The sequence below is a fragment of the Phyllobates terribilis genome, unplaced genomic scaffold (genome assembly GCF_046119375.1).
Source record: "Phyllobates terribilis strain yellow unplaced genomic scaffold, ASM4611937v1 Scaffold_3__8_contigs__length_932513732, whole genome shotgun sequence".
NCBI lineage: Eukaryota > Metazoa > Chordata > Amphibia > Anura > Dendrobatidae > Phyllobates > Phyllobates terribilis.
In genome coordinates this window covers 467,914,127-468,172,518 of record NW_027362763.1, presented here as the reverse complement: position 1 = coordinate 468,172,518, position 258,392 = coordinate 467,914,127, and the positions used below count along the sequence as shown (strand labels likewise).

The 258,392-nt window shown below is 43.6% G+C and overlaps 1 protein-coding gene across 2 annotated transcripts; it reads right to left on the bottom strand.

Moving 5' to 3' along the window:
- Positions 1-64,969: 64,969 nt before the first annotated feature.
- Positions 64,970-195,909, bottom strand: AFG1L (AFG1 like ATPase). Of its 2 annotated transcripts, XM_073675812.1 has the most exons (13): positions 195,745-195,909; positions 187,158-187,381; positions 151,497-151,548; positions 148,883-148,984; positions 146,161-146,291; positions 133,098-133,197; positions 114,250-114,308; positions 89,004-89,086; positions 84,584-84,654; positions 84,227-84,327; positions 80,521-80,661; positions 77,883-77,996; positions 64,970-65,525 (listed from the first exon to the last, which is right to left on the bottom strand). In XM_073675812.1, exons 1-13 carry the CDS (start codon positions 195,872-195,874, stop codon positions 65,397-65,399), a joined length of 1,437 nt encoding a protein of 478 aa, XP_073531913.1. In that variant the 5' UTR covers positions 195,875-195,909; the 3' UTR covers positions 64,970-65,396. The 2 variants fall into 2 exon arrangements, with proteins under 2 accessions (XP_073531913.1, XP_073531914.1); XM_073675813.1 differs by lacking the exon at positions 77,883-77,996.
- Positions 195,910-258,392: the final 62,483 nt, after the last annotated feature.

Sequence of the window (258,392 nt, the reverse complement as noted above, 5' to 3'; positions counted from 1 at the left end):
TGGGGATGAGGGGTGCCACGCATACCAGGATTGGGGGTTGAGGGGGCCACGCATACCAGGATTGGGGGCTGAGGGGGTCACGCATACCAGGATTGGGGGGTGAGGGGACCACGCATACCAAGATTGGGGGGTGAGGGGGCCACACATACCAAGATTGGGGGGTGAGGGGGCCATGCATACCAGGATTGGGGGATGAGGGTGCCACACATACCAGGATTGGGGGGTGAGCAGGACATGCATACCAGGATTGGGGGGTGAGGAGGACACGCATACCAGGATTGGGGGATGAGGGGGCACGCATACCAGAATTGGGGGATGAGGGGGCCACGCATACCAGGATTGGGGATGAGGGGGCCACGCATACCAGGATTAGGGATGAGGGGGCCACACATACCAGGATTGAGGGATGAGGGGGCCACAAATACCAGAATTTGGGGATGAGGGGTACCATACATACCAGGATTGGGGGTGAGGGGTACCATACATACCAGGATTGGGGGATGAGGGGTACCATACATACCAGGATTGAGGGGTAAGGGGTACCATGCATACCAGGATTGGGGAATGAGGGGTACCATGCATACCAGGATTGGGGATGGGGGTTCCATGCATACCAGGATTGGGGATGGGGGGTGCCATGCATACCAGGATAGGGATGAGGGGTGCCATGCATACCAGGATAGAGGTCTGGGGGGGCCATGCATACCAGGATTAGGATGAGGGGCCATGCATACCAGGATAGGGATGAGGAGTACCATGTATACCAGGATAGGGATGAGGGGTACCATGCATACCAGGATAGGGATGAGGGGTACCATGTATACCAGGATAGGGATGTGGGGTGTCATGCATACCATGATAGGGATGAGGGGTACCATGCATACCAGGATGAGGGGTACCATACATACCAGGATAGGGATGAGGGATGGGGTACCATGCATACCAGGATTGGGCATGAGGGAGCCATGCATGCCAGGATTGGGATGAGGGGTGCCATGCCTACCAGGATTAGGGGTGAGGGGTGCCATGCATACAGGATTGGGGGTGAGGGGTGCATGTGTTACGAGTCCGGGTGGTGGAACCTCTGTGTTTCAGTGCAAGGAGGGACCAGAGGGGCGTGACTAAGTGCCTACTCGGCCCGACCAAGGTCACACGGTGGCTTAGTCGACTCCGTGAACCAGGGAAGAACCGTACAGTTGGACCAGGTGCCACTCTGGGACCGACCTTGTGTGAGAGCTGGTGACTCACACAGGTCAGATGGCAGGAACTGACCGGTACAGCGGATGAGCACGGCAGGAAGGCTGATGGGTGGACCGGGTAGATAAGCAGGCTGGTTCGGCAGATAGCCAGACGGATCCCCCGGGTAGGCGAGCAGGCGGGCACGACAGGTAACTGGCAGGTGCTCCGGGTAGACTGGCTGGCGGGAACGACAGGTAACAGGCAGGTGCTCCAGGTAGGCAGACTGGCGGGCACGGCAGGTTACAGACAGGTGCTCCAGGTAAGCAGGCTGCCGGACACAACTGTAGACAAACTGGAGAACAGAACTGTTAGGCTGGCGGGCTGGACTGACCGACAGACTGGCAGGCAGGACTGACAGGCAGCAGGACCTGAGGGCTGTTGCAAGTGTTCAGCACACGGAACAACAACCTTGCAAAGGCACCTCCATTTTGGAGGAGGTGCCTTATATAGGGGAAGTCCTCCGGCCATCGGCCGGGACTCTATAGGACGGCGCGCGCGGCCCCTTTAAGAGGCAGGGAGCGCGCGCGCCCTAAGCACAGTGCCCGGGAAGCTGCGTGCAGTGTGCGCAACAGCAGCAAGGGAGCGGGAAGACGCCAGACCTGGACCACGGCGGTGAGGGGAACCGCGTCTCTGCCCGGCAGGAGGCAGAGACGCCGATGCTACAGTACCCCCCCCCCCCTTTATGCCCCCTCTTCTTTAGGCCCGCAAGAAATTTTTTAAGAAGATGAGGGGCATGAATGTTCTCCCTGGGTTCCCAAGACCTCTCCTCAGGGCCAAACCCCTTCCAATCCACATGAAAGAAAGTCTTTCCTCTTATCCTCTTGGTGGCCAAAATGTTTTTTTACCTCAAAGACGTCCTCAGCAGAGACTGGAGTTGGAGCGGTACCTGGATTGTCAGAGAAAGAATTAAGGACAACACGTTTGAGGAGGGATACATGAAAGGAGTTGGGAATCCGTAAGGTGACTGGGAGTTTCAGCTTGTAAGCCATGGGATTGATTTGGTTTAGAACCTCAAACGGACCGATGAACCACGGACCCAACTTATAGGAAGGTATCTTGAGACGAACATATTTGGAGGAAAGCCTGACATTGTCTCCCGGATGGAATTGAGGAGGATCCAGACGTCTCTTATCAGCATGCTTCTTCATCCGCTCGGAGGACTGAAGAAGCACAGATCTAGTGTCTTCCCACATAGCCGAAAATTCGCTGACCAGAGACTCCGTGGCAGGATTGTCCACTGAAGAGGAGACGGGAAACGGAATCTGGGGGTGTTGACCGTAGACCACAAAGAACGGGGATTTAGAAGAAGACTCGCTCTCATGGTTGTTATAGGAGAACTCAGCCCATGGCAGGAGCTCAACCCAATCGTTATGGTGAGCGTTGACAAAGTGCCGAAGAACGCTGGTAAGGACCTGGTTGATACTTTCCACTTGACCATTGGATTGCGGATGATAAGCAGAGGAGAAATCCAAGGAGACATCCAGCAGCTTACATTTAGCTCTCCAGAAGCACGAAGTGAACTGAACCCCGCGATCAGACACAATGTGGAGGAGTAGGCCGTGAAGACGAAAGATGTGATGGATGAAGTCCTTAGCCAGCACAGATGCAGACGGAAGACCAGGCAGAGGGATGAAATGGGCCATTTTAGAAAAGCGGTCAGCAACCACCCAAATGACAGTACAACTGGCAGAAAGAGGGAGATCAGTAATGAAGTCCATTGCAATGTGTTGCCATGGAGTGGAAGGCACAGGGAGAGGAAGGAGATGGCCGTATGGAAGGTGCCAGGGAACCTTGTTACGGGCACAGGAGGAACAAGCCGCGAAGAAGTCCGCAACATCCTTGCGCAGGGAAGGCCACCAGTAATGTCGGGCGATGAGCAGAAAGGTCTTCCTCTGGCCAGCATGACCGGCTAGTTTGGATGAATGGCCCCAGAGTAGAACCTTCTTATGATCCGGAACCGCTACAAAGGTCTTACCGGGTGAAAGATGAGACAGGTCAAATGGAGCCATAGTCATTACTTTGGCGGGGTCAATGGTATGTAGAGGCTCCTCCTCTTGGTCGCAAGACAGGAATGAGCGGGATAGAGCATCAGCTTTAAGGTTCTTGTCCGCCGGGCGGTAATGCAGGGTGAAGCAGAATCAAGCAAAGAATAGAGAGCACCTGGCCTGACGCGGATTTAATCTTTGGGCGTTCTGCAAATAAGCAAGGTTTTTGTGGTCAATGTAGATGACCACCGGGTGCAGAGCCCCCTCCAGCAAGTAACGCCACTCCTCCAGTGCTAATTTGATGGCCAGCAGCTCACGATCTCCTATGGAGTAGTTGCGCTCGGACGAGGAGAAGAGCTTGGAGAAGAAGCCGCAGGTTACCATTCTCCCGGACGAGGATTTCTGGGTGAGCACCGCTCGGGCTCCGGAGGAGGATGCATTAACCTCCAGGAAGAACTGCTTGTTGCAATCCGGACGTTGTAGCACAGGAACGGAGGAGAAGGCTTGTTTTAGGGAGACAAAGGCCTCCTCCGCTTCGGAAGTCCATTCCCTGGGATTTGCTCCTTTACGGGTGAGCGCGGAGATGGGAGCAGTCCGGGGGGAGAAATGAGGAATGAAGAGGCGGTAGTAATTTGCAAAGCCCAGAAATCGCTGAATCGCCTTCAACGCCTCCGGTTGGGGCCACTTTAAGACGGCAGAGACCTTCTCGGGATCCATCCGCAGACCAGTCTCGGAGATAATAGTGCCCAGGAACGGTAGAGAGGTCTGCTCAAAGAGGCATTTCTCGAATTTAGCATATAGGCGATTCTGCCGGAGCCTTAGCAGAACCTGACGAACATCCCTCCGGTGAGAGGGCAGATCTGGAGAGAAGACCAAGATATCATCCAGGTACACTACCACGCAAGAATACAGGAGATCACGGAAGGTGTCGTTTACCAGCTCCTGGAAGACGGCTGGAGCATTACAGAGACCAAAGGGCATTACGCGGTATTCTTAGTGACCGTCCCGGGTGTTGAATGCCGTCTTCCACTCGACTCCTTGGTGAATCCAGACCAAATTGTACGCCACCCGAAGATCGAGCTTGGTGAAGATCTTCGCGCCTTTAAGGCAGTCGAACAGCTCCGAGATGAGAGGCAGGGGGTACTTGTTTTTGATGGTAATCTGGTTAAGACCACTGTAATCGATACAGGGACGTAGAGAGCCGTCTTTCTTCTTGATGAAGAAGAATCCTTCTCCAGCCGGAGAGGTGGATTTCTGGATAAATCCCCTAGCAAGATTCTCCTCTATGTACTCAGACATGGCCCGGGTCTCAGCCAGCGACAAGGGGTAGATACGCCCGCGGGAAGGAGAAGTACCAGGTACCAGGTCGATGGGGCAATCATACAGTCTATGAGGTGGTAGTGTCTCTGCTTCCTTTTTGTCGAAGACATCCGCATAGGACCAGTAGGGTTCCGGCAGACCAGGTAGATTAGCCGGAGTAGACGGGGGTCGAGCAGGACGAACCGGAACCAGACAGGACTCTTGGCATTCCTGACCTCAATGGAGCACTTCACCAGATCTCCAATTCAGGATGGGCTCATGTCTTTGTAACCAGGGTAGACCAAGCAAGAAGGGGTGAGAGAGCCCGGACAGCACATGAAGGAGATCTTCTCCAAGTGCAGCATTCCCACCTGAAGGGTTCCAGGCTCCGTGACGAGCAAGATGGTCTCCGGAAGAAGCCTCCCATCCATGGAGACAACCGCCAACGGTTTAGCCAGACGTACAGTAGGAATCTGATATCGATCCACAACAGCCTGTTGATTGAGATTCCCAGTGGCTCCAGAATCCAGATGTGCCGTCTCGAAGAAGCGGGTCTCACCACTGGAATAGAAACAGACAGAGTCAAGGACGGAGAGGATTTACTCTTGCCTAGGACGACCTCTCCGAGCGGTCCTAGACACTGGATTTTCCCGGCCTCACCGGGCAGGAATGGATCAGATGCTGTTTACTGCCACAATAGAAGCAACTCCCCTCGGCTCGACGCGTCTCCTGGCGAGACTTGACCATCTTGGTTTGGTCAATTTGCATGGGCTCAGGCGAACATGCCCGGGGAATTGCTGGTTGCGAGGCTGGCTTTTGGAATACAGGAGCGAGACGCGGAAATCTTCTCTCCTGGGTAGTCTCCTTAGCACTTTCAAGAAAACGGATGTCAATCTGGGTAGCTAATGACTCCAGGTCGTCCAGGGTGGAAGGGATGTTACAACCGGCTAGCTCATTCTTGATCCGTCCAGAAAGACCCTCCCAGAAGGTGGGCACCAGGGCCTCGTTGTTCCAGGCAAGCTCAGATGCGAGGGTTCGGAAACGTATGGCATACTGGCTCACGGAGAGACTCCTTTGGATGAGACGGAGAAGTGAGGAGGCAGTAGAAGATTTTCATCCGGGCTCATCGAAAACCTTCCGGAAAGCAGCGAGGAAAGCCAGAAGATTGGACACCAAGGGATCCCCTCTTTCCCACAGAGGGTTTAGCCATGCCAATGCTCCCCGGTGAGGTGAGACATGATGAACGCCACCTTGGCCCGGTCGGAAGGGAACTGATGTGCCAGGAGTTCAAAGTACAGCGTGCACTGATTCAAGAAGCCCCAACATAAGACGGGGTCACCACCAAAACGTGGAGGTGCAGAGAGCCGGGGTCCAGAGCCGGGTGCCATTGCGCCAGTGGGATGAGGTGCCGCCGGAGCGGGTGGGCAGCGTGTCCAGGCGGGAGTTGACAGTCCGCAGATAGGACAGGATAGTTTCCTGTTGGGGACACTGACGTGAGACCTCCTGATACAGATCAGAGAGCGAAGGAGCCTGGGGGCCACAAGGTTCCATGGCCTGTGCAAACTGTTACGAGTCCGGGTGGTGGAACCTCTGTGCTTCGGTGCAAGGAGGGACCAGAGGGGCGTGACTAAGTGCCTTCTCTGCCCAACCAAGGTCACATGGCGGCTTAGTCGACTCCGTGAACCAGGGAGGAACCGAGCAAGTGGACCAGGTGCCACCCTGGGACCGACCTTGTGTGAGACCAGGTGACTCCCACGGGTCAGGTGGCAGGAACTGACCGGTACAGCGGATGAGCACGGCAGGAAGGCTGACGGGTGGACTGGGTAGATAAGCAGGCTGGTTCGGCAGATAGCCAGACGGGTGCTCCGGGTAGGCGAGCAGGCGGTCACGGTAGGTAACTGGCAGGTGCTCCGGGTAGACTGGCTGGCGGGCACGACAGGTAACAGGCAGGTGCTCCAGGTAGGCAGACTGGCGGGCACAGCAAGTTACAGACAGGTGCTCCAGGTAAGCAGGCTGGCGGGCACAACTGTAGACAGACTGGAGAACAGAACTGTTAGGCTGGCGGGCTGGACTGACAGACAGACTGTCAGGCAGGACTGACAGGCAGCGGGACCTGAAGGCTGGAGCAAGTGTTAAGCACACGGAACAACAACCTTGCACAGGCACCTCCATTTTGGATGGGGAACAGGATTGGGGAGCACAAATACCAGGATGGGGGCAGCACAAATAACAGGATGGGGGCACCAGCATAGGAGACCATATAAAAATAAACTGGCGTAGAACGGGCTCAATAGCTAGTGTAATTTTAACATTGTACTACCTTATCTGGGTATGTGGTGTGTGTGATATGGTCAGAAACATCCTGTTTAATTTATGAAGGAGGGATTCTGAAACTCACAAAGCCTGTGCGGACAATGCAAGAGCTGCCAAAATCTAGAAGGAAACTGTTCTCCGATACACCCTGTAATAGACATAAATGAGGGCGTCATACACATTCAGTTAAAACTGTGAGGTAGTGGGACTCCTAGACTCATAAAGCCTATGCACTAAATGCAAGGGCTGCCAAGAATTAGAAGGAGAGACTGCATACACCCTGGATGATAAACATTTTGAACGAGTGCCGCATGATGACCCTTTAAAAATTTGGAGAGAGAGTGACGCATAATAACATTCTAAAAATGTGGAGAGAGACGCATAATGACCCTCTAAAATTTTGGAGAGACTGTTGCATAATGACCCTCTTAAAATTTGAAGAGAGTGACGCATAATAACCTTCTAAAACTTTGAAGAGAGTGACGCATAATGACCCTCTAAAAATTTTGAGAGAGTGACGCATAGTGACCCTCTAAAGATTTGGAAGGAGTGGGTCTCCTATAGTGGTAATGCCCATGCACTAAGTGCATGGGCTGAAAAACATTTACTCCTGGGGGGTATACATGAACATACTGTATAAAATACAGAATGTTAGAGGTAGGCCTCTAAAAAAAATTTCCTACAGGCATCATAAACACCCTTAAAAAACATTGTGTGCGTGTTGTATCATGGTCACCCTGGTGATATGGTGGTGGAGGATAAGGAGGAGGACAACAGAAAATAGATAAAATCAGGAAGCATATATCCATTTCTGGGTGTGAAGAGGTGTATGGGAATAGACCCTCCCCAAAAAAACACTGGATTTGACTTTATGTTTCTCTGCTATTATCCGGTGGTGTTGAGAAGTCTGGCCCAATCCAGCCCTTGTTCATTTTGATAGGAGTCAGCCTGTCAGCATTTTCAGTTGACAGGCGGATGTGCCTATCAGTTATAATGCCCCGAGCAGTACTAAAAACCCGCTCTGACAAAATGCTAGTAGCAGGGCATGCCAGTACCTCGAAGGCGTAGAGAGCCAGTTCATGTCACGTGTCCAGCTTGGATACCCAATAGTTATAAGGCACAGAGGAATCACAGAAGACGTTGGTATGGTCGGCAAGGTACTCCTTCAAAGGGGTGGATTAAGAGTAGCAAGGGCCCCAGGCAGTTTAGAAGGCGCGGCCCCCCCCCACACCTGATTTATCACGTGACATGTCACATGATCCCCTGTGATAGATCATGTGATAGTTCACGGGAAATAAATTTGGCACAATATTAATTGTGCTGCCTCATCTGAGAGCAGCACAATATTGGGGCAGATACCCTGATTCCAGCGATGTGTCACTTTTTCAGCTGCTTGTTGTCATTTTGAGAAAATCACCGTTTTATCTGCTGCAGATCTAGCAGCTCTCTGAATGCTGCGCTCTGTATAGCCCCACCCACACCACTGATTGGCAGCTTTCTGCCCATGCTCAGTGTACACAGAAATCTACTGATCAGTGATGGGGGTGGGGTCCTACAGAACTTACTAGTCATCTAGTGATAATTACCTTCTGACAAATCAATGATTTTATCAAAACAACACTAAGCAGCCCAGTAAGTGACACATTACTGGAATCAGTGCCTCTAACCCTACATTATGCTGCTCTCAGATTAGGTGGCAAAAACCTGATGACAGATTCCCTTTAAAGGAGCTGTAAACACAAAAAAGTTTGTATTAAAAAAATACAAGCCATTTGTGAAATTAACTTTTTTTCATTGTTAATTCACATTAGACTGTATCTTCAACACTTTTGTCAGCAGGTCTTATTACAGACTCTGAATAGGGCAGCTCTCTCACTCTCCCTCAGAAGAAAGTCACAGCATGGTTAAAAAAGTGGATCTTTTATGATTTTCTCATAATAAATAAAAAAGGACATGCAAGTCCTCCAAATTATTTCCGTTTCTCCATAGGGGAGGTCCTAAATCTTTCTTGTTCTTTAGTTGATCACATGTCAAAAAGGCAAAGCATTTACTATGAACTCGCCTAAAAAAATATACACTTGGAGAGTAATATCATCATCTGCATGTAAATATTCCTTGACTCTAAGGGCTCGCTCACACTGTCGTATAACACGGCCGAATGCTATGTGATGTTTTATCGGATAGGACTCGGCCCTATGTTATACTATGGGACAGTGCAGATCTGTGATTATTGGCATGAGAAAATAATCTCATTCGATATTCGGACCATGTGCACCCATACAAGTCTATGGGTGCAGGTAAAACATTGGACTGCACTCGGATGTCATCCAAGTGCAGTCCGATGAACACTCACAGAGACTATGGAGAAGATGGAGAAATTAAGTTCTCCATCTTCTCCATATCTGTGCTGCGAGAGAATCGGATCACACTCAGTTGAAGCTCTGACAGAGTTTGAGCCGAGTGTCATTAGCATAATTGGCCCTATTCTCTTGCATGAGAGAATATATGTCTTAGTGAGTGGACCCTAAAACTGAATAGAAGTGACGGACAGGCACCTCACAAGCGGGATCCATGTAGCTCTCAGATGTCATGTAGGTAGGGCTTCATTCCATGGGGTAGGGCTTAATTTCAAGGTATATAAAAAAAATGGACTTCAAATAAAAATTAAATGAACACAAAAAGCACTAATTGAATTATTTTTTTCGTATTTATGTTTGCAGCCCCTTTACAAACCCTTTGAGGACCAAGGCACATGTATGTCCCATAGTTTTAAACTGGAAAAAAATTTGATTGAATAAAATTTAAGGTCCTCGAAGGTTTAAGTAGGTCATAAATTCATATGAATACTTGCTCATACAATTGCACATGCCATAAGATGAAGAAGAACAGAATCAAAAATATGACATTAAGTGGAGCACTTACAAGTATTCAAGGTGAAAGAGACGAGCAAAGGCATCGTCTCGAATGACAGTAAATGAGTTAGAATTCAGCAAGCTGAAAATGAAAACAGCAGGTTAGAAGCGAACCAGACTTTATGGTGCTCAGAATTAGTCAAGCAGAATTTATTGACTGCTCTTGCAAAGCACTGAGACTCCCGCTGTGTATAGATGGCGCCGTGCGGCCTCCCGCTGTGTATAGATGGCGCCGTGCGGCCTCCCGCTGTGTATAGATGGCACCGTATAGATGGCTACGTGCGGCCTCCTGCTGAGTATACGTGTATAGATGGCTACGTGCGGCCTCCTGCTGAGTATAGATGCCGCACGGCGCTCCCCCCAGAGACAGCAGGAGGCCTCACAGCGCCATCTATACTCAGCGGGAGGCCGCACGTAGCCATCTATACACAGCAGGAGGCCGCACTGCGACATCTATACTCAGCGGGGGGCCGCACGTAGCCATCTATATACAGTGGGGGGCCGCACGGCACCGTCTATACACAGCGGGGGGCCGCACATATCCATCTATACACAGCGGGGGGGCGCACGTAGCCATCTATACACAGCGGGGGGCCGCACGGCGCCCCCCCAGAGACATCAGGAGGCCGCACGGCGCCAACTATACTCAGCAGGAGGCCGCATGCAGTCATGCACACACACAAACATATACAGACACGCATAAACACATTTGAAACACAAAAATACATACAAACAGACATCACACAATGACATCTGCCCACACACACACACACACAAACAGCCAGACATCACACACACACACCTGCCCACACACACACACACACCTGCCCCCCCACACACACACCTGCCCCCACACACATGCACACAAACATCTGTGTGTGTGTATGTATAGTGTGTGTGTGTGTGTGTGTATAATTTGTGTGTGTGTATTTTTTTTAAAGTTAAAAACAAGTAAAATGCATGTGGCATCAATATCAAGACTCCAGATATAAGGGTCTATTCACACTGAATTTTGCAATGCATTCATCTCCTCTTTCCAGGCTTCTATCTAAATCCCTGAAAATGGCATTCAGATGTGCCTTGACATAGCCATTGATTTGAACAAAGGCAAACCGAGGCTAAAGTCTGAATCTTTAGGCTCCATTTGCTCTGCTTTCAGATGTCTCATTTCAGACAGCACAATCCTGAATTTCAGGGATTCAGTTGTAAGCCTTGTGTAAAGACCTGAATGCAGCGCTGAATGTAGTGTGAATAGGTCCTTACATCCTACACCACCTCAGGGGATTGTTGTTATGGAGTATTGCCCCTGGGTGGCCGCAGTTATGACCACCACAAGGGCTCGCGGTCACCCACCCTAGCTTTGGTATTCTGGGGAGCTGGTATAATGAATATCTGAGAAGAGCCCTAGAGAAGCAAGAACATTGGACAACCAAGAGGTGGTGGCCTCAAGTCAGGTGTAGTGTTCAACAGGGCAAGACTTTCTAACCTGCCCACACACACACACATCTGCCCTCACACACACACACCTGCCCACACACACACACACACCTGCCCACACAGACACACACACACACACCTGCCCACACACACCTGCCCCCCCACACACACCTGCCCACACACACACACACACACCTGCCCACACACACACACACCTGCCCACACACACACACACCTGCCCACACACACACCTGCCCCCCCCACACACACACACACATCTGCCCACACACACATCTGCCCACACACACATCTGCCCACACACACACACACACACACACACACACACACATACACACTCACCATCCCCCGGCTCCATTCCTCCTGCCTGCTCTCTCTCTTCTCCGGTGCAGCACTGCAGGCCAGGCGCGCACTGCGTGACGTCAGAGCTAGGAGACACGGCCACGCACAGGGCCGTGTCTCCTAGCAGTGACGCGGCCGGGCTAGCACAGGGAAGTTAACTGCTGGAATGCTGGCCCGGCCGATGAAGAAGTAGCGGTGGCCGCTGCTGGGGGAGTGGTCCGGGGCCCCCCCTCCCGCCACTGCTACCGGTATGTGCCGCGGCGGCCCACACATATAATGAGGGCAATCCGGCATTAGACACCCCGCCCGGAGCCGCGGGCCCCCTGCAGGCTCGGGGCCCCGGGGGGTCGCCCGGATTGCCCTCATTATAATCCACCTATGCTCCTTCAGCATCTTCCAAAACTTTTCCCTCCTTGTCAGAGTACCCCGTGCATCAGGGCCTGAGCGCTGGGAGGGTCTGAGAAAACTATCTCAGACCAGTGTTACCCTGCCTCTGCTGCATCATATTTGTGTCTCCCTCGCCTGTACTCTTGATTGTCCAGTGAACTGTGACCTCTGCCGCCAGCGTTGTCAGATGGGAATGTTTTTAAGAATTCTTGAACAAGGGCCTTCTGGTACTGCAACATTTTATTAGACCTCTCTGCCACAGGAAGGAGAGATAGAAAGTTCTCCTTGTAGCCTGGGTCTAGAAGTGTGACCAACCAGTAATTACTGTTAGCCAAAATGTGTAGAACGCGAGGGTCACGTGAAAAGCAGTGGAACATAAAGTCAGCCATGTGTGCCAGTCTGCCAACAGCCAAGACATCCTTGTCCTGACCAAGAGGACGACTGTCCATGCTCTCCTCATCCTCCTCCTGGTTCTCCCCCTCATTCTCCCTCTTCTCAGGCCATCCATGCTGAACAGATGATAGGACTGTTGTGTGGGGAGTATCGTCTGCAGGAAAACAGCTCCTGTTCCTCCTCCTCCTTATTATCACCCAATCCTCATTGAGAAGAAATGAGGCTGGGCAGTGTGGCATCACCCTGTATGGTTCCTTTCTCCATCTCATCATGCTCCTTCAGTGCTTCCTCTTTAATTGTGAGCAGCGAACGTTTCAGTAGACAGAAAAGCGGGATGCTGATGCTAATTATGGCATCATCGCTGCTCAAAATCTTGGTGGAGTCCTCAAAGTTTTGGAGGACGGCACAGATGTCAGACATCCATGCCCATTCATAAGCTCTTATGTGCAGAGGCTGACCTGAATACCGACAGGCATGTTGAAGCTGGTACTCAACAACAGTCCTCTGCTGCTCACAAATCCTTCCCAACATATGCAACGTTGCGTTCCATCGCGTGGTGACATTGCACACCAGTCAGTGAGCGGGAAGAAGCAAATGCTGCTGAAGCACCGCAAGGGCGGCGGAAGCTGTAGGTGACTTTTGGAAATGGGCACACACGCGGCGTACTTTCACAAGCAGATCAGGCAGATCCGGGTAGATTTTGAGAAACCGCTGAACCACTAGGTTGAGCACATGGGCCAGGCATGGTATGTGTGCGAGCTTCCCTAGCTTGAGAGCCGCCACCAGGTTCCAGCCATTGTCACACACGACCATTCCTGGCTGTAGGTTCAACGGTGACAGCCTCAGATCTGCCTGCTCTATTTCAGCTGTCAACAACTCAGTGTGCGGTTTGTCCTTTAACCATATTAGCTTCAGCACAGCCTTTTGCCACTTAGCCAAGGCAGTGCTTCCAGCTTCCGACTGATGTGGTAATTTCAGAGATGGAGGTTGAAGAGGAGGAGGAGGTGCAGGAGCTGTAGAATGTGGGGGCAACCCTGATTGACCCAGGGCCTGCAATCCTCAGCGTCAGGAGGACGTGTTCCGTCCCAGGGTGCGACTGGGTCCCGGCTTCCACAATATTAACCCAGTGTGCCGTCAGCGAGATGTACCGTCCCTGGCCACAAGCACTTGTCCTTGATTAGGTGGACCTTCCCATTACCTGCATTGTTTAGTGCACGTGTAATGTTCCGGGACACTTGCTTGTGTAAGGCGTGGATGGCATACCGGGAGAAATAGTGGCGGCTAGGGACCGATTACCAAGGGACGGCCGCCATGAGGTTGCGGAAATATTCCGTCTCCACAAGCCTAAAAGGCAACATTTCAAGCACAAGCAGTCGAGAAATGTGGCAGTTTAGGCCTGTGGGGCATTAGCTGCTTATTTGCGCTTGCGTTGCAATGACTGGGGTAGGGACAACTGAACGCTGTGCTGAGACAAGGGCGTGGACGTGGTTGCTGATGGTGGTGGTAGCAAGTGTGCAACAACAGGTGCAGGGCGGGAGGCATCATCGCTTGCGCCATAGACAGGGGATTGGCGTGCATGCACAACAGCAGAACAGGCAGTGGTGTCACCCGCAGACACTGTTTCTGTACCCTGGCGTTCGGCCCAACTAGTCGGGTGCTTTGCTGTCATGTGCATGAGCATGCTGGTGGTGGTCAGGCTTATAGTTTTGCTGCCCCTGCTGATGCAGTCATGGCAGATGTTGCAAATGGCCTATTTGGCGTTATCTGGACAGTCTTTTAAAAAGAGCCAGAATCTGGAAGACCTAACAGTTTTACTGGCAACTTCCCTCATGTTGGTGTTCCGGGGAACAGTTGCTCGCCTTATGTCTGTGACCACCCCACTGCTTGTTCCTGTCTGTTGTGGTGCTATGCCTCCCTCGCCCTCTGTGCTGCTGTCCTCGCTATGCATGTCACCTTGCCAGGTTGGGTCAGTGACTTCATCGTCCACCACCTCGTCTTCCACGTACGCACCCTGGCCCTCCTCCTGACTTGCTGGCAATTGAGTCTCATCATCATCATCCACCTCTTGCGACAGTAATTGCACTTTCCCACCGTCGCCTTTGTGTGACCGTGGCTGCTCAAATATTTGCTCATCGCTATATGCGATTTCCTCTTGCCCTGCTTGAAGCGGGCTGGGCGAAAAGTGAACAGCTCTTGAGGGGTGTCCAAGTGTGGGATCACTTGTCTCCAGGCACTCAGCATGGTGGGAGGAAGGAGGAACAGGATGAAGAATATGTGGTCCAGACTCACGGCTACTGAGAGTGGACCGTGTGAAAGACAGGGTGGTGGTGGCAAACTGACTGGAAGCATCATCTGCTATCCAACCAACAACCTTTTCACACTGCTCTGGCTTCAAAAGTGGTGTTCCGTGACCCCCTAGAAATTGGGACAGGAAGGTAGTTCGATATGATGTGGGTGTTTGTTGTGCTTCCTCAGCAGGCATAGTTTCATCTTGCCCATGGCCTTGGCCTCTGCGTGCATGATCAGCATCATGTCCTCTTCCCAGTCCCTATTCACGCGCCTTGCCCATTTTAAATGGAGTGTAATATTTGGCACGCTCCAAAAAATGTGGCGATTATTACCGCAGTAATATCGGATCACGTCTGATGACCACTATTTCAGGCAGTGCCCTTATAGATATGGTATTGGTCAGCGACCAAGTGTAGAAAAGGTTGAACAACACACAACTGGCAGACTTTAACTGGACTGTAATATTTGTCACGCACCAAAAAATGTGACGATTATTACTGCAGTAATATCAGATCATGTCTGATGACCAGGGTTTTATGCAGTGGCCTTATTAGATATGGTATTGGTCAGCGACCAAGTGTAGAAAAGGTTGAACAACACACAACTGGCAGACTTTAACAGGAGTGTAATATTTGGCAAGCTCCAAAAAATGTCACAATTATTACCTCAGTAATATCGGATCACGTTTGATGACCACAGTTTTAGGCAGTGGCATTAGAGATATGGTATTGGTCAGCGACCAAATGTAAAAAATGTTGAGCAACACACAACTGGCAAACTTTAACTGGAGTGTAATATTTGGTATGCTTAAAAAAATTTGACGATTATTACCACAGTAATATCGGATCACGTCTGATGACCACAGTGTTAGGCAGTGGCCTTATAGATATGGTATTGGTAAGCGACCAAGTGTGAATAGGTTGTACAACACACAACTGGCAGACTTTAACTGGAGTGTAATATTTGGCATGCTCCAAAAAATGTGATGATTATTACCGCAGTAATATCGAATCACGTTTGATGACCACGGTTTTGGGCTGTGGCCTTATAGATATGGTATTGGTCAGCGACCAAGTGTGAATAGGTTGAACAACACACAACTGGCAGACTTTAACTGGAGTGTAGTATTTGGCACAGTCCAAAAAATGTCACTATTATTACCGCAGTAACATCGGATCACGTCTGATGATGGACCACTTTCTCTGCTTCCAAAATACAGCAATGCGAATAAAATAAAACAAATCTAGCTGTATTCTGCCAATCCACAAATGGATCAGTAAAAATGGTGTACTATATTGATTTTTAAGCAAATAATCAGGATTAAAAGCAAAAAAAAATTAGCCCTGATATCTAGGGCTATGGATATCTGTTAGGCTGTGTGCCCACTATGCGTTTTTTAAGCGTTTCCACAGCTGCAATTCCGCTGCAGAAACGCTTAAAAAACGCTTGGTAGAAGGTCTGCCATGTTCCCCAATGATAATCCGCATGTGCACATGCTGCGGAAATTTCCGCTGCGGATTATCATTGCGGAAAAATCCTCAGCACTACCAACTATTTTGCGGAATCGCTGCGTTTTCGCCGCCATTGACTTGCATTGAATCGCATAATATCCGCATCACTACATGTGCACATGATGATATCATGCAGATATCATGCGGTTCAATGTGCGTATGGTACCTGGGTTTGGAGAAGAGGAGACTTTCCTCCAGACCCGGGTACCATAGTACCTGTAAAAAAAAAAGAATAAAATAAAAAATATACATTATACTCCCCTTCTGATGGCCCCCAGTCTTCATAGCGATGCGTCCGGTGTCCCCGGCAGCTCGCGATGGTCTAAAACAGGGGTCCTCAAACTTTTTAAACAGGGGGCCAGTTCACTGTCCCTCAGACCATTGGAGGGCCGGAATATAGTTTTTAAAAAAAACTATGAACAAATTCCTATGCACACTGCACATATCTTATTTTGAAGTAAAAAAAACAATACTGGAACAAATACAATATTTAAAATGAAGAACAAGTGAAGTTAAATCAACCAGTATTTCAATAGGCAGGTAAATGTCCCCAATAGGCAGCATAGGTCCCCAATAGGCAGGTAAATATCCCCAATAGGCAGCATAGGTCCCCAATAGGCAGGTAAATATCCCCAATAGGCAGCATAGGTCCTCAATAGGCAGCATAGGTCCTCAATAGGCAGGTAAATGTCCCCAATAGGCAGCATATGTCCTCAATAGGCAGGTAAATGTCCCCAATAGGCAGCATAGGTCCTCAATAGGCAGGTAAATGTCCCCAATAGGCATCATAGGTCCCCAATAGGCAGGTAAATATCCCCAATAGGCAGCATAGGTCCTCAATAGGCAGGTAAATGTCCCCAATAGGCAGCATAGGTCCCCAATAGGCAGGTAAATATCCCCAATAGGCAGCATAGGTCCCCAATAGGCAGGTAAATGTCCCCAATAGGCATCATAGGTCCCCAATAGGCAGGTAAATATCCCCAATAGGCAGCATAGGTCCTCAATAGGCAGGTAAATGTCCCCAATAGGCATCATAGGTCCCCAATAGGCAGGTAAATATCCCCAATAGGCAGGATAGGTCCCCAATAGGCAGGTAAATGTCCCCAATAGGCAGCATAGGTCCTCAATAGGCAGGTAAATGTCCCCAATAGGCAGCATAGGTCCTCAATAGGCAGGTAAATGTCCCCAATAGGCATCATAGGTCCCCAATAGGCAGGTAAATATCCCCAATAGGTAGCATAGGTCCTCAATGGGCAGGTAAATGTCCCCAATAGGCAGCATAGGTCCTCAATAAGCAGGCTGTTTCCCCCTTATAATGCCCTATGCAGGCTGTTCCCCCCCTTATAATGCCCCATGCAGGCTGTTCCCCCATTATAATGCCCCATGCAGGCTGTTCCCCCTCCATATAATGCCCCATGCAGGATGTCCCTTTCTCCCACCTTATAATGCCCCATGCAGGATGTCACCCCCCATATAATGCCCCATGCAGGATGTCCCTTTCTCCCACCATATAATGCCCCATGCAAGATATCACTCCCGTGTCTTTATAATGCCCCATGCAGGATGTCACCCCCCCATATAATGCCCCATGCAGGATATCACTCCCCTGTCGTTATAATGCCCCATTCAGGATGTCACCCCCCATATAATGCCCCATGCAGCATGTCACTCCCCTATATAATGCCCCATGCAGCATGTCACTCCCCCATATAATGCCCCATGCAGCATGTCACCCCCCATATTATGCCCCATGCAGGCTGTTACCCCCCCATATAATGCCCCATGCAGCACGTCACTCCCCCATAAAATGCCCCATGCAGGATGTCGCCCCTAATATTATGTCCCATGCCTCCATACATTTAAAAAGAAAAAAAAAAAAAAAAAAAAAAAAATGAAATACTCACCTCACTCCTCCTCACCTGCTGTCGCTGCTCTGGTCTGGTCTCCAGGTTCGCCGGCTTCTTCCCACTCTGCAATGCCTGTGACGGCTCAGGAGAGGGCGCGGTGTAAAGACGTCACCGCACCCTCTGACCTGAGACGTCACAGGGAGCACAGAGCAGGAAGACAGCGGATCTGCGGAGGCACGGGGAGAGGTAAGTATCCGGCTGCCGGGGCCCTGAGCAAGCGGGGGGGAGCGGACGCTGGCACTGCTCTCCTCCGCCCATAGCCCGGTGGGCCGGATAAAAATCCTCCGCGGACCGCATGTGGCCCGCTGGCCGTAATTTGAGGACCCCTGGTCTAAAAGGACCTGCCATGACATCATTTAGTCATGTGACGGGTCACGCGACCGCTGACGTCGGCGGTCGCGTTACCCATCACATGACTAAATTACGTCATGGCAGGTCCTTTTAGACCAGCGCGAGACATCGGGGACACTGGATGGATCAGGTAAGGACACCGGGGGCCATCAGAAGGTAAGTATAATATTTATTTTTTAGTTTTTACCGTTCTTTTACGGTCACACTATATAAATCCATGCCGGTTGCATGGATTTATATAGTGTGACCAAGTTGTCAAGCACTTTCCAAGTGATGCTAAAATCGCTTGGAAAGCGCTTGACAACCCGCATGCGGAAATGCATGCGAAAGACGCTTCATTTCCGCTTGTCCCTGGCAGGAAAAACGCATGTAAAATCCCCGCATGCGTTTTTTTCTGCCAGGGAGATGGAGAAACGCTCAAGAAAAATCCGAAGCATTTCTGCATCATGGGCACATAGCCTAACAGCAGCAGACAGAATGTGCAATGGACCCTATTCTGCTCTATATACTCTCCACAAACTTTGCCTGCCTAACTCCTGCTATTACCAGTAATAGTATATGCAGCTGGATTAGTCCTTAGAAGGACTGTTAGTTCAGATGTGTATATATAGCTGTGGAATACCGAATACCTCACTAATAAACCCCCAATTCCCTAGCTCAGCAGCACCTCTCCCTACTCTGCCTGTCTGAAGGGTAGACTGTAATGAGCATAGAGTCACTGGGTCTGATATAGACCCGATGACACTAAGCAGCCAAACAATCACTGTAATGCCACAACCAACATGGCTCCGGCATTACAGTGAGTGGCAGGCAATCCCTGCATATTTATTTTCTGTTAAAACAGCGCCAAATCTGCGGGATGGGGACTCGAGCTCCCTCCTCGAGCATCCTGGAAGTACTCGCTGAGCGCCAAGCATCTTGAACAGTGAGATGCTTGGGCGAGTACTGAGTAGTAGTGAGCACGCTCGCTCATCACTAATCGCTAGTACTAGAGAAGAGAGAGAGAGGATTGAAAAAGATCTAAACAAACTTGAACTGTAGGCAGCAACTAACAATGTTTTTTTTTAACAGGGAGAAATGCAGGGTCCTACATCTGGGCATAAAAAAAGCATATACAGAGTGGGAGGAATAGGGCTAAGCAACAGCACATGTGAAAAAGACTTTGTATACTAATAGATCACAGACTGAACATGAGTCAACAGTGTGATGCAACAGCAAAAAAAGCAAACAATTCTGGGTTGCATTAACAGAAGCATACAGTCTAGATCACGTGAAGTAATTATCTCCCTCTACTCCTCTTTGGTCAGCCCTCATCTGGAATACTGTGTCCAGTTCTGGGCATCACATTTAAAAAAAAATATCAAGAAACTGGAGCAAGTTCAGAGAAGAGCTACTAGAATGGTGACCGGTCTGCAAACAATGTCCTATCAGGAACGGTTAGAGGATTTAGAAATGTTTAGCTTGCAAAAGAGAAAACTGAGAGGAGACTTAATAGATGTCTACAAATATCTCAAGGACTGTCACACTGTAGAGGGATGAGCTTTATTCTTATTTGCGCAAAGAAAGAGTAGAAGCAATGGGATGAAACTGAATGGGAGAAGATACAGATTAGATATTAGAAAAAACGTTTTGACAATGAGGGTGAGTAATGAGTGGAACAGGCTACCAAGAGAGGTGGTGAGTTCTCCTTCAATGGAGTCTTCAAACAGGCAGGACAGACATCTTTCAGAGATGATTTAGTGAATCCTGCATTGAGCAGAGGGTGGACTAAGTGATCTTAGAGGTCCCTTCCAACTCTACCTCTCTATGTTTCTATGACTACCCTGCGCATCAGGGCATGGGCACTGGCAGGGTCTAATGAAACTGTCTCAGACCCTTGATAATGTGGCGCTCAGCTGCGCTTGGTACCACAGATCCTAGAAGGATGCATTAATGGAATCCTTCACAAGAGGCCCCCATAAACATTCACACATCTCCACCTTCCACCTCAGATCAGCAGAGGGAGCCCATTAGGGATATAAATAGGGAAGGTGCAGCTAGGCAGTGAGTGTTAGTCTGGAGTGCACAGAGAAGCACGTGGGTTGCTGTGTAGGCAAGCTAGGCCTCCAGCGGTCCTGAAGCCCAGTCTACACTCAGGAGCTCAAGTAGGTGAGCCCAAGGAGTGCCGGCGCCATAAGATCAGTGAAGAGCGGCAAGCTGCCATTAGTGTGAGTAGCCTAGTGAGGGCCCGAGCGTGGCCGAAGGCGAGTGGAAAGTGAGTAGCAGTGGGGGCAGAGGAGCTTACCCGGCTCACCCCTAAAAATATACCGGACACCGGGTCCGAGCTTACCGGGATCTCTATGACCCAGTAAGGCATAACCGGAATCCCTGGAGAACTACAGGTCCCAGGTTCACCGGAGAGCTGATACGTAACAGAGCCAGGAGACACATAGGCCCCGTAAGCTGGGAGCGTGCACTCCAAGAGAAGGCCCTACCACAATGTCAGCCGGTGCAGGACAGAAATAAAGTTAGGCCTAGCTTCAGGCAGGTCAGAAACTTACTACGCAGAGGCAAGAAACAGGAGGCCCTACACCCGCTCATTGGGGAGGATCCTGATATGCACCCTTCACCCTACAGTGCTCCGGGATGTGCCTGAACTACCACTAGTAAAAGGTATTGAAGTGTCTACTGTGTCCGTCCCCGTTCTTGCTCTGACCCGGCTGGGTCTCTCCTGTCCTGCATCCCCTTCTCCGTACGCTGCCCTGAGGCTTAGCTCCACCTGTGGGGAGCTATACCATCGAGCTGCCTTATCACCGGCCTCAGTGGACTGCCGCAGCACTGGTGATTCTCACCAGAAACCACAGGTGGCGTCACGAACTTTCATAAAATGAACAAACAATCCCCTTTTAAAAGCTGACCCGAGGGTACGGGCCCGGGAGCCGACCACCGCAACATCCCCAAAGGCCAGGCAAAGGCCAAGGGTACCGAGTCGTCCCCATCCCCCTGGGCTAGTCATCTTTCCTGGCGTCACGAACAGGATCGCGTGCCCGCTGCAACGACGGAGTGTTATGCCCGTTGCCACTGGGTACTGTGCGCCTTTAATTAAAAACTGTGTACGTTGAACAGTGGTGAAGATTGCCCCCACTGTTAGGTCGCCGAGCGAGAAGAAGGGCATAACCGCGGGAAACTGAGGGGCGTACCTACAAAAGCGCACGAAGCACCAGACACGCCCCACGCCTCGACGTCAAACCAGGAAGCGCCAGGCCCTGGAAAGAGCGTCGCTGAACGCTCTGACGTAGGACGCAAGCGACACTAGGTCCTGAAGACGACCGTCACCTGCGGAGCTTCGGCCTACCGGAAGAAAGGAAAAGAAGGTAGGCCACGGTTCGCTAGGGGGGCGTCAGAATGTCCGAGGAACAGCACGACGCCGGAATACTGGTTGATGGCCCTGATGTTCAACCCGCGCCCGACGCCGGGCAGGCCGAGGCGGCCACTCCCCCAGCAGCGCCTGTAACTCCTGTCATCCCCATAACTCTACCGTACATTCCTGGAGCAAAGTGGCTCCCCCAGTATAACGGCAAACCAGATACCCTGTCTGGATTCAAACGGAAGATATGCGGTATCCTGGACATGTACTCTATGACAGGCAAGCAGAGGGCCGCTGTTGTATTAGGACAACTGACTGGTGCTGCGGAACGGGAAATGGAGACATGGTCAGCCGCAGACCAGGAGTCAGTGTCCGCAATCTTTAAAAAGCTACAGACTGTTTTTGAGGATCATACTGAGGCGGACCTCCGGATGAGGTTCTACAACTGTTCCCAACAGCTGGAGGACAATGTTCGGGACTGTGCCTGGCGTCTACAAGGGGCCCTGCGGGCTCTGAAACAGGTAAGTCCGACCAGCATCGAAAATGAAAACAAAATGCTGAAGGAATAGTTTGTCCGGGAACTGAGGTCTCCAGAGGAGAGCAGGACTGTGCGTTGGTGGTCCTTGGATCATCCAGATGCCACCTTTGACAATCTTATGGACATGGCTATAAAAGGACTGCAGCCCCTGGAAACAAATGCCATCCAATGTTACCAGGGTGGGGCTACCTCAGTGCCTGCTACACCCACCTTGTCCCCAGTGGCTGCTGAAGCCAAGGTTCCAGCAACGTCCCCTAGAGAGCTGGACAGTCTGCGCTCTGAAGTGCGCCAGTTGAGCAAAACCCTGACCACTGTGCTGAGTGCTCTGCAGCTGTGGATGGAACCCGAAGAAGGAGGGAAAATCCTGTTAGCCGATAGCCCTGAGGATGTCCCCTGGATGCGGAGGAGGACAACATCACCCTCTACGAGGATCAGGGACCAGCGCCGTCCACAGAAGGACTCTACCTGCTACCGCTGCCGCAAGACCGGACACACCACCCAGAATTGTCCTTTAAACGAGAAAACCCTGGGGCCGAAGGCCGACACCAAGGAGTAAACTCCCCAGGCCCTTCAGATTGGTACAACAGGTTCGTCGGAGGAAGACCTTTCCTGTCCATTGTGCTGGACGGCATCCCGACGCACGCTCTGCTGGACACAGGATCTCAGGTAACCATAATGCCTGACGTCCTCTACAAGAGGTTCTGGTCCATGGACGACCTACGTCCGCCAGCTCCAAATCTTTCTGTTTATGCCTCAAATGGACTCCCCCTTAACCTAATCGGGGTTAAGAATGTGACAGTAAAAGTGGGGAGAGTGGAGCTGAAGGACCAGGGACTAATTGTAACAGAGACTAATCCTGATGATACCAATCCGTATATGGTACTAGGCACTAACATTGTTGGTAACTGTTTGGGAGAAGTTGTGTTCTTGCTCCAACAGATAGCTGACACTGCCAGACCAGGAGGGCGCTGCAGATGGAGATCCGAGTCCTGATGTACCAACAGCAAGTAAGGTTAACAGATGGTGAAATCGGTAATGTGCGGGTGATGGACCCCATACCCATTGTGATCCCCCCAATGAGTGAAAAGCTTATCTGGTGTAGAGCTGCTATAGGTCTTAGAGGACAGAGCTACCAGGCGGTAGTAGAACCCCTTTGCTCCGAGCACAGACCCACGCTCTTAACCGCCAGAGGAGTGGTAGATGTACGCAATGGGAGGGTGCCCGTCCGTCTTCTCAACTGTGGGGAAGATGAGGTCAGATTGCCACGTTGTGCCACTGTTGCCAAATTATATGATGTAAATAACAACTGCATTCACAAGGCGGAGTCCTTAACCTCACCAGACGAAGTGGAGGATGCAACCCAGGTGGAGGATTGGTGTCAACAACTCCATGTTGGGACAGACACCACTCCTGCCCATCAGAAACAGGGTGTACACCGGGTGGTTCAAGAATACGCGCAGGTGTTCAGTAAACATACACTTGACTTCGGGAGGATTAAGGGGGTTCAACACCATATCCCCACAGGTGACCATCCACCCATCAAAGAACGTTACAGGCCTATTCCACCAGCACACTACCAGAAGGCTAAGGAAATGTTGCACGACATGAGAAAGGCGGGGGTAGTAAGGGATAGTTGTAGTCCATGGGCAGCTCCCCTAGTGCTAGTTAGGAAAAAGGATGGGAGCATGAGAATGTGTGTAGATTACCGACAAGTAAATCGCATTACACATAAAGATGCATACCCTTTACCACGCATAGAGGAGTCCCTAGCTGCCTTAAAGTCTGCAAATTACTTTTCCACCCTTGAACTCACTAGTGGGTACTGGCAAGTAGCTGTGGCTGAGGAGGATCGGGAGAAGACGGCCTTTACTACCCCGATGGGACTCTGCGAGTTCAACAGTATGCCGTTTGGACTCTGCAATGCCCCTGGAACGTTCCAGAGATTGATGGAGTGCCGCCTGGGACACCGCAACTTCGAGACTGTGTTACTATACCTGGATGACGTGATAGTGTACTCTAAAACGTATGAGGACCACCTGAAGCACCTGGCAGAGGTATTTGAGTCACTGTCCCAGTATGGGATGAAGTTGAAGCCCTCAAAGTGCCACCTGCTCAAGAGAAAGGTACAGTACCTGGGGCACATTGTCAGTCCAGAAGGGGTAGCACCAGACCCGGAGAAGGTCACAGCCATGCAGAAGTGGCCGTAGCCGAAGAACCTCAAAGAGGTGCGTCAGTTCTTGGGACTAGTATGATACTACCGGAGGTTTGTAAAAGACTACAGCAAGAATGCAGCTTCTCTGCAAGACCTCCTGGTAGGGCAGTCCCCCAAAGGCAGAAATCCCCCATTCCACTGGGGTAAGGAGCAAGCCGAGTCGTTTCAGGAGATGAAGGAGATCCTGACGGGTTATGAGATCCTAGCCTACCCTGACTACAGCCAACTGTTCCTGCTGTATACTGATGCCAGCAACGAAGGACTGGGAGCTGTCTTAAGTCAGAAGCAGAATGGCCAAGAGAAAGTGATCGCATACGCAAGCAGGAAGCTCCGCCCCCGACCGAGAGGAACCGAGAGAACTATAGCAGCTTTAAGTTGGAATTCTTGGCCTTGGTCTGGGCCATCACTGAAAGGTTCAAGCACTATCTAGCCTCCAGTAAGTTCACTGCCTTCACTGATAACAACCCCTTGACCCATCTTGAAACAGCTAAGCTAGGAGCACTGGAACAACGATGGATGGCTCGGCTGTCAAATTATCAATTCACAATTAAATACCGGGCGGGCCGCAAGAACGCCAACGCCGATGCCCTGTCCAGGATGCCTCACCAGTCAGACACAGAAGAAGAAGTGGATGGCCTGGAAGAGATTGGGCTACCTGCCTTTCACCGGAATGGGATGATCCACGAGCAACGAGCCTCCAGGAGGCAGCGTGGAAAGACGTTAAACCCCCTGCCTCACCACAGCTGGAAAGAGACCCAGGACAGTGACCCGGTTGTCAGCCGCATCAAGGAGCTGATAACCCAAGAAGGTTCCTCCCTGGAAAAAGAAGCGTCTCTGCGAGCAAAGCAGCTGTGGAACGAGAGAAGCCGGCTGTTTATCTACCATGAGAAGCTGTGCCAGAGGTACTTCAATCCAAAAACCCATGAGATGGTATGGCAATAGTGGTCCCCAAGACGGACATCCAAATGGTGTTGGAGGCCTACCATGATCAGGCAGGGCACTTTGGCTGGAAAAAGCTAGAGACCCTGCTGAAGTGTCGATTCTACTGGCTCCATTGAGCGGTGGTGCCGAGACTGTGGACCCTGTGGCCTCAGAAGAAAAGACTACAGCAGCCAGAAGGCACCCCTGCAACCCATCAAGACGACTCAACCCCTGGAGATCGTGGCCCTGGACCATGTCAAGCTGTCCCCCAGCAGGTCAGGGTATTCTTATGCTCTGACCATGGTGGATCACTACTCACGTTTCCTGGTGGTCGCCCCCGTCAATGACCTGACGGCAGAGACAGCAGCAAAGACGTTCCAAGCGTATTTCTGTAGACCCCATGGTTATCCTGAGCAGGTGCTGACGGACCAAGGCCTGGCCTTTGAGGCTCAGTTGTTCAAGGAGTTCTGCCATCTATACGGGTGTAAGCAGATAAGAACTACACCGTACCACCCACAAACCAATGGGCTCTGTGAGAAGATGAATAACATCATCATCGACCTGCTAAAGACCATACCACTTGAGGAGAGAAATCAGTGGCCAGACCTACTACCTGACCTAGTAGATCTGTACAATCACATACCAGTAAGTTCCACCAACTGTACTCCGGCATATCTCATGCGAGCAAGGCCAGGAAAGCTGCCCATGGACCTGGAGCTTGGTGTTTTAGAACCAGAAGCGAATGTGACACGTCCAGACAGGAGCAGTACAGAAGATTACAAGCCTGTGTTGAAGACAGTCTCACTCGGGTGAGGGACAAGCAGGAAGCTCAATACAACAGAGGTGCCCAAGCAGAACCCTTCACACCTGGTGAAGTAGTACCAAAAAGGAAAAGAAGAAACCACAAACTTGATGACCAGTGGGAGAGGGATCCCTACACTGTGTTGAATTCAAGATTTGACAATAAGAAGACCTGCATAATTAGTAGAGACGAAGGAAGGACGACTGCAACAGTATCCAGGGATCACCTAAAGATGTGTCCAGATCTGCTAAAACCCCAAAAGGAAGTGCCTCTCATTATCCCGGAGGAGCCTAAAGAAGCAGTAATACACACTGACTTAGGAGATTTCCCGGCAGATTGGCCCCAACTAGGAGGAACAGTAATCATCCCTGTAATCACCTTCCACCCACAGCAAGAAGAGCCTGTAAGTGCTGAAGAGGAGCCAGCTCAAGAAGAATCCCCGGACGAAGGATCCCCGGTAGGAGAAGAGCAAGAAGGCCCAGCCAATGGTGAACTTGTCAGTCCTGTAGAGAGGTCAATGCAGCCTTGTAGCCCCTCCACACCTAGTACTGAGACATTGGGAGGTAGAGCACCTATTAGTGCCTCACGCATTCCAGTACCACGCAGGTCCACGCGTAGTACTAAAGGTCAACCCCCTGTCAGTTATAATCAGTAAGATAGCTAAACTCTGACAAATGTAGATAGTTACCCCTGGGGTATTGGACTGTATTTCTGTGTGTTTTCGTGCATATGTATATTATTTTGTGCTTTGCTTTATTACTGAACAGTTTAAGTGATATGGACACTTTGCCTAATGACTTCCTTATTTATCTAAGAACTCCGTGGCTGAGGACTGTGTGCAGCCCAAAAACTATTTATTGTATATAATTGCGCTCCCTGGAGTGCCCCTTTAGGTGACCTCAGAAGTAAAACCTGTCTGGAGTGGCTCTACTGGAGGTCCAACTCAGGATCTTCATGCCCTGCAGCCACCCCAGGGCCTACGTTGAGGGTTTGGGACAGGCCCCTCAAACCACCAAGTACTCTACCCTGTGACATGGACATCCTGTCTGGGAACCTCACCATAAGAGACTTGAATTCTGAGGACGCTTTGTACCTGTTTATGTTATTATGCAACGTTTAAGAAATGTGCCTCCCATAAAGGGAAGAGTTATTGCATTGTTAATGTTTACTATTGTTGTTTTAAAATGTACTTCAGCCCGGGAGTGCTGAGCTTTGCTAGGGGAGAATGTGGTGCCCAGCTGCGCTTGGTACCACAGATCCTAGAAGGATACATTAATGGAATCCTCCACAAGAGGCCCCCATAAACATTCACACATCTCCACCTTCCACCTCAGACAAGCAGAGGGAGCCCATTAGGGATATAAATAGGGAAGGTGGAGCTAGGCAGTGAGTGTTAGTCTGGGGTGCACAGAGAAGCACGTGGGTTGCTGTGTAGGCAAGCTAGGCCTCCAGCGGTCCTGAAGCCCAGTCTAGACTCAAGAGCTCAAGTAGGTGAGCCCATGGTGTGCCGGCGCCATAAGATCGGTGAAGAGCGGCAAGCTGCCGTTAGTGTGAGTAGCCTAGTGAGGGCCCGAGCGTGGCCGAAGGCAAGTGGAAAGTGAGTAGCAGTGGGGGCAGAGGAGCTTACCCGGCTCACCCCGAAACATATACCGGACACCGGGTCCGAGCTTACCGGGATCTCTACGACCCAGTAAGGCATAACCGGAATCCCTGGAGAACTACAGGTCCCAGGTTCACCGGAGAGCTGATACGTAACAGAGCCAGGAGACACATAGGCCCCGTAAGCGGGGAGCGTGCACTCCAAGAGAAGGCCCTACCACAACGTCAGCCGGTGCAGGACAGAGATAAAGTTAGGTCTAGCTTCAGGCAGGTCAGAAACTTACTACGCAGAGGCAAGAAACAGGAGGCCCTACACCCGCTCATTGGGGAGGATCCTGATATGCACCCTTCACCCTACAGTGCTCCGGGATGTGCCTGAACTACCACCAGTAAAAGGTATTGAAGTGTCTACTGTGTCATTCCCCGTTCTTGCTCTGACCCGGCTGGGTCTCGCCTGTCCTGCATCCCCTTCTCCGTACGCTGCCCTGAGGCCTAGCTCCACCTGTGGGGAGCTATACCATCGAGCTGCCTTATCACCGGCCTCAGTGAACTGCCGCAGCGCTGGTGATTCTCACCAGAAACCACAGGTGGCGTCACGAACTTTCATAAAATTAACAAGCAATCCCCTTTTAAAAGCTGACCCCAGGGTACGGGCCCGGGAGCCAACCACCGCGACATCCCCAAAGGCCAGGCAAAGGCCCGGGTACCGAGTCGTCCCCATCCCCCTGGGCTAGTCAATAATGTTACCCTGCCTCTGTTGGACCTTGTCTGCTTTTCTCCCTCATCTCTCCTCCTTGGTTGCCCAAGGATCTATGACCTCTGCTGCCAGCGTTGCAAGATGGATTTTTTTTAATAATTGTTCGACTAGGGCCTTCTGTTATTGCACTATTTTACTAGCCCCCTCCGCCGCAGGAAGGATCGATAGAAAGTTCTCCTTGTAATGTGCAACGAGAAGGGTGAACAACTAGTAATCAGTGTTGGCCAAAATGCGTATAACACAAGGGTCACGGGAAAGGCAGCGGGAAAAAGTCAGCCATTATGTGAAAGACTCCCAACAAGCAAGACTTCCCTGTCCGCACGACTCTCCATCTTCTCCTCTTCAGCTCATCCAAGATGAATAGATGGGATAAAGCTGGTGTGAGTAGTACCCTCTGTAGCGCAGGCAACCATCTCCTGTTCCTCCTCAGCCTCCTCCTCATTATCACCCAACCCGCATTGAGAAGATGATATAAGGCTGGGCTGTGTAGTATCTATATATACAATATATATATATAATATACAGATCTGGCAAGAGACTACTGCAAAATTTTCAGTTTCTCTGATTTTTCTCTTTATAGGTATATTTTTGAGTAAAATGTACATTCTTGTTTTAGTCTATAAACTACTGACAACATGTCTCCGAAATTCAAAGCTAAAAATGTTGTATTTCTTTGCAGCAAATGATAAAGCGTCAAAATACTAATAAAGAAACAGTGCTTTCAGACCTCAAATTACTCATGTTTTAACTCAGGAAGAGTTCAGAAATCAATATTTGGTGGACTAACCATGATTTTTAATCACAGCTTTCATGCGTCTTGGCATGCTTTCCACCAGTCTTTTCATGCTTTCCAATAGAAAACTGTTCAGTGGTCTCTTAATTTTTGCCAGAGCTGTATACAGAGCTCCTGTGTATAATGTCACTGGTGAGTCACTGTATTACCTGTACACTATGCACTGTATACTAAATGCAGAGCTCCTGGGTATAATGTCACCGGTGAACCCTGTATTACCTGCATACTATAACACTATATACAGAGCTCCTGTGTATAATGGCACTGGTGAGTCACTGTACTGTATTACCTGTACACTATACACTGTATACTATATACAGAGCTCCTGTGTATAATGTCACCGGCAAGACCTGTATTACCTGTATACTATACACTATATACAGAGCTCCTGTGTATAATGGCACTTATGGTAATATTAGTGTATTGTGTTTTTTTTTATTAATGATCAGTATTGTAGTATTTGGTCTCTTTGTGTTGTTAATATATGGTCCCGTCATGGTGTGGCGGTATTTTCCCCTAGTATGTGGTATTTTTCTGTCACTATGTGGGGGTAATATGTGGTCCACTCATGGTGTCGCATTATTTATCTCTTGTATGTGGTATTATTTGGTTACTATGTGGTGGTAATATGTAGTATCGCTATGATGGTATGTTATTTTGCACATATTTGCTGCTAAGGTCAGAGATTAGTTGCAATAGACAGTTAAGGTGACTGATGAACAGGAGGTCATCCTTTCCAATTTGAGCATGGTTCAAATTAGTACTAATTTTCAAAACTTGTGGAAAACCCTTTAAAACTATCCACCATACTAAGATGTGACTGACAGTGACTGGGACAGTGTGCTGAACAGAAGGCAATGAGGTGGGGTAATGTAAGGTGGGGTAAGAAGGATAAAGCTCCTTTACAGTTAGTTATCATTACTTGTATTTTGTGGTTGACGAAAATATGCACAAAAATGGGTGTAACTGGCCAAAATGGGTGTGGCTTTTAAAATGGGTGTGGTTTCCTAACACAAACAGAGAATCTGTTGTTAAAAAATTGAATCCCATCCCTGTTTAACCCTTTTGCAACCCTGGGATTTTCTGTTTTTGCATTTTCGTTTTTTGCTCCCCTTGTTCCCAGAGCCATAGCGTTTTTATTTTTTGGTCAATATGGCCATGTGAGGGTTTATTTTTTGCGGGACGAGTTGTACTTTTCAGCGCCATTACTAGTTTTACCATATTGAGTACGGGAAAACGTGAAAAAAATTCCAAGTGCGGTGAAATTGCAAAAAAAGTGCAATACCAAAGATGTTTTTTTAAAATTTTTTTTACCACGTTCACTGAATGCTAAAACTGACCTGCCATTATTATTCACCAGGTCATTACAAGTTCGTAGACACCAAACATGTATAGTTTTTTTTTTTATTTAAGTGGTGAAAAAAAATTCCAAAGTTTGCTAAAAAAAAAAAATGGTGCAATTTTCCAAGACCCGTAGCGTCTCCATTTTTCAGGATCTGGGGCTGGGTGAGGGCTTATTTTTTGCGCGCCGAGCTGAAGTTTTTATTGATACCATTTTGGGGTAGATCCAATGTTTTGATCACCCATTATTGCATTTTATTGCAATGTTGCAGCGACCAAAAAACGTAATTCTGGCATTTAGATCGGATTAATTCTTTTTTTATATTGATAGATCGGGCGATTCCAAATATGTGTATGTGTTTGGTTTTTTTACATTTTATTTTGAATGGGGCGAAAGGGGGGTGATTTAAACTTTTTTTTGTTTTAATATTTTTAAAAACATTTTTTTTTACTTTTTGCTTGCTTCTATAGTCTCCATTGGAGACTAGAAGCAGCACTTATCTGATCGCCTCTGCTACATAGAGATGATCAGCAGATCACCTCTATGCAGCAGAAATGGTCATGTGTTATGAGCGCCGACCACTAGGTGGCGCTCATAGCGACCAGCTCATAACAACCACTGGAGTCTAATGCAGACCCAGGGTTGTCATGCCAACCCATCGGTGACCCGCGCTCATGTGACGGGGTCGCCGATGGGCGTGGAAGTGACGCGCATCCGTTTTGCGCAAGTTAAATGCCGCTGTCAGAGATTGACAGCGGCATTTAACATGTTAACAGCCGCGGGTGGATCGCGATTCCAGCTGCGGGTGGATCGCGATTCCACCCGCGGCTGTTGCGGGCACATGTCAGCTGTAATAATCAGCTGACATGTGCCCGGTTCAGTGTGGGCTCAGCGCCGGAGCCCTCACTGAACCGGGGTTACAGCCTTGTGCGTACAAATACGGCACAGGCTGTAAAGGGGATACTGCTTATCCTGTTGTATAAGCAGTACATGCATCCAGTCTGTGGACAGCTTGGTAAAGAGAAGGATAAACGAGCAAAATGATACAAAGGTTTGTTGGAAAAGCTTAAGTATAAATTGTATTTTATTCATCAATATTCCTGGTGTGTGTATTCATGAGTCCAGTAGGCAGTCCTACTAATGATTGTCAACTATCTCTGCATGCACAGTTATACAGGGAAGACTGTCAATCACTGAGTAGGACCATCCACTGGACTCATGAATACAAACACCAGGGATTTCACTGAATTAAATACAAGTTATACTGAGACTTTTGCCAGAAAAATGTATATCAATCTGATCAACTCCTCCTGCTCTATAATATCCTGCTGATCAGATACCAATTTCGACATGACAGGCTCACTTTAAAGAGAACATTGACCAAGACTGTTTTTGTTCTTTAATCAGAGGAATTAAAGTTTTTGCTATACTTAAATTATACAGTAATTTTTGTAACTCTCTATAAAGTTTGCCCATAAGAATAATTCACGGTCTGCCATTTTCATCTTAAGCACTTGGTGGCACTAGATGATTTCCGATGACTGTAAACAAGAGCATTAAAAAGAAACAGATCAAATAAAAATACCATTTGGGATTATTAATAAAAATTATTGCAAATTAAAATCAGGTAACTCTCAAGCGGCCAAGAAAATGACAATTTCTATTTCTCTAGGGCAGGATTATTTAATTATTTAATATAATTATTGCTGACCAGAGAGCCATTGGCATCTATCTCTGCACTTCCACTGCAAGTCACTAGGCTATTGAAGGCATGTACTTGTAGGGGACAAAGGCATCCTGTTGCAAGTGATGCAATGATGTCACTGCATTGTGCCGCCTGCATCAGAAGAAAGAGAAGAAAAACAGGAAACAGAATAAGTAGCCAGTCTTCGTGGGGGTGAGGACAGGTGAGAGGTAGGATGTTTTTTTTTAATCCATAATGCAGACGCGCAATCATGAGTTCAACTCGGGAGAGGGGGAGTGGGCCCCTAACCAGATAACTCTGATTACAAATATGGTGGCACACCCTAATTCTGTGTACAGAGGAACCTCAGCAGATGTCCATGCTTGTTACTGAAAACAAATCTCTATACAAAGTCCAACACTGATATTACTGCCATATGGTAACAATTTAGTGGGAGATATCCATCCTGCGGAACATGTTAAAGATTACTGTAGAGTTACAAAAAGTGACTTACAGGTGATATTCTTTTTTTGTGGAGTTGTTCACTTTTCCTGTCTTTTCCATCTTGCCCAGACTACTATAACAACTTCTTCCAGCCTGGACTCGTCTGCCGAGATAACAACAAAGACACAGTTGACTTCTCACATTTCCAGAACTGTCCTCATTTATTCCCAACCTGCACAAACACTTCATCCTGCTGATACCCCAATACTGATTTTTAAAGAGTTTTCCACAAGTTTTGAAAATTAGTACTAATTTGAACCATGCTGAAATAGGAAAGGATGACTTCCTGTCCATCTGTCACCTCAACTGTCTAATGCAACTAATCTCTGACCTCAGCAGCAAATATGTGAAAAATAACATCCCACCATAACGATACTACATATTACCACCACATAGTGACCAAATAGTACGACATACAAGAGATAATTAATACCACACCATGACCGGACAACATATTACCCCCACATAGAGACAGAATAATACCACATACTAGGGACTCCATATTAAAGGATACTACTGTGGTGTCATTGTGACAGGACAGTAGAAGAATCTTATCCATACAGAGGTCAGGACCATTGTCAGTTATCATACATGTGACAATCCCTCCACTGACAGATAACATCTGCTCAACATGAATTCTTCTCTCTGACCTAATACAACATGGAACTTATTGTCACACATACCTCACCAATGTTCTCCCTCTTCTACTTTCTCTGTTTTTTGCTGTTTTCTCTGTTTTAGTGTAGATTTCATTCCTGTCTGAACTGAGATTCTAATCAAAAAGTCAGAAAAAGATGTGAATTATAAACTCATAAAAGATCTAAAAGATTAGCTTTATATCTTTATACAGTTATGCAAATTGATTAATATGCACCTTTATATGTAGCTTTTCTGTGTGCCACCATGTGCGCTTTCCTAAAAGAACTATGTCCCTTTATTAACATGACATTATTTGCAGCACACCAAAGTGTTATTAGATAATCAGTTAGATAAAACTTCAACTTTAAACTTGTAACTTTAACCCCTTCACCACCTTGGGTTTTTCTGTTTTTGTGGTTTAGTTTTTTGCTCCCCTTCTTTCCAGAGCCATAACTTTTTTTATTTTTACCTTAATATGGCCATATGAGGGCTTGTTTTTTGTGGGACGAGTTGTACTTTTGAACGACACCAATGGTTTTACCATATCATGTACTGGAAAATGGGAACAAAATTCCAAGTGCTGTGAAATTGCAAAAAAGTGTAATTCCACAATAGTTTTTTTTTTACCGTGTTCTCTAAATGCTAAAACTGACCTGCCATTATGATTCACCAGGTTATTGCAAGTTTGTAGATACCAAACATGTATAGGTTCTTGTGACGAAACAGCTTCTAATCTTAATCAGCCAGACGTTTAGATTTGTTAAGACTAGAGAAATACACTATTGTGTTTGTGTTGACTTTAGAACTTGTGTGTGTTTTTTGGTGGGTCAAGGCGTACAGAACAGTATTTGTGTAACCTTGAATGAAATTCTGCTAATTGCATATTGTATTGAAGCCAGCTAGATGTTTGTTTACAATAGCCCCCTGCCCTACCAACTATGTAAGTTGATTAAATGCTCAAACAGTGAGACCTGAGCCCTGTGGAATAATATCCTCCCTAATCCTTGCCCTGTGGATGTGTATTTAAAATAAAAAATGTGAATTATTTAAGGAACATATGCCTCTGTAGCAGGCAGAATTGAAAGAGACCTGACAAGCAGAATCAAAGATCAGAATCTCTTCAGACCATCAGATTAGTAGCATGGCTTTATCCAAAGAGACACAGATTTGGATTGTACATGATTCCAGCCCTGACTGGAAAGATACGGATCTGTTCTATTGACCAACGGAGAGCCCATGGATTAATTTGGGGAGACCTTCTTGAGACGATGAAGTCACCTGGCCCCATGGATATGTTGTTTGGGGCTGCCAGGTGGGACCGTCTGGCTGCTTGGAACCCATGGACACATTTGGAGAAGCCAGATTGGGACCAACTGGTCATCTGGCCCCATGGAAACTCTCAGAGAGGCCAGGGTGGGACCCTCAGGTCTCCTGGCCTTGTACCTCAATGGACTGTCGGCTTCCTATGCTTGCCGCTACCTCCGCTCAATGGGGGCCCACCAACAGCGGGGGGCCACTGGTTGAGGTAGTTGGCCTTGGAAGTCCCAAAGTCACAGTTGTTCTATCCCAGGCGGGCCAACGGAAGTGTGAGACTGTATAATGTTGTACCATCTTGGGTATTTGCTGGGACTGTTCTAGGTGTTTATTGCCCATTTGGTGGTTCAATAAAGAACTGCCACACTGTTTTACCCTCACCCTGTGTTGTCTGAGTGGTATTATGCCCATGGAAGACCCCGTGTCTTCATAGTTCTTTTTTATTTAAGTGGTGACAAAAAATCCAAAGTTTGTCAAAAAAATAAAAATATGGTGCCATTTTCCGAGACCTGTGGCGTTTCCATTTTTCATGTTCTGGGGCTGGTGAGGGCTGATTTTTTTGCGTGTCCAAAGGGGCGCCTCCAATGCAGCCATGTTAAATGCCGCTGTCGGAGTTTGACAACGGCAATTAACATGTTAACAGCCGCGGGTGGATCACAATTCCTCCCGCGCCTGTTAGGGGCACATGACAGCTGATCTGCGTCCAAAGTCTTTAAAGGGTTAATGACAACCTGTCACTAGGTCAAAAGTGTCCAGGATTCACACTTACGTTATTCCTCCTGCTTCCCTGAGTATTTTGTTTTGGTTTTGTTAAAATATCCCTTACGGTTCCAGAGATAGGGGCATTTTGATTTAGTGCTAGTTATTATTGTGTTTACCATGGGGACGTGGCTCACAGGATAATAATGCAGAGCAGCCCACTTGGTAAAGACCATAAAATTAGCACCAAATAAAAAGGCCTATAACTCTATAACTCAGGAACCGTATGTTTAGCAAAACAAAAAAATGGAATACTCAAAGGGTGGGGAGTTGAATAAAAGTAAGTAATTTTCTGAGCTTTCATGTGCATATTCACATTACACTTTTGTATTATAGGCTATAATACGATGTCCTATAAACCTGTACACACCTGACAAAGAGGGCGAGGATGACTTGCACCCCTTACAGTTCCATAGGTGGGGGCGTCGCTCACATGATAATAATGCAGAGCAGCCTGAAGCTGCACCCCCAGAAAACCCTATTAGCAATGCTCACTTGGTAAAGACCATAAAAATTTACACCAAATTAAAAGGCCCATAACTTAGGAACTGTATGTTTAGCAAAGCAAAAAATTGAATACTCAAGGGGGAGGGAGGATGAATAAAGTAGGTAAGTTTCTGAGCCTTCATGTGCAGATTCACATTACACTTTTGATTGTTACCATCAGTTTTGGAAGGGAAATGTTATTTCTGCCTGTTTGTTAGAAGAAAGTCAAGTAAATTACAAAGTACAAACAATACAAAATGGAAGAACACCTATTTGTAAGGCCAATTAGGACAACATGAAGGGGATACCCTGCTCTGGACCCCAATTCTACCAGCAAGAATGGAGTCTAACTAGTAATATTGGCCTGTAATGAGCTGGATTTTTATAGCTGGTTGCAATGAACATATGTTGTTGCTGTAATATCACAAGCCAGAGCCACAGAAATCAGGTATCTTGGGGTGGTGGATGCTGGATTTAGATTTGTGTTACTCTTGTCTGAACATATATCAGAATAAAATCTAATAATAATAATAATTTACTCACATGTATGAGTGTCTTTCACTGTTTTTTGGGGAACACCCTGGAGGTGACAAAGGCTTTTCATTGGTCATCATCCTAGTATTGATGGTATATAGCCATAGGCATATATAGAAATCATGGGGCTCCATAGCAGAAGTTCTAATGCCCTCCCCAAAAAAAAAAAAATAATTGGGGTCACAGAAGAGCATATCTCACAATGTTGCAGCCTTTACATAGTAATTTTCCTCCTGCTGAAGTCTTAGATTCCTCTTTCATTGCCCCCATAAAGTTTGATGCTAACAAAAGTGTCCCCCAAACGCAGTATGATACCCCCATGGGAAATTCCTCCACGTTAGCATCCACATGCACAGTATAATGACCCCACTGTACCCCACCTCAACTCTCAAGGCAAAATATGGTAACACAGTATGATCCCCCAACTGTGATCCCCACACAGCCCTCCATGCAGTATAATGGGCCTACATACAGTATAATAGCCCTACACTGTATAATGGCCCGCATTAGCCCTCCATACAGTATTATGGACCCCACACAAAATTTCACACTGTATAATTGCTTGCATACTGTATAATGGCCGCCTCAGAGCCCTCCAAATATTATAAGTACTACACCAGTATTGTAACAGAATACTCAAGCCTTCATCATGGACGCTGCCGAGGGAGGAAAATTAGAGGTGCGTGTAACTAAGATGAATTGTTTGCTTACCAACATCTATGCAGATATTCAAACACTAAAAAAAAAATACATGGCATTTGAAAATCAGACAACTCATAATAACGTTCACATTTTTGGACAAGCGACATAGGATCTATAGAATATTGTGCAAGATCTAAGCAATAAGATTGCACTGCAGTCTGAACAGATCCTTCATTTACAAAATAAACATATTAATCTGGCCCCTCCACCTACCCTTCCACTCCCACCTTTCAGGTTTGGTGGAGACCTTGACAAATTTGGTGGATTCATCAATGAGTGCAGTTTGTACTTTGGTGCACACCCTGCTCACTTTTGTAGCGTTGGCGTTCCCCTCACCGCCGCGGTCTAGGTCTGGCGACCTTCCGCTCCCCTGCTGCTGTGGCACACTCTGTGCGCAGCTTCCTGGGCTCTGTGCTTAGGGTGTGCGCGCGCTCCCTCCCTCTTAAAGGGGCCTCGTGCGCTGTCCTATAGAGTCCCCGGCCAATGGCTGGAGGACTTCTCCTATATTAGGCACCTCCTCCAATATGGAGGTGCCTGTGCAAGGTTGTTGTTCCATGTGCTAAACACTTGCTCTAGCCCTCAGGTCTCGCTGCCTGTCAGTCCTGCCTGCCAGTCTTCTGTCAGTCCAGCCCGCCAGCCTTTCTAACAGTTCTGTTCTCCAGTCTGTCTACAGTTGTGCCCGCCAGCCTGCTTAACTGGAGAACCTGTCTGTAACCTGGCGTGCCCACCAGTCTGCCTGCCCGAAGCACCTGCCAGTTACCTGCCGTGCCCGCCTGCTCGCCTACCTGGAGGACCCATCTGGCTATCTGCTGAACCAGCCTGCTTATCTACCCAGTCCAACCGTCAGCCTTCCTGCCGTGCTCATCCGCTGTACCTGTTAGAACCCTCCTATTTGTTTTTTCTATCTTGTGGTTTGCAGTCATGTGACCATATGCCTTTATATTCCAGCTCCGCCCTTCTGGCTGTGCTGGACTTCTACTGTCTCTCTAGCCTGGTGCTTCTGTGCCTTTCTCTGTCAAGTTTGCTTGGTCCTCTGGGACCTCTAGTACTTTTTGTCAGTTTGTCTTTTTGTGTTCTGCAACAACTTCTGTTTAGGAGGTGTCCCACTTTTGTCCCAGTCCTTAGTACTTTTAGGGACCCCTCCCTTAATTCTATAGGTCTTCGTTCAGACTACCCGAGGACTAAGGCTGGTCTGTTCACAAGGAACAGGCAGCCCGCTACATCGTAGGGATTCAGCTTAGTCTTACTGTAGGGACAGCTTTCCCCTATCTTTCCTTAGTACTTGTTGCAGATCATAACAGTAAGTCCAGCCCAAAAAAAGAAAAACTAAAAGGAAAGAAATTCGGGGATCAGTATGGTTTCCGTCCAGGATTTGGCTCAACGCCCACAGGGATTGTCTCTGGAGGTGGCCGAGCTCCAGCAACACGTGAGTAGCTGTTCTGGAGCACATTTTGTCGAACCCAAGGTAGGACTGCCTGATGTTTTTTATGGTAAACGGCAAGATTTTTTTTCCTTTAAAAATGCTTGTTTGTTATATTTTCGTTTGAGACCAAGATCCTCTGGGAATGAATCACAGCGCATTGGTTTTATTATGTCACTTTTGCGCAAAGAACCACAGGGGTGGGCCTTTTCTCTCCAGCCTAATGATCCGTGTTTAAGGTCTGTTGAAGAATTTTTTTCTGCTATGGGGCTATTATATGATGATCCTGATCGAGTCTCATCTGCTGAATCAGAACTCAGGCGTTTGAATCAGGGGTCAGATGATGTTGAAAATTATTGCACACACTTCAGGAGATGGGCTTCAGAAGTTAAGTGGAATGATTCGGCGCTGAGATGTTTATTTCTTGCTGGTCTGAGTGAAAGGGTTAAGGATTTGCTAATTGCATTCCCTGCACCTGAGACTCTGCAGGAAGCTATGCAGTTAGCTGTTCGTATAGACAGGAGACTGAGGTGCAGGCTCAATGAGGTAAAGACTCCTGTAATGTCAGGTCCCAGTCCCCAGAAAATCTGCTCTGACGGTGGGGAACCGATGGAGGCTGAGGGGATGTCACTCCGCTCTCAGGAAAAAGACCAGAGATTCGGCGAGGGATTGTGTCTTTATTGTGGTAAAGCTGACCATTTGATTAAGTATTGTCAGCGTCGTTTAAATAAAGAAAAAAAAAAGAGCAGTTACGCCCGTATAGCTTGTTTACGCTCTGCAGGAGTGTTTATTTCTGGGAGTACTACTTTGCAGGGAGATTTGATTGAATTTCAGGTATTTGTGGATTGTGGTTCAACACTTAATGTGATTGATAAAGGGTTGATAAAGGGGAAAACTTTAAATTGAAATACAATCCTTTGTCATCAACTATTTCTGTGGTTGCAATTGATAACACTCCTTTGAAATGTACTACTCACAAGACTGCTGCATTTCCTATCACTATCAATGGAGTTCAACAAGAAATTTTGGACTTGGTTGTTTTGGATAATTTGCCCTCTCCAGTTGTTCTAGGACTTCCTTGGTTAAGACTGCACAATCCTTTAGTGGACTGGTCTACTAATGTGATTAAGTCTTGGAGTCCAAAGTGCTATGATAAATGTTGTAATGGTCGCATTGCGGCTGTGGAAAAAGGGGAATTACTGGTACCTATTCAAGATTTTTGGAGGGTTTTTTTCGGAGGAGGAGTCGCAGGTTTTGCCTCCTCATAGAGATTATGATTGTGCCATTGAGTTTGTTCCGGGTGCTACTCTTCCCACAAGTCGCTTGTTTAATCTAACTTTCCCTGAAAGAAAGGCCTTGGAGGAATACATACAGACTAGCCTGGCTGCTGGTTACATTAGACCTTCTAAGTCGCCTGTGGCAGTTGGATTCTTCTTTGTTAAAAAAAGGACGGCGGTTTACGTCCATGTCTGGATTTTCGTGAAATTAATAAGATTACCGTACGCAATTCCTACCCATTACTGTTAATTCCTGACTTGTTTAACCAGTTAGTGGGAGCCAAGTGGTTCTCCAAAATTGATCTCCGGGGGGCATACAATTTGTTACGTGTGAAGTAGGGTGATGAATGGAAAACTGCTTTTAACACTCCGGTAGGTCATTTTGAGAATCTGGTGATGCCTTTTGGTCTTACCAATGCACCTGCATTTTTTCAGAACCTTATTAATGACATCCTGAGACCTTTGATTAGTAAGAATGTGGTTGTGTATTTGGATGACATTTTGATATATTCACCAGATCTAGAGTCCCATTGGCAGAGTGTACGTGAAGTTTTGCAGTTATTGAGTGATAATTCACTGTTTGCTAAGCTGGAGAAATGCGAGTTTGCTGTGCAGAAAATTATTTTTTTGGGCTACATTGTCTCCAGCGAGGGCTTTGAGATGGACCCTGTGAAGGTTCAAGCTGTGCAGGAAAGGCCTAGGCCTATTGGTTTGAAATTTATACTGAGATTTTTGTTTTTTGCTAATTATTACAGGAAATTCATTAAGATTTTTTCTGTAATTGTTAAACCTCTAACCGATCTCACCAGGAAAGGTGCGAATATGGCCCAGTGGACTACTGAGGCCATTGAAGCGTTTGAGTATCTCAAAGAGAGGTTCAGTTCTGCCCCTATCCTTATGCAGCCTGATAAGACCAAGCCTTTTTTGGTCGAGGTCAATGCTTCATCGGTGGGGGTCGGAGCAGTTTTGTCCCAGGAGAACAAGGGTGGAATACATCCTTGTGCCTTCTTTTCGAAAAAATTTTCGGAAACCGAACTAAATTATGATGTTGGAAATCGGGAGTTGCTGGCTATTAAACTCGCGTTTGAACATTGGCATAATTTTTTTGAAGGCGCTAGATTTCCTATTCAGGTTTTCACAGATCATAAGAATTTGATTTATCTGGATGCTGCCAAGTGCTTGAATGCCCGTCAAGCTAGGTGGGCACTTTTTTTTTCTCGGCTTCATTTTTTTGTTACCTATATCCCTGGTACTAAGAATGTTAAAGCCGATGCTTTATCTCGCAGCTTCTCTCCTACGGTCGGTGCTGAGGAGGAGGAGAGCATTTTACAGAAAGGAGTTGTGGTGGCGGCTTTGGACTCCATTTTGGAGAATGGGATTCTGAAAGCTCAAGATGATGCTCCATCTAACACTCCCCATGGGAGGTTGTTCGTGCCTAGAGCCTTTAGGAGAGATTTGTTTGTGGAGTGTCATGAATCTCGGTTGGCAGGTCATCCAGGAATTTCGGAGACTAAGAGACTTATCAGTCGCAGTTTTTGGTGGCCTGGATGGCAGAAGGAAGTCATCAAGTGGGTGTGTCAGTGTACTGTGTGTGCTAGGTCAAAGGCTTCACATACTCCTGCTGCGGGGTTGCTTTGCCCTCTGGAGGTTCCTAGTGCACCTTGCCCGCATCTCACAATGGACTTTATTACTGATCTTCCTGTGTCCGAGGGTTTTACTGTCATCTGGGTGGTCGTGGACCGTTTTAGTAAGATGTGTCATTTGGTTCCATTCATTAAGTTGCCCTGCGCCAAGACACTCGCTAAGGTGTTTGTTAAGGAGATTGTCAAGCTCCATGGCGTTCCCACGGATATTGTTTCTGATAGAGGACCTCAGTTTGTGGCTCGCTTTTGGCGTGCTTTTTGTGACTGGTTGGGAGTCCATTTGTCATTTTCATCTGGTTATCATCCTGAGTCTAATGGACAGACTGAAAGAAAGAACCAGGATGTTGAGCAGTTTTTGCGTTGTTTTGTGGCGGACAATCAAGAGATGTGGTCTGAGTTTCTGCCTCTCGCAGAATTTGCTCTTAAAAATCATACATCCTCCTCTGCTGGGTGTTCTCCTTTTTTTTGCTGTACTGGGAGACATCCGTCTTTTCGTTCGTTCTCCAAATTGGGGTCGGCGGTGCCGGAGAAGGAGAATTTTTCCCGTGATTTGGAGAGAGTTTGGACTAATGTACGTTGCAAACTTCAAGAGTCTAACAAGAAGTCCAAGAAGTATTTTGTCAGGAAACTTATAGAGGTTTTGTTTACTGTGGGTGACATGGTTTGGTTGTCCTCGAAGAACCTGCGGTTGAGGATACCCTCTAAAAAACTGGGTCCTAAGTTTGTGGGTCCATTTAAAGTGCTTCAGGTTGTTAACCCGTCTGCTGTTAGGTTGGATGTCCCTACTTCCTGGAAGACTAATCCTGTGTTTCATGTTTCCTTGTTTAAAAAGGCTGACGTATCTGATAGGGACTCCACTGTCACAGTTCCTCCTGTGGTGGAAGACGGCGAATATGAAATTTCTTGTATCTTGAATTCTAGATGGCATAGAGGGAGATTACAGTATCTAGTCTCCTGGAAGGGTTTCGGTCCCGAAGACAACTCTTGGGTAAGGACGGATGATGTATCTGCTCCTAGGCTTGTTAAAGCTTTCCACAGGAGGTTTCCGGATAGGCCGGGGCCTGGAGGATCAGGAGGATCCTCATAAAAGAGGGGGTACTGTTAGAACCCTCCTGTTTGTTTTTCTATCTTGTGTTTTGGGGTCACGTAACCATCTGCCTTTTATTTTCCAGCTCCGCCCTTCTGGCTGTGCTGGACTTCAGTGTTTGACTGTTTCTCTAGCCTGGTGCTTCGCTTGGTCCTCTGGGACCTCTAGTACATTTTTGTCAGTTTGTCTTTTTGTGTTCTGCAACAACTGTTTAGGAGGTGTCCCATTTTTGTCCCAGTCCTTAGTTCTTTTTAGGGACCCCTCCCTTAATTCTATAGGTCTTCGTTCAGACTACCCGAGGACTAAGGTGGGTCTGTTCACTAGGAACAGGCAGCCCGCTACATCGTAGGGATTCAGCTTAGTCTTACTGTAGGGACAGCTTTCCCCTATCTTTCCTTAGTATATGTTGCAGATCATAACAGCTGGACTCCAATGAAGAAGTAGAACCATCTCAAGGAGGATCACAAGGAAATGGACAGCATGTGACTTAAATACAGTGGTGGCCAAAAGTATTGGCACCCCTGCAATTCTGTCAGATAATACTCAGTTTCTTCCTGAAAATGATTGCAATCACAAATTCTTTGGTATTATTATCTTCATTTAATTTGTCTTCAATGAAAAAACACAAAAAGAATTGTCCTAAAGCCAAATTGGATATAATTCCACACCAAACCTAAAAAAGGGGGTGGACAAAAGTATTGGCACTGTTTGAAAAATCATGTGATGCTTCTCTAATTCGTGTAATTAACAGCACCTGTAACTTACCTGTGACACCTAACAGGTGTTGGCAATAACTAAATCACACTTGCAGCCAGTTAACATGGATTAAAGTTGACTCAACCTCTGTCCTGTGTCCTTGTGTGTACCACATTGAGCATGGAGAAAAGAAAGAAGACCAAAGAACTGTCTGAGGACTTGAGAAACCAAATTGTGAGGAAGCATGAGCAATCTCAAGGCTACAAGTCCATCTCCAAAGACCTGAATGTTCCTGTGTCTTCCGTGCGCAGTGTCACCAAGAAGTTTAAAGCACATGGCATTGTGGTTAACCTGCTTAGATGTGGATGGAAAAGAAAAATTGACGAGAGATTTCAACGCAAGATTTTGCGGATGGTGGATAAAGAACCTCGACTAACATCCAAACAAGTTCAAGCTACCCTGCAGTCCGAGGGTACAACAGTATCAACCCTTACTATCCGTCGGCGTCTGAATGAAAAGGGACTGTATGGTAGGATACCCAGGAAGACCCCACTTCTTACCCCGAGACATAAAAAAGCCAGGCTGGAGTTTGCCAAAACTTACCTGAGAAAGCCGAAATCGTTTTGGAAGAATGTTCTCTGGTCAGATGAGACAAAAGTAGAGCTTTTTGGGAAAAAGCATCAACATAGAGTGTACAGGAAAAAAAAAGAGGCATTCAAAGAAAAGAACACGGTCCCTACAGTCAAACAAGGCGGAGGTTCCCTGATGTTTTGGGGTTGCTTTGCTGCCTCTGGCACTGGACTGCTTGACCGTGTGCATGGCATTATGAAGTCTGAAGACTACCAACAAATTTTGCAGCATAATGTAGGGCCCAGTGTGAGAAAGCTGGGTCTCCCTCAGAGTTCATGGGTCTTCCAGCAGGACAGTGACCCAAAACACACTTCCAAAAGCACTATAAAATGGTTTGAGAGAAAGCACTGGAAACTTCTAAGATGGCCAGCAATGAGTCCAGACCTGAATCCCATAGAACACCTGTGGAGAGATCTCAAAATGGCAGGGACCTGGAGCAGTTTGCCGAAGAAGAATGGTCTACAATTCCAGCAGAGCATTGTAAGAAACTCATTGATGGTTACCGGAAGCGGTTGTTCGCAGTTATTTTGGCTAAAGGTTGTGCAACCAAGTATTAGGCTGAGGGTGCCAATACTTTTGTCCGGCCCATTTTTGGAGTTTTGTGTGAAATGATCAATGATTCGATTTTTGCTTCATTCTCTTTTGTGTTTTTTCCTTGCAAGCAAATTAAATGAAGATAATAATACCAAAGAATTTGTGATTGCAATCATTTTCAGGAAGAAACTGAGTATTATCTGACAGAATTGCAGGGGTGCCAATACTTTTGGCCACCACTGTATGAGTGTCTGAGCAAAGGGTCTGAATACTTATGACCATGTGATATTTCAGTTTGTTTTTTTTAATAAATTTGCAAAAATTTCTACATTTGTTTTTTTTCAGTCAAGATGGGGTGCAGAGTGTACTTTAATGAGAAAAAAATGAACTTTTTAGAATTTACCAAATGGCTGCAATTAAACAAAGAGTGAAAAATGTAAAGGGGTCTGAATACTTTCCGTACCCACTATATAAGATTAATCTGCAGGTAAATAGCATTAGAATTGTAAATTAATAGTTGATCCAGCACTTCAATAAAATATAAAAAACTTTTCATTTTCATCCGGTTAAAACTAAATTACAAAAAATGGCTTTATCATCGGGTGAAAAATCTCAGAGAAAAACAATCAAGATTGATGTGTTTCGAAGTGAAACTTCTTATTCATAACCTAAGTCAAAATAAGATCTTGACATAGTATAAAGCTATCGCAAATAACCAGACAATCATAATGCAAGAATTAAAACCCTCATAGTATCATAGTCTGCATCCTGACTAGTAATGCAGATTAAATCAGTTTGTTTAAACCCTGGGGATACGATGTATCCAATAGACATCCCGATTAAGAAGAGCCCATCTATGATCTCCCCTTCTGACTGAACAATTAACCCTTGACACAAAAAAACTCACTGAATAAGTGAGCAGATTACACTTCTTTCTTCAGCATTAAAATCCTGTCTGCCTTACTGGAACTGCAGCTACAGGGAGAAAAAGAACTTATATCCTCCTTGCAGCCACTCATTTCCAGTCATGAGGGCGGTGCAGGGAGAGGTTATAGTACCATTGACTATACTGTGAACACGGCTGTAATCACTCCCTGCCAGTTAGATCGACAGCTTCCTCTGCACCCACACGCTCCAAAGCAGACTGCCAATCAGAGCGCCAGGGGTGATAACAATGCATACACTATGCAGTCCCTGTTACAGTCAATGCTCACTACACTGTAAATGAGCCGTTATCACTCCTAGCACTTTGATGACTGAAAGCAAGTGGCTACAGGGAGGATATAAGTTAATTTTCTCCCCATAGCCGTGCTTCATGCAAGGCAGACATGATTTCAACGCTATTTACCTGCAGATTAACCGTATATCTCCAGGTTAAATGTGTATTCTGTATATACGCTCAGTCATAACATTAAAACCACTTGCATAATATTGTGTGGATTCAGGCCTGGTCTAAGACTAGAAAAGCAGCCTTGGCACACAAACCAAACCAGGATTCATTTTTATTACCCCATAGGCATGCAGAAGTAGAAAATAGCAAACCTACAAATATTCACCCTCCCCAGTTCCGCTCCACCGGCTGCTCCCGTCTTGTCATGACTACAGCAAATGTGACTGCTGCTGCCATCCCTGGGATCAGTGGTCATGAGGTCATAACGAGGTAAACAGCATGAGACCACTGAGCCCAATGTTGAGTGATCCACCGTATAGTTGTTGTGATGTCACCACTGATGCCTGATATGGGACTATATGTGGCACATGCAAAGACAGTCTTTTCCTTCTGCTCCAATACACTAGAATGTAAGTGAAAGCTGCAGAAATACAATTCCTACAGAACGTAAATGCAAAGGACCTCCAGCAGTGATCCCCACATCATTGCGGTGAGGGGACGCCACACATTTCACCCTGACATTCTGCGCCCCTCAAACCCACAGTTCCTGTTATTGTACACTGTGGATATATTTTTTTAAAAACTCATGCACTAATAATGTTGCAGATTTTCAGAGAGCTGAAAATCCACTGTTTTCACCCCATGGGAACTTAGCCTTTTAGGTTGTGGACAAGCAACCACATACATTAACATTACAGTGCCAACAGGTGCATAATGTGATCATACCCACTGCTCCCGCCCCGATGACTGAAAGCGAGTCGACGCAAGGAGCATAGTGGGACTGGGGACAAACCAACTGGGCACCGTACCAGACTAGTCCCAATTTTCAAACTATGTAAAACGTGAATCTAAAATTCATTTTCAAGCCAGTGCTGGTGTAAGACCTGAAATGGTCATATGGATTGTACTTCCTAGTGGTGACAGCTTGGTGGCAGCAGAAGCTCACATTCTGTGGCAGCGCCAGAAGAATTTTCATAGCGTGCTGTACATCTGTAGAGTGCATGCTAGACTATGTGCAATTATTGAAAACTTGGACAAAATATTTTGGTCACATTTACTGCTTTTTGAAGTACTTTAAAATGATGGTAGCTCTGAAATGATTTCAATTGTTGTCCACCTTTAGGGACCTTTTTCATGCTTGTATTTTTGGCTAAAAATAATTTTTGCAATTGGGCTTCATTACAAATTTTGCATTATTTTGCATTTACAGCCTCTTTGTTTCCCTGCACATTCAGCTATGATGTGGTCATAAATCAGCTGAGATGAGCTCCAAACTCCCAGTCAGACTGTCATAGCAGGCTCACTGACAGATTCTCAGATAAGGCTACATTCACACATCTTTGGGACACGTACATGAGCACAGCATATGGACCCAGAGAGTTTTATTGGTCCATACACTCCGGTATAAAAAATGGCTCTGTGTTCCTGGTTCATGAAACTCAGAGCATGTGCTATTCTCATCTATTTTGCGAATCACACTCGGCCAATAAAGTCTATAGATCCATATAAAACACAGAAGACTGCAACATAGGGGTTATAGAAGGCAAACTGCAAAATTCTTAATGAAACCCAATTGTAAAAATTATTTTTAGCCATAGATACATAAAGTTATGTGAAGAAAAAAAATTATCCCCCAAAGTAGAACAAACACTTTAATCTCTTATCGACATATGAAACGTCATATGCCTGCTCCTTGACTTTGAGGCAAGTTTACACGCCAAACCCGCCTCTTTCAAGGCAGAGGATGGCTGTGTTATTTAGCCATCATGTGTCTCTAACAGTCATAGGTGGAGAGGAGTTGTCTCTGACAGCGGCATAAGAGGCACCGGCAGGAGGGGAGTACGTAATTCCAGGTGCTCATCAGCACCCGTGCGAGGCGCTGATGGGTTGGCACAAAAGCCAGGGGTCTGCTATAGACCCCTGTGCCTGTCATTATGGTACTCCTGCAAAAAACAGCCCGTGGTTGGCATACAAAGCAGTGCACATGCACTTCTATGTATAGTACAAGCAATCAGATGATCACAGCTTCAAGTCCCCTAAGGGGACTAACAAATACAGTGAAAAAAAATGTTTTAAAAAAATACATTTTTTTTAAAAGTTCCCTTCCCTTTACCCCATTTTAAAATTAAGACATAAAAAATACACATATTTGGAATCACTGCATTTGTAAAAGTTTGATCCATCAAAATATAAAATAAATTAATCATATCAGTAAACGGCGTAAAAGAGAGAAAAATGAACGCCAGAACTGCGTTTTTTCGGCCACCGCAACAACACAAAAAAAGTAATAACAGGCGATCAAAGCATCGCATCTACTCCAAAATGTTATCAATAAAAACCTACTCGGGTGCAAAATATAAACTTTCACACAGGTTCATATCCTGAAAACATTATGGTTCTAAGAAAATTGCGATATGCTAATTTTTATTTTACAAATTTCAGAATTTTTTTTTCCCCACTTAAATAAAATAAAAACTATGCATTTTTGGTGTCTGACCTGGAGAATCATATTGCCAGGTCATTTTACCGTAAAATTAACACTATAAATAAATTTAAAAAAAATTGCAGAATTGCGCTTTTTTTCGCTATTTCGCCACACTTGGATTTCTTTCCAGCTTTCTAGTACATCACATGATGAAATGGATGGTGTCATTCAAAAGTACAATTCAATCTGCAAAAAAAAAAAGCCCTCACACGGCTATATCGACAGAAAAATAAAAAAATTATGGCTCTTGGAGTAAGGAGGAAAAAGCAAAAGTGCAAAAACGGAGAATCGCACTGTCAGGAAGGGGTTTATACTACTGATACTACTCTATAGACAGGTCATTGTGCACCAGCAACACCTTAAGTTAGCAAACAAGTGATGCTAATTTTAACACATTTTACCAAGTTTTTACAGATATTATTTTAGATGCAGTCAGGGACAGACTAGGACTAAACTTCAACAGTGGCAATTCAAAACCACAGAGCACCATGCTGTCGTCAACCCCTTCTCCCAGATTGAAGGTCTCTACTAATATTACCCTTTTACTACTACCTATATTTCCAATAACACCGCTGTATAAGATTGAACATCAACAATATTGCAATATGGGTACGTGCCCACGATCCGTAGTGGCAGCGGTTTGGACACAGCTCACCTGTGCTGCATCCAAACTGCTGTGTTGCACAGTAGAAGTACAGTGGCTGGGATTTATAGAACTCCCATGCCCACTGTGCTTCTATTTGCCGCCGCGTAAACTCACCCGCTGCACGGCTTTACAAAGCGCAGCATGGCAATTTCTATTGCGGTGATGCTAGTCTCCGCAACTGAAATTTCCACAATAGAATGGATAGGGTGCTATAACTGTATACTGTATACTGGTTGGCCCGTGACTTTGTCCAAGTTTTTCATTTTTGCCCTCTGGGTGTTTGAGTTTGACATCCCTGCCCTACAAAGTAATGTTCATTCTGTCCTTCCTTGTAGTAATAATGCCCCCCTGTGACTTCTAACTGTTACACAGCACCACATAAAAATAATGCCACCCTGTACCCAGGAAAAAATCAGACAGTCAATACTTTTTATGGACACATTGGAAAACCATAATAAATCATTATGATTATCAGTGACATGTCTACAGCCCATAATTCTGATATGAAGACATCAGCTGCATTCACTGTAAACTGCAAAATGATGATAATAATTACAGTCAAAATAATCTAAGTTTCTTCAGCTTCAAAAAAAAATCACTGACACCTTAATTTTTTTTTTTATGGACAGGGAAAAAAAGTGCATTATTTTAACTGACTGTCCTGGAATTTCTAGACGGTTGGCAGCCCTGCCTCTACCTCCTCAGAATACAAACACCCTTCTGCTTTCCTAATGATAATGATCCCCAGTGCGCCTCCATATAATAACCCTCAGTGCCTCTTCATTGTAATAAAGCCGTGAGCAGGGGAGTACATAGAAATTGTTACGCTCACGCCCGGACTGTTTGGCGTGAGCGTGGTTAGTAGCCCCACTGGGCCACGAACCGAGGAGTGCCTGGAGGGGCGTGACTAGAGATCTCACCAGATCCGACCACGGACGCACGGCGGCTTAATAGACTCCGTGGTCGAGGAGGGACATGGGAGGTGGCCCAGGTGCTACTCCAGGTCAGACCCAGGTCACAGCTGTTGACCCACACTGGGGAATGCAGGAATGGGCAGGTTTGCCTGGTATGCAGACAGGCGGGTACAGGCAGGCACGGTTGGTATGCAGACAGGCGGCTACAGGCAGGTAGGTAAACAGGCTGGACAGGGGCCAGTACAGACTGGGATACGGGAACAGAGCCGCAGGTGCGGAGGGGAAGCGGAGCAGGGCAGAGCAGAGCAGAGCTGCAGGTACGGAGGGCAAGTGGAGCAGGGCAGAGCAGAGTGGCAAGTGCGGAGGGCAAGCAGAGCAGGGTAGAGCAGAGCCGCAGGTGCGAAGCGGAAGTGGAGGAGGGCAGAGCAGAGCCGCAGATGCGGAGGGGAAGCGGAGCAGGGAACAGCAGAGCAGCAGGAGCGGAGGGGAAGCAGAGCAGGGCAGAGCAGAGCAGCAGGAGCGGAGGGGAAGCAGAGCAGGGCAGAGCAGAGCAGATTCGCAGGTGCGGAGGGCAAGCGGAGCAGGGCAGAGCAGAGCAGATTCGCAGGTGCGGAGGGCAAGCGGAGCAGGGCAGAGCAGAGCCGCAGGTGCGGAGCGCAAGGGGAGCAGGGCAATGCGGAGGGCAAGCGGAGCAGGGCAGAGCAGAACAGTACCTGCAGGAGCAGACAGTCGGGACAGGGCTCTGTTCACATGGAACAGACAGGGACAGGGAAACACGGGAAGATAACTAGAACACAGGAGGTAGATATGGAGGCAGGGAAACAGGACAAGCAGAACCAGATCCAGATACACACAAGGTACTTGCTATGAAGTAGCGAGTGGACACAAAACTCACAAACAGAAGTACAGAGACAACGAGAAGGAGTTAGGTACTGATTCAGACACTGCAGGAAAAGGGAAGGATCAGACATAGAAACAAACAGGTAACGGGCTAGGACACAGTTCAGACAGGAACTGACACAGGAACGAGATACAGGAACGAGCCTGGGCATTCAGCCCCCAGGGTGGCGGAAATAGACTACAAGTCACAGATACAGGTAACAGGCCTGGGTACTCAGTCCCCAGGGTGGCGGAAATAGACTAGAAGTCACAGATACAGGTAACGGGCCTGGGTACTCAGCCCCCAGGGTGGCGGAAACAGACTAGATTCAGGACAGGACCTGGCAACTCACAGTTGCTCAGAACACACTGTAAGAAAGTGTTGCTCAGGCACCTCCCATTGGGTGGAGGAGGTTTAAGTATCCAGTGACTCACAGCAATAGGCTGGGGACGCATTAGGACTGCGCACACTGTAACTGTAAGGATCAGGAAGTACCAGTGCCGCTGCCCTAAGCCAGCAGACAAGAGACATGCGCACAGCAAGTAGAGAAGTATAGTGCACAGCCTGGACTGGTAGGTAAGTTGGCGGTCTTGCATGGTGCGAGATGGTAAGCAATGCCAGCACGCCGCCAGGGATGTTACAGAAATCATGGGAGCCCAAAGCAAAAGTCCTATCACGGCATATACAGTCCTGCTCATCATTATTGGCACCCATGAAGTTTAAGTACATAATGTGGAATATCTCCTGAAAAAAATGAATCAAGTGAAACTGTTTTTTTTGTATAGAGCACTCGTGTTAAATACAAAAGAGCAAATGATAAACAATAATTTAAAACCAAAAACAATGGGAGGGAAAAATAGAAAAAAATAAAGCTTGCTGTGTCACTGGTATTGGCACCCTTTACATTAATTTAGTATGTAAACTTATTTTGATTCTCCTGTGGTAAATCACAAAAGAGATTCTCTTGTGATTGTTTGTGCCCATGTGACATGAATTAGCCAATGAATGTGTAATGCACACGCCCGGGCTGAGCGGCGTGTGCGTGTGATTGTAGTGATTCCACTGGACCGTGCCGGAGAGTGAATGCCTGGAGGGGCGTAACTAGGTATTCACCCGATCCGACCAGGGTCGCACGACGGCATACGACGCCAGTGCACCAAGGAGGAACCGAGCAGAGGGACCAGGTGCTACTCCAGGACAGACCCCGGACACGGCTGTTGACCCACACAGGGGAATACAGGAACAGACTGGTAGGCTGGCACACAGACTGGTGGGTATAGGCAGGCACGACTGGTATGCAGGCAGGCGGGTATGCAGGCAGGGGGGTACAGGCAAGCACAGCTAGAGTGCAGACAGGGAGGCACTAGCAGGTAGGAACACAGGCGGGATAGGACCCAGTACACACTGGGACTCAGGAACAATACAGGCAGAGGGGTACAGGCAAGCACAGCTAGAGTGCAGACAGGGAGGCACTAGCAGGTAGGGACACTGGCGGGATAGGACCCAGTACACACTGGGACTCAGGAACAATACAGGCAGAGTGAGGCCGCCCAGAGAGGTGAGCGAGAACAGGGCAGGACAAGGCCGCCTGGAGCGGTGAGCAAGAGTAGAGCAGGACAAGGCCGCCAGGAGCGGTGAACAAAGGGTCAGAGCTGAGCGAGACTGCCGGAGCAGTGAGCAAGAGTAAAGCAGGACGAGGCCACCTGGAGCGGTGAGCAAGAGTGGAGCAAGACTGCCGGAGCAGTGAGCAAAAGGATAAGAGCGGAGCGAGACTGCCGGAGCAGCGAGCAAAAGGGTCCGAGCGGAGCAAGGCTGCCGGAGCAGCGAGCAAAGGAGTCAGAGCAGGCTAGAACCGCAGGAGCGGTGAGCAAAGGAGTCAGAGCAGGCTAGAACCGCCGGAGCGGTGAGCAAAGGAGTCAGAGCAGGCTAGAACCGCCGGAGCGGTGAACAAAGGAGTAGGAGCAGGCTAGAACCGCCGGAGCGGTAAGCAAGGCAGAGCAGGGGGGACAGGGCTCTGTTCACACGGAACAGACAGGAAGAGAAAGGCAGAGCCAGATACCCACAGGATACTTGCAGTGAAGTAGCGAGTGGACCACAAACTCACAAACGGGAGTACAGAGACAACAAGCAGGAGTTAGGTACGAGTTCAGACTCTGCAGAAAAAGGAAGGGAACGGACATAGAGGCAAAACAGGTAAAGGATAGGAAAGAGTTCAGACTGGAACTGAGTGTACGGAGGAGACCGACACTGCAGCGGGATACAGGAGCGGGTCTGGGAATACGGCCCCCAGAGAGGCGGGACGAACAGGCAAGGAGCGTGTTCAGACAGGACAGACAAGATACAGGAACAGGTCTAGGTAATCGGCCCCTAGAAGGCGGGAGGAACAGGCTAGGAGCGTGTTCAGACAAGATACAGGAACGGGTCTAGGTAATCGGCCCCTAGAAGGCAGGAGGAACAGGCTAGGAGCGTGTTCAGACAGGCCTGGAAATACAGCCTCCAGGATAGGCAGACAAGAGAACACAGACAGGACTCAGTTCAGACACGGGAACTGATACCGCAAGGCAGGAGACATAGACAGGACTCAGTTCAGACACGGGAACTGATACCGCAAGGCAGGAGACATAGACAGGACTCAGTTCAGACACGGGAACTGATACCGCAAGGCAGGAGACAAAGAACGGGACCTGGCACCTTCAGAGTGCAAGCACACACTGAATGAAACACTATGCTCAGGCAGGGATAGATGGGAGCAGCTGAGCTATATACCAGGTGACAGACAGCAATAGGCTGAGGACGCACAAGGGGTGTGACCCACAGCAGGTACAAAAAGCAGGAAGTGATCGGGCGCCGCCCATAAGCAGCAGAAACAGACACAAACAGACAGCATGGAGGGAAGCCAGAGAGACATTCTGGACTGGAGCTCAAGTGCGCGCTCTTGCACAGTGGGAGATGGACCACCATGCAAGGACGCCGCCAGGTATGTTACAGTACCCCCCCCTTACGCCCCCTCTTCTTCAGGCCTGCCAGGATCTTCCGCAGGGAATTCGAGGGCCAATTCTTCACTTCGAAGAGATCACTTCCACTGTCCACCGGAAAAACTGGTCTCCTCTGGGTAGCTAGGATGCTGCCTCCCATCCAGCCATCCTCAGCAACAGACGAAACGGGTGGAGTACCAGGAACAGCACACAAGGAAGTCTCTTTCCACATATTTTCAGGTGGCACCCCAGAGGGTACAGGAGACAACTGGAAGTCCTCCACCGGGTTGGAGGGGGACAGAGACTTGGGGGTAATCTCTGCTTCGAGGTACATCTTGTCAAGCTCACAGGAAGAAATAGACAGGTTATCAGGTACATAATGAGGAAAAGTCACTGTCTCTTTGTTATCTGGTGGTACCCCGGAGGATTCAGGAAACAACTGGAGGTCCTCCGCCGGGTCAGAAGAGTGCAGAGGCTCAGAGAAAACATCTGCTTCAGAGTACACTAGGTCGGACTCACTGGACGAAGCAGGCGAGGTATCGGGTACTGAGTATAGGAAAGTCTCTGTCCATTCACCACCAGGTGGCACCCCGAAGGGTTCTGGAGACAACTGGCAGTCCTCCGCCTGGTCAGAGGGGTGTAGAGACTCACGGGTAACCTCTGCTTCAGAGTACACTAGGTCAGACTCACTGGACGAAGCAAGCGAGGTATCAGATCCAGGATATAGGAAAGTCTCTGTCCATTCACCACCAGGTGGCACCCCGAAGGGTTCTGGAGACAACTGGAGGTCCTCCGCCTGGTCAGAGGGGTGTAGAGACTCAGGAGTAACCTCTGCTTCGGAGTACACTAGGTTGGACTCACTGGACGAAGCGAGCGAGGTATCAGGTACAGAGTATAGGAGAGTCTCTGTCCTTTCGCTACCAGGTAGCACCCCGAAGGGTTCAGGAGACAACTGGAGGTCCTCCGTCTGGTCGGAGGGGTGTAGAGACTCGGGGGTAACTACCACTTTGGGGTACCCATTGTCAGGCTCACAGGACGAAGCGGACAAAGTATAGAGTACCGGGTGTAGAGAAGTCTCTCTCCATTTGTCATCGAGTGGTATCCCGGAGGATTCAGGAGGCAACAGGGGGTCCTCCGCCAGGTAGTAGAGGTGCACAGACTCTGAGGTAACCACAGCTTTGGAGCATCCTTGGACATGCACACCGGTTAAAGTGGGTGAAGCATCTGATGCCGGGTGCAGGAAGTTCCCCTGTGTGGAGTCTGGATGGGCAGAAGTCTCTTCGGGCAGGAGAACTGGAGCACTACCCACGCACATTACCCGTTGGGGCTTCTCCGGGATACAGGGAGATGAAGCTTCAGTAGGGACTTCAAGGTTGGGGTCAGGAGGTCTCAGGGAGGACAGACCCTGGCGTGACGGCTTGCCTCTACGTCTAGCACGTCTGGACTGCCTCTTGAGGTTGGGAGAAGTATTCTGGAAAGCGTAGTCACCCTGTGAGGATTCTGGGTTGGCAGTAGTCTCATTGGCCTGGAGGACTATTGCGCTACCCACACACATTACCCATTGGGGCTGCTCCAGGACATTGGGAAGTGAAGCTTCAGCAGGAGCCTCCGGGTTAGGATCATCGAAGACCATTAGAAAGGCCACCAGGAAGGCCATTAGATCCAGGAGGATCGGATCCTGTGTTTCATATAGGGGGTTGATCCATTCCAAGGCATCACCCGCCAGGTAAGACATAATGAATGCCACCTTAACCCGATCGGTGGGAAAACATAGAGGGTAGAACTTGAAGTGTAGCATGCATTGCTCCACAAATGCACGACTTTGTCTTGGATCCCCATAATAACGTAGCGGATCCGCAGGAACGAGAGCAGATAGATCCATCTGGATGGGTGCGTAATTCGCCTGGAACTCAGCTAAAGGGAAAAAAAAAATTATTTATTTATTTTAATGCATGTATTCGCTGGAAAACTTCTCGGAGAGCGAAGGCCGTGGGGCTCAACGGGAACCATGGCCTGAGCATGCTGTAATGCACACGCCCGGGCTGAGCGGCGTGTGCGTGTGATTGTAGTGATTCCACTGGACCGTGCCGGAGAGTGAATGCCTGGAGGGGCGTAACTAGGTATTCCCCCGATCTGACCAGGGTCGCACGACGGCATACGACGCCAGTGCACCAAGGAGGAACCGAGCAGAGGGACCAGGTGCTACTCCAGGACAGACCCCGGACACGGCTGTTGACCCATACAGGAACAGACTGGTAGGCTGGCACACAGACTGGTGGGTATAGGCAGGCACGACTGGTATGCAGGCAGGCGGGTATGCAGGCAGGGGGGTACAGGCAAGCACAGCTAGAGTGCAGACAGGGAGGCACTAGCAGGTAGGAACACAGGCGGGATAGGACCCAGTACACACTGGGACTCAGGAACAATACAGGCAGAGGGGTACAGGCAAGCACAGCTAGAGTGCAGACAGGGAGGCACTAGCAGGTAGGGACACTGGCGGGATAGGACCCAGTACACACTGGGACTCAGGAACAATACAGGCAGAGTGAGGCCGCCCAGAGAGGTGAGTGAGAACAGGGCAGGACAAGGCCGCCTGGAGCGGTGAGCAAGAGTAGAGCAGGACAAGGCCGCCAGGAGCGGTGAACAAAGGGTCAGAGCTGAGCGAGACTGCCGGAGCAGTGAGCAAGAGTAAAGCAGGACGAGGCCGCCTGGAGCGGTGAGCAAGAGTGGAGCAAGACTGCCGGAGCAGTGAGCAAAAGGATAAGAGCGGAGCGAGACTGCCGGAGCAGCGAGCAAAAGGGTCCGAGCGGAGCAAGGCTGCCGGAGCAGCGAGCAAAGGAGTCAGAGCAGGCTAGAACCGCAGGAGCGGTGAGCAAAGGAGTCAGAGCAGGCTAGAACCGCCGGAGCGGTGAGCAAAGGAGTCAGAGCAGGCTAGAACCGCCGGAGCGGTGAACAAAGGAGTAGGAGCAGGCTAGAACCGCCGGAGCGGTGAACAAAGGAGTAGGAGCAGGCTAGAACCGCCGGAGCGGTAAGCAAGGCAGAGCAGGGGGGACAGGGCTCTGTTCACACGGAACAGACAGGAAGAGAAAGGCAGAGCCAGATACCCACAGGATACTTGCAGTGAAGTAGCGAGTGGACCACAAACTCACAAACGGGAGTACAGAGACAACAAGCAGGAGTTAGGTACGAGTTCAGACTCTGCAGAAAAAGGAAGGGAACGGACATAGAGGCAAAACAGGTAAAGGATAGGAAAGAGTTCAGACTGGAACTGAGTGTACGGAGGAGACCGACACTGCAGCGGGATACAGGAGCGGGTCTGGGAATACGGCCCCCAGAGAGGCAGGACGAACAGGCAAGGAGCGTGTTCAGACAGGACAGACAAGATACAGGAACAGGTCTAGGTAATCGGCCCCTAGAAGGCGGGAGGAACAGGCTAGGAGCGTGTTCAGACAAGATACAGGAACGGGTCTAGGTAATCGGCCCCTAGAAGGCGGGAGGAACAGGCTAGGAGCGTGTTCAGACAGGCCTGGAAATACAGCCTCCAGGATAGGCAGACAAGAGAACACAGACAGGACTCAGTTCAGACACGGGAACTGATACCGCAAGGCAGGAGACATAGACAGGACTCAGTTCAGACACGGGAACTGATACCGCAAGGCAGGAGACATAGACAGGACTCAGTTCAGACACGGGAACTGATACCGCAAGGAAGGAGACAAAGAACGGGACCTGGCACCTTCAGAGTGCAAGCACACACTGAATGAAACACTATGCTCAGGCAGGGATAGATGGGAGCAGCTGAGCTATATACCAGGTGACAGACAGCAATAGGCTGAGGACGTACAAGGGGTGTGACCCACAGCAGGTACAAAAAGCAGGAAGTGATCGGGCGCCGCCCTTAAGCAGCAGAAACAGACACAAACAGACAGCATGGAGGGAAGCCAGAGAGACATTCTGGACTGGAGCTCAAGTGCGCGCTCTTGCACAGTGGGAGATGGACCACCATGCAAGGACGCCGCCAGGTATGTTACAGAATGATGACTTCAATGTGTTAAAAAGTCACATTGTCATAATGGTGAAGAAAAGGAGCTGTCTGAGGACATCAGAACTGCTAATATTAGCAAACACAAGACTTCTAAAGGGTATTCGGCCATCTCCAAAGACCATGGTATCCCAGTTTCAACAGTGCACAATGTTATTATGAAGTTTGCCAAGCATAGAACCATCAAGCCCCTCCCTGGACGTGGGGGAAAGAGGAAAATTGACAAGAGAGGTCTTCAAAATTTGGTGTGAATGATGGAAAAAACACCACATCAAGCATCCAATGACCTGAAGGCCATCCTGGAACATTCTGCAGACTAAACCAAGCAGAGCTTTATGGGCGAAGGCCAAGGAAGAAACCATTACTGAAGAAAACACATAAAAAGGAACAACTGATCTTTGCCAAAGAATACCTTGACAAACCACAACAGATGAAACAAAAATAGAGCTTTTTGGCAATGCAAAGCAACAGTTTATTTACAGACGGCGCAATGAAGCTTATAAGAAAAAGAACACCTTACCAACAGTTAAGCATGGTGGAGGATCCATAATGCTGTGAAGACGCTTTGCTGCGTCTGGTACTGGAGGCCTTGACCGTATCACAGAAATCATGAAATCAGAGCATTATCAACAGATTTTGGAGCAAACTGTCCTACCCAGTGTAAGAAAACTTGGTTTCAGTCAGTGACCCAAAGCACATATCCAAAAGTACACAGGAATAGTTGAAAAAGAAAAAAATGGACTGTTTTAAAATGGCCAGCAATAAGTCCTGACTAGTGATGAGCGAGCATGCTCGTTGCTCGAGATTTACGAGCATGCTCGGGCGAGCACCTATTATCTTCAGCATGCTCGGGCTTTAAGTTTTCATCGCTCCGTGAACATGATTTGTGACTGTTTGACAGCTTTAATACATGTGAGGAATGCCTGTTTTTCCAGCAGAAATGTTCACGGAGAAACGAAAACTTAAAGCCCGAGCTTTACAAACCATAATTTTTTCCCTCTGCTTGGTCTGAAAAAAATTACCCTTACTGAGTACCACATTTTTAATCTTGATTTCATTTAGTGTTTCTTAAAGCCCTAAAGTTGCCATTTGAAATGACTTTAGCTTTGTGCCGTGTCTGTGATCTTATTTTTTTCAACAACATTAAACAACTCAATGAACATCCTCCGAGCCCGGTGATTCCATAATTTTTACCAGTATATGAAGTGATGGAATCACTGAGCGGTCTAAGGATAAAAGAAAGAGAGTGTGGAAATGACTATTGCCCATAGGAGAAGGGATCCCAGTGGTACATCAAGCAGTGGATATAGAGGATATTGGTTTTTTTTTTGCCATTGACTGCTTGGATCCTGCAGTGGCACATGGTGAAACCCATGCTCATGTCAAAGCCGTGGTCAACCATTACATGGATTTTCCACCATAAATATATATCGCCTATTCACAGGATTGTTCAGAAATGTTTAGTTTTTGTGGGACCTCCATTAATGACATAAGGGTCCCAGGTTCTGTTCCTACAGTGAACGCTGTATAAAGTGGCGGAGCACTCAATTGTTCCTACATCTTTATATAGTTTGAATACAGCTGAAAACTGCATTCTTGACTGCCACTACATACTCCTATTCATTAAGAGTGAGGATGAACAAAGAGCATAGGACCCTGTCCTATTGTTTGGTGGGGTTCCAGTGATCCAACAATGCCTTTGCTAATAAAGCGCCATTAAGACACGCGATGTATCTTTCACTGAGGCAGAATCACTAAACATTTCTGCGCAAAGATGCTTCAGGTTAATGCTGGCGGTCTTTTTCCTGAAACGGTTTTGCCGTTCTTTTTGTGATGGCTGTGCTGATGGCATGTTTATTTTGTACTTAAGGCTATGTGCCCACGTTGCATTTATGAAGCAGAAAATTTCTGCTTCATTTCTGCAAGTCCTCTCCCGGAAAAACGCATGCGGAATTCCGCACGCGTTTATCGCGCATTTTTCGCACGTTTATCACGCGTTTTCCACATGCGGAATTGCCTTGCGTTTTTTATGCATTGGACAAAGGCAATTCTGCATGCGGAAACGCAAAATTAAATGACATGCTGCGGATTTTTGAACGCAGCATAAACGCTGTGGAAAAATCCGCAGCATGGGCATTGACATTGCGGAATGCCATTGGGGACCATGGGGTGCGGATATACATTCGTTTTTCAAGCGTTTACGCTGCGGAAATTCCGCAGCATATACGCATGAAAAATGCTACGTGGGCACACAGCCTTAAACTATGGCTAGCAATCAACTTCTGAAGAATGTCTATGCTACTTCTTTTACCTGCTTCACGGTTTCCGAACCCTGAAAAGATTAAAAGTAACAAGACGGAACATGTGTACTGCATTGTTGTTTTGAGATTGCGGTGCACTATGTTCATTTTGTGCAGCAGTCTTCCAGCATTTTTCTGGAGTAATCTGTCTGAAAAATAATTTAAAATATCTTCAGGATGGTTTCCCATGCATGTTTTCTTGTGTAAAGTGACTTTTTTTCTGGCAAAACATCGATGTGAAGACTAAGGCTGTGTGCCCACTATGCGTTGTTCAAGCGTTTTTGCCGTGGAATTTCTGCAGCGAAAACGCTTCAACGCTTGGTAATACGTGCCCCATGGTCCCCAATGATAATCCGCATGTGCTGTTGCCATGGTGCGGAAATTTCCGCTGTGGATTATCATTGCGGAAAAATACGCAGCATGTCCATTAATTTTGCAGACACGCAGCGTAATTGCCTCCATTGACTTGCATTGAAACGCTTCATATCCGCATCACTACATGTGCACACGCGGATATGAAGCGATTCAATGTGCAGATGGTACCCAGGTCTGGAGAAGAGGAGACTCTCATCCAGACCTGGATACCATAGAAACTATAAAAAAAAGAATTTAAAATAAAGATATACTTACCTTCCGATCTCCTCAGCAATGCGTGCGGTGTTGTTGGGCGGCTCGCGGTGGTGTGAGGACCTGACATGATGTCATTGAGTCATGTGACAGGTCACGCGACCGCTGACCTGTCACATGACTCAATGACGTCATCGCAGGTCCTTCACACCACCGGGAGACACCAGGGAGACCGGACGGAGAAGGAGACCGGGGGCCATCGGAAGGTAAGTATAATCTTTATTTTTTATTTTTCACCATTCTTATACTTTTTTTTATTAACTATTACTTGGTCACACTATATAAATCCATGCCGTGTGCATGGATTTATATTCTGTGACCAAGTTGTCAAGCACTTTCCAAGTGATGCTAAAATCGCTTGGAAAAGCGCTTGATAACCCGCATGCAGAAATGCATGTGAAGAACGCTTGACAAACGCTTCTACCTGGCACAAAAACACATGTAAAATCCGCATGCGTTTTTCCTGCCAGGGAAAAGCAGAAAAAATATGCAGCATTTCTGCATTGTGGGCACATAGCCTAAGGCTATGTGCCCACGATACAGAAATGCTCAGGATTTTTTCCTGACCATTTCTGCATCTCCCTGGCAGAAAAAAACAAATGCGGATTGTCCATGCGGATTGTACATGCGTTTTTCCTGCCAGGGACATGCGGATGTGAAGCGTTCTTCACATGCATTTCTGCATGCGGGTTTACAAGCGCTTTCCAAGCGATTTTAGCATCACTTGAAAAAGTGCTTGACAACTTGGTCACAGAATATAAATCCATGCACATGGCATGGATTTATATACTGTGACCTTAAATAATAAAAAAATAAATCTATACTTACCTTCTGATGGCCCCCGGAGTCTTGATTCGATGCGTCTCGGCTTGCCGGCAGCTCGCGGTACACTACACTGAAGGACCTGACGTCACATGACTATGACGTCAGCGCAGGTCCTTCAGTCCACCGCGATCTGCCGGCAAGCGAAGACAAGGAGACCGGGGGCCATCAGAAGGTAAATATAATATTTATTTTTTCTTTTATTCTTTTTTTACAGGTACTATGGTACCCAGGTCCGGAGGAGAGTCTCCTGTCCTCCAGACCCGGGTACCATCCACACATTGAAACGTTTTGGATTCTGCATGTACAGATCCAGTGATGCGGAATCCAAGTGTTCCAATGAAAGTCAATGATGGCGAAAACGCAGCGCTTCCGCAAAATAATTGGTAGTGCTGCGTTTTTCTCCGCAATGATAGCAGAAATTTCCGCAGTATGTGCACAGCACATGCGGATTATCATTGGGGAACATGGCAGGCCTTCTACCATGCGTTTTTTAAGCGTTTCTGTAGCGTTTTTGCCGCTGCGGAAACGCTTAAAAAACGCATTTCTACAAACAGCCTAAGTTGGTAGAAAAATATTAAAGACAATAAAAACAGTGCATTTTTTGCACACTTTTGTTGTAAAAATAAACACCATGGAGCCCAAAAATTACCAAAACAGGCTCTAGGTATGCTGTTTTTTTATGGGTTTTCCATCAGGATTCTATATAGGAAAAAATGCATAAAAAACCCTATATATGCATGAAATTCATGATGTTTTTTAGATGCAAAAAAAGCTCCAAACTCTGTGTGAATGAATCCTAAATTTGCTTAGCACTCACTGCTACACATCAATCCATTCTAAATTATGAACCATTTCATTATGTCAAATTCCTCCAGCTTCAGCCAAAATTAAGAATCAAAAGTACAGAGAAAGAAAAATGCCACAAACTACAAGCAAAAATATAATCAGATTTCATTTTTATTGTGCTGCCAAACAAATAATTAGCATTTTCTTACTTATGTACATTGTAATCCATAAATATTTTAAAATAAACTGACACTCTGGACAAATACGGTATGTTATATTTCATGGCAAATAATCGCCAGGTAAAATCAGAAACAAATGCATGTTCTACTGTGCGTTTCTCACTCATACAGATGATGACATTACAGGCTTATTACAATGAATTCAAATTTTGTTTTAACATAGGGCTAAAGTTTTCAGAAATTATTTTTGGTGTTTTTTTTGTTTATGGAGTGTGTTCTGAAACAGTAGCTGCATATAGCATTAGTGCTATGTGAATTTACATGATGTCAGTAGTTTCCAAGTCATCCATTAGCAGACTACGGACTGCAATTACAGCAGTTTGTAGTTTGTTAATAGCAACTTGTGCGCTATCTGCCAGAAATACAGTAAAGTGTAGCATATAAACCCACATAAAATTTATATGAAAGGGATAAAAGGGTGGTAAAAATGGAGAGCAGCCAAAAGTATAAAAAGAATGACTATAACATAAAAAGGCACCAAAATATTAATGTTAGTGTGTATATGAATTCACTCCCAAATTTAAGAGCGTGATAGTCCAACAATTCAGAACACCTTGAAAGATCAGAAACAGACTAAAAAGAGAAAAGCAATTCTGACCAAAAAAACAGTGTAATGTGTCAGCATGTTTTAGGTTATTTTAGATCTGACTTACAGGGGATTTTCCCTTTTACTAAATTTAGGAAAATTTTACTGCACATGGTCACATGTATTTCAAAGAGTTTTCCACTAACGCACCTTACACTCATCAGAGCCCTTTTGCCAATCAAAATCATTATATGACCTCGGGCAGCCAGGCTGCGATTCATGCCGACTATGGTTTGGCAATGACAACTTCCCTTTACATTTCTACTTATTCTGCGTTTTTCAAGTACAAGGATATCCCACTTTGGTATTTAGTCTTTGTATAAGTGTGCATACAAAGATAGCCATCAGTCACTGAAAGCACCACTCCAGCAGTTTTTTTTTATTACTGAGCTGGAGTGATGCTACTAATCTAAGTTCCCTGACCCTAGTCTTAAACTTACCAGCCGTAGTCTTCATCTTTCACCAGCGCCACACCGGTCGGTCTCCAGCAGTCTGTGACCTGCTGGATCGCTTCAGTGTTTGCTGGGCGAGCCGAAAGTCACAACTCAATGTAAGTCTATGAGAGCCAGAACAAGGAACTCGTAGACTTACATTGAGAGCTTGTGACCGTTACCTCTGAGTTCCGGAGCTGAATATGGCAGCTGGTAAGTATAATACTAGGGGCAGGGTACTTACATTAGTAGCACCACTCCAGCACTGAAATAAAAAAAATGCTGCAGCGGTGCTTGATTAGGACCTCCAGTGGACTGAAAAATCTCAGAATGATCAAAGATATAAATAAATAAACACAGGTTAAGCTGAATTCCCCCCCACAAAATTCTATATCAATCTGCTCAGCTCCCCCTGCTCTATATCATGCTGCCTGAAGATTGGACTGCATTTTCAATGAGACAGGTTCTTTCAATTTTAGGAACAATAAAAAAAAAAAGATTTATTGTTTTTAAATCATATGTTCCTCCATCTTTTCAACATTTGGATAAGGGTAAAATCATTTGTATTTCATAAAAATCTCAGTCATTTTAAATTCAAGTATCATTTTTATAACCATGTGGCTCTATATACGCCCGAATATTCTTGTGATCACTGTACATTCAAGTAAAAGGTTTGTCATTTTGGCAATTTTATTCTCAAGTTATTATGTATGTTACTGATAAGTAAAGGAGAAAATAACTAACATCTGATAAAATTAGGGTATAAAATAGCAAAATAGAACTCCATAAAGACTATTTACATAATGCCACAGTGCAGCAGCCCATAGTGTACAATGCTCCTGTTAAGGCGCCCATACACTATTAATCGCTGCTGGCCTAATGGTCGCTTAGCTGACAGTGGAAACTAGTGAGCATGTATGTGGGATAATCAGGAGGAATTGCCGAGTTTGCTTTTGTGTTCTCAACATAAAGGGGAACAAGTCACTGCCGGACACCACTTGTGTCATGGGAAGAATAAAATACAGAATTCTGCAGTAAGGTTTGTTAATTGTTCTAATACATTCTGAAAACATATCGTAAAATTAGACTATTAACCTACAATAACACATGAGTCACTATGTCTGTCTTCTGACACTAACCAGGCTGCACATCCCTTTCAGTTACCTGTGCTTATTTTGGCAGTTAACACTATCCTGGCTGCTATGGAACAGTCAGCATTGTGGCTTAATACTAATAAATCACTTACTAAGATATACATAATAAATATATTGCTAAGAGTATCCATAAACCTGGCTTTAAACACTGCAGCATTAATTCACTTTAAAAAGGAGTCCTTGGTTATAGCACTCAATGGAGCTCTTATATACTCCATTTATATTTCTATAATTTATTAGATATTTTGTAAGTGAAAGTATATATGGCATTTCCAGCTGTATACTCACACACAATAACACTGGCCAATGGTACCCTTGGTGAAACCAGAATAAAATGCATACATATAAATATTAGAGTAATGACAGGTAGGCATGGGCATTATATTGCAGTATAGAACAGCAGGGATAAGAGAATGGTCCTGAGAATAGTGCAGCCCTGGTGAGGACAGACACTTCAGAAGAAATGTCATCTCTCAAAGTGATTTCGTGTGCATTATATTCATCTCATTTGGCACTAAATCTGGCTTCTGTCTCCATCTCTCCAGTACTGATCTGTCTGCATTTCAGTAAGCCGGGATAAGGTGCGCTGAAATGCAAAAACTTCCTCTTCGCCTGTAAACATGGACAGTCCTCCTGATGAATCCTAAGGAAAGATGGAAACATTTGTTAGCTTTCTGTACAGTATATAGAAGACGATCAGTCACTCAAGTCTTATCAGTCCTACAGACCTAACGGGTAAGATGATCAACTGTTCTGCCAACATCTGTCACCCCTAGTATTTCCCAATAATATGCTATCTATTCAGAAAAATGCAAGTCTATCTCTACAGTACATTCTCTGCACTTGGGGAACCTGTGCGCTTCCTGTCCACTCATCTTTTCATTGTAGTTTTTAACCACTTACAGACATTGACGTACTGAGTCCTTGTGTATTGTGCATGCTCAGCTGAGCCTGCATTATTCTCGGCAGATGATTGCAGTGTTACACAGATGGCATCTGTCTCTAACAGCAGAGAGAAAAGCGGAGTTCTGCTTGTTGATTTTAACCCCTTAAATGCTTCTTATAATCTCTGACAAGTTCATTCAAAGCATGTTGTCCTGGGGAATGTGCCATTTTATGCACCCACTAGCTCCCCACGCGCAATTGCGGGGCTGCGATGGGTTTCCATAGAAGCTGTGGGCGTGCTGAAGACTCCCTTGGCTTCCATGACAGTGCTTGTTGATTTTAACCCCTTAAATGCTTCTGTCAATCTCTGACATGGTCATTCAAAGCATGTTGTCCAGGAGGATGTGCCATTTTATGCACCCATTGAGCCCCCCCCACACATTTGCAGGGTGCCAATGGGTTTCCATGGAAGCTGAGGGCCTGCTAAAGTCCCCCTTGGATTCCATGACAGTGCTCCTGTGAAAACCACAGACTTCATACGGGACTGGGATTTTTACTATACACTGTGTTCCAAATTATTATGCAAATAATATTTTCTCAGATTTTCCCAAATTACCTATATGAATTGCAGTCATTGTAATTTTCCAGTCAAATAACTATTAGAGTACAACTGAAAGGTTTTTGTACAAACTGCCTATGATAACAGTATATTTTAAAAAAAATAAAAAACTCAAACTGCACTCAAAATGCATGTTCCAAATTATTATGCACAGCAGAGTTTTCAACCTTTTCATTTTAATAAAGAACAAAAAAAATGGTCATTTTTGAAATTATAAGCATTAGCAGGTTATTACAAACTGAAATCAAACAGTTTTCAACTCAAAACTTTATTCTAGGTGATGTTACATTTGCACATAGGACCGCTTGTTCGAAAGGAGCTTCTGAACTCTCTCGTCCATTGAATTTGTCAGGTTTTGGATGGTTTCTGCTTTAATTGTTTTGCATGAGGACAGAATACCCTCCCAGAGCTGTTGCTTAGATGTGAACTGCCTCCCGCCATCATAGAGACTCCTTTTGATGATGCTCCAGAGGTTCTCAATGGGGTTGAGGTCAGGGGAGCATGGGTGCCACACTATAAGTTTGTCCCCTTTTATGCCCATAGCAGCCAGAGATGCAGATGTGTTATGTGCAGCATGAGACAGGGCATTATCATGCATGAAAATGATCTTGCTGCGGAATGCACGGTTCTTCTTCTTGAACCATGGAAGGAAGTGCTGTTTAAGAAACTCAACATACATTATGGAGTTCATCTGCATTTTGAGTGCAGTTTGAGTTTTTTATTTTTTTAAAAATATACTGTTATCATAGGCAGTTTCAATTGTACTCTAATAGTTATTTGACTGGAAAATTACAATGACTGCAATTCATATAGGTAATTTGGGAAAATCTGAGAAAATATTATTTGCATAATAATTTGGAACACAGTGTATACTGCAATACTATGGCATAAGTGTATAGTAAACACAAAAAAATAAAGTATTTAAAAAAAATACAATGAGCAATGAGATTTTTCAGAACCCATGACAGCACCATGGAGAGAGGGGATACCCCCTTCAATGACAAGAAACTTAGAGGATAAAAAGGCGGTACCTCTCCCACACATCAGTTGGATTACAGAGCACGAGAAGACCTCCAATGGTTATTTACAACAGCTTTAAATATCAACACTACATATTCTCTAAAAGCACTAAATGACCTTATACCAGAAATGAAAAAAGTGCTCACCCATACAAGTGACATGTTGGGAGGGAATATAAAGGTGCTGTCATGGGTTCTGAAAAATACCATTACCGGTAAGTAACTACGACTTTTTCTCTCACCCATGACAGCACCACGGAGAGAATTACAGAGAATAAGTGTTCAGGTTGGGACCACAGCCTGCAGAACCTTTCTCCCAAAGGTGAGATTAGTAAAGGAAGTCAGATCCAGACTATAGTGTCTATAGAAAGTAGATGGAGAGGACCATGTCACTGCCTGTCACGGGTGTGTCGCCACGAAGATCGTCACGATTACACAGCCTGACTTCTCGCAGCTGACTTTTTGGTGCTGATTAGGATGAAGGAGGGGGATGAGTGGAAGACGGCGTTTAACACTCCGGAGGGGCATTATGAGAACCTTGTCATGCCATTCGGTCTGACTAATGCCCCGGCGGTGTTCCAACACTTTGTTAATGACATTTTTCGCCGCCTGGTGGGACAGTTTGTTGTCATATATCTGGATGATATCTTAATTTACTCGCCGGATCTGGTGTCTCATCAGGAGCACGTTAGGCAGGTGTTACAGATCTTGCGGGATAATAAACTGTATGCCAAATGGGAAAAGTGTGTGTTCGCCGTACAGGAACTCCAGTTTTTAGGCTTCCTGGTTTCAGCGTCCGGTTTTCGTATGGACCCTGGGAAAGTGCGGGCAGTTCTTGAGTGGGATCGGCCAGAGAATCTTAAGGCACTACAACGTTTCCTGGGGTTTGCTAATTATTACCGGAAGTTCATTCGTAATTTCTCGTCCATGGTTAAGCCTCTCACAGACATGACTAAAAAGGGGACGGATTTTTCTAGGTGGTCTGTCAAGGCTTGTCAAGCATTCTCCTCCTTGAAAAAATGTTTTGCCTCGGCACCCATACTCATTCAACCTGATGCATCACAGCCATTCATTGTAGAGGTAGACGCTTCCGAGGTAGGGGTGGGAGCAGTATTGTCACAAGGTTCGTCCCCTGGTAAGTGGCATCCGTGCGCCTTTTTCTCTAAAAAATTGTCGTCTGCTGAGAGGAATTACGATGTCGGCAATAGGGAACTCTTGGCCATTAAGTTAGCTTTTGAGGAGTGGCGACATTTTTTGGAGGGGGCAGTCCATCCGGTCACCGTCATCACCGATCACAAGAACCTGCTATATCTGGAGTCCGCGAAACGTCTGAATCCCAGACAAGCTAGGTGGTCATTGTTTTTTACCAGGTTTAATTTTGTCGTTACATATCGTCCTGGGTCAAAAAATGTAAAGGCGGATGCCTTATCTCGTAGTTTCCCTGGGGCCGGGAATACGGACGACCCGATTCCTATCCTTCAGGAGGGGGTGGTGGTTTCGGCAGTATGCTCTGAGCTGGAGGAGGAGGTATTGGAGGCTCAGGGGGACGCCCCTGTTGGACCTCCGGGGAGACTGTTTGTTCCAGATCAGTTGCGACAAAAGGTGATCGAGGCACACCATAACTCAGTTTTTGCAGGACACCCGGGGAGTAGAGCAACTGTGGATCTCCTCTCGCGTCGGTTTTGGTGGCCTAACTTACATAAGGAGGTGGTAACTTTTGTCGCGTCCTGTGGGGTTTGTGCGCGCTCTAAGACCTCACATACCCGTCCGTCTGGGGCCCTCTTACCTTTGAAGATCCCGGAGCGTCCTTGGACTCATCTGTCTATGGACTTTATTACGGACCTCCCTCCATCTTCGGGTAAAACGGTCATACTCGTTGTAGTGGACAGGTTCAGCAAGATGGCACATTTTATCGCTCTTCCGGCTCTCCCTAATGCTAAAACTCTTGCGCAGGTGTTCATTGGGGAGATTGTGAGGCTTCACGGGGTACCCTCCGAGGTGGTGTCTGATCGGGGGTCTCAGTTTGTGTCCAAGTTCTGGAAGGCGTTTTGTGCACGGCGGGGGATGCATTTGTCGTTCTCATCGGCTTTTCATCCTCAGACCAATGGTCAGACGGAACGTATGAACCAGAGCTTGGAGACATATCTCCGGTGTTTTGTGTCAGAGAACCAGGAGGACTGGGCTTCTTTCTTACCTCTGGCAGAGTTTTCTCTTAATAATAGGCGGAGCGAGTCCACTGGTAAGTCCCCGTTTTTTGGGGCATATGGTTTTCACCCCCAGTTTTGTACTTTCAGTAGGGGGGGCTCTTCGGGGGTTCCTGAGGAGGAACGATTTTCCTCATCACTCGCTTCAGTATGGAGAGGGGTGCTGAAGAATCTGAATACTATGGGGAACCGATACAAACGTATGGCTGATAGGAGGAGAGTGTCTGGTCCGGACCTAAGTGTGAACGATCGGGTATGGTTGTCTACCAGGAATATAAAACTTAAGGTTCCCTCCTGGAAACTTGGTCCCAGGTTCATCGGGCCGTACAGAATCAGTTCTATTATTAATCCGGTGGCATTCCGTCTTGACCTCCCCCCTACGTTTAAAATTCACAACGTGTTCCACAGATCGTTGCTTAAGAGGTATGTGGCGCCGGTGGTACCGTCACCTTTACCTCCCCCTCCAGTGGTGGTCAAGGGTAACTTGGAGTTCCAGGTATCGAGGGTCATCGATTCACGCTTTAATCGCCGGTCCCTTCAGTACCTGGTTCATTGGAAAGGGTATGGTCCTGAGGAGAGGATGTGGGTTCCTGCGTCGGATATTAACGCAGACCGATTAGTTCGGGCCTTCCACACGACTCACCCGGATAAACCTGGCCCTGAGGGTCCGGAGGCCCCTCGTAGAAGGGGGGGTACTGTCACGGGTGTGTCGCCACGAAGATCGTCACGATTACACAGCCTGACTTCTCGCAGCTGACTTTTTGGTGCTTTGTGTTTTTCGGCAGTGAGGGAGTTAATTCTCTCTCTCTCTGTGCTAGACGAGGTCCAGCCTCGCCCAGCTGCAATCAATGCTGCTGTAGTGAGACTCCTTCAAATGCCTGCTGGTCTGTTAGGGAAGTGTCGGTGAAAGCATTTCATGCAGACTAACAGAGCGGATCGTGGTATTTGGAGTTTCAGAGATAAGTGTATTTGGAGTGTTTTTTCCCTTCCTCGCTTTATCATTTATCTCCTTTCCCGTTGGTGTTCCCTCTGTTGTAGTTGTGTAGTTTTTGTATGCAAGGTGGTTTTGGTTTTTCCCTTGTACTGTCTCGTTCGTCTAAGTACTGTGTGTGGGCATATTATTACTTGTCCCCTTTTGTTGTGATCGGGGTCCTTCTCAGGACTAGATTACTTAGGTGCAGGGATCCTCAGGAGGTAGGGGTTACGCTGGCGGCCTGGACCTCTGTACCTTTAACAGTACCTCCAGGTTGAGGGATTAGTCAGGGCCCCAGCTTAGGGTCAGCTTAGGCCCCCTACCTCCAGTATACAGAGACAGCGTGACACTGCCTTACAAATTTGCTCAATGGTCACATCAGACCTCTTCGTCCAGGAGGTTGCCACGGCTCTTGTGGGGTTAGCCTTTAACCCTTTTAGAACAACACTACCACTCCCAGAAAAAAATAAAATGATGGCCTCCCTAATCCATCTAGCCAACGTACACTTCGATGCTTTAAGCCCTTTCCTAGGCTCCTGAAACAAAAAATGATCCCACCTACTGTATCCTCACCCATTCCTTTTAGACTGTGAGCCCTCGCGGGCAAGGTCCTCGCTCCTCCTGTACCAGTCGCCATCACGTTTTGTTCAAGATTATTGTAATTGTTTTTGTATGTATACCCTTTTTCACATGTAATGCGCCATGGAATAAAAGGCGCTATAACAATAAATAATAATAATCTATCCTTTCTCCAAACCTTTGTAACTGACAAGTATCTAAATCAGACATCTCCTGATGTCTAGTCTATGAAGTTTTTTTCTTTGAGATTATTGGGACTGGCGCAAAAAGATAGAAGAACTACTTCTTGAGACTTATGGAACCTAGAAGCCACCTTAGGAAGATAGTCGTTTTAAAGCCTGGCCTATCTTCAAGGATTAAATAGCACAATACCCACTGACGTAGAGTCTTGCATACAAAAGGAGTATAGACAAAAAGATAAAACAGTAAATATTATATTTCAAATTATTAAAAACCAAAAAAAGTGTATATAGAATAAAATAAGGAGGATAGTTCAGGCCGCAGGAATAGTAGACACCAAGCCTGTGTTGTGTATCTTTAAAGTGATGAACACTGCATTAAAGACATGCCAAAAAACATGCCTACAGCGCCGTGATTAATAAGACATTCTAAAGAAATAAAAATCCTTGAACAAAGTACTAATAATCATTAAATAATATAAAGATCCTTCAAAAATACTACTGATCATATGAATATGTATCCAGAGAATGTATCAACAACATAATTCCAACAATGCATGAATCTATCACAAATCCATTGGTAGTCACATAGGCATATGTAGAGGCAAGTGCAAAGAGAGTAAAAAGGGAGGACCGTGACTGCCACCAGTGTTCTTATTCTTAATGAAAATAGGGAAAGGTTCTTCACCTAGACTGAGCTTATACAGAGGAATATGCCAACATAATTACATGATTGATAAATGTCATATGATATGTTCTAAACAAGTAAAGTGCAAATGCAGACAGTTGTCACCGGCTAAATATAAAGTGCAAATGCAAAGAGGTAGATTGACAAAATTAACAGTATACGTAGCCAAGAATGATTTGAAGGATAAAGCGCCAAGTGCAGTAGAATATTACTGACATGGATGGAATGAAATGCAGGTATAATGAAAATGCAGAGAAGTAAAAGAAGGATTTCAAAGTGCAAGCAGCTGGGTCTAAACACATGTAAACCTAAATAGGGAGAGCAGCAACACTTACACATGTACAGGGAAGGAGGCGTATCCTTGGAAGAAGCGTGGCGAAACGGCGTCACACTTTACTTTTTTATTACATATCATATGACATTTATCAATCATCTAATTATGTTGGCATATTCCTCTGTATAAGCTCAGTCTATGTGAAGAACCTTTCCCTATTTTCATTAAGAATAAGAACACTGGTGGCAGTCACGGTCCTCCCTTTTTTCTCTCTTTGCACTTGCCTCTACATATGCCTATGTGACTACCAATGGATTTGTGATAGATTCATACATTGTTGGAATTATGTTGTTGATACATTCTCTGAATACATATTCATATGATCAGTAGTATTTTTGAAGGATCTTTATATTATTTAATGATTATTAGTACTTTGTTCAAGGATTTTTATTTCTTTAGAATGTCTTATTAATCACGGCGCGGGAAGCATGTTTTTTAGCATGTCTTTAACCCCTTTACCCCCCAAGGTGGTTTCACGTTAATGACCAGGCCAATTTTTACAATTCTGACCACCGTCACTTTATGAGGTAATTACTCTGGAACGCTTCAACGGATCCCCCTGATTCTGAGACTGTTTTTTTCGTGACATATTGTACTTCATGATAGTGGTAAAATTTCTTTTATATCACTTGCGTTTATTTTTTTTTTAAAAATGGAAATTTGACAAAAAATTAGAAAATTTAGCAATTTTCAAAATTTGACTTTTTATGCCCTTAAATCAGAGAGATATGTCACACAAAATAGTTAATGAATAACATTTCCCACATGTCTACTTTACATCAGCACAATTTTTGAACCAATTTTTTTTTATTAGGGAGCTATAAGGGTTAAAAGTTGACCAGCGATTTCTCATTTTTCCAACTAAATTTACAAACCCATTTTTTTTAGGGACCGCATCACATTTGAAGTGACTTTGAGGGGCCTTTATGACCTTTATGACAGAAAATACCCAAAAGTGACACCATTCTAAAAACTGCAACCCTCAAGGTGCTCAAAACCACATTCAAGAACTTTATTAACCCTTCAGGTGCTTCACAGGAGTTTTTGGAATGTGGAAGAAAAAAATGAACATTTAACTTTTTTCACAACAATGTTACTTTAGACCCAATTTCGCAGGGGTAACAGGAGAAATTGCACCATGCAATTTGTTGTGCAATTCCTCCGGGGCACGCCGATACCGCATATGTGGGGGAAAACCACTGTTTGGGTGCACGGCAGGGCTCAGAAGGGAAGGAGCGCCATTTGACTTTTTGAATGTAAAATTTGCTTGAATAATTAGCGGATGCCATGTTGAGTTTGGAGAGCCCCTGATGTGGGGGGGTTTCCACTATTTAAGCACAAGTGACACCATTTTGAAAACTAGACCCCTCAGGGAACTTATCTAGATGTGTGGTGAGCACCTTGAACCCCCAAGTGCTTTACAGAAGGTTATAACATGGAGCTGTGAAAATAAAAAAATCAAACTTTTTTTGCTTCGTTTTTTTTTTTACCGTGTTCACTAAAGGGGTTAACTAGTGGGACAGTTTTATAGGACAGGTCGTTCCGGATGCGGCGATACCAAATATGTGTACTTTTATTTTTTTTTTTTTTTTTTTTTTTTTTAATAATATTTATTGGTGGGGGTACATTATATTTTAAACTTTTGGTGGATTTTTTTTTTTTAATTTTTAAATATTTTTTCAATATTTTAATTTTATTTTAATTTTTTAACACTTTTTATACTGTTATTCTTTGTCCCACTATGGGACTTTCACTTTTTTTATTCTGATCGCCTGCATAGCATAGGGATGGAGCACCATCCCTGTGCTATACAGGCTGTCAGCGCTGCAGAGACAGAGCACTGATCATGACCAAAGTATCTTCCTGCTGTCTGGTGACCCGGATATTGTCATGACGACATCGATCGTCATGGCAACATCCGGGAAGATGCGACAGACAGCGCTGGAGGCCGGCAGGAGAGGTGAGTATCGCGATCACCTCCCCTTGCCACCGCAATGTTGCGATCGGCTTAAATTTAGATTTTTAGGAACAAAACAGTAACAATGCAGTGACATGACAAGAATCTGCATAACTAATCGTATGCTAAATAGTTCCAAGTCAAATTTATGTATGAAATTGCCAAGAAGTTTGTCTATAAAATGGTGGTAGTCTCATGTTTAAAGCTGTAGTGGATGGTGAGATATAAAACCTGAAAGTCAAAAGTTGAAAACATTGTTACGCTTTTGCTTGTCAGTGTAAAACAGTCCGGAAAAAGTACCTTTATGGTTGACCTTATGGACTCCATCTTGAATGTTTGAGCTTTAAGGAATCTGTTCAGGTCTCTAAAGTTGATTATTGTTCTGAAAGTTCCATCTGGTTTTCTTATCAGAAAGAGAGGAGAATAAAACCCTTCCATCTCTTCCTGTATAGTGACCTCTAAAAGGACGGATTTTTTTTTACCAGATCCAGGATCTCCGATTCCAAGGTTAGCTGTTCCTTCGGGGAAGCCTGTGGGGAAGTCAGAATAAACTTCTGGGGAGGAACTATCTGAAACTCTGGCCTTAGGACAAATCTGACCAGGTTAGGAATCCAGCTGCTTGAGATTTTTTCCCAAGGGAAAAAAAGAGGAAGACCCTTCCCCCAACCTGGGGACGGGAGTCACTGGGAGAATTTCTTTCCGTCATGGGAGGGACCTGGAAACATTAAACTTCTTTCTTCCTCCAGTCATCCCATCTCTCCTGCTCTCTGGGAAATCTTCTCGGTTTAAACCTTCTTTTCTGAAAATATCTTCTATAAACTGGGATGGATAAATTAGGGAATCCTTTTTTGCCGTCTCCTGCTTTTTCCAAAATGTCGTCAAAGACTGGGCCAAATAGATATTCTCCTTCACATGGGATAGACCATAGCTTTGACTTAGCTTGAATATCCCCTGGCCAGCATTTGAACCAGAGAGCCCTACGGCCGCATTAGAAACAGCTGCTGATCTAGCTGCCAGCCTTGCTAAATCCGCTCAAGAATATGAAGGAAACACCGCTGCACCCCCCATTAACAGAATTGTGGCTAAAATATTGCCCCTAGCCACCTTATGCTTCATCTGTCCCTCCAATGGATCTAACCAAACCATTAAAGACGTAGCAGTACATATCGCTGAGATGCTGCAACCGAGGATTCCCAAGTACCTTTAAGAACGCTATCTGCCTTTCTATTCAGGGGATCCTTTAGCATCCCCATATCCTCAAAAGGTAGAGCAAATCTTTAGGATGCCTTTAAGACAGCTAAATACAATTTTGGGGATTTATTCCAGGATGATGATGAGGCCTCATCAAAGGGATACTTTCTCTTAAATGATGAAGGAAAGGACCCCTCTTCTTGTTTTTTTCCATTCCCTCCCAGGGCCTGGATCCTTTCGTTAAAAGGAAAAGTTCAACGCTTCCTTTGTTCTATGCCACCAAACATGATATCCTTGACTGACTTTTGTTTCAACAATACACATCATGGACCTAACCGCTTTCACCAGTTTATCTGCATTCTCAAGAAATGCTGCCCCCCAGTACCGTTAGGAGGATGAAAAAGATGAAGAAGAAGAGGAGGATCCCAAAGACCTTCTGATTTATCAGATTTGTCAGACTCGGGTGATGATCTCCTAGGCTTTCCGTCTTTCCTACCCTTCCCCCACCATGAGATAGGGATTTCAGGGAATTCTTGATTTCCGACCTAATGATGGATCTTAATTCAGAGGTGCAGTTAGGGGATTCTTCACAAACAGTCTATTCAATAGTGGATTGACAAAGACTTTTCTGCCAAGAACTTACCAACCCTTCTTTAGACAGTGCACATTCCTTGTGTTTAGACTTCATTATACACTTCCTAGGTTTTCCCTGACATTAAAATGACAAGAGAAGCCCCATTACAAAGTGAACTTTCACGAAGATCACTTACCACTCCGAATCTATCAAGGGTACCGGATACAGTGGAGGATTCATATCGCCAGACAGATCTCCTCTGGAGGCTGTGGCTTCATCCATTATATTAAGATCCACGTTACTGGAGCTGTGCCTCTGCTGACTGGTCCTGCTGTTACTTCAGGCGCCACTTTTTCCATTGGAGCGACTGCCACTGTCACGACGCTCCACATGCTCCTGCTGGGGCTCCCATTGCTGCTGTTGTGTCTGCTCCATTACCACTGGAAGGACAGCCGGAGCAAATAACCCACTCTGCTGGCGGTCTAACCGCATTTTAAATGTGGGACCTGAAAGAAACAGCCCTGTCTCTCCGCTGGTGCTACTTCTGGGCCCCACCTCAGAAGTGAAAAAAACACCTCTGGGTCAAATGTCACAGTCGCGCTAGCCATCAGGGAACGCGCCCTGCGCACCTTGAGAAGCGCAGGAGCCGGCTGACCACACAGCATGGCGTTGCTGCTCGAGCCTACATGCAAGTCAAGTCCCCCTGGACCCACTATGGCGCTTCCAGGACCCCTGTACTGGACACAGCAGGGACGGGGCCGCTGCCTGAATAGACCAGCCAGGCCTGGGTAAATCTTCTTTTCTTCATAGAGTACTGCTGAATCCAGACGAAGGTTCCCCCATCAAGGATAGGAAACCAACTGTGTGGGTGAGGTTCCGCAATTTTATCCTGTAGATCTCCTGTCCTTTTAAGGGTGGATCCCCGCTCTCTGTGGTGCTGTCATGAGTGAGAGAAAAAAATATAAAAATTTGAATCACACTCAAATCAGAAGTCGGAAGAGGTGCTGGATATTCCAGCCTACAGGAGGCAGTTCGCAGAACTCCCTTCAGCAGTCATGGTCTCCAGAATTGGCCACTGGACAAGGGTCCTGCAAACTGATAAGTTCATCTCTAACTACAATATAGTATAGCTTGAACTAATTTATCCTCAGTTTATTTGAGGCATGAGTACAAAAAGAGGAGAGTCTGTTTAGTATAGGGTGCCATCTAAAAGATGTCACATTGTCATTGGTATATGGGCTCACATACTTTGATCAAATGTGTGCAAAGTACCTCACATTTTGCATATTTAGCAATAGTGGAATTCATGTTTGAAGAGTGCTGTTGCATGATGTGTTCTATATAAACACATTTGTGTTGCAGCCACAGTGTACTTGCACCTGTATATTCACTTAATATTTTAAATAGTGCTGACATAAGGAGGTATGGCAGTTTCCATTCTGGTTGTGCACCCTATTCACCCATTTGTCCAAGACCGTTTTAAATCAGAACAAATTATAGCTGGATCTTATTAATCCCCAGATCATTTGACGTAAAAAGAGAGGAAAGTCTGTTTAGTGGACAGATCTAATCGAGGTTGTTTTGTTCCTGGCAAATGGGTTTACACACTTTGATCAAAGTGTTGCATAGACATAAGCTTGTCTGTACATCCTATCCAAATCAGCAGGAAAGTGTTGCAACGTTTGCAGTAGGAGAAATCATCACAATACACATTATGTTATATTATAAATTAACAACTATAACAGCCCAGCATAAATGAAGCAACATTAGTAGTGGATATTGCTTAGTGACCAAATACCTGAGTAATTTCCAGGTCATCCAGGAGTATTCTAGACTCTACATCCACAGAATCTTTTAGCTTTTGCATAAACAAGCTTTGCAAAGGTGTTTCTGCAGAGCAAACAACACGCACCTTAAAAAAAATATATTCCATTAGTAATTTTGGATCCATTTTTACTAATTTTATTGAAAATTTTCCAAGTGAACTACATCTTTTTAATATCACAATTAAACCCAGGACATGATAAATGGAAAGAATTGGATTGCTGGACTGCTGAAGGGGTATGTTAAAAAGGGCTCATAGCCGTGAAAGCATTAGAAGCATTACTTCTAGGACAGAACATGATGGAACATGTTTTTAGCTTCCTAACAGTCTGTTCACAATGTGCTGAAAGTGTCCATAGGCTTTAACAGGACTAACATTTGCACAGGTACTGTCCCTTTGGCAAAAATTGGGGTGTGTAATGCAGCGGCTTGCTTGGCATTACTGTAATGGTCCAGGATGTGTTTTGGGCTGACCATGTACCTCCCCCTCAGGTGACTGGTCACATGACTGTGACATAGCACAGGTCCTGTGCACACAGAATGTCTGATCACATGACTATGACATCAGCACAGGTCCTGTGGGTGTGTACTACAGGATATATAAACCCTGGTAGTCTTGAGACAGGGTGTGTAAGGCGTGAGGCCTGTTCCTGTGTGGGACACCGCTATAGTGTGAAGCCTGGTGAAGCCTGAAAGGCGGAGGCTGGATCCTTAGCTGTGTAAGCCATCCCAGTAGCCTTGGAGGGCCAGAGGCTTGGAAGGCAAGAGCCTGAAAGGCAGAGGCTGGATGTTGGCTGTGTAAGCATACCAGTAGCCTTGGATGGTACGAGGGCTGGAGACTCCCATCTGGGAAGCCGTAAAGCCACAGTGGTGGCAGAATAAACCTGAAGCAGCTAAAACCCGCCAAAGGTAAAAACACTGTGTTATATGGACATTTATGTTGTTGACTAGCTGAGGGCTGTAACTGGAGCCAAGTGGACGTGACTGTCGCTGGAAAGGCTCCCGAATGTTATGTGTGTAATATGCCGGTGAGCCACTAAGATGGACTGTGTGATAAGCAGTTATGAAGTGCAATAAACTGCTGAAGTGTGAAAACTGAAAGACGTGGCTGGCGTGCTTTAATTGACCCGATGCAGCGAGTATCCCCCAGTATGATGACTAGCGCTGCCTTACAGGTGGTATTGTTTGGCTATTTTTTCACTTTAATGAAAACACAACTACAGAAATGGCTAAACATTAGACAGTCTATAATGGCATAAAAACAAGGCTGTGTAGGGAACAAAGGCAGAAATTGTTAAATTGATACAGTAAAAGGCAAAGCATGACCAATTCTCATACTGCATTACAAATGGTACTTTTTCCATGGTGCATGTGACGCGTGTTGGCATTTTATGCACTTGGTTATGTAAGCATATCCAATCACTATGACAATCAATGTATGTATTATTCAGTGCTTTATAAATAGATGCTGCTTTAAAATTCCATTTTGTTATGTTTTCTTTGTCAGGAGCAAGGTTAAATGACATTTCAACATCAGTACTATTTCAGGAAAAGCAACATCTCATAGGAATCAGAGTGCAATTACGATAATGAAAATAAAGGACACCGAGGCAGGCGGTAAAAGTTTCTAACTTCACACAGTGGCAGCCATGTGTTGCCATAAGTTACACGGAACATTACTACCGAAATAAGAAAACTGCTCATAACATGTACAGATACGTTCATAGGATATTATATGCTTGTGTTAGGGTACAAGCTATGTGAGTGACACCCATGATACAACGATTAGAATTATCCTAGAAAGAGGAGAAAAGGGGAACATGCTTCATAGGGCAAGTGCTAAGGCAATTGGATATTAACTCTCGCCTTTGTGTAGAACGCAACACCTGTGTAAGCCTGATAGCAGTATGCCTTAGCTGGATCCAGCCTGGCCCATCAGTGGAAGTATGATTTGTGGAGCAGAAAAGGTAGCGTATAGCATGCCGCCCCATTATATTAGATGAATATTCAGTACTACAACTTTTTAGAATAGTAGTACTTTATTAAATTGATAACAGGTCTACTTGTTTCTATCTAATCATTTGATGATAAATGGTCCTGATGAAGGGATCAGCACAATCCTGTAGTTCTGAATATTCATCTAATAGATAGCGGGGCATGCAGAACCCTACATTTTTATCTCCACAAATCACATGATACAAGCAATAATATTCAGGCAATTCCTGGTCAATAATAAACTATACAAAGACACACAAATATAATTATACATATACACATATGTGCTGAAATGTGTGTGTATATTAACCTATCCCCCAGTAGTAAGTCACCAGCATCCTTACAATGAGGTTCCGGGGAATCTTTGTTGCGAAACATCAGTACAACAAGCAAACTCTATATGATCTTCTATATGAACCATTTGTACATGGGTGCCTACACACCAACATGGGGTGGCCAATTTATCTTTAAATAATGGGAATATCAGGAGAAGGAGAACCTGTAAACCTTTACATTAGTAAGTGCCACATAATCATGTCCCCACACATTTGTTAAAGATAAAGTGGTCACCCCCTTTAATTTTCTAACACCAGAAAACATCAGTAATCAATCTTTACCTTATGATCATAGAAGGCATCTATAAGAGTAATGAATCTGCGAGCCTGAGAACGCTTCGTCATATTGAACTGCGGGATTTGCCGAATAAAAACCGTGTCAAATTTCTTGCACATCTCCAGGTAATCACTGGCGCCCAGAGGCTACGGTGTAAAAAGAAGCAAGTCACCAATTGGCTTAGGACTATTTTCACATACAGTGTTCATTTAAAACAGTGTTTCCCAAACCCTGTCTTCACGGCCCCCAACACATGTTTTCAGGATTTCTTTAGTATTGCACAGGTGAGGGAACATGTTGCAGCTTCTGATGACCTAATAATAATTCCATCACCTGGGCAATACTAAGGAAATCCTGAAAACATGACGTGTGGGGGCCGTGAGGACTGGAGATTAGGACACACTGATTTAAAATCTCCAGTTTCTAATAAGAAATAATTCCAAGAATACCTTGTCACATCGATAACACAGCTTAAAAAAATCAGATGTGCCATTGGAAGTTCCCGGGCCAAGGGCAAGACGCTCTATACTTTACTGCAGAGGAGTACACATTTTACTGTATGTGATAACATCATACTAAATATTTTCTACATACAGTACAGCACAATGTACAATTATGCCTTCATAACTCCATGAATATGGGCTTTGTATCAAAGTATACTTTAACGTAATTCTGTAATCATGTTACAGAGAAAAAAAAACAGTTCTATCCAACTACTGTAGTCTAATCATGGTCATTAATTTAGTGTAGTACATTCTGTAAACTCCCTCGTCCTTTACGTTGGGTGATGAAAGGAGTGGACAGGGAAAAGAAGATGGGCGAAGGATTCTTTAGCTTTCATCCAGTAGATCCATGGACAGAATGGGGAAATGTGTACTTGTTCTTTGCTTTGTAACTAATGCCCCTGACGTTGATGAATCCAACTCTTTCCAGCGATCACCGCTGGAGTACATACATTCTTATGATGTTTGTTTTTCATCTTGTGGCAATTATCACATTCCACAATCTCCATGTTAGCAATTAAAAAGAAGTAGCATAATCCTTAATGCATCTGCTTACATTAATTATGTCTCAATACATAAACAATTAAGACTTTCTGTATTCTATTACACTGCAGCACACTCCAACCGTCTGAACCATCTAGGGTGGAAGAGAACACAGAAAATACCTATCATCACAAACTGGGATTGGAATGATAAGTGTCTTTACACATTTACCTATAGGGTTATGTAATATCATTGTAATGCCTTGGTATTATCACTATCTGCAATAATGAGCAGCCACAGAAGCATCATTTACAAGCTTCTTCATCAATGATATTCAAATTCATGACTATATAGCAAGCATACATGAGAAGACCAGCTAATGCCTGTTTTCTTTATTCAATCATAGAACACATTTTTGTAAATTACTCATATAAATATTCTTGATCTTATTTTCAGAGTATAATGTATTGTATGCATCACTGATGTATTGTACCATGGGTTCAATTACAACTCTATTTTACAATTTAGTCATACTGCATGTACATATTTTATCAAAACCTTAGTTATAGGAATAAATATATCAGCTAGTAAAGGGCCCCATAGATATTCGATTAAAGGGAACCTGTCCTGTAGCAGAGGCAGTCCAATCTGTGGACAGAGTGGTATAGAGAAGGTGAATGTATAGGTTTGTTGGAAAAGATTCGGTATAACGTGTATTTTATTAATTTAAATCCCTGGTGTTTGTATATGTATGAGTCCAGTAGGTGGTCCTACTCAGTGACTGACAGATATCACTGCATGCAGTCATACAGGAAAGGCTGCCAATCACTGAATAGGACTGCCCACTGGACTCCGATACATACAAACTACAGGGATTTCAATAATAAAAAAATGCAAGTTTTACTGCAACTTTAACCATACAAATGCAACATCTGATCAGCTCCTCCTGCTGTACATTATCCTGCCTGCAGATCAGATACCATTTTCAACATGTCAGGTTCCCTTTAAAGTTGGCTGAACAAGCCAATTTCAGCAGAATGCAGCCAACCACTTGATGTGAATGCGGACTTCCCAGCTCTTCTGTGATGTCAGGGAAGAGAAGGATCCAACAATTTAAATGTAACCGTCCAGTCCCTTTATTGTCAGGGAAGATGAGCTGCTGCCAGGTGTCTAACAGCGGCTTCCTTCACTGTCCTTATTGAAAACACATGACAAGCGTTTGAGTATGCTGTGGTCAGGATTAAGCTTTCGGATGATAGCTATCTTGTGTGTATGAGAGGGCATCTGTAATTCTATAAATGTATAGTCAACACTTTGTTGATGAAAATTAGCAACCACTTAGCAAATAAATGGCCATTTCACCCCTGAGGAAGCTACACGGTCAGTGGCGATACTCGTTGGGTGTCTCCCCCCTCATTTATTGTTACACAGATTCCGGTCTCCATGTCATATTACGCTTCTCGACTCATTTTTTTGGTGATGTGCACTGATGGTTGGGCTGTGCTTGTATTATTCCATTTTTTCATTTCTATTTGTGTTAGTTATTTTTTCTACACGCTGTGACTTTTATGTCCATGTGTAGCTTACCTGCATAGCCACCTTTTGATGTTTACACTAAACATCTTTTGACCGGTATCCAGGGTACTATTATTTCATAGGCATTTAAGGCCTAGACATTTGTTCTATTATGGGAATATCTAGGTTTGCGCAGACAGCTTATTGGCTAGTTTAATTGTTTTTATATTATGTGTTATTTGTCCTTTCATTAACAAATAAACATTAATTATTTGTGGGTGATCCCTTTGCATTGGCATACTTATTTTTCTTCCTTTTATAACACATAGCATAACCTACATTTAGAATTCTAAAGCCTTGTTAGCTTTGACATCCGGTTAGTTCAGAGAGTGTGTGTGCAGTGTGTGTGTGTGTGCAGTGTGTGTGTGCAGTGTGTGTGTGTAGTGTGTGTGTGTGTGTGTGCGCAGTGTGTGTGTGTGCAGTGTGTGTGTGTGCAGTGTGTGTGTGTGTGAATGTGTTTGGAAGCTGTTTACAGTATTAACATTAATAATAATAGTACAGATAACTTTATACTATAACAACGCAAGTAATCTGTTAGGGGCATTTCTGTCTGCACAATGTTGACCGATTTCAAGTGTAAACCAGCAAAATTCTAAATGCATCTCTGGACTACTATACTAACTGTAACTTAGGATCAGTATTGTGTAAAGTGAAAAATACCCAAGCACATGGCCATATTACGACTTTGCGTTTTTCTCGTAATAGGGAACCTATATAGGTACGTGGGTCCTGTATATGCCCATGATTTCAAACAAAGGCATAGTGTTCTTTTTCTGTATAAATGCTCCATGTTGAAATATATCCAACATACAGCACCCACTGAAGGACCATATGGCAGCACAAGGGACTACAGGGGACCTCATGTTCTGCCGTACTACCCCATGCGCATAACTCAGCATCATTGCTCTTCTTTTACTTATTAGTGGTCATCATGAGTTTAAAATAATGTGTGCATTGGTCAACTGGATTTATGTATTTACTTCAATAAAATACGTGTTGTCCCAAGATAATTATACAGAAGAGTGAATAATCTGGGTGTTATTACATGAAAACATGTTTTTGTTCAATGTTTATGAGACAAGTGGATTGCGGATCACAAAAAAAATGTTTATAAGTGTATTAACTAGTTTCTAGTTGGCGGGGCACTTACACGGTCACAGAGTTCCTCAAATGTGCAGTCAGCAATGGATCCACAGGCTTTGCTCAGCTTCAGCTCCCTGCCCTGCACTTTCAGAATCCTTGGTCTTGTTACTATGGAAACAGGAACAAAAGCTCAGTCTTGTCTGGATAATTACCCTAAAATTCATCCCTTACAGCTAGGAAATGCATAGCTTGATGAATAATAGCACATGATTCAACACATAAATTAGACAAAATGCTGATACAATGACTGCCACTTGAGTGTGGCATCAACCCATAGACAGCAATGGAACTTATTAATTGGTCAGTAGAGATTGGGCATTGTGTTTTAAATGTGTTCTCTTTCAAGAGAAATTAACTTACGTACCATCATTTTGTTTCTGAGCCAGCTCATCAAACAACTTATCCATGACAGTCTCCACATCAGCTTCACTTGTGCTGGAAAGGAAAAAAAATAGAAGAATGGCATGTGAGATTAATAACGCGCAAAGCCGGCTACTAACAGCTGCCTGTGATGGCTTAGCTTCTCGCCCATACACCTATGCATCTAGGTTCAGGAGGATATTGTGCTCTAAACACAAACATTACTCTTACAATACAAGACAAGATTGGGAATATTAACTTGGATGGAGGTGATTTAGGCTTATTTGCATATATCGAGTGGCTCCACGGACGTCTAGTAATGAGGCCATGCCGGCACAACAAAGCTGGTAATGCAAGGTGTACACAGAAAGGAGATAGTCTAACACAGGGGTCTTAAACTCGGCTGCGTATATGGGACGCACATGGAAAAAATTTGCATTTCGGGGGCCGCATGCTTTGCAGGTCAAAGTGACAATTTTAGTGATACCATTTTTTTTGTATACACCGTCTGAACATTTTTGCTGTGTTTATTTTATTTATAGATTGGGTCGTTACGGATGTGGCGATAATAAACGTGCACTTTTTGTGCTTAGTTTATATATAAAACAGCATTTTCAGTGGCAAAATATTTTTTCATGCTTTATTTTACATTTTTTTTTTTTTTTTTTTTACAATTTTGTTTCCTCCAATTGGCCACATACAGTAATATTGTTTTACAATTAGCACCATATGGTAATTCTGGCAAACATCTAGTAATGAGCCCCATCCTGGTGGTCCCTATATTGTAGCAATGTGCCCCATCCTGGTGGTCCCAATCTTATAATAATGTGCCCCATCCTGGTGGTCCCCATCTTTTAGTAATGTGCCCCATCCTGGTGGTCCCAATCTTGTAATAATGTGCCCCACCCTGGCTGTCCCCATCTTGCAGTAATGTGCCCCATCTTGGTGGTCCTCATCTTGTAGTAATGTGCCCATCCTGGTCCCCGTCTTGCAGTAATGTGCCCCATCCTGGTCCCCGTCTTGCAGTAATGTGCCCCATCCTGGTGGTCCCGTCTTGCAGTAATGTGCCCCATCCTGGTGGTCCCGTCTTGCAGTAATGTGCCCCATCCTGGTGGTCCCGTCTTGCAGTAATGTGCCCCATCCTGGTGGTCCCCATCTTGCAGTAATGTGCCCCATCCTGGTGGTCCCCATCTTGCAGTAATGTGCCCCATCCTGGTGGTCCCCATCTTGCAGTAATATGCCCCATGCTGGTGGTCCTCATCTTGTAGTAATATGCCCCATCCTGGTGGTCCCCATCTTGTAGTAATGTGCCCCATCCTGGTGGTCCCAATCTTGTAATAATGTGCCCCATCCTGGTGGTCCCCATCTTGCAGTAATGTGCCCCATTCTGGTGGTCCCCATCTTGCAGTAATGTGCCCCATCCTGGTGGTCCTCATCTTGTAGTAATGTGCCCATCCTGGTCCCCGTCTTGCAGTAATGTGCCCCATCCTGGTCCCCGTCTTGCAGTAATGTGCCCCATCCTGGTGGTCCCCATCTTGCAGTAATGTGTCCCATCCTGGTGGTCCCCATCTTGCAGTAATGTGCCCCATGCTGGTGGTCCCCATCTTGCAGTAATATGCCCCATGCTGGTGGTCCTCATCTTGTAGTAATATGCCCCATCCTGGTGGTCCTCATCTTGTAGTAATATGCCCCATCCTGGTGGTCCCAATCTTGTAATAATGTGCCCCATCATGGTGGTCCCCATCTTGCAGTAATGTGCCCCATCCTGGTGGTCCTCATCTTATAGTAATGGGCCCATCCTGGTCCCCGTCTTGCAGTAATGTGCCCCATCCTGGTCCCCGTCTTGCAGTAATGTGCCCCATCCTGGTGGTCCCCATCTTGCAGTAATGTGCCCCATCCTGGTAGTCCCCATCTTGCAGTAATGTGCCCCATCCTGGTAGTCCCCATCTTGCAGTAATATGCCCCATGCTGGTGGTCCTCATCTTGTAGTAATATGCCTCATCCTGGTGGTCCCCGTCTTGCAGTAATGTGCCCCATCCTGGTGGTCCCCATCTTGCAGTAATATGCCCCATCCTGGTGGTCCCCATCTTGCAGTAATGTGCCCCATCCTGGTCCTCGTCTTGGAGTAATGTCCCCCATTAAGTAGTAATGCCCCATCCAGGTCTCCATCTTGTAGAATTGTCGCCTGTGCTGTTCTTCACACATAAAAAAAAAAAAAAAAAAAAAAAAAAGATTCCTCTCACCTGTCCTCCGTTCGCATGGCAGTGACGTCATATGCCGCTGCGCTGGGACGCAGATATCAGCTGCTGGCCTCTGATTGGCCGGCGGCTGGCATTGGTAATGCTGTGCTGGGAGACAGTCTCTACGCGCAGTGTGCGTCAATGCAGCGCTTCTGTCGGCGGCTCCTACTGGACCAGGTCGGGATCGTCAAGGGGTCGGTGCCTGCGGGCCGCATAAAGCAGCCTCAGGGGCCACGTGTTTGAGACCTCTGGTCTAACATATAAAGCCAAGGCAGACACTAAGGAATGACATGTGTCTTTACTCTGCACATACTGCAAGTATGGATATCTGTGGTATACTACATAAACAGGAAATCTATGCTAGTATATCCAGAGAAGAGAGAGTTTCCCACCCCCCTCCAGGTGCAAGTTCAGGTCATCCCAGGACAAGTGTGCTCTGCGTATTTTTTTCTATCCTGAGATGGAGAGAAGAACTTCACAACTCTGTGCCTTCTGTGTCTACAAATACTGTGGTATGCAGAGAGGTTGATCTCTGCCCAAGGAGAGGATGGAGGCACCTTTCAGCACAGGCTAAATTAGTACTGCATCCCCTTCATTGTTATGAGTGGTCAAGTTATTTGAGATTGGACCCCCACTGATCCTAAAATAATTTCATCTGTAGTCATAGGCAAAAAAACCCCAAAACAAATAATGGTGCGCACAAAGGGCGAGTAGGTATCGTAACAAAGGAGTGCCACATAAATTAAGAGTGCTCACCTTGAGAGATTGTGCCAAGGTGAGTACAACTCCACTAATCATTAAGACATGAAACAGCTTTGGTCTTACATTGGACAAAGCCAAGTGGTAACAATAATGCATCCAAGCGTTTGTTGGGTAATTCCCAACAAAACTCCAAAACAGACCTGGTGCAAGGTGATTAAAAACTTCTTTACCAAATCTCAGTATACAACGCGTTTCTGGGCTCAATTGCCCCTTTCTCAAGTGGCAGAGATCTCTGATTTCTTAAACACCTTGTCGCAAGTCTGCTTTGGAGTTTAGTTGGGAATTACCCAACAATCACTTGAATACATTAAAATGATTTTGTATCCTAGTAACATATCAAGACTTTGAGCTAGCCTGAAAATATAAGAAATAAAAAGATTGTATTAGATTATAAATGCCTAGATGAAACATGGGGATCCTATATAGACAACATAATGCTAAAGCGAAAAAAGAGTGGTCAAAAGTAAGTGAAATAATTCATTATTGTACTCAACTAATAAAAAAGCAGAAACTATCATAATATATTCAGGTATTCAATATCTATTCAGCTACTCCCCTATTTATACTGCTATCCTTTTCATGTGAGATAGGGGACAAGTCAAATTTTCATTGACAATTCAAGGATGTGTGGTATTCTTTTAGCTTCGTAGCTGTCTGTACTACCTAGTGTCTTCAAACTAGGAGTTTCCAAGAGACTATGTGGACCCAAACAACTCCAATGGGATACTGATTAAATGTAGGAGAATATTAAGGGTTGTCTACCTTGGGGACTTTATTTTATTTTTTAGACTTATAGTGCATATACTTGGGGCGTAAAAATAATTTTTAACCCCAAAGACATGCCTTCAAGATTAAAAAACAAATAAAAAAATGCCCCCAATGGTGGACAACCCCTTTAATAAATTTTGGTGATTTAACACTGTGCTCTAGTCAATTACATTTGACTGGAGCACCTCTTTAAAAGGGATTAGGACAATATGCATGATTGGTAGCGGCAGTGACGGACAGCTTCATTGTGGAATATCCTTCTAGTTTAACCAATTCACTGTAAATGGCAAAGTAGCTGACATACAGGCTGACACTGGTTTTATTCAAAATCCATTTACTATGATCGACACCTACTGAATAATCAATTACAAAAATTATTATGACCTTTCATTCCCACTTACATTATGTCAAATATCCATTATGAGAAAATATGACATCTTGAAGGGGTTCTATACTTATTATTCTTACTAATAATCTTCTAATACAGAAAGCGTAGAGCTCAGACTTTGTACTATGCTCGCTGACTCTGAAGTTAGAAAGTAGGCTGATGCTTACAATCTACATCCTATAGTACTAAAGCACCAATAGAACTGTAGTAACATGGTGAATAATGCAAACATAAATGAAGAAAGAAATTAGACAATTACAACTCACAGGAAATATATTTTACCAGCAGCAGCAAGAACGCGCTTCCTGTAGTCTATGCCAGAGTCCAGCTGAATTGAATTGCAGTATTCCTTAAAGAAGAAATAATATACTGTTAAGCCTGTGTGCACATCTGTATGTCCACAGAAAGTTTCAGATGCAAAGTAACATAATGAGGTTGAAAAGAAAAAAAGACAAATCCATGTAGTTTTAACTTTTTTCTGCTAATGTTGATCCAGAATATATCACAAAATTACAATGAGGCAGACACAAATTTAGCTCATGTTTAAAAATTACAATTAAGTCAATCACATACCAGTAAATATTTGTATCAATAACCCAACCCAAGTCATGTAGTACACATAACTTATACCATTACATTCAAGAAGACATCTTGGTCTCTTTCAAATTCCTTCAATGAAATTCAAACAATGAATCAACCAACCAACCATCACAACATTCTGTGGTGAAGAGTTTCATAGTCTGACTGTTCTTACAGTAAAGAATTCAGTCATGGGGATACTACGATAGAGAGGGGCCAGAAGACCGCGGTGTCTGGTTTCACGAACTCCTGCACTGGTTAGAAGTACAGTACAGACCAAAAGTTTGGACACACCATCTCATTTAAAGATTTTTCTGTATTTTCATGGCTATGAAAATTGTACATTCACACTGAAGGCATTAAAACTATGAATTAACACATGTGGAATTATATACTTAACAAAAAAGTGTGAAACAACTGAAAATATGTCTTATATTCTAGGTTCTTCAAAGTAGCCACCTTTTGCTTTGATGACTGCTTTGCACACTCTTGGCATTCTCTTGATGAGCTTCAAGCGGTAGTCACCGGAAATGTTCTTCCAACAATCTTGAAGGAGTTCACAGAGATGCTTAGCACTTGTTGGCCCTTTTGCCTTCACTCTGCGGTCCAGCTCACCCCAAACCATCTCGATTGGGTTCAGGTCTGGTGACTGTGGAGGCCAGGTCATCTGGCGTAGCACCCCTCATTCTCCTACTTGGTCAGATAGCCGTTACACAGCCTGGAGGTGTGTTTGGGGTCATTGTCCTGTTGAAAAATAAATGATGGTCCAACTAAACGCAAACCGGATGGAATAGCATGCCGCTGCAAGATGCTGTGGTAGCCATGCTGGTTCAGTATGCCTTCAATTTTGAATAAATCCACAATAATGTCACCAGCAAAGTACCCCCACACCATCACACCTCCTCCTCCATGCTTCACAGTGGAAACCAGGTATGCAGAGTCCATCCGTTCACCTTTTCTGCGTCGCACAAAGACATGGTGGTTGGAACCAAAGATCTCATATTTGGACTCATCAGACCAAAGCACAGATTGCCACTGGTCTAATGTCCATTCCTTGTGTTCTTTAGACCAAACAAGTCTCTTCTGCTTGTTGCCTGTCCTTAGCAGTGGTTTCCTAGCAGCTATTTTACCATAAAGGCCTGCTGCACAAAGTCTCCTCTTAACAGTTGTTGAAGAGATGTGTCTGCTGCTAGAACTCTGTGTGGCATTGACCTGGTCTCTAATCTGAGCTGCTGTTAACCTGCGATTTCTGAGGCTGGTGACTCGGATAAACTTATCCTCAGAAGCAGAGGTGACTCTTGGTCTTCCTTTGCTGGGGCGGTCCTCATGTCAGCCAGTTTCTTTGTAGCGCTTGATGGTTTTTGCAACTGCACTTGGGACACTTTCAAAGTTTTCCCAATTTATCACACTGATTGACCTTCATTTCTTAAAGTAATGATGGCCACTCGTTTTCCTTTACTTAGCTGCTTTTTTCTTGCCATAATACAAATTCTAACAGTCTATTCAGTAGGACTATCAGCTATGTATCCACCAGACTTCTGCACAACATGACTGATGGTCCCAACCCCATTTATAAGGTGTAACGGGTCTGGGAGGCGGAACCTCTGAGCTACTATACAAGGGGGCGGTCCTTGTAAGGGAGCGGGTGGCAATCAGGGATGACGGGCAGGCAGTCACAGCAGGTGACCGGGACAGTCTCTGGAAGAACGGGCAGGAGGTCACGGCAAGTGACCGGGGCAGTCTCTGGAAGAACGGGCAGGGAGTTACGGCAAGTGACCGGGGCAGTCTCTGGATGAACGGGCAGGGAGTTACGGCAAGTGACCGGGGCAGTCTCTGGGTAAAGGGTAGGTACGACCTGTGATGGCAGAGCCTCCGGGTAGACTAGCAGGCAGATGGTAGATGTGTGCTCCCAGGTGAGCAAGCGAGAGTCTCTGTAATGGTAGGTGGTCACAGCACGTGACGGCGAAGCCTCCAGGTAGGCTAGCAGGCAGGTAACAGGTGGGCGCTCCCAGGTGAGCGGGCAGGAGTCTCTGGAAAGGCAGACGGTCACAGCACGTGACGGCGGAGCCTCCAGGTAGGCTAGCAGGCAGGTAACAGGTGTGCGCTCCCAGGTGAGCGGGCAGGAGTCTCTGAAAAGGCAGATGGTCACAGCACGTGACGGCGGAGCCTCCAGGTAGGCTAGCAGGCAGGTAACAGGTGTGCGCTCCCAGGTGAGCGGGCAAGCTGGTCCATAGACAGACTGACAGGAGTTGGAAGGCAGACCGTCGGACCTCAGGCTAGCAGGCAGGTGACTGGATATCAGGCAGGACAAAGGCAGCAAGCTGGCAGGAATCTGGCAGGTAACTGGCAACGGGACCTGAGGGCTGAAGCACAGGTGAGACACAGGTGCAAACAACATTGCTCGGGCACCTCCATTTTGGAGGAGGTGCCCTTTATATGGGAGGTCCTCCGGCAATTGGCCGGGGACTCCTTAGGACGGCACGCGCGGTCCCTTTAAGAGAGGGGGAGCGCGCGCGCCCTAAGCACACTGCCGGGGAAGGAGCGCGCGCCGGAAGCAGCGGGGAGAGCAGCGCTGGAGGACGCCGCGCCAGGAGCGGGGAGGTGAGAGGGACGGCGTCTCTGCCTAGAACGGGGCAGAGACGCCGATGCTACATAAGGCAAGAAATCCCACTTATTAAACCTGACAGGGTACACCTGTGAAGTTAAAACCATTTCCGGTGACTACCTCTTGAAGCTCATCAAGAGAATGCCAAGAGTGTGCAAAGCAGTCATCAAAGCAAAAGGTGGCTACTTTGAAGAACCTAGAATATAAGACATATTTTCAGTTGTTTCACACTTTTTTGTTAAGTATATAATTCCACATGTGTTAATTCATAGTTTTGATGCCTTCAGTGTGAATGTACAATTTTTATAGTCATGAAAATACTGAAAAATCTTTAAATGAGAAGGTGTGTCCAAACTTTTGGTCTGTACTGTACTTCGCCATCTTATTAAATAGTGCAGGTTTTTTCCTTGCTAGCAGTGCAAGGGTTATTCTGTTGAAGCTCCTGGAGCTTTCCGATCTGGATTGTCTCAGCAGTTCAGTGTTGGCCACGCCCCTCTGCTATATATGCTCGGCTCTGGCACTTAGGGATTGCCAGTGTTTGTTCTTACTGCCTAGCTCCAGAGTTGGACGTGTAGTTCATGGTTGGAGCTGGTATCTGGAGATTTGTTCAGGAGATTGTTGATTGGAGTTTGTGTGCACTTCCCATCCTCTCCTATTCGGTTTCTCATTCTTTAACTCCCCTGTGTCCCACTCTGTTGCTTGGTGAGTGTATTTTTTATGGTTGGTATTTTCATTTATCCCTGTCTGTCTTGTTTGTCTGGTTAGTGTGTTCCTATACACTTCAGCTTTCCACTACCCTGGGTGGGTGAGGGGACAGATAAGGGTTGATATAGGAACATAGCATTGAACCCGGCATCTCCACCTCCAGGAGTAATTCAGGGGACATGGATAGACTAGGGCGCCTGTAGTTCTAGGGACCTGGTTAGCACCCAAAGTCCCAACACAATCGTGACAGAATGTTTGTCTATGACGCATTTTAGAAACAATAACAGCCATTTCTTTGGGGTTGGAAACGTGTAAGTAATGTTATGAATTTTGGTTTCATATTTCGTTTAACTATTTGTTTTATTGCAATTTTGATGTCATGGGGTGATGATATTGTTTAAAGACACAACATGCTACACTTTAAAATCTAACATAATCCTGAAGAAAACATAAATACATACTGATATCCAATAAAGCAATTACGCACGTTGGTTAATGGACAATTACAGACACCCCCTTGGGAAGCCAAGACCCCGGAGGATACTGCGAGATGTACATTTCCCTTACAGGTGAATGTATCAAGTTGACCAGATCAAGAAGAGTGGATGAATCAAGCAGTGGATGGCCTTTATTACGTCCATATATCCTAGCAGGGCATTTAAACCAGTGTAGTTCTAATGGGCCAAACCTCTTTACAAAAGCGACTAGCAACACGTTCGATCATAGTCTTCAATTGTGGCTCATTAGTTCATGATACTAAAACTATCACACAAGCAGATAAACAATGTAAGAATTTGGCCAAAAAAGCACAAACATTTCTCTAAAGCAAGGAAGATGATTGATGACCAGGCAAAGACATTAGATTGGTGATAGTATGGCTGTAGTATAATAAAAACTTTGGGCATTGATTTTCACTTATCATTGGTATATGAAATATACTAAATAAATTAGCTTGTTTCCCTTAATTAGCTTTGATACCATAGTCAGCATGCATGGTAAATATATGGTGTCCTCTTCAACAAGTGATTTGGAAGAAATTAGCTTCTGGGAACATAATCCAATTTAGAGTAAATTCATTCCATGTACACAAAATATGTCAAGACAGTTGTAGTAACAGTCTATCTTAACAATCTACAACTGTCTAGTTGTAGTAACAGCACACAAAGTAAATGTTTAGTAAAGCGCTCCACGTTTTAAACCTTACATCTGCTTAGCAGGTACAGTACATGTATCAGACATACTGATATATGCACACTAATCTCAAAGTGGTCCAAAAGATACATAAATGGTTGACATTTATCACTTATGCTACCCTGCCAATTTAAAACTCCATTTTCAATAAATAATGTCAATGAATCAATGCAAGAATTGCTCATGACCTCAAGGGTAATTAACAATCATTCAAAAGCAACAAGACTCAAAATGGTATGTACGGTACTTTATTTGTCAGCTCTTGTCTTGATCAGCAAATTAATAAACCACCGCTCTTCTCAGAGACAGTTTTATGAATCAATGGTAATTACATTCTGACATGAAGAGAATAGTAAGGCACAACTTGGTATCACTTCATCAACCTTTCTAACCTTCATGCAAGTATTAGCTGTAAATAGCTTTCAGAGAATTCCCAATAGAAGCGCAAGGTTTTCTTATGCTGATCTAGGTTGTACTACAAGGGTGTCTGTATGTGACCCATATCTAAAGCACAATCATCCATAATTATCCCATTTATTGTAATATTCTAACGCTGTCAAACATTTCTCATGCCCAATTTGAGAACAAACGCTACTTAATTTCACTAGAAATGTATCAACAGAAGGGTCAGCCAGTAATATAAGTTCTTTACTTTATTGTGATATTTATATCTTTGGTTCATAACATGTAACAATTCATACACCTACCAATATAATATAATGCAATCACCACAAGGTTATACTAGGACATTAGTGAGATATCTCCGGGTCATCAGTTAATTCTGCTGTAAATAACAAGGGCTCTTTAGTGACTAATAATCTGGATTATTCTAAAGTAAAATGTATTATACCCTCTATGTATTATCAACAAGTTCCAAGCATCTACGGATATCAATTATTAACACATTTATCACTTTGTCTTAGTTATTTGTAATAACATGAGAGCCACAATAAAAGCTCTGGGAAAAAAAAAGACCTAAAAAAACATCAATCTGTAAAAATTGGTACTAAAGGAGTTCCACAATAAAGTAAAAGTACAAATAACATCAGAATATAAAATCATGCCATTCTATTTGTATACAAAAGTCCAATCACTAAAAGAAAACTCCCCTGAGAAAGGAATTCACATGAAATGCAGGATGAAAGGGATCCTGCTGTGTGGCCAGATCTCCTCCTTCATTATGGTTAAGGTATTATGCTGATACTCTTATACAGTGGTGGCCAAAAGTATTGGCACCCCTGCAATTCTGTCAGATAATACTCAGTTTCTTCCTGAAAATGATTGCAATCACAAATTCTTTGGAATTATTATCTTCATTTAATTTGCTTGCAAGGAAAAAACACAAAAGAGAATGAAGCAAAAATCAAATCATTGATCATTTCACACAAAACTCCAAAAAAGGGCCGGACAAAAGTATTGGCACCCTCAGCCTAATACTTGGTTGCACAACCTTTAGCCAAAATAACTGCGAACAACCACTTCCGGTAACCATTAGTGTTGAGCGATACCTTCCGATATCAGGAAATATCGGATCGGATTGGATCGGGCCGATACTCAAAAAGTATCGGATATCGCCGATTCCGATACCGGAATCCAATGCAAGTCAATGGGACACAAATATAGGAATGAAAATAAACCCTTTCTTTCCTTGTAGGCTAATTCTACATGAAGGAAAACAACTAACAATAATGTAGAATGTATTGGGGGAGGTGGTTGCCCAAATCGATGGGAACATGAAAAGCCTTCAATTCAGCAGCGGCGTACACCGGTACCCGACAATTTAGAACAGAAAGAATAGAGCTTCACACATAGATTAGATAGATAGAGACATGTCAGTCACATATATATGAAGTACAGTGACAGTGTTGGTTACTGTACTTGTCATTTAGTGTAAAGGATTTATTTAAAAAAATAATAGTGTTTTCATGCACCGTCTCTTTAAAAAAGCCGACCGGCAATTCAGCAGCAGTACCCGACAATTTAGAACAGAAAGATAGAGCATCACACATAGATTAGATAGATAGAAACATGTCAGTCACATATATAAGAAGTACAGTGACAGTGTTGGTTACTGTACTTGTCATTTAGTGTTAAAATAAAGGATTTATTTAAAAAAAAAATTGGCGTGGGGTTCCCCGTAATTTTAGTCTCTAGCGGAGGTTAAGCAGACGGCTGGGGCAGATGTTTGAAGTCTGGGAAGGGGGTAATACCCATGGAGCTTCCCAGGCTACTGATATCAGCCCCCAGCTGAATACCTAGCATTTACTAGCTATTAAAATGGGGGGCCCCAAAAAAAAATGACGTGGGATCCCCCCTATTTTAATAGCTAGCAAAGGCTAGGCAGACAGCTGGGGGCTGATATTAATAGCCCAGGAAGGGTGCCATAAATATTGGCCCCCTCCCAGGCTAGAAACACCAGCCGTCAGCCGCCCCAGAAAATGGCGCATCCATAGGATGCGCCAATTCTGGCACTTAGCCTCGCTCTTCCCACTGCCCTGTAGCGGTGGCAGGGGGGTAATAGGGCTGGGGTTGATGTCAGCTTATAATGCCAGCTGACATCAAGCCCAGGTTAGTAATGGAGAGGCGTCTATAAGACACCCCCATTACTAACCCCATAGTCAAAGTTACAAAAAAACACAAACACCCAGAATAAAGTCCTTTAATTGAAATAAACACGCAATTCTTTATTGTTCTAAATTAAACCATACTTACCATCACGCCCATTCCAGCTGAAGCCAACGATCTCCTGCAATAAAAGAAAAATAATAAACCAACATCATCCTTACCTTTCCATGGTTCCCAGGACAGCTCCAGCTCTGCTACATCGAGATGACAGGCTGGATCGCTGCAGAAAGCTGCCATGAGGTGAGCTGAGTTCATTGGACATGAACTCACCTCATGCACATCACTGACAGCGTGGGAAAATTCTCACGCTGAAGCGCTGAGTGCAGGAGAATTTTCCCACGCTGTCAGTGACGTGCATGAGGTGAGCTCATGTCCAATGAACTCAGCTCACCTCATGCACGTCACTGACAGCGTGGGAAAATTATCCTGCACTCAGCGCTTCAGCAGGAGAATTTTCCCACGCTGTCAGTGACGTGCATGAGGTGAGCTGAGTTCATTGGACATGAACTCGGCTCATCTGGATGCCGTCACAGCCAGACACTGAGGAGCGCAAGCATGCCTGTGCTTCTCAGTGTCTGCAGCATGGCAAGCTGGATGGCAGCTTTCTGCTGCGATCCAGCCTGTCATGTGAATGTAGCAGAGCTGAAGCTGTCGTGGGAACCATGGAAAGGTAAGGATGATGTTGCTTTATTATTTAACTTTTATTGCAGGAGATCGTTGGCTTCAGCTGGAATGGGCGTGATGGTAAGTATAGTTTAATTTAGAACAATAAAGAATTGTGTCTTTATTTCAATTAAAGTACTTTATTCTGGGTGTTTGTGTTTTTTTTAACTTTGACTATGTGGTTAGTAATGGGGATGTCTTATAGACGCCTCTCCATTACTAACCTGGGCTTGATGTCAGCTGGCATTATAAGCGGACATCAACCTCAGCCCTATTACCCCACTGCCACCGCTACAGGGCAGTGGGAAGAGCGAGGCTAAGTGCCAGAATTGGCGCATCCTATGGATGCGCCATTTCTGGGGCGGCTGACGGCTGGTGTTTCTAGCCTGGGAGGGGGCCAATATTCATGGCACCCTTCCTGGGCTATTAATATCAGCCCCCAGCTGTCTGCCTAGCCTTTGCTAGCTATTAAAATAGGGGGGACCCCACGTCATTTTTTTGGGGGGGTCCCCCATTTTAATAGCTAGTAAAGGCTAGGTATTCTGCTGGGGGCTGATATCAGTAGCCTGGGAAGCTCCGTGGGTATTACCCCCTTCCCAGGCTTCAAACATCTGCCCCAGCTGTCTGCTTAACCTCCGCTAGAGACTAAAATTACGGGGAACCCCACGCCAATTTTTTTTTAAATAAATCCTTTATTTTAACACTAAATGACAAGTACAGTAAGCAACACTGTCACTGTACTTCTTATATATGTGACTGACATGTTTCTATCTATCTAATCTATGTGTGATACTCTATTCTTTCTGTTCTAAATTGTCGGGTACCAATGCTGAATTGCCGGCCGGCTTTTTTAAAGAGACGGTGCATGAAAACACTATTATTTTTTTAAATAAATCGTTTACACTAAATGACAAGTACAGCAACCAACACTGTCACTGTACTTCATATATATGTGACTGACATGTTTTTATCTATCTAATCTATGTGTGATACTCTATTCTTTCTATTCTAAATTGTCGGGTACCGCTGCTGAATTGCCGGCCGGCTTTTTTTAAGAGACGGTGCATGAAAACACTATTATTTTTTTTTAATAAATCTTTTACACTAAATGACAAGTACAGTAAGCTGAGCGCTGCCATCCAGCTTGTCATCCTTCAGAGACACTGCAGAGCACAGGCATTATGGGAACTTCCGATTCCGGTATTCGATATTCTAAAAGTATCGGAACTCAGTATTGGAACTCCCGATACCGCGAATATCGGTCGATACCCGATATTTCAGTATCGGAATGCTCAACACTAGTAACCATCAATGAGTTTCTTACAATGCTCTGCTGGAATTGTAGACCATTCTTCTTTGGCAAACTGCTCCAGGTCCCTGATATTTGAAGGGTGCCTTCTCCAAACTGCCATTTTGAGATCTCTCCACAGGTGTTCTATAGGATTCAGGTCTGGACTCATTGCTGGCCACCTTAGAAGTCTCCAGTGCTTTCTCTCAAACGATTTTATAGTGCTTTTGAAAGTGTGTTTTGGGTCATTGTCCTGCTGGAAGACCCATGACCTCTGAGGGAGACCCAGCTTTCTCACACTGGGCCCTACATTATGCTGCAAAATTTGTTGGTAGTCTTCAGACTTCATAATGCCATGCACACGGTCAAGCAGTCCAGTGCCAGAGGCAGCAAAGTAACCCCAAAACATCAGGGAACCTCCGCCATGTTTGACTGTAGGGACCGTGTTCTTTTCTTTGAATGCCTCTTTTTTTGTCCTGTACACTCTATGTTGATGCTTTTTCCAAAAAAGCTCTACTTTTGTCTCATCTGATCAGAGAACATTCTTCCAAAACATTTTAGGCTTTCTCAGGTAAGTTTTGGCAAACTCCAGCCTGGCTTTTTTATGTCTCAGGGTAAAAAGTGGGGTCTTCCTGGGTATCCTACCATACAGTCCCTTTTCATTCAGACGCATGACGGATAGTACAGGTTGACACTGTTGTACCCTCGGACTGCAGGGCAGCTTGAACTTGTTTGGATGTTAGTCGAGGTTCTTTATCCACCATCCGCACAATCTTGCGTTGAAATCTCTCATCAATTTTTCTTTTCCATCCACATCTAGGGAGGTTAGCCACAGTGCCATGGGCTTTAAACTTCTTGATGACACTGCGCACGGAAGACACAGGAACATTCAGGTCTTTGGAGATGGACTTGTAGCCTTCAGATTGCTCATGCTTCCTCACAATTTGGTTTCTCAAGTCCTCAGACAGTTCTTTGGTCTTCTTTCTTTTCTCCATGCTCAATGTGGTACACACAAGGACACAGGACAGAGGTTGAGTCAACTTTAATCCATGTTAACTGGCTGCAAGTGTGATTTAGTTATTGCCAACACATGTTAGGTGCCACAGGTAAGTTACAGGTGCTGTTAATTACACGAATTAGAGAAGCATCACATGATTTTTCAGACAGTGCCAATACTTTTGTCCACCCCCTTTTTTAGGTTTGGTGTGGAATTATATCCAATTAGGCTTTAGGACAATTCTTTTTGTGTTTTTTCATTGAAGACAAATTAAATGAAGATAATAATAGCAAAGAATTTGTGATTGCAATCATTTTCAGGAAGAAACGGAGTATTATCTGACAGAATTGCAGGGGTGCCAATACTTTTGGCCACCACTGTAATTGATCTAGTGATCGTTCCTAGACTAGATTACTAAATGTGATCAGGCAATCTTTGTGCCTGCAGTAGAATAGTGTTTAACTTTGGTATTCTCATGTAGTTTTGCAAAGCCTATAATACACAAAAAGTTAGGGATATTTGGCTTTCGTGCAAAATTTCAGGGTGAACCTAAAACGCACTCTAACCTTTTCAGCTGAACTTAAGGTGACCTTCTCTAAACTGTTGACTACACATGACCAACTGTTCAATATTTCAGTACTTTTTGCAAAACTAGCGTTCTCTAACAAGGAGCTTAATGGCCAAACTCACAACAGGTATTTGATCCATGAATCGGCCAATACATTTCGGGGTTCAATTAGAATTGGTATTTAAACAGTTCTCCTCATCATGTTGTTCACATTTTGACATCATGATAAGATCAAGACGACACAAGTGATCAACAGTTCCTCGTCATTGCGAGGCTTCAAGCAGGATGTTCTGAAACAAAAGTAGCCACTGAGCTTAGAGTGTCACAGTCATCAGAGGGTTGCAACAGAGATACAGAGAGACTGGAAGAGCCACAGAAAAGCAGAGAAGTGGACGTCACTTGGCCACATCCCACGCTGATGACCACTTCATTGTGAAGAATGCCCTTCGGAAGAGGATGATGAATGCCACACAACTCCAGGTACATTTAAGGGAGGTGAGAGGCACCCAAGTGTCACGTTAGACCATTCAAAACCATTTACATCAGTGTGGACTGTTTGCTAGACAACCTGCAAGGGTATCTGATCACACCACCAGGCACAAGTGTCATCATCAGGGAGCATCTACGCTGGACAAGGGACCAGTGGGCCTCAGTGTTGTTCACTGATGAAAGTCGGTTCACGCTGAACAGAAATGATGGCTAGATGTTAGAGACATCAAGAAGAGTGCTATGCATCAGCCACTGTTGTCACCAGATGAGCCTTTTGTGGTGTAGGAGTTACAGAGTGGGTAGGTCTCTAGTCGATACAGAACTGCCCTACACTTTGTGAATGGTACATTGACAAGTCCCTACTACTTGAATAACATCAATAATCCAATCATTGTGCCTCTCCATGAACAACACAGGCCTAATTTCATCTTCATGGACAACAATGCTCCAGCTCATCGAGGTCGCATCATTAGGGAACGGCAGCTGGAGACTAGGGTACCTATGGAATCAGTTGAGTCGTCGTGTAGAGGCTCGTAACTCCTAACCCCAGAACCTCAACGACCTGTGGGCCACCCTTCAAGAAAAGTGGGATGCCATGCCACTGCAGACAATAACTCTATTTGTTAACCGCATGGGATGTCGTTGTCAAGCTGTAATTGATGCTCAAGGCCACATGACATGTTATTGAGACATTGACATTTTTTGTTGGGGTATACCCACCACAGTTGTCAGCTTTTGTTTCAAGAAATTGTTTGAGATGAGGAAATCACCATTGCATGCTTCAACTTAAATGCCCTACTTTCATGATAAAATATCACTGTAGCGTGAACTTTTTACGTTTTCCATAGAGTTTGCCTGAAAGCCAAATATCCCTAACTTTTTGTGAATAGTGTATGTGTTCACTATGGGAATTTAAGTCTGTCAGCACAAAATGATTGTTCAAACCAAGCACAGGTGCTCCGTGCACACTTGTCTTGGCCATGCAGTTCAGTACACCACACCACCTACTTGTTTTAAATCTAAGTCCTTCTCTGGCTCTGGTAGAGTCAGAGCTGTCAATCTAGGAAGAGAAGGAAGGTATAGATGAATAGCAAGTAGGTGGGAAGGAGCACTGAACTGCTCGGCCATGCCAAAGGTTCACAAAGTGTCTGTGCTGGGTTTGAACAGTCATTTTGTGTTAACAAACTCTTTCAGCAATAAAGGGTTATTCTCAAGTTGTCTCTTCAGCAGCACACAGTTTTCCAGTCTCTTTTACTTCCTGGTTTCCTGAAAAGGCAAGCTCATTCCTTGAGTGATAGTTCAGGTGGGCAGCAGAGCTGTGGGATTAGTAAAACTATAAAGCTCACCAAAAGTTCTGCTGTAACACATTCAGCTATCAACAGCTTGTTTCGGAGTCTGCAATGTTATATTTACACGTAGAGATAAAAGGGCATTTGAAGAAGCACATGGCTTGGGAAACTGAGAGCCGTGCTGAAGAGAACTGCTCCGTTAACAGCTGATGGTGGGAGCGAGTGACTTTGTAATACTGGTAACAGCAGCTTGTCAGGAGCTGAAAGGGAAAAGGAAGAAGGTGAGCAGCTAACTGCTGCATAGAAATGAACTGACTGGAGATAACTGGTTGAGATGTTAGGAGTTCACATTCTCGGCCACGGTCTGGCAGGCACTAGTGGCTGAACTCCAAGGAAACCAGCTGTATACTATGAAAGAGTGAGCATGCCGAATACAGAAAACAGATAGATAAAAGTAACTCAATTTCAATCTTACTTATTTTCATGGTATCTCACTGAAGCAATTTAATAACTTGAGAACACCCCTTCAGGTAATTGTTTAGAAAATATCTTGTATGTGCTGAATTCTAATGGATATGTATACACATATTCATTTTTATACTTTGATAGTTTGTAACTCTATTTTTCTTTGTATGAAGTGGTTATTGAAGTTGCTACCAGTGTATGAATGTAAAATGGGAGGACAGTGAAAAAATGTGGACTATGTTCCCAACTGTATTACTACAAGTGTCCTGTTTTAAACCTATTCAAAGTATTAAATAAATAACTTACATACCACTCAAAACATATTAAACCGAAGATTACAGATCTCAATGACCCAAGATGAGTTTTGTTTATAACACCCTCAAGATGTACTGGGAAGAAGGACCAGTTGCCTGTTTAAAAGGAACCTGTCACCTAATTCATGCTGCCCAAACTGTGGGCAGTATGAATCAGAGAAAGGCTGCATGATTGCAGGCAGGTATCATTTTCTCTCAAACGCTCCAACTTTTCAAAGGAAATATGACTAGTAAATCCAACCAGCGACCATAGCTAGATATGATACTATATAACATATATGATGCCTAAACAGGATTCATTAAAGTAACAGGAAAAATACTCTATAAAATAATAACAATGCAACAAAAGGAACTAAGTGCCACCTTAGTTCAAACAGAGTGACACGATTTTCATAATAAAACAAACCTTTTCATTGAATACATTAAAAACATAAACACATGTAAATAATAATCTATAAGCAAGGAATATCATAGAAAACGAAAGATGGGTCCTAAATAAATAACACGAGCCATATTCCTTATTAACAATGATAATACAGGTGGTGTATAGTACCAGTTCATTAAATGATTTTTTTTTTTAAGTTAAATATATCACTTCAGGTTTCCATAATTTAAGTCAAATGCTCAGTGCAAACAAGTACAGTTTTGCTCCAAAGTTTACATACCCCGGCAGAGTTTTTCCTTTCTTGGCCTTGTTTCAGAGAATATGAATGATAACAAAAAAACTTTTTCTCCACTCATGGTTATTGGTTGGGTGAAGCCATTTATTGTCTAACTACTGTGTTTTCTCTTTTTAAATCTTAATGACAACCAAAAACATCCAAATGACCCTGATCAAAAGTTCACATACCCTGGTGATTTTGGCCTGATAACATGCACAGAATTTGACACAAATAGGATTGAATGGCTACTAAAGGTAACATCCTCAACTGTATATAGACAAAAAGAATGTGCAACGATATGCTTGAAGTATACTAAATGTCAGGAAAAACTAACAGCCTATAAGGACTGAAAGACCCAGCAAACGGCATAATAGAAATAAATTAGCATACTTAGCTCAATGTGGACCCATCAGACGAGCGCCCCAACGTACGTTTCGCCTATCTTCATCAGGAGCCGTTGTGATCGCAATGTTTGCTGGGTCTTCCAGTCTTTATAGGCAGTTAGTTTTTACTTACATTTAGTATATTTCAAGCATATCATTGCAGGTTCTTTTTGTCCATATACTTGTTTGCACTGAGCATTTGACTTAAATTATGGAAAACTGAAGGAATATATTTAATTTACTTTTACAAAATTCATTTAATGGACTGGTACTATACACCACCTGTATTATCATTGTCGATAAGGGATATGGCTGATGTATTATTTATTTAGGACCCATCTGTCGTTTTCTATGATATTCCTTGCTTATAGGTTATTATTTACATGTGTTTATGTGTTTAATGTATTCAATAAAAAAAATTATTTTATTATGGAAATCTTGTCACTATTTGAACTAAGGTGGCAATTACCGTAGTTCCTTTTGTTGCATAGATATGATAGTAGTCTGCTGCTGAGGGTGACTGATGGGTCTCTCGCTACAGGAGAGACCTGTCAATCACCTAGAAACCTAGAATGAAGCCGGGAAAAGCTAGCACAGGAAGCAAAGCCCGACAAGCCAGGTCTCTGACTATGGTACCAGGCTGAACCTTCTAACTATATTCTTCTTGAAATGAAAGAGAATTTAAGAGAAAATGAAGCAGCCAGGGTCTGATTCATGGTGCCTGTAGTTCCTTTTAAATGGTGAATACCAATATATTTGTCCAGTCGCCAGTAACAGGTAAAAATTTACTGGTAAAAGTATATATTTGTACTCTAAGTATTGTGACTAAAAGTAACAGAAGCAATTAAAGTCACTCACAGGCATTAAGTATTTTTTATGGACACTTCCAATCCATGGAAATATTCCACTGGCCCTGTTTAGTTCTCCTTTTGTTGCGTTACAATGACCATCAAGCCCACGCTACATGTTGACCGCATTCTTCTATTTCTACAGCAGCACAACATGGGTCAAAGGACTCAAATTCTTCTGAGCGGGTAGGGCTTCTAAATTTCACAAACAAGATCCTTGAACAACTTTTTGATTTGCACATCCTTCATTTGGCAATGAGATGAAACGTCAGTCTATTCTTTCCACATATAAAATGATTATAAATCTTTGTGTGAAGACATTTCTACATCTAAGTTAGTTCTACACATTGTTTTAGCTAGACTTTACAGGGAAATTGTAGTTATGTTTAAATAGTGGACATAAAACATGCAGAAATAGTAAAAAAAAAAAAAAAAAAATCACATCTGAGTTTACATTCATTACCTCATTACCTACAAGAAAAAAAACTTTTTCCACAGTCTGTTTCAAGAAAACCCAGAGGTCCTTGCCATTGAGCAGATTTGGGGGTTGCAATGCCCATTCACTCTTTATGTACTGCTGCCATTATGCAAAAAGAATAAAACACTGCCTTTATACTGCCGAGCCACAATGACTCTTCATACATCAAAGCATTTACACCATGAGCAGTTTTTACTTCCAAAATTATTCAAGCTGAGGGCAAAGAGACAACAATTCATACACCCTAATTACATCTAATTATCTGTTCCCTTGTAAGAGCAGCTTTGGACAAAGCTATTAGCTATGTGAATTTCTCACAGCCTCTGCATGCCCTGTCCATCCAGCTTGACACTGGATTATTTCAATAGCAGTGGCTTCTTGTCTATGGCCGATATGAAGTTTGTCCAGGTAAACTAATTATGCTCCCATAGACATTGCTAGAAACGAAAAGGAATTTCTTGGTACATTTGTCAAATCCCAGGGAGCTTCACCTGGTTAAAATGACCCTTGACGCACTCTTGTTGTAGCTTCTCCCTTGGCTTTCTATTCAACGGCTCAATGAAATGTTTATTGGATTAAAGACTCTCTCTCCAGACCTCCATGATGGCTTGTGATAAAGAACTTAAAAAATCCTTTTAACCAGCTCACAGTTCTCTCTGGGTTGTGATTAAAGTTAAGAAGAAGGCAGGAAAGAATAAGTGTTTCACATTACCTCAGTACTCCTTTTACTGAGAGCAATTTACTGTACATTACAAAAGTTGGCACAGCCAAATGAAAACTAGAAATGGGAGTATGTTTTATAAAAAAAGTAGATATGTCAATTCCCATCTGATTGTAGGTTTTTCATAGGATGTGTTACAGTTAGGACCATCCCAAATAGGGTCACCATGACGTGGTGGGATGGCTTTTGCATTATTTTGATCAAAATTATGTTAACTAAGTATCCTATATAATTTTCATGCACAATTGCTGTTTATTTATTTATTTAGGGTATTTGCATATTATGTTTCTGTTTTTTTTCCATTTAATGGCCATGTGTGAACATGCTCTTACATGCTGCATGCACACCAATTTATATCCCAGTTTATTTCTTTAGGGTTTTTTTCAGTTTAGTGTGCATATAAAAGGTGTGGCCTACCTTTTCCTGGAGCTGGAAAGTCTTGTTCCCCATGGCTGTGTGTCTACTAGCTGGGCTCAGCCTCTCAGCCCTTATCCACATGCATGTCACTTGATAAATGGTAAGGTTTTAAATATTAGAGTTAGGACTGTCCCAAATAGGGTCACCATCACGTGGTGGGATGGCTTTTGCATTGTTTTGATCAAAATTATTTAACTAAGAACCCTATATTATTTTCATGCACTATTGAAGTTTATTTATTGCAGGGTATTTCCTGGTATTTGGCTTTTTTTAACTTTACTGATGCAGTCATGTGAGGATTACATGTATTTTTAATCCACACATGACTATCACTAAAAATGCATAAGCAGTTTTTACTTGAGAATTTTCCACATCTAATGCAATTCTATTGGGAAAATCTGCACACAAAACTCAGCGTACCTGCAAGAGAAATTGTCAAGTTGCGGATTTCAAAAATGCACCACAAATCAGCACAAAAAAAAGCACAGTAGTCATGAGAATTGTATAAATCCCATCGACTTATGCAGTAAATGAGTGTGAAGACTCTGGGTCTTCCGTGGGCATAATACTACTCAGACAACACAGCGTGAGAGTAAAACAGTGTGGCAATACTTTATTGAACCACCAAACAGACAATAAACATATAGAACAGTCCCAGCAAATACCCAAGAAGGTGAAAATTACACAGTCTCACCCTTCTGCTAGCCCACCGGAAATAGACCAGCTGTGACTTTGGGACTTCCAGGACCAACTACCTCAACTAATGACACCCCACTTTGGGCGGACACCCACAGAGAGGAGGTAACGGCAAGCTTAGGAAGCTGACAGTCCATTGAGGTAAGTGGCCAGGAGAACCGAGGGTCCCACCCTGGTTTCTCCGAACATGTCTATGGAACCAGGTGACCGGATAGTCCCAACCTGGCTTTCTCCGAGCATATCCATGGGTTCCAGCTGACCGGAGGGTCCCAACTGGCTAACCCAAACATCTCCATGGGACCAGGTGACCAGAGGATCCCAACTTCGTTTCCCCAAATGTATCAATGGGTTCTGAGATAGTGAATAGAGCAGAACTGTATCCCTTCAGCTGGGGCTGGGGTCCCACTAGCTGACACCCTGTAGAGTCACATCTGTATCCCTCTTGATGGAGCCATGTGTCCTGGTTGCTGTCCTGAACAGTCTCTCTGATTCTCTTGCAGCACAATAGAAATCCCTTTTTATATTTACATCTGTAGCTCAGGTTATCATTCACAGGTCAGGGGGAAAGGTGTCAGGGGCTCATGTCTCATTGTTTGAGCATTTAATCAATTTGCATAGTTGGTATCACACTGCTCAGCAGATCAACAAACTAGCTGGAGTAGTACAATATGTAATTAGCATATTAGCAAACATCATTGTTCCAAGACTCCGAGTCGCCGCCTGGCAAAACCAGCAGACAATACGTTGTAGGAGCTGATATAAGATGTACACTGCTCAAAAAAATAAAGGGAACACTTAAACAACAGAATATAACTCCAAGTAATTCAAACTTCTGTGAAATCAAACTGTCCACTTAGGAAGCAACACTGATTGACAATCAATTTCACATGCTGTTGTGCACATGGAATAGACAATAGATGGAAATTATTGGCAATTATCAAGACACACTCAATAAAGGAGTGGTTCCGCAGGTGGGGACCACAGACCACATCTCAGTACCAATGCTTTCTGGCTGATATTTTGGTCACTTTTGAATGTTGGTTGTGCTTTCACACTCGTTGTAGCATGAGACGGACTCTACAACCCACAGAAGTTGCTCAGGTAATGTAGCTCACCCAGGATGGCACATCAATGCGAGCTGTGGCAAGAAGGTTTGCTGTGTCTGTCAGCGTAGTGTCCAGAGGTTGGAGGCGCTACCAGGAAACAGGCCAGTACACCAGGAGACGTGGAGGGGGCCGTAGGAGGGCAACAGCCCAGCAGCAGGACTGCTACCTCCGCCTTTGTGCAAGGAAGAACAGGAGGAGCACTGCCAGAGCCCTGCAAAATGACCTCCAGCAGGCCACAAATGTGCATAGGTCTGCACAAACAGTTAGAAACCAACTCCATGAGGGTGGTATGAGGGCCTGACGTCCACAGATGGGGGTTGTGCTCACAGCCCAACACAGTGCAGGATGCTTGGCATTTGCCACAGAACACCAGGATTGGCAAAGTCATCACTGGCGCCCTGTGCTCTTCACAGATGAAAGCAGGTTCACACTGAGCACATGTGACAGACGTGACAGAGTCTGGAGATGCCGTGGAGAGCGATCTGCTGCTTGCAACATCCTTCAGCATGACGGGTTTGGCAGTGGGTCAGTAAAGGTGTGGGATCAGCCTGTAGTGTGTTTTTATACTTTAATTTTGGGGGTGACTCAAAATCCAGGCCTCCATTGGTTAATACATTTGATTTCCATTGATGATTTTTGTGTGATTTTGTTGTCATTCAGTCAGATCTAGGATGTGTTATTTGAGTGTTCCCTTTAATTTTTTGAGCAGTGTAAATAACAACCATTCATTAAATACCAAATATCACTCAAGTGATCAACATCCAGGCTTTTTCAAACAATAGTCTGTGTTGATCAACCAAAGAAGAACACAAATTAAAAGTCAACATAAAGATAAAGGTGTATGATTCCAGGCCTACTGAATTTGCACGTCTGGATAATTAAGATTAAAAGCTGTGTCATCACATTGCAAGAGAAATTGACAAGTTGCGGATTTCAAAAATGCACCACAAATCAGTACAAAAAAAGCGCAGTAGGCATGAGAATTCTATAAATCCCATCGACGTATGTAATGGATGGGATTTATAGCAGCATCAAAAACTCACTAAAAACTCATCATGGGAACTCAACGATAAAGTCAAATAATTGTTAGGGAAAAAACAAACAAACAATAAAAATTAATTTTCAAATAAAACTTCAAACTATTTAAAATTAATTTTACTAATAAGTCACAACAGAAGTTTTACACATATTTGATTTCACCAACAAGCCCTAGTGAACATTAGCAATCATTCCTCTATGTTTTAGGAGTCCTTTTTCTTCTCCTGTATTTTTAGAAAGACTTAGGACCTCTGAACAAATTCTTGCATCCATCCATTTGTGAATTTCCAAGTCACTTTGTCATGGAACTTAATCCCTTCACACAACATCATGTACACAAAATGTTTAATTTCCACAAGGATATCAGTAGAGAATGGATCATATAATTTGTTGGCCAATTACACTGATACCCCATGTGATGATACAGTTTTTAATCTTAATCAGCCAGACGTCTAGATTTGTTAAGCAAGAGAAATACACTATTGTGTTTGTGTTGACTTGTAAATATGTGTGTATCTCTGTGGCTGAACAAGAAGGACATACGATTATTTATATAACCCTGATTGTTGTCTCCTCTTGGGTCTGTGAAACAATGATGTTTGTTACTATGCTAATTGCATATTATACTAAGCTAGCTAGATCTTTATTTACAAGAGCCCCTTGCTATACCAACTATGTAAATTGATTAGCTCAAACATGAATGAGCCCTGCACCTTTACATCCTCTGACCTGTGACTGATGACCTTAGCCACATATGTAAATATAAAAAAGGATTTTTCTATCCAGCTGCAAAGAGATTTGAAACAGAGATTGGAAAGAGACTTTACAAGGAGAATCAAAGATCAGACTCTCTCAGACCATCAGTTTCGTAGCATGGCTTAAACCAAACAGACACAGATTTGGATTCTACATGATTCCAGCCTAAGGGTATATGGCTCTGACTGGAAAGGTAAGGATCTGCTCCACTGACCATCAGAGACCCCATGGATACATTTGGGGAGACCAGGTTGGGACGATGAAGTCACCTGGCCCCATGGATATGCTGTTTGGGGTTGCCAGGTGGGACCCTCCGGTCGCCTGGAACACATGGAGACATCCAGATAGCCAGATTGGGACCAGCCGGTCATCTGGCCCCATGGAAACTCTCGGAGAGGCCAGGGTGGGACCCTCGGGTCTCCTGGCCTTGTACCTCGATGGACTACTAGCTTCCTAAGCTTGCTGCAACCTTTTCTCTGTGGGGGCCCGCCAGAAGTGGGGGACCACTGGTTGAGGTAGTTGGCCTGGAAGTCCTAAAGTCGCAGCTGTTCTATCCCAGGTGGGCCTGCGGAAGGGTGAGGAGTTTGTAATGTTGTACCATCTTGGGGATAAGCTGGAACTATCCTATGTGTTTATTGTCTGCTTAGTGATTCAATAAAGTATTGCAACACTGTTTTACCCTCACCCTGTGTTGTAGGAGTATTATTACGCCCACGGAAGACCCCGTGTCTTCACACCCCATATATGGTGAAAAACTACTGTTTGGGTGCACGGCAGGATTCGGAAGGGAAGGAGCGCTATTTAAATTCTGGAGTGCAATTTTAACTGGAATAGATTGCGGATGCCATGTCACATTTGAAAAGCCCCTGACATGCCAAAACAGCAGGAACCCCCACAAGTGACCCCATTTTGGAAGCTACACCTCTCCAGGAATTCATATAGGGGTGTAGTGAACATTTTTAACCCTAGGGCGATTCACAGAATTGTATAGGATTGGGCTGAGTAAATGGAAAGTTACCATTTTTTCCGCTAAAATGTTGCTTTGGCCCCATTTTTTAAATTTTCAAAAGGGAGAACATGAACAGTACAATTTTTAATACAATTTCTCCTGCGTTTGCCAATATCCCAAATGAGGTCAAAAATTCACAGTGCAAAGCTCAGAAGGGAAGAAGCAATGAACTGGAATTTAAATTGGTGTGCATGCAGCATCTAGGCGCATGTTCACACTGGCCACTAAACAGACAAAACCCAAGACAAAAACAAAATGAGCAAATACCCTGCTGTAAATAAATAAATAGCAACAGTGCATGTAAATAATTAAGGGTACTTGGTTAACATATTTTTGATAAAAAAAAACGTAAAAAACATCCCATCATATCATGATAACCCTATTTGGGACGATCCTAACCTCTAGTATTAAAACCTTACCATGTGTCTAATGACATATGAGTGAATAAGAGCGGAGAAGGACTGAGACCCCGACTAATGGACAAACAGCAGTGGGAGCTTTTAAAACATAATGTCCAGCTCAAAGAAAATGGAGGCCATGCCCCTATCTGAACAGGGTGCAAAAACTGAAACAGAAAGCAGAAGCAATGAACTGGAATGTAAGTTGGTGTACATGCAGCATCTCGGCACATGTTCGCACTGGCTACTAAACAGACAAAATCCAAGACAAAAACAAAATGAGCAAATACCCTGTGATGATTTTGACTACCTGGGTGTTTTTCCAGAAACACGCAGCAGTGGATGTTGCTGCTCAGTGAAAATTGCAAATCTGCCATTGTAGTGCCCAGTACATTGTAATGTTCAATACATTGTAGTGCTCAGTTCATTATGACATTGTAGTGCCCAGTACATTATGACATTGTAGTGCCCAGTATATTGTAATGCCCAGTACACTGTGCCCAACTCGTGCTTCTGGAGACACACTTCCCTGTAAATTAAGTGGGCTGTCATCGCTATTACACTGACAAACATGTGGATGCTAGCTGCGGTTTAGGCACACTGTTGGGCTCAGAAGGGAGAGGGAGATTTCGATTTGGGAGCACAGAATTCACTGGATTTCTTTTGGAAGATGAGGAGCGATAGCACATTTCCAGAGTTTTTATGCTACCAGTAATGTGGAAAACCCCTATATTTCCATTCACAGATGACGGACCTGACTAGGGTCTACTTAAGAGATTTACACGGAAACCCTGCTGTAAGTGCTCAGCACAGAACACAGGATAAATGTGAACCGAGCCATACTGCGATCTTTGGGAGACAGAATAAACAAGTCAACAGCCGGTCAAGAATTGGTTTGATTTATTTTTTTATGGCTTTCATTGCGCTGTATTTTATTTTTTTTTTAGAGCAAAAAGTTTTTGAATTGCAACATTTTGAGAGCTATAATTTTTCTATATTTCTGCAGACAAAAATGTTTACTTTTATTACTCTGATCACTGAGATAATGCATTGCAAGGCCCACCTGTCAGTGTTACACTGGCAAAACACCTTTTAGACCATGCTCTTGGCATTGTCTAACAAACCACCATAGCTGGCAGACTCGGAGGTCGTTATTTGACCTCGACTGCCATGACTACAATCGGCAGCCCATGCACGATTATGTTGCTGGGGTGCCGATCACTTTGTTGCGCTATGTTGCGATCGCTATTGACAGCGGCATTTAGGGTGTTAAATAGCCGGGGGGGTGGCGTGGGCACCACCCATGGCTGTGACAGCCAGTATCAATAAAACTGTCAGCTTGTCATGCAAAAAACACATCCTCACAAGTCCTCCCTAAATACATGGAAAAATATAAATAATACGAGCCTCGGGAAAAAATTTTTATAAATAGTTTTTTTTTTCATTTAAGTGGAGAAAAGGATTTAGCTATATATTCAAGTTTGATATCACTATAATAGTACTGACGTGGAGAATCTGTGCAATTATTAGCGCAGATTGTATGCAGTAAAAACAAAACCCATAAAACCATGGCGTATTTGCATTTTATTCACAATTTCACTGCACTTGGAATATTTTCCTCGCTTTCCAGTACAGTGAATGTTAAAAGGAATGGAGTCATTAAGAACTACAACTCATCCTTCAAAAAACAAGCTCTCATACGGCTATGTGGATGGAAAAATAAAAAATGTTATGATTCTTGGAAGTAGAGGAAAACACAAAAGTGCAAAAAGCAAAATTGGCTGGGGGGGAGGGGTTAAAATGATTTTTTTAATGAAGACAACCCTATTTAAAAAATAAATAAAAAAAAAGCTACTGTAGTATTGTGGCGATCTGATCGCAGTGGGAAAAGAGATCCGCTACCATCACTGGGAAAAGCAAGCCATCAACATATTGTGCATGAGTCTTCATAGGGCATACACCAGGGTTGTCGAGGAGAGGCAATTTCTTTAAGACCATGTTCAAACAGAACTAACATTTCCAGTGTGGAAAAGGATTGCAAACCCAAAATGAAGACTGAAATGCAAATTTTGCTCATGGCATTTGCAATGCTAAGGGTGAAGTCTGCAGTGACATCTGGGAAATATCTGCAGAAAACTAGGAGCTTGCTGACGATTTGAAAATCCAGAGCATGCCCCCAAATCTGTAAATCGTTCTTTCTGCAGCATGTTACTGAGGTTTTGTGAAGTCCTGTTCACTTGCATTGTATTGGGTCGTTCAGCAGATTTTTAATGTGGAATCTAAATTTCTCAGTACATGGGTTACATTTTATCAATGACAATTGGCTAAAAAAAATGGAAGAATTTCACCAAGCCTGATGTCCATGTAAGAACTATAAAAATAGTTTAGAAAGTTGTAAAACTGCATATTACTGCAACAAAACAAATATATTGGTGATTTAAAGGGGTTGTCCAGGACTATTATATTTTTTTTTTACTATGGGTCTAAAAACTAAGAGGCAGGTAGTTGCTAACAGGGGCTAGGCACTTCATCTATATAGCTTCCCATGGACAGGTGTTTGAACAGTCAGGCCCCTTTCCTGCTCTGCCCTTATCTACATTGAGGTCGGCTTTTTTGATCAAAACAGTGTTAACTAAGTACCTTTTATTTACATGTACTATTACTATTTACTTACTACAGGGTATATGTTCATTTTGTTTTTTTCCCCTTGGGTTTTGTCTGTGAAAAGGCCACAGTGTGAACGTGCTCTTATATATTGCACGTATGCCAACTTATGCTCTAGATCATTTCTTTGGTTTTACCTGGCTGTTCTACGGTGCCGGCTTAGAGCGGTCATCAACTGCTCCGGCCAGCAATTCAGCTGCTCCATGTCAACAGAGCAGCTTTTCTTCTTCCGGGCTGGTCTGTGCTCAGGGTGTGACTACCAACATCATACTGATTGACAGCCGGCTCCCTGCAGTTAGGCATCCAGCAGTCAATCAGCAAGACGTTGGCAGTCACGCCCTGTCAACAGAGCAGATCAGATGAGAAGTCGCTGCTCTGCTGATGTGACACCAACGCAAGTCGCAGAATTGCCGGCAGGAGCGGAATCGGAGCCGGGCACAACATGCAGACAGTAACTGCCTGCGTGTTAGTTGTTAGTAAAAAGAATATATAATCCTGGATAACCCATTAAATGGTCAAATTTACAGAGACAAAAACTAGTTATGTGGTTTGGCTTACCTTTAAAACAGCAATGAAGGGCACAAAGTTAACTCTCTGAAGTCCATTCTTATAAAGATCTGGAAAGAACAAAAATGTTATTACATTTCTATTAAAAATACTAGCCAATCTATATCAGGAGATGCATATGTTTGTCTAAGGATCATATTGACAAACAGCGCTTCAGATGCGCACTGGACAATCTGTGAAAGCGCTCTCAGCAACAAATATTCTTTTTTCACAGGTGGACAAGCTACCAAAAACGATGATCTTTTGGGTAAACCAAAAGATCACTTCACCCGACTGACTGCACTCCAAGCATAAGATACAAGTGCTTCTCACTAAATTAGAAAATCCTCAAAAAGTTAATTTATTTCAGTTCCTCAATACAAATAGTGAAACTCATATTATATAGAGTCATTACAAACAGAGTGATCTATTTTAAGGCTATGTGCCCACGATGCAGAAATGCTCCGGATTTTTCCTGAGTGTTTCTGCATCTCCCTGGCAGAAAAAACGCATGCGGATTGTACATGCGGATTGTACATGTGGATTGTACATGCGGATTGTACATGCGTTTTTCCTGCCAGGGACATGCGGAAGTGAAGCGTTCTTCACATGCATTTCCGCATGCGGGTTGACAAGCGTTTTCCAAGCGATTTTAGCATCACTTGGAAAGTGCTTGTCAACTTGGTCACACTATATAAATCCATGCAAACGGCATGGATTTATATAGTGTGACCCAAAGAATGGTAAAAAATGAAAAAAATAAATGTATACTTACCTTCCGATGGCCCCCGCAGTCTTGCTTCACCGTCTCGGCTGCCGGCAGCGGTAGACTGAAGGACCTGCCGACGTCAGCGTCGCGTGACCCGTCACATGACTATGACGTCAGCGCAGGTCCTTCAGTCCATTGCGAACTGCCGACAAGCAAGGAGGAGCGCACCGCGGGCCGCCGGAAGGTAAGTATATATTTATTTTTTATTTTATTCTTTTTTTTTTTACAGTTTTCTATGGTACCCGGGTCCGGAGGAGAGTCTCCTCTCCTCCAGACCCGGGTACCATCCGCACATTAGAACGCATGGAATGCGCATCTACATATACAGTGATGAGTAATCCATGCGTTCTAATGCACGTCAATGGCGGCGAAAACGCAGCACTTCCGCAAAATAATTGGTAGTGCTGCGTTTTTTTCCGCAATGATAATCCGCAGCGGAAATTTCCACAGCATGTGCACAGTACATGCGGATTATCATTGGGGAACATGGCAGGCTTTCTACCATGCGTTTTTTAAGCGTTTCTGCAGCGTTTCTGCACACAGCCTGAGGCTGTGTGCCCACGTAGCGTTTTTCAAGCGTTTATGCTGCGGATTTTCCGCAGCATAAACGCTTGTAAAACGCTAGGTAATCCGCACCCCATGGTCCCCAAGGGGATTCCGCATGTTCTATGCACATGCTGCGGATTTTTCCGCAGCGTTTATGCTGCGTACAAAAATCCGCAGCATGTCATTTAATTTTGCGGAAGTGGAGCGGAACTCCCGCCATTGACTTGCATTGAGACGCACAGAAACCGCGACTGTACATTTTTACAAGCGGCTTCTATGCGTCTCTATGTGCGGATGGTACCCAGTTCTGGAGGAGAGGAGACTCTCATCCAGACCTGGGTACCAATGTACCTGTAAAAAAAGAATAAAATAACAAATAAAGTTTATACTCACCTGTCCGGAGGCTTCTCTCTGAATGCCAGCAGCGCTGAAGGACCTGCGGTGACGTCACAGTCATGTGACCGCAGGCCCTTCACCGCTGTGTCTCGCGATATGCCGGCAGCCGGGAACCAGACAGGAACGAGCGCTGCAGCACACACCGGGGCCTCGGGGGTGAGTATAGCTTTATTTGTTTTAATTTTTACGGTTCACACTGTATAAATCCATGCTGTTTGCATGGATTTATACAGTGTGACCTAGTTGTCAAGCACTTTCCAAGTGATGCTATCGCCTGGAAAGTGCTAGTCAATCTGCATGCGGATACGCATGTGAACCCGCATGTGGATCCGCATGTATTCTGCAGGAAAAACGCATGCACAATCTGCATGCGTTTTTTTCTGCCAGGGAGATGCAGAAATGCTGCAGAAATTTTCTGCTTCATTTCTGCATCGTGGGCACATAGCCTAAGTGTTTATTTCTGTTAATGTTGATGATTATGGCTTACAGCCAATGAAAACACAAAAGTCATTATCTCAGTAAATTAGAATACTTTATAACAACAGCTTGAAAAATGTTTTTAAAATCCGAAATGTTGGCCTACTGAAATGTATGTTCAGTAAATGCACTCAGTACTTGGTCGGGTTCCTTTTGCATCAATTACTGCATCAATGTGGCGTGGCATGGAGGCAATCAGCCTGTGGCACTGCTGAGGTGTTATGGAAGCCCAGGTTGCTTTGATAGCAGCCTTCAGTTCTTCTGCATTGTTGGGTCTGGTGTCTCATCTTCCTCTTGACAATACCCCATAGATTCTCTATGGGGTTAAGGTCAGGCGAGTTTTCTGGCCAATCAAGCACACTGATACTGTTGTTTTTAAACCAGGTATTGGTACTTTTGGCAGTGTGGACAGGTGTGAAGTCCAGCTGGAGAATGAAATTTCCATCTCCAAAAAGCTTGTCGGCAGAGGGAAGCATGAAGTGCTCTAAAATTTCCTGCTAGACGGCTGCGCTGACTTTAGTCTTCATAAAACACAGTTGACCGACACCAGCAGATGACATGGCTCCCCAAACCATCACTGATTGTGGAAACTTCACACTAGACCTCAAGCAGCTTGGATTGTGGCCTCTCCACTCTTCCTCCAGACTCTGAGACCTTGATTTCCAAATGAAATGCAAAATTTACTTTTATTTGAAAACACCTTGGACTACTGAGCATCAGTCCAGGTCTTTTTCTCCTTGGCCCAGGTAAGACGCTTCTGGCGTTGTCTATTGGTCATGAGTGGCTTGACACAAGGAATGCGACACTTGTAGCCCATGTCCTGGATACGTCTGTGTGTGGTGGCTCTTGAAGCAATGACTCCAGCAGCAGTCCACTCCTTGTGAATCTCCCCCAAATTTTTGAATGGCCTTTTCTTAACAATCCTTTCAAAGCTGCAGTTATCCCGGTTGCTTGTGCACCTTTTCTACCACAATTTTTCCTTCCACTCAACTTTCCATTAATATGCTTGGATACAGCACTCTGTGAACAGCCAGCTTATTTAGCAATGACCTTTTGTGGCTTACCCTCCTTGTGGAGTGTGTCAATGACTGCCTTCTGGACATCTGTCAAGTCAGCAGTCTTCCCCATGATTGTGGAGCCTACTGAAACAGACTAAGGGACCTTTTTAAATGCTTCGGAAGCCTTTGCAGGTGGTTTTTGTTAATTATTTGAATTTACTGAGATAATGGCTTTTGTGTTTTCATTGGCTGTAAGCCATAATCATCAACATCAACAGAAATAAACACTTTAAATAGATCACTCTATTTGTAATGAGTCTATATAATATATGAGTTTCACTTTTTGTATTGAAGAACTGAAAAAATTTTACTTTTTGATGATATTCTAATTTAGTGAGAAGCACTTGTACTAGCCACTGATAGGAGTCGCGGTCTCTTTGTGAGAATGGAGAGGATTTATAATCTAAAGTAAAATTGCAAAGTTGTTTGTTTTTACAACTTCTTTGCAATTGTAACCCCTTATGATGAGAATAACTCTTTAAGCCAGGGATGTCAAACTCAAATACACAGAGGGCCAAAGTTAAAAGCTTGGACAAAGTCATGGGCCAACTTGATATTTATTAAAAAAAATGTCTACAATTGAGGAAGTTTTTCCTTATCAAATTAAACGATTAACTTTTGGAATTATATTGGAATAATATTATATGTTATGTAAGAGCAGTAAAAAGCATATGGCCCAATGGCCTCATTTAAATATGTAATAACAAAGGATAAAAAATCTTGAATAGTACAGATAATAAAGTATGATGCAAACAAAAGTGCCCCCAAACACAGTATGATACCCCCACAGTGAATTCCTTCACACGCACAGTATGATGACCCTACTGTACTCTTCTCGCTCAATCCCCCTGACAAATAATGGTGACCCGATCACAGTATGATTCTCCAACTGTAATCCCCACACAGCCCTCCTTACAGTATAATAGGCCCCACATAATGCTCCATACAGTATTATGGCCCCACATAGTGCTCCATACAGTATAATGGCCCCACATAGTGCTCCATACTGTACAATGGCCCCACATAGTGCTCCATACTGTATAATGGTCCCACATGGTGCTAAATACGGTGTAATGGCCCCACATGGTGCTCCTTACGGTATAATGGCCCCTCATAGTGCTTCATATGGTATAATGGCCCCTCATAGTGCTCCATACGGTATAATGGCCCCACATAATGCTCCATACGGTATAATGGTCCCACATAATGCTCCATACGGTATAATGTCCCCACATAGTGCTCCATACAGTACAATGTCCCCACATAGTGCTCCATACTGTATAATGGCCCCACATAGTGCTCCATACAGTATAATGGCCCCACATAGTGCTCCATACTGTATAATGGCCCCACATAGTGCTCCATACTGTATAATGGCCCCATATAGTGCTCCATACTGTATAATGACCCCACATAGTGCTCCATACAGTATAATGGCCCCACACAGTGCTCCATACTGTATAATGGCCCCACATAGTGCTCCATACTGTATAATGGCCCCACATAGTGCTCCATACTGTATAATGACCCCTCATAGCGCTCCATACTGTATAATGGCCCCACATAGTGCTCCATACTGTATAATGGCCCCACATAGTGCTCCATACTGTATAATGGCCCCACATAGTGCTCCATACAGTATAATGGCCCCACATAGTGCTCAATACTGTATAATGGCCCCACATAGTGCTCCATACTGTATAATGGCCCCATATAGTGCTCCATACTGTATAATGGCCCCACATGGTGCTAAATACGGTGTAATGGCCCCACATAGTGCTCCTTACGGTATAATGGCCCCACATAGTGCTCCATACAGTATAATGGCCCCACATAGTGCTCCATACTGTACAATGGCCCCACATAGTGCTCCATACTGTATAATGGTCCCACATGGTGCTAAATACGGTGTAATGGCCCCACATGGTGCTCCTTACGGTATAATGGCCCCTCATAGTGCTTCATATGGTATAATGGCCCCTCATAGTGCTCCATACGGTATAATGGCCCCACATAATGCTCCATACGGTATAATGGTCCCACATAATGCTCCATACGGTATAATGTCCCCACATAGTGCTCCATACAGTACAATGTCCCCACATAGTGCTCCATACTGTATAATGGCCCCACATAGTGCTCCATACAGTATAATGGCCCCACATAGTGCTCCATACTGTATAATGGCCCCACATAGTGCTCCATACTGTATAATGGCCCCATATAGTGCTCCATACTGTATAATGACCCCACATAGTGCTCCATACAGTATAATGGCCCCACACAGTGCTCCATACTGTATAATGGCCCCACATAGTGCTCCATACTGTATAATGGCCCCACATAGTGCTCCATACTGTATAATGACCCCTCATAGCGCTCCATACTGTATAATGGCCCCACATAGTGCTCCATACTGTATAATGGCCCCACATAGTGCTCCATACTGTATAATGGCCCCACATAGTGCTCCATACAGTATAATGGCCCCACATAGTGCTCAATACTGTATAATGGCCCCACATAGTGCTCCATACTGTATAATGGCCCCATATAGTGCTCCATACTGTATAATGGCCCCACATGGTGCTAAATACGGTGTAATGGCCCCACATAGTGCTCCTTACGGTATAATGGCCCCTCATAGTGCTCCATATGGTATAACGGCCCCTCATAGTGCTCCATACGGTATAATGGCCCCACATAATGCTCCATACGGTATAATAGTCCCACATAATGCTCCATACAGTATAATGGCCCCACATCGTGCTCCATACTGTATAATGGCCCCACATAGTGCTCCATACAGTATAATGGCCCCACATAGTGCTCCATACAGTATAGTGGCCCCACATAATGATACACACCGTATAGTGGCCCCACATAGTGCTCCACACCGTATAGTGGCCCCACATAGTGCTCCACACCGTATAGTGGCCCCACATAGTGCTCCACACCGTATAGTGGCCCCACATAGTGCTCCACACCGTATAGTGGCCCCACATAGTGCTCCACACCGTATAGTGGCCCCACATAACAAAAAAAAAAATACTCACCTCTGCTCTTTACCCCACTGCTCCAGTCTATTCATGGTGTCTTGAGATACTCTGCACATCTCGGTACAGCGAGCGCATTGTAATGATGTCATAGCGCCTGCTACGCTGATATTTCAGAGGCAGAGGTGAATGATGGGAGAGGGAACATCAGCTGACGCTCCCTCCTCCATTATTCCTTTCAACTGTATCGGAATCTAGGGTAGCGATATAGTTGAAAGTGCGATGCCGAGTGGGTGACCCGCCAGGCATTGTAGGCCAGATATACTCGGATGACCCACCAGGCGTCACGGTCTAAATATACTCACCCTGGGAGCCAGATTTCGCCTGCGGGCCTGAGTTTAACATATGTGCTTTAAAGAGAACCTGTCACCATAAATAACGCTGTTAACCTGCAGAAATGGAGTTAATCTGCAGCTTAAGAGCATTATTATGCTGCCCGGTACCTGCAAACAGCCGAATACAGCGGAGAGAAAATGAACTTTATTCCACCGCAGCAGCATTCCGGTTTCAATTAAGGTGGCTGCGCTGGTTCAGTCACCACTCTGAGAATACATAGCGGCCACTGTAAGCGCGCCCCCGGGCCTGACTGACACTCCCTCTGCAATGCAGCCAGCTGTCAGTCAGGGCCGGGGTCGCGGTTACAGCGGCTGCTCTGGTGACTGAAGCAGCGTCGCCCCCACCTCTATGACTGAAACCGAATGCTGGCAGGGAGAATAAAGTTCATTTGCTCCCCGCTGCATTCGGCTCTGTACAGACACTGGGCAGCATAATAACCCAATTAACCTGCAGATTAACAGCATATCTACAGGTTAACAGCGTTATTTCTGGTGACAGGTTCCCTTTAAGCTAAATACTGCATCAAAACGTCAATTCATGAGCCTGTCCAGAACATTCACCTAAAATTTTTTATCAGGAAACCTAAAGTAGATAAGTAGTTAGATATTGCCCTCTGAAGTCCATAGGTATTTTATCACAGTCCTACCTGTGGGCATGTGCACCTTCTCCTCAGCACTAGCGCCACCGCCGCCACTCTCCTCTGCACGCGCACCATCTCCTCAGCACTAGAGCCACCAGCACCCTCCTCAGTGGAGTGTCGACGGCGCTAGTGCTGAGGAGATGGTGCGTATGCAGAGGAGAGTGGCAGCGGCACTAGTGCTGAGGAGATGGTGCGCATGCAGAGGAGAGTGGCAGCGGCACCAGTGCTGAGGAGATGGTGCGCATGCAGAGGAGAGTGGCAGCGGCACTAGTGCTGAGGAGATGGTGCGCATGCAGAGGAGAGTGGCAGCGGCACTAGTGCTGAGGAGATGGTGCGCATGCAGAGGAGAGTGGCAGCGGCACTAGTGCGGAGGAGATGGTGTGCATGCAGAGGAGAGTGGCAGTGGCACTAGTGCTGAGGAGATGGTGCGCATGCAGAGGAGAGTGGCAGCGGCACTAGTGCTGAGGAGATGGTGCGCATGCAGAGGAGAGTGGCAGCTGCACTAGTGCGGAGGAGATGGTGCGCATGCAGAGGAGAGTGGCAGCGGCACTAGTGCTGAGGAGATGGTGCGCATGCAGAGGAGAGTGGCAGCGGCACTAGTGCTGAGGAGATGGTGCGCATGCAGAGGAGAGTGGCAGCGGCACTAGTGCTGAGGAGATGGTGCGCATGCAGAGGAGAGTGGCAGAGGCACTAGAGCTGAGGAGATGGTGCGCATGCAGAGGAGAGTGGCAGCGGCACTAGTGCTGAGGAGATGGTGCGCATGCAGAGTGGCAGTGGCACTAGTGCTGAGGAGATGGTGCGCATGCAGAGGAGAGTGGCAGAGGCACTAGTGCTGAGGAGATGGTGCGCATGCAGAGGAGAGTGGCAGCGGCACTAGAGCTGAGGAGATGGTGCGCATGCAGAGGAGAGTGGCAGCGGCACTAGTGCTGAGGAGATGGTGCGCATGCAGAGGAGAGTGGCAGTGGCACTAGAGCTGAGGAGATGGTGTGCATGCAGAGGAGAGTGGCAGCGGCACTAGTGCTGAGGAGATGGTGCGTGTGCCCACAGGGAGGGCTCTGCATTCCACCTCTGGCACGCGTGCCATAAGTTCGCCACCACTGCCCTATAATATACAAATTCTGGAGCATCTTTTCTTTTGTGCCATTCCTCTGTTATTCCTTCAATAAATTTATCAACTAATTGACAACTAGATGTTAACAGTTGGAGGTTACACGCTCGTATAGTATCCAAGCAGTGCTGATAGTGCCAGACTGTGTAAGAAGACATCCGTTTGACAAGGAGAATGGTAACACCCAATTGTGAATGTACTTTTATGTTCAATTGAAATAACAGAGGGACAGCATTAAGATGCCCAGAATTGTCATTTCATGAGGAATACAAGTGTTTAAAGGGAATCTGTCAGCAAGTTTTTGCTATGTAATCTGAGAGCACCATAATGTAGGAGAAGAGACCCTAATTACACTGATGTGTCACTTACTGGGCTGTTCTTTGCTGTTTCAATACAATCTGTGTTTTATCAGCAGGGGATTTTCACTACAGGAAAAGCTGCCTCTGCCTTGCAGTCCAGCCACACTCCCAGCACTGATTAGAGACTTTCTGTCAATGTAGATTATACAGAGAAAGCGGCCAATCAGTGGTGTGGGTGGGGTTATATAGAGCTCAGCATTCAAGTTCTGTTAGATCTGCAGCAGAAAAAAACTATAACTATCACTGGAATCAGGGTCCCTGTCCCTACATGCTGACAGATTTCCTTTAATAAATAGCTATAATTTGCGTAGTAACAGTTACTCATTAAAGAAAACCTAGTATGAGATAGGTAACCTTATTACAGCAATTACCTACCATGTTCCCGTATGCAAAAACGCTGGGTTGCTCCTGCAAGTGTTTGCACCAAAGTACACAATAGCAATCTGCTCAAATTAGTGTTTTTTTTGTAATGTAATTGTGTTTTTTTACATGCATTTTTCAGGCTTGACATAGAATCCTGTGGGATACAAATGTGCCAAAAATCATGGGCGTGTGCATTTAAAAAATGCATTTTTTTTTCCCCATATATGTTTTTCAGGCTCCAGATAGAATTCTATGGAAAAAAAAAATAACCCAAAAAATGCACAGTTCAACAGCGTCATTAGACGCACAGCTGGCATGAGTTTTTATTAAAACACATCACATAAACTTTGCTTGACCTCTTAAATGAGTTTTAATGCTATGTGTGAACCTGGCATTAAAGGGTTATCCGGTCTAAAACGTCAAGTCTGTAGTCACTCTAGGCGCGTGCGCTGTGAGGATTCTCCGGTGTCAGTGCTGGGAGCGGTGGTCACGTGACCATATGTATGCGATATGCATGCTCCTGGGCAGAATCCGACTAGGCTGTTTCCAGCCTGCTCAATGTTAGTGTGTTAGGCTGGAAAGAGGCTAGTCGGATTCTGGCATACATATGGTCACGTGACTGCTCCCTCCCAGCGCGGACACCGGCAAATTCTCACAGTGTACACCATGTCAGGATTCACAAGTCTGTAGTCACATAAAGTGGCTGCAGACTTGTCGTTTTATATTGGACTACCCCTTTAAAGTGCAAACTGCACTTGCCTAGTCAGAACAGCGAGATCTCATGATAACACGAGATCTCACTATCTGACAGCAAATACGGCCATTGAGAGCCGTGGGGTCCAGTTTTGCATGCTGGCATCCCACAGCTTGGAAGTTGGGACCAGACTTTTGCTAGAAAGTCCGAGTCCTTTTAGTGGCAGCTTAGGGGCAAATTTCTTTATTATTTTAATTAGGGTTATTTAGAACAGTTATTAAAGCACCACTCCAGCGTTTTTGTTTTTTATTGCACAGTTGGAGTGGTACTACTAATCTAAGTTCGCTGGCCCTAGTATACATACAAGTCCACGGCACCATCATGTGCCTGACCGGAAGTCAGAGGTAACGGTCACAAGCTCTCAATGCAAGTCTATGAGAGCCTCGTTCTGGCCTTGTTGTGCCGCTCATAGACTTACATAGAGCAGTGATTTCCAGCTCACCCAGCAAACAATGGAGGGATCCGGCAGGTCACAAACTGCTGGAGACCGACAAGTGCAGCAATGATAAAAGATGAAGATGGCGGCTAATAAGTATAAGAGTGGGGGCTGGGAACTTACATTAGTAGCATCACTCCAGCTCTGCAATAGAAAAATGCTGGAGTGGTGCTTAAATGTGTGTCTGCTTCCTTTTCAGAAATAAAATAGGCAGCCAGATGACAGACAGATCAAAAATATGCATGATTGGCTCTATAATGAAAGCCACAACTTAATGGACAAAACCAACACACAAACTACCTCAATGAATTACAATGGGGTCTAGTAAGGTGTTCACCTCTCCGGCAAAAAAATAAGGACTGTTTGCAGGGCCACCTTCCTTGCTCTTTGAGAAAGCCACCTGGCGAAACCTAGGTCAGAGTTCTGGGGTTTCCTATCCTGTGTTATTCCCTGCTTATATAACATGTCTGTTTGTTTGATATATGCAGAGGTTCTTTTATACTTATATCAATCCACTTTAAATTTTTCTCTATATATGTACGATATATTTATTCACCCTGCTGCTATATCTAAATACAGATTGATAATTTCATATAGGGAAAATAATATTGTTATTTTATTATACCCACTCTCTATACGTTTCACTGTGAAATTACCTTAGTGTATTGCCTTTTTCACTCTATACGTATTTCTTAAGTGATTTTTAACTTGATGCATTAATAAAATTATATTCTTTATTGAATAATATTTCTTAGTTTGTGTTTATTCAAGTTCATTAGTAGGATGTAGGGCCACCTTCCTAGTCAAGTATAATAGAAATTCTTAAAGAGCCTCTGAAGCAAATGTGTACTAACTCTACAATATATATCAAGAGTCAACTAAAGAGATATGCTTTAAAGGGAACCTTTCATGCCCCAAAATCAGGGCCGGCGTCAGCACCCGGCGCACCCGGGCAAATGCCGGGGCCCTGAGCAGGCAGAGGGGCCCACTGGCGGTCGCGCACCCCGCTGGGCTATGGGCGGAGGAGAGCGGTGTCAGCGCCCGCCCTTCTCCGCCGCTTGCTCAGGGCCCCGGCAGCTGGATACTTACCTCTCCCCGTGCCTCCGCAGATCCGCTGTCTTCCTGCTCTGCGCTCCCTGTGACGTCTCAGGTCAGAGGGCACGGTGACGCCTTTACACCGCGCCCTCCCCTGAGCCATCACAGGGAGCGCTGAGCAGGAAGACGCCGACAACGCTGGAGTTTGGACCCGAGCAGCAGGTAGCAGGTGAGCAGAAGGGAGGTGAGTATTTGATTTTTTTTTTTTTAATGTATGGAGGCATGGGGCAGTATAAAGAGAAGGGGGGGGGGCATCCTGCATGGGGCATTATAAAGAGAGGGGGGGACATCCTGCATAGGGCATTATAGAGAGAGGGGGGGACATCCTGCATGGGGCATTATAAAGAGGAGGGGTGACAGCATGCATGGGGCATTATAAGGTGGGGAACAGCCTGCATGGGGCATTATAAAGAGGGGGGGGACATCCTGCATGGGGCATTATAAGGTGGGGAACAGCCTGCATGGGGCATTATAAAGAGGAGGGGTGACAGCATGCATGGGGCATTATAAGGTGGGGAACAGCCTGCATGGGGCATTATAAGGTGGGGAACAGCCTGCATGGGGCATTATAAAGAGGGGGGGGACATCCTGCATGGGGCATTATAAGGTGGGGAACAGCCTGCATGGGGCATTATAAAGAGGAGGGGTGACAGCATGCATGGGGCATTATAAGGTGGGGAACAGCCTGCATGGGGCATTATAAGGTGGGGAACAGCTTGCATGGGGCATTATAAAGAGGGGGGGACATCCTGCATGGGGCATTATAAAGAGGAGGGGTGACAGCATGCATGGGGCATTATAAGGTGGGGAACAGCCTGCATGGGGCATTATAAAGAGGAGGGGTGACAGCCTGCATGAGGCATTATAAGGTGGGGAACAGCCTGCATGGGGCATTATAAAGAGGGGGGGGACATCCTGCATGGGGCATTATAAAGAGGAGGGGTGACATCCTGCATGGGGCATTATAAAGAGGAGGGGTGACAGCCTGCATGGGGCATTATAAGGTGGGGAACAGCCTGCATGGGGCATTATAAAGGGGGGGGGCAGCCTGTATGGGGCATTATGTGGGGGGTAACAGCCTGCATGGAGCATTATAAGGGGGGGACAGCCTGTATGGGGCATTATGTGGGGGGTAACTGCCTGCATGCAGCATTATATGGGGGCCAGTATCCTGTATGGAGCGTTATAAGGCGATCGGTATCCTGTATGGAGCGTTATATGGGGGCCAGTATCCTGTATGGAGTTTTATAAGGGGACCAGTATCCTGTATGGAGCCTTATATGGGGGCCAGTATTCCGTATGGAGCCTTATATGGGGGCCAGTATTCCGTATGGAGCCTTATATGGGGGCCAGTATTCCGTATGGAGCCTTATATGGGGGCCAGTATTCCGCATGGAGCCTTATATGGGGGTCAGTATTCCGCATGGAGCCTTATATGGGGGCCAGTATTCCGTATGGGGCCTTATATGGGGGCCAGTATTCCTTATGGAGCCTTATATGGGGGCCACTATTCTGTGTGGAGCGATTCACCGGTTTCTGAGCTATTGTGGAATTTACAATAGATATCACTCATGTAATGTAAGAAGTGAAATCTTTGCATTGTACTATATATATATATATATATATATATATATATATATATATATATATATATATATATATATATATATATATATATATATATATATATATTTCTCCGCCGTATCTCTGCATCATGAATCGTGGTATGTGTTAAAGGGGCCCACTGAGACTCTTTCGCCCGGGGCCCAGAAAAACCTGGAGCCGGCCCTGCCCAAAATGCTACTATTCTGCAGGTTAATAGCGTTTTAAAGCCGCGCGGCCGCTGCACTGACAGCTCAGCTTCCAGGAAGAAATTAACTTTGTTCCTCCTGGCAACCGCTGGCTTTCAGTCATAAGAAGCACGGACGGCTTTTACCAAGAGGGGATGAACTTTATTCTGATGCCTTTCAATCATAGAGGTGTGCCAACAAACCTTCAGTCCCCGCTCAGTACATAGTGAGCGGCATCTGTAACCACAACCCGGCACTGACTGACAGCAGGCTCAACACTGATGCATTGCAGAGCTGGCTGTCAGTCAGTGCTGGGGCATGATAACAGCTGCTGATCACTATGTACTGAGTGTGGACTGAAGGTTTGTTAGAACGCTTCTATGCTTGAAAGCCGAGTAATAAAGTTCATTTCCTCCCGGCAGCCAGGATTTCCGTGCGGCGGCTGCACAGCTATTAACCGGCAGATTGATCTCATAGGCTGATAGCGCTTTTTGACTTGTCAGGTTACCTGTAAATGTGTTGACCAGCACACAGTATCTCCAATGTCATTTATATACATTGATGTTGGTTACAAAAACCCAAAATAACTTTTTATCTATTAAAAAATTCAACGAACATAATATATTCAGTATTTCAGTGAGAGAGACCACAGTTGCTCTATGACACTTAAGAAAGAAGACTGTATTGATTAATCTTAAGAGGAGATTTTTTTTTTTTTACTATCATTTAAATATGATGCTAATTAGAAAGGTAATGAAGTACACCATTCTCCTCTGATCTTCAACTATCAAGAATATCTTATCTGCAAGATTTATAAAGCTATTATTTGAAAACTAGAATATAAAAGGGAATAAAATGTAAAACTTGTGCTGTTTTCATACAGCACCTATGAAAATCCTATTGTTTAATGAACACTATGAAAGATCAGGGTTCACTTTGTAACTTGCTATTTTTTAAGAATGTTTTCTAAACGATGGTAGCCAAATACTGTCACGGGAGACGGAGTGTTTATATCTAACATTAGTATCATCGCTAAGAAGAAAGAACCCTATAACAATGTCTTAGAGAGAATACGTTTAAGGAGAATGATATATTGAGTACAATGTAGGAAATTGTGCTCTTTCCATATTCACAAATCTGCTCATACTCCGACAATACACAGTGGAATATCCCCCAGACACCTTTGTAGAAGCATTACAAATTGTTCTATGTGTTAAGCCCACCACACACATTCAATGGATGACGGATTAATGATGCTTTGACCAATCATTTGGATGACAGCCATCTCATCTGACTCTCCCACACACAGGAGCGCTCATTTGGCCGAAATCAGACATGCCAGATTGACATCTCCACCGATGATCAGTTGGTCAGAGCACCCATACACATCAGTGTCAGCCAAACCCATCGATATCGAAGGACGCGGCCAATATTAGTCTAATGTTTATGGAGAGCTTTAGACTCTTTTCAGATTGCATTTTTCTCTCTGATAAATGCATACGCTGGGAAAAACTACCAGACGTACCGATATAGTTTCAACCCTTCTCGACATGTGATTCCATAAACAGTGGGTGCCAGCTGAATTATACAGCCAACACTTGACTGCAATTGTGGGTCTCGAAGAAAACTCCAGTTGCAATTTAATCAGTTAATTGCTGCAGTCAGTAGTGACCGTGGCATCTAAGTGGTTAGCCAGCCCACAACCATTGCACAATCGAGGGGTACTAATGCTCTGTCATGACAGGTGGTGTATGTCATGTAAATACCCGTTAATCCATTCTCTACTGCAAAAAAGAATGAAACCCTAACATATATTACTAGAAGACTATTAGTCTCAATCCGGTAAATGTGAATGTGGGAGTGCCGATAAACAAAGGTACTGAGCGGTGACTCAAGCTGCTATCTCCTGTGGTCCCATTCAAAATGAATGGAGTGGCAGTGCACAAAATCGACAACTGCTCCATTCACAAGGGTCTCATTAGAGCCCCGGTTCTCAAGACTGGTATGGGTTCAGTGGTCGGACAGCCATCAATCAGGAAGTTATCTCATATCCTAAAAATAGAGTATAATGTCCAAACTTGAGAATACCCCTTTAAGGTCATGGGCAGGAAAATCAATAGAGCCTATATACTTTTCTTTATCTGAGGCCTCTGCTGTTGGCATGTGTTTAGGTGTCAATAGTTAAATTAAACCATTATGTTTCACTGTAGGCACCATGGATTTTGAAAAATTATTTTAGAAAAATGCATTGTGCCTATAGTGAAACATGGTGGTGGCAGTGTCCTTGTGTGCGGCTGCATGAATGCTGCTAGTGTCAGGGAGCTACATTTCATTGATCGTATCATGATTTCACAGATGTATTTATCTACATTGAAAGAGAAGATGTTACCATGACTCTGTGCCCTTGGTAGATGTGCACTTTGCCAACATGACAATGATCCAAAACAGACATCTGTTGCATTTCTGAAGAACAAGGTGAAAGTGATTCAATATTTCTCCTGGTCTGAACCCAATCAAACACCTATGGATAAAGCTGAAGAGACGAGTTGAGCATCTCTCTCCATCCAGCATTCAGGCTCTAAAAGAGGTCGTTCTTGAGGAATGGAAACAGATAGATGTTGCAATATCTCGCCAACTGGTTCATTCGATGCCCATAAGACCTGGTGCTGTCCTTCAAAATCATGGAGGTCATACAAAATACTAGACGTATTCATTTTTGATGTGTGGTGTATTAATTTTTGCATCAACTAATTTTGATAAAACTGAAAAATATTTAGATTTGAGAGTCCTCAGTGGTTGATATCTTTTAATGGCTAACTGAAAAGATGGTAACAGGTTGCAAGCTTTCAAGACTACTCAGGCCTCTTCATCAGGCTAGTATAACCCAAAATCTGAAGAGTCACATATTTATACACAATAGGACACAGAAATAATGCAATAGATGAGACAGGTGATGAAAAGCAGAGCTATTACTAAGGGAGAGAGAAACATTTCTGGCTGTAAATATTTTAGCAGTTCATAGTGTTGTGATGAACCCACAAGTCTGATGGGCACATTCCTTAGTTGCACCATCTTTTCAGTTAGCCATTTTTAGGTATTAACCACTGAGGACTCTCAAATCTAAATATTTTTCTATCTACTGGCTAACAAGGTACAAGAATATATATATGAATATATATATATATATATATATATATATATATATATATATATATATATATATATATATATTTGTTTCCCTGTAATAAAACTGAAGATTTTGTAATGAAAGGTATATTATTAACCTAACTTCCATTTATGAGCTAAAAAAATAAAACAATTCAGTCTTTTTAAAATGTTGAAAGCTGTTCTTGTACTCCATGTGACCGTGATTAAAATCTTACTTTTCAACGGGGGTGTACTCATTTATGTTGAGCACTGATATATATATATATATATATATATATATATATACAGTACAGACCAAAAGTTTGGACACACCATCTCATTTAAAGATTTTTCTGTATTTTCATGACTATGAAAATTGTACATTCACACTGATGGCATCAAAACTATGAATTAACACGTGGAATTATAAACTTAACAAAAAAGTGTGAAACAACTGAAAATATGTCTTATATTCTAGGTTCTTCAAAGTAGCCACCTTTTGCTTTGATGACTGCTTTGTACACTCTTGGCATTCTCTTGATGAGCTTCAAGAGGTAGTCACCGTAAATAGTCTGCCAACAATCTTGAAGGGGTTCCCAGAGATGCTTAGCACTTGTTGGCCCTTTTGTCTTCATTCTGCGGTCCAGCTCACCCCAAACCATCTCGATTGGGTTCAGGTCTGGTGACTGTGGAGGCCAGGTCATCTGGCGTAGCACCCCATCACTCTCCTTCTTGGTCAAATAGCCCTTACACAGCCTGGAGGTGTGTTTGGGGTCATTGTCCTGTTGAAAAATAAATGAGGGTCCAACTAAACGCAAACCGGATGGAATAGCATGCCGCTGCAAGATGCTGTGGTAGCCATGCTGGTTCAGTATGCCTTCAATTTTGAATAAATCCCCAACAGTGTCACCAGCAAAGCACCCTCACACCACCACATCTCCTCCTCAATGCTTCACGGTGGGAACCAGGCATGTAGAGTCCATCCGTTCACCTTTTCTGCGTCGCACAAAGACATGGTTGTTGGCACCAAAGATCTTACATTTGGACACATCAGACCAAAGCACAGATTTCCACTGGTCTAATGTCCATTCCTTGTGTTATTTAGCCCTAACAAGTCTCTTCTGCTTATTGCCTGTCCTTAGCAGTGGTTTCCTAGCAGCTATTTTTCCAGGAAGGCCTGCTGCACAAAGTCTCCTCTTAACAGTTGTTGAAGAGATGTGTCTGCTGCTAGAATTCTGTGTGGCATTGACCTGGTCTCTAATCTGAGCTGCTGTTAACCTGCGATTTCTGAGGCTGGTGACTCGGATAAACTTATGCTCAGAAGCAGAGGTGACTCTTGGTCTTCCTTTCCTGGGGCGGTCCTCATGTGAGCCAGTTTCTTTGTAGCGCTTGATGGTTTTTGCAACTGCACTTGGGGAAACTTTCAAAGTTTTCCCAATTTTTCGCACTGACTGACCTTCATTTCTTAAAGTAATGATGGCCACTTGTTTTTCGTTACTTAGCTGCTTTTTTCTTGCCATAATACAAATTCTAACAGTCTATTCAGTAGGACTATCAGCTGTGTATCCACCTGACTTCTGCACAACACAACTGATGCTCCCCACCCCATTTATAAGGCAAGAAATCCCACTTATTAAACCTGACAGAGCACACCTGTGAAGTGAAAACCATTTCATAGTTTTGATGCCTTCAGTGTGAATGTACAATTTTCATAGTCATGAAAATACAGAAAAATCTTTAAATGAGAAGGTGTGTCCAAACTTTTGGTCTGTACTGTATATATATAGATAATATATTATCCATATATATGCATATATATACATACATATTTATATACACACACACATGCACATATGCAAAAGAAAAAAGTTGAGTTACGTTACAGAACGTTTCGGCTCAAGGTGTGAGCCTTTCTCATACCTTTAGCTGACACATTGTGTACCTTTGGCATGGAGTACATTTTTTCATGTTTTTTTGCTATGTTTGGAGTGTGACCTCTTTCACTCCTTTTTCTTTACAATTATAATCATTTCATAAGTTTTTATACTTTTATTGATAAATATATTGCGTTTATGCAAAGACTCAAAATTTACAGTGTTGATCCTTATTTTTCAAGACTTCTGCTGGTCACTCTGTCAGCTGGATATCAGCTTCTGGGCCAAATCCTGACTGGTATCAGCCCATTCTTGTCTAATCAGTGCTTGGAGGTTAGCACAATTTCTGTGTTTTTGTTTGTCTACCCGGCTTTTTGAGGATTGATCACAGGTTTTCAATGGGATTGAGAAATGAGGAGTTTCCTGGCCATGGACCCAGAATTTCAAAGTTTTATTCACTGAGCCACTGATTTGTCACTGTGCAGTACTGTACTAATATACATATCTTTACATTTCTACCTATATAAAAATGGTATCTTGTTTGCACGTAAAAGAAAATCTAATTTCATATCTTCTTAACTATATGTGCATATTGTTATACACCATAAAAATCAAATTGCAGAATTAGTTTATTATTTGCTTATAAGTACATTTACCCTCTGGCGGTCTGTTGGATGTTGCTACAACAACAACCCCATTTTGAAAGAGATTTTCAAAAAGTTGCTTTAGGATCATGGCATCAGCAATATCTGTCACCTGCAGAAACAGAGTAAATTAACGTTACACGTCATACAATTACATATGCTAAAGGTAACATTTCCAAAATTAAACCAACAGACGTACTATAAATGTATTATAAAGAAAAAAAAACCTCTACGCAAAGATTGAAGAAAAACTTATAACAAAATATATTAGAGGGAATCTGTCAGTAGGATCAACCCCCCTAAGCAGTCTATATGGGCATGTAGGTTATAGGAAGTGGAATAAAATAATGCCTTGATATCTGCGATCTGATGTCTTATTCCAGAGAAATCTATGTTTTTCTTATATGTAAATGAGCTGTTCAGGACTGTGGGCCGGACACTGATCTGCATGAGAATCTGCCTCCAGAGATTACTTTAAATAAAAGGGGGAGTTACCAGTGTGATATATGTAACTAACACAGAACAGCAGAACTGATCGTTGTCTCCTTACAAACACATTAGCAGCTACAGCTCTGCTGTATTGTAACAATATTGCAACCCTATCTTCCTATGAGATGGAAGCTGAAGCGGAGAGGAACCTGCAGATGTGTCAGGTATAATCACACACAGCTCTGAAGTGAGATCAGGAGAGCAGAGAGCGGCCATTACATGTAACACTGGTAACTCCCTAATGAGCGGACATGTCACCAGTTGAGCCAGGCACGGGACTACTGTGGCTTGTAATATGCTGCAGCAGTTAGATGACTAATTTAATTTACTTTTTTTCTGATGGTGAGCAGTTCAAGTCACCTAGCCGCTGCAGCGGTCCTATGGCTGGTTGAACTGCGCAGTCATCTTCTCCGATGCCAATGCAGACCACGGAAAGGCCTGCGCTAGACCTGGGAGGGGACAGCTGCTGTGACTAATTTTGTTATTTTTATAGAACCTACCTCTCAGGCTGTGTGCCCACGATGCGTTTTTTAAGCGTTTTTCGAAGCGGCAATTCCGCCGCAGAAACGCTTAAAAACCGCTTGGTATAAGGTCTGCTATGTTCCCCAATGATAATCCGCATGTGCTGTGCACATGCTGCGGAAATTTCCGCTCCGGATTATCATTGCGGAAAAAAATGCAGCGCTACCAATTATTTTGCGGAATTGCGGCGATTTTGCTGCCATTGACCTGCACTGAATCGCTTAATATCCGCATGACTACATGTGCACATGTGGATATTAAGCGATTCAATGTGTGGATGGTACCCGGATCTGGAGAAGAGGAGACTCTCCTCCAGACCTGGGTACCATAGTACCTGTAAAAAAAAGAATTTAAAATAAAAATATACATTACACTTACCATCCGATGGCCCCCGGTCTCCATAGCGATGCGTCCGGTCTCCCCGGTGTCTCGCAGTGGTGTAAAAGGACCTTCCATGACGTCATTTAGTCATGTGACGAGTCATGCACCCGCTGACGTCGGCGGTCGCGTGACCTGTCACATGACTAAATGACGTAATGGAAGGTCCTTTTACACCACTGCGAGACACCGGGGAGACCGGACGCCATCGGAAGGTGAGTATATATATATATAATTTTTTTTTACCATTTTTATTCTTTATTTTAACTAACTTGGTCACATTATATAAAATCCATGCCGGTTGGATGGATTTATATAGTGTGACCAAGTTGTCAAGCACTTTCCAAGTGATGCTAAAATCGCTTGGAAAGAGCTTGACAACCTGCATGCGAATCGCATGATCAAAACGCTTCACATCTGCATGTCCCTGGCAGGAAAAACGTATATAAAATCTGCATGTACTATCCGCATGTACAATCCGCATGTACAATCCGCATGTACAATCTGCATGTGTTTTTTCTGCCAGGGGAGATGCAGAAACGCTCAGGAAAAAATCCGGAGCATTTCTGCATCGTGGGCACATAGCCTCAAGTGATGAGAGCTTTTTCCTTTTACAACCCCTTTAAATTGTGATAACTTAAAGGGATATTCTCATCTCAGATATTTAAGACATAAATGTCTGATAGATGTTAGTCAAACCCCTTGGATCTCCACCTATTTTAGGAATGATAACCTAAACTGCATCAATGTGAACAAAGAGGTGGTAAAAGGAAATATGTCAACAGGTTTTTGCTACCCCATCTAAAAGCTGCATAATTTAGTGACAGAGACCCTGATTTTAGTGAGGTGGCATTTACTGAGTTGCTTGCTGTCATTTTGATAAATCACATTTTTTTCTGCTGCAGTTCTTTCAATACTGAATTCTGTATAACCCCGTCCACACAGCCGATTGGCAACTTTCAGCCCATGTACCCAGAAAGCTGTCAGTCAGTGTTGGGGGATGGGGTTATACAGAGCTCATGGATATGGAGGACTACATGGCAGCAGGGTTATTAGTCCTCTAGTGATAATCACCTGCTGATAAAACAGTGATTTTATCAAAACTGCATTAAACATCCCAGTAAGGGATACATCTCTGGAATCATGGTCTCTGTCTCAATATTATGCTGCTCTCAGATTCAGTGGCAAAAACCTGTTGACATATTTCCTTTAAGCATGAGAAGCTCTCTTCATTCACTTTTATAGGAATCCCAAATAAGTTCTGCATGCTTTCTCAGATACGTGTCAACCTTGCCATTGACATCACCATGAGACAGGTTCCGTTTGTAGGATAATTGCTGGTTCCAGTGGTGTATAAACAATAAATGAATGCAATGGGAATACCCCTTTAAGGACAATACTTAATAAAGGGTTATTAAGATGTGTCAAGAAAATGTCTAAACTTTTTCCACTGTGATTATACTTCACTAAATAAAACTGTAAAACCTTTTAGGGATTGGAGGGGTTGTCCACTACTAGTACAACTCCTTCTCGAACCTCACTTTGGCCCCGATAAAATAAAAAAGCTTATACTCACCTCCTGTGCCGGCACTCGCGGTCCTGGGACTCCCGTGTGGCTGTTGTGACACATGAACCAGTCGTCGAATCAGCGCTGGCGTCACTGTCTTCGCCTTCTTGTCGAATTAAACAGGAAGAGGAAGTCCGGGCTGCAGCTGATCTTTGACATCTTCTTCATCATCAATTTGTCCAAAGGCCGAGACAGTGACACCAGCGCTGATTGGGCGCCGGGCTCATGTGTCACAACAACCACATAGGAGCCCCAGGACCGCGAGTGCCGATACCGCTGGAACAGCGTCGGGCCGGGAGGGAAGTATAGGCTTTTTTATTTTTTGAGGGCCAAGCGAGGGGTACGACAAGGAGTTGTTCAAGTAGTGGACAACTTCTTTAACCCCATTTTAGTAATTAATTCCATGTAGAGTCACAAGCAACTTTCGGCCGAAACCTTGATTACAAATCTCCACAAGTGTGAAGGTCGGCTGTGTACTTTTAGTACCCTTAGTATACATGAGTTTTGAATAGGGAGGGGGGTAGGGAGTAATGGTCCTTTACAATGCGAAAGAATCGTTCCTCATTTCACAACTATCTTGTAGCCTAAACAGGTTGCCGATCACCAGAGGAATGAGCAAAACGCTCATTCGTTTGATGAAATGATCTTTTGAGCTCCACAAAGCAGGACTTGCGTTGCCGAGAACAAGGGCATGTGTAGTGAACGATCTAGTACAGATCACTCAGTGTGCATCTAAACCATGGTTTGCCTATGCAAACAGTCTGTTAAATGGCCGCTGATCAGTAACATGCGCTATGGTGGCCTATGTAAATGGACCCTAAGCCACTGCCAGACAACTCTGGCAGTAGCTTATCTCCCTTGAAGCAAATAGGATGCTACAGCCCCATACTTCGTTCCCCAACATTTGTCATCAGGGGAAAGTTGAGACAACCAACATAAACACAGATGGCCGGCTAGTCCAATCAAAGTCAAGTTGGTGAATCATACAAATTAAAATTACTATGGGTAATTGCACCGAGCCTTCAGTAAAGGAACATATAAGTAATAGTGGACTAAACAATGGCGCTCATTCCTAAATATCTGGCTCTAGGCAGTTATTTAAGTCAAGATTTGAGCTGAAAATGTGCAATTTTCCGGTTGAAAACATGCAATTTTTAAAGTAGATAGCGGTTTTGCTTTTACCATCATATCATCCAGGCTCTGCGAATACCATTATGTTTAATTGAAAGAATACAAGTGCTTCCTTCACAAAGTCGCTATAAACATTAGGGTGATCCATTTAATTAGAGCCGACATAATGAACACCACAAAACAAGAATGTTATTTTACATTCCTATTATTCTCTCGCTATAAATGGTGAAAGATGAGAAGATACTAGGTTACAGCAATTTAGTCAGCTACTTGTCCTCTGCGATTGAGTGGAATCAAATGATACAGATACTATTATAGAATAAGTGAACAACACAATTCAGCAGATGGCCTATCTGAAATCCATGTAGCTTCATAGCGAGCCAGAGATTTATTATTATTAATAGCATTATTGTCTGGAACGATTGTTCATAGTCACTTCCTCAATAGACCTTAACCTGTAACCTCCCAACAACCCAATAAGCTGCACAAAGGAAGCGCACTTCATGCAAACACCAAGCTAAATGAAGACATACGCATTAGGGCATTTACACTGATTAATTGCATCAGCGCTTCTGTGACATTCAGAATGTGGACAGCTATACCATTATGTGTGTACACCTGGTAACACTGGTTCTCTTCTTCTTGATGTTTGTATACTCATTGTTCACATATTGGCAGTGGTGGATGAGGGTCGGAAGGTTACCGACAAGTATGTAGACAGAGTGTGAAACTGCTAGAACACTCTGCTCCTCCCCCAACCACTAGAACATCTCACCATCTTTAAAAAGTTGCCAACTGATAAAATACTTATGGATTTGCCCTTTGAAGTGCAAATTCTTTTTTTCTTAATTTTTTTATAAAAAGTAAATGATATTGTTTTACAAGGTAACTTAAAGTCCTTCAAACTAACATGAGGAATTTGACTAACCAGCATCACTGGAATTTTCCTGAGATTAAAGAAGTTGTCCACTACTTTATATGAACCCCCCAATGTATTCCCCTGGGGCCCAGAAGTGTTTTTGTAAATACCTTGCGGTGCCTTTTCTGCCTCTGAGCGGCGCTATCGCTGGCTGCTCAGAGGCATCACGTGACCCGTCACTGATGTCACATCAAGTGAGGCGTGACATCAGTGACACGCTCTCCGCGGTGGACACTGGGTTGTGGGCGGGGTTACCCCGTGCGTCACACCCAGCATCCACCGCGCGTTTTCCCAGTGAATGAGGAGAGGGAGAGTGCGCGGTGGATGCCGGGTGTGACACGCGGGGTAACCTCGCCCACAGCCCAGCAGCCACCGGCGGAACGCGAAAGAGGGACCCTCGGCTGCAGCCTGGACTTGTCATGATGTCAGCGGAGGTCAGAGCCGGCTGCAGCTGGGGGTCACATGATGCCTGTGAGCGGCCAATGATAGTGCCGCTCACTGGCAGAAAAGGCACCACAAGGTATTTAGATAAACACTTATGGGCCCTGGGGGAATACATTGGGGGATCATATAAAGTAGTGGACAACCCCTTTAAAGAAGTTGTCCACTACTTGGAGACAACCCCTTCTCATACCCTACTCTTAGCCTTGATAAAATAAAAAAGCTTATACTCACCTCCGGTGCCGGAGCCATTCCAGCGGTGTCAGCAGTCATGGTCCCGGGAGTCTCGTGTGGTTGTTATGACACATGATGCCCTGCACCCAATCAGCGCTGGCGTCACTGTCCTCGTCTTCAGACAAATCGAACATTAAGAAGAAGTCAAGGCTACGGCTGCTCTCTCACTTCCTCTTGATGTTCGATTTGACCGAAGGCAGAGACAGTGGCGCCAGCGCTGATTGGGCACTAGGCTCACGTACCATAACTGCATGACAGCCCCCAGGACGCGAGTGTTGACACCGCTGGAACGGCGCCAGCACGGGAGAAGAGTATAAGCTTTCTTTTATCAGTGCCAAACATTTAGATCAAGAATGCAACACCTTTTACACTGGAATCAGTTTTTTAAAAAGCTCCTGTGTTTAGATATATTTGCTATATAGTTGTTATGGAGTCCCCTGGTGTTCTTCTGATTCCCTCTCAGCACACCCACATAATGTGTACATTGCCAGTAGTAACTAGTGCCCACTAGCTCAGTTCCAGTGCCTCGATCTTTTTGTGCACAGGTGGCGTAGTTGTTCATAGTAGTAGCATTTTGGTGTTTACAGTTTCATACCATCAAGTCTCTGTAGGCATCTAGTCATTATTAAAAGGAATTTGTCACCCGCTTTTTTCTATCCCATCCCAGAGCAGCATGATGTAAGGCAGAGACAGGGATTCCAGTGATGTGTCACTTACTGTGCTGCTTGCTGCTGTTCTGATAAAATCACTGCTTTATTTGCTGCAGATCTACCAGCTCTCTGAATGCTGAGCTCTGTATAACTTTGCCACATCACTGATTGGCAGCTTTCTGTGTGCATTGTGCATAGGCAGAAAGCTGTCAAACAGTTGAACGGTTGGGGTTATACAAAGGTAATGAATATGGAGGACTACATGGCAGCAGATTTACTAGTTCTCTAGTAATCTCTTGCTTATAAAACAGTGATTTTATCAAGCTACAGCAAGTAGCCCAGTAAGTGACATCTCTGGAACAATTTACTTATCTCTATCTTATGCTACTCTCACATTAGGTAGTGAAAACCTGGTGACACATTCCCTTTAATGTGCCTTCAGTAGACTGTCATTTCTAAAACAAGTTGAACAAAATTTCACCTGACATACTGTATATTAGAACAAAGCTTGATGCGTTCTTGATTGAAAAACACATCTTATCACTAATAGAAAATGCAGTTTTGTTTTACGATCATAGAAGAAAAGGATTATCGGACTGTTAGGAAGACTTGACAGAAAAAGGTGTAGGGAGGTGTACCCTCTGGTACATGATTAATTAGAAGATATTGTAAATCCAAAGAACTAGGCACTCAGATATAAGATAGTAGGAAATTTATTTGCAATCCAAAAATGAGTGTACGTTTCGGTCATTCACTGACCTTCATCAGGGACACAAATGGTTTTTGCAGAGAGACATGGATCAAGCTGTGATAAAGCGCTATATGAGAAATACAGGATGCCTGCCAAGGTGAGAGCGCTCTGTGTTTCTCATCTAGCGCTTTATCACCGCTTGATCCATGTCTCTCTGCAAAAACCATTTGTGTCCCTGATGAAGATCAGAATCAATGACCAAAACGTTGTACACTCACTTTTGGATTTCAAATACATTTTCTACTATCTCAAATCTAAATGAGTGCCTAGTCCTTCGGATTTACAGTATGCAATGGCTGGGCCTCTACTAGCAAACCATGCCGACTGGAGTTTAACCCCTTAAGAACATCTCCAATACATGTACGGTGCAAGTTGGTATCGGGTTTATGGAGCAGGCTCAAGGGGTGAGCTCGCCCCATACACTGCAGGTAATGGCTGTGTGTTACAGCCAAGACCTGCCTTTAACAACTGCGGGTGGCATGACGTGATCGCAGAGCACCAATAGGTTGCTATGACAGCAAGAGGTCTGTTGAAGACCACCGTGCTTGTCATTATGGAGTTCTCTTGAAACCTTGCCTGTGGCTGGGCTTCAATAGAGACCATGATTTTTACTATATGCAGCAATACTGCAGTATACAGTGAAAAGTAAAAAAAGATGAAAAAAATAAATAAATATAAAATCCCTCACTTTTCCCCTATTAAAAATAAGGATAATAAAAAAAATACACATGTGGTATGGAAAAGTCCGATCTATCAAAATATAGAGATAATTAACTTTATTTGTAAACAAAAAAACACGCCAAAATGATGTAATTTTGGTCGCTGCAAAAAATGCGTCAACAAGAGATCAAAATGTCATATCTTCCCCAAAATGCTATCAATAAAAACATCATCTCGCCCTGCAACCGTAAGCCCCCATACAGCTCCACTGACTGAAAACGTTACAGCTCCAGGAAAATGGCGACACAATCAATACCATTTTTTCTCAAAGTTCTGATTTTTTTCATCACTAAATCAAAAAAAAAAAGGACAAGTTTGGCACTGCCATAATTGTACTGAATTATATTGCAAGGTAATTTTTACCATACAACGTACACCGTAAAAACAATTCCCAAAAAACAAACCCAATGTCAGAATTGCATTTTTTTCCACAACTTCACCGCACTTGCAATTTTTTTTCCCGTTTTCAAGTACACTATGTGGTAAATTGAGTGGCGTTATTCAAAAGTACAACTCGTTTCGCAAAAAACAAGCCCTCATAGGTCTATGAGATATGTGTTGGAAGGAGAAGAGAGAAAAAATGAAACCGAAAAAACAGAAATTGGCCGCGTCGGAAAGGTGTTAAACAGAAATAATGAAAAGATACGGCAGTTGATTTTAGGTGCAAACTATTACTAAGCGTAGAAGAAGGGACTGAACATAACATGTCAGGGGTACTGCTCAATTTTCTCTTTTAAAACTAGATATGATTTAAGAGAGTTAAGTCATAAGATCTCAAAGATCAAAGATCTCATCATATAGGGAATTACCAAGGTAAGGTCTACTATTTAAGAGACAATACTCTCCTATTTAAGAGAAAATACTAATCATACCCAACTGTCCATCTACTAAATGAAGGGCCTCCATGTAATACCACATTCATCTACACACCGCTCCAAATTATTATGCAAATTGGATTTAAATGTTATAAAGATGTAATTTTTAGTTTTTCAAATAAGCTCAAAGATGGTATTTTGTTTATGCATTGTGTAAAAACCTACTATTCGGCCTCCCCTAACCAATGTTCACAAGCAGAAATGGTTGCAGTGGGCCCAGACATACATGAAGACTAATTTTAAAACACTCTTCTTTACTGATGAGTGCCGTACAACCATGGATGGTCCAGATCAGACATGGGCAAAGTGCGGCCCGAAGGCCACATCCGGCTCTCTGGTTGTTTCAGTCCGGCCCGCTAAGAGAGCCAGCGAAAAGGCCGCACCATGCCCTTCCCCTGCCCGCATCTAGGTATCAGAGCTATCTGGATCCTCAGGTGAATACATTGGTGCTGGATGGAGCGGCTGGCTCCTTCTTCCACCAATCAGCGTGTGTGACTGACACTATGACATCACTACATCGCATCTGCTGTGCGGAGCCTTAGTGCACCGGAGACCGAAGCAGAGCGCTAGGGGAATGGAAGTGAGGCGACAATATGTTTTTTTCTTATAATTATTATTATTTCATATATGTATAAAATGTGTGCCTATATATAGGGGGCTATGTGAGGGCTCATACTGAATATAGGGGACTGTGCTGGGGCTCATGCTGTATATAGGGGATTATGTGGGGGCTCACACTGTATTTTGTAGGCTATATGGGTGGGAGCTCACTGTAAGTAGGGCATATATGGAGGATCATTATATAGGGGGCTATGTGAGGGTTCATACTGTATATAGAGCAGCTGTGTGGGGGCTCATACTGTAAATAGGGTGCTATGTGGGGGTTCATACTGTATGTAGGGGGCTGTGTGTAGGCTCATATTCCATATAGGGGGGTTGTCAGTATACTTAATTCTGCTCAAGAATAAGTAATACAATGAATATTAATATAAAAATTATTAGGAATATGTTAATATTAATATTGAACAGAATTAATTTCAGCCTATTGTTTCAGCCCTCTCCATCAGTCATAGTCTGTCATGTGGCCCCCTTGGGAAAATTAATTGCCGACCCCTGGTCCAGATGGATGGAGTAGTGGATGGCCATCATGTCCCAACAAGACTGCGACGTCAGCAACAAGGTGGAAGAGTCATGTTTTGGTCCTGAATTATGGGGAGAGAGTTCGTAGGTCCCTTTAGGGTCTCTGAAAGTGTGAAAATGACCTCGGCAAAGTATATAAAGCAGAGTTTCTGACTGACCACTTTCTTTCATGGTAGAAAAAAAAACAAAATGTGCCATCCATAGCAAAATCATCTTCATGCATGACAATGGACCATCTCTTGCTGCAAAGAATCCCTCTGAGTCATTGGCTGCTATGGGCATAAAAGGAGAGACACTCTTGGTATGGCCACCATCCTGCCCTGACATCAACCCTATTGAGAACCTTTGAAGTATCCTCAAGCAAAGGATCTATAAGGGTGGGAGACAGTTCACATCAAAACAGCAGCTCTAGGAGGCTATACGCACATCCTGCAAAGAAATTCAAGCAGAAACCATCCAAAAACTCACAAGTTCAATGGATGTAAGAATTCTGAAGATGATAACAAGGAAGGGGTCTTATATTAACATGTAACTTGGCCTGTTGAGGTGTTTTTAATTGAAAAACTTTTTGATTTCAGTAAATGTGACCTCGTAATTCTGCCAATTTAACAAATGACCATTTTCAGTTCTTTACAACCTATAAAATGTGCATAATAATTTGAAACAGTGCATTTTGTGTTGTTCTAGCTTTGAAAAAAATACTAAATAAAATTTGATTTATACTCTTAACGGTTGACGATTTGAACATTATACTGACTCAATTGCATCGACCATTTAGGAAAATCAAGGAAAAATAGCATGTGAATAATAATTTGGAAAGCAGTATACATTACTATGAACGTCTGAGAATGGTTCACGGTACATTACAGAAGCTGATCCTCCTTCAATAAAAAAAAAAAAAAAAAAAATAGAATATGTAACGGTAAGTTTATATTTATGTCTATTTTCCAATTTTGGACCACATAGATGGACTCAATATAGCAAATCTCACAATCCAGCCAGACCATGCCTGGTAGGGCATCAATAAGAACTTTTATAAATATCAATAGAAAACAAGTTAAAAAGTTAGGGGTGGAAAAAAATGTCCAGATGCATCAGCAATCTGACTCTTGGGTAAGGCAGATAAACGGGTACACTGGTGTCATTATAAACTGCTCTACTTGAGTTACACAATCCATGTTTGTATGCAGCGTCAGATAATTGGCATGCAATTTACGTGCATTTAACGCTCCTCTTTATGTCTTATTACAGTTGTAATGATTCCCCTTTTACAGAGGCAAACATTACTTCCCAACTAGTGTTTGGAAAGGCTCTGTAATAACATTTGGATTATATAACCGGCAGAAATATACCAAACCCTCTGATACAAGAAGAAAAACCACTGAATAGATCAGCCTGGGGCTATAATGTAGTGTTTTGATGCTGCACGCTACGAATGCCTTTTGCCTTAGGAGAATAAATTGATTTGTAAAAGCTATCTAATTAATAAAGCAAGAGTCACTTGATGTGCTAGCTTGCCAATTTACTCTCTTTTGATCTTGTCCCTTTACTTATACAGTAAAATTACAGCTCTGTTTCAGAGCAGGAGAAGTAAGCAGAAAAACAATGGGAAACGTACTCTTGTAATAGTCTTTTTTTTATTTTCTATTTTTTTTTCTAGTATCTCGCATTCATTATACTGTAGAACAAAAGAGAAGGCTACAAATTACCACTAATGGCAGTCTACTAATGAAGAGAATGGAGAAATTTCATTAGCATTTAAGAGAAAAGATTTATTATGACCTAGAGTTGCTTTCTATTATGACTCACTTAACTAAGGAAAAAAAAAAAGGAAAAGAAAAATCTAATAGTTAATTTACATGTGTAAGTGCCTGGGACTCTGTCATCGGCTGATTGGTACAGAGCCACATAATGAATAGCAAATATAAGCATATGTAACCAGTAATTAGTGTTGGCACAAAGCATGCGCATCCTGTTTGAAATTTCAGTTTTTATTTTGTTTTTAGAATTTTTAGTTTGAAGGTATATTCCATACATGAAGGTATATTCCATACATGAAGGCATATTCCATACATGAAGGCATATTCCATACATGAAGGTATAATCCATACATGAAGGTATATTCCATACATGAAGGCATATTCCATACATGAAGGCATATTCCATACATGAAGGTATATTCCATACATGAAGGCATATTCCATACATGAAGACATATTCCATGCATGAAGGCATATTCCATACATGAAGGCATATTCCATACATGAAGGCATATTCCATACATGAAGGTTTCCTCCATACATGAAGGTATATTCCATACATGAAGGCATATTCCATACATGAAGGTATATTCCATACATGAAGACATATTCCATACATGAAGGCATATTCCATACATGAAGGCATATTCCATACATGAAGGTATATTCCATACATTGAGGTATATTCCATACATGAAGGTTTCCTCCATACATGAAGGTTTCCTCCATACATGAAGATATATTCCATACATGAAGGCATATTCCATACATGAAGGTATATTCCATATTTAAATGATACAAAGTCACTTGATTGATAAGGAAATGGTGTATGGCATCTAGCAACAAATAACATTCAATATAGAGTTTTCCTTTGTTCAGGTGCTTAAAGGGAATCAGTCACCAAATTTTTTGCCACCTAATTCAAAGACAGAGTCCATGATTCCAGCGATGTGCCACTTACTTGGGTTCTGGTTTTGATAGAATCACTATATCAGCAGGAGATTATCACTAAAGGACTAGTAAAGCTTGCAGCCATGTAGTCGTCTATGTTCATGAGCTCTGTATAACTTCACCCCCACCACTGATTGGCAGCTTTCTGCCTATGCACAGTGTACATAGAAAACTGCCAATCAGTGGTGTGGGTGGGGTTATACAGAGCTCAGCATTCAGAGGACTGCTAGATCTGCAGCAGAGAAAACAGTAATTTTATCAAAAATATATCACAGAGCCCAGTAAGTGATATATTGGTGGAATCAGGGTATCTGTCTCTACTTACAGAATGCTGCTCTCAGATGGTGTAGCAGAAACCTGGTGACACTTCTCCTTAATATGTACCATATTATATTATATAATATTATATGCTGTATTTTATAAATACTATATACTGTATTTTATAAATGGTTAAAGGTTCTTCTGTAGAGCTCAGAGCTGTATATGAGATCCCACAAACATATTAGGCAGACCATTACTACATTATCAAAAGTTTATCACAACTTACCTGAAATTCATCAAAACACAGTAGACAAGCTTCCTCGCTTATTTCTTCAGCTATTGGGGCAATGGGGTCATACGTTTTAGCCATGAATCCCACCTTTCTTTTTGGTAACGTTTTTTTAAGTCTGTGTATTCCTAAACAAACAGAAACAATATTTGTATTGCACATGTAATAGTGAGGAAGGGTGTAACCTTCCCCTGGCATTGAAGCAGTTAAAATAACATGTTCCCATAGTTAGATCTCTCTGAACTGCTGTTAGGTCAAGTTAAGGGGTTAGCTTCAGTGGTACAGTCAGTAGAGTAGAGGGGGAAACGCAGTGTCTCGGTCAGACGTGGAGTATATCTAGGGTTTAGTTTGACATATTTCCTAGTGGGGCTGTAGTACTTTTAATCAGCCACAAGATGCCACTGTCAGGCGCAGCTGTTAGTGAGAGCCTGCTACCAGAATGACAGTGAGGAATTAACTGACGCAGGGGCGGGGCATCCTAGGTAATGTCTGGAGAATTTTCCAGAAAGTGTTAGTTGGAGTCCTGTCAGAGTTGTGACAGGAAGCCTTACGGGCAGACAGCCAGGGAAATTGGCTGATAGGGTAGACTGGGGCTCCCTACCCTCAGACAGTGGATAAGCAGTGTAAATATCTCCTCACGCAGGAGTCCCAAAAGCCGGCTGGAGAAACTCAACGGAGGTATTGAGGACCCGGGGCACGTCTAGTCTGCAGGCAGCAGAGGAAGATAGGACTCCAGGCTAAGCCTTGAGGGAGATATAGGATCCGGATACACTGTCGCTGATGAGGAAACTTCTCTTCAGCTAGAAGATGTTTCACATCAAGCTTGTTCATTGTTTTCGGACCTGTTTTTTCTGAGAATCCATTCTCAATAGTGAGACTGCACATAATATTTTATGCCGTCATAAACGCCTGCATGATACTATGCAAGCATGCCTGCATGACAATAGAGTGAACCGATACAGTGCGCCGTGACTGTCAGGTAGGGTGCACTCCAATCTGTCCCTGTATACCGCACACAGCTTATATCCTTGGTCAGGACTTCGTCCTAACGCGCGTTTCGCTACCTAATCGTGCTTCTTCTAGAGGCCACTCTATTATCAGGCAGTCATGCTTGCATAGTATCATGTAGGCGTTTATGGTAGCAGAGTTTTAATGAGAGCCACAGCGTGCCTAATATCAACCAGAATAGTTATAGCACTTATAGGTGCTGTAACACTCCACACAGGACATTATATGATCAAACCGAAAGGCACCTGCTACTTGTAGCTACTGAATATGCAGGCAAATTATACTGAATTGTAACAGGCTGCCTTACCGCCGCGTGCCTGCTCGTAGTAGCCATTAGTGGCCACATAAGCTATATTAATTTACATTAATGTTCAATATCATTCACCTGTTCCACCACATAATATGTGTATGTTTGAAATCCAATTTGTGGCATCATGACAGTGATATCATAACTTAAATGGACCACCCTCTTTGTATATATACACATAGGCATTATAACAAATACATTAATATTTAATTAAAACAGTATAATCTATTTGCCAAACATTTATATATACACTCTTGTCATGATGATACTATAATTACATTATATTAAAACAAGATAGAATAATTTCCTAATTCACTTCTAGATATATATGTATGCGCAATTATTCGCTATTTACATGCTTGAAGTGGCAATATCTTAACTCTATACGGATCATTCCTATAGCAAACGGTTTTTATTCACAGCTGGTGAAGAACAATGGATATGATATGGATGGCATATGGATGACAATAGAGATGAAAAATTGCTTGTTTTTATCTGACTGAAAATCGATGATTTTTTGTACATTCATGTGAACTTAGCCTAAGTGACAAAAATATGATAGGTGATGATCAAATGCAAATATCTGTAGATAAACCCTTGACTAAACTACAGATTACAGCAGAAATTGATTTGCAGTTTATCACTTTAACTTATGACAATCACTGCATATTTATTATTTATTAAATTACTCATTATGCTTACTTATATAGCGCCATCATATTCTACAGCCATTTACAAGTATTGTTATCTCTGCCCCCATTGGGGCTCACAATCTGGATTCTGGATCAGTATGTCTTTGGAGTGTGGGAGGAAACCGGAGAACCCGGAGGAAACCCACGCAAACACAGTGAGAACGTACAAACTCAACTTTTCTACTGATACCTGCGTTTGTTGTCTAACACAGCAACCTTTAGGGCTTGTGCACATGCTGCTTTTTTTCTGCATTTTTTTTTTCCTGCTGAAAAAATCCAGTGTTTTTCAGTACCATCAAAGTGGATTAGATTTCTGAAATCTCATGCACAGGCTGCTATTTTATTTACTTGCGGATATGAATCTCCAAAGCGTTTCGAATCTGCAGCATATCAATTCTTTCAAGGTTTTTTTAACAATAAATGGGAGAAAAATGCAAGCAAAAACACGTAATAAATGCACAGATTTGCTGCAGACAAACATCAAGTCACTTGAATCCGTTATCCAAAATCTCATCTTTTCTTTCTCTTATTATTATAACCTTCCCTTCTAGGATATTTTCTAATCGTATCGTACAAGATTTCGATTGTAATTTAAAAGCCAATATTTAATATCCAATATATACACACATTTATTGACAAACCTATTATGATCATGGATATATTTGCAGGACACCATCTTTGCACGACAAGAAAAAGCCAAATTAGGACTTACTTTCATGTACATCAAGCATAAATCCATGGAAGTGCACTCGCTTTTTCTGCTCAACTTCAACATGTGCAAAAAACATGTCCATTACCATAGTCTTACCAGTACCTTAAGTAAAAAGACACATACAATTTATTAGTATTTCCACTGAATTGGTGAGATGGGATTGACCATATTCCTACCATGTCATCTAATCCAAATTCTTACTGTTGAATCTAAAGTAGAACATTTTGTTCTAATGCTGTATAAAATTAATAACTTGTTGCAAACGTTTTAAAAACACTGGTTCAAGAAACTTTAGGATCTAGGTTATCAAAAGAGGAGTTTGAAAACGTTTCTTGAGTAAAGATATACCGTAATTAAAAACTAAATTCAGTATATATTAAACACAATATGTAAATTTAGAAATTAATTTCGGTGGAACTTTTGGGTGGAACTATATTATTTTCATGAAATTGTTATATTACATGCAAGGGGATTATTGTGTTAGTTATATTGATGTAGGCTGTTTACTATATGGGCAATATACAAAATAAAAATCCTAAAGTCTGATTTTAGCTTGACTTGTCGGTGATTGTTTGATGGGTTTAATATCAAACTTAAAGTAACTACTGTTGAATCTAGAAGTTTCCATACACTATATAAAAAGACACATATGCATGTTTTTCTCAATATCTCTCATGAAATCAGAATAAACCTTTCCCGTTTTAGGTCAATTAGGATTACCATAACTTTTAATATTTGCCAAATGCCAGAATAATGAGAGAAAGAGAATGTTTAAGGCATTTTTATTACTTACTGCAAAGTCAAAAGTTTACATACATTTCATTAGTATTTGGTACCATTGCCCTTAAACTGAATGACTTGGGTCAAACGTTTAGGATATCCTTCCACAAACTTCTCACAATAGTTGGTGGGAATTTTGGCCCATTCCTCCTGACAAAATTGGTGTAACTGATCCAGGTTTGTAGGTCGCCTTGCTCGCACCTGTCTTTTCAGCTTTGCCCATAAAGTTTCAATAGGATTAAGATCAGGGCTTTAGGATGGCCACTTCAAAACATTGACTTTGCTATCCTTAAGCCACTTTGTTACTATTTTGGCAGTATGCTTCGTGTCATTGTCCATTTGTAAGACCCATTTGCGCCCAAGCTTTAACTTCCTGGATGATGTCTTGAGATGTTGCTTCAGTATTGCCACATAAGCTTCTTTTCTCATGATGCCATCTATTTTGTGAAGTGCACCAGTCCCTCCTGCAGCAAAACAACCCCACAACATGATGCTGCCACCCCCGTGTTTCACAGTTGGGATGGTGCTTCCAATTTTCTCCCTTTTTCCTCCAAACGTAACGATGGTCATTATGCCCAAAAAGCTCAATTTTAGTTTCCTCAAACCACAGGACATGTCTCCAAAAATTAAGGTCTTTGGTCCTGTGTGCATTTGCAAACATTAATCTGGCTTTTTTATATTTCTGTTGGAATAATGGCTTCTTCCTGGCAGATTGGCCTTTCAGCCCATGTTGATACAGTACTCGTTTCACTGTGGATACTGACACAATCTTACCAGCTTCCATCTTCATCTTCACAAGGTCTTTTGCTTTTGTCCTTGGATTGATATGCACATGTCGGACCAAAGCACAGTCCTCTCTGGGACACAGAACCTGTCTCCTTCCTGAGCGGTATGATGGATGGACATTCCCATCTTGTTTGTACTTGCGTATAATTGTTTGTACAGATGAACGAGGCACCTTCCGGTATCTTGAAATTGTACCCAAGGATGAGCCAGACTTGTGCAAGTCTACAATTCTCTTCCTGATATCTTGGCTGATATCCTTATACTTTTCCATTATGCTACACAAAGAAGCAGTGTGTTTCAGGTGTGCATTACAATACATACACAGGTATGTCTCTAACTCAGATGTTGCCAAAAAAATCTATCAGAAGCTTCCAAACACATGACATCATCATATGGGCAGTCCAGAATTGTTTAACGGAATAGTAATCTTAGTTTATGTAAACTTTTGACTTTGCAGTAAGTAATAAAAATGCCTTAAAACATTGTCTCTCTCATTATTCTGGCATTTGACAAATATTAAAAATGATGGTAATCCTAATTGACCTAAAACGGAAAAGGTTTATTCTGATTTCATGTCAGATATTGAGAAAAACATGCATATGTGTCTTTTTATATAGTGTATGTAAACTTCTGGTTGCAACTGTATATCATAGTTCCAATTCCTTTCTAGTCCATCTCTGTCCCCGACAAACATGTTCACACATTAGGATAGCGCATTAGGAGAGTTTATGTAGCATACTGCCGCCATGAAATCACAGTGAACCTTAAGCACATATAAGGCTTTATTGGAGTAGTCTTTCATTGTGAGCTATTAAAAAGCAGTTTTAGCATTATTTTTATTAGCACTTTATTAGGTTATTTTAGAGTATTATACTGCAACTTTTTCACATTCTTTAGCTCTGAACTTTATCAGGACATTCCTTTCCTCCATTATTTGTAGGGGTTTCAGCATTATTCTGGAATAAGTGAGTAAGAGAAACAGTTATTTGCTTATTTATGAGATAATAAGAATTTATGGGAAAAGTGAATATATAAAAGCATCACTTACCAACATCTCCAAAGACATACAACCCTTTTTGGGGTTTCTGTGGAGTGAAAAGCTACAAGAAAAAAAGAATAAAGGTTAAACAGGATCTATCACCTACTGGGATACTTCATGAGGTAAAAGATAGAGATAAGTATATACAGATATTTCCATGTTTCCAGTCTCCCGCCACAAGTAGCATCTCAGAGCTCAGAGGCATGAATATAATTCCTTTCTGTTGTCTAAAAGCTTGAAGTCAGGGCTCTCCACCATCTCACTATCATGACAGCTTTATGAGATTTCCTGCCTCTGAGCTAAGAAATAGCACTGTGTGGAAAGAAACGGAGTGCGACATGGAATCACAGGGGAGTCCTGTGCTGTTGTCTGACTTAATGTTGGATATAATGATAAGAAGTAGTGTAACATGAATTCCTTTATATTATGAAGTAACAGGAAAAAGGAGAGTATAGGCACTGCAACAGAGGTAAAACATGTCATAGCATATCCTCCGAGTGGCTGCTGTGGACTTTGCATGTATGTCAGATGAAGAAGAAGCAGCTATGTCCCTCCAGATTACTATGACTGTTTACAAGCAGCTATTTCTTCTAGTAGATTAACCTCTTACAAGCAGCAACAGCCTCCTCCTGCAGATGTCATGCAAGGTGTGGGAAAGACTTAGTGCAAAACAGAGGGAAGAGGGGAAAGGGAGCCCAGACACTAGGGAAAGGGGGGAGTGGAGACCTCCTAGTCTGGTCTAGTGTCACCCTGTCTCAACTACCATCCCTATATTGGCTCTTCACAAATCGCCGCACGCGTGCCTCACCCTGACTTTCCCTGGCATATGGCTAAGGCTAGGGATGGGAGGAGATGAACACTAGTCGATCTCCACTAAATTCTATAGACAACAAGGGTAGACAAACAGAGGGGAATTGCTTAGTTTTAGACTACTCCAATCAATTCCTTGATGGGTTTAATTTTCAAAAGAGGGTCACTTAGTGGTGTTTTTTATGCTGCTTTGTCACTTCAGGAGCTCTGCAAGTGGCACCCACAAAGTATTATTGCCAAATTTGAGCTCCAAAAGCAAAACAGTGATTCTTTCCTTTTGAGCTCAACTATTTGCACTAACAGTATTTTTTGACCACATATTGTTGCACTTGGGATAAATTGCTTTATAAATTGTGGGGTGTATCTTCTTCTATTATCCTTTGTGACAATAAAAAGTTTGGGCCTAAAAACATTTTATCAGACAAAAAGCATAATTTTTAATTTCCAAGTGTCAGCACTATAAAATTATGTGAAGCACTTGAGGGTTCAAAATACTCACCACACCCCTCGATGAGTTCACTGAGGAATGTACTTTCAGAGATGGGATCACTTTGGGGTTTTCTAAGGTAGTGGCACCTTTAGGGTTCTGCAAGTGCCACCTGCAAACTATTACAGACAAATCTGTGCTCCAAAAGCCAAATAGCGTTTCTATCCTTCTGAGCACTGCTTTGTCTCGAAACAGTATTTTTCATTCGTAAATAAGGTATTGCCATGTTTGGGAGAAACTGCACAAAAATTTTGGGATCCATTTTCTCCTATTACTTGTGAAAAATGTTGTGCTAAAGCATACTGTATATACAATTTTAGTGAAAAAAAACAACAAAATTTATCATTTTGCGTCCTGAAAACCCCTTACTCGTGAGCATTATAAAACAGTTAAGTAGAATACAAAAAAAAAAGATCGTTTACTACTCCCTGTACTCTGAATCACCAATTGACTGTCAAGTTACATTCTTTCGTAATTGATATTCTTCAGTGGCAATTCTTTCTTTAAGTAGTTTCCTCTCCTAAGGTTGAGTCACTTCTGTTTGCTATAGCATACAGAAATCATGTCTTAATGATATTAACTGAAAAACAAAAGGCTGATCAAGATGTAAAACAATAGAGTGACAACCACTACAATGCACCATAAGGGTCCTTGCTCGGATATTAATAAATCCTTCAACCTTACAGCTTCATGGAAGATGCGCAGCAACATAAGATGATTCAAATTTAAAAGATTCCTCAGTGGGAGCTGCACAATTGCCAAGTAAGATTACCTTAGTTTAGATGCATGAGTAAAAAAACTCACAAACTTCATTAATACATACCCATCTGAGATCTAGTCATCTGGAAAAACAGAATATGGGAATGTATTTTTTGTAACATGAGGAAGTGAAGATGGATGACCCCTTGGTATATTTTATACACACCACCCCATAATATTTGCATTGTCTTCTGAGATGTCCATTTTTTGTCTTTTCTACAAGTTTTTAAAAGGATTTGCCAATAAAGATTGTTGAATTTTAATTAATTGCCCGCTGTGCTGAGCTGGATCCATCTTCACTTCCTCATTGACCCAGGCGCTGTGCAGCAGCGAGGACTCCGTGCTCCATGCCAGACTGGGATTACATCTCAGGGGTGAGCTGAAATTTTATCTTTATTCATTTTTTGTAACATACATAATTCTAGAATTTGAGAGCAATAGCAACTTTAAGAAGCACTCCAACAAACATTTTACATTTAATCCTTTCTAAACATGAATGCAATGCAGTGTAGTTGTATGAAAATACTTACCGACTGCCGGCTTCGCTAGTTTCCAGCGCAGTTCCACTCCTCTTCTTCTCCTCTTTTTCCAGCTTACACAGGGACCTATGTGCAGGTTAGTGCTACTTATTTCAATGTAAGCTTATGGAGATTCAGGTCGGGGGTCCATAGGCTCACATTGCAAAAGCGACCTCCAGCACATATAAAAGCTTCTTTAATGTAATGCAAAAATACATTTATACCATCAAGAATTTGGGCAACACTATAAAATACATTTATATCGTTGTTGCTTAAAGAAGTTGACCACTGCTGGACATCCCCAACTTAATCAATTCAGGACTTAAATAAAAAATAAAAAAAATCCAGCAATGTCAGTGATACTGTTCTTAGAGACTGATGTGGCTTATTGTGTCATGTGCCAGCTGCAGCCTTTACTATTTCATCAGGTCGGTTGTCCGCACTGAGGGAGTAGTGATGAGCGGCAGCTGACGGGCAACCACTCATTGGCTGCCGCTGGTATGCGACACAAAGTCATATCACTCTCTGGGAATAGCGGAATAGACATTTCCGGAAAGGCACAACAAGGAGGCGAGTAAAACCGTTTTATTTAATTAGGCTTCTGAATTGATTAAGGTTAAGTTCCCATGATGAGTTTTTGAGGCTGAGTATTTTCGCTGAGCAAAAAACCACAGCATATTACAGTTCCAGCAAAGTGGATGGGATTTATAAAAATCTCCTGCCCACTGTGCTTTCTTTTTTATTTAACGCAGCGTAAACTGATATGCGGTGTGTATTTAAATTTCATAACATGTAAATTTCACTTGCGGGTATACTAAGTTTTATGTGCAGCTTTTCCCCATATAGGCCACAATGAGGGCTTGATGAGTTTTTGATGTTGCAAATTTCAGCACCCATTAAATAAATTAGGTTACTTGCATTTTTCAAGAATATGCAGCGTAAAAAACTCATCAAAAACTCATTGAGGCAATAAAGTCTAAAATTGCATTAGATGTGGAAAATTCGCAAGTAAAAAACACGTGTTTTCTGTGCATTTTTAGGTGTCTATTACTAATTATTCAGTGGTAGATAGCTTTGTGTTAACGGCTTTTTCTTCAGCAAGGTAGTGTATCTAATGTTTAGCTGCATTTGTCCGGAAACACGGGTTACGCAATATTTTGATTAACCACTCGCTCCAATGCTCCCATGAGTACTGAAGAACTGCCCGGTACACATTCACGCCAATGTCCCAGACACGCCCAATCAACCAATCACACAAAGTCACGTCACCATTGAATTTTTGCATTTCCACTCCTCCACTCTGAATTCTGATGATTCAACTAGCGTACAATCTTCATTTACATTACACAATGCATGAAAGATTAACAATTATTTTTTCGCTCTCAAACAATATCATGCACAATAAATTAGCGTTTTTGGACACATTGTTTATTCGCTCACAATTATCGAGAATGATGGGTTGATAACTTTATAACCTAAACAAATATTGGCCAGTCTAAATGCACCAAAAGTATATTAGAGAGGAAATCAGGGCTGGAGTCGGAGTCGTGGTGCATTATTGTGGAGTCGGAGTCGGTATCAAATGGACCGACTCCTAAAATATATAATAAATTGGGTACAGTAGTACAATGCAGGATGTGCTGTAAATGTTTCCATAAGAATTTGGGAATGTTATGAAATGTCCTATAAATGTCTGTTCTGTTCCTGATCTAAGGATCTCGGCTTTTAGTTGAGATGAATCTGTGCTGCACTTTATGTACATGCTCAGCAGTGAGATGAATCTGCTGCACTTTATGTACATGCTCAGTAGTGAGGCAGTGAGATGAATCTGTGCTGCACTTTATGTACATGCTCAGTAGTGAGGCAATCACATGAATCTGTGCTGCACTTCATGTACATGCTCAGCAGTGAGATGAATCTGTGCTGCACTTTATGTACATGCTCAGTAGAGAGGCAGTCAGATGAATCTGTGCTGCACTTTATGTACATGCTCAGTAGTGAGGCAGTGAGATGAATCTGTGCTGCACTTTATGTACATGCTCAGTAGTGAGGCAGTCAGATGAATCTGTGCTGCACTTTATGTACATGCTCAGTAGTGAGGCAGTGAGATGAATCTGTGCTGCACTTTATGTACACGCTCAGGAGTGAGATGAATCTGTGCTGCACTTTATGTACACGCTCAGTAGTGAGATGAATCTGTGCTGCACTTTATGTACATGCTCAGTAGTGAGGCAGTCAGATGAATCTGTGCTGCACTTCATGTACATGCTCAGCAGTGAGATCAATCTGTGCTGCACTTTATGTACACGCTCAGTAGTGAGATGAATCTGTGCTGCACTTTATGTATACGCTCAGCAGTGAGATGAATCTGTGCTGCACTTTATGTATACGCTCAGTAGTGAGGCAGTGAAATGAATCTGTGCTGCACTTTATGTACATGCTCAGTAGTGAGGCAGTGCTGCACTTTATGTACATGCTCAGTAGTGAGATGAATCTGTGCTGCACTTTATGTACATGCTCAGTAATGAGGCAGTGAGATGAATCTGTGCTGCACTTTATGTACATGCTCAGTAGTGAGGCAGTGAGATGAATCTGTGCTGCACTTTATGTACATGCTCAGTAGTGAGGCAGTGAGATGAATCTGTGCTGCACTTTATGTACATGCTCAGTAGTGAGGCAGTGAGATGAATCTGTGCTGCACTTTATGTACACGCTCAGTAGTGAGGCAGTGAGATGAATCTGTGCTGCACTTTATGTACATGCTCAGTAGTGAGGCAGTGAGATGAATCTGTGCTGCACTTTATGTACATGCTCAGTAGTGAGGCAGTGAGATGAATCTGTGCTGCACTTTATGTACATGCTCAGTAGTGAGGCAGTCAGATGAATCTGTGCTGCACTTTATGTACATGCTCAGTAGTGAGGCAGTGAGATGAATCTGTGCTGCACTTTATGTACACGCTCAGGAGTGAGATGAATCTGTGCTGCACTTTATGTACACGCTCAGTAGTGAGATGAATCTGTGCTGCACTTTATGTACATGCTCAGTAGTGAGGCAGTCAGATGAATCTGTGCTGCACTTCATGTACATGCTCAGCAGTGAGATCAATCTGTGCTGCACTTTATGTACACGCTCAGTAGTGAGGCAGTGAGATGAATCTGTGCTGCACTTTATGTATACGCTCAGCAGTGAGATGAATCTGTGCTGCACTTTATGTATACGCTCAGTAGTGAGGCAGTGAAATGAATCTGTGCTGCACTTTATGTACATGCTCAGTAGTGAGGCAGTGCTGCACTTTATGTACATGCTCAGTAGTGAGATGAATCTGTGCTGCACTTTATGTACATGCTCAGTAATGAGGCAGTGAGATGAATCTGTGCTGCACTTTATGTACATGCTCAGTAGTGAGGCAGTGAGATGAATCTGTGCTGCACTTTATGCACATGCTCAGTAGTGAGGCAGTGAGATGAATCTGTGCTGCACTTTATGTACACGCTCAGTAGTGAGGCAGTGAGATGAATCTGTGCTGCACTTTATGCACATGCTCAGTAGTGAGGCAGTGAGATGAATCTGTGCTGCACTTTATGTACATGCTCAGTAGTGAGGCAGTGAGATGAATCTGTGCTGCACTTTATGTACATGCTCAGTAGTGAGGCAGTCAGATGAATCTGTGCTGCACCTTATGTACATGCTCAGTAGTGAGGCAGTGAGATGAATCTGTGCTGCACTTTATGTACATGCTCAGTAGTGAGGCAGTGAGATGAATCTGTGCTGCACTTTATGTACATGCTCAGTAGTGAGGCAGTGAGATGAATCTGTGCTGCACTTTATGTACATGCTCAGTAGTGAGGCAGTGAGATGAATCTGTGCTGCACTTTATGTACATGCTCAGTAGTGAGGCAGTGAGATGAATCTGTGCTGCACTTTATGTACACGCTCAGTAGTGAGGCAGTGAGATGAATCTGTGCTGCACTTTATATACACGCTCAGCAGTTACATAGTTACATAGTTTATAAGGCCGAAAAAAGACAAGCGTCCATCCAGTTCAGCCTATTTCTTGTGCACTGCAGCTATTCCGCAGCGTTGATCCAGGGGAAAGCAAAAAAAAACAAAACAAAACAAAAAAAACATGCGGTATAGGCCAATTGACATCATTGAGGAAAAAATTCACTTCCCGACACCAATCTGGATTAATTAACTATCACTAAGCATAAGATGTAATTTTATTGCTCTCAAGAAAGGCGTCCAGGCCTCTCTTGAACTCATTAAGTGAGTTGGACATCACCACTTCCTCTCCCAGAGAGTTCCAGATTCTCACGGCTCTGACCGTAAAGAATCCCCTTCTATGCTGGTGCAGGAACCTCCTTTCCTCCAGACGCATAGTGTGCCCCCTCGTCTTTGTCACCATCCTTGGTATAAACAGGTCATGGGAGAGATCTCTGTACTGATGTATTTATACATGTTTATGAGGCAGTGAGATGAATCTGTGCTGCACTTTATATACATGCTCAGTAGTGAGGCAGTCAGATGAATCTGTGCTGCACTTTATGTACATGCTCAGTAGTGAGGCTGTGAGATGAATCTGCTGCACTTTATGTACATGCTCAGTAGTGAGGCAGTGAGATGAATCTGTGCTGCACTTTATGTACACGCTCAGCAGTGAGGCAGTGAGATGAATCTGTGCTGCACTTTATGTACATGCTCAGTAGTGAGGCAGTGAGATGAATCTGTGCTGCACTTTATGTACATGCTCAGTAGTGAGGCAGTGAGATGAATCTGTGCTGCACTTTATGTACATGCTCAGCAGTGAGATGAATCTGTGCTGCACTTTATGTACATGCTCAGTAGTGAGGCAGTGAGATGAATCTGTGCTGCACTTTATGTACATGCTCAGTAGTGAGGCAGTGAGATGAATCTGTGCTGCACTTTATGTACACGCTCAGTAGTGAGGCAGTGAGATGAATCTGTGCTGCACTTTATGTACACGCTCAGTAGTGAGGCAGTGAGATGAATCTGTGCTGCACTTTATGTACATGCTCAGTAGTGAGGCAGTGAGATGAATCTGTGCTGCACTTTATGTACACGCTCAGTAGTGAGGTAGTGAGATGAATCTGTGCTGCACTTTATATACACGCTCAGTAGTGAGGCAGGGCTGTGGAGTCTGAGTCGGGAGTCAGGGAAATTGAGGCATTGGAGTTGGAGGTTTGGCTTACCGACTCCACAGGCCTGGCTGAAATCTCTACCTTTACCCACCTAGCTAGATGGATGAGATCTTTTCATTGTTCTCCTGTCCTGCTCCTGAATTTTGGCAGACAATCAGTTAAAGCTGCAGTCCATATATCATGACAGCAATAAAGAACCTGTCTCTCAACAGCACTTTCAGCGTATAATAAGCTTATAAACCATCTGCTGCTAGAATAGTGTTCACAAAGAGTACCTCCACATATTTGTACATTATATCTATGGTAGAACATGGGAAATTTGCCTAGACTACAGAAGATCTTGGCTGTCAACCACAGTACTGGGGCGGGAAGTTTAGATAAAAATAACTTGGAGAACAAGCCAGTTAAACCAACTTAGCCCTAGGTGTTATCCTTGGCGCTACCAAAGGTGAAATGTGTATCTAAGCCCTGATTCAGCGGTTTTCAACTTACGTGTTAACACATACCCATTATGATCTATGGAGCTCTTCGCACATCAGTGGATTTTTTGCGGACCGTTGTCTCCATGATTTTTTGCGCAACATGTTCATTTTTGATCGGATTCACAGATCAAAATTACCAATACAAGTCTACGGGTCCGTAACAATCACTGACATCATATAACATCATTCATGTGCAATCCGCGTGCTATCAGTTTTTAGCATAGTAACGGGCAGAAACTTTGCAATTTTTTTTTTATTTTTTCGTAGGAAAAAATCACTGATCAAATACTGATGTTAAAAACTGACTCCCTGAGCAAAATCAGATCCAAAACATTGAAGAAAATCTGACTTATTTTTTTTACGTACAAGAAAGATTACTCGAAGTGCTTTGTTACATATGCTGATTGTATCTAGAATCTGCTCAGCTGAATCTGTCTCCATCATTTCAATATGATTGTTATGTTTGTAAAAACCCTATTGGAGGGAGGGACGGCATTTGAACAACAGTCTTATTTTATATAACTTTTTATATAAACTATGAGAAAATTAAAAATAACAATTTGCAATGGAGAAAAAAGTGGACAAAGTATATATAGATGCTCCATCCACTTAAAAAAACTATCTTGCTACAATATGCCAGATGTGAAATTATCAGTGTCTAGCAGACATCATTCGATGTAAATGTGCAATATCTGCTTTACGCTGCAGCTGTAGACATTGTGTTGCTAATTCTGTGCCTTTTTTTAGGTGGTAGTTCCAAAAATGCTATGATTTTCACACTATTCTTGTTTCTCTGATTATAAGATATACTGCACTGGGTTACAATTCATTAGACCAAGCGCGGGGACAATTTTCTCATGGACACCATTTTTAAGATCTTTTCCAAGCCGTAAAAAACTTATTTAAATACATACTCAAGTTGTTACAGACAACTCTTTCTACTAGTTAAACACATGCAATGAAAAGTTTCAGCTTTCACTCAAAGTTTTGTTTAAAGGAATATTCAGCATATGCGCAGCTGAATGTTCCCTAAAATTTGGTGTTGTCCTACGCACATTAGTTAACATTAGAAAATAAAATACAGAATCGGTCAGATCTTTGGACGTGATTACAAAACTTACCAGGTGACAGGTTTCCCCTGATAAAACTAGAAGTGATACAAAAATAGGATATAAAAACATATATTTTATTATAAAAAAAATGAGTAAAACAAAAATTAAAACAGGAATAAGGTGCTAATAGAAAAAGGAGTATTGTAGTGATAGTAAATGTTATCGTCAGCAGGAAGATATTTCTAAATTTATACCGCACAATAATCAAACAGTATATGTCCACCATAACACAATGTTTGGTTAAACTCACTGAGAACTGTACATTTTTGAACAGTATATATAGCATCAAATGCAACAAGGTGTCCTATAAGATCATGTAGGAAATAAAATTCATATCCTTACTGCATTTAACATTTTTCCCATGAGATCATCTGGAATATACAACTTGTATCTTTGCTATAGATAATATAAATGAGTTCAAAGTGTTAGTGTGTGTCAAATCCTCAGTAAGGATATGAATTTTATTTCCTACATGATCTTATAGGACACCTTGTTGCATTTGATGCTATATATACTGTTCATAAATGTACAGTTCTCAGTGAGTTTAACCAAACATTGTGTTATAGTGGACATATCCTGTTTCATTATTGTGGGGTATAAATTTAGAAATATCTTCTTGTTGACGATAACATTTACTACCACTACAATATTCGTTTTCTACTGTGATATTTATCATTAGGGACAATTTCTAGACAATAAGAGAGTAATATCAATCATGTGATACTTACCTGTCACGCTACTGTTGTAAGTCATGAGCTCCAATGTTTCTTTTTCTATTAGCACCTTTATGCGAAGGACATAAAAGGATGAACTCTTGATGTAGATCTTTGGATACACCTAAGGAAATTCTTCAATAAGGTTTATGCTTTGAAGGGGTTAACACGTTGCGACTGTTAGAGGGGTTCTCCGCTGTGACTCATCAAATAGACATTCAGGTCTCGATTCATCAAATAAATGTCAGAATTCTGTCATGAAAAGCTTTGAAAAATCGCTAAATTTTGGAGCAACGTGAGGCCACACTAAAATTTTGCAAACTTTTGGTGGTCTCACGCTATTTTCGTTAAGCTCCAACAAAGTGGGCAAAGTTGGGGAGGGACGTGGATGTGGCAACCACCACTCGTCAAATCCATGATGATTGGCGGCGGCGAGGCATACACCACTTGTCAGAGGCATTCGATTCATTAAGAGGCATCATCTTAAGGGGGTTGTCCAGGCTTAAGGTGACTGGAGAGTTGCGAATTCTCACATTGCGAGCTGTGGGGATTCTCCAGTCCCGGGAGCGGGCGGTTATCTGACCGAAAGTATTAGATTTGCAGACTTCCGACCACATTAAAACTAAACATGTCTGCCCTTGCACAATATACTTGTATTCAGTGAGACTGTGCACATCTAATCGGCACGTGACTGCATGTATGCAAATCGCACACTTGCAGTCAGATACTCGCCCCCAGTTCCTGGTGTCAGAGAATCCTCACAGGGTGCAGTGCACACGATGTGAGGATTCACAAGTCGGCAGTCACATGTCTATGTGACTGCAGCCTTGTACCCCGAGGTTGGACAACCCCTTTATTGATTCAGGCGTGTCTGACACCAACACGCACCCTCTTATCAAGGCTGACCTGAAAAACTCCCGTCTTGATGAATTGAAGCTCCAGTCTCTTTATGATGTCCTTTAACCCATTAAGGACACAGGAATTTCCACGCTTTCTACCAAGAACTATAACTTTTTTTTATTTTTCTGTTGACATAGCTGTTTGAAAGATTGTTTTTTGCAGGACTAGTTGTATTTTTGATAGTCGCAATTAATTTTAACATACAACATAGTGGAAAACGAGAAACAATCCAGGTGCAATGAAATTGAAAAAAACATGCAATTCCGCCATTATTTTTGGAGTTCATAAAAATGACGTGGCAACATAATTCTCCAGGTCTGTACAATAATGGAGATACCAAACCTGTCATTTTTTTATTAATATTTTAGTTTGTTATCATATTCTGAGTCCCATAACTTTTTTTACTTTTACGCACACGGAGCTGGGTGAGGACTTGTTTTTTTGTACCCTGAGCTGTTTTTACTGAAATCATTTTGGGGTACATATGACATTTTCACTGCTTTTTATTTCATTTTGTGGTTAGTGTGGAGAACGAAAAATGGCAATTCGGCCATTCCAATTTTCATTTTCTCTTTGGTGTTTAACTTGTGGTTTGAACAATTTTAGATTTCAAAACATCAGACTTTTAAAGACATGACAATACCAAATACATTACTTAGAAAAATTATTTATTTTTAAATGGGGTGATTTAAACTATTATTTTTTTTAAAAATATATATAATCGTCTTATCCCGTCTGTCTGTCTGTCCAGGAAATCCCGCGTCGCTGATTGGTCCGGCCGCGGTCAATCAGCAACGTGGGATTTCAGAAAAAAGATGGCGGCCGCTAGCAGCTCATCTGCCGCACGTAGGTCAGCGGCGATGCAGCCGGGAGATGACCGGCACTAGCCGGTCATCTCCTGGCTGATCGCAGCAGAACTACCCCGACCGGCGGCGCCGCTGACCTCCGGCGGCCGCGACCAATCAGCACAGCGGTGTTTAGATTTGGCGCCAATGTCCCTGATTTGGCACCAATATCGCCGGCCGCGACCAATTAGCGATATTGGCGCCAAATTTAAACACCACTCTGCTGATTGCTCCCGGTGTACCGCATACATATTCTAGAATACCCGATGCGTTTGAATCGGGCCACCATCTAGTACATATATATATATATCATTTTTATTTTTACCAATCGTTTGATCACTTATACTGTATACTGTAATGCCAAAGTATTGTAGTATATAGTAAAATCCCCTAATATCCTATGAGTAAGCGGCATTACGGAGCATTAGACAAGGAAACCTGCAATTCTTGTGAATGTTCTCAAGTGGCATTTTTTTCGTACATTTATTTGAGCTGAAATTCCTGACTGAATATGAGCACTGCAGCGTTTTTGAAAATTTTCAGCATTTCAATTCTGTCAGCGATTTTTGCACCATTTTTTACTCATTGACAATAATGAAAAACTGCAAAAACGCTGAAACTAAACCCAGCAGAATATTATTTGTGCTGCGTTTTTGATGAATAAACATAACTTTATTAACATGTGCTGTAGACAAATCATACATGTAATCCATGTTTTTACTGCCAAAAGTGAAGATTTTGGCTGCAGTAAAACAAACGCTGTAAAAATGCCAAGTGTGAACCGAGAGCCAAGAGCTGGTTTTTATGCCAGCCAGTCCGATTATAGCTTTTCTAAAGCAGGTTAAAACGTAAGAAAACATTTGATTGGCTGCCGTGGGCAATCGGTCCATATTTTTTGTGAACTCTGATTTTTATGTATTGCAGGGAAAGATGTCAGGTCTAGGTAAGATCGTAGACCGCAGGGAGTGGAGATCTTTGTCTTTGGTCAGGAACAGAACACATACGCAATCATAAAATAACACTTTACTTATTCATAGAAGATTGGCAGCATTTATAGATAGGCATCATGCAAATATCCAGTCAAGATCCGAATCACATGAAGAAAAATGCATGTGCATAATTTTGCTTAATCAAGAAAAAAAAAAAAGACCTCACATCTAAGGTCACTTTATAAAAAAATATTAGAATAATGTTCTTTGCAAGGTATTCAGTCAGTGAGGAAAGTACAGTCTTCAGAGGATAATAAAACTTTTACATAGTTAGTAAAGCCGAATAAAGACTTGCGTCCATCAAGTTCGACCTGTTAGTTCTGTAATTGCTAAAGTTGATCCAGAGGAGGGCAAAAACCCCAAATGATTTAGCCAATCTTCACCTGAGGAAAAATTCCCTCCTGACTCTGAAACCAGCAGTCAGAATAAATCCCTGTATCAACCTACTATTTTATTCTATTTTTAAGTATATGCAGAAATCTGCCTGGTATCTAGAAAAGCATCCAGTCCCCGCTTGAACTGGTTTAGTGAATCCGACATTACCGTCTCCTCACTCAGTGAATTCCATATTCTCACTGCTCTTACCGTAAAGAACCCCTTCCTATGCTGGTGCTGAAACCTTTTCTCTTCCAGTCTTAGTGAATGCCCTCTTGTTACCGTAATATCCCTCCTTTTGAACAAATCCCGGGCAAGGTCTCTATACTGTCCCCTAACATATTTGTACACATTTATTATGTCCCCCCTCAACCTTCTCTTTTCCAGGCTGAATAGTCCTAGTTTTGCCAACCTCTCTGGGTATTGCAGTCCCTCCATTCCCCTTATTAATTTTGTTGCCCTCCTTTGTACCTTTTCAAGCTCATTTATATCCTTTCTATATATTGGGGCCCATAACTGAGCACAGTATTCCAAGTGTGGTCTGACCAGTGCTTTGTACAGTGGAAGAACAATGTTCTCATCCTTTGCAGCTATACCTCTTCTGATACATCCCATTACCCTGTTTGCCCTTACAGCAGCGGCCTGACTTTGGGCACTCCAATTTAGTTTGCTATCAATCAAGATGCCCAAGTCCTTCTCCATCTCTGAATTCCCCAATGATTTCCCATTCAATGAGTACTGGTGACTTCCATTTTTCCTTCCCATATGTATGACCTTACATTTCTCCTTGTTAAACCTCATTTGCCATTTAATGCTCCACCTACCCAGCTTATCCAAATCCCTCTGTAGGTCTGCACTATCCTCTTTTGTATTAATTGTTTTACATAACTTTGTGTCATCTGCAAATATTGATATTTTACTATTTATCCCGTTGACTATATCGTTAATAAAGATATTAAATAACATTGGGCCTAGTACAGACCCCTGTGGTACCCCACTAGTGACGCTTACCCAATCTTAGTAAATTCCATTTATAACCACCCTCTGCCTTCTATCCTTTAGCCAGTTAGCTACCCACTTGCAGACATTTTCCCCCAGCCCCATCATTCTCATTTTGTATACCAACCTATTATGTGGCACGCTATCGAACGCTTTTGAGAAGTCGAGATACACGACATCCACTGGTTCCCCCTGATCTACTCGAGAGCTAACCTCCTCGTAGAAGTCAATCAGGTTTGTTTGGCAGGAGCGATTCCTCATGAATCCGTGTTGGTTCGGGGTTAATAGATTATTAGCGTCAAGATGCTCCATGATTGCCTCATTAATAAAGCCTTCAAAAATTTTGCCCACAACGGACGTCAGACTCACCGGCCGATAGTTTCCGGCGTCACTTTTCGCTCCCTTTTTGAATATTGGCACTACATTCGCCTGTCGCCAATCAAGTGGTACAGACCCAGTCTCAACAGAGTCCTTAAATATAAGATATAACGGTCTATCACATTACTTAGTTCCCTTAGTACCCGTGGGTGTATGCCATCAGGTCCTGGTGATTTGTTTATTTTAATGTTACTGAGGCGTTTCTGTACCCCAGCTTGGGTTAGATTTGTCATACTTAGTGGAGGATTAAGCTTGTCACTTCTCATTTCGCCTGTTAGTTCTTTTTCCTTTGTGAAAGTTGGCGAAAAAAATGTATTTAATAGATTAGCTTTATCCTCATCTTTCTCTATGATTTTGCCTTCATCACTTTTAATCGGTCCAATATTATTCGATTTAATCCTTTTACTATTTATATACGTAAAGAACAGTTTGGGATTTGATCTACTTTCCCTAGCAATACGTCTCTCTGTTTCCTCCTTTGCTATTTTTATTTGTTTTTTGCAGGTTCTCGTTTTTTCCTTGTAACACATTAGTGCCTCCTTGCTGTTTTCCTGTTTTAATCTCTTGAATGCCTCTTTTTTGCTATTTAACGCCCCTTTTACGTTCTTATTCAACCATATTGGTTTCCTCTTATTTCTGGCCCTTTTATTCCCATACGGTATATACCTCTCGCACTGAGTATTCAGAATTCTTTTGAAGGTTTCCCATTTACTATTCGTATTTCCTTGATTAAGAACTTTGTCCCAGTCTATAAGTTGAAGGTTTTCTTTCAGCTGATCAAACTTCGCCCTCCTAAAGTTTAATGTTTTAGTTGTTCCCTTATTGATAACCCTACTGAAGGGCATTTTGAAATTGATAATATTATGATCGCTATTATCTAGGTGCCCCCCTATCTGTACCTCAGTTATTCTATCAGGCCTATTAGTCAATATTAAGTCCAACACTGCCTTCCCTCTCGTTGGTTCCTGCACTAGTTGGGAGAGATAATTATCCTTGATATTTGTCAAGAACCTTTTTCCTTTCTGCGATCTACAGGTTTCTGTTTCCCAGTCAATATCCGGGTAGTTGAAGTCCCCCATTACAATCACCTCATTATGTTTTGCTACTTTGTCTATTTGTCCTAATAGCAGTTTCTCATTCTCCTCTGTTATATTGGGTGGCTTATAGCAGACCCCCAGTAATATTTTATTATTATTTTTTGCCCCCTCTATCTCTACCCACATGGACTCGACCCCCACTTCTCCCTCTCCTATATCTTCCCTTAGTCTGGGCTTTAGACGTGACTTTACATATAAGCAGACTCCTCCGCCCTTCCCCTGTTTCCGGTCCCTTCTAAATAAACTATAATCTGTTAAATTTACCGCCCAGTCGTAGCTATCGTCTAGCCAAGTCTCTGTTATACCTACGATGTCATACCTCTCCTCCGATATAAGCGCCCGCAGCTCATCCGCCTTATTGGTCAGGCTTTTTGCGTTGGTCAGTATGCAAGATAAAACTTTGGGGTTATTTAGCATCCTATTCTTCTCTAACGATCTAACTGTACTATCCCCACCCCCCTCTCCACCCTCATTATATTCACTTCTCCCCTTCCCCCTTGCTTGCCTCACATCCCACCTATTTCCTTGGTTCCCCCCCCCCCGTCTCTAGTTTAAAAACTCCTCCAACCTATTAGCCATCTTCTTCCCCAGCACTGCTGCACCCTCCCCATTGAGGTGCAGCCCGTCCCTACGGTAGAGCCTGTAGCCGACAGCGAAGTCGGCCCAGTTCTCCATGAACCCAAACCCTTCTGCCTTGCACCAACTCTTTAGCCACTTATTCACCTCCCTAACCTCCCGTTGGCGCTCCTGTGTGGCTCGCGGGATTGGTAGTATTTCTGAGAAAACTACCTTGGAGGTCCTTGCCCTAAGCTTCCTACCTAGATCCCTGAAATCATTTTTAAGGACCCTCCATCTACCACTCACTTTGTGATTGGTGCCAATGTGGACCATGACCGCTGGGTCTTCGCCAGCCCCACCCAGTAACCTGTCAACCCGATCTGACTGCTACATTCACAGCTGTAAATCTATTTCCTGAAGAGGTTAAGTTATTGCTGAGGAAAACACAATTTTAGACACAGCACTGAAGGGCAGGCAGCCCACTGATGACCCGGCCCCTCTATAACAATTCATAAAACAACCTTTATTGAAATCAGTGAATGGGCCACACTGCAATGTATGATGTGCCCAGTATCAAGGCTTACTCACACATCAGGATTTCCAAGCCAAAACTAGGAGAGACTCCTAAACCGAGAAGAGCTTCTACTCCTGGATTTAGGCTATGTGAGCACGGTTAGGAATTGAAGCAGAAATTTCCTGAGCGATTCTGCATCTCCTTGACAGGAAAAATGCTGCGGAAAAAACGTGCGGTTTTGACGCGGTTTTTTATGTGGTTTTTGAAGCATTTTTGTACATAAATGAATGTTTTTTTGGAGCTAAATAAAGTTATTTGGTGGGACATTGCTTAAACCCTTGGATTACCTTCAGAACTGGGGTGAGTATATTGGTTCATTTAAATGATTAAAGAATGTGTCTGTTGTATTTCAAATAAAGTGTTTGCTCTGTGTGTGTTTATTTAACTCTTTACATTAATTAGGTTTGGTGATGAATAGGTCTGAATGACACCTTGTCATCACCAAACAAAAGAGGTAGGTGTCAGCTGATCCCATTCGCCCAATCTCATTAGCATTTCCATTCATGTAATTTATGCGGCAACTGTGAGCTACTATTTTTAGCATAGGAAGGTGACATTTGCAAACATGGTCCCTAGCCATTATTAACAGCTCACAGCTGTTTGGTTAGCCGCTATGTCCCCCCGATCAGCACTCAGCAGCACTTTGAACGCAGCGTATTTTTCCAGCGTTCAAGATGCAGTGTTCTAGTGCTGCACTTTTGTTGTCGGTACATGTGAATCCACCGCATATAATGACACTTCAATCGGTCAAAATTTGCAGCGGAGACTAGCGTGTCCGCTACAGAAATTGACACGCTGCGTGGGAGTTTGGGTACGTCACCATGATCAGGAGCTGTTGCAGGTTTGACGCTGCGTGTTTATACAGCGTCAAACCCGCACCATCCAGATGTTACTGCATAGTGGATGGAATCTCTAGAAATTCCATGTCCACCATGCGTGCATCAAAAGCTGCGGATCCCCCTCGGACACTGACATGCGGTGCATCTTTCAAGACCGCAGCATGTAAAATTCTCTTGCGGGGTCGCTAGTTTCCGCAACATAAATTTGACCACTGGAATGTACTTAATGTGGTAAATTCGCATGGTTCAGTGAACACATGTGGATTTACCTGCGTTCAATAGAATGCAACGTTTTGGATGCAGCAAAAAATATGCGTCCAAAGCGCTTCTACATCCGGATCGTGGGCACAGAGCCTAAAATGAAAAAAAAAATTGCGTGAGCTCACGCATCATTTTTATAACCAGTAGAGGGAAAGCCGACCGCTGGGGGCTGATATTAGTAGCCGGGGAAGGAGCCATTAGCCAACAATGTTTCCTGGCTATTAATATCAGCCCACAGCTATTTGTTTAGCCTTTACTGGCTAGATTACAGGGGCACCCCAGAAAAAAAACAACAACCGCCGCGGAAATGCAGTAAAAACCGCTTCATGTGCACATAGCCTTAGACCAATACCGACCATAAACTGCGTTTGACAAAGGCGTTAAAAAGGGAGGTAATCACAATAGTACATTGAAGGGGTTATTTTACATTAAAAGAAAAACAAAAAAAACTGCAGTTTACTCACTGCTCCTGGTCCAGTGCCGAGTCTCTGGCGCTGCTCCCGATATCCGGTAATGATTGCGGAACTAATGTCACATCAACAGCCAATCACTGTGCTCAGGGGCTCCTCCCATGTAGCAGAACGCCCCCCTCAGTGCCGCTGGGCTCACTGGTTGGCTGCCATGATATTGACGTGACATCAGAACCAGGGTTGCCAACTTAATTTTTTTTTTCTGGACCGCTTATCAAATGGCCACAGACAGATGATATTTTTTATGGACACATTGTAAAACCATAACAAATCATTATGATTATAAGTGATACATGTCTACGCCCCATAATTCTGAAATGAAGATAACAGCTGCATTCACTGTGAACTGTAAAATGATGATAATTACAATCAAAATTATGTGTATAAGTTTCTCCAGTTTAAAAAAAAAATCACAGATGCCTTAAAAATAAAGTAAGGTACGGTAAAAAAGAGCCATGTCTTTACATAATGTCCTGGAATTTCTGCACGGCTCGCAACCCTGATCAGCACCACAGCCAATACCGGACACTGGAGCAGTGCCAGAAAATCTGCGCTGTTTGTGTGCTTTGGTTTTTTTTTAGAATCGACTGCAGCCAGTAATGAAGATTTTCAGTAAGATAATAACCCCTTTAAAATGGCTGTCATTTTGTTACCCTTACAGAAACCTGTCCAAAAGTGTTAGTAGGTAATGTGCATCTGAGCATGTGCAGTAGAAAGCTCTGCTCCTGTGACTCGCAGACAGTCTGACAGTACGGCACATGCTCACAGGCACCTCTCTCAACATTCTAGCACAGGGTTCTGTCAGTTAAGATGTCGGCCATTTTGATGCCCTAGTAACTACCTCCCTAGGCAAAACAAGTGTGATTTGCTAAAATAAAGTATTTAGTAGTTTACTCATAAGGGCTCATTCAGACATCCAATTTTCCTGTACGAGTGCTATCCGTGTTTTCATGAATAGCACTCATACCTTCAAGTCTATAGGGCCATTCACTTCACCGATTTTGATCCGAGGATCGGATTAAAATCAGCAATGCAAGTCAATAGTCCGTAAAAAAATTGGACTGCACTCGGATGAAATCCAATTTTCACCGACTGTCAGAATGGAGAAGGTGGAGAATTTTTTTTTTAAATTTCTCCACGCATGAGAAAACTGGATGACACTCTGAAAGACTACACTTGGATAAAACAATGATAAGAATAATCAGCCTGATTTTCTTGTACACAAACCCCCCCCAAAAAACAGACGTCAGAATGAGCATTAATAAATATTTATTTTTATTCTTTCTATTCCCAGAGAACCCCTTAAAAGTCATTAGAATCCCATTGTAATAGCTCTGTATGGTGCTCACTTGATTGTACTGCACCTAAGACCTCACATTTAAGCATTTAGCATCGGTATTAATAAAACAGAAGTGGAAAAGAAGAAAAGTTTACTGGAAAGGCTAATCTCTTCTGTGTTTAAAGGGGACTTCCATTCTAAATGTTAATACCCCAAGACGACCTCTCTTTAAAGGGTTATTCTCGTGTTATGAAATTGGTATAGTTAGACAGCATGAAAATAAGCAAATTTATAAGTGACTTACTTTTCCTATCTGCTGTCACTCTCCTGCTATTTGAGCTTTTATCTTACATAGTGTACAGCTTAATACCTAGGAGACTGACCACTAGAGCATGGCCAAGTATTTGCAGTAAGCTTAATTCCAGGCTGAGGAGTTAACTTATTGGATTCCTAGCCAACTCTCTCCACCCCATTAATTTATATGCAGCAGTTAGCTTCTCACCTAACCCCCTCAGCTCCTAACAAGAAGCTGTTATCAGTATTGCAAAACTACAAGCCCGGCCCCCCACACCTGTCACTACTTCCAGAGCATTTCTACAAATCATTGCTCTCAAACCATGTGCTTGTTCAAATTTCCTGTGATCTCTATATACAAATATAAAGAAGAAGAGAAAAGGCGCTGCAGATATGTTACCCTCAATATAAGACACAGCAAGCAAGGGATTGCATATGCTCATCTGCCTGGGTTGTGACCCGGCAAAACTCTGAACTTGTAACAATGAAAGGCTGCTGCTCCAACCACTGACCGCGCTGGTGGGAAGAAACGTTTTCAAGCCAAACAGGAAAAAAAGCAGTAATTCTCGAGCGCTGCCACAGAGTGAAGACAAAGGTGTATGTTCTCTGGATCTTTATTCATTCAATAGGTATGAATGAATAAAGATCCAGACAACATACACTCTTGTGTTCACACTGTGGCAGCGCCTGAGAATTACCGCTTTTTTACCTGTTTGGTTGGAATATATACAAATATAGGGATGACAGTGTAGAATTCAAAGCAAGCACACTGTGAAAACCTATATGTGTCACAGTAACACATTCACGTCTGTACAATGCTGCTCAACCAGAACTGTCAATCAAGGCTGAGTGCCCACCCACCAACAAAAAGGAAGATTTGAAAGCTGTGTGCTCCCAAAGACACATGTTAAGAATAACACTTTAAAAAAAAAATCAAAATAGTCATTACATACTCCATACTGCTTAATCACCATCTCTCAGCTGCTCACTTTAATAACATGGCTGCAGCAGAATAGTTATGTCAACAATAATTGACCCAGCACTGCAATCAATCATGCCATCTACTACAGCATCAATTTACATATCTATTTTTTAGCATTGCACATGTCCAGAACACTAGAAGAGTTTACAAACACAAATTGATGCCAATCAGATTTTACTAGTAATGTCTATGCAGACATCTATCTAGTGTTCTGGGCATGCTCAGTACTAAAAAAACAAATCCATTATCAAATGACATAATGGATCCATTACGATCCATTATAATCCATAGACTTCAAAGATAAAAAATATGGATCCATTCGCAGTCCATTTTTGTTTTTGGGGGGGAGGAGGGGGGTGTAGTTAAAATATAGTGGTATATAAACAAGAATCACACATGTAGAATGATCATGGATTTAGATGCAGGTATTGCAAATTGTGAAATCAGTGATGAAAAACTGCAGCAAAAATGGCTGGCGATTAAAAACTGCATTGCAAGTCAATTTTTGCTGATGATTTTTTTTCTTTAAATGTGGTAGGTAATATTATTCAATAAAATATCACACGCTTTGCTACTACTATAATTAGTCTTCCACATTTTTATTAAAAACATAAAAACAAAAACAGCAATAAACTACAAATTAGTTTCAACATATTATTTTATATACACTAAATCTATATAAATAAAGGGGACAATCCCTCTAAGTCAGAGCTGGGCAAAGTGCGGTCTGCGGACCCCATCTGGCCCCCTGGCTGTTCCAGTCCGGCTTGTGGACCGAGATAGCCGAAGGGCTGAAAATAGTGGCCCATGAGCCCAACCACGCCCTCCCCCGCCTGCCGCCAGCTTCCCAATGTCACAACTATCCGCATCCTCCACCGGCAGCTCCTACTTTCACCAAGCAATGTGTGCGACCTGAGACAGCAGACGCGATGACGTCATTACATCGCATCTGCTGTGAGGAGAGTCAGTGCACGGGAGACCGGAGCAAAGCACCAGGGGAACAGGAGTGAGGAGAGTATATGTTGTTTTTTTTCATACCTGTATGGGATGTTTGCAAGGATATAGGAAGATAAGTGGGGGCTCATGCTGAATTTGGGGGGCTATGTGAGGGCTCATATTGTATATATAGAGGCTATAAGGGTGCTCATGCTGTATATAGGGGGCTATGTGGGGGTTCACACTGTATATACGGGGTTATGAAAGGGCTCATACAGCATATAGGGGGGTTGTGTGCTGGCCCGTACGGTATATATGGGGATGTCAGTACTATGCTCAATATTAAGTGATATAATTATTTTCTATTAATATTAATTATAATTAATATGTTAATTTAATGTGGCCTCTCGGGAAAATTGCCAACCCATGCTCTAAGCTATTGTTAGACAAGAAGATGGTTCGGCAACTATTTCTCCCCACACATGCACAAAAACCCTGCATGTTTAATGTGAATTTTTTTAAGCAGCTCTTGTAGGGTTTTTTCCCATTTTTAAAATGTATGATTTCCTTTTCTTGGATCCATCATTATCTTCTTAAAGAATCAGGGACAAATGATTCTAGCCAGAATTTGCTGTATAATTATTTCTTTAAAAAGCCTTAGCATTATATCACTTTCCACAAGGAACACTTCTGTGTTAAAGTAGACCACTTCATCGCCTGAGAACATTTTCTTAAGAATTAAGAACTGAACTGCCCAAGCAATGTAAATTGCCATGATTCTATCAAACTTCACTTTTTCAAAATGAATTCAGAATAAGAACATTCACTTAAACTCCCACAATGGTTTTGGATGAAAAGTTTGAGTACTGTAAGCGATTTAAAGCATCCTATTTTACTGATATATACCATGAAGGCTTAATAAGTTATATCTAGAGTCATATAGTACGGTCTGAGGGTCAAGCAGCAAATATCACAAATACAGAGAGAGTCTTGCTAATCATCCAGAATAAACGAGAACCAATGTGAATTAGAGGCCACACATAATTGTCTACATTTAGGCAAGTGTGCAACAGATGTATGCTAAGGAAAGCATCATTGAGACTGTGAATTGTACATACATTTACATGCCCATCCATTTATTGCTTACCCAGCAGCAGGAACTAATGAGTATCTGCTATTGCCTGGAGAGGAGCACATGCCCTTTTCTATGCCCCAAACAAGTACACAATAATGGTTTAATATGGTTCAGTCACCTTGGAAAAAAATGGCATGCTTACTGGCTCTACATGCCAGCCTATTCCTTTTTAATGTGCACAGGGAAGACAGCTGTCAGTCAATGGGGATCATGATAAAGCAATAATTTTGTGGTCATTGAGTTTGGCCTATTCATGCACTGTGAGCTTACCCCTTACCGCACTGATTGGCAACTTTCTTCCTTGTATTGTATATATTAAGGCAGTTCACACATTATATATACAATATATAATATATACATACACACACAGTCATGGACAAAAGTGTTGTCACCCTTGAAATTGTTTCAGAAAATCAAGCATTTCTCCCAGAAAATGATTGCAATTACATTCGCTTTGTCACACACACGTTTATTTCCTTTGTGTGTATTGTAACCAGTGCCACACAAGAATTTTATTTTTTTTTTTAAAAAGGCAAATTGGACATAATTTCACACACAATCCCAAAAATGGGCCGGACAAAATTTGTTGGCACCCTCAACTTAACATTTGGTTGCACAACCTTTGGAATAAATAATTGCGATCAATCGCTTCCTATAACCATCCACAAGCTTTTTACAGCTCACACCTGGAATTTTGGACCTCTCTTCTTTTGCAAATTGCTCCAGGTCTCCCATATTTGAAGGGTGCCTTCTCCCAACAGCAATTTTAAGATCTCTCCACAGGTGTTCAATGTGATATAGATCCAGACTCATTGCTGGCCACTTCAGAACTCTCCAGTGCTTTGTTTCCATCCATTTCTGGCTGCTTCTTGAAGTATGTGTCACGGGTGTGTCAGGTGTAATAGACAGTCGCTCTGGATCTAGCTGTAGAAGGTCACTGAGCTTGGCATTGCAGACACCTTTTTACCTCTCTCCTGCTGCTGATTGACACACCCTTTTATGGGAGTTAAAAACCCTGTTTGATCCAGGCAGTCGCCGGTGATATTTCTATGTACAGGCTTGGAGCACTAGCAGTCGGCTAGCGTTTTCTCTGGTGCCCTTGGAGGACTGTTGGCGTTACTCCTCTGGTGTCTGCTCAAACTAAGTTAATCTCCTTTGTTTGTCTACCTTGTTGTCTTTAGTTTGTAGTGGGGCCTGACCAGTGCTCACCCCTCCCCCTCCCTCACCCCTTTCCCTTCTTATCTAGGGCCAAGCTCTAGGGTCATCTGGGTTTAGGGTCCTGCTCGGCGATAGGTGTTGAACCTATATAGGGACAGTAGGGCATGCATGGTGAAATTAGATCTGCCTAAGGCTCTCCACTCCCCCTTCCCCTAGTGTTTGGGCTTCCTCCCCCTCTTCCCTTCATGTTGCATTTAGTCTTTCCCACACCTTGCGTGATAATATGTTTGGAGTCATTGTCCTGCTAGGAGACCCATGAGCTAGGAAGCAAACCCATCTTTCTGACACTGGGCACTACATTGCAACCCAAAATCCTTTGGTAATCTTCAAATTTAACATTGCATCCCAAATCCTTTGGTAATCTTCAAATTTAATGATGCCTTGCACACAGTCAAGGCACCCCGTGCCAGAGGTAAAAAAGCAACCCCAAAATATCTTTGAACCTCCACCATATTTGACTGTAGGTATTGTGTTCTTCTCTTTGTAGGCTTCATTCCATTTTAGGTAAACAGTAGAATGATGTGCTTTACCAAATAGCTCTATCTTGGTCTCATATGTCCACAATATGCTTTCCCATAAGGATTTTGGCTTACTCATGTACATTTTGGTAAACTGCAGCCTAGTTTTTGTTTTAGGTCTCTATCAGCAGTCCTCCTGGGTCTCCTGCCATAGTGATTAATTTCATTCAAATGTCGACGGATAATTTGCGCTGACACTGATGTATTCTGAGCTTGCAGGGCAGCTTGAATTTCTTTGGAACTTGATTGGGGCAGCTTATTCACCATACAAACTATCCTGCGAGGCAACTTTTCATAAATTTTTCTCTGCCGCCCATATCCAGGGAGATTAACTACAGTGCCATGGGTTGTAAACGTCTTGATAATGTTGTGCACCGTGGACAAAGGATCTCTGGATATGGACTTGTAATCTTTAGATTGTTGATATTGTTCAACAATATTGGTTCTCAAGTCTTCAGACAGTTCTCTTCTCCTTTTTCTGTTCTCTATGCTTAGTGTGGCACACACAGACACAATGCGAAGATTGACTCAACTTCTCCCCTTTTTATCTAGTTTCAGGTGTGATTTTCATATTGCACACACCTGTTACTTGCCACAGGCAAGTTCGAACGAGCATCACATGCTTGAAACAAAGTTGTTTACACACAATTTTGGAAAGTTGCCAACAATTCTGTCATGCCCATTTTTGTTTTGTTTTTTTCTGGGTTTTTTTGTGGTGCTGTACGAATACACACAAAAGGAAATAAACATGTGTATAACAAAATGTGCAATTGCAATACTTTTCTAGGAGAAATACTTCTTTTTCTGAAACAATTTCAAGGGTGCCAACACTTTCAGCCCCGACTGTATGTACACACCATACATACATAGAATCATAGAATGTTAGAGATGGAAGGGACCTCCAGGGTCATCGTGTCCAACCGCCTTGCTACGCTCACGCCCGGACTGTTTGGCATGAGCGTGGTTAGTGGTCCCACTGGGCCACGAACCGAGGAGTGCCTGGAGGGGCATGACTAGGGACCTCGCCAGATCCGACCACGGATGCACGGCGGCTTAATCGACTCCGTGGTCCGAGGAGGGACGTGAGCGGTGGCCCAGGTGCTACTCCAGGTCAGACCTCGGTCACACAGCTGTTGATCCACACCGGGGAATGCAGGAACAGGCAGGTTTTGCTGGTATGCAGACAGGCGGGTACTGGCAGGCACGGCTGGTATGCAGACAAGAGTGTACTGGCAGGCACGGCTGGTATACAGACAGGCGGGTACTGGCAAGCATGGCTGGTATACAGACAGGCGGGTACTGGCAAGCACGGCTGGTATACAGACAGGCGGGTACTGGCAGGTAGGTAAACAGGCTGGATAGGGACCAGTACAGAGTGGGATACAGGAACTGAGCCGCAGGTGCGGAGGGGAAGTGGAGCAGGGCAGAGCCGCAGGTGCAGAGGGGAAGCGGAGCAGGGCAGAGCAGAGCAGAGCTGCAGGTGCGGAGGGGAAGCGGAGCAGGGCAGAGCAGGGCCGCAGGTGCGGAGGGGAAGTGGAGCAGAGGAGAGCCGCAGGTGCGGAGGGGAGGCGGAGCAGGGCAGAGCAGAGCCGCAGGTGCGGAAGCGGAGCAGGGCAGAGCCGCAGGTGCAGAGGGGAAGCGGAGCGGGGTAGAGCAGAGCAGAGACGCAGGTGTGGAGGGGAAGCGGAGAAGGGCAGAGCCGCAGGTGTGGAGGGGAAACGGAGCAGAGCAGAGCCGCAGGTGTGGAGGGGAAGTGGAGCAGGGCAGAGCAGAGCAGAGCCGCAGGTGCGGACAGACAGGACAGGGCTCTGTTCACATGGAACAGACAGGGAAACACAGGAAGATAGCTAGAACACAGGAGGTAGATATGGAAGCAGGGAAACGGGACAAGCAGAACCAGACACACACAAGGTACTTGCTATGAAGTAGCGAGTGGACACAAAACTCACAAACAGAAGTACAGAGACAACGAGTAGGAGTTAGGTACTGGTTCAGACACGGCAGGAAAAGGGAAGGATCGGACATACAGACAAACAGGTAACAGGCTAGGACACAGTTCAGACAGGAATTGACACAGGAAAGAGATACAGGAACGAGCCTGGGCATTCAGCCCCCAGGGTGGCGGACAAAGACTAGAAGTCACAGATACAGGTAACGGGGCTGGGTACTCAGCCCCCAGGGTGGCAGAAACAGACAAGGTTCAGGACAGGACCTGGCAACTCACAGTTGCACCGAACACATTGTAAGAAATTGTTGCTCAGGCACCTCCCACTGGGTGGAGGAGGTTTAAGTATCCAGTGACTCACAGCAATAGGCTGGGGACGCATTAGGACTGCGCTCACTGTAACTTTAAGAATCAGGAAGTTCCAGTGCCGCCGCCCTAAGCCAGCAGACATGCACACAGCAAGTAGAGGAGCATAGTGCACAGCCTGGACTGGTAGGTAAGTTGGCGGTCTTGCATGGTGGGAGATGGTAAGCCATGCCAGCACGCTGCCAGGGATGTTACACCCCAGCTCAATGCAGCATTCACTAAACCATCTCAGACAGATTTCTGTTCAGCCTTTGTTTGAAAACTTTCATTGAAGGAGAACTCTCCACCTCTCGTGGCAGCCTGTTCCACTCATTGATCACCCTCACTGTCAAAAAGTGTTTTCTAATATCTAATCTGTATCTTCTCCCATTCAGTTTCACACCATTGCTTCTAGTCTTTCTTTGTGCAAATGAGAATAAAGATGATCCCTCTACAGTGTGACATCCCTTCAGATATTTGTAGATAGCTATTCAGTCTTTTTTAAAATGTGGTGCCCAGAACTGGACACAGTATTCCAGATGGGGCCTGACCAAAGAGGAGTAGAGGGGGACTTCACGTGACGCTATGCTTCTGTTAATGCAACCCAGAATTGTGTTTGCCTTTTTTTCTGCGGCATCACACTGTTGACTCATGTTCAGCCTGTGATCTATTAGTATACCCAAGTCTTTTCACATGTGCTGTTGCTTAGCCATATTCCTCCCATTCTGTATGTTTTTTTTCATTTTTTTTGCCCAGATGCAGGACTTTGCATTTCTCCCTGTTAGAAACCATTCTGTTAGTCGCTACCCACAGTTCCAGTTAGTTTAAATCTTTTTCAATCCTCCCACTCTTCTCTATAGTATTAGCTATCCCTCCAAGATTTGTGCCATCAGCAAATTTAATCAGTTTACCCTCAATTCCTTCATCTAAATCATTGCTAAAGATGTTGAACAACACAAGGCCCAGCACAGAGCCCTGTGGTACCCCACTTGAGACATTCTTCCAACTGGATGTGCAACCATTTATGACCACTCTTTGGGTCTGATCAATAAGCCAGTTATGAATCCTACCTACCAACCTAACAGTTGCCTTGTCCATTCTATAGTTGGTCATTTTTTCAATAAGGATGGTATGAGATACTTTGTCAAATGCTTTGCTGAAGTCAAGCTATACTATTTCTACTGCGTTTCCCTGATCCACCCAGTCAGTGATTCTGTCATAGAAGGAAATTAAGTTAGTCTGACATGACTTATTATTTACAAACCCATGCTAGCTGTAGTTAATCACTTCATTCTCATAAAAGTACTTGCATACATGTTGTTTAATAATTTGTTCAAAGATCTCTCCTGGTATAGAAGTAAAGCTCACAGGCTTATAGTTTCCTGCGTCCAGGGACAACATTCGCTCTTCTCCAGTCTTCAGGGACTTCTCCTGTTCCCCAAGAATTTTCAAAGATTATGGAGAGTGGTTCAATAATTTCCTCTGCTATCTCCTTCAGTACCCTAGGATGTAATTCATCTGAACCTAGAAACTTGAATTAATTTATGTTAGCCAAGTATTCCTTCACTATCTCTCTGTTTAGAGATAGTGTGGATTCTTTTTTTCCTTCAATAGTACAGTGAAAATCAGTTGATGTTACATTTTCTTTCTGAGAGAAAACAGATGCAAAATAGGAATTTAAAAGTTCGGTCTTCTCAGCATCATTTTACAGTTATATGAAAAAGTTTGGGCACCCCTATTAATCTTAAGCTTATTGTTTTATAAAAATTGGTGTTTTTGCAACAGCTATTTCAGTTTGATATATGTAATAACTGTTGGACACAGTAATGTTTCTGCCTTGAAATGAGGTTTATTGTACTAACAGAAAATGTGCAATCTGCATTCAAACAAAATTTGACAGGTGCATAAGTATGGGCACCTCACCAGAAAAGTGACATTAATATTTAGTAGATCCTCCTTTTGCAAAAATAACAGCCTCTAGTCGCTTCCTGTAGCTTTTAATGAGTTCCTGGATCCTGGATGAAGGTATTTTTGACCATTCCTCTTTACAAAACAATTCCAGTTCAGTTAAGTTTGATGGTCGCCGAGCATGGACAGCCCTCTTCAAATGATCCCACAGATGTTCAATGATATTCAGGTCGGGGGACTGGGATGGCCATTCCAGAACATTGTAATTGTTCCTCTGCATGAATGCCTGAGTAGATTTGGAGCGGTGTTTTGGATCATTGTCTTGCTGAAAGATGCATCCCCAGCGTAACTTCAACTTTATCACTGATTCTTGAACATTATTGTCAAGAATCTGCTGATACTGAGTGGAATCCATGCGTCCCTCAACTTTAACAAGATTCCCGGTGCCGGCATTGGCCACACAGCCCCAAAGCATGATGGAACCTCCACCAAATTTTACTGTGGGTAGCAAGTGTTTTTCTTGGAATGCTGTGTTTTTTTGCCGCCATGCATAACGCCTTTTTGTATGACCAAACAACTCAATCTTGGTTTCATCAGTCCACAGGACCTTCTTCGAAAAAGAAATTGGCTTCTCCAAATGTGCTTTTGCATACCTCAGCTGACTCTGTTTGTGGCGTGCTTGCAGAAAAGGCTTCTTTCGCATCACTCTCCCATACAGCTTCTCCTTGAGCAAAGTGCGTTGTATAGTTGACCGATGCACAGTGACACCATCTGCAGCAAGTTGATGCTGCAGCTCTCTGGAGGTGGTCTGAGGATTGTCCTTGACTGATCTCACCATTCTTCTTCTCTGCCTCTCTGATGTTTTTCTTGGCCTGCCACTTCTGGCCTTAACAAGAACTGTCCCTGTGTTCTTCCATTTCCTTACTATGTTCCTCACAGTGGAAACTGACAGGTTAAATCTCTGAGACAGCTTTTTGTATTCTTCCCCTGAACAACTATGTTGAATAATCTTTGTTTTCAGATCATTTGACAGTTGTTTTGAGGAGCCCATGATGCCACTCTTCAGAGGATATTCAAACAGGAGAACAACTTGCAAGTGGCCACTTTAAGTAGCTTTTCTCATGATTGCATACACCTGGCTCCGAAGTTCAAAGCTCAATGAGGTTACAAAACCAAAAAAAGTGCTTTAATAAGTCAGTAAAAAGTAGGTAGGAGTATTTAAAACAAGAAAATGATAAGGGTGCCCATACTTATGCACCTGTCAAATTTTGTTTCAATGCAGATTGCACATTTTCTGTTAGTACAATAAACCTTATTTCAAGGCAGAAACATTACTGTGTCCAACAGTTATTACATATATCAAACTGAAATAGCTGTTGCAAAAACACCAAGTTTTATAAAACATTAAGCTTAAGATTAATAGGGGTGCCCAAACTTTTTCATATAACTGTATCTTAGAATTTTCTTTTACTTTTGACATAACCCCCAAAATCCTTTCTTATTGCTTTTGACATATCTTGCAAGCCTTAATTCATTATCAGCTTTAGCTAATCTGATACGTGCCCTGCAGGTTCTGCGGACAGTATTATATTCTTCTTTAGATATGCCTCCCTCTTTCCATTTCATATACATTTCTTTCTTCCTTTTTAGTATGTGTTTAAGTTCTGTGTTCATCCATTCTGGTTTCCTTAAATGCTTCCTATTCTTCCCTCTTTTAGAGATTGTTAACGATTGTGCTTTGAGAATCTTATTTTTCAAAATTTCCCATCCTTCCTTGACATTTCTGTCCTTAAAGGACATCCAGTCATTGGATCCCTCCTATCCTCTGAGTCCCTTAAAATCTGCCTTCCTGAAATCCAACCTTGAAGTCTGACTCTTCACAGGTCTTCCTCCTCTAGTTATCCAAAATTCTATGATAGCATGATTGCTGTTTCCTAAATTCCCAGACACTTTTACTTCCTCAACCATTTCCTCTCTGTTGGCAAGAATTAGATCCAAGGTAGCAGATCCCATTGTTCTCTCTTCTACCTTTTGCAATATAAAATTGTCAGCAAGAGAAGATAAGAATTTGCTGGACCTGTTACTTTTGCCTGAGAGAGATTCCCAACATATGTCTGGACAGTTGAGATCTCCCATGATCACTAAGTCATATTTTTATGATAACTTGGCCATCAGATGTATAAAGAGTGTTACGGGTCCGGGTGGTGGAACCTCTGTGCTGTGATACAAGGAGGGACCAGAGAGGAGTAACTAAGTGTCAACCCGGACCGACCCTGGCTACGCGGCAGCTTAATCGACTCCGTGAACCAAGGAGGGATCGGGAAGGTGGACCAGGTGCCACTCTGGGACCGACCTCGTGTGAGAGCAGGTGACTCCCACGGGACTGATGGCCGAAACAGACAGGCACAGCAGATGAACCTGGCAGGTAAGCAGACAGGCTTGGCTGGCAGACGGACAAGTGGACACGGCTGGTAGACAGACCGGCGGGAAGCACTGGAACTTGAGGGCTGGAAAAGTGTTAGAACACAAAACTACAACTTTGCACAGGCACCTCCATTTTGGAGGCAGTGCCTTATATAGGGGCAGTCCTCCGGCTATCGGCCGGGGACTTTTTAGGATGGCGGCACGGCCCCTTTAAGAGGGAGGGGGCGCGCGCTCCATAAGTTCAGTGCCGGGGATCTGCGAGCGGTGCGCGCACCCCGGGCTAATGCAGCAAGGAAGCCGGAGGACGCCGGACCAGGACCGCGGCGGAGAGGGGAGAGACGCTGACGCTACAAAGAGTTCATCCATATCTTCAGCTTGCCAAGGTGGCCTATATTAAACACCTACAATGGTGTCCTTTCTGTTGTCCTTTCCTTGTATTCTTACCCAAACAGTTTCCACAGAACTCCCAGTCTCTGAAGCTTCAATCTCTGTGGAGATATATGCTTTTCTAACATACAATGAAACACCACCTCCCAGTTTATGAAGTCTGTTTCTTGCAAATAAGTTGTATCCGTCTAGCCTTGTATTCCAATCATGTGTATCGTCCCACCAAATTTCAGTGATTCAGTGATTTCAGCCAATGACATCATATTTCTTTTCCTGCGTTAGTAGCTTCAATTCTCCTTGTTTGTTGCCCATGCTCTGTGCATTTGTATAGAAACATCTTACTTTGTGATCGGTTTCTCCTTCTCCAATATTTTTATTATTCTTTTTTTTTTTTATCATTGTACTTCTAATAGACGAGCTCTCAATAGTATTTGTCAGCTGTATGGCTTTCCCTTGCCTTTTGCTTCCCTTCCCACAATGTTCTAGTTTAAAGCTCTCCTTTAAACTGTGCAGGCACAAGGAGTGAAATGTAATAGTTATTTAACATAGACCTGATATATAGTTCATATCAGAGTGTGTATAGAGTGTATCGCAATACCTACTGGTCGCTTGCTTCTACTATTGCCAACGCCGCTCTGCTATCAAGTGACCAGCCATTCAGTTTTACTATATAAGATGAGTAAATGAATTGGCCAATTTATGCGCTAAGTGTCTTCGTTTTTTCCTATTTTCTAGAGCAGTAATGCAATTTCAATTTCACATATTTCATGTTTGCATGCTATAGCGTTACAGAGTGCTACTTTATTAGTTATATAGCTCCCTATTGCTGGGTGTCCATTAGTCGGGGCCTTGGTCCTGCTCGGCTTTTATTCACATTTATGTCATTTGATATATGGTAAGGTTTTAATACTAGAGGTTAGGACAGTCCCGAATAGGATCACTTTGACGTGGTGGGATAACTTTTACGTTTTTTTTAATCAAAATTATGCTAACTAAGTACCCTATGTTATTTTCATGCACTATTGCTATTTATTTATTTAGTGCAGGGTATTTGCTCACTTTGTTTTTATCTTAGGTTTCGTCTGTTTAGTGGCCATGTGTGAACATGCGCCTACATGTTGCAAGCATACCAGCTTATATTCCAGCTAATTTCTTTGAATCACAGTTGTTGCAATATTGTTTTCTTATGACACATTGTACTTTATGCTAATAGTAATTTAGATTTTAATTTATTAAAAAAAGTTTAAAAAAAAGTGGACCTTTAAAACAAAAAGTCATTCAACTCAAAATAGTTAATCATTAACATTTCCCATATGTGCACTTTATGTTGGATTAATTACTTTATATGTCCATTAATTTTTTGGGAGACATTAGACTTTTATTAATTTAGCAGCGATTTTTCAAATTTTAAAGGAACATTCCAAAATCTATTATATTAGGAGTCGATTCAGTTCTCAAGTGCCTTTGAATAGCCAATATATTAGAAACCCTACACAAGTACATCTAGTTTAAAAAGTGCACATCTGATAGTATTAAAATAGTATTTGTAAGTTTGTTAACCCTTCAGGTGGTTCAGATGAGCTAATGCAGAGTGGGAAAAAAAATAAAATTAAATTTTTCCATTTAAATTTAATTTTAGACCCAAATTTTTCATTTTTACAAGGAGTCATATGAGAAATATTTTTTTACCCAAATTATGCTGATTACTGAATACAAGGTATTAGACCAGTAAAAGTTCAAGTCTCCTAGAGGGAATAAAAATAAAAAGTAAGAAAAAGTCCAAAAAAAATAGTAAAAATAGCTAAAATATATCTCAAAGAAAAAAATGCTGTTTTTGTGTAAAAAACAAAACCATGCAAAAAAATGCACATAATTGGTATCAAAACATTCAGATTGACCCAAGGTATACAAATAAAAAAAAATTACACCAAAAATATAATTTTTCATCAATCTGACACAAAAAATTGAATAAAATGTGATCAAAATATCTCATATAAAAAGAATGGTATCACTGAAAAAGTGATCTCATCCCAGAAAAAACAAGCCCTCAAACGGCTGTCAATGAAGACATAAAAAAAAAAACCTAAAAACTATGCTGCTGGAAAAACATCTTTTTTGTAAAAAAAAAAAAAGGTTTTAGGGTGTAAAAGCAGCAAAATATTAAAAACCTATATAAATCTTGCATCGTTGTAATCATACTGACACAAAGAACAGTCGTCCCATCACTTTTAGCACATGAGGTAAAATGTAGAAATAAATGAAAACAAATCTCTGGTGTTTGTCTAAACTGTACCCAAAAATTGGTAAAAAAAAGCAATAGAAAATCTTCTGTAGTCCAAATTGGTACCAATCAATAGGGAGAGGCCTGTGAATCAACTGGAGAGCACCAGAAGAAGCCAGTAGCGGGCCGTGCCAGTGAGGTCTGGATTGGGCCAGACTCATTTAGACCAGCATTGTATACGTCAGTCTTTATGAAGAGGCTTTGTGTTTTAGGCCACGGCCCCACTATCAGTATTTGGTCAGTATTCGATCAGTATTTTTTCTCAGGAGTGGGAGCCAAAACCAGGTGAGGAACAATCAGAGAAAAGGTATAATAGAAACAAGTCACCAATTCTGCATTTATCACCCCCTCCTGGTTTTGACTCCCACTCCTGAGAAAAAATACTGACCGAATACTGACCAAATACTGATAGTGGGGCCGTGGCCTAATCAGCATAATCGGACAGTTTTTCTCGGATGGAGAGAAAACGGTCGTGTTCACCTTCCATAGAACATACCTGGCTCCAATTGCCAGGATTTGATTCATGCTGCCCGTGAGTCCAGTCATATGGAACACACTATGCGTTCAACCCTTTTTTTTCTCCCACACAGCCATTTTCCGGTTGTGCATTTCACCATAATTTATTTATATAAGTCCACTTCTGAACAAATGGAATTGGTGTGCCTTGTTTGTACCACCCGGATTATTCAATGGAAAGTCCAGTCTAGTGGTTCTTTTTTATTTCTCTCACGACTCACCCCTATTAGGTCTCGCTCACACGAGCGAATAAATCGGAAGAGTGTAATCCGATAAAAATTCAGACTGCACTCAGACCAATGTTATTCAATGAGGCAGTGCAGATCTCCAATTTTTTTCTCAGCTGAATATGGCGTGAATAATAATCGCAGCATGCTGGAAGTGCATCCGATGTTCAGATCGCACTCACCCATTCAAGTCTATGTCATCTGAGTGCAATCCAATTACCGTGGACCCAGGAAATGGAGAAGATGGAAAAATTAATTTATCCCTCTTCCCTGCACCTGTGCTGTGATTATCTCAGATCACAGTAAGGTGACACACTATGCACCATGGACCTAGTAGACCCATGATAATGTCATAATATTTATTATGCATAGATGGGACTAAGATTTTTCTTGTTTTTGGTATCTATGTGATCTTACAATCATTATAGATGTCTGTTTTTAATCTATAGCACTATGCATATTCTATTTATATTGGGACATTTTTACCTCCATCCATGCATACTTTTGTGATCTGATTGTATTACATATATTTTTTATGGTGATTCCCTTGGTCACTTCCTGCAGCTATTGATTTCATAATGCTAATTTTTCGGTTACATTGCTGTACTCCTTTTTTGATTGTCTTATGTGTATCATAAGTGTTAGATTTTACTTTCCTTGCAAAATTCTGTGATGTTATCACCACTTTTAACCTTCGATGTGTTTTAAATTGATATAATAAAAGTTATTTTTTAATACACGAGTGGTCATATTTGTAGGACTTTTATTCTCTTTATGTAATCATTTCATAACTCTGTTGGCGCATGAATAGTACACTGATCGCATACTACAAATGATTTATTATATTCAGTTACTCCCACTTTCAAGCATGCTCCTAAGGTAATAAGGGAAAGATAAGAGGCATATAAAAACATGAATAAATGCACAAATGTGTCTTTTCATGTCTGACCTTGGAAAAAACTCCTTTGGATTCCTTCCTGTACCCTCGGAGAGTCTCATGGAGCCTCTGCAAGTGCTGCATGACTCTTCTTTGATGCTCATCTTTTCTAAGTACACAGTCCTTCACTAGAAGGTCATAATGTTGAAGAGGCCCAGTGCATTCTTGAAGCAATTTGGAATTAGTGTTTATGTCACAGTTGGAAATAGAAGACTCCGCTAATTGACTAATCGGTGCTGCAAGAAAAATGACAATTATTAGTAGAGATTTTAAACAAATCACGCCCTATCAAGATATCTAATGAGCCACGGAACAAAGACTGGGTCCCAAGCACCAGGAACCGTCACCCCCTATGACATTTCGATATCCTAGGGTGTGTACAACTTATTTTGTTACCATCTATGAATCTGTAAATGGGTGCTATATTAGGAAATATACCCTTACAGATAGAATAAGTATTGGATCAATTAGCACATTTACTGACAAATGTGTCAGTAAAAAAGGCAAAGTTTTGCAATCACAGTAAGTGAAACATATTCATACAAATTGTATGTTATATTATAGATTAACAAAAAGGAACAAGGCCAATGCCGACCTGGCATTGTCCACTATTATGCTCTATATTGCTATATCAAGTAAACACCAAACTGGGAAATATAACACGCCATAGCCTTTAGAGCACCGTAACCCGAACCTGCTAATCTGCTAAATTCTGCTGTCTAATGTGGATGTGGGCACCCAAGACATGAATGTAGGGGAGTTAACCCCTTTACCCCCCCAAGCCTGTTTTTAACTTCATGACCAGGCTAAATTTTACAATTCTGACCAGTGTCACTTTATGTGGTAAAAACTCAAACGCTTCAACGGATCCCAGATTCTGAGATTGTTTTTTCATGGCATATCGTACTTAATGATAGTGGTAAAATTTGTTTGATATGACTTGCGTTTATTTGTGAAAATATCAGAAATTTGGTAAAAATTTTGAAAATGTCGCAATTTCCAAACTTAATTTTTATGCCCTTAAACCAGAGAGTCATGTTACACAAAATACCAAAAAGTGACAGCTTTCTAAAAACTGCAACCCTCAGAGTGCTCAAACCCACATTCAAGAAGTTAATTAACTCTTCAGGTGCTTCACACGAATGAAAGGAATGTGGAAGTAAAAAATAAACATTTAACTTTTTTCGTAAAAAATTTAATTTAGACCCACATTTTTTTATTTTCACAAAGTTAAGAGGAGAAAATGGACCCCAAAATTTGTTGTGCAATTTCTCCTAAGCAAGCCGATACCCCATATGTGGAGGAAAACTACTGTTTTAGCGCACGGCAGGGCTCGGAAGGGAAGGAGCCATGTCGTGTTTGGAGAGCCCCTGATGTGCCTAAACAGTGGAAACCCCCAGCAAGTGACAGCATTTTGGAAACTTAACCCCTCAAAGAATGTATCTAGATGTGTGGTGAGCACTTTGAACCCCAAGGTGCTTCACAGAATTTTATAACGTAAAATTGTGAAAACTAAAAGAAAAAAAAATCACATTTTTCCAACAAAAATGTTCTTTTAACCCCAAATTTTATATTTTCACAAGGGTAACAGGAGAAAATGGAACCCAAAATTTGTTGTGCAATTTCTCCTGAGTACGCAGATACCCCATATATGGGGGACAACTAGTGTTTGGGCGCATGGCAGGGCTCAGAAAGGAAGGAGTGAGGTTTTGGAACGCAGATTTTTATGGAATGGTCTGCTGGTGTCATGTCGTGTTTGGAGAGCTGTTGATGTGCCTAAACAGTGGAAAAGCCCCACAAAAGACACTATCTTGGAGACTTAACCCCTTAAGGAATTTATCTTCAGGTTGGGCCATTTATATGGATACACCTAAATTAAATGGGAATGGTTGGTGATATCAACTTCCTGTTTGTGGCACATTAGTATATGGGAGGGGGAAAACTTTTTCAGATGGGTGGTGACCATGGCGGCCATTTTGAAGTTGGCCATTTTGGATCCAACTTTATTTTTTTCAATGGGAAGAGGGTCATGTGACACATCAAACTTATTGAGAATTTCATAAGATCATAAGAAAAACAATGCTGTGCTTGGTTTTAACGTAAGCTTATTCTATCATGAGTTTTTTACAAGTTTATGACCACTTATAAAATGTGTTCAAAGTGCTGCCCATTGTGTTGGATTGTCAATGCAACCCTCTTTTTCCACTCTTGACACACTGATAGCAACACCGCAGAAGAAATGCTAGCACAGCCTTCCAGTATCCATTGTTTCAGATGCTGCAAATCTCATATGTTAACAGCATAGACAATTGCCTTCAGATGACCCCAAAGATAAAAATCTAACGTGGTCAGATCGGCAGACCCTGGTGGCCATTCAACTGGCCCACGATGACCAATCCACTTTCCAGGAAACTGTTCATATAGGAATGCTCGGACCTGACACCTATAATGTGGTGGTGTACCATCTTGTTGGAAAAACTCAGGGAACGTATCATCTTCAGTGCATAAAAAGGGCAACACATCATCATGTAGCAATTTCAGATATCCAGTGGCATTGAGGTTTCCATTGATGCAGAATGGCCACAGATGTGCAGCATTTGAAACAACGGATACTTGAAGCCTGTGCTAGCATTTCTTCTGCGGTGTTGCTATCAGTGTGTCGAGAGTGGGAGAAGAGGGTTGCATTGACAATCCAACACAATGGGCAGCACTTTGAACACATTTCATAAGTGGTCATAAACTTGTAAAAAACTCATGAAAGAATAAAGTTACGTTAAAACCAAGAACACCAATGTTTTTCTTATGAAATTCTCAATAAGTTTGATGTGTCACATGACCCTCTTCCCATTGAAAAAAATAAAGTTGGATCCAAAATGGCCAACTTCAAAATGGCTGCCATGGTCACCACCCATCTGGAAAAGTTTTCCCCCTCCCATATACTACTGTGCCACAAACAGGAAGTTGATATCACGAACCATTCCCATTTAATTTAGGTGTATCCATATAAATGGCCCACCCTGTAGATGTGTGGCGAGCACCTTGAACTCACAGGTGCTTCACAGAATTTTACGTTGATCTGTGAAAAATGTTGTTTTAGCTCCAATTTTTTTTAATTTTCACAAGGATAGCAGGAAAAAATGGACCCCAAAATTTGTTGTGCAATTTCTCTCGAGTACACTGATACCCCAAATTTGATCGCAAACTACTTTTGAGGCACAGTGCAAAGCTCAGAGGGGAAGAGGCGCCATATTGGAGTTCAGATTTTGCTAGACTGGTTTGAGGGTGTCATGTCACTTTGGCAGAGCCCCTGATGTGCAAGAACAGCAGAACCCCCATAAGTGACCCCATTTTACAAACTACACCTCTCAATGAAGTCATCTAGGGGTGCAGTGATCATATTCACACTACAGGTGTGTTTCATAGAATTTTATACCATTGGGCAGTGCAGAAAAAATAATTACATTTTTATCACCAAAATGTTTTAGCCCCAGATTTTACATTTTCACACTGGGAAATAGAGCACCAAAATTTGTCCCACAATTTCTGCTGAATTTAGAAATATCCCATATGTGGCTTTACAGTACTGCTTAGCCATACGGCAAGACACGGGAGGGACGGAGAGCAGATTTTCCTAGAATAGTTTGCGGACTCCATATACAGAGAACCTAAGTTTGCAGACTCCATATACAGAGCCCTTGAGTACTAGAAGAGCAGAATAACCCTCAAGTGACCCCATTTTGGAAATTATACCCCTTTGGAGATTTATCTACAAGTGTAGTGAAGATTTTGACTCCATGAGTGTTTTCCAGAAACAAGCAGCAGTGGATGTTGCTGAGTGAAAATTGCAAACTGCCATTGTAGAGCCCGTACATTGTAGTACCCAGCTCATGCTTCTGGAGACACGCACCGGTAGGCGGGTTCTCATTGCTACAGAAATGCCAAACATGTGGACACCTAAATGTGATTTAGGCATACTGGGGCTCAGAAGGGAGAGGGGCATTTGGATTTGGGAGCGCAAGTTTGTAGAATTTCTTTTGGGGGGCGAGGAGCCATTTTCCAGAGCCTTTGTACTACCAGTAACATGGCAGCCCCCTATATTTCCATTAACAGATGATGGACCCAAGTGGGGACCTGCTTTTTTGTGGATTAAGTTGAAGCTTTTATTGGGAACATTTTACATAACGTTTGGGATCACATTTATCCTGCGCTCTACACTGAGCACTTACTTTGGAGCTTCCATCTAAATCTACGAGTGCCGTGATTTAGATGAATCCCCCGAGGGATCCATTCACTACAATTAGGCAGCAGAGTTACTCTGGACTCCTCTGGCCTCTGTTCAGCGGTGTCCTTCTTTTCAGAAGTGCACAAAACTGTGGCGGACTGCATTTTTATGCTCGTCTAAAAAGACGGACACCGCCGGATCATAGGCCAGACAGCATCCATAGTGCCTCCATCTGCCTCATGATAGGTAATCTTCCTCCAGGGGTTTAGTCTGAATCACGTATTTCATAGATTTACACGGAAACCCCAGTGTAAGCGCTCAGTGCAGAGCGCAGGATAAATGTGAGCCGAGTCTTACTGCGATCTTTGGGAGGCAGAATGAACAAATCAACAGCAGGTGAAGAATTGTTTTTATTTATTTTTTACGCAGTTCCTCGTGCGGTATAAGTGATTAGACGCCTTTATTCTTCGGGTCTGTGCGATTACAGCAATATCAGATTTATATTGCTTTTTTTTTTGCTTGGTTGCAGTCACACACTCAAAGACTCTTTTTATTGCAAAAACAAGGTTTTGCATCCTCATATTTTGAGAGCTATAATTTTTTCATATTTCGGCCGATAGTCATGTAAGGGCTTGATTTTTGCAGGACGAGTTTTATTGATACCATTTTCGGTCACATGACTTTTTTGATCGCTTTCTATTCCAATTTTTGGGAGGTAGAATAAACAAACTAACAATTTAGGATTTTATTTTATTTTTTTTAATGTCGTTCCGCGTGTGGTAAAATTGATAAGGTAGCTTTATTCTTCGGGTCAGTATGATTACAGAGATATCACATTTAAAGCTTTTTTTATGTTTTGGTGCTTTTACACAATAAAATCTATTTTATAGAAAAAATAATTATTGCATCGCTTTATTCTGAGAGCGATAACTTTTCTATTTTTCCGCTGATGTTTTTGAGTGACAAGATGATGTTTTCATAGATACCATATTTATTTACATTTGTCTTTTTGAATGCGTTTTATTCCCCCTTTTGTTCGGTGGTATGATGATAAAGCATCATTTTTTGCCCCGTTTTTCTTTTTTTTACAGTGTTCACTGAATGTGGTGCCTAATGGGACAGTTTTATAAGTCGGGTCATTCCAGATGCGGCGATACCAAATGTGTACTTTTTCTTTTTTTTAACATAAAAACACTTTTTTAAAAAAAAAATATATATATATTATTACAATTTTCTTTAGAAACTGTCACTTCTGCTCTCACACAAGCTTTTTACATCATGCTCTGAGCATAGTTTAACAAGCTTTCGAGGACAGGTGACCCGGATGTCGTCATGACGCAATCGATATTGATAGCAGCATTTAGTGGGTGTGTGGTGGGTGTCAGCTGTCATATCAGTTGAACACCTGGCAGCGATCGTGCGTGCACAGCCTCTGTGCACGCAAAAGCGCCAGGACGTATCCATACGTCCAAGGTCGGTAAGTAATTACTAACCTGGACGCATGGATACGTCCAAGGTTGTGAAGAGGTTAAAGGGGTATTCCCATCTCCAAGATCCCATCCTAATAAGTAGTAGGTGTAATAATATTAATAATATTAGCAAATACCTCCAAATAGAAATGTAGTACAGTTGTTCTGATTCACTATGTTGCTTATTCCATGTACAGGGCATTACAGGAGCTTAGGTATCTATGATTACGACCACTAACATCTAACTAACTGTCACCATGTCTTCCGAGTACGGCCCGATTTTTTTTCCATGAACCTATAGACGTGAATGGCCGAGGGCATGCTGTGATTTTCACGGATTGACAGAATGGAGTATTTTTTTTTTTATTCTCCACATGTGAAAATCAGATCACATTCTGATCACACTATGATCAGAGTTTCATCAGAGTGCCCGATTTCTCCAATGAGAGAAAATCGGTCATGTGATCCTAGCCTAAGGGTAAGTGCACACGACTATTTCCTCTCCATCTTAGAAAAATGGTCAGATTATTCCGATCAGAGTTTGATCAGTGGCATCATTATTTCAGAGGTGAACAAAAGCTTTTCCACTAGCTCCATTCTGTCAGTCTGTGAAAAAAATTGGACTACACTTGGATGTTATCGGAGTGTGGTGCAATTTTTTCACAGACCCATAGACTTGCATTGCCAAATTAGATCTGATACTCGGATCAAAATCGGACAAGTCTTTTTCCTCACACCGAAGAAAAAGAATCGGACATGTGCACAGCCCCATAAAATATCATGGGTACCGGTGCTATCTGTGAAAACCACGGATGACACTCGTCCCATATAATCGGTCGTGAGCACGAGCCCTATTAGTAACTGTATGTGGCATCATGCACATAGTATTGGTTAGCCATATGTTTTAGCCTAATGCATTATTTGTGGCTTCTCCAATACCTTACTGAAGTACAAAACCTGGGTCATTTTTTTTTATTTTTTTTTAAGCACTGCGGAGGTCTAATGTGTAGCATCTTATGGACAGGATTGCGTGACTTAGTACTCTGAAAAGGAGCAAAAAAACAGCATCCTTGAATTTTGCAGATTTATTAAACATTGTGCACCCATTTTGATAAATGAGGCACATAATCTGCTAGCTTAAAAAAGAAAAGACAAAAAAGACAACCGCCAATGATGAGTGATGAATGATGAATGATGAGTGATGAATGATGAGTGATGAATGATGAGTGATGAATGATGAGTGATGAATGATAAGCAATGAGTGGTGAATGATGAGTGATGAGTGATGAATGATGAGTGATGAATGATAAGCAATGAGTGGTGAATGATGAGTGATGAATGATGAGTGATAAGCGATGAGTGGTGAATGATGAGTGATGAATGATGAGTGATAAGCAATGAGTGGTGAATGATGAGTGCTAAGCAATGAGTGATGAATGATGAGTGGTGAATGATGAGTGCTAAGCAATGAGTGATGAATGATGAGTGGTGAATGATGAGTGATAAGTGATAAGTGATGAGTGGTGAATGATGAGTGGTGAATGATGAGTGATAAGCAATGAGTGGTGAATGATGAGTGGTGAATGATGAGTGATGAATGATGAGTGATAAGCAATGAGTGATGAATGATGAGTGGTGAATGATGAGTGATAAGCAATGAGTGATGAAAGATGAGTGGTGAATGATGAGTGATAAGCGATGAGTGGTGAATGATGAGCGGTGAATGATGTGTGATAAGTGATGAGTGATAAGTGGTGAATGATGAGTGATAAGCGATGAGTGGTGAATGATGAGTGATAAGCGATGAGTGGTGAATGATGAGTGGTGAATGATGAGTGGTGAATGATGAGTGGTGAGTGAGTGGTGAATGATGAGTGGTGAATGATGAGTGATAATCGATGAGTGGTGAATGATGAGTGATAAGCGATGAGTGGTGAATGATGAGTGGTGAATGATGAGTGGTGAATGATGAGTGGTGAATGATGAGCGGTGAATGATGTGTGATAAGTGATGAGTGATGAGTGGTGAATGATGAGTGATAAGCGATGAGTGGTGAATGATGAGTGATAAGCGATGAGTGGTGAATGATGAGTGGTGAATGATGAGTGGTGAATGATGAGTGGTGAGTGAGTGGTGAGTGGTGAATGATGAGTGGTGAATGATGAGTGGTGAATGATGAGTGATAATCGATGAGTGGTGAATGATGAGTGATAAGCGATGAGTGGTGAATGATGAGTGGTGAGTGATGAGTGGTGAGTGATGAGCGGTGAATCATGAGCGGTGAATGATGAATGGGAGCCTGTGTGTTTTGGTTCCTGGCCACGTTGGAGATCTCGGCACACCGTCAGTGATTATGAGCGAGTAGTTACACACAGAGGACACCGGAGTTTATTCTGCCCTACTGCTTACAAGGCCGTGTCATCTTCAGACAAATGCGCTGCAGAAAAAGAAAATGAATATGGCAACAAATTTGAAAAGTAAAAACCTGGTCTCTGGCAAAACGTCCACTTATCATACAGGTTTTCATTAGGTTCATCCCCTTTATTCTCTCTGCTCTGGAGCTGTCACTGACACCTAATCCAATCATAAAGGTCATATTCACTCTGAGAAAATGAAAGTTGTAATCGGTTGCTATGGGCAACACTAACACAATCTGTGTGTTTCAACAAGCTTTATTTACAAACAAGAGCAGCGCAGTAACCAGAGCTCACATAGTGCGGTGGCAGTAGAGCTGTGTTCCCAGCCTCTGCCGGCGGCGGCGCTGCGGAGCTTGAGTCATTAACTATCACGTGGTACAGAGTACAGAGACTTTCTGGTTTCCGCGTTCTCGGTCGCTCATTCATGGTCTCCAGGCTGCTGAGCCCTCTCTCCTATGCCAGCACGGCTGCATGACGCCGAAAGCACTCACCCGTCACAGTCCTCCATAGACAGGGCACCGGGCGACGTGTCAGCTGAGCACTCAGAACATTGCACTGGAATCTTTGCCAACTCCGGTAAAAACAGCGCAAAGAAACCAAGGGCGCAATGGGAGCCGCCATGTTGGAAGAGGCAGCTTTTCAATAACTTTATTTAGAAAGCCAAACAGACGGAGCGAGACACAATGTTGACACAGGAGTTTGGAATGAGGCGAGGCCAGTTACTAAGCAACCAGAGCAACAGCCTGAGAACAGCCCTCAGTGCAGTGTATGGCCGGGACGAGGAAGAGGACACTGCCCGTCATCAGCAGGGATGGAGTGAAGATAGCTATGGGATAGATAGAGAAGATAGCTATGGGATGGATAGAGAGAGAGAAGATAGCTATAGGATAGAGAGAGAGAAGATAGCTATGGGATAGATAGATAGATAGATAGATAGATAGAGAGAGAGAGAGAGAAGATAGCTATGGGATAGAGAGAGAGAGAAAATAGCTATGGGATAGAAAGAGAGAGAGAAGATAGCTATGGGATAGATAGAGAGAGGGAAGATAGCTATGGGATAGAGAGAGAGAAAATAGTTATGGGATAGATAGAGAAGATAGCTATGGGATAAAAAGAGAGAGAGAAGATAGCTATGGGATAGAGAGAGAGAAGATAGCTATGGGATAGAGAGAGAGAGAAGATAGCTATGGGATAGAGAGAGAGAGGAGATAGCTATGGGATAGATAGAGAGAGAAGATAGCTATGGAATAGATAGAGAGAAGATAGCTATGGGATAGATAGAGAGAGAGAAGATAGCTATGGGATAGATAGAGAAAAGATAGCTATGGGATGGATAGAGAGAGGGAAGATAGCTATGAGATAGATAGATAGAGATAGGGAAGATAGCTATGGGATAGATAGAGAGAGAGAAGATAGCTATGGAATAGATAGAGAGAAGATAGCTATGGGATAGAGAGAGAGAGAAGCTAGCTATGGGATAAAGAGAGAGAGAAGATAGCTATGGGATAGATAGAGAAGATAGCTATGGGATAGACAGAGAGAGAGAAGATAGCTATGGAATAGATAGAGAGAAGATAGCTATGGGATAGATAGAGAGAAGATAGCTATGGGATAGAGAGAGAGAGAAGATAGCTATGGAATAGATAGAGAGAAGATAGCTATGGGATAGATAGAGAGAGAGAAGATAGCTATGGGATAGATAGAGAGAAGATAGCTATGGGATAGAAAGAGAGAAGATAGCTATGGGACAGAGAGAGAGGATAGCTATGGGATAGATAGAGAGAGAGAGAAGATAGCTATGGGATAGATAGAGAGAAGATAGCTATGGGATAGATAGAGAGAGAAGATAGCTATGGGATAGATAGAGAGAGAAGATAGCTATGGGATAGATAGAGAGAGAAGATAGCTATGGGATAGATAGAGAGAAGATAGCTATGGGATAGAGAGAGAAGATAGCTATGGAATAGATGGAGAGAGAGAAGATAGCTATGGGATAGAAAGAGAGAGAGAAAAGATAGCTATGGAATAGATATAGAGAGAGAAGATAGCTAGCTATGGAATAGAGAGAGAAGATAGCTATGGGATAGAGAGAGAGAGAAGATAGCTATGGGATAGATAGAGAAAGCTATGGAATAGATAGAGAGAAGATAGCTATGGGATAGATAGAGAGAGAGAAGATAGCTATGGGATAGATAGAGAGAAGATAGCTATGGGATGGATAGAGAGAGGGAAGATAGCTATGAGATAGATAGATAGAGATAGGGAAGATAGCTATGGGATACATAGAGAGAGAGACGATAGCTATGGAATAGATAGAGAGAAGATAGCTATGGGATAGAGAGAGAGAGAAGATAGCTATGGGATAGAGAGAGAGAAGATAGCTATGGGATAGATAGAGAGAGAAGATAACTATGGGATAGACAGAGAGAGAGAAGATAGCTATGGAATAGATAGAGAGAAGATAGCTATGGGATAGATAGAGAGAGAGAAGATAGCTATGGGATAGATAGAGAGAGAGAAGATAGCTATGGGATGGATAAAGAGAGGGAAGATAACTATGAGATAGATAGATAGATAGAGATAGGGAAGATAGCTATGGGATACATAGAGAGAGAGAAGATAGCTGTGGAATAGATAGAGAGAGAGAAGATAGCTATGGGATAGAGAGAGAGAGAAGATAGCTATGGGATAGAGAGAGAGAGAAGATAGCTATGGGATAGATAGAGAGAGAAGATAGCTAAGGGATAGAGAGAGAGAGAAGATAGCTATGGAATAGATAGAGAGAGGGAAGATAGCTATGGGATAGATAGATAGATAGAGAGAGAGAGAGAGAAGATAGCTATGGGATAGAGAGAGAGAAAATAGCTATGGGATAGAAAGAGAGAGAGAAGATAGCTATGGGATAGATAGAGAGAGGGAAGATAGCTATGGGATAGAGAGAGAGAAAATAGTTATGGGATAGATAGAGAAGATAGCTATGGGATAAAAAGAGAGAGAGAAGATAGCTATGGGATAGAGAGAGAGAAGATAGCTAGCTATGGAATAGAGAGAGAGAAGATAGCTATGGGATAGAGAGAGAGAGAAGATAGCTATGGGATAGAGAGAGAGAGGAGATAGCTATGGGATAGATAGAGAGAGAAGATAGCTATGGAATAGATAGAGAGAAGATAGCTATGGGATAGATAGAGAGAGAGAAGATAGCTATGGGATAGATAGAGAAAAGATAGCTATGGGATGGATAGAGAGAGGGAAGATAGCTATGAGATAGATAGATAGAGATAGGGAAGATAGCTATGGGATAGATAGAGAGAGAGAAGATAGTTATGGAATAGATAGAGAGAAGATAGCTATGGGATAGAGAGAGAGAGAGAAGCTAGCTATGGGATAAAGAGAGAGAGAAGATAGCTATGGGATAGATAGAGAAGATAGCTATGGGATAGACAGAGAGAGAGAAGATAGCTATGGAATAGATAGAGAGAAGATAGCTATGGGATAGATAGAGAGAAGATAGCTATGGGATAGAGAGAGAGAGAAGATAGCTATGGAATAGATAGAGAGAAGATAGCTATGGGATAGATAGAGAGAGAGAAGATAGCTATGGGATAGATAGAGAGAAGATAGCTATGGGATAGAAAGAGAGAAGATAGCTATGGGACAGAGAGAGAGGATAGCTATGGGATAGATAGAGAGAGAGAGAAGATAGCTATGGGATAGATAGAGAGAAGATAGCTATGGGATAGATAGAGAGAGAAGATAGCTATGGGATAGATAGAGAGAGAAGATAGCTATGGGATAGATAGAGAGAGAAGATAGCTATGGGATAGATAGAGAGAAGATAGCTATGGGATAGATAGAGAGAGAAGATAGCTATGGGATAGATAGAGAGAAGATAGCTATGGGATAGAGAGAGAAGATAGCTATGGAATAGATGGAGAGAGAGAAGATAGCTATGGGATAGAAAGAGAGAGAGAAAAGATAGCTATGGAATAGATATAGAGAGAGAAGATAGCTAGCTATGGAATAGAGAGAGAAGATAGCTATGGGATAGAGAGAGAGAGAAGATAGCTATGGGATAGATAGAGAAAGCTATGGAATAGATAGAGAGAAGATAGCTATGGGATAGATAGAGAGAGAGAAGATAGCTATGGGATAGATAGAGAGAAGATAGCTATGGGATGGATAGAGAGAGGGAAGATAGCTATGAGATAGATAGATAGAGATAGGGAAGATAGCTATGGGATACATAGAGAGAGAGACGATAGCTATGGAATAGATAGAGAGAAGATAGCTATGGGATAGAGAGAGAGAGAAGATAGCTATGGGATAGAGAGAGAGAAGATAGCTATGGGATAGATAGAGAGAGAAGATAACTATGGGATAGACAGAGAGAGAGAAGATAGCTATGGAATAGATAGAGAGAAGATAGCTATGGGATAGATAGAGAGAGAGAAGATAGCTATGGGATAGATAGAGAGAGAGAAGATAGCTATGGGATGGATAAAGAGAGGGAAGATAACTATGAGATAGATAGATAGAGATAGGGAAGATAGCTATGGGATACATAGAGAGAGAGAAGATAGCTGTGGAATAGATAGAGAGAGAGAAGATAGCTATGGGATAGAGAGAGAGAGAAGATAGCTATGGGATAGAGAGAGAGAGAAGATAGCTATGGGATAGATAGAGAAGATAGCTAAGGGATAGAGAGAGAGAGAAGATAGCTATGGAATAGATAGAGAGAAGATAGCTATGGGATAGATAGAAGATAGCTATGGGATAGATAGAGAGAGAAGATAGCTATGGGATAGATAGAGAGAAGATAGCTATGGGATAGAGAGAGAAGATAGCTATGGAATAGATGGAGAGAGAGAAGATAGCTATGGGATAGATGGATAGATAGAGAGAAGATAGCTATTGGATAGATAGATAGACAAGATAGCTATGGGATAGATAGAGAGAAGATAGCTATGGGATGGATAGAGAGAGGGAAGATAGCTATGGGATAGATAGATAGAGAAAGGGAAGATAGCTATGGGATAGAGAAGATAGCTATGGGAAAGATAGAGAGAAATGATAGCTATGGGATAGATAGAGAAGATAGCTATGGGAAAGATAGAGAGAAATGATAGCTATGGGATGGATAGAGAGAGGGAAGATAGCTATGGGATAGATGGATAGAGAGAGGGAAGATAGCTATGGGATAGATAGAGAGAGAGAAGATAGCTATGTGATAGAGAGAAGATAGCTATGGAATAGAGAAAGAAGATAGCTATGGAATAGAGAAAGAAGATAGCTATGGAATAGATAGAAGATAGCTATGGGATAGATAGAGAGAAGATAGCTATGGGATAGAAAGAGAGAAGATAGCTATGGGATAGATAGAGAGAAGATAGCTATTGGATAGATAGATAGATAGAGAAGATAGCTATGGGATAGATAGAGAGAGAAGATAGCTATGGGATAGATAGAGAAGATAGCTATGGGATGGATAGAGAGAGGGAAGATAGCTATGGGATAGATAGAGAGAGGGAAGATAGCTATGGGATAGAGAAAGAAGATAGCTATGGAATAGATAGAAGATAGCTATGGGATAGATAGAGAGAAGATAGCTATGGGATAGATAGAGAGAAGATAGCTATGGGATAGAAAGAGAGAAGATAGATATGGGATAGATAGAGAGAAGATAGATATGGGATAGATAGAGAGAAGATATCTATTGGATAGATAGATAGAGAAGATAGCTATGGGATAGATAGAGAGAGGGAAGATAGCTATGGGATAGATAGAGGGAAGATAGGTATGGGATAGATAGAGAGAGAAGATAGCTATGGGATAGATAGAGAGAGAAGATAGCTATGGGATACACAGAGAGACGGAAGATAGCTATGGGATAGACAGAGAGAGGGAAGATAGGTATGGGAAAGATAGAGAAGTTAGCTATAGGATGGATAGAGAGAGGGAAGATAGCTATCAGATAGATAGAGAGAGGGAAGATAGCTATGGGATACATAGAGAGAAGATAGCTATGGGATACATAGAGAGAGAGAAGATAGCTAAGGAATAGATAGAGAGAAGATAGCTATGGGATAGAGAGAGAGAGAAGATAGCTATGGGATAGAGAGAGAGAGAGAAGATAGCTATGGGATATATAGAGAAGATAGCTAAGGGATAGAGAGAGAGAAGATAGCTATGGAATAGATAGAGATAAGACAGCTATGGGATAGATAGAGAGAGAGAAGATAGCTATGGGATAGAAAGAGAGAAGATAGCTATGGGATAGAAAGAGAGAAGATACCTATGGGACAGAGAGAGAAGATAGCTATGAGATAGAGAGAGAGAGAAGATAGCTATGGGATAGAGAGAGAAGATAGCTATGGAATAGATGGAGAGAGAGAAGATAGCTATGGGATAGAAAGAGAGAGAGAGAAGATAGCTATGGAATAGATAGAGAGAGAGAAGATAGCTATGGAATAGATAGAGAGAGAGAAGATAGCTAGCTATGGAATAGAGAGAGAGAAGATAGCTATGGGATAGAGAGAGAGAGAAGATAGCTATGGGATAGAGAGAGAGAAGATAGCTATGGGATAGATAGAGAGAGAAGATAGCTATGGAATAGATAGAGAGAAGATAGCTATGGGATAGATAGAGAGAGAGAAGATAGCTATGGGATAGATAGAGAGAAGATAGCTATGGGATGGATAGAGAGAGGGAAGATAGCTATGGGATAGATAGATAGATAGATAGAGAAAGGGAAGATAGCTATGGGATAGAGAAGATAGCTATGGGAAAGATAGAGAGAAATGATAGCTATGGGATAGATAGAGAAGATAGCTATGGGAAAGATAGAGAGAAATGATAGCTATGGGATGGATAGAGAGAGGGAAGATAGCTATGGGATAGATGGATAGAGAGAGGGAAGATAGCTATGGGATAGATAGAGAGAGAGAAGATAGCTATGTGATAGAAGATAGCTATGGAATAGAGAAAGAAGATAGCTATGGAATAGATAGAAGATAGCTATGGGATAGATAGAGAGAAGATAGCTATGGGATAGAAAGAGAGAAGATAGCTATGGGATAGAAAGAGAGAAGATAGCTATGGGATAGATAGAGAGAAGATAGCTATTGGATAGATAGATAGAGAAGATAGCTATGGGATAGATAGAGAGAGAAGATAGCTATGGGATAGATAGAGAAGATAGCTATGGGATGGATAGAGAGAGGGAAGATAGCTATGGGATAGATAGAGAGAGAAGGTAGCTATGGGATGGATAGAGAGGGAAGATAGCTATGGGATGGATAGAGAGAGGGAAGATAGCTATGGGATAGATAGAGAGAGGGAAGATAGCTATGGGATAGAGAAAGAAGATAGCTATGGAATAGATAGAAGATAGCTATGGGATAGATAGAGAGAAGATAGCTATGGGATAGATAGAGAGAAGATAGCTATGGGATAGAAAGAGAGAAGATAGATATGGGATAGATAGAGAGAAGATATCTATTGGATAGATAGATAGAGAAGATAGTTATGGGATAGATAGAGAGAGAAGATAGCTATGGGATAGATAGAGAGAGAAGATAGCTATGGGATAGATAGAGAAGATAGCTATGGGATGGATAGAGAGAGGGAAGATAGCTATGGGATAGATAGAGAGAGAAGATAGCTATGGGATGGATAGAGAGGGAAGATAGCTATGGGATAGATAGAGAGAGGGAAGATAGCTATGGGATAGATAGAGGGAAGATAGGTATGGGATAGATAGAGAGAGAAGATAGCTATGGGATAGATAGAGAGAGAAGATAGCTATGGGATACACAGAGAGACGGAAGATAGCTATGGGATAGACAGAGAGAGGGAAGATAGGTATGGGAAAGATAGAGAAGTTAGCTATAGGATGGATAGAGAGAGGGAAGATAGCTATCAGATAGATAGAGAGAGGGAAGATAGCTATGGGATACATAGAGAGAAGATAGCTATGGGATACATAGAGAGAGAGAAGATAGCTAAGGAATAGATAGAGAGAGAGAAGATAGCTATGGGATAGAGAGAGAGAGAGAAGATAGCTATGGGATAGAGAGAGAGAGAGAAGATAGCTATGGGATATATAGAGAAGATAGCTAAGGGATAGAGAGAGAGAGAAGATAGCTATGGAATAGATAGAGATAAGATAGCTATGGGATAGATAGAGAGAGAGAAGATAGCTATGGGATAGAAAGAGAGAAGATAGCTATGGGACAGAGAGAGAAGATAGCTATGAGATAGAGAGAAGATAGCTATGGGATAGAGAGAGAAGATAGCTATGGAATAGATGGAGAGAGAGAAGATAGCTATGGGATAGAAAGAGAGAGAGAGAAGATAGCTATGGAATAGATAGAGAGAGAGAAGATAGCTATGGAATAGATAGAGAGAGAGAAGATAGCTAGCTATGGAATAGAGAGCGAGAAGATAGCTATGGGATAGAGAGAGAGAAGATAGCTATGGGATAGAGAGAGAGAAGATAGCTATGGGATAGATAGAGAGAGAAGATAGCTATGGAATAGATAGAGAGAAGATAGCTATGGGATAGATAGAGAGAGAGAAGATAGCTATGGGATGGATAGAGAGAGGGAAGATAGCTATGAGATAGATAGATAGAGATAGGGAAGATAGCTATGGGATACATAGAGAGAGAGAAGATAGCTATGGAATAGATAGATAGAGAGAAGATAGCTATGGGATAGAGAGAGAGAGAAGATAGCTATGGGATAGAGAGAGAGAAGATAGCTATGGGATAGAGAGAGAGAGAGAAGATAGCTATGGGATAGATAGAGAGAGAAGATAGCTATGGGATAGACAGAGAGAGAGAAGATAGCTATGGAATAGATAGAGAGAAGATAGCTATGGGATAGATAGAGAGAGAGAGAAGATAGCTATGGGATAGATAGAGAGAAGATAGCTATGGGATGGATAGAGAGAGTGAAGATAGCGATGAGATAGATAGATAGAGATAGGGAAGATAGCTATGGGATACATAGAGAGAGAAGATAGCTGTGGAATAGATAGAGAGAGAGAAGATAGCTATGGGATAGAGAGAGAGAGAAGATAGCTATGGGATAGAGAGAGAGAAGATAGCTATGGGATAGATAGAGAGAGAAGATAGCTAAGGGATAGAGAGAGAGAGAGAAGATAGCTATGGAATAGATAGAGAGAAGATAGCTATGGGATAGATAGAGAGAGAGAAGATAGCTATGGGATAGATAGAGAGAATATAGCTATGGGATAGAAAGAGAGAAGATAGCTATGGGACAGAGAGAGAAGATAGCTATGGGATAGATAGAGAGAGAAGGTAGCTATGGGATAGATAGAGAGAGAAGATAGCTATGGGATAGATAGAGAGAAGATAGCTATGGGATAGATAGAGAGAGAAGATAGCTATGGGATAGATAGAGAGAAGATAGCTAAGGGATAGAGAGAGAAGATAGCTATCTAATAGATGGAGAGAGAGAAGATAGCTATGGGATAGATGGATAGATAGAGAGAGAGAAGATAGCTATTGGATAGATAGATAGAGAAGATAGCTATGGGATAGATAGAGAAGATAGCTATGGGATGGATAGAGAGAGGGAAGATAGCTATAGGATAGATAGATAGATAGATAGATAGATAGAGAAAGGGAAGATAGCTATGGGATAGATAGAGTGAGGGAAGATAGCTATGGGATAGAGAAGATAGCTATGGGAAAGATAGAGAGAAATGATAGCTATGGGATAGATAGAGAAGATAGCTATGGGAAAGATAGAGAGAAATGATAGCTATGGGATGGATAGAGAGAGGGAAGATAGCTATGGGATAGATGGATAGAGAGAGGGAAGATAGCTATGGGATAGATAGAGAGAGAGAGAAGATAGCTATGTGATAGAGAGAGAGAAGATAGCTATGGAATAGAGAGAGAAGATAGCTATGGAATAGATAGAAGATAGCTATGGGATAGATAGAGAGAAGATAGCTATGGGATAGAAAGAGAGAAGATAGCTATGGGATAGATAGAGTGAAGATAGCTATTGGATAGATAGATAGAGAAGATAGCTATGGGATAGATAGAGAGAGAAGATAGCTATGGGATAGATAGAGAAGATAGCTATGGGATGGATAGAGAGAGGGAAGATAGCTATGGGATAGATAGAGAGAGAAGATAGCTATGGGATGGATAGAGAGGGAAGATAGCTATGGGATGGATAGAGAGGGAAGATAGCTATGGGATAGATAGAGAGAGGGAAGATAGCTATGGGATAGATAGAGAGAGGGAAGATAGGTATGGGATAGAGAGAGAGAAGATAGCTATGGGATACATAGAGAGACGGAAGATAGCTATGGGATAGACAGAGAGAGGGAAGATAGGTATGGGAAAGATAGAGAGAGAAGTTAGCTATAGGATGGATAGAGAGAGGGAAGATAGCTATCAGATAGATAGAGAGAGGGAAGATAGCTATGGGATAGATGGATAGAGAGATGGAAGATAGGCATGGGATAGATAGAGAGAGAAGATAGCTACGGGATACATAGAGAGAGGGAATATAGCTATGGAATAGATAGAGAGAGAAGATAGCTATGGGATAGATAGAGAGAGAAGATAGCTATGGGATAGATAGAGAGAAGATAGCTATGGGATGGATAGAGAGAGGGAAGATAGCTATGAGATAGATAGATAGAGATAGGGAAGATAGCTATGGGATACATAGAGAGAGAGAAGATAGCTATGAAATAGATAGAGAGAGAAGATAGCTATGGGATAGATAGAGAGAGAAGATAGCTATGGGATAGAGAGAGAAGATAGCTATGGAATAGATAGAGAGAAGATAGCTATGGGATAGATAGAGAGAGAGAAGATAGCTATGGGATAGATAGAGAGAAGATAACTATGGGATAGAAAGAGAGAGAAGATAGCTATGGGACAGAGAGAGAAGATAGCTATGGGATAGATAGAGAGAGAAGATAGCTATGGAATAGATAGAGAGAGAAGATAGCTATGGGATAGATAGAGAGAGAAGATAGCTATGGGATAGATAGAGAGAGAAGATAGCTATGGGATAGATAGAGAGAGAAGATAGCTATGGGATAGATAGAGAGAGAGAGAAGATAGCTATGGGATAGATAGAGAGAAGATAGCTATGGGATAGATAGAGAGAGAAGATAGCTATGGGATAGATAGAGAGAAGATAGCTATGGGATAGAAAGAGAAGATAGCTATGGAATAGATGGAGAGAGAGAAAATAGCTATGGGATAGATGGATAGAGAGAGAGAAGATAGCTATTGGATAGATAGATAGACAAGATAGCTATGGGATAGATAGAGAATATAGCTATGGGATAGATAGAGAAGATAGCTATGGGATGGATAGAGAGAGGGAAGATAGCTATGGGATAGATAGATAGAGAAAGGGAAGATAGCTATGGGATAGATAGAGTGAGGGAAGATAGCTATGGGATAGATAGATAGAGGGAAGATAGCTATGGGATAGATGGATAGAGAGATGGAAGATAGGTATGGGATAGATAGAGAGAGAAGATAGCTACGGGATACATAGAGAGAGGGAAAATAGCTATAGGATAGATAGAGAGAGTGAATATAGGTATGGGATAGATAGAGAGAAGATAGCTATGGGATGGATAGAGAGAGGGAAGCTAGCTATGAGATAGATAGAGATAGGGAAGATAGCTATGGGATACATAGAGAGAGAGAAGATAGCTATGGAATTGATAAAGAGAGAAGATAGCTATGGGATAGAGAGAGAGAGAAGATAGCTATGGGATAGAGAGAGAGAGAGAAGATAGCTATGGGATAGATAGAGAGAGAAGATAGCTATGGGATAGAGAGAGAGAGAAGATAGCTATGGAATAAATAGAGAGAAGATAGCTATGGGATAGATAGAGAGAGAGAAGATAGCTATGGGATAGATAGAAGATAACTATGGGATAGAAAGAGAGAGAAGATAGCTATGGGACAGAGAGAGAAGATAGCTATGGGATAGATAGAGAGAGAAGATAGCTATGGGATAGATAGAGAGAGAAGATAGCTATGGGATAGATAGAGAGAAGATACCTATGGGATAGATAGAGAGAGAAGATAGCTATGGGATAGATAGAGAGAAGATAGCTATGGGATAGATAGAGAGAAGATAGCTATGGGATAGAGAGAGAAGATAGCTATGGAATAGATGGAGAGAGAGAAGATAGTTATGGGATAGATGGATAGATAGAGAGAGAGAAGATAGCTATTGGATAGATAGATAGACAAGATAGCTATGGGATAGATAGAGAAGATAGCTATGGGATAGATAGAGAAGATAGCTATGGGATGGATAGAGAGAGGGAAGATAGCTATGGGATAGATAGATAGATATATAGATAGAGAAAGGGAAGATAGCTATGGGATAGATAGAGTGAGGGAAGATAGCTATGGGATAGATAGAGAAGATAGCTATGGCAAAGATAGAGAGAAATAATAGCTATGGGATGGATAGAGAGAGGGAAGATAGCTATGGGATAGATGGATAGAGAGAGGGAAGATAGCTATGGGATAGATAGAGAGAGAGAAGATAGCTATGTGATAGAGAGAGAGAAGATAGCTATGGAATAGAGAGAGAAGATAGCTATGGAATAGATAGAGAGAAGATAGCTATGGGATAGATAGAGAGAAGATAGCTATGGGATAGATAGAGAGAAGATAGCTATGGGATAGAAAGAGAGAAGATAGCTATGGGATAGATAGAGAGAAGATAGCTATGGGATAGATAGAGAGAAGATAGCTATGGGATAGATAGAGAGAAGATAGCTATGGGATAGAGAGGGAAGATAGCTATGGGATAGATGGATAGAGAGAGGGAAGATAGCTATGGGATAGATGAATAGATAGAGAGATGATAGCTATGGGATAGATTGAGAGAGAGAAGATAGCTATTGGATAGATAGATAGAGAAGATAGCTATGGGATAGAGAGAGAAGATAGCTATGGGATAGAGAGAGAAGATAGCTATGGGATAGATAGAGAAGATAGCTATGGGATGGATAGAGAGAGGGAAGATAGCTATGGGATAGATAGAGAGAGAAGATAGCTATGGGATGGATAGAGAGAGGGAAGATAGCTATGGGATGGATAGAGAGAGGGAAGATAGCTATGGGATAGATAGAGAGAGGGAAGATAGCTATGGGATAGATAGAGAGAGGGAAGATAGGTATGGGATAGATAGAGAATATAGCTATGGGATGGATAGAGAGAGGGAAGATAGCTATGAGATAGATAGATAGAGGGAAGATAGCTATCGGATAGATGGATAGAGAGAGGGAAGATAGCTATGAGATAGATAGATAGAGATAGGGAAGGTAGCTATGGGATAGATGGATAGAGAGAGGGAAGATAGCTATGGGATAGAGAGAGGGAATATAGGTATGGGATAGATAGAGAGCGAAAATAGCTATGGGATAGATAGAGAGAGAAGATAGCTATGGGATGGATAGAGAGAGGGAAGATAGCTATGAGATAGATAGAGATAGGGAAGATAGCTATGGGTTAGATGGATAGAGAGAGGGAAGATAGATATGGGATAGATAGAGAGAGGGAAGATAGGTATGGGATAGATAGAGAGAGAAGATAGCTATGGGATAGATAGAGAGAGAAGATAGCTATGGGATGGATAGAGAGAGGGAAGATAGCTATGAGATAGATAGAGAGAGAGATGGAAGATAGCTATGGGATAGATAGAGAGAGGGAAGATAGGTATGGGATAGAGAGAGAAGATAGCTATGGGATAGATAGAGAGAAGATAGCTATGGGATAGAGAGGGAAGATAGCTATGGGATAGATGGATAGAGAGAGGGAAGATAGCTATGGGATAGATGAATAGATAGAGAGAAGATAGCTATGGGATAGATAGAGAGAGAGAAGATAGCTATTGGATAGATAGATAGATAGATAGATAGAGAAGATAGCTATGGGATAGAGAGAGAAGATAGCTATTGGATAGAGAGATAGAGAAGATAGCTATGGGATAGAGAGAGAAGATAGCTATGGGATAGATAGAGAAGATAGCTATGGGATGGATAGAGAGAGGGAAGATAGCTATGGGATAGATAGAGAGAGAAGATAGCTATGGGATGGATAGAGAGAGGGAAGATAGCTATGGGATACATAGAGAGAGGGAAGATAGCTATGGGATAGATAGAGAGAGGGAAGATAGGTATGGGATAGATAGAGAAGATAGCTATGGGATGGATAGAGAGAGGGAAGATAGCTATGAGAGAGATAGATAGAGGGAAGATAGCTATCGGATAGATGGATAGAGAGAGGGAAGATAGCTATGAGATAGATAGATAGAGATAGGGAAGATAGCTATGGGATAGATGGATAGAGAGAGGGAAGATAGCTATGGGATACATAGAGAGAGGGAATATAGGTATGGGATAGATAGAGAGAGAAAATAGCTATGGGATAGATAGAGAGAGAAGATAGCTATGGGATGGATAGAGAGAGGGAAGATAGCTATGAGATAGATAGATAGAGATAGGGAAGATAGCTATGGGATAGATGGATAGAGAGGGAAGATAGATATGGGATAGATAGAGAGAGGGAAGATAGGTATGGGATAGATAGAGAGAGAAGATAGCTATGGGATAGATAGAGAGAGAAGATAGCTATGGGATGGACAGAGAGAGGGAAGATAGCTATGAGATAGATAGAGAGAGAGATGGAAGATAGCTATGGGATAGAGAGAGGGAAGATAGGTATGGGATAGATAGAGAGAGAAGATAGCTATGGGATAGATAGAGAGAGGGAATATAGGTATGGGATAGATAGAGAGAGAAGATAGCTATGGGATAGATAGAGAGAGAAGATAGCTATGGGATAGATAGAGAGAGGGAAGATAGCTATGGGATAGATAGAGAGAGGGAAGATAGCTATGAGATAGATAGATAGGGAGAGGGAAGATAGCTATGGGATAGATGGATAGAGAGAGGGAAGATAGCTATGGGATAGATAGAGAGAGGGTTGATAGCTATGGGATAGATAGAGGCAAGATAGCTATGGGATAGATAGAGAGAGGGAAGATAGCTATGGGATAGATAAAGAGAAGATAGCTGTGGGATAGATAGAGAGAAGATAGCTGTGAGATAGAGAGAGAGAAGATAGCTATTGGATAGATAGATAGATAGAGAAGATAGCTATGGGATAGAGAGAGAAGATAGCTATGGGATAGATAGAGAAGATAGCTATGGGATGGATAGAGAGAGGGAAGATAGCTATGGGATAGATAGAGAGAGAGAAGATAGCTATTGGATAGATAGAGAGATAGATAAGATAGCTATGGGATAGAGAGAGAAGATAGCTATGGGATAGATAGAGAAGATAGCTATGGGATGGATAGAGAGAGGGAAGATAGCTATGGGATAGATAGAGAGAGAAGATAGCTATGGGATGGATAGAGAGAGGGAAGATAGCTATAGGATGGATAGAGAGAGGGAAGATAGCTATGGGATAGATAGAGAGAGGGAAGATAGGTATGGGATAGATAGAGAGAGAAGATAGCTATGGGATAGATAGAGGGAAGATAGCTATGGGATAGATAGAGAGAGGGAATATAGGTATGGGATAGATAGAGAAGATAGCTATGGGATAGATAGAGAGAGAAGATAGCTATGGGATGGATAGAGAGAGGGAAGATAGCTATGAGATAGATAGGGAGAGGGAAGATAGCTATGGGATAGATGGATAGAGAGAGGGAAGATAGCTATGGATAGATAGAGAGAGGGTTGATAGCTATGGGAGAGATAGAGGCAAGATAGCTATGGGATAGATAGAGAGAGGGAAGATAGCTATGGGATAGATAGAAGATAGCTGTGGTATAGATAGAAGATAGCTGTGGGATAGATAGAAGATAGCTATGGGATAGATAGAGAAGATAGCTATGGGATAGATAGAGAGAGAAGATAGCTATGGGATAGATAGAGAGAGAAGATAGCTATGGGATAGATAGAGAGACGATAGCTATGGGATAGATAGAGAGAAGATAGCTATGGGATAGATAGAGAAAGAAGATATCTATGAGATAGATGGATAGATAGAGAGAGAGAAGATAGCTATGGGATAGATAGAGAAGATAGCTATGTGATAGATAGAGAGAGAAGATAGCTATGGGATGGATAGAGAGAGGGAAGATAGCTATGGGATAGATAGAGAGAGGGAAGATAGCTATGGGATAGATAGAAAGAGGGAAGATAGCTATGGGATAGATAGAGAGAGAAGATAGCTATGGGATGGATAGAGAGAGGGAAGATAGCTATTGGATAGATAGAGAACAGCTATGGGATAGATAGAGAGAGATGATAGCTATGGGATAGATAGAGAGAAATGATAGCTATGGGATGGATAGAGAGGGAAGATAGCTATGGAATAGATAGATAGAGAGAGGGAAGATAGCTATGGAATAGATAGAAAGAGAGAAGATAGCTATGGGATAGATAGAGAGAGAAGATAGCTATGGAATAGATAGAAGATAGCTATGGGATAGATAGAGAGAAGATAGCTATGGGATAGAAAGAGAAGATAGCTATGGGATAGATAGAGAGAGAGAAGATAGCTATGGGATAGAGAGGGAAGATAGCTATGGGATAGATGGATAGAGAGAGGGAAGATAGCTATGGGATAGATGAATAGATAGAGAGAAGATAGCTATGGGATAGATAGAGAGAGAGAAGATAGCTATTGGATAGATAGATAGAGAAGATAGCTATGGGATAGAGAGAGAAGATAGCTATTAGATAGAGAAGATAGCTATGGGATGGATATAGAGAGGGAAGATGGCTATGGGATAGATAGAGAGAGAAGATAGCTATGGGATGGATAGAGAGAGGGAAGATAGCTATGGGATGGATAGAGAGAGGGAAGATAGCTATGGGATAGATAGAGAGAGGGAAGATAGCTATGGGATAGATAGAGAGAGGGAAGATAGGTATGGGATAGATAGAGAAGATAGCTATGGGATGGATAGAGAGAGGGAAGATAGCTATGAGATAGATAGAGGGAAGATAGCTATCGGATAGATGGATAGAGAGAGGGAAGATAGCTATGAGATAGATAGATAGATAGATAGATAGAGATAGGGAAGATAGCTATGGGATAGATGGATAGAGAGAGGGAAGATAGCTATGGGATAGATAGAGAGAGAAGATAGCTATGGGATAGATAGATAGAGAGAGAAGATAGCTATGGGATGGATAGAGAGAGGGAAGATAGCTATGAGATAGATAGATAGAGATAGGGAAGATAGCTATGGGATAGATGGATAGAGAGAGGGAAGATAGCTATGGGATAGATAGAGAGAGGGAAGATGGGTATGGGATAGATAGAGAGAGAAGATAGCTATGGGATAGATAGAGAGAGAAGATAGCTATGGGATGGATAGAGAGAGGGAAGATAGCTATGAGATAGATAGATAGGGAGAGGGAAGATAGCTATGGGATAGATGGATAGAGAGAGGGAAGATAGCTATGGGATAGATGGATAGAGAGAGGGAAGATAGCTATGGGATAGATAGAGAGAGGGTTGATAGCTATGGGATAGATAGAGGCAAGATAGCTATGGGATAGATAGAGAGAAGATAGCTGTGGTATAGATAGAGAGAAGATAGCTGTGGGATAGATAGAAGATAGCTATGGGATAGATAGAGAAGATAGCTATGGGATAGATAGAGAGAGAAGATAGCTATGGGATAGATAGAGAGACGATAGCTATGGGATAGATAGAGAGAAGATAGCTATGGGATAGATAGAGAGAGAAGATATCTATGGGATACATAGAGAGAAGATAGCTATGAGATAGATGGATAGATAGAGAGAAGATAGCTATGGGATAGATAGAGAAGATAGCTATGTGATAGATAGAGAGAGAAGATAGCTATGGGATGGATAGAGAGAGGGAAGATAGCTATGGGATAGATAGAGAGAGGGAAGATAGCTATGGGATAGATAGAAAGAGGGAAGATAGCTATGGGATAGATAGAGAGAGAAGATAGCTATGGGATGGATAGAGAGAGGGAAGATAGCTATTGGATAGATAGAGAACAGCTATGGGATAGATAGAGATGATAGCTATGGGATAGATAGAGAGAAATGATAGCTATGGGATGGATAGAGAGGGAAGATAGCTATGGAATAGATAGAGAGAGGGAAGATAGCTATGGAATAGATAGAAAGAGAGAAGATAGCTATGGGATAGATAGAGAGAGAAGATAGCTATGGAATAGATAGAAGATAGCTATGGGATAGATAGAGAGAAGATAGCTATGGGATAGAAAGAGAAGATAGCTATGGGATAGATAGAGAGAGAGAAGATAGCTATGGGATAGAGAGGGAAGATAGCTATGGGATAGATGGATAGAGAGAGGGAAGATAGCTATGGGATAGATGAATAGATAGAGAGAAGATAGCTATGGGATAGATAGAGAGAGAGAAGATAGCTATTGGATAGATAGAGAAGATAGCTATGGGATAGAGAGAGAAGATAGCTATTAGATAGAGAAGATAGCTATGGGATGGATATAGAGAGGGAAGATAGCTATGGGATAGATAGAGAGAGAAGATAGCTATGGGATGGATAGAGAGAGGGAAGATAGCTATGGGATGGATAGAGAGAGGGAAGATAGCTATGGGATAGATAGAGAGAGGGAAGATAGCTATGGGATAGATAGAGAGAGGGAAGATAGGTATGGGATAGATAGAGAAGATAGCTATGGGATGGATAGAGAGAGGGAAGATAGCTATGAGATAGATAGAGGGAAGATAGCTATCGGATAGATGGATAGAGAGAGGGAAGATAGCTATGAGATAGATAGATAGATAGATAGAGATAGGGAAGATAGCTATGGGATAGATGGATAGAGAGAGGGAAGATAGCTATGGGATAGATAGAGAGAGGAAATATAGGTATGGGATAGATAGAGAGAGAAGATAGCTATGGGATAGATAGAGAGAGAAGATAGCTATGGGATGGATAGAGAGAGGGAAGATAGCTATGAGATAGATAGAGATAGGGAAGATAGCTATGGGATAGATGGATAGAGAGAGGGAAGATAGCTATGGGATAGATAGAGAGAGGGAAGATGGGTATGGGATAGATAGAGAGAGAAGATAGCTATGGGATAGATAGAGAGAGAAGATAGCTATGGGATGGATAGAGAGAGGGAAGATAGCTATGAGATAGATAGAGAGAGAGATGGAAGATAGCTATGGGATAGATAGAGAGAGGGAAGATAGGTATGGGATAGATAGAGAGAGAAGATAGCTATGGGATAGATAGAGGGAAGATAGCTATGGGATAGATAGAGAGAGGGAAGATAGCTATGGGATAGATAGAGAGAGGGAATATAGGTATGGGATAGATAGAGAGAGGGAATATAGGTATGGGATAGATAGAGAAGATAGCTATGGGATAGATAGAGAGAGAAGATAGCTATGGGATGGATAGAGAGAGGGAAGATAGCTATGAGATAGATAGGGAGAGGGAAGATAGCTATGGGATAGATGGATAGAGGGAAGATAGCTATGGGATAGATAGAGAGAGGGTTGATAGCTATGGGATAGATAGAGAGAGGGAAGATGGGTATGGGATAGATAGAGAGAGAAGATAACTATGGGATAGATAGAGAGAGAAGATAGCAATGGGATGGATAGAGAGAGGGAAGATAGCTATGAGATAGGTAGATAGGGAGAGGGAAGATAGCTATGGGATAGATGGATAGAGAGAGGGAAGATAGCTATGGGATAGATAGAGAGAGGGTTGATAGCTATGGGATAGATAGAGGCAAGATAGCTATGGGATAGATAGAGAGAGGGAAGATAGCTATGGGATAGATAGAGAGAAGATAGCTGTGGTATAGATAGAGAGAAGATAGCTGTGGGATAGATAGAAGATAGCTATGGGATAGATAGAGAAGATAGCTATGGGATAGATAGAGAGAGAAGATAGCTATGGGATAGATAGAGAGACGATAGCTATGGGATAGATAGAGAGAAGATAGCTATGGGATAGATAGAGAGAGAAGATATCTATGGGATACATAGAGAGAAGATAGCTATGAGATAGATGGATAGATAGAGAGAGAGAAGATAGCTATGTGATAGATAGAGAGAGAAGATAGCTATGGGATGGATAGAGAGAGGGAAGATAGCTATGGGATAGATAGAGAGAGGGAAGATAGCTATGGGATAGATAGAAAGAGGGAAGATAGCTATGGGATAGATAGAGAGAGAAGATAGCTATGGGATGGATAGAGAGAGGGAAGATAGCTATTGGATAGATAGAGAACAGCTATGGGATAGATAGAGATGATAGCTATGGGATAGATAGAGAGAAATGATAGCTATGGGATGGATAGAGAGGGAAGATAGCTATGGAATAGATAGATAGAGAGAGGGAAGATAGCTATGGAATAGATAGAAAGAGAGAAGATAGCTATGGGATAGATAGAGAGAGAAGATAGCTATGGAATAGATAGAAGATAGCTATGGGATAGATAGAGAGAAGATAGCTATGGGATAGAAAGAGAAGATAGCTATGGGATAGATAGAGAGAGAGAAGATAGCTATGGGATAGAGAGGGAAGATAGCTATGGGATAGATGGATAGAGAGAGGGAAGATAGCTATGGGATAGATGAATAGATAGAGAGAAGATAGCTATGGGATAGATAGAGAGAGAGAAGATAGCTATTGGATAGATAGAGAAGATAGCTATGGGATAGAGAGAGAAGATAGCTATTAGATAGAGAAGATAGCTATGGGATGGATATAGAGAGGGAAGATAGCTATGGGATAGATAGAGAGAGAAGATAGCTATGGGATGGATAGAGAGAGGGAAGATAGCTATGGGATGGATAGAGAGAGGGAAGATAGCTATGGGATAGATAGAGAGAGGGAAGATAGCTATGGGATAGATAGAGGGAAGATAGGTATGGGATAGATAGAGAAGATAGCTATGGGATGGATAGAGAGAGGGAAGATAGCTATGAGATAGATAGAGGGAAGATAGCTATCGGATAGATGGATAGAGAGAGGGAAGATAGCTATGAGATAGATAGATAGAGATAGGGAAGATAGCTATGGGATAGATGGATAGAGAGAGGGAAGATAGCTATGGGATAGATAGAGAGAGGGAATATAGGTATGGGATAGATAGAGAGAGAAGATAGCTATGGGATAGATAGAGAGAGAAGATAGCTATGGGATGGATAGAGAGAGGGAAGATAGCTATGAGATAGATAGAGATAGGGAAGATAGCTATGGGATAGATGGATAGAGAGAGGGAAGATAGCTATGGGATAGATAGAGAGAGGGAAGATGGGTATGGGATAGATAGAGAGAGAAGATAGCTATGGGATAGATAGAGAGAAGATAGCTATGGGATGGATAGAGAGAGGGAAGATAGCTATGAGATAGATAGAGAGAGAGATGGAAGATAGCTATGGGATAGATAGAGAGAGGGAAGATAGGTATGGGATAGATAGAGAGAGAAGATAGCTATGGGATAGATAGAGGGAAGATAGCTATGGGATAGATAGAGAGAGGGAAGATAGCTATGGGATAGATAGAGAGAGGGAATATAGGTATGGGATAGATAGAGAGAGGGAATATAGGTATGGGATAGATAGAGAAGATAGCTATGGGATAGATAGAGAGAGAAGATAGCTATGGGATGGATAGAGAGAGGGAAGATAGCTATGAGATAGATAGGGAGAGGGAAGATAGCTATGGGATAGATGGATAGAGAGAGGGAAGATAGCTATGGGATAGATAGAGAGAGGGTTGATAGCTATGGGATAGATAGAGGCAAGATAGCTATGGGATAGATAGAGGCAAGATAGCTATGGGATAGATAGAGAGAGGGAAGATAGCTATGGGATAGATAGAGAGAAGATAGCTGTGGGATAGATAGAGAGAAGATAGCTGTGGGATAGATAGAGAGAAGATAGCTTTGGGATAGATAGAGAAGATAGCTATGGGATAGATAGAGAGAGAAGATAGCTATGGGATAGATAGAGAGACGATAGCTATGGGATAGATAGAGAGAAGATAGCTATGGGATAGATAGAGAGAGAAGATAGCTATGGGATACATAGAGAGAAGATAGCTATGAGATAGATGGATAGATAGAGAGAGAGAAGATAGCTATTGGATAGATAGATAGACAAGATAGCTATGGGATAGATAGAGAAGATAGCTATGTGATAGATAGAGAGAGAAGATAGCTATGGGATGGATAGAGAGAGGGAAGATAGCTATGGGATAGATAGAGAGAGGGAAGATAGCTATGGGATAGATAGAGAGAGAAGATAGCTATGGGATGGATAGAGAGAGGGAAGATAGCTATTGGATAGAGAACAGCTATGGGATAGATAGAGAGAGATGATAGCTATGGGATAGATAGAGAGAAATGATAGCTATGGGATGGATAGAGAGGGAAGACAGCTATGGGATAGATGGATAGAGAGAGGGAAGATAGCTATGGGATAGATAGAAAGAGAGAAGATAGCTATGGGATAGATAGAGAGAGAAGATAGCTATGGAATAGATAGAAGATAGCTATGGGATAGATAGAGAGAAGATAGCTATGGGATAGAAAAAGAGAAGATAGCTATGGGATAGATAGAAGATAGTTATGGGATAGATAGAGAGAAGATAGCTATGGGATAGAGAGAGAAGATAGCTATGTGATAGATAGAGAGAAGATAGCTATGGGATAGATAGAGAAGATAGCTATGGGATAGAGAGAGAGGGAAGATAGCTATGGGATAGATGGATAGAGAGAGGGAAGATAGCTATGGGATAGATGGATAGATAGAGAAAAGATAGCTATGGGATAGATAGAGAGAAGATAGCTATTGGATAGATAGATAGATAGAGAAGATAGCTATGGGATAGATTGAGAAGATAGCTATGGGATGGATAGAGAGAGGGAAGATAGCTATGGGATGGATAGAGTGACGATAGCTATGGGATAGATAGAGAGAAGGAAGATAGCTATGGGATAGATAGAGAGAGAAGATAGCTATGGGGTGGATAGAGAGAGGGAAGATAGCTATGAAATAGATAGAGAGAGGGAAGATAGCTATGGGATAGATAGAGGGAAGATAGCTATGGGATAGATAGAGAAGATAGCTATGGGATAGATAGAGAGAGGAAAGATAGGTATGGGATAGATAGAGAAGATAGCTATGGGATAGATAGAGAAGATAGCTATGGGATGGATAGAGAGGGAAGATAGCTATGAGATAGATAGAGAGAGGGAAGATAGCTATGGTATAGATGGATAGAGAGAGGGAAGATAGGTATGTGATAGATAGAGAGAGAAGATAGCTATGGGATAGATAGAGAGAAGATAGCTATGGGATAGATAGATAGAGAAGATAGCTAGGGGATAGATAGAGAGAGAAGTTAGCTATGGGATAGATAGAGAAGATAGCTATGGGATGGATAGAGAAAGGGAAGATAGCTATGGGATAGATAGAGAGAGAAGATAGCTATGGGATGGATAGAGAGAGGGAAGATAGCTATGGGATGGATAGAGAGAAGGAAGATAGCTATGGGATAGATAGAGAGAGAGAAGATAGCTATTGGATAGATAGATAGATAGATAGAGAAGATAGCTATGGGATAGATAGAGAGAGAAGATAGCTATGGGATAGATAGCGAAGATAGCTATGGGATGGACAGAGAGAGGGAAGATAGCTATGGGATAGATAGAGAGAGAAGATAGCTATGGGATGGATAGAGAGAGGGAAGATAGCTATGGGATGGATAGAGAGGGAAGATAGCCATGGGATAGATAGAGAGAGGGAAGATAGGTATGGGATAGATAGAGAGAGAAGATAGCTATGGGATAGATAGAGAGAGGGAAGATAGGTATGGGATAGATAGAGAGAGGGAAGATAGGTATGGGATAGATAGAGAGAGAAGTTAGCTATGGGATGGATAGAGAGAGGGAAGATAGCTATGGGATAGATGGATATAGAGAGGGAAGATAGGTATGGGATAGATAGAGAGAGAAGATAGCTATGGGATACATAGAGAGAGGGAAAATAGCTATGGGATAGATGGATATAGAGAGGGAATATAGGTATGGGATAGATAGAGAGAGAAGATAGCTATGGGATAGATAGAGAGAGAAGATAGCTATGGGATGGATAGAGAGAGGGAAGATAGCTATGAGATAGATAGATAGAGATAGGGAAGATAGCTATGGGATAGATGGATAGAGAGAGGGAAGATAGCTATGGGATAGATAGAGAGAGAAGATAGCTATGGGATAGATAGAGAGAGAAGATAGCTATGGGATGGATAGAGAGACGGAAGATAGCTATGAGAGAGAGAGAGGGAAGATAGCTATGGGATAGAGAGAGGGAAGATAGGTATGGGATAGATAGAGAGAGACGATAGCTATGGGATAGATAGATAGAGGGAAGATAGCTATGGGATAGATAGAGGGAATATAGCTATGGGATAGATAGAGAGAGAAGATAGCTATGGGATAGATAGAGAGAGAAGATAGCTATGGGATGGATAGAGAGAGGGAAGATAGGTATGAGATACATAGATAGCGAGAGGGAAGATAGCTATGGGATAGATGGATAGAGAGAGGGAAGATAGCTATGGGATAAATAGAGAGAGGGAAGATAGCTATGGGATAGATAGAGGCAAGATAGCTGTGGGATAGATAGAGGCAAGATAGCTGTGGGATAGATAGAGAGAGGGAAGGTAGCTATGGGATAGATAGATAGAGAGGGAAGATAGCTATGGGATAGATAGAGAGAGAGAAGATAGCTATGGGATAGATAGAGAGAGAAGATAGCTATGGGATAGATAGAGAGACGATAGCTATGGGATAGATAGACAGAAGATAGCTATGGGATAGATAGAGAGAGAAGATAGCTATGGGATACATAGAGAGAGAAGATAGCTATGGGATAGAGAGAGAAGATAGCTATGGAATAGATAGAGAGAGAGAAGATAGCTATGGGATAGATGGATAGATAGAGAGAGAAGATAGCTATGGGATAGAGAGAGAAGATAGCTATGGAATAGATAGAGAGAAGATAGCTATGGGATAGATGGATAGATAGAGAGAGAGAAGATAGCTATGGGATAGATAGAGAGAGGGAAGATAGCTATGGGATGGATAGAGAGAGTGAAGATAGCTATGGGATGGATAGAGAGAGGGAAGATAGCTATGGGATAGATAGAGAGAGAAGATAGCTATGGGATGGATAGAGAGAGGGAAGATAGCTATTGGATAGAGAAGATAGCTATGGGATAGATAGAGAGAGATGATAGCTATGGGATATATAGAGAGAAATGATAGCTATGGGATGGATAGAGAGAGGGAAGATAGCTATGGAATAGATAGATAGAGAGAGGGAAGATAGCTATGGGATAGATGGATAGAGAGAGGGAAGATAGCTATGGGATAGATAGAGAGAGAGAAGATAACTATGGCATAGATATAGAGAGAGAAGATAGCTATGGAATAGATAGAAGATAGCTATGGGATAGATAGAAGGAAGATAGCTATGGGATAGATAGAGAGAAGATAGTTATGGGATAGATAGAGAGAAGATAGCTATGGGATAGAGAGAGAGAGAAGATAGCTATGTGATAGAGAGAAGATAGCTATGATAGCTATGGAATAGATAGAAGATAGCTATGGGATAGATAGAGGGAAGATAGCTATGGGATAGAGAGAAGATAGTTATGGGATAGATAGAGAGAAGATAGCTATGGGATAGAGAGAGAGAGAAGATAGCTATGTGATAGAGAGAAGATAGCTATGGGATAGATAGAGAGAGAGAAGATAGCTATGGGATAGATGGATAGATAGAGAGAAGATAGCTATGGGATAGATAGAGAGAAGATAGCTATTGGGTAGATAGATAGAGAAGATAGCTATGGGATAGATAGAGAAGATAGCTATGGGATGGATAGAGAGAGGGAAGATAGCTATGGTATGGATAGAGAGGGAAGATAGCTATGGGATAGATAGAGAGAGAAGATAGCTATGGGATGAATAGAGAGAGGGAAGATAGCTATGGGATGGATAGAGAGAGGGAAGATAGCTATGGGATAGATAGAGAGAGGGAAGATAGCCATGGGATAGATAGAGAGAGAGAAGATAGGTATGGGATAGATAGAGAGAGAAGATAGCTATGGGATAGATAGAGAGGGAAGATAGCTATGGGATAGATAGAGAGAGAAGATAGCTGTGGGATAGATAGAGAGAGAAGATAGCTATGGGATAGATAGAGAGAGAAGATAGCTATGGGATGGATAGAGAGAGGGAAGATAGCTATGAGATAGATAGAGAGAGGGAAGATAGCTATGGGATAGATAGAGGGAAGATAGGTATGGGATAGATAGAGAAGATAGCTATGGGATAGATAGAGAGAGGGAAAATAGGTATGGGATAGAGAGAGAAGATAGCTATGGGATGGATAGAGAGAGGGAAGATAGCTATGAGATAGATAGAGAGAGGGAAGATAGCTATGGGATAGATGGATAGAGAGAGGGAAGATAGGTATGGGATAGATAGAGAAGATAGCTATGGGATAGATAGAGAGAAGATAGCTATGGGATAGATAGAGAGAGGTAAGATAGCTATGGGATAGATAGAGAGAGGGAATATAGGTATGGGATAGACAGAAAGAGAAGATAGCTATGGGATAGTTAGAGAGAGAAGATAGCTATGGGATGGATAGAGAGAGGGAAGATAGCTATGAGATAGATAGATAGATAGATAGATAGAGGGAAGATAGTTATGGGATAGATGGATAGAGAGAGGGAAGATAGATATGGGATAGATAGAGAGAGGGAAGATAGCTATCGGATAGAGATAGGGAAGATAGGTATGGGATAGATAGAGAGAGAAAATAGCTATGGGATAGATAGAGAGGGAAGATAGATATGGGATAGATAGAGAGAGGGAAGATAGCTATGGGATAGATAGAGAGAGGGAAGATAGCTATGGGATAGATAGAGAGAGGGAAGATAGCTATGGGATAGATAGAGAGGGAAGATAGCTATGGGATAGATAGAGAGAGGGAAGATAGCTATGGGATAAATAGAGAGAGGGAAGATAGCTATGGGATAGATAGAGAGAAGATAGCTGTGGGATAGATAGAGAGAAGATAGCTATGGGATAGAGAGAGAGAGAAATGATAGCTATGGGATGGATAGAGAAAGGGAAGATAGCTATGGGATAGATGGATAGAGAATAGATGATAGATACTGTAGGATAAATAGATATGAGCAGGGTCGGACTGAGGTGTGTAGGACCCATCAGCAGAATTGACTCTAAGGGGGGTCCACATTACAGCTACCAGAAACGCTTTTATTACTTGTTTATTTTTCGGCCTCACTCACTAAAACATGTGCCTTTTAGCAAACTACAGTATACAGTGTACAAAAGAGACCAGTATTGTGCACTGCTCTATATCAAAGTGTTTCTTGATAAGCAACTTATCTATAGTAGTTGATAATGGAATCTGTGATTTCCAATCAGTAGCAGTTTTTCTCATATATGGACATTGTCCTCAGTAAACCACCCAGTCCCTCAGCGAGCTTAAAGGGAACCTGTCAGGTCCCCCGTGCCCCCGGAACCACCAGCAGTTGTGTCAACCTATCAAAATTCTCTGCCTAACATTCCCTGTATTACATTACACATAAACAGATCTTTAGAAAAAGTATTTCTAATGTCCGTTTATGATATTTAATAAGGGCTGTGACAAGTCAATGTGGCGTTAGTTTCCCCAGACTAGTCGGCCCACTTAGCATGTTATCACGCTCCTGTGGGCATGATAACATGGCTTACAAGCGCCAGCGTCATCGCCAGCACTATACTTACCTCGCACATGCACGGCTTCTTTTCCTCACATTGGTCCTCTGGAGCCGGATGTATGCGTGAAGAAAACTTCCAATCATGCGCAGTGCACTTCTCTGAAGCTGGCACTGTTACACCCGACTTCAGACGATCAGTGCAGTGAGGGAAAGAAGCCGCGCATGCGCGAGATAAGTATAGCGCTGGCGGTGACAGGCAGGAAATCCTGAAAACATGATATCTTGAGGGCCTTGTATAGTGGGGTTTGGGAAACACTGCTCTAGACGTAGAGGATGCCCCTTTGTCCCCGTAGCAAGCCTAGGTGAAAAGATCATTAGAAAGATCTCCCACAATTCCATCACAGCACTCCTACACTGAGGCAGAATCCATCCACATGCAGGTCCTGCAATGTGAGATTAATGTTAGCAATTCTGAATATGCTTAGTGTACAAAGAAGTCAGGAATAGAAACAGAGCAAAGCCCCCCGTGCAAGAATAGTGTGTGGTCCCCAACTTTAAGTAACACATGATACCATAAAAATAAGTTGTATACACATAAGTGCCATGCATATGACACACATCACACAAGCATCATGCACACACGTCGCACAAGCTCCACGCACACACACATCATCCCACTAGCACCATGCACACACATCGGCAAACAAGCTCCATGCACACACATCGTCGCACAAGCACCATGCACGAACAAGCACATGCACACACATTGTCGCACAAGCACCATGCACACATTGTCACACAAGCACCATACACATTGTCACGCAAGCACCATGCACACACAAGCACCATGCACACATGTCGCACAAGCACCATGCACACACATCGTCACACAAGCACCATACACACACAAGCACTATGCACACATGTCGCACAAGCACCATAAACACACATTGTCACACAAGCACCATACACATAAGCACTATGCACACATGTCGCACAAGCCCCATGCACACACATCATCACACAAGCACCATGCACACACATCGTCGCACCATTCACACACATTGTCGCACAAGCACCATGCACATATTGTCACACAAGTACCATGCACACATGTTGCACAAGCACCATGCACACACAAGCCCCATGCACATGTGGCACCCCAGGGGTCTGGTCTCCACAGTAATAGCAATGTTATGTCTGAGAGCAGGTGGGAGGTCTCTTGGTCAGGAATCCTATGCATGCCACACCTCCTGCCCAGTCCTGGGAGGGGAAGAACTTCCCCTATATAAAGCTGGGGCTGAGGCAGGGTTAGTGAGTAGAGAAGAGTAGAGAGAAGAAGAGGAGCAGCTTAGGAAAGAAAGATCAGGAGCTCAGTGGGAGCAGTGCAAAAAGGAATCAGGGGCTGGCAGCTGAAGAGCTCGCCCTGATTGAAGAGTTACCACTGGAGTCCGAGGCTGTGGGGATTAACCCAGACCCAGCAGCAGAAACCGCCCGGCAGGGGATTTCAGGTCCTCTGGCCAAGAAACCCGAAGGCACGGTCACACGCGTGGGACCAGCACTGCCGTCGTGGAGCGGAAGCCACTAGAAGGCCCCGAGTCACCGGCCATACGGGTGAGCACCACACGGTACACTCAGGGACGTGGGCTACCTTTACCCGCCTCTAGCAAGGAAGCCAGAAGAGTACAATTAGTTGGGGAGGCCTACAACTCCGCCTGGCCAAGGGGAATCCCATCTGCTCAAGGACTGACCAGGCCCCGACCGCTAGCCAGTACTCCGGGAGGGTCTATCTTTGTCACCAGTAAAGACCCTGAACTACACCGCATCGTCTCTGAGTGGTTCCTGCTACCCCCATCATCCACGTCGGTAGTAGTCTCGTGGCGGTGACCCGGTCCGTGCCCAGGGAGTCAAGCTGAGTGGCAGTATATTAGCAGTAGATGTAGGACGACTACGCCACCCGTTGAATGCAGCTATGGAGCTGCCGCTGCAGGGCAGACCGCTGAGGCCGGTGGAAGGATGGTGCAGCGTGGATGGTATAACCCCCAACGGGAGGGGTATGGCCTCAGGGCAGCCGACGTGGATGATGGGGGTAGCAGGAACCACTCAGAGACGATGCGGTGTAGTTCAGGGTCTTTACTGGTGACAAAGATAGACCCTCCCGGAGTACTGGCTAGCGGTCGGGGCCTGGTCAGTCCTTGAGCAGATGGGATTCCCCTTGGCCAGGCGGAGTTGTAGGCCTCCCCAACTAATTGTACTCTTCTGGCTTCCTTGCTAGAGGCGGGTAAAGGTAGCCCACGTCCCTGAGTGTACCGTGTGGTGCTCACCCGTATGGCCGGTGACTCGGGGCCTTCTAGTGGCTTCCGCTCCACGACGGCGGTGCTGGTCCCACGCGTGTGACCGTGCCTTCGGGTTTCTTGGCCAGAGGACCTGAAATCCCCTGCCGGGCGGTTTCTGCTGCTGGGTCTGGGTTAATCCCCACAGCCTCGGACTCCGGGTCCGGTGGTAACTCTTCAATCAGGGCGAGCTCTTCAGCTGCCAGCCCCTGATTCCTTTTTGCACTGCTCCCACTGAGCTCCTGATCTTTCTTTCCTAAGCTGCTCCTCTTCTTCTCTCTACTCTTCTCTACTCACTAACCCTGCCTCAGCCCCAGCTTTATATAGGGGAAGTTCTTCCCCTCCTAGGACTGGGCAGGAGGTGTGGCATGCATAGGATTCCTGACCAAGAGACCTCCCACCTGCTCTCAGACATAACATTGCTATTACTGTGGAGACCAGACCCCTGGGGTGCCACATTCCCCCCTAGTGAAAGTTAGTACTCCGGGACTAAACATACTTTTATAAACATAACAAGGTGCAAACAATAACATTCTAATAGAGACAACACATAAGGTGGTCACGGCGTGTCCGCAACCGGGTGTAACTTTTGAGAAAAACAAGGGTGTCCATTTCACCAACACAGGGAGACGTAACCAGGTAGGGGTCTGTCCTGCCCCGAGTCCTTAACAGTCTTTCAGTCCGTCCTGGGTTACGCTCCAACTATATACACAAAGGATTCCCGGTAAATCCACCAAAGACTCCTATAAATAACTAGAAACACATAATTATACACAAGCAACAATAAACAGGTAAACATTAATAAAATAGCTTGAACATTTAGATCCTCCACCGTATGGGCAGCTGGCCTCTAGTGACCCTAGTGGACCTACGGAGCTGGTTGATTGGTCCTGAGCGACAGGGTATAGGGGCTGTCAAGGGTAAACTGGGCAGCCGTCTACGGACTCTTTGGCTCACTAGGGGTATGGCAGGCTCACTATAAGCAGAGGGTTGATTTTCCTGGTCTGCTTGTGTGGGGCCTTCTGCCTCCTGGACCGGCTGTTCTTCCAGTTCTACCTGCGTCTCCGTAGGCACTTGGGATGCTGGTTGGAGGAACGTGAGGACGGGTACCACAACAGCACCATTGACTTGAGTCCAAGACCGAGGGAAGTCTCCGAGCACAGTACTAACCATATCTTCCCTTTCCTCTACGGGTCGAGGGTCCTCTTGTTCCTCTTCAGGGTTCCGTAGCTGTTCGGGACACTTCTTTAGGTGATCCCGGGATACAATGGCTGTGGTTTCCCCTCCGTCTTTACTGATTGTACAGATCTTCGGGTTGTCGTGGCTTGAGGGCAGTACGGTGTACGGGTCCTTCTCCCATTGGTCGTCCAACTTGTGGAGCCGTCTTTTCCTCTTCAAGACCTGCTCTCCGGGCACCAGGGGAACAGCGGGAGCATACTGGTTGTAAGTTTTCTCTTGTCTTTCCCTAGCTTGACAGAGACTTCGCTCCACGCTCTCCTGTACTTTTCGGTATTGCTGCTGCCTCTCTGTGTCCCAGTTGGCTTCTGGTGAAGTGTCCTCGGGTGTCAGGACTCCCATTTCCAGATCAACAGGAAGCTTACCAGGTCTTGCCCTCATTAGGTAAGCCGGGGTACAGTTGGTGGAACCTACAGGGATGTGGTTGTATAGGTCCACCAGGTCGGGCAGTTTCTCAGGCCACAGACTGCGTTCCTCCAGGGGCAATGTTTTCAGGAGATCTATCACCATCTGGTTCATTTTCTCACAAAGTCCATTAGTTTGCGGGTGATAGGGTGTTGTTCTTATCTTCCGGCATCCATACAGGGTGCAGAACTCCTGGAAGACCTCCGCTTCAAAGGCAGGCCCCTGGTCCGTCAGCACCTGCTCCGGGTATTCATGCGGACGGCAGAAGTGCTGCTGGAAGGCTCTAGCTGCTGTGTGAGCCGTTAAGTCCTTGACGGGGACGACAACCAAGAACCGGGAGTAGTGATCCACGATGGTTAACGCGTAGACGTAGCCACTTCTGCTTGGGGTCAGTTTTACATGATCCAAGGCTACCAGTTCCAACGGCTGTCTGGTGATGATGGACCGCAGGGGAGTCTTCTGGCTGGCACGGTCCCTCCTTCTTAAGTTGCATGGGCCACAGTCTCTGCACCACCTCTCGATGGTTCCTCTCATGCCTACCCAATGGAACCGCCCGCGCAGCAGGAACTCCAGCTTCTTCCATCCGAAATGCCCAGCTCCGTCGTGGTATGCCTCCATCACCATAGCTGCGTCTCTTCTTGGCACCACTACTTGCCAGATTAGTTCATGCGTCCGGGAGTTAACCATTCTGCGGCACAACTTTCCCTTGTAAAGGAACAGTCGACTCTTCTCAGCCCACAGTTGCTTGGCTTCCTCCGGAGCGTCTGGGTCAAGGCGTGCATCTGGCCGAGTCAGCATCTCCTTTACCAGACGGACGGCAGGGTCACTGTCTTGCGTCTCCACCCAGTTGTAATGAGGCAAGGGGTTGAACGTAGCGGTTTGCTTACTTCTTACACGGTGGGAATACTGGATAGTCCCATGACGGTGGAACGCGGGGAGCTCAACTTCTTCCAGTTCCTCTGAATCTTCCCCTACGTCCGGTAGGTTTGGCATCCTGGACAGGGCGTCTGCGTTGGTATTGGAGCGTCCTGCCCGGTATTTGATTGTAAACTCATAGTTGGACAAGCGGGCCATCCATCTCTGCTCTAGGGCACCGAGTCTTGCAGTGTCCAGGTGTGTCAACGGGTTGTTATCCGTGCACACGGTGAACCGGGAAGAAGCGAGGTAGTGCTTAAAGCGTTCGGTGACTGCCCACACCACTGCCAGGAACTCTAGCTTAAATGAGCTGTAATTCTCAGGGTTTCTTTCGGTGGGTCGCAGTTTTCGGCTGGCGTAAGCAATTACCCGTTCTTTCCCCTGCTGGATCTGGGATAGTACGGCTCCTAGCCCGATATTACTGGCGTCGGTGTAGAGGATAAAGGGCTGGCTATAATCAGGGTACACCAGGATTTCATCCCCCGTGAGGGCCATCTTCAGCTGGCGGAAGGACTCTTCTTCCAACTTCTCCCATCTGAAGGGCGGCTTCTGGTTCTTGGCCTTCCTGGACTGGCCTATCAGGAGGTCCTGCATAGGAGCTGCCTTTTTGGTGAAACCGGGTATGAACCTTCGGTAGTAGCCTACCAACCCGAGGAACTGCCTCACTTCCTTTACGCTGGAGGGGCTTGGCCATTCCTTAATTGCGGTGATCTTATCACGGTCGGGAGCCACTCCGTCAGCACTCACCACGTGTCCCAGGTACTGCACCTTTGGCTTCAGGAGGTGACACTTGGAAGGTTTCACCTTTAGGCCATAACTTGCCAGAGCTTCAAACACTTCCGCCAGGTGCTTCAGGTGGTCCTCGTAGGTCTTGGAGTAGACGATGACATCGTCCAGGTATAACAGGACCGTCTCAAAGTTCCGGTGTCCCAGACAGCACTCCATCAATCGCTGGAAGGTTCCTGGTGCGTTGCAGAGTCCAAACGGCATGCAGGTAAACTCGCTAAGTCCCATTGGGGTGGTCAATGCGGTCTTCTCCCGATCCGCCTCTGCTACAGGAACCTGCCAGTACCCGCTAGTGAGATCCAAGGTGGAGAAGAAGTTAGCAGATTTTAAAGCAGCCAAAGACTCCTCTATTCTTGGTAAGGGGTACGCATCTTTGTGTGTGATACGGTTAATTTTCCGGTAATCTACACACATTCTCATGGTGTTGTCTTTCTTTTTGACCAAGACTAGTGGAGCTGCCCAGGGGCTACAGCTATCCCTGATTACCCCAGCCTCCTTCATGTCTCTAAGCATCCCCTTGGCGTGTTGGTAGTGTGCAGGGGGTACGGGCCGATACCTCTCTTTTATGGGAGGATGGTCTCCCGTGGGGATGTGGTGTTCTACCCCCTTGACTCGCCCGAAGTCTAACGGGTGTTTACTAAACACTCTCTCGTACTCTTGAACCACCCGGTAGACTCCCTGTTTCTGGTGGGAGGGAGTGGAGTCAGTACCCAAATGTAGTTGCTGACACCAATCCTCCATTATTTTCTCAGAGCCGTTACCTTCCTCCGGATGAGATGGAGGCAAGGGTTCCACAGACTGTATAGAATTTTGGTTGATAGTATATAATTTGGCTAGCGTAGCATACCGGGGCAGGTATACTTCCCTTTTCCCAATATTTATTATGCGAACGGGTACCCTCCCATGGCGTACATCAACTACCCCCCGGGCTGTCAAAATGGTGGGCCTACTGTCTGAGTAGACTGGCTCTACCATGGCCTGGTAATCTCTACCTCTCAGACCAATAGCTGCCCGGCACCAAATCATCATTTCACTTTTCGGGGGTATGGCAATAGGGAAAGGGTCACACATTCTTACGCTACCAATCTCACCGCCGGAGAGTTCCACTTGTTGCCGTCGCATCAGTGCCCGGATCTCTTTTTGGAGCACTCGCTGCTGGCCGGAGCTGGCGTTCTTGGCAACCTGCTGTAAAATGAAAATCACCTCTGCAAGACAATTTTCAATCACATTAGTTCCTAGAGTTATCTTTGGGTGACTGTCGCGCTTGTCAATGTCCACAATGATCAGTCCCTGTGCTGCCAGTTCGACTCTACCGATTTTAATGGTCACCTCTTTGAATCCGATCTGTGGCACGGGTTGACCATTGCTGGCGATGATACTCAAGTCGTCGTCAGGGTAGCGGGTTATATCCGAGTCATTCCAGTACTGCTTGAAGAGCACGTACGGGATGGTGGTGACCTGTGACCCGGTGTCCAGTAGGGCACTCATAGGAATGCCATCCAGTACCACAGGCAAGACTGGACGTCCTCCCACATATTTGTCGCGCCAGCTCGATGGGCCTGGTGATCTTTTTCCTGGGGGTTGGCCCTCTACCCCAGGTTGTGCCAGTTTAAAGGACAGTACCTTGCCATATGTCCGGGTTGATTGCAGCGGCGGCAGATGGGTTGTCCGTCCTCGTTGTATCGGTCGCTGGGTCTTCCTCTGGCCGGTGGGGTCCTCCTTGGTCGACGCCACGGGATGTCCTCCGGTCCGGATGCCAGCTGGATCTTCCCTGGAGTGGAAACCTGTAAAGACTGCACAGTTCGGGTTAGCGCAGCATCGCTTTTAGCTAGCTCTTGGACCTGATGGTGCAGGTCTGGAGCCGGGTCATTGTTCAAAGCCTGCGCATCAGCCCCCACAGGCCCTGCCGACAAGGGCGCCGCCTCCTGGTGATAAGTGATAGCTGGGCGCCTGTGGGTCACAACGCCACCCGGTGCCGGTTCTCGGAGCACCCGGATGGCTCTGTCCTTGAACTGTGCAAAGTCCAGATGAGGATCCTGTAAGGCTATGGCCCGCAACTGGGTTCGGTGGACATTGCAATATAGTCCCTCTATAAATTGTTCGGTCAACAGCCTGTCCTCGTTTCCCACGCTGTCGGGGTCGGTCTGCTTAATGGCTCTCAGGGCCTCTTGTAGGTTTAGTGCATAGTCCCTTATACTCTCATGTGCTCGCTGCTTGCACCCATAGAATTTAAGCTTAATCTCGGCTGAGGTGCGGGTATCAAAGGTGTCCCTCAGCCGGGTTAGTATCCCCGCGACAGTCCTCCTCCCAGGTGGCCAGGACTTTACATCCCTTTGGGCTGCCCCGGTTAGTTGGGCCACCAGGATGCTCACTTTTTGCTCTTCTGTGAGGGGGTACACCTGGAAGAGGCTATCCAGCTTTTCTCTAAAGTCATTCAGGGTATGTGACTCCCCTGAGTATTGGGGTAGCCAGGCTGCTACCGGGATATAGGGCATGGTAAAAGGCATGACTGCAGCAGCGCTGGCGCTGGCGGGGGTTGAGGCAGTGAAGCTCTCCTCCGTATCCGACATCTTCCTCCCCCCTAGTGGACCGTGGCCTACCTTGCGATGATCCTCTTCCGTAGGCCGCGGCTCCGCAGTGGATCGTCAGGGCTGAGGACCTTCTGTCGCGCTCCTGTGACGTCAGCGTCTGCTGGGCTCCTTCCAGGACCTTACGCGACGTCTGGACGTGAGGCGGGGCTTCAGTTCTCGCGCGCTTTTGGAGTCCACGCCCCTCTTCTTCCCGCGCGGCGTCTTCAAGATGGCGTCCAACGGCGGGAAAACTCCACGGAAGGCGGGAAAAAGGCTGAAAATGGCGCCGGATGGCGGGAATCTTCACCGATGGCGGGAAGAAGGCTGAAGATGGCGCCGGATGGCGGGAATCTTCGCCACAGGTAAGTTTAAAAGTCTCTTTTTTCAGGCACGCAGTACCCGGTGGTTGCGGGCACGGGATCCTGCCGACTACGCCAAAAGCTGACGTGCCCCTGGGCCTGTGCTGAGTAGCGTTGCGCACGCGGGAGCCTACCCGGAGCCGGATCTGATAGGGGTAGTAGTCTCGTGGCGGTGACCCGGTCCGTGCCCAGGGAGTCAAGCTGAGTGGCAGTATATTAGCAGTAGATGTAGGACGACTACGCCACCCGTTGAATGCAGCTATGGAGCTGCCGCTGCAGGGCAGACCGCTGAGGCCGGTGGAAGGATGGTGCAGCGTGGATGGTATAACCCCCAACGGGAGGGGTATGGCCTCAGGGCAGCCGATGTGGATGATGGGGGTAGCAGGAACCACTCAGAGACAATGCGGTGTAGTTCAGGGTCTTTACTGGTGACAAAGATAGACCCTCCCGGAGTACTGGCTAGCGGTCGGGGCCTGGTCAGTCCTTGAGCAGATGGGATTCCCCTTGGCCAGGCGGAGTTGTAGGCCTCCCCAACTAATTGTACTCTTCTGGCTTCCTTGCTAGAGGCGGGTAAAGGTAGCCCACGTCCCTGAGTGTACCGTGTGGTGCTCACCCGTATGGCCGGTGACTCGGGGCCTTCTAGTGGCTTCCGCTCCACGACGGCGGTGCTGGTCCCACGCGTGTGACCGTGCCTTCGGGTTTCTTGGCCAGAGGACCTGAAATCCCCTGCCGGGCGGTTTCTGCTGCTGGGTCTGGGTTAATCCCCACAGCCTCGGACTCCGGGTCCGGTGGTAACTCTTCAATCAGGGCGAGCTCTTCAGCTGCCAGCCCCTGATTCCTTTTTGCACTGCTCCCACTGAGCTCCTGATCTTTCTTTCCTAAGCTGCTCCTCTTCTTCTCTCTACTCTTCTCTACTCACTAACCCTGCCTCAGCCCCAGCTTTATATAGGGGAAGTTCTTCCCCTCCCAGGACTGGGCAGGAGGTGTGGCATGCATAGGATTCCTGACCAAGAGACCTCCCACCTGCTCTCAGACATAACATTGCTATTACTGTGGAGACCAGACCCCTGGGGTGCCACACACACATGCCGCACAAGCACCATGCACACACATTGTCACACAAGCACCATACACACACATTGCCCCACAAGCACCATACACACACAAGCACTATGCACACATGTCGCACAAGCCCCATGCACACACATCGTCACACAAACACCATGCATATACATCGTCACACAAGCACCATGCACACACATTGTCACACAAGCACCATGCACACACATCATCACACAAGCATAGCACAGATGAAAAAAGTGCAGTGTACACAAGTACTGGATAAACACAGCACAAACACATTCTAAACATGACACAAAAGTCATACTATTACTTACCTTATCCAGTCCAGTCTCCATGCCACCAAGATGTATCCAGAATTGGAGTAGTGGGTCCCAAATGTTAAGCCTCCGCCCCCTAAATGCCACTGAGCTCTGCCCCCAACACCGCTAAGCTCAGTCCCCAGGCCAACAAATTGCAAGCAGTTAAAACACCTTTCTTAACCTTTATGCCACACATGGGTCACCGTGCAGCTGCTCTGAGCCTGGAGACTCCTTACCGCTCACAGACAGAGAGTAGTCTGCAGAGTCTTCAGTATTAAACAGGTTGCACACAGCATGAGAAGAGGAGCCTGAGACTGAAGCAGCCGTAGCTCCGTCCTCACAGGATGTCCTGCTGCTAGCACCACACACCGGAGAAGGATGCTCTGCTGACAGCAGGAGCAGTCAGTGACTGAAGAGATCTCTCTCTCTGCAGGGGCCCACCGGTAACCCGCCAGGCCAGTCCGAGCCTGGATATGAGATAGATAGATAGATAAATATATGATGAAAAATACAGGAACAGCACCATACAAGCAAAAGTGGGAGCAAGGCATCCCAAACAACTATCCCGTTGTCATATAAAGATTATCACATCACACATAGAAAAGCTCGCAAAATCAATAGGCAACTCTGGCACACCAGCCTGACCAAAGAACTGAGGCAGGCTTCCATATTTGCGGAGATGGAAAAGATCCCACCCCAAAGAGCACTTCATCGCACTCAAACAGTCCCTCACTACATTCAAGTCCACACTCACTGCAGCAAAGCAAACATACTTCTCATATCCTCCCTGTCTCACAACCTTAAACAGCTATTCAATACTTTCAATTCTCTCCTATGTCCCCCAGTGCCTCCTCCCTCTCATCTCAGCTGAATACTTTGCCTCACTCTTCAAGCAGATAACACCAAAGAAAGCTTTGGCCTACAACTCCCACAGCCCCTCCTCATAACTACTCAGCCCTCCTCCTCCAAAACCAGCTTCTCCGCCATCAAGGAAGATCAACTCTCTGCTCTACTCTCAAGATCACATCTCACCACCTGTGCACTCGACCCGATCCCGTCCCGCCACACCCCAAACCTCACCACAGTCTTTTCCCCAACCCTAACCCATCTCTTTAACCTATCACTAACAACTGGTGTGTTACCATCATGCTTTAAACATGCCTCAATCATACCCATCCTCAAAAAGCCCTCCTTGACCCATCCTCTGTGTCTAGCTATCGCCCCATATCACTTCTCCCCTATGCCTCAAAACTAGTGGAACAACACATCCATCTTGAACTGTCCTCCCACCTCTCCTGCTCCCTCTTTGACCGCTTACAATCTGGCTTCCGACCGCATCACTCCACTACTGCCATGACTAAAGTCACCTATGACCTACTAACCACCAAATCCAAGCAACACTACTATGTCCTCCTCCTCCTGGACCTGTCCTCTACTTTTGACACAGTGGACCATTCCCTATTACTACAGATTCTCTCATATCTTGGCATCACAGACTTGGTCCTAGCTTGGATCTCGTCATACCTAACAGACCGGACATTCAGCGTCTCCTACTCACACACCACCTCCTTACCTTGCCCCCTATCTGTTGGTGTCCCGCAAGGTTCAGTCGTAGATTGTACAGATGAACGAGGCACCTTCAGGTATCTTGAAATTGTACCCAAGGATGAGCCAGACTTGTGCAAGTCTACAATTCTCTTCCTGATATCTTGGCTGATTTTTTTTATACTTTCCCATTATGCTACACAAAGAAGCAGTGTGTTTCAGGTGTGCATTAAAATACATACACAGGTATGTCTCTAACTCAGATGTTGCCAAAAAAATCTATCAGAAGCTTCCAAACACATGACATCACCATATGGGCAGTCCAGAATTGTTTAAAGGCATAGTAATCTTGGTGTATACAAACTTTTGACTTTGCAGTAAATAATAAAAATGCCTCAAAACATTTTCTCTCTCTCTCTCTCTCTCATTATTCTGGCATTTGGCAAATATTAAAAATTATGGTAATCCTAATTGACCTTAACCTGGGAAAGGTATATTCTGATTTCATGTCAGATATTGAGAAAACATGCATATGTGTCTTTTTATATAGTGTATATAAACTTCTGGTTTCAACTCTACCTCTTCTGACAAGCCTACCACCTACAGTAACCACCGGTCCACCATACCACTACGTGACCAGCTCTGCCCCCATCTACTGTATCCTCACCCATCTCTCCTCCTGTACCAGTCAGTGACTTCTATTGTCTAAGATTATTGTACTTGTTTTTATTATGGATACCCCTTTTCACATGTAAAGCGCAATGGAATAAATGGCGCTATAATAATAAAACATAATAATAAGTAAGAAAAGCAGGCAGCACTTCAAAAACTGTAAGTGAAAAAAGTGGACTTTATTAGCCCATCTGGTATGGCAGTAATCAGGCCTGTGTGTGGCTAGGGAAATTGAACCCAGCTTCCCAAAGATGTGATAAACCACAGTTACTTTATGTTTTAAGGAGGAAGGGGCAGGGTCAGCGTCAGCACCTGGTGTACCCGGGCAAGTGCCGGGGCCCTGGACCATCACAGGGGCCCACTCGCTGTCAGGACCCGGGCCACTTACCCGGCATCTATGCAGCCAGGACCGCTGGCGCTACAGCTTGATTGCCGGCAGTGTCTGGTAGTAATGACACAGCAAGCACGGGACTGCACCTTTAATTTTGCTTGTGTGTCGCCCCTGCCATGTCATTACTACGAGATACTGACGTACAGTGCAATGCGCGCCGCCATGTCTGAAGTACCGGCAACCAAACACTGCCGGAGGTCCTGCGCAGATGTAGGGGAGTGGCCTGGGCCCTGATGGCGAGTGGGCCCCCCTGATGGTCCAGGGCCATGTCTGTGACACATGCCGGCGGCTCTGCACAGTCACATGGCAGAGGAGCTGGACTGGAGACAGGACCGGGGGAAGGTGACCGAGCTTCCCCAATCATAGTAACATAGTTTTTAAGGTTGAAGGAAGACTAAGTCCATCTAGTTCAACCCATAGCCTAACATGTTGATCCAGAGGAAGGCAAAAAAAAAAACATGTGGCAAACACTAAGCTCCACATTGGGGAAAAAAATTCCTTCCCGACTCCATACGACAGACTAGTTCCCTGGATCAACGCCCTATCAAGGAATCTAGTATATATATCCTGTAATATTATACTTTTCAAGAAAGGCATCCATGCCCTTCTTAAATTTTAATAGTGAATCATTCATTACAACATCATGTGGCAGAGAGTTCCATAGTCTCACTGCTCTTACAGTAAAGAATCCCCATCTGTCATTATGATTAAACCTTCTTTCCTCCAGACGTAGAAGATGCCCCTTTGTCCCTGTCTCTGGCCTCAGAGTAAAAAGATCAGTAGACAGGTCTTTGTACTGTCCCCTCATATACTTGTACATAGTAATAAGATCACCCCTAAGCCTTCTTTTTTCCAAAGTAAATAACCCCAAGTGTAATAACCTGTCTTGGTATTGCAGACCCCCCAGTCCTCTAATAACCTTAGTCGCTCTTCTCTGCACACTCTCTAGTTCAGCTATGTCTTTCTTATACACCGGAGACCAGAACTGTACACAGTATTCTAAGTGCGGTCGCACTAATGACTTGTATAGAAGTAAAATTATGTTCTCCTCATGAGCATCTATGCCTCTTTTAATGCATCCCATTATTTTATTTGCCTTTGCAGCAGCTGCCTGACACTGGTCACTAAACGTGAGCTTGTCGTCCACCAATACACCCAGGTCTTTTTCAGTTACAGTTTTGCCCAGTGTTTTACAATTAAGCATATAATTATACATTTTATTTCCTCTGCCCAAGTGCATTACCTTACATTTATCCCCATTAAAGCTCATTTGCCATTTATCAGCCCAAGCTACTAGTTTACATAGATCCTCCTGTAATATAAAATTGTCCTCCTCTGTATTGATTACCCTGCAAAGTTTAGTGTCATCTGCAAATATTGAAATATTACTCTGTATGCCCCCTACAAGGTCATTAATAAATATGTTAAAAAGAAGGGGGCCCAATACTGACCCCTGGGGTACCCCACTGTTAACTGAGACCCAGTCTGAGTGTTTTCCATTAATAACCACCCTTTGTTTCCTATCACTGAGCCAATTATTAACCCATATACATATATTTCCCCCTATCCCCATTGTTCTCATTTTATGTATCAACCTTATGTGTGGAACCGTATCAAAAGCTTTTGAAAAGTCCATATACACGACATCCACTGCATTTCCTTGGTCCAGTCCAGAACTTGCCTCCTCATAAAAACTGATCAGATTAGTTTGACAGGAACAGTCCCTCGTAAACCCATGTTGATATTGGGTCATGAGGTTATTCTTCTTCAGATACTCTATCATAGCATCTCTTAGGAAACCCTCCAGGATTTTACCCACAGTAGAGGTTAAGCTTACTGGCCTATAATTTCCAAGTTCAGTTTTTGTCCCCTTTTTGAATATTGGCACCACATTTGCTATACGCCAGTCGTGTGGTACAGACCCTGTTATTATGGAATCTTTAAAGATTAAAAATAATGGTCTATCTATGACGTTACTTAATTCCTGCAGTACTCGCGGGTGTATCCCATCCGGGCCCGGGGAGTTGTCAACTTTAGTGATTTTTAGACGCTGCCGTACTTCCTGCTGGAAGTGACATCGAATGGAGAATTTTTGTTATCACTAATCATGTTTTCTGTCATGCGATTTTCTTGTGTAAATACAGTTGAAAAAAAATCATTTAGCATATTGGCTTTTTCCTCATCCTCATCCACCATTTCACCCAGACTATTTTTAAGGGGGCCAACACTATAATTTTTTAGTTTTTTACTATTTATGTAGTTAACCCCTTAATAACATCTGACGTACTAATACGCGTCTGTGCCCTGGGACTTAAGAGCCAGACCCTTATTAGTACGTCATCGCGATCGCTCGCGCACACAGGCTGTGCGGGCGCGATCGCCGCCGGGTGTCAGCTGATTGTCACAGCTGACACCCGGTACTATGTGCAGGGAGCGGTCCTGGTGTTGCCATGACGACCCGATGTCGTCATGTCAACATCCGGGTCACCAGACAGCAGGAAGATTGTTTGGACATGCGCAGTGCATCTCCAAACAATCTTCTCACTGTGCAGCGCTGATAGCCTGTATGACACAGGGATGGTGCTGCATTCCTGTGCCATGCAGGCGATCAGAGAAAAAAAAGTGAAAGTCCCATAGTGGGACAAAGTAATAAAGTATAAAAACTGTCAGTAAGTAAAAAAAAAAAATAATAAAAATAAAAAATAAAATAAAATAATCCACCAAAAATAAAAATATAATGTACCCATCAATAAATATTATTATAAAAAAAAACAATAAAAGTACACATATTTGGTATCGCCGCGTCCGGAACAACCTGACGTATAAAACTGTCCCACTAGTTAACCCCTTCAGTGAACACGGTAAAAAAAACGAAGCAAAAAACAATGCTTTATCACCATACCGCCAAATAAAAAATGGAATAACACGCGATCAAAAAGACGAATATAAATAAAAATGATACCGCTGAAAACGTCACCTCGTCCCGCAAAAAACAAGCTGACATACAGCTCCATCAGCCAAAAAATAAAAAAGTTATAGCTCTCAGAATAAAGCTATGCTGAAAAATTTATTTTTCTATAAAATTGCTTTTATTATGTAAAAGTGCAAAACATAGAAAAACGATATAAATGTGGTACCGCTGTAAACGTACTGACCCGAAGAATAAAGCTGCCTTATCACTTTTACCACACGCGGAACAGAATAAAAAAAAAAAAAAAAACAATTCCTGAATTGTTGGTTTTTGTTTATTCTGCCTCCCAAAAATCGGAATAGAAAGCGATCAAAAAATGTCACGTGCCTGAAAATGGCACCAATAACAACGTCAACTCATCCCGCAAAAAACGAGCCATCACATGACTGTCTGCCAAAATCTGGAAAAATTATAGCTCTCAAAATATGGCGATGCAAAAACTAGATTTTACAAAAAATGCGTCTTTTTGTGTGTGACAGCTGTCAGTCATAAAAACCCCATATGATTCTGGTATTGCTGTAATCACACCGACCCGAAGAATAAAGTCGTCTAATCACTTATACCGCACGAGGAACGGCATCAAAAATAAACTCTTGGGTTAGGATTGGGCTAGGGTTAGGGCTGGGTTTGGGGTTAGGGTTGTGCTAGGGTTAGGGTTGTGCTAGGGTTAGGGATGTGATAGGGTTAGGGTTGTGCTAGGGTTAGGGTTGTGCTACGGTTAGGGTTGTGCTACGGTTAGGGTTGTGCTACGGTTAGGGCTGGGGTTGGGGTTAGGGTTGGGGTTAGGGTTGTGATGGGGTTGGGATTTTTTTCAAAAGTAAGAAAAAAGATGACGATATGGCGACTAGTGTTGAGCGCAAGTGCTTGCTACTTGAGTTTGCATCGGGTGCTCTGGTATGCATTGAGTATCGTGGGTATTTGAGTGACATGCTCGAGTCTCTGCCCCATATGCTTCGCGGCCAAAAAAACTTTACGGGGATTGCCTGCCATGCACGAGCGATCCCCGCATGGTTTTTTTTGGGTGTCTAATAACCGTGAAACATGCGGAGCAGGGACTCGAGCATGTCACTCGAGCACACGCTGTATATGGTGCATACCTGAGTACCCGATGCAAACTCAAGTAGCGAGCACTTGCGCTCAAGACTAATGACAACTTATTCAATATGATGACCTAATGTAAACAAATTCTGTGTCGTACCTCTGGGTTCAAAATGTTCACTATACTCCTTAATAAAATCCTTGAGGGGTATAGTTTCCAAAATGGGGTCACCTGTGGGGGAGCTCCACTGTTTAGGCACATCACGGGCTCTCCAAACGCGACAAGGTGTCCGCTAACAAATTGAATGGAAAATCGGCTCAAATTGTTAGCGGACGCCATGTTGCGTTTGGAGAGCGACTGCGTGCACAAACATTGGAGCTCCCCCACAAGTGACCCCATTTTGGAAACTAGACCCCCAAAGGCACCTATCTAGATGCATAGTGAGCACTTGGAACCCCCAGGTGTTTCACAAATTGATTCACAAATATGAAAAAGTTTTTTTTTTTCACTTTTTCATTTTTACGAATCAATTTGTGAAGCACCTGGGGGTTCCAAGTGCTCACTATGCATCTAGATAGGTGCCTTGGGGTCAGGGCCGGCGTCAGCACCCGGCGCACCCGGGCAAATGCCGGGGCCCTGAGCAGGCAGAGGGGCCCACTGGCGGTCACGCACCCCGCTGGGCTATGGGCGCAGGAGAGCGGTGTCAGCGCCCGCCCTTCTCCGCCGCTTGCTCAGGGCCCCGGCAGCCGGATACTTACCTCTCCCCGTGCCTCCGCAGATCAGCTGTCTTCCTGCTCTGCGCTCCCTGTGACGTCTCAGGTCAGAGGGCGCGGTGACGTCTTTACACCGCGCCCTCCCCTGAGCCGTCACAGGGAGCGCTGAGCGGGAAGACGCCGACAACGCTGGAGTTCGGACCCGAGCAGCGGGCAGCAGGTAGCAGGTGAGGAGAAGGGCAGTGAGTATTTGATTTTTTTTTTTAATGTATGGAGGCATGGGCCAGTATAAAGAGAAGGGGGGGTGGCATCCTCCATGGAGCATTATAAAGAGAGGGGGGGACATCCTGCATGGGGCATTATAAGGTGGGGAACAGCCTGCATGGGGAATTATAAGGGGGGGGGGCAGCCTGCATAGTGCATTATGTGGGGGGGAACAGCCTGCATGGAGCATTATAAGGGGGGGCAGCCTGTATGGGGCATTATGTAGGGGGTAATAGCCTGCATGGAGCATTAAAAGGGGGGGGCTGTATGGGGCATTATGTGGGGGTTAACAGCCTGCATGGAGCATTATAAGGGGGGGACAGCCTGTATGGGGCATTATGTGGGGGGTAACAGCCTGCATGCAGCATTATATGGGGGCCAGTATCCTGTATGGAGCGTTATAAGGGGACCGGTATCCTGTATGGAGCGTTATATGGGGGCCAGTATCCTGTATGGAGTTTTATAAGGGGACCGGTATCCTGTATGTAGTGTTATATGGGGGCCAGTATCCTGTATGGAGCTTTATAAGGGGACCAGTATCCTGTATGGAGCGTTATATGGGGGCCAGTATTCTGTATGGAGCCTTATATGGGGGCCAGTATTCCGTATGGAGCCTTATATGGGGGCCAGTATTCCGTATGGGGCCTTATATGGGGGCCAGTATTCCGTATGGGGCCTTATATGGGGGTCAGTATTCCGCATGGAGCCTTATATGGGGGCCAGTATTCCATATGGGGCCTTATATGGGGGCCAGTATTCCGTATGGAGCCTTATATGGGGGTCAGTATTCCGCATGGAGCCTTATATGGGGGCCAGTATTCCGTATGGAGCCTTATATGGGGGCCAGTATTCCGTATGGAGCCTTATATGGGGGTCAGTATTCCGCATGGAGCCTTATATGGGGGCCAGTATTCCGTATGGGGCCTTATATGGGGGCCAGAATTCCTTATGGGGGCCAGTATTCCGTATGGGGGCCAGTATTCCATATGAAGCGTTATATGGGGGCCAGTATTCCGTATGGAGCCTTATATGGGGGCCAGTATTCTGTGTGGAGCGATTCGCCGGATTCTGAGCTATTGTGGAATTTACAGTAGATATCACTCATGTAATGTAAGAAGTGAAATCTTTGCATTGTACTATATATATATATATATATATATATATATATAATTTCTCTGCGGTATCTGCGCATCATGAATCGTGGTATGTGTTAAAGGGGCCACTGAGACTCTTTCGCCCGGGGCCCAGAAAAACCTGGAGCCGGCCCTGCTTGGGGTGTCTAGTTTCCAAAATGGGGTCACTTGTGGGGGAGCTCCAATGTTTGGGCACACAGGGGCTCTCCAAACGCAACATGATGTCCGCTAACAATTTGGGCCGACAATTTGCTAGCGGATACCATGTTGCATTTGGAGAGTCCCTGTGTGCCCAAACATTGGAGCTCCCCCACAAGTGACCCCATTTTGGAAACTAGACCCCCCAAGGCACCTATCTAGATGCATAGTGAGCACTTGGAACCCCCAGGTGTTTCACAAATTGATTCATAAATATGAAAAAGTGTTTTTTTTTTCACTTTTTCATTTTTACGAATCAATTTGTGAAGCACCTGGGGGTTCCAAGTGCTCACTATGCATCTAGATAGGTGCCTTGGGGTGTCTAGTTTCCAAAATGGGGTCACTTGTGGGGGAGCTCCAAAGTTTGGGCACACAGGGGCTCTCCAAACGCGACATGGTGTCCGCTAGCAAATTGAATGGAAAATCGGCTCAAATTGTTAGCGGACGCCATGTTGCGTTTGGAGAGCTACTGCGTGCACAAACATTGGAGCTCCCCCACAAATGACCCCATTTTGGAAACTAGACCCCCCAAGGCACCTATCTAGATGCATAGTGAGCACTTGGAACCCCCAGGTGCTTCACAAATTGATTCGTAAAAATGAAAAAGTGAAAAAAAAACACTTTTTCATATTTATGAATCAATTTGTGAAACACCTGGGGGTTCCAAGTGCTCACTATGCATCTAGATAGGAGCCTTGGGGGGTCTAGTTTCCAAAATGGGGTCACTTGTGGGGGAGCTCCAAAGTTTGGGCACACAGGGACTCTCCAAATGCAACATGGTGTCCGCTAACAACTTGAGCCGATTTTCCATTCAATTTGTTAGCGGATACCATGTTGCATTTGGAGAGTCCCTGTGTGCCCAAACATTGGAGCTCTCCCACAAGTGACCCCATTTTGGAAACTAGACCCCCCAAGGCACCTATCTAGAATCATAGTGAGCACTTGGAACCCCCAGGTGCTTCACAAATTGATTCATAAAAATGAAAAAGTGTTTTTTTTTTCACTTTTTCATTTTTACGAATCAATTTGTGAAGCACCTTGGGGTTCCAAGTGCTTACTATGCATCTAGATAGGTGCCTTGGGGGGTCTAGTTTCCAAAATGGGGTCACTTGTGGGGGAGCTCCAATGTTTCGGCACACAGGGGCTCTCCAAACACAACATGGCGTCCGCTAATTATTCAAGCAAATTTTACAATCAAAAAGTCAAATGGCGCTCCTTCCCTTCCGAGCCCTGCCGTGCGCCCAAACAGTGTTTTTTCCCCACATATTGGGTATCTGCGTGCCCAGGGGAAATTGCACAACAAATTTTGGGGTCCATTTTTTCTTGTTACCTCTGTAAAAATAAAAAAAATTGGGTCTAAAGTAACATTTTTGTGAAAAAAGTTAAATGTTCATTTTTTTCTACCACATTCAAAAAATTCCTGTGAAGCACCTGAAGGGTTAATAAAGTTCTTGAATGTGGTTTTGAGCACCTTGAGGGGTGCAGTTTTTAGAATGGTGTCACTTTTGGGTAATTTCTCTCATAAAGACCTCTCAAAGTGACTTCAAATGTGATGTGGTCCCTAAAAAATGGTTTTGTAAATTTTGTTGGAAAAATGAGAAATCGCTGGTCAACTTTTAACCCTTATAGCTCCCTAACAAAAAAAAATTTTGATTACAAAATTGTGCTGATGTAAAGTGGACATGTGGGAAATGTTATTTATTAACTCTTTTGTGTGACATATCTCTCTGATTTAAGGGCATAAAAATTCAAATTTTGAAAATTGCAAAATTTTCAAAATTTTCGCCAAATTTCCATTTTTTTCACAAATAAACACAAGTGACATCGAAGAAATTTTACCACAATCATGAAGTACAATATGTCACGAAAAAAACAGTCTCAGAATCAGGGGGATCCGTTGAAGCGTTCCAGAGTAATTACCTCATAAAGTGACAGTGGTCAGAATTGTAAAAATTGGCCTGGTCATTAACGTGCAAACCACCCTCGGGGCTTAAGGGGTTAAAGAATATTTTGGGGTTATTTTTTCTTTCTCTGGCAATGATTCTCTCTGCCTCAATCTTTGCTGCCATGATTTGTTTTTTACAGAATTTATTTAATTTTCTATATTTATTTAATGCCTCATCACTACCTACTTGCTTTAGTTCTCTAAATGCTTTCTTTTTGTCACTTATTGCGCCCCTTACAGCTCTGTTTAGCTATAGTGGTTTCCTCCTATTTCTAGCATGTTTATTCCCATAGGGTATATATTGTGCACAGGTCCTATTCAGGATGCTAATAAATGTCTCCCATTTGCTTTGTGTAGCTTTATGTCTCAGGATATCGTCCCAGTTTATTGCACTAAGATCATCTCTCAACCGTTGGAAATTTGCCTCTACTACACATCTTATTAAAGGTTACATGAAAACGTATTATTTTGTGATCACTATTACCCAAGTGACCCTCAACTCGTATATTTGATATGCGGTCTGGCCTATTGGTTAATATTAGGTCTAGCAGTGCCCCCCTTCTTGTTGGGTCCTGAACCAGTTGTGAAAGGTAATTGTCTCTCATAGTTGTCAAAAACCTATTACTTTTGCTTGAACTACAGGTTTCTGTCCCCCAATGTATTTCAGGGTAGTTGAAGTCCCCCATAATAATGACTTCTCCTTGAGTCGCTGCTTCATCTATTTGCTTTACGAGGATATTCTCCGCTGCTTCCATTATTTTTGGAGACTTATAACAAACTCCTTGCAGTAATTTATTATTTTTTCCCCCTCCCCTTATCCCCACCCACAGGGACTCTACATTTCCATTAGATTCACATATATCCTCCTGCAAGATGAGTATTAAGGATGATTTTACATATAATCACCCCCCCCCTCGCTTGTTTGTTCGGTCATTTCTGAACAGACTATAGCCCTGTAAATTAACTGCCCAGTCATGGCTCTCGTCCAGCCACGTCTCAGATATCTCTACCATGTCATAATTATTTTCCAACAAAATTAATTCTAATTCTTCCATTTTGTTGGTGAGGCTTCTGGCATTAGTGTACATGCATTTTATGTATCTCTCTGTACCTCTATTCCTTCTTACTTTATTGACTGTTCTAACCCCACCCCCAATTTCTTTATTTTTGCCCAGGTCACTATCTGCACTATCTTCCCCACCTATAAAATGAATACCCTCCCCACCCCAATCCCTAGTTTAAACACTCCTCCAACCTTCTAGCCATTTTCTCCCCCAGCAGAGCTGCACCCTCCCCATTGAGATGCAGCCGGTCCCTAGCGTAGAGTCTGTAGCCAACTGAGAAGTCGGCCCAGTTCTCCAGGAACCCAAATCCCTCCTTCCTACTCCAGTTCTTGAGCCACTTATTTATCTCCCTAATCTCCCGTTGCCTCTCTGGCGTGGCACGTGGTACAGGTAGTATTTAAGAGAATACCACCTTGTAGGTCCTTGCTTTCAGCTTGCAGCCTAATTCCCTGAAATCATCTTTAAGGACCTTCCACCTACCTCTAACTTTGTAATTTGTGCCAATGTGCATCATGACCGCTGGGTCCTCACCAGCCCCTCCCAGTAATCTGTCAACCCGATCAGCGATGTGCCGGACTCGAGCGCCAGGTAGGCAGCACACTGTTCGACGATCCCTGTCTTTGTGACAGATTGCCCTCTCTGTTCCCCTAATAATTGAGTCCCCCACTACCGGCACCTGCCTGGCCTGCCCTGCTCTCCTATTTCCCTCCTTACTGGAGCTGACACTCCTCCGGCTTTCAGGGGACATGCCTTGCTACAGCAGTGCTACCCCTGTACCGTCACCCCACTCATCTGACAACTTTGCAAACTTATTGGGGTGTGCCAGATCAGGACTAGCCTCCCTGGCACTCTTCCCTCTACCCCCCCTTCTGTCACCCAGCTAGCGGCCTCACTGTCCTGCAGCTCCCTACTACCACCCTCCCCCACATCTACCCCAGTGAGCAGCTGCTCAGTGAGCAGCAGACTCCTTTCCATATTGTCAATGGATCTCAGTGTTGCTAGCTACTCATTTAGATCCAGTATCTGGGCTTCCAAATGCACAACGTGCACACATCTCGCGCAGCAGTATGCAACCCCGACCAGCTGTTCAAGGATTGCATACATGTGGCAAGATGTACACTGGATAGCATTGCCAATAACGGAGCTCATTTCCTAATGGGGATTGTACTAGACAGAACGTTAAGTAAAAAGAAATTTAAAGAATTAATAAAATACAGACAGCAATTCAGTCCAAATTCCTCCCTTCCAAACTCCCTGAATCCAAAGTCACTGAATCACAAGTCACACACTTACTTTCGTTTGCACTTACGCTCCGGTCACACTCAGCTCGTTCACACTTGCTAAGGAAGAAGATTTAAAGAGGTTTTTTTTTTCCCCTTTTGCAGCAATGCACCCTACAGCTCAAGGAACTTCCAAAGGACTGGATGACCCAACCAGCTGCCCCTTATAAACCCTTAATTATGATCCCTCCCCCTTAATTAACCCCTTGTGAGTATAGCTACACCTCAGTATTTTAGTGCAATGTAGTTAACCCTTAAATACACAGGTAGTAAACTAAAACTGTAAAACTGTAGTGAGAAAATAGGTTTTAAAAAGCCTAATAAAAATCCCCATATTAAAAATATTTCTAATGTGTGTGTGTGTGTGTGCGCATGTATGATGTAAATGTGTGTGTATAACTGTGTATATATATATGTCTGTTTTATATGTGTTTTTAAGAATTTGTGTTCAAATATGTATGTATGTGTACGTATTTGTGTATGCGTGTTGTATGTGCGCATATCTGTGTACCATGCGCGTGTGTGTATGTCTGCGTACCATGTGCATGTCTGCGTACTGTGTGTGCGTGCGTGTCTGCATACTGTGCGTGCATGTCTGCGTACTGTGTGTGTGCATGTCTGCGTACTGTGTGTGCCTGCATGTCTCCATACTGTGTGCATGTGTGCGTACTCTGTGTTTATGTCTGCCTACTGTGTGTGCATGTCTGCCTACTGTGTGTGCGTGCATGTTTGCATATGTGAAGGATGAGGGGACAGCCTGGGCCCTGTGTTGTATACCTATATTTCACCGTCGTATCTGTGCATCATGAATCCTGTATGTGTTAAAGGGGCTGTAGTGCGGCAGTGTTCACACTGTGCGATAATGAGGCAGTGACCCAAGTAGAGTTCAACTTAAACGTCTTTATTTTTCCAAAACTCACAAATTAAAGGCAAACGGTACCCTCCGATTCACAGCCAGATCGTCAAAGAACAGTCTGTTTCCAAACTGCGTGTCGCTCGGAGGTGCGTCAGAAGCTTTGCCTTCTTGGGCTCTGTGTTCAGGTCACACAGGCGAGTATTGCAAGGCCTCCTGCTCTGCAGCTTGTAAGCACTAAACTGACACACTCAAACCTTTGCTGCAGGTTTTTAAATCAAAACTGTGGACATGAGCCACATGCAAGACCCGGGCTGGAGGGAGTGGACCGCTCCACTGCCATCCTGTAGTCCACTCAAAGAATAAAAGCCCATGCCTGGTTTTACTAAATCTGCCTTGGTCAAATAGCTTGGCCAAGTGCAAACTTACTTTTATTCTGCACTGCAACCACAGCTATGTCTGTGATTGTAATGCACTCCAGCGGGTTCAATATGCTTCTATGTGCATTCTGGGGGATACATACCGTCCCTTGCATATAATTTGTAGCATCCAGCTGGGCAGAGACGCCGTTCCCCTCACCGCCGCGGTCCAGGTCTGGCGTCCTCCCGCTCCCCTGCTGCTGTGGCACGCTCTGCGCGCAGCTTCCCAGGCTCTGTGCTTAGGGCGCGCGCGTGCTCCCTCCCTCTTAAAGGGGCCGCGCGTGCCGTCCTATAGAGTCCCCGACCAATGGCCGGAGGACTTCCCCTATATTAGGCACCTCCTCCAATATGGAGGTGCCTGTGTAAGGTTGCTGTTCCATGTGCTAAACACTTGCTCCAGTCCTCAGGTCCCGCTGCCTGTCAGTACTGCCTGCCAGTCCTCTGTCAGTCTAGCCCGCCAGCCTGTCTAACAGTTCTGTTCTCCAGTCTGTTTACAGTTGTGCCCGCCAGTCTGCTTACCTGGAGCACCTGCCTGTTACCTTCCGTGCCCGCCTGCTCGCCGACCTGGAGCACCTGCCTGTTACCTGTCGTGCCCGCCAGCCAGTCTACCCGAAGCGCCTGCCAGTTACCTGCCATGCCCGCCTGCTTGCCTAACCGGAGCATCCGTCTGGCTATCTGCCGAACCAGCCTGCTTATCTACCCGGTCCACCCGTCAGCCTTTCTGCCGTTCTCATCCGCTGTACCGGTCAGTTCCTGCCATCTGACCCGTGGGAGTCACCTGCTCTCACACAAGGTCGGTCCCAGAGTGGCACCTGGTCCACCAGCCCTGGTCCACTAAGCCGCCGTGTGACCTTGGTCGGGCCGTGTAGGCACTTAGTTACGCCCCTCTGGTCCCTCCTTGCACCGAAGCACAGAGGTTCCACCACCTGGACCCTTCACTGCCTCACAGGGCCCACTGAGACTCTTTCACTCGGGGCCCACGAAAACCTGGAGCCGGCCCTGGGAAGGGGCAATCACTTTTCACACAAAGCAATTTAGATTTCTTTTTCCCTTAATAATAAAGACCTTCATTTAAAAACTGCATTTTGTATTTACTTGTGTTATATTTGTCTAATATTTATATTAGCTTTGTGATCTGAAACATTTAAATGTGACAAACATGCAAAAGAATAAGAAATCAGGAAGGAGGCAAACACTTTTTCACACCACTGTAGATGTGTGATAGGATAGATATAGATAGATATGTGATAGGATAGATATAGATAGATAGATAGAATGATACATAGATAGATACAGTGGTGTGAAAAAGTGTTTGACACTGCTCTCTGCGGTACCTGAGCCTGAAGCCGTTCCGGCGGCACCTGAACCCTGACACCACTCCCTGCGGTACCTTAGCCTGAAGCCACACCGGTGACTCCTGAACCCTGACACCACTTCCTGTGGTCCCTGAGCCTGACACTGCTTCCTGCTGTCCCTGAGCCTGACAATGTTCCCTGTAGTACCTAAACCTGACACCGCTCCCTGCGGTACCTGAACCTTGAAGCCGCACTGGCGGTACCTGAACCCTGAATCCACACCAGCAGTACCTGAATCCTGAATCTGAACTCACGGTACCTGAATCCTGAAGTCACACCCATGGTACCTAAACCCTGAAGCTGCACCCACGGTACCGGAATTCTGAAGCCGCACCCGCGGTACCTGAACCATGTAACCGTTCTGACGGTACTTGAACCAGCACCAGGGTCTCTTCACGTTAGCGTTCCAGAGTCCGTACTGTTGGAGCCTGTTCCAGTATCCGAATCCAGCCCTGCCTGTGTATGTGTGTCAGTATCCATTCTGCCTGATGACCTAGAACCTGAGTTGTCTGAACAGAGTCCAAATTCAGCCCTGCCTGTGACTCCATGTCAGTAACCGTTCTGCCTGATTACCCATAACCTGTGTTGTCTGAACACAGTCTGAATCCAGTCCTGCCTGTGGCTCCGTGTCAGTATCTGTTCTGCCTGCTGATCCAGAACCCGTGTTTTCTGAACAGTGTCCGAGTCCTGTCCTGCTATTTTCTCTGAGCCCATGTATGTGTGAGCGAACAGCAGCTGCGGTACTGGGGACAGCCTAGGAGTGGTACCTGGCAGCTACCTGCAGCTCAGGTCTAACTCCACCATCAGGAGCTCTACCGAAAACCAGGTAGCTGCTTAGCTACGCCCCTCCTAGGTAAGCCCAGATAGTGACACAGTGGGTCCACGATCAACGCGTGCGTTACAAAATGTATTAAGCAATTTCTCATGAACATGGTAGTATCCCATATGTGGTCAAAAACTGCTGTTTGGGTGCATGACAGGGAAGTGAAGAAGCGCTGTTTAGTGGGAACAGATTGAAGACACAATGTCTAATTTGTAGACCCCCTGAAATACCAAAACATCAGAAACCCCCCACAAATTACCCCATTTTGGAAACTAAACCCCTTGATGAATTCATTTAGGGGTGTGTTGAGAATTTTGAACCCACAGGTGCTTCACAGAACTTTATAACATTTGGGTGTGCTAAAAAATTAAAGAGGTTGTCCGAGACTATTGATTTGAATAGTTGGTGAGATGAGTAGTATCCGGCTATGGCCACTATTCCGTCAATGGAGCTGTGCTGTGCAGCTCCATAACTGAGCAGTTCCAGCCGCCGCTGACACCAAGAACAGCTGATCCGAGGGGGTGCATTTGAAGAGCCCCTGAGATGCCTAAAAAGCAAAATCACTGTCAAGTGACCCCATTTGGCTAATTAAACTCCATAAGGAATTCATCTATGTGTGTGGTGACCCAAAAAATACAACACAAAATTTTATAATATTGGGCTGTGAAAATGAAAAACGTAGGGGTTTTTATGCTAAAATTTTACTTTGGCCTCAAAGTTTTAATTCACACAAGGGGTAATAAGAGAAAAAGGACAGGACAATTTGTTTTACTATTTTTACTGAACGAGGCAGTACCCCATATGTGGCTGCTAACTGCTGTTTGCGTACACTACAGAAATCGACTGGGAAGGAGCGCTTAGTGGGTCCATTTTTATAGATTGTGGGCTCCTTAGAATTCATCTAAGGGTATAGTGAGTATTTTGAACCCACAGATGTCTTTCAAAAATGTATAACATTGGAATGTGGAAATATAACATTTTAGAAGTAAAACTTTAATTTTTTTATTAGTTGCAAATTTATCAGTTACACAAGGGTTAATGGATAAAAATGGACGTCACAATTTATTTAGCAATTTCTCATGAATGTGGTGATGTCCCATATGTCCTCAGACATACTGCTTGGCCACACGACAGGGTTGAGCAGGAAGGAGCGCTATTAGTTTATTGAAGCACAGATTTTGCTGGAATAATTGAGGGGCGACATTTGCGGAGCTCCAAAGGTGCCAGAACATAAAAAAAAGAGACCCCATTCTAGAAATGCACCTCTCAATGAATTCATCTATGTCTGAATGGCTATTTTGACCCAAGAGGTGTTGTAACATCCATGCCATGCTTTTTCTGGAGAACTGCAAATATGCCAGCTTATTGACTCTACATTGTACCCAGCTTGTGCTTCTGGAGCCACGTATAAAGGTGGAAAAGATGGTGTAACATCCCTCTGAAGACCCCTGTTGTTTTAAATGTACTGTATTGTATGTGTTATCCTCCTAGAGGCTGCAGTTCCTTCTAGTCAGGGGTGTCGGGTTAACTGTAGGGCTGGCCCATAGTTGCTGAGGAGTAATAGGGATCTATATGTTAGTTCCTGGGAGTTCTTGGGAGTTAGTGAGTTGTTAGTGAGCAAGAGAGAACAACTTCAGAGGAAGGCTATCATCATTGAGTGTGTTTGTGAGAAGAGACAAGAAAAGGGAAGCACGTTTCAGCAAAAGATCTTCAGTGGCGGCAGTTCCCCATAGCAGGTAAGTTTGGGGCACTTAAGTACTGGAAAAGCTAAAGATACCAGTGGTGTTAGCAGACCTGGAGACCAGCCATGAAGGAAGGTAGGGTCAGCCAGGCTGGGGCACAGCAGTAAGGTGGTAGCTAGTGAGAGCTCCCTTACACTGTTTCACAAGAGTGCAGGGACCCTTAAGTGCAGGTTGGGCACAGTGGTCACAGCGAAACACATTGACCAGTGTGGCCCTGTACCACGAAGATGGAGTTACTTAGTTTGTCCTGTTGTTCATCTGCAACGTTCACCACAAGTATTGTTCCGCTGTCCAGAATCAATAAGAATGTGCCTCTGTATTGTGCATACCCTCTGTCATACAGTTTATTGTCAATAAAAAGGACTTTAATTTTTACAGATTTGTCTGCTTTTCTCATCGTGGGTTTAAAGAGGTCCGGCGCCGCACAAATTGTGGCAGAACTGAAACTAAAATTGTCCACAACAGTAATACAATCACACACACCTAGTCAGGACCTCCGTTTTATGTAGCGTGCTGGGGCATGGAAGATGAGTACCTCGCCCACGACTACCGCCTTGTGCCATGTTTCCATGTTTCACACGCACCCCGTAAATTGTTAATTGGGCTCTCCCCACTACAGTAATGCAAAACATGTGGCCCCTTACTGTGGTTTAGGCACAATGAAGCTCAGAAGTAGGGGGGCTTTTGGATTTGTGAGCACAGATTTTACTGGATTTTATTTAAGGGGGCGGGAGCCATGTCACTTTTCCAATGCTTTGTTCTACCAGTAACATGGGAACTCCTGTATTTCCAGTGACTCGTGATGGAGTGGGGGCTGGTTTTGTGTTGGATAAGTTAGGGTTTTATTGTTAACATTTTGGGGTACTTAACACTTTTTGATTGCTTTCAGTATAAGGATGGGATCACATTCTTGTGTTCTACGCTAAGCACTTACATTGGCGTTTCCGTGTAAATCCCACAAAAATGTGATTCAGATGAAACCACTCACTATAATGAGGGAGATTGAGTTAGTTTGGACTCCGTTTGGCATCTGTTCTGGTGGTATCCATCTTTTTAAGCGTGCACAGAACTGTAGTCGACCACACGTGTTCTAAACAGGCGCCTAAAATGATGGGACACGGCCGGAACAGAGACCAGATGGAGTCCAAAGTGACTCCATTTGCTTCATTATAGTGAGTGGTTCCATCGGGATTTTGTCTGATTCGTGGTTTCTGGGAATTTACTCGGAAACCCAGACATAAGCAGTCATCTGGGAGCACAGAATGTGAACCAAGCCTTATTCTGATTTTTGAGCTGTAGAATGAACAAATAAACAGTACAAGAATAGTTTTTATTTTTACGGCATTCATCTGGCGTGGTAAGATGGCTTTATTCTTCGGGTCGGTACAATTACAGAGATATCACATTTGTATCTTTTTTTATGCTTTGCTACGATCACGCACTAAAAATGCTTTTTTTTATAAAAAAAATAGACTTTTCATCGCCATATTCTGAGAGCTGTAACTTTTTTATTTTTTGGCGAACAGAGCTGTATGAGGGCTTAGATTTTGCAAAATGTGAAGTTTTTTTGGTACCATTTTCAGGTATGTAGTATTTTTTGATCGCTTTTTATTCAGATTTTTCAGACTCAGAATAAACAAAAAACAGTAATTCAGTTATTGTTTTTATTTTCTTGTGCGCAGTTCACCATGTGGTAAAAGTGATAAGACTAATTTATCCTTTGGGTCAGTACGATTATAGCGATAGCAGATTTATATTGTTATTTTTATTCTTTGCTACTTTTACGCACTAAGAACAATATTTTACAAAAATAGTCAGTAAATGGGGAGAACAGCAGGGAGATCACGCAGATCCCACCGCTGCCACCAGTTTGTCAGGAGAACACAGCCGGAGAATCATGCAGATCTCCTAGCTGGTACCAATTTGTCACGAACCAATACTCCACCGCCTCCAATCATCAGGACAATTATGCAATTGACTGAAGAGTGATGGAAGAGGCCACGGCTGTTTTCACTATTAGGCCAGTTATTGGGGAACTCACAGTGAACGTATAGTATATATACACATCCGATTTCAACACACATATGTATATATCTATAGTCGGTACTGTCACTGCTAAACTCCACAATAACAAAAGGAACTAGCTGCCACCACCAATCGTTTATATAGGCCAATTGGACACCTGTTAACGATAGCGTATGGCTTCAGGGTGGAGGATTATAGAGCAAGAGGAACGAAGCTCTCTAATCCTCCAAACATACAGTCAATATCATTAAGAACTATCTCCAGCATAAAGAAGAACAAGGAGTCCTGGAAATAATGATATGATCCCCACAGTGTCCTGATCTCAACATCTTCGAGTATCTTTGAGATCACATGAATAGACAAAAGGATTTTGGCAAGTCAACATCCACAGAAAATCTGTGGTCAGTTCTCCGAGACGTTTGGAACAACCTCTCTGTCGAGTTCCTTCAAAAACTGTGTGCAAGTGTACATAGGAAAATTATTGTAGTTTTGAAGGCAAAGAGTGGTCACACAAACTATTAATTTGATCTAGATTTCTCTTTTGTCCATTCACTTTGCATTTCTTTAATTGATAAAAATAGACACTTAACACTTCCATTCTTGAATGCATTCTTACTTTGCGGCATTTTTTTCCACACCTGCCTTAAACTTTTGCATAGTAGTGTGTGTACATATACATACAGACGTTATTCTTACATGCTGTACTATGACAATCAAAATGTAAAAACCAATAAAACATTAAGCCACATTGCCAACAAATGTAACAAAGCTACAGATTCTGTCTGTAAGCACTGTAAAGCTTGGTGCCCGCTATTAGGACTTATATCAACACCTGTGCCTATTTAGCAATGAATTTTAATACAGATTGCAGTGATTTGAAAGAAAAAAAAACTTCTCTTAAATGCCTTACAATTGTGCGAGTATTTTTAGAACAGACAAATAGGGAAATAAACAACTTCAGTAAAATGATTTAAATAACAAATAACTTTTCTCTATAAAGAGCTTGTCTCCTTGAGAACAATGAGCAAGCAAGGAGACAGTTTATTCCTACTTCTACTATTAAAGCAGTTTACAATATGGAAGGGTGAGATGTCATGAATAATTAAAGCAAATCACAGAGTAATCTTCCATGAAAACATCTGATTTCTGAAACCGTCTCAGTTTCCTTCTGCCTAACAATGCAAACTATGATGTGACATACAAGATTGTAGCCAAATATGTGCACTTTCTCTTCCTTCTCAGTCTCTATATAAATCATTTTGTATATTATCAAATGGTTATTCATGATATCGATGTGAAAAGGAGAGACAATGACAGAGTTTCTGTCATTCATCAGTATTTTATGATGATGTTGTCAGTAAAATGTGTAATAGCCCAGAGGCTGCTCAAAAATATCCTGCGGGAAAATATTTGACGGCAACATCTTAGCACATATTCTTCAGCAAGCGTAACAAGAAAATCAATGTATGTTTTCAAATGATGGTGTATGTGATCTATACTAATTACTATGCAATTTCTTACTCAACAATATAATGTAGCTTTGCACACATCATTTGGTGCTTTTTGGATCATTTCACAAGGTGGCTTTTCTTGCACTTTTACAAGCTTTTTTGTGTCTTTTTATAGACACATACTTTTTCTACCTATAGAGAAGACTAACTGCAACTAGACCATGCTGACAGCGACTCCGGAAACGTACCAAAAATATTAAAAAAGTGGATTTTGATGACTTACCTTAACCCCTTTACAACCCAAGGTGGTTTGCACGTTAATGACCAGGCCAATTTTTACAATTCTGACCACTATCACTTTATGAGGTAGTTACTCTGCAAGGCTTCAACGGATCCCCCTGATTCTGAGATTGTTTTTTCGTGACACATTGTACTTCATGATTGTGGTAAAATTTCTTCGACATCACTTGCGTTTATTTGTGAAAAAAAAATGAAATTTGGTGAAAAATTTGAAAATTTTGCAATTTTCAAAATTTGAATTTTTATGCCCTTAAATCAGAGAGATATGTCACACAAAATAGTTAATAAATAACATTTCCCACATGTCTACTTTACATCAGCACAATTTTGGAACCAACATTTTTTTTTTTTAGGGAGCTATAAGGGTTAAAAGTTGACCAGCGATTTCTCATTTTTCCAACAAAATTTACAAAACCATTTTTTTAGGGACCACATCACATTTGAAGTCACTTTGAGGCATCTTTATAACAGAAAATACCCAAAAGTGACACCATTCTAAAAACTGCACCCCTCAAGGTGCTTAAAACCACATTCAAGAACTTTATTAACCCTTCAGGTGCTTCACAGGAAATTTTGGAATTTCACAAAAATGTTACTTTAGACCCATTTTTTTTTTTTGCAGGGGTAACAGGAAAAAATGGACCCCAAAATTTGTTGTGCAATTTCCCCTGAGCGCGCAGATACCACATATGTTGGGAAAAAACACTGTTTGGGCGCACGGCAGGGTTCGGAAGGGAAGGAGAGCTATTTGACTTTTTGAATGTAAAATTTGCTTGAATAATTAGCAGACGCCATGTTGCGTTTGGGGAGCCCCTGATGTGCCTAAACAGTGGAAACCCCCCACAAGTGACACCATCTTGGAGACTAGACCCCTCAGGGAACTTATCTAGATGTGTGGTGAGCACCTTGAACCCCCAGGTGCTTCACAGAAGTTTATAACATTGAGCCGTATAAATAAAATTTTCACATTTTTCCCACAAAAATGTTTTTGAGCCCTCAATTTTGCATTTTCATAAGGGTAACAGGAGACATTGCACCATGCAGTTTGTTCTGCAATTTCTCCTGAGTAAGCAGATACCCCATATGTGGGGGAAAATCACTGTTTGGGCACACTGCAGGGTTCAAAAGGGAAGGAGCGCCATTTGACTTTTTGATTGTAAAATTTGCTTGAATAATTAGCAGACGCCATGTTGCGTTTGGAGAGCCCCTGATGTGCCTAAACAGTAGAAACCCCCCAAAAGTAACACCATTTTGGAAACTAGACCCCTCAGGGAACTTATCTAGATGTGTAGTGAGCACCTTGAACCCCCAGGTGCTGCATAGAAGTTTATAACATTGAGCCATAAAAATAAAATTTTCACATTTTTCCCACAAAAATGTTTTTCAGCCCCCAATTTTGCATTTTCATAAGGGTAACAGGATAAATTGCACCATGCAGTTTGTTGTGCAACCCAAGCCCAACCCAAACCCTAGCCCAACCCTAACCCTAGCCCTAACCCTAGCCCAACCCTAACCCCAACCCTAACCCTAGCCCAACCCTAACCCTAGCCCAACCCTAACCCTAGCCCAACCCTAATCCCAACCCTAACCCTAGCCCAACCCTAACCGTAGCCCAACCCTAACCCCAACCCTAACCCTAGCACAACCCTAACCCTAACCCTAGAGTTTATTTTTTACGCCGTTCCTCGTGCGACATAAGTGATTAGACGACTTTATTCTTTGGATTGGTGTGATTACAGCGATACCAGAATCATATCAGGTTTTTATGATTGACAGCTGTCACACACTAAAACACGCATTTTTTTGTAAAATCTAGTTTTTGCATCGTCATATTTTGAGAGCTATAATTTTTACATATTTTGGCCGACAGAGTCATGTGATGGCTTGTTTTTTGTGGGATGAGTTGACGTTTTTATTGGTGCCATTTTCAGGCACGTGACATTTTTTGACCGCTTTCTATTCCGATTTTTGGGGGGCAGAATAAACAAAAACCAACAATTCAGGAATTGTTTTTTTTTAAAAATTTTTATGCTGTTCCGCGTGTGGTAAAATTGATAAGGTAGCTTTATTCTTCGGGTCAGTATGTTTACAACGGTACCACATTTATATCGTTTTTCAATGTTTTGGCGCTTTTACACAATAAAAGCTATTTTATAAAAAAAAAATATTTTTGCATTGCTTTATTCTGAGAGCTGTAACTTTTTGATTTTTTGGCTGATGGAGCTGTATGCGGCTTGTTTTTGCGGGACAAAATGACTTTTCAGCGGTACCATTTTTACTTATATTCGTCTTTTTGATCGCGTGTTATTCCATTTTTTGTTTGGCGGTATCATGATAAAGCATTGTTTTTTGCTTCGTTTTTTATTTATTTATTTTACCATGTTCACTAAAGGGGTTAAGTAGTGGGACAGTTTTATAGGACAGGTCGTTCCGGACGCGGCGATATCAAATATGTGTACTTTTATTGTTTTGTTTTTTTTCATAATAATATTTATTGATGGGTACATTATATTTTTATTTTTGGTGGATTATATATATATATATATATATATTTTTACAATTTTTTTTTCATTTTTAAACACTTTTTTTTACTTTTATTCTGTGTCCCACTATGGGACTTTCACTTTTTTTATTCTGATCGCTTGTATAATATAGGGATGGAGTATCCCGATCACCTCTCCTTGCCACCGCAATGCTGCGATCGACTTCGATCGCAGCATTGCGGGGGTTAATGTGCCAGGAGCGGTGCGGGACCACTCCCTGCACATAGCATCAGGTGTCAGCTGTGACAATCAGCTGACACCCAGCGGCGATCGCGCCCGCACAGCCTGTGTGCGGGCGCGATCGCCAAAACGTACTAATGCGTATCAGGCTTTTAAGTCCCAGGGCGCAGATACGTATTAGTACATCTTGGGTTTTAAAGGGGTTGTCCTGTAAAAAGTGATATGTCTGCAGTCACTCTGTGTGATTACAGACTTATGAATCCCCCCAGTGCAGACACCATGCGCTCCTGGGATTCGCCGGTATGAGACCCGGGACCAGAAGCTATGTATATGTTATACATACTCCCGGCCATTCACTCTCCATTCACTTGTATGGCGTGAGGCCACGCCCCATCTAGTG

Excerpts from the sequence above, each read along its gene's own strand:
- AFG1L (XM_073675812.1), bottom strand. The coding sequence starts at position 195,874 with ATGGCGGCTCCCATTGCGCCCTTGGTTTCTTTGCGCTGTTTTTACCGG. Across the intron at positions 148,985-151,496 it reads GTATGTCTTTGGAGATGTTG|GTACTGGTAAGACTATGGTA; the intron begins GTAAGTGATGCT and ends TTTTTACTTAAG. Across the intron at positions 80,662-84,226 it reads TTGAGGAACTCTGTGACCGT|CCTCTGGGCGCCAGTGATTA; the intron begins GTAAGTGCCCCG and ends TTTACACCGTAG.